At 35.4% G+C, this 234208-nt stretch overlaps 1 protein-coding gene and 1 long non-coding RNA gene across 8 annotated transcripts in view; one reads left to right on the forward strand and one right to left on the reverse strand.

Annotated features, from left to right (window-relative positions):
* The window catches only part of LOC309863219, a 20436-nt gene extending 3878 nt beyond the window's left edge, over positions 1-16558 (reverse strand). Inside the window, exons 1-2 of the long non-coding RNA XR_014310933.1 lie at positions 16455-16558; positions 14001-14079 (exon numbers count right to left, since the gene is read on the reverse strand). This is a non-coding gene — a long non-coding RNA (uncharacterized lncRNA). The remainder of the gene's footprint in view (positions 1-14000; positions 14080-16454) is intronic.
* A 53977-nt stretch (positions 16559-70535) lies between these two features.
* ANKRD17 (ankyrin repeat domain 17) lies at positions 70536-230786 on the forward strand. 7 transcript variants are annotated; one of them, XM_082727716.1, is made up of 34 exons: positions 70536-71097; positions 144547-144700; positions 152540-152696; positions 155573-155720; positions 155952-156099; positions 157922-158155; positions 160756-160850; positions 162695-162932; positions 165266-165457; positions 166041-166150; positions 167888-167975; positions 169683-169810; positions 170062-170205; positions 170623-170725; positions 172192-172944; positions 177225-177373; positions 185874-185985; positions 186158-186303; positions 190353-190495; positions 191027-191240; positions 191737-191912; positions 193243-193405; positions 195694-195789; positions 197263-197379; positions 206981-207152; positions 209083-209530; positions 209997-210152; positions 212118-212267; positions 213584-215220; positions 219235-219432; positions 228000-228248; positions 228788-228966; positions 229328-229492; positions 230183-230786. In XM_082727716.1, the coding sequence occupies exons 1-34, from the start codon at positions 70675-70677 to the stop codon at positions 230240-230242; spliced, it is 7845 nt and encodes a 2614-aa protein (XP_082583842.1). In that variant the 5' UTR covers positions 70536-70674; the 3' UTR covers positions 230243-230786. The 7 variants fall into 7 exon arrangements, with proteins under 7 accessions (XP_082583842.1, XP_082583843.1, XP_082583846.1 ...); XM_082727717.1 differs by having other exon boundaries at positions 177228-177373; XM_082727718.1 differs by lacking the exon at positions 70536-71097 and adding an exon at positions 106370-106501.
* The last annotated feature ends 3422 nt before the right edge of the window (positions 230787-234208 follow it).

The raw sequence follows: 234208 nt of genomic DNA on the forward strand, positions 1-234208 counted from the left end.
ATTCGAGATCTTTTGTGGTTACATACAAGTTTTAGGATTGTTTTTTCTATTTCCGTGAAAAGTGCCATTGAAATTTGGTTAGGAATTGCACTGAATCTGTAAATTACTTTAGGTAATATGGACATTTTTAACAATACTAATTCTTCCCTTTCATGAACATACTCTCACAGAAAATTCTTGCATGCCCACTGAGAAACTGCTTATTTGATTCTTGGGTCCTGTGGGACTTGTGAGTGTGAAGCTGCATTGGCTACCCGAGCTAAATTATTCTGCAACCCTTTCCTCTGATGGCAGCCATAGAGTTGGGGCAGTAGTTATGTAGACAGACTCCTTCCAGGAAGAAGTTGGTGAATTGGTTTAATCACTGGAGTGAGCCAAGGGAGAAGGTGGGAGAAGTGCCTACCTGCTCTTTCAGGATAGTAGGACGATCTCATCAAGCAACCAGATACAGGCTGACTAGAGGTCAAACTCTCATGCAGCAGCTAGGAAAGTATGGGTCAAACCTCTTCCAGGGAAAAACTGGGAGGCAATTAATTTGCCTCTTTCCTGACAGGTAGCAGAGAAGAAGACCAAGAACTGAGCTCTGGATTTATAGGACTATGTCAAGCCCAGATATAAGGGAGCAGTCCAAATAAAAAAGAAATGGCCAATGAAGTAGGGTGAAAATTAGAAAAGTGTGATATCCAACAAAAGCTTAAGGATAAAGAAATGATCAACCATGTCATACTCTCTCCAGAGTTTGAGGAAAATGAGGTCTCAGATTCGGCCATTGGTTTTGATAAGATGAGTGTCATTGTTGACATTGACAATGATGGTTTCAGTGGAGTCATGTGGCTATCAGCCTGACCGAAGCATAGAAGAGAGAAGTGGGAGTAGGGCTGAGGAAGTAGGAGAAGAATAGTAAGTAAAAACAATTTTTTTTTGTGTGTGGTTGTTGTTATAAAGGGGAAAGGATAAATGAGGCTGTAGCTGGAAGAGGTCTTGGGCCAACAGCCAAGGTCACTTTCAAAAATGGTGGTGACATTTATATTTTGATGGAAATAATCCAAAAGAAAAGCAAATCTGTTGATGTCAGAGAAAGGAGCTAAATAAAGAAGAAATTCTTGAATGGGCCAGTTGACATGGGATCCAACATGCAAGTTGAAGAATTGGCTTTAGACTGGAGCCAGAATAGTTCAGTCACTGAAAAGAGAAAATAAAGGTTAAGGACAGTGGCATGTGGGCTGGTAGTTCCTGAGTTGGAAAGATGATGTAGTTCTCCAGAAGGGATTCACACTTGGTTTAATGGCCTGCCATCACAGTCTTGAAATTCTTAATAACTTTGGAACAAGGAGCCCCATATTCTGGTTTTTCACAAGGCTGCACAAATTATTTATCTATCCCTACTGGGAGCTCTTGAAACTTTGTCACCAATGTTCTAGAATTTCATAAAGTATCTTGATATGGGTCTTTTTCAACCATTATGTTGGGTCACAATTGTGATCAGAATAGCAATTAATGTCCTCCAGGTCTAAGAAACTTCCTTAAATTGCTTCATTGACAACTTCCTCTTTTCCTTTTTCTCTTTCTGCAATTTTTGTAATGTGAATATTAAACTTCTTGTACAAATCTTCTGGCTTTCTTCTTACTTTTCTCCCATTTTTCATGTCTTTGTAGTTTTTGTTTTAATTTTTAGGCAACTTCCTCAACTTTGTTTTCCAATCCAAATTCGGTTGAGTTTTTTTTTCTCTTCTATCATGTTTTTAATTTATTTTTAGTTCTTACATTCATGTTTCTGTGGCTACCTGTTCTTATTTCATAGATTTTGTGATATCCTCTTTTTTTTGGGGGGGGGGGCTTTTTAAGTTTTTATTTTAATCCCAGTGTAGTGTAGTTAACATACAGTGTTATATTAGTTTCAGGTGTATAATATAGTGATTCCGCACTTCCACACATCACTTGGTGCTCATCATGACAAGTGCAACCCTTAATCCTTATCCCCTGTTTAGCCCATCCTCCACCCCAGCCCACCCCAGCCATCAGTTTATTCTCTACAATTAAGAGTCTGTTTCTTGATTTATCTCATGTGATATCCTCTCTTACCTCTGTAAGTTTAATTATAGTTTGTTTTTCTTCTTATTAGTATTTTCTACATCCTCTGAATTACATTTGTTTTTCTCATCTCCCATGTAAGAGATTCCTCTCCAATGCATAGTGATTCTTTGCTTTTTCATACGTGTTTTAAAATAAGACAGAAGATATTACTTGGAATCTTTTATAGGATTTGTGGGACTTATTGACTATGGCTTTTGCTGCAGTGTGATCATAGGTCCAGATATTTTGCTGGTCTTTACTCTTAGGTCTACTGATTTCCTCAAAGAGGAATATCTTAGTTTCCCATTTAGGTATAGAAGTTTGGCAGCCAGTGCTCTGGAGATCATTGGACAAAGCGGGGGGCAGTGGGATCTCACTAATTAGAGTACTGACTTTCATTTGTTTTCCCTACTTTCAGTACAGTGTCTCATCCTTGCTTTTTCCTGAGTCCAGAGATTTTCTGGTTCAACAATTCTACAAAGTCTTCAGTCTCCTGCTATCTGAAGGGAAAGGTGGTCATCTGAATACATAGAGAAGAGAGACCTGAAGAGGTAAGTGTCCTTTCAATTTCATTTAATCTTGCAGTTAGAGCTACCACCTTTCACACCCACCTTTGAAGTTAGCAGTTTCTCTGATTTATAATAAAGCCTAAATTCTGTGCCATGCATGTGTTAACTTGATTTTTTGAATTTTTTTAAAAAATGTATTTGATAGACAGAGATCACAAGTAGGCAGAGGGGCAGGCAGAGAGGGGGCGGGAAGCAGGCTCCCTGCTGAGCAGAGAGCCTGATGCGGGGCTCGAGTCCCAGGCATGACCTGAGCCGAAAGCAGAGGCTTTAACCCACTGAGCCACCCAGGTGCCCCTTAACTTGGTTTTCATTGACCTTCACATTGGTTCACTGGGGCTGCCATAAAAAGTATCAAAAACTAGGTGGCTTGAAACTACTGGAATGTATTGTCTCAAGAATAAAGCCAGAAGTCTAAAATCAATACATCAGTAGGGCCAGCTTCTCTACAAAGACAGTAGGGAAAGAACTGTTCTCTCCTAGCTTCTGGTAGCCTCAGGCATTTTTGGCTTGCAGATGTATCATTCCATTTCTTCACATGGCACTCTCCCTGTATGTTCTCCCAACTCTTTTCCTTTGTATGTGCCTGCCTCTGTGTCCAAATTTCCCCTTTTTATAAGGACACGAGTCATGTTGGATTAGGGTCTATACTAATGACCTCATTTGCCTTAATTTGGTTAAATCTGCAAAGACCCTATTTCCAAATAAGATCACAGTCCGAGGTGATAGAGGTTTGCACTTCAGTAGGTCTTCTTCTGCAAAGCACAATTTGACCTATAACGGCTTTTCTCCCTGTGTCTCTTAGGTTTCTGCTTTCTCTAGTTAAATGTTACACCTTTTCTGTTCACTTTCCAGATCTCAGAATTTTGTTACATATTTCTTCGGAGATGTTACTTACTTTCCAGTTCTCTTTGTCCTTGTAAGTTTATGTTTTTGTTATTTTTTTTATTATTTTGATGGGGAATATAGATAAGTGTGTGCTCAAGGTTACATATAACAAGAATATCCAGAATAATCTTCTGGAAACTTAAATCATATTACATCATTACCCAGCTCACACTATCCAAAGACTTCCTGTTACATGTATAACAAAATCCTAAACCCTTATCACAGTCCACAAAGATTAGCGCCAGCCTAACCCTCCAAAAACATCACCTACCACTCTCCCCTCAAATGCCTCACTCCAGCCAGACTGTCTCCTTGCTATTTTTCAAAATTTCCAAGCAGGTCTCTACCTCTGGCCCTTTAGATCTTCTCATTCCTCTTCCTTCAGATACTTAACAAGGTTTGCTCCCTCACAATAAAAAAGTCTCCTCCTGAGAAATAAACTCTCCAGGACAACTGTCTGACTTTGATTTACCCCCAAACAGATTCAGGGACCAGGACTGGGTATATAATGTTTATTTGGAAGGTGATCTCTGAAGCCGGAGTGAGAAAACTAGAAAGTAAGACCAGAAAGAAAGGAAAGATAATGAAGGATGTGGATGGGTAGGTTCAGAGCCTGTCTCACTGGAAAGTCCTTGAGAGACTGAATGGAAAACACTTCAGAATTGTCATCTCTGTCCCTCATTGAATGAAGATTGTTTCTGGGGACATGAATGCCTGGATGCCTCTCGTATGCACTCACAGCAAGTACTTAAGGAAGCAACACACAATGGGCTCCAAATAAACACTTATCAGATGAATAAATGGGATGTGTAGAATTTCCAAAGACACTGGATATGATAATAAAAAAGAAATATGAAAATATTTTTTAAGGTTTTTTAATAATAAAAAAACTCAAGATATAGAATAGTGTTAGAATATGCTTCTTTTTTTCTTTTTTTTAAATAGATATGTATAATATTATTTGGAGTACTAATCTTCTAAAACAAAAGGACCTCAAAATACAGTGGCTTAAATAACATATTAACTTTATCTATCTGTAAGAAAGCTTACAGATCAATCTGTAAGATATAAGCAGTCTGGGAGTGACAGGGTAGCCCTCCTTGCCATGAACTCAAGATAATTGTTCCACTCTCTCCATCCTCCAGCTATAGGAAGAGGGGGAAAAAAGCTAAAGGGAAGTAGCCCCTTTTCTTTTAAAGGGCATACCTAGAAAAAGCATAAGTCATATCTTACGTACATCCCATTGGCCAGAGTGTAGTTACATAGACAAACCCAGTCCCAAGATTGGCTGGAAATGTAGTTGTTACCTAGGCCTACCCTGCTGTACTTGGGAGTCTATTATTAAGGGAAAGAGGTATTGGTGAACTACTGGCAGGGTCCCTCCCATAGATTATTTATCTTCTGTATGAAAGGGGATCCTAGAAGGTAATTTAGGGTCTAGTGTAGTTGCTTGGTAAGCCATTTCGCATGACTTGGAATAATTGCCATACATGTATATCACTATAGCAGTATTAAAATAAACGCATCATCCAGGTTCAGAAATTATCGACTTTTTGTGCTGATGTTTCATCTGTAATTTATGTTTTTCTTCTGGGTTATTTAAAACAAATTCCAGATATAATATTAATTTTCTTTTCCTTTACATCCTTTCTATAAGTCCAAATTCTACTAAAAGTCCTCAAAAAAATAATAGGTGCCTTAGGCTAAGATGAAAATTTTGAGCATGAAAATGCAAGAGAGAAAACTTTCCTGGTAAATTGGAGAGTCACCAAAGACCCATGGTTTTCATTGTTAAGTACTTTACACTGAAAAAAATACTTTTTATTTCATTTTTACTAGTAAATGCTGTTTTGTAATAATTTTCTCACTTGGGCCTAACAAGTGTCACTTACTTACAAATCTTTCACATTTAAAGCTTTGTCATCCTCTCAGTGACCAATTTGCAATTGACTCACAGTTAAACAAGAATTTTCTGAAAATGCAATTTTCCCTTTTGAATTTTCTCATTTGAAAGTATAATGCTCATTATGTTATGATATTAAGTAAAGGAAATTCAGAATGGAAATTTTGTGTGTTCTGTGAGTATAAGTGTATTTTTTTTAAATAGATATATAGAAGAAATGTGTGTATAAACTAGAAGACAAAATAGTGATATGATAACATTTCTTGAATTGAGTCAGAATTTTTCTCCCATTGAAGTTTCCATAGATTCTATAATGTAGCTATAGTACTTCCATAGAGAAATATTATTTTTTAAAAAGAACTATAGATTCTAAGGACTTTCTTGATGTAATTCCCCAGTCTCTTTGTTTTTCACTTCATCTAATGTCTCGCTAAATTACAAATTATTTCTAATGTTTACCCAGTTATGCAATGTATACTGAGAGCTCCAGGTGGCTTTTTACAACAAAGTTAAGGCAATCTTGTTTCTATTAAACACACTCCATGAAAAATTTCAAAAGATAAATGATGCAAATATATTTTGACACGAAGACCAAACACTTTAGAATACTTAAATCTCTTATTTGCACTCGAGGGTATGTGGAAAGGCTCTGTACAACTATTCATGTGGTGAGAAAATTCTGTTGAGTATACAAAGGAGACAGAACAGGGAGTTAGGGATCCTGAGTCCTGATCTCTGATCTGCTCCAATTTGCTCTGCAGTTTGATGAGTTTTCTAACCCATTTGGGCCTCAGTCCTCATCTGTAAAGCCTAAAGCTTATCAGCCTCTCCCACATTAGAGTGCTAGCAGGCAGACAAAGTTAGAGAACATTATCATTATTTCGACATTATTGGTTGGGAATCACAATCCAAAGGCAGCTGAAAAGATAATTGGGGAAAGTGTCTGATTAGCAGCCATCCTCAACAGGCCTAACTGAATTCTACAAGCTTAATGTAAATCAAAGTTGTGAGAGAAAAAACAGCAAGTTTAGTGATGAAGACATAAGAAGGAGAAAGTTGGAAAATACCACAGAGTACTCGAAAGAAAAACATGGAATTTTTCAAAAACATTAGCTTTAATTAACCAAAAATGTGTATATTAGTTATTTATAAATTGTGTTTGCTCAGAATGTCTCCCCTTCACTAGACTGATTTCCCTGATGTGGCTTAGACTGCTATGCTCTGCTGTCTTTGTCCATCAGTGCACACACATGGGTGCTAGCCTGTCCGCAAGGCTCTTTGGCCTGTTTCAAGTGCTCAGATCACTTTTGTGGAAGAAAATTGAACTAATTATACATGTCTTTGTAGTGTAGCATGTAGGCTTGTACAAAGAAAGCTACCCAGTTCCAACAAAAGCTTAGGGTCCAGGAGAATTGCTGCCACTTCTTAAGGACTATTATTTGAATGTCTAATACATTTTAAGTGGTACATAAATTAAAAGGCAAGAAATTTACAAGTAACATAACTCACATAAAAGAAAAAGAAATACCACTGCACTAAAAAAAACCTTTCTCTTGGGTTTCTAGGAATCAAAAAACTCTCAAGGCAAGCAAAACCCATACACTTAAAATATAAAAATATCTTATTTCCCTAATCATTAGGCACTTTAGAAAGAACCTAAAAGTAAAGATATCACATCTCTAAAAAGAGTGTTTTGCACTGCTATTGTACACCATTGAGCAATTCGAATTATGTTGTCAGCCAGCGAATATTTCAACCACTCTGGCTTTCTTGGTGTTTATCCAAATATTTGCTTTTTCACATAAAGTTCACTCCATGGCCGTGATAGCTTTTAAACATTAAGTTCCTCTACCTTTGGACTTCAGGGCATGAGTAGATGATAGTCATTTGTACAGTATTTTATATGAGAGGAAAAATATTCCATAGTGGTTGAAAATGTAAAATTACAATAAAAAAACTAGCATTTACTGAGCACTCACCATGGCCCAAGCACTGACGTTTTACAGATATTATTTCATTCAAGCCCTCACAGCAAATAAGGACATACGGCTGGGAGAACGGAGGTGACTTACCCAAGGCCATAGCCCTAGTTAGTCAGCGGGTCAGGATTCAGACCCAGATCTGACTTAAGCACCTGGTTCATAGCGTTCACCGTGCTGTTAGTGCAGGAGCACTTAATTAAATTTCGCCCAAATCTAGTGTTACAAGAATGCCAGGTATGCAGGGAAAGACTTGGATGGCATAACCTTTCCAGGCCTTCTCTATGTCACTATTATTTCCCCTGTGTCTAGAACTAGAACAAAGGAAGAAACGGGAAGACAGGAGGGAGGTGGGGACAGAGGATGGGAAGAGAATAAAGGGGGTTGTGGTGGGGGGCCGGGTGGATTCTGTATTTTCCTCCCCTGGAAAAGAAAAGTGAAATTCCAAAAATACATCATTTGGATCATATTCGTTGGCTCTTATGGGATTTCTCTCCGATCCAAACCCATTCTTCTGTTCCCCGTTTTGTAAAGCTGGGACCATGACTCTGAAATTTCATTTCCCCTTTGCAAGCAAATTCCTGTCTGTCAGAAGGGGCTGCAGAAGGAGTTTAAAAGGCAGGAAGAGGACATAAAAGAATACATAGAACACATAGAAGAAAGGGACAACATGGATGAAGGAGAAACTGATGGAATAGAAAACAAAATGAAACAGAAATTCAATAAACACACAAAACATGGTTCTTTGAAAATATAAATAAGATTTTCCAACCTCTGACACAACCAGTCAAGAAAAAAGAGAGGAAAATACACACGCAGAGCAAACAGAAATGAAATGATGATAATAATCATAGGGGCTTCTGCCTCCAGGCACGATGCACAGGTGAGTTAACTCTTATAAATCATCAAAATTCCAACACCAGCGGAAAATGGACTAGAAATAAAGGGAAAATGTGAGATCATCCAAACATGGGATAGGAAACTTCAAACATATACAAAGTAGAAGAATAGTATAATGAATCTGGGACCCACACGTCTAAGGAGAGGGCACCACCGTGGCTGCTCCCGCTTCTGCAGCAGCGCAGTAAGGCTGGTCCTGGAAATAAGCAAAGATGGTCTCCCATCCAAGTACAAAGCAGGCCCGACTCTGCTTAGCTTCTGAGATCAGATAAGATCTGGCACTTTCAGGGTGGTATGGGCATAGACATAAAATAAGACAAAACCAGAGAAAGAGACAAACCGTAAGAGACTCTTAATCATAGGAAACAAACGGAGGGTTGCTGGAGGGGAGAGGGTGGAAGGATGGGGGAACTGGGTGATGGGCGTTACGGAGGGCACGTGATGGAATGAGCACTGGACATCATATAAGACTGATGAATCACAGACCTGTACCTCTGAAACCAATAATACATTGTATGTTAATTAATTGAATTTAATTTTTTTAAAAACAGGGGAAAAAGAAAAAATGGAAACTGGAATCAACTGTTGTTGTCTGTGAAAATGGCTATAGTGAAACTGACCTGAACAGTCAGCCTAACAGGAAGGAGCAAACAAAAATTGGAAAGTATCAAAAATATGTTATTCACAGTAATAGCGAAAGCATGTGACATTTGTGTACAATAATGTACAACGTTCCTGAAGGCAGTGTGGCAATATGTCTCAAGAACCATAAGAATGTTCATACCATTTGACATAGTAATCCAGACTTTGTATTTTATCCAAAGACAGATTCAGAAATGTTCCCCAAAATTTATTCACAGTGAGTGGTTTATGAGAGTATTAAAATTTAGCTGCATGCACAAACATGTCCAGTGAAGATAGAATACTCCCTTTTACCCTAGTTCCCTGATTACTTGCATAAGTAGGTCCCACCTACGTAGAATGTCTTTAGCCCAGCTCCTAATTAAGCAATTCTAAAAACACTAAAAATTTCCCCAGTAAAATTAGTCAAATAAAATAAGATCACAGTGGTATTGCAAGTGAAAGATGACAAAAATAGTGCCAGAGATTTGTATTGTATAAATTGCTGATCTCCATTTCAAGCAACTAGTAAAGCATAATTAAGAACTAAGAGGCTAAAATTGGAAAAGAAGCAAGAAAAAAAAAACCCTCATAGCCAAATAACTGAGTATAGCTCTTTGAAGGGTTAAACAAGAGTTAAATTAATATGAAGGAAAAAAGAGAACCTAAATAATTAAACTTGACCAAGGAGTTTGCCCAAATAACCTCCTCCAGGAAGCCTTCCCAGATAACCTGTAATGGGATAGTCACCATGTCTGTGAGCTCATACTCCTCCTGTGCTTTCCTCTAGTTCATTATTGCTTACAGTGCTCTATAAGATAAAGGTTTGTTTATTCTCTTATGCCCCACCTGATGGTGACCTTTGAGATTGAACACTGTGTTTATTTCTGGGCCCCCAAAACCTGCTCAAAGAAGGACAGATGAATGTTGATGGAATGAATTATGGATGGAAGAAGTAGAGAGGAGAGGCTTTTCTTTCATGAAAGCAGGGACAGACTTCTAGACAAGACAACAAAGTGCAAGGATAAATTCATATTTCTTTGAGTTTCAAAAATATGAATCACAGCCTTTCCCCGTTTCTGAACAAGGTCTGTGCTGAGTTCCTTCCACCTGCTCCTCCAGGTCTGTGCGACGCCTTTCTCCACCCTGATCTCTGGCAGAGGCCGCTGGCCTGTGTGAACGGCATCGAGTCTGGGATCCTCCAGCTGCCAGGGCTTTCTGTCAATAGGAAACCCTGGGGGCAGACTGGGATAGGTAGGAGAATGAGGTTATAAATTTCCCAGGCTCCCTCCCCACTGGTCACCATAGACTAGCTGCATCTCCCCATTGGAAGTTCAGCTCTAAAAATAAATAAATAAATAAAATAAGAAAGTTCAGCTCTGGTAAGACAGCACCCCCCTCCCATAGCTCACCTTTTTGGGTCCCAGTGTGTGCTCCCTTCTTTAACTTCTTGAGGCCTTAGAGGAGTATTGTCCCCACTACCATGTTGCTAACCAAGGAAGAGTATGTTTTCTAAACTCTGCCCACACCCTTACAGCAGTCCTCCTCTCCAACTGCCTACTTTGAGGTGCCTTCTGATTCTTCCTGGCAAGAATCCTGACTATTCAAGGGTCTTGGCTCATAATATTGCACAATATCTTGAAAAGGGGACAGATTTTATGGTTGACATTAGGGTCCTCTAATGGGTTTGGGGAGGTTTTTTTATTCAAAAGATATAATAATGACTATGAATAGTCTATTCTGAGGCAGCATTAATTAGCAGAAAAGTGTTAAGAGAATCACTGTGACCAAAGGTTAATGCATTTGGGTGTTATTAACATGAGCTATTAGAAACTATAACTCTAATTAGAAAATACTGGGAAAAAATCTGTAAGTTATAATCCAGGGGAAAAAAATCATTATTATAAGTATACCATCATAATAATGATGCAATTTAATTTTGAAATTTTAAAGAACAATAAAATATTAAAGATCACTAAGCAATAAGCTTCTCTATTATGCTATCCATTTTTAAATCTTATAATCTCAGTGTTTAGAACAACACCTTGTACGTAGGAACTGAGAAAGCATGTATTGAATGAACAGGAAGAACACTGAAAACAAAGTAGAAAATGCCATATTACACTTGCATATTGAATTCTGCTCATTATCTAACAATAAAAACATAACAGACCTAAAAATAAACCCAGAAAGTAGTACACGCTTATGAATAAATAAATAAAAATTATTGGTATGTGAATAAAATTAAATTATTGGACCTGTAGCAGCACAACAGGTACCATTTATTAGGTATCTATACTCTGTTAGGTACGTTAGGTATGTTAACTTCATCCTCACATTCCTGTTCACTTGAGGTGGTCAATGAAGTCTTCTAGGAGGAAGTGATACCTTTGTTGAGGTAGGAGCAGGAATCATCCATGAAGGTGAAAAAGCAAAAACATGTTTAGGTAGAATAATAACAAAATCCCAGAGACAGGAGAGCAGAAACTTAAGACATTTCAGTAATGAAGAAAGAGTAAAGATTGGAAACAATGTGGAATTTTATCCCAAATACTATGAGGAACCATTCCTTCTACCTCGAAGTGTCATTATCTAATATTTGTTTTAAGTATGCATATAGAGCAGCAGTGAAAAGATGATTGTTAAAAGGATGAAAATGCGTAATAAAGGTAACTAATAAGTATATTATAAAGCACTGTCCAGACACTAGGTCTCCTATTACTTAACCTGTCACCATACTAAGTGACCCTCTGCCCTACTTTATTAGTCTACTTTCTCAAGCCCATTTATGGCTTTATGTTGGTTGACTGTTCAATCAGGCAGACTTCCAAACGCACTCAGGCCAACCGCGTCTTTGGAAGTTGTGTGTCCTTTGTCTAATGCACTGCTTTACAGAACTCGATGGGACAAGAGTGCCACCTCGTGTTGCATCATTGACCGTTCACAATCCCCCAACATGCTTTCTTTTCACTTGAGCTACTTGTGGATGAGGCTATTGAAGTGTCTTGTAACTTGTAAAAGAAAATTGTTAACAAATGTCCTCACAAGTACAACAGAGCCCAGGACCTTTTCAATACAGTGATGACGCTAATGCTTGAATTTAGTAGATTAGTTGCTACATGCCAGCAAATGCTTAGCCTTTGTGCTTTAAACTCCTGCTATTGTTTTCTACAAATATATGGGTCTTTAAAAACTTGTGTTTAAAAATACAATGGGAATTATAATGTAGGAACTGAGGTAGGTTGAGTAAAATCCTGCCCTGCTCTCTTTCGTAAAGGCCCATATTCAATAATAAGTTCTGAAAAGGGATTCCAAGAGATTGTTTGAAAGTACATTCCTTGATGTCTGCAAAAGAGGCTGCAAGCCCTTGCAGGCAGACCAACTATTTAAACTATTTTAAAAGAATTATTGGAGAAAGAGTTTCCTTAAATTCCTGGAGAAGGAATGCATGGATTCAATTTGCCTCCTCCTCCCCACACTTCTCCACAGGCCATTTTACTTTATTTTTCTCCTATTCTAGCTTCATTTTTTTTCTCATATTTATTAAAAATGAGTTCCCCAAACCTGGGAGTTTATTGCCATTTCTTAATCAAAAGATAAGCCAATATATTGCTGCTGTACATGCATGATGAACATGTAATGCAAATTAACATCTGTCCAAGAAAATAAAAACTATCTTTACTGAGTACTTTCCATATATTAATTCATTTAATCTTCACAGAAGTCCATGAATGTATTACTGTTCTCACTTTCATGTGAAAAATTGAAGAGAGGTTTATGCAAGTTCACACATCTAGGATATACTACAGTCAGTTCAAATCCAGGTTCCTCTGACTCTATATACCTATGCTCATAACCATTATGATTTATTGACTCTAACCATAAATGCCCAAATCATAAACATAATCAACCCTTTAAGTACAAAAGATAATCAAATTATGTGTAAATGTCAACACTTCCAAAAATTTGGAAGCTAGATGATCATTCAAAACTTACTGCAAAACTACAGTAATCAGGATAATGTGGTACTGGCATAAAGATAGACATATAAATTAACATAACATATTAACATAATAGAATTGAGAATTCAGAAATAAACCCACATATGGTTAACACATTTTAGACAAGAGTCCTGTGACCACTCAGTGGGGTCTGCTAAAAAGCCACATGCAAAATATTAAGATAGAACCCTTACCTCACACTGTACACAAAAATTGACTCAAAATGTTCAAAGACCTTGATGGAAGAGTAAAAATTGTTAAACTTTTAGGAGAAAACTTAGGCATAAATCTTCGTGATCATGTATTAGGCAATGATTGCTTAGATACGACACCAAAATTGCCACAAAGGACCACATATTGCAGATTACCTTTATAAGAGTTGCCAGGAATTGATAAATTGATAGAAACAGAGAGCACATTAATAGCTGTCTAGGTCTGGGGAAGATGAAGAGATCGAGGGGTGACAGCTAAAGGGATACAGATTTTTTTTCAAGATAATGAAAATGTTCTAACATTGACTGCAATAATGGATCCATAACTCTGAATATACTAAAGGCCATTGAAAAGCGTAGTTGAAATGGCATATTCATATAGCATGTGAATTGATCTCAATAAAACCATAAAAACCAAGTCAGTTGTATGTGATCATCATTAAGGAATATCTTGCCTTGAACACAGAAGCAGAAAATCACTGGTTCTGAGAGAATGTCATAAGTTAAACATGAATGTAAAATATTGCAAGTCTCTCAGTTTCATGTAGCTGCCATACAGAAGCGTATTAAAGACATTATTGGGGGGCGCCTAGTTGGCTCAGTCGGTTGGGCAGCTGCCTTCAGCTCAGGTCATGATCTCAGAGTGCCGGGATCAAGCCCCGCATGGGGCTCTCTGCTTGGTGGGGAGCCTGCTTCCCCTCCCCCTCTAACTGCCTCTCTGTCTGCCTGTGCTCCCTCTCTCTCTTGTCAAATAAATAATTTTTTTTTAAAAAAAGACATTATTGGTTCCCAAAATAGAGTTAATGAGCACACAAAGGAAAGGTACATAAGGTAGTGAAACTGCTGGAAAACATTACCTTGATGGTATTGAAGATACAAGTTCATGCAGATAAGTCATTGCCGTAGACATAAGACTTTGCTTTCAGGTTCCCTTTGCTATGGGAGTAAAGAGGAAAATGAGTCAACATTTTTGTGCCACAAATGAAGCATTGGTAAGCTTGGAGAGTTTTTGGCTTCTTTAATCAACTTTAAAATTACAACAAATAGAGAATCAAGAAATCACATTACTTCAGGAGAACTCCTGCTCTTGAATTAATATTTGGAAATGATGAATTGCTAAGGAACACTGTAATTTAGGGTAGATGAGTAATGCCTTAATGATGAAGAATTGTTTTTAAAAAATATTCATTTTTACTTGGAAGAACCATTCAAGGATTCAAGGTAGAAATTACAAGGACTATTCTGAGTAGATATATAGAATATTTATATATAATAACATATACAGTAATATAGTATCTATATTAGAATTCAATGTAAACTCCTTAGTTATGTAATTTTTAAATTACATAATTTTTAAATTTTTAAATTAAAAGAATATATATATGTGTATACACACACACACACACACACACACACACATATATATATATATATATCTTTTAATGAAGGTAGGAGATCCTGAAGGGAAGAGAAGGACTGGGGGAAATGAGATTGAAGGGTGATGGCTGAGGATGCATATATGTACTAAGACATAAATATATGCATATATTTATTACCTTTTTTCATTTATATTAAATTTTAATTGGAAGTTATTTTAAGTATGAACTGACATTCAATTATTGATGAGTTTATAAACTATCTCTTGATAGTTAATGCTATAAGAACAAAAATCTCAGTCTCTCAGGGGCTTACAACAAAGACATTTTACATGTCATTTGGGGGTTGACTGTGTGCTCCTCATTCTCTCTCCTTCAATATCCAGGGAGAGATGCAGTCTTTATGTGGAGCTTTGTCATTGTTGTGGAAGAGGGAAAAGGGAGACAGCAGAACCTAGGATGGCTCTTAGAGCTTCTGATCAGCAAAGGCATGCATAACTTCTATTTTTGTCCCATTGACCAACTCATGTTGCCTAGTGATGCTTGGTATCACCGAGCATGTAATCTTTCCACAGGAAGGGTACTACTGGTCACATGGTTGAGCTTGACATCACAGGATGGTGAGTTTTCAACTTTTCATAGGAAGAAGCAGCCAGTATGTAAAAACAATAATCTACCATCATCAAGAATCACAGAATCTGCAGGAAACCCTAGCGATCATCAGTTTCATCTCATTCAATCTCATCTGTGCTTGAGAAGTCAGAGGCCCAGAAAGGGAAAAGTGATTTCCTAAGTTCTGCAACTAACTCAGGGCCAAATCTCTGATTATCTCTCCCTCTAGAAAGATTCACCTTTTGTTTACATGAACAACCTATAAACAAAAAAGGAATGGTTGGCTAAACTGACTATGAACCTAAACAATAAAAAAAAGATGCCAAGAATAACTACTTTCAACAAGCAAAGTCAAAGTTATGCTACTACTGATGAGTATCATTTATCTCCAACAGGGTACCTAAATAGAAGAAGAGATATTATTTCTTTTTATTTTTAGAAACACTATAAATCGGGTCTTGATTTGTTGTTTTAATGATAGATCTTAAAACATTGTGGAGTTAATGTTAATAATGCAGATTCAACTTAGAAGTGCATCATGTCATACCATGTTGTGAATAGCACAAAAAAAATGGAGAAATATTTTTTCAGCATTTTTAAATTACTATCTGATTCAGTAAAGAAGTCACACTATTGAAAACAAGTGAATTCTGACATTGGTCTTTAGGTTTTTTTTCTGTCTTACTTGTTAAGGTATATGAACGTATCAACTGACATCATGTTGTAACCACACCTGTTCATTAATGGCAACCAGAGAGCAGCTATGGTTGTAAGAGTTTGATAAAAGTAAATGAAAGAATTCTGAGAATCAGAATATGGCTATATGAAATACACAGTAAAGAATAGTATTTTATTATTATTTATAAATTGTGTGCTATACATCCTTCATGTCAATAACTTTACAATAAACATATATATATATATATCCTTTTTTCAGAGAGCTTGTTGTTAAACATTTACCAGCAAACACTAGGAATATAGAAAGTTTCTGATATTTATCAAGTACTTTTTCTGTTCATACATTTAAGTAATTGTAAAGTGGTAAAGATCTGTTTCTAATTGTTGTGTCAAATACAAAAATGTAGTTTTCTTAAGGAGAAAATCCAGCAGAAGAAACAAGGGGCATAAATATAACTATAATGCAAATCAGTATGAGCAGCAAAAGAGAGCAACAAAAGTTGTATGAAGCAATGTTCTAATGCACTTTTATCAGAAACTTCAAATCTAGCCTGGCAAAGACTGGGTGTAAGAAGAGGCCCACTGATGATTAAACAAAAAAGGAGCAAGAGGCATGGTAGGGAGATGATATTCAAATAGGCACACCTGTGGTAAGACAGATGGTAGAACCCACTAATCCAGAAGGGAGTAGGTAGTTGGCATCCTCCAACGTTCTGGAACTGGGCTCTAGCTTGAACAGTTTCTTCGAAAGAGCAGGCTTGAGGGGTGAGGGGAGATAAAAAAAAAGAGAGAGAGAATGATCAATTTGTCAGGCCTCCCATTTCAAGTTACACTGAAAAAGAAGCCTGGAGCTTCTTTTCAGAGCTTTCAGTTTTATTTGCTTCATGAGATTTCAAGGGTCTCACAGACTCTCCCCTTAACAGAGTCTCACCTACGGATACTTTTAAAACCCACAAATAAAGAATAGGATTTAAATGCAAACCATTTTGAATTTCAACCATGAAATTCAAATTAGTCTCAGAATGAATATACCCAGACAGCAAATAAGCATCAATGACTGGTGGTCAGATTTTTCCTGGCTTTGATGGGATGAATAGAGAAAGAGAAGAAAGCGGGAAGAATCTGAAGAAGGGAAAAGATGGCAAAAAGAAAAATCTAGGAAGAAAAAACTCTGAGACTTCACATTTTGACCTCAAAAAAAAATTGAGCACTGGCTGTTGTACCTTAGTGATGAATCACTAAATTCTACACCAGAAACCAATATTGCACTGTATGTTAACTAGCCAGAGTTTAAATAAAAATATGAGTGAACTAAAAAAAATTGTGGACTAGGTTATTTTATCACATAATCACAATGATATTATGCTATAGGTTTCATAAAGATTTTTTGGTTTTTATCATTTTTAAGCTGAGAAGGCCCCATGGGCATTTAACTGAGGTATTAAGATGAGTAGATTGGTTTTATTTCCTTGATTTCCACATCAGAACAAGGTATCTATCATTCTATTTTATAATGTGATACACAGCAATAAGAGGCCATAATATGTAGAGTTTAGTGCCTTTAAAAGATTAGCTTACATAAACAACAGAATTTGTTAACTTCTTAAAATGTATAATAAAAATGGCTTTGAAAGTTTAAAAGACAAAGAAGTCAGGTACTAAATATTAAAACACATAGGTTGTACCCAGAGTGCATCTAAATGGAAGGTTAAAACATTAACTGCATTCATGGCCAGTGGGGGAAAGCGAGGAAGGGGAATTAAATTTGTTGAATAAGTATTTAAATTAGAAAGAAAGAGAGAGAAAACACAACAAACTAGCTCCAGGAAGGAAATAATAAAGCTATACTCCAAAACTGAAGAAATGGCAAAGAAACAAAAAGAATATCTAAGAGAATATTTTCTTTTCTAAAGAAAATATAAAAGCTAGTTGTGAAAAAGCTAATAAAATAATCAATTTTCAGCAATCAAGGAGAAAAAGATAAAAGAAAATCACAAAAACTGTATTAGGAATAAGTGAAGAGGAAATCCTTGAAATCATAAAGAAAGAACATGCCAATGCTTGTTATATACTTTATATTTCAATAGATAGTGTTCATGATTCTAAAGTTAAAATACTCCAAGTACATACAGTAGAAAATTCTTCCCCCACCATACCTTCCAACTACCTTGTATCTTTCCCAAAAGCATATTAACATTTGTCATTTATTCCTGAACACTTCCAAGGACATTTCACTCATTTCCAAATTAATATAACTATGACTCCTCTTTTCTCATACATAAAATAAATTAAACTGGTGGGTTTACACTTTTTTTTAAGATTTTGTTTATTTGATAGGAAGAGAGGGAGAGCACTGAGGGACAGTGAGAGGGAGAAGCCGACTCCTCGCTGAGCAGAGAGCCCAACATGGGACTCGATCCCAGGACCCTGAGATTATAACCTGAGGTGAAGGCAGATGTTTAACCGACTGAACCACCTAGGTACCCTAAACTGGTGGGTTTAAAAGATTCTTCAGGACAAAATTTACAAGTGAATTTCATAAAACCTTACAGAAACAGATCATTCCTATCCTCTCCAACTAGTTTTAGATCACAGAAACTAAGGGAGAGTTACACACGACACCAAGGCAAATTGGTTCATTTAGTACCTATTCTACCTCCTTAGAGCAGGCAGAAACCATAGAACACATTGCATTTCCAGAATCTCTCTTGCTTAAATTCCAGATATGATTCAGTCTCTGCTCTGCAACTTAACTTAAATAAAACTTCAATCTGGGAGTGAATCAAATGGGGAGGGAGGCAGGGTATAGGGCATCCCCTGTGCTGCAAGTGGACTGTGCAAGCTTGGGGCTGGTTCCTGAGCCAGTAGCTAGCAGTGCCCGAACTGTGGATGACTTCATGATTAGCAGAAGTAATGTGATTTTGGAGTTGGCAAGAGAGAAGTCTCTAGAGCCCAGCTGGCAGGTAATTTCAAGTCAGTAGCTTCCTGATCATGGCAAGGATGGCAGCTTCTTAGTTTTTCTTTCCTTTCTCTTTTTCTTTTTCTTCTTCTTCTTCTTCTTTTTTTTTTTTTTTTTAGATTCTTAAATAATGTTTTTATTTTTTCAAATGCTAAAAAAATCTAATTAAGGAGTATACCTTTCTTATATTTATTCATTATAATCTCTCAAACTCTTTTTTTTTAATTTTATTTATTATTTGACAGAGATCACAAGTAGGCAAAGAGGCAGGCAGAGAGAGAGGAAGGGAAGCAGGCTCCCTGCTGAGCAGAGAGCCCAATGCAGGGCTCGATCCCAGTGCCTGGGATCATGACCTGAGCCTAAGGCAGAGGCTTTAACACACTGAGCCACCCAGGCACCCCATAATCTCTCAAACTCTTGATTGCATCTTTAGCATGATCTATCATAATGACCCAGTTCTGCAATAGAGATTTGGGTGTAATTCCTGGAAATTCAGATAAAAGTCTCTTTCCACCACAGTGATGTATCTCTAAGTAAGCCATTTAACATCCTACAGGATAAATCCCTTTTTGTACAATAGAGAATCTGTTGCTTTAAACTGAACTCTAACTACTATATTATCCAATTTACCTAAAAGCTAGAGAACGATATGAGAATGGAATACTGTATGAGAATGCCATTTATAAATACAGGTGCAAAATCCTAAATAAAAAATTAACAAATCACATTCAGCAGTGAATAGATAGACATAGAGGTGGCCAAGTGGAGTTTATTCCAAGAACTCCAAAATGACTCAACCTCAGAAAACCAACTGATGTGATTCACCACATTAATAGATAAAAGGAATAACTTATGATTATTTCAATTAATGAAAGAATGCATTAGAAAAAGTCAATACACTTTCATGATTTTTTAAAGTAGCAAACCAAAAATAGAAGAAAATGTACTTAACTAAAAGTCATTGTGGGGGGTGCCTGGGTGGCTCAGTCATTAAGCATCTGCCTTTCTGCCTTGGTCTCAGGTCATGATCCCAGGGTCCTGGGATCAAGCCCCACATCAGGCTCTCTTCTTGGGGAAGCCTGCTTCTCCCTTTCCCTCTGCTTGCATTCCCTCTCTCACTGTGACTCTCTCTGTCAAATAAATAAATAAAATCTTAAAAAAAAAAAAAAGAAAGAAAATATATTTTTTTAAAAGTCACTTTTTTTAAAAAAAACCTTCCATAAACATCATACTTAGTGACAAAAAACTAGAAATATTATTTTTAGAGTTATAATACATACCTGTCAACTAAAGCCCCAGCTCTTTAACAATGTGCTGGTACTCTCAGACAATGAAATTTAAAAGGAAAAAATTTTTAAATATAAAAATTATAAAGAAAAGATTTTATCCATCTTCTTCTTTGCCCTCATTGTGTAGCAATAAGCTATTACCCCTCATAGCGTCAATCACCTCTGCCAGTACTCAAACCTCCTTTTATTCTTGTTTTCCCAGTGGCATGAATTGCCCAAATGGCCAGTGGCTATGTGCACTTTCAGTTCAATTCAACTTTACTTATGTTACCTGATGAAACCACTTATTTTAGATATTAAGATCTCTAAGCTAGTAAAAACTAGTATACTGAAGACAAGATGCAAAAAAAAAAAAAAAGCGTAAGTAGAGCATTGAGTATAATTTTGTGAACCACCACTTTAAAACATTGCATTGGGGGAATACACATAAAAACCACAATGAGATACCACCTCACACCAGTCAGAATGGCTAAAATTAACAAGTCAGGAAACAACAGATGCTGGCGAGGATTCAGAGAAAGGGGAATCCTTCTACATTGTTGGTGGGAATGCAAGCTGGTGCAACCACTCTGGAAAACAGTATGGAAGGTCCTCAAAATGTTGGAAATACAGCTACCTTAGGACCCAGCAATTGCACTACAGAGTATTTACACAAAGATAAAAAGGTAGTGATCCAAAGGGGCATGTGCTCCCCAATGTTTATAGCAGCAATGTCCACAATACCCAAACTATGGAAAGAGCCTAAATACCCATCGTCTGATGAATGGATAAAGAGCGTGTGTGTGTGTGTGTGTGTGTGCCCGCGTGCGCACACACATGCACACACACACACAGGAATATTATGTACCAATCAAAAATAAAATCTTACCATTTGCAATGACATGGATGGAACTAGAGGGTATTATGCAAAGCAAAATAAGTCAATCAGAGGAAGACAATTACTATGTGATCTCACTGATATGTGGAATTTGAGAAATAAGACAGAGGATCATAGGGCAAGAGAGGAAAAAAATGAAACAATACAAAACCAGAAAGGAAGACAAATTTTAGGAGAGTCTCAATCTCAGGAAACAAATTGAGGGTTTGTGGAGTGGAGGGGATTGTAGGGACAAGGTAACTGGATGATGGACTCTGGGGAGGTTATATGCTATAATGAGCACTGGCTGTTGTATAAGACTGATGAATCACAGACCTATACCTCTGAGACGAATAATACATTATATGTTAATTAATTGAATTTTTTTTAATGCCATGTGACACTGGGGGAACAAAAAAACAAACATTGCTTCTCCATCATACATTCCGGTTGTGAGAAAAACAGCACCACATACTGGTTGCTGGTTCCAACCACAGAATGCTTCATACAAGACAACATCCTGACCTCTCAAGGGACGGCATTCCTACCTAGCACTGTAAGTACATTTTGACGACCTATGAGGCATGTGTAAGGGATAAACTATTAACTATCAAATCAATTCCTCAGAGGCAATGCTGTGTGGGATACAATGACTGTAAATAAAAGTCAAAAACTCGATGCAAGAGGAGCATGGCAAGCAGAGAAATCTGATCTACATTCTTTCTAGTGACCTGTCCTCCACCTACGGTAGTCTTGTTTTGGTATTGTAAGAGGAAGAGTCAAGGTGTGGCCCTCATGATCCCACTTCCTGTATTCATGCCTTTTTGTAATTCCCATCCCTTGAGTGTGGGCAGGACTTGAGAACTGGTTCTAACCCACATACTATAACAAAGGCAATGGGATGTCATTCCTGTGATTACATTATACAACAGAAGATGATGGATCTCATTTTGATGATTACATCATGTTACAAAAGACTACATCTTAGCACCTAAAAGTGCTTATAGGTAGGACTGACTACATAATTTGTGAGGCTCACTCCATAAGCAAAATGGGGGGCTCCTATTCAAAAACTGTTAGAATTTCAAAACAGCTACAGAAGAACATTAAACCAAGTGTGGGGCCTTTTAAGCACAGGACCTGTGTTATAACATAGAATATATGTCCATAAAGCCAGCTCTGCTTGTGTTTTGATGAAATAAGTGTCCCTGTTCATGAAGACTGTATGTCAAGGAAATGGGAACAGCTACCAGACAATAGTCAGCAAAAAGCTGGAGCCCTCAGGCATATAGCCAACAAAGTGAATGAGCTTAGAATTGGATTCTTCCCAGGGTGCCTGGGTGGCTCAGGTCTCAAGATCCTGGGGTTGAGCCCTATATCAGGCTCCCTGCTCAACAGGGTGTCTGCTTCTCCCTCTTCCTCCACTCCCCTTGCTCATCTCTGCCTTCAGCTCGGGTTGTGATCCCAGGGTCCTGGGATCAAACCCCACTGGATCCTGAGATTGAGCCCTACATTGGGCTTATCTCCATTGCCCACCTCCCCATTCATGCTCTCACTCTCTTCCAAATAAATAAAATATTTTAAAAAATAGAGAGAAAGTAAGAGTGAGAATTGGATCCTTCCCCAGTCAAGCCTCCAAACGAAACTACAGTCTGTTTAACACCGTGCCTGCAACCTTGTGAGACCCTGAGCAAAGGACTCAGCCACACCATGTGCAAATTGTGAAATAATAAATGTGTGTTTTTATGAGCTGTGATAATTTCTATGCAGCAATGGAAAACTAGTGATTTATCACATAAAAGGCTGAGGAAAAGTTGCTGCTGTTGGTAAATTAGGTATTGAGTAATGGTGACAATATCACCCTTTAGGAGTAAACAATGATGTTGTTGTGTCCATATGTATATAGCTTCTATTCCTGCAGGATGGCCATTTTATTCATGAGCCCATTGAAAAAGCAATGATGTGGCCATGGAATAAGACTGACTCACAGTTAAAGGGATTGTCATTTTGTCCATCTGATTATTAAGATACTCTTCTATAGTAAGAGTTTTTTGATGAGCCTTCATTCAGGACACAACTCTTATGTTTTAGGTCCATTAAAAGAGGTCTATCCATGTATTTTACTTCTCGAACCCCCTTATCTCTAAGATTATAATCTTCTTCCTCCCAGTTCCATTAGCCAATGACCATGAATAAGTATAGATTTGTGACTGATACCACACCTTTCATAAAAATTGGAAAATGATCTGAAATACTAAAATTTCCACCCATCAGGAAGAATTCCTTTTTATGGTCCTTACTGGCCAAACCTTAATGAGATTGTAAGGCAGTAGCAATCCCTAAATAAAGCAATCCCTAAATAAAGTTGAGGGAGAAATGACAGTATTGAAGAAGTAGCATAGTCAGATTATGAGTCATCTGCAACCTATTTGTGCCTCTAGATATCCTGAGTCTTGGTTCCATATATTTCTTCTATTAGATGATGGAATACTGCTGGGCATGACCAACTTCCTGGTTGTTTTGTTTTGATGACATATTGTTCATTATGGGAAGCTCTAATCAAATAGTCACTTGGTCCCATGGTTAAGAATTTATTGTCTCCCATTATTATAACTGTGTCAGATACAATACTAAGCACTATGGACAGACACTGGGATGGGAGGAGGAGATATTTACAAATATTAATTTTTGAAAAGACTTTTTTGGGACTGTCTCATTGGAGTTGGAAGATAAACACAGAAGTTTATCATCAGGACATATGTAACATATCAAAGGCTCAAATGGATCATGTATATGGTGCTATGATAGTGCAGTGAGAAGAATATATCTGCCTGCACAACAGGGAAGAGCATCGCAGAGGAAAAAGAAACATATGTAAGTGACACCTCAAAATGTCTACAGGAGTATAGGTACAGTACAGGTAAAGAAAGAGAGGTACATTCAAAGAAGGACAAATTCTATTTGTAAAATCACTAAAGCTTGTTATATAGCACAGTGTTTTTCCAAAAAGTGCTTTTAAAGCATTTTCCATGCTTGATGTTAAACAAATAATACTAGGGGGCAGGACTGTGGCCCAAGGGAAAACATCTAGGAAGAAATTTTAAGCTCATAAGAACTTATATTTAACCTCAAACTAAAGTGAAACATAAAGTAAATAGAAAAAGCAACATAATACTCCAATTTTTGTGTACTTAAATCTCTGCTATAGTTATATTACATCATTGAAAAACTTTCCTACAAATAAAGCAATTATAATTTGTTCAACAAAAGATAGTTTATACATAGAAAACCAATCAATAATAAAATTGACACCAGCAAAGTGAAAAGCCTAGAAGAAATAGATAAATTCCTAAAACCATACAACCCACCAAAACTGAATCATGAAAAAATAGAAAATCTGGACAGGTCAATTACTAGTAAGAAGATTAAATGAGTAATCAAAACTTCCCAACAAAGAAAAATCCAGGAGCAGATGGCTTCACTGATGAATTCTATCAAATATTTAAAGAAGGGCTCATATCAACAAACAGTCAAGGGGAGGAAACACTTTCAAACTTATTTTATGAGGCCAGCATTACCCTGGTACTAAAACTAGTCAAGGAAACTACAAGAAAAGAAAATTACAAATCAATATCCCTGATAAACTTTCAAAGGATCATATCCCGTGATCAAGTGGGATTTTTTTTCCTGGAATTCAAGGATGGTTCAACTACACAAACCAAGAAATGTGATACACCACATTCACAAAATGAAGGATAAAAGCTATATGGTTAGCTCTTTATTTTTTTAAAGATTTTATTTATTTATTTGAGAGTACCCATGCGTGAGAAAGAGCACAAGCAGGGGAGAAGGGTAGAGGGAGAGGGAGAAGCAGACTCCTCACTGAAGAGGGAGTGTGATGGGGGACTCAATCCCACCATCCTGGAATTATGATCTGAGCCAAAGACAGAACTTAACTGACTGAGCCACCCAGGGGCCCCTGATTATCTCTAGATACAGAAAAACCATTTGAGAAAATTCAACATCCATTTTTTGATTTAAAAAAAAAAAAACTCGCAAGTAAGTAGGTTTTAAAGGGAATGCACCTTAACATAATAAAGGCCATAAACAACAAGCCACAGTTAACATCGTATTCAATAGTGAAAAACTGAAAGCTTTTTCCCTTAAGATCAGGAACAAGATACATATACCCATTTTTACCACTCCTGTTCAACATAGGACTAGAAGTCCTTGTCAGAGCAGTTAGGCACAAAAAAGAAACAAAAGACATCCATTTTGGAAACAAAGAAGTAAAACTGTCTCTATTTGCAGATGACATTATATTATATATTAAAAACTCTTTAGGACTTTACCAAAAACTATTAGAACTAATAAACAAATTCAATAGAGTTGCAGGATATATAATCAAAATATAAAAATCAGTTTATGCTTTATACACGAACAATGAACTATCAGAAAGAGAAATTTAAAAAAACCAATTCCATTTAAATTGTGTCAAAAAGAACAAAGTACCTAGGAATAAATTTATACAAGGAAGTGGAAGACCTGTACAGTGAAAACTATAAGAATTGACAAAAGAAATTGAAGAAGACACAAATAAATAGTACTATTTTACATACTCATGATTAGAAGAATTACTATTTTTAAAATGTCTATACTAGCACAGCAATCCTTATCAAACTTCCAATGGCATTTTTCACATAAATGTGAAAAACAATCCCAAGATGTGTATGGAAACAAAAGACTCTGAATATCCAGAACAATCTTGAGAAAGAACAAAGCTGGAGGCATCACACTTCCTGATTTTAAACTATATTACAAAACTGTAGCAATCAAAACATATGGTACTGGTACAAAACACATATAGTTAATGGAACAGAATGGAGAGCCCAGAAATAAACCCACACATATATGGTCAATTAATTTACAACAAAAGAGCTAAGGATACACAATGGGGAAAGTATATTCTCTTCAATAATAGTATTGGGGAAACCAAAGAGACATATGCAAAAGAATGAAACTGTATCTCATCTTAGACTATATATAAAACTTAAATCAAAACAGATTAAAGATTTGAAATAAGACCTGAAACCATTAAACTCCTAGTGGAAAATATCAAAAGTAAACTCCTTGACATTGGTCTTAGCAATGCTTTTTTTCAATACCAAAAGTGAAGACAATAGCAAAAATAAGTAAGTAGGACTATATCAAGCTAAAAAAGCTTCTGCAGAACAAATTCAACCACAACAACATGAAAAGACAACCTACAGAAAGGGAAAAAAAGTTTGTAAATCATATATCTGATAAGGGGTTAATACCCAAAATATATAAAGAACTTATAACAGCTCAATAAGAAAAAGCAAAAATTTCTAATTTAAAAATGGGCAGAGGAGCTGAGACAACATACAGATGTCCAACAGGTACATGAAAAGACGCTCAGTATCACTAAACATCAAGGAAATTCAAAACAAAAGCACAATGAAATACCACCTCACACCTGTTAGAATGGTCATCATCAAAAAGCCAAGAGATAACAAGTGTTAGCAAGGATAGGGGAAAAAGAGTACACTTAATCTCTGTTGGTGTGCATGTAAATTGGTGTAGCCACCATGGAAAACAGTATGAAGTTTCCTCAAGAAAATAAAAATGGAACTACCATATGATCCAGCAATTCCACTTCTGGTTATATATCCAAAAGAAATAAAAACAGGATATCAAAGATATCTGCATTCTCGTGTTCATTGCGGCATTATTCACAATAGTCAAAATTGGGAAACTTAAGTGTCCATCAATGAATGAATAAAGAAAATGTGGGATGGTCTGTATGTATTATATATATGTGGTATGTATATATTTATACATATATAATATATATATGCAATATATACACATTTGTATATATGAATACAATATATACATGTAAGAGTGTATATATATTCATAAATTTATGTATATATATGAATATATATGCATATATGCCCTCAGCCATGAGAAAGAAAGAAATCTTGCCATTTGTGATAACACAGATAGACCTTAAGGGTATCATGTTAAGTGAGAAAAGCCACACATAGCAGGACAAATACTGCATGATATCACTTATTAAAAAAAAATCCCCCAAAAAAGTCAAACTCATGGAAGCAGAGTAGAAAGTGATTGCCTGTACCTGGGGGGTCGGGGAAATGGGAAGAAGTTGGACACATGTTCACCAGTAAGATAAAGTTTGAGGATCTAATGTAAAACATGGTGACCATAGTTGACAACACTGTATTGTAGAACTGAACATTGCTAAGACAGTAAAACGTAAGAGTTCTAAATACAATTAATTAATTAATTAATTAATTAATGGGATGTTGGATGTAATAATGCACTAGTAGGGAGAATCTTTTCACAACTATACATTTATCGAATCATCACGACGTACATTTTAAATATCTTACAATTTTATTTTTAAATTATATTTCAATAAAGCTGAAATTTTTAAAAATGAAAATTAAATAATAATAAAGTTTATTTTTCCACCTTAAACTTTCAAAAGTTTTATTAAAGCTTTTGAAAATGTTGCCATCTAGTGGTATCAAACTTTTTTTTTAAGTTAATAATTAGTAAATCATTCAACCATGTTTCCTAGGAAAACTTTTGTTAACATTTTTCAAAGAAATGTTACACTTGTACCTCTACTTTAAGAGAAGGCACTCTGGATTTAGGCTACTGGGTTTTAGAATTTGGCTTCCAAATGATCACAGACAAGTTGCTTAATCTCTCTATAAATGCACATAATATTGGTACATGCCTCCCCAGATTGTTAAGTAGAACTAATGGGAAAATCCATATAACGTTGTTTAGCACAGTCTTTAGCTCATAGCATAAACTCAATAAGCAGTAATTATCCTCTCACTTGATGTGGAGAGAGTTGCAATCTTTGGGCTGTCCACGGAATTGAAGTTTGAGTGATATAGCACTTAAAACAATGGGACGTTGTATTGTCAGTTCTGATTACAGTGTTGTACTTTTTTCTTGGAGTAGCAGAAACATTGTGTTGGCACATGGTTGCTATCTAGATGGCAGGTGTTAAAGACCGATATTATCTAATTTTGAAAGATTTCTGAATCAAACTATAATTGTGATTTACTGTTAAAATGTTTATAAAGTATAATTTGCCCCTGATTTGGTCTGTTAGTTCATCTACAGATGAACTTTCTGTGAGAGTATGAATGGACGTAAAGGAAGGACAGTTTCACTAGTTGGCTAAGAAACTTCAGGCTCATATAAGATGCAATCAGCTCTAAAACTATCTGTCAAGAATGCAAGGCAGATGGAACTGGTCCTCTCCATTTATGACATCCTTTGAGCTTTAGTAGTGCTATGATTTATTTTATTCTTCAAGACAGTCCTTGAATCTTATTTTAACTTGATTTCGCCTGTCCAGTGAAGCATAAGTAGTGTGATTTTTAAAAATACATTTAACAAAAATGTCCCCTGAGATCTCCAAGAATATGATGACAAAATGTTAGTCAGATGACACTAGTATCGAGAATTTATAGCTAGGCTTCCAGCAATATTCGTAATATTAGTTAGTGGACTGGAGTCAGTTTGGAGGGAAAAGCATGCCACAGGACTCTGTTTTGAACACTCTTTCTGTAATATTTTTATGAAAACCTTGGATGAATAAAGCTTGCTTTGTTTAAGTGGCAGAAAGTTCTGGAGGGACTGATGTCAACAGCCTGTAAGATGGCCCCGGCGATCCCTGCCTCCTGGCGTTCAAACCTTCATGCAATCCCTTCCCCTTGTGTGTAAACTGGTCCTAGTGACTCACTGCTAATAAATATAATAGAGCAAATGTGACGGAAGTCACTTCTGAAATTAGATTACAAAGAGATTAGGGCTTCCATTTTGCATGTTCTTTCTTGTTCTCTCTTGCTAACTTGCTATGATGGAATCTACCTGCCTTATGGAGAGGCCTGTGTGGAAAGGAACTGAGAGAGACCTACAGCCAACAGCTAGTGAGGAGCTGAGACACTCAGTCCAACAGCCCGTGAGGAGCTGAATTCCGCCAACAACCACATGAGTGAATTCAAAACCAGATCCTCTCTCAGCTGAGGCTTCAAATGAGACAGCGAACCCAGACAACACTTGCAGCCTGGCGAGGAACTTTGATGCAGAGGCACCCAAGTAAGCCAAGCCCTGGATTCCTAATCCACAGAAACTGGGAGATAATAATGTTTGGTATTTTTTAGCCACTAAGCTGGGAGCGGATTTGTTAAACAGCAGTAGATAACCAACACAACTCATCAGGAGTCAGCAAGCTACAGTCTGGGGCTAAATCTGGTCAGAGGTCTGCCTTATACAGCCTTTGAGCTAAGAATGCTCTTTATATTCAAGAGATGCCTTTCTTGCTTGCTTTCTTTCTTCCCTTCTTCCTTCCCTTCTTCCCTTCTTTCTTTTTTGGAACATGTAGCTAAGACCTCTGGCCCACAAAGCCTTAAAATATTCATGATCTAGATTTTATAGATCTAGATAAAGCTCACCAACCCCTGAAGTAAATAATATGACTGATAAAAGAATCAAGATTCCAAATGATGACCTTAATGGACTAAACTAAAGAAGTGAAGTAAATGAGATAAAATTTGGCAGTAGTTCATTAAAAGTTCTGCCCTTAAGGTCAAAAATTCAATCTCAGAAACATAGGAGAGTGATCCTGTGAAAACAATTAGAGGATTTTAGCAGAGCCCAGGCTCACAAAGAGCTAAAATATAATGTAGAGGCTTAAAAAGGTTAATATAATTCAAGATTGCATGAACATAAATATACATCCAGTTCATACAGAAATATAGCCTCAAGACTATTCTATCTTCGTAAGATCACATGTAGAGTACTTCAACATAGATAATTTAAGAGCTATTTAGAGACGATGGAAAAGGCTTTTGTATTTATTTGGTTAGAGAGGCTTTTAAACATATTTCTTTAAATAGTTGCAAGATACAATTTTTCAAACCAACATGATAGTTAATCACTAGTATCCAAAATTCTGCATTTTATGTGTATTAATCTCTCCATATTTTTTACGCGATTCTTCTTTTGATATCTGTTGGTATTATATAACATGTTTATTTATTTATTTGACAGACAGAGATCACAAGTAGGCAGAGAGGCAGGCAGAAAGAGGAGGAAGCAGGCTCCCTGCTGAACAGAGAGCCTGGTCTCGATCCCAGGACCCTGGGATCAAATAACATGTTTATTCTTGTCTTCCTGTTTTCTTTCCAAGTATGTCCACAGTTATAGAGGGGAAGGGACAGACATCTAAGAACATATCTGTGTTTGACTACGGAGGTGGGAGATGATTTGCATATTTAAGAGTATTGTATTTTATGGCAAGGGTGTGGAGAAAAATGAACCCTCATTCATTGTTGATGGGAATCTAAATCGGTGAAATCACTGTGGAAAATAGTATAAAGGTTCCTCAAAAATTTAAAAATAGAGGGCGCCTGGGTGGCTCAGTGGGTTAAAGCCTCTGCCTTCAGCTCAGGTCATGATCCCAGAGTCCTGGGATTAAGCCTCACATTCTCTGCTCAGCAGGAAGCCTGCTTCCTCCTCTCTCTCTGCCTGCCTCTCTGCCTACTTGTGATCTCTGTCTGTCAAATGAATAAATAAAAATCTTTTTTAAAAAACATTTAAAAAATTAAAAATAGAAATACCCTATGATCCAGTAATTCTACTATTGGGTGTTTACCCAAGGAGAATAAGAACACTAATTCAAAAAGATGTATGCAGCCTTATGTTTATTACAGCATTATTTAGAATAGCCAAATACAGAAGCAACCTAAGTGTCTTTCAGTAGACCAGTGGATAAGAAAATATGGTCTACGCACACACATACACACACAGAAATATTACACATAAAAAGGATGAGATGGTGCCATTTGAGACAACATGGATGGACTTAGAGGTTATTATACTAATTGAAATAAGTCAGATTGAGAAAAACAAATACCATACGGTTCCACTCATAGGTGAAATCTAAAAAACAAACAAACAAACAAACAAAGAAATAACTAAACAAAAAGCAGAATCAGACCATAAATACAGAGAAAAGCTAATGGTTGCCAGAGGAGAGAGGAATGGAGGGTTGGGCAAAATGGGTGAATAGGAGAATGAAATACAGGCTTCCAGTTATTAAATGAAAAAGTCACAAGAATAAAAGGCACAGTGCAAGGAATGGGTAACAAGGAGGTATTGGGACAGATGGTAGCTTCACTTGTGGCGAGCATAGCATAATGTATAAACTTGACAGACCACTAGGTTGTATGCCTGAAACTAATGTAACACGTGTGTCAACTGTATTCATATTGGGAAAAAAAAAAGAGTATTGTATTTTAGAACCTCCTAAAATGGCGTCTGTCTCTGAGTGCCTATGTTTATATATGCTGTACACATCTGGGCTTACAAAATATCCCAGAGTTTTGAGGTAAAAGTCATTGCAGAATAAAATTAACCCAGAAACAAACAAACAAACAAAAAAGATAATTTAAAGCTAGCTCTAAATTCACATTTCTGTATGTCGTGAATGTGAAACATAGAGGCTAACTAAATGCATTTGGGCTTACATGAATACAACATGTTTTAAGACTGACTGGGGATATACCATACCCAAGAGACTCAATTGGCTCCATTCTTTCCTTATTTACAATGAAATCTCCTCTCCCCTTGCTTTTCTAGAAAGCTTCTGCAGTCTATTTTAACTTCATAGCCCATGACTCCTTGTTGTTTACTCTTACCCGTGAGAAATTGTTCTGAGAGTAGTAAGCAGTGCCTGACGTGCATCCAGTCAGCTTCCACACCAACCAGAGGGAGGGCAGTCAAGGAGGAGCACTGAGAAAAATAGCCTTTGATGCTGAACCACGGAAAGCAGAACTGTGGAGGCACTAACAAAGTTCCTTTGGGAAGATTATTTCTCCCTCAGAATGAGTGAAAAGTGACTGCTATTTTCATACTCTAGAGGGAGGTGCAGATTCGCACGAAGCTGACTCAGTGGTAAAAAAAGACAAAAGAGAGATTAAAGGAAAAGAATAAGCACACCAAGGAAAGGAAAGAATTGGAGTGCTTTCTGCTTATATTGAATCCTTATTTAAATAAAATTACTTAAATTCTTAAGGTTGACATTTTAATTTTGAGCCCCTAATTGGGTAATGCTTACCTTTGACTTTATGTTGTTCTACTAGCCCAATAAGGGTGGCCCTCAACAATAAACTTTATTTAATATTACGTCAGAGATCATGATACTCAAGAACTAAAAAACCTCTAACTGGTAAGGGTGTAGATGGAAATCACCATATGATAAGCTTCTTAATTATAAGTGTCTGTGTAAATGAGTTATTTCTTATAACTCACTATGAGTTATATGTTATATAATATGTATATGTATATTACATAATATGTATATGTAATATGTATATAATATGTAATATGTATATAATATGTATATGTATATTATGTCTATTATACATATGTATATGTATATGGTATATGTATATGTATATACATATGTATATGTATATAATATGTATATATACACATTATATAATAATATATTATTATATATAACACATATAATATATTACATATATTATATATAATTACATATAATTATACATATAATATATTATATACATAATTATATGTATATATTATATATACATATACATATTATATAATATATATATATACATATTACATAATATGTATATATACATATTATATAATTATTAAAACAACTTAAAAGGATATACATATATACATATAATATGTATATATATACATATGTAATGTATATATGTATATCCTTTTAAGTTGTTTTAATAATTGAGGGGGAAAAAAGAGAAAACCAGGAATGACATGAACCAGTAAATTAACCTGCTTGCTCAAAATGAAAATTATAAGCATATATGACCAGTCTTTCTATTTGTATATTTATCACAAAGTAATTCACCAGAGATTGTTCAATGTCTTTAATATATTTAAAAGATGACTCTTAATGCTCAGTATGCTTCCACCTGTCTGAAAATGTCCACAAATACTCTTTTTTTGTTTTAAAGATTTTATTTATTTATTTGAGAGTGAGCATGAGTTCGGGAAGGTGGGAGATGGACAAGCAAACTCTGTGCTGAGTGCAGAGCTCAATGGGGGACTCGGTCAAGAAACCCTGAGATCATGACCTGACCCTCTCTCTTCGTAGATGACATGATACTTTATATGGAAAACCCAAAAGACTCCACCCCAAAACTACTAGAAGTCATACAACAATTCAGTAACGTGGCAGGATACAAAGTCAATGTACAGAAATCAGTGGCTTTCTTATACACTAACAATGAAAATACAGAAAGGGAAATTAGAGAATCGATTCCATTTACTATAGCACCAAGAACCATAAGATACCTGGGAATAAACCTAACCAAAGAGGTAAAGGATCTGTACTCGAGGAACTATAGAACACTCATGAAAGAAATTGAAAAAGACACAAAAATATGGAAGACCATCCCATGCTCTTGGATCGGAAGAATAAACATTGTTAAAATGTCTATACTGCCTAGAGCAATCTATACTTTTAATACCATTCCGATCAAAATTCCACCAGTATTCTTCAAAGAGCTGGAGCAAATAATCCTAAAATTTGTATGGTATCAGAAGAGAACCCGAATTGCTAAGGAAATGTTGAAAAACAAAAATAACACTGGCAGCATCACGTTACCAGATTTCAAGCTTTACTACAAAGCTGTGATCACCAAGATGGCATGGCACTGGCATAAAAACAGGCACATAGACCAGTGGAACAGAGTAGAGAGCCCAGATACGGACCCTCAACTCTACGGTCAAATAATCTTCAACAAAGCAGGAAAAAATATACAGTGGAAAAAAGACAGTATCTTCAGTAAATGGTGTTGGGAAAATTGGACAGCTATATGTAGAAGAATGAAACTCGACCATTCTCTTACACCGTACACAGAGATAAACTCGAAATGGATAAAAGACCTCAACATGAGACAGGAATCCCTCAGAATCCTAGAGGAGAATATAGGCAGTAACCTCTTCGATATGAGCCACAGCAACTTCTTTCAAGATATGTCTCCAAAGGCAAAGGAAACAAAAGCAAAAATGAACTTTTGGGACTTCATCAAGATCAAAAGCTGCACAGCAAAGGAAACAGTCAACAAAACAAAGAGGCAACCCACGGAATGGAAGAAGATATTTACAACTGACCTGAAATCAAGAATTGGAGGCTTGAGCTACCCAGATGCCCTGAGAAAATGTTCTTTTTGGTATGAGGTATATAGTCATGTGACTATTGCAACTTCACTTTGAATTTGAGGTTTCTCTGTTAACATATTTGGCCTTAGCAGATTCATAGGTAAATTAGAAATGAAAATGCTGCTAAATTAGCATTGCTTGATATATATTTTATCACTTTATTGTTAAATATTATGATTTATATTATTAAATATAATATTGTTATAAATTTTATATCCATACAATTCAGAACTTCTACTTATTTTTCTCCCAATTTTTATGATGTAAACAAAATAACAGTAAAAGAAATGAAATATTGGCATGCCCTTCCAATATAGTTACTGTTTCTTTTTCCTTATTCTCTTATTATTATGCCCATATGCATGCATATTTTAAATTGTTGCTTTCATAATAGACAAAATGTTATGCTTTACCTTTTTCACCTAAAATTATGTCAAAACTGTTTTTCTACTTGCTGTATGGTTCTTATCATCTGAATGTATAGATACACAAAGAAATTGTAAAATGAGTTAAGTTTTCACGTGCGGGAGGCCAAGTGACTAGCCATGTCCACAACATGCCACTCACCTTGGTTAGTTTTTCACTGTTCCCTACTTTACAGACTGCGACACCCAATTTGTTCTCTGCCCCAGAATTAATTGAATATAGGGATATCACTTCATTCTATCAGTCCTCTGAGACTGACATATGATGAGACTAAAATAGCAATTTATTAATTTACAATGGGAAGTAAAGAAGTAAAAGTACTAAGCCTACATCCCTGTGTTTGCTTTGACCTATCACATTCTATACCTCTAGGCAAGCTACATGGGAGGTTGCTTGATTAGAATGGACTACAGGGAGAAAAAGAAAAAAGCGATTAAAGAAGAAGGTTCGCCGCTAAAAAAAAAAAAAAAAAAAAAAAAAAAAAAGAATGGACTACAAACAGAGTCCTTAATGGAATTAAATGCCTGTCCCTATAATGGGTTCAAGAACTTCTAAGGATAATAAAGTCCTCATCAGTGTTATATGGGCAGACCTGTTTTGTCTCTAAGACTTTTTTCTTTCTGTTGCTTCCATTGTAGAGCAACCCTATCTTCAACTGACATTAGTTAGAAGTCTCAGTAAGTTCATTCTGGTTACAGTTATATTCTTTAGGACTGGCAGCCGTTTTCTTCTTCTGACTTGATCTATTATGCTTTAACTTTACTATTTCTTTCTTGCAAAAATATTATTTTTCTAAAATCTTAGTTATTGAAAAACCTCTCACTTATTGTATCCATGTGACCCAAATATACCTTACGAATGGCAGCACAGTATTCCATGGAGTTTCTCCATCATTAGCCATTCATAGTTTTCCCTTCCCTAGCCTATGACATTATAATGCATGTCATTTTCTTCTTCCTTGGAATTTTTCAAAATAATAAATTCCTACGAGTATTAGAAAAGCAAAAAGAGAAGACATTATGTAACTTTATATATTATTACCTAATTAGTACACTAAATGGTTTGAGCAATTTAACTGATACCAGTAAAATATAGCAATTTCAAAATAATCTCACCATTAGTCATTTAAATTTCCCTGAAGTTTTAGTATGTCAGTAGGAATAAAACTAGAATATGTTGCTATTTCAGATTACATTTTTTTGATGTGGGCTCTATGCTCATCATGGAGCCCAACATGGGACTTGAATTCATGACCTTGTGATCAGGTCCTGCACTGAGATCAAGAGTTAGGCACTTAATCAACTGAGCCACCCAGACTCCCAAGTTGCATTTTTAATTATTACTGAAACTGGTACCTTTGTATGCTTCATTATTAATATTTTTCTTATTAAATAAACAAAATTACATTTTTGTTCATTTTTTTGAGAACTTGATATTTATAGCGTATCACTTTCCATGAACTCTTTATAGATATAGATACTATTTCTGTCAACATAGAGGCTAAAATTTCCCAATTTGTTGTTTTAATTTAAAATATCCAGATATATACTCTTCTCTGTTTTATAAAACTTTTCAAATTCTGTTCTGGTCATTTAATACATTTGAACTTTTACTTTTTTTGATAAAATATTCCTCATGCACTTCTCCACTACTTAAAAATAACTGGTTTGACATATATTAAAATAAATGATTACTTATACCTACTTTTCCCCTCCAGTGTTGCTAGGGGAATTTATCAACCATTCTTAATTAACGAATAAACCCCTGCAGCCCACATTGCACCATCTACTACATAGAGTTGCCCCTGAAAAATGTTATTATTGATGTGAATTTTGATTGAAGTTAAAATTCAAAACTCCTGTCTGTTCTCTTTGTTCATTATGTTTTAATATGTATGACCTGTCTCTCATAATTCAAGGAGCACAGGCCTCCATTTCAGTCGTTCCAGAGAATGCCTATCTTTTTGAAGTGCTCTCCATGAAACCCTCGGTAGTGATTTATTTAGATTGGGTCTTTCTGGGCTTCTTTTTCTAAATACAGATCAAATCATAAGATATTTATTATATCACATTATGTTATATATTACATAATATTTTTAGTCACTTAAATTCGTCTGCAGTTTGGTTTGTATCTCAGTAATCTCAGGGAATCTTAAAATTAATAATTATACATATTAAAACATGTTAAGGATAATATTCCTCCAAGTACAGTAAATTCTGCTAATCACCCAATCAACTCTACAGATAGATAAATGGAAGGAAGGAGGGAAGAAGAGAGGGAGCAAGAATGAAAATAGAATTTACAATTACAGTCATATAACTTTTTGTAGAATATAAATGAAACATAAACTTTATTTCTGATATTATTTGTAAATGACTGCTGTTTGTACTTCTACTATACTATATTAGATTCCAACCATACTTAGGTATTCTGCAAGTGTAAGGTATGATTTCGTATATCTTCCAACCCTTGTATTCCCAAATTCTAAAAACAGGAATGTATAGATTTAGATATGTACTGCCCAGGGCAACAAAAAGAGCCTTTCAACTATGCAAAGACAAGTCTTTTCCTGTTAGTCTGGTCTTGTCTGTTTCACTAAAAGTCTTATGTGTATCTCTAGATTGCCACAACGTTCATCAGTAATGTAGTACATGAATGAGGGAACAGAGAATAAAAAAAAATTCAGAAGACCCTGGGATAATGGCTCTGAAATAATTAAGTCACTTAATATATCGCTATAGTAAGGAGATACTGTTACAATTTCTTACTCTTAGCATAATATGTGTAAAAAAGGGAGGTGCAGTGGGGACAGGGTGGAGAAAACAATGGAATGCTATGATGCTTAAACTACTCCTGTGTAAGCCCCATGACCATGTTTAAAGATTCCAGTATTCACCTAATGTAGTCAGATTACTTTAGAGGACAATGATTTTTAAGTCTTTACCACCCTCAGCAAACATACTTGAAGGTGGAATTTCACACTTAGAGATTACAGCAAAGTTTTCCAGCTAAGACACTTGGGCCAATACATGGCTTTGTTTGCAACAACAACAACAAAAAAGTCTTATTTGCTTTGTGAACATGGAACCAAAAAAATTATTGAAAGTTATAGATAGTCACAGTTGATTTTATTCACAGTTGCTTATGATTCTTATTTTGAATTTAACATGAGCCCTAAAGCATTGATTAAAAAAAATTTTTTAATAAGAGAAAACTGTCAAAAATATAGACCTATAAAGAGCTTTGGTAATAACATGTAACTTAAATTCTCAAAAAGATATGACTTGCTCCTAAACATTCTTTAAGAAGTGAGTTTTTAAAAATCTATTTGTTTTTAAAATATAAAATATTAATAATCATGCCATAAACCATCTGCAAAAGATCCTTTCCTAAATGTATATGACCTTCAGTTAAAGGAAATAAAAATGTCAGCCCTTAGATTTCATGCACCATTACATAATTTTTCCATTAATGTTTCATCATGCCTTTTTCTAAATGTTCCAACTTCAAGTTGAAGGTTGAGGTAGAAGGCACAGAAGAAAAGTTACACAAACTGTTGCCAATCTAATCTTGTTAAAAAAGTGTTTTCAACAATGAATCTCTATTTCCAACCACCTCCAGCCTAAACTACTTCTCAGGGCCCCAGAGTTTCCAAAATCTGGATCTAACTTTTCCACTTTATTCCCAATAATCCCCATTGTCCTTCTTTTCTTCTGGTTGGGCCTATTAAATTCGTTCATCCAAAAAATATTTGTTGAGTGCCTACCATGTGGCAGGCATGAAACCACAATGTAGTGGTGGCATAGGCTCCAGAATCAGACAGACCAAGTCAAAATACAAGCTAAAATGCCACCTATAGTGAGATTCTTTAACTTCCATTTGCCTGTTTTCTTATCTGTAAAAAGAGGGTAAAATAGTATCATAAATTTACTGCAAATATTATAGGAAATGATATATGTCAAGTGCATACACCAGTTTCTGACACCTACTAAGCCCTCAAGAAACATTAGATGTTATGAGGGAGTGCATAATATTTAGGAAAACCAGAGAATTGAAACAAAATTGGTAAGTGCTATTCCGGGGGAAGTACAGGGTATTATGGCAAACAAAGCAACTACATTGTCAGGAAAGGTTTACAGAGGAAGTGGCATTGAAGGTAAATCCTAAAATATAAGTTGGAGTGACCTTGGTGATAGCAGAGAATGGTCTAGGCAAGAAGAGCTATATGTGAAAAGGCCCAGAAGTACATTAACATGGTGTTTTGGAGAAACTGAATGAAATTCAGTAGACTTGAGGAACGAGATGAGGACAGAGTAGGGGAGGAGGCAGGATCCGTATCCCAACTTTAATATCCAGATCCACATTCTTTAAGATAATTTCAACTTTATACCAGTAGTAATGAGAAGCAATTTGGGGACTTTAAGAAGGAAGGCAGGGCACCTGGGTAGCTCAGTTGGTTAAGCATCTGTTTCAACTCAGGTCATGATCCCAGGGTGCTGGGATCCAGCCTCCCCACCAACCCCCTAGGTTCCCTGATCAGCAGAGGGTCTACTTTTCCCTGTCCCTCTGCCCCTCCCCCTCATTTGTGCTCTCTCTCTCTTTCTCAAATATATAAATAAAATCTTAAAAGAAGAAGGAGAAGGAGAAGAAAAGAAAGAAGAGGAGGAAGAAGAAAGAGGCGATGGGAAGAAGAAGAAAGGCAATATGACCATATTTGGGTTTGGAAATAAGTGTCTACAGATTGGAGAATAGACTGGAGAAGAGGATCATGTCCTGTGTAGTACAATCATGACATGATACATTATCTTTCAAAGACCAAACAAACAAACAAACACCAGATAAATACCATGGTCCTTGCAAAGCCTTTCTTTATTGCTTGAGCTCTCCTTGATCACCATTGATCACTCTCTTTCTTCTAAACTCCAATAGCCCTTTTCTGGTTTTTGTTTCTTGGTTGTTGTTGTTGTTTTTTGTTTTTTGTTTTTAATTTTAGCAATAGAGCTTTAATCCATGACCTCACCACAAGGTTAGTTTCTGAGGGGAGACAGACTGAAAGAAGCAATAGTCATCTATCTGTCTTTCCAAGCACAACTCCAAGAAAGACTCACAATGATAGAGGTGTTGCCTGTTGGATTCCTATAAATGGTCTCAGGTTGAGTTTAGTGAATAGGGAGTATTCATGGGACAAAGGAGTACCATAGGATTGACATTTGTGGGAGAGAGGAAAAGGAAGAAAGAGTGAGGAAAGGAAGAAGTCAAGCAACAGCCCCCACCAGCCTCACTGGAACCTTTGGAGTTAGATCTCAGATGTCAAGACCTTTATACTCCCATATCAATCAACTATTGGTTATAGGACTTCCCTGTGGCTCTCTGTAACTGAGGCAATCTTTGATGGCTATTTATAGATAGTCTCTTCAGCAACTGAGGCCTCATTCCTTCACTGAAAGGGGATCCAGGTGGTATATCGGTGTCACTACATTAGGAAAAGATACCCTGGACTGCTTGTTCAAAAACCCTGACCAAACCCATCAAAATCTTCACCAGACTTTACATATAGCCATTTCATCGTACTTCCTAGTAGTCATGATCTCCTTCTTAGGAGAAAGAATAATTTCCAGTGTAAATAGACAAGTGAAAAGGAGAACTATGGAAGAGGGGAAAAAGAAGAAGCTGAGGTTGTACTGAGCACCAAATTTATCTAGAATGTTTTGGGAGAATATGTCCAGGAACATACGTTAGGCAGGCACTTGCTGTTAGATGGCTGTTGCCATCAGCTAACCAGAGATACACAATGCTGTGAACTTCTGGAGGACTTAGACATTGAACCTGATCTAGCATTCCCAAAGGCCATGCATAGGACAAGTATTTTACATGATGCTCTCATTCTTGAGGAGATGATAGACATAGATAGATAGAAAGATGGATAGATACAGAGATAAACACAAGTCTAGCCTATTAAACGGTGGTTTTGAAACAGGAAGCAGATAATAATTGTGATTAAATAGTTGACTGCATGATCCACTTTGCATCTGTGGCTCAAACCCCAAAACAAAAAAGGAATGTAGTTCATTCTTAGAAAATCTATATGTCCCTTAGAATTCCATAGATGAAATATGTATGACAACCTCTCAACCCTCTTTGCTTCTTTGATGGCACCTGGTACTCTTTAAGAAAAGAGTGAGAAACCCCAATTCTGCCAGAAACTGTGGCAACTGCAAATCTGTGCTGATATGAGAATGTCCATCCCCAAGACCTTAGAACAACCCAGAGGGAGTGTGAAATCTAATCCATGTTCAAGAGAACATTTTGAGGAAAATGGTCTCGGACCCACTTGAAGCAATTTAAGTATTTGGTAATTCTTATTAGCCATGGGAAATTTTTGATTTTCCATGATCTAGATATATTTTTAAAAGTAGCCTTTTATGATTGCCTGGATTTTGTGGCCCTAGAACTGCTATACCATCACTGAGGAAACTCCAACAAATGTATCTTTGAGAGTTTTGGGTTTGAATGTCTGTGCCGGATTTTGTCATGTGAATTTAGCCAATGCTGAAAACTACATTTCTCAAAGTTCTTTTCCTTCTGTGGTACAAAGTTAGAATTGACCAAAAGAGGAACACATGAGATTTGGGAGGCAAACTTGAAACAGGAGTGATTACCCTTGGAAGGTCACTGCAGTCAGACATGGTGACAAAAAAGACACAGAGTAGTGGCAGTTCCCAGCTTTTCCTCCCCTGCACTTGGCTCATCTTCCCAGCTGCTGGTTCTGCTGGCCAACTGTGACTTGAGGCCCTTCATCAAGTGCTTAACTGTGGATGCATTGAGGCAGTCGCTACATGAAGGCAATAACTTCCCAGAAGCAGCAATTTCCATGGACCTTACCCTCATTGTTGTGCTTTGGCCTCCTGAAGGGCTCAGCTTCTTGCTTTTCCCTGCAAAGACTTGTCCACCAGGCAAGTGTTTAGAAAGTACTGATTGGTGATGATTTTTGTGAGTGTCTAACTCCTCTCTTCCAGACTTTCATTTCCACAGGCTCCTTTCACATTTAACAAATCCCTTATTCTTATACGCTTTATAATGGCTTTATTATCCTGACAGAATCTTGAATGATGTCCCGTCTAGCCAAGCAAGTTAGAGAAACCAGAAATGACATTAGGGTCTACAAAAGGTAACTATCTTTCAGGAGTGGAAGAGCTTCTCACCTCAATCTCGACCATACCCTGCGTTCTACCTCCTCCTCTCATAAAGAGAACATTCCGTCATGTCTGTGGAAGAATCCCTGCCATATGGGTACTTCAGATTAAGGTGTACTCTGTGCACATATTTCTAGAGAAAGCTGTCAATGGTAATAATTAATTACATAATATATGAGACTGGATGTGTTTCTTATAAACACTGCCTCTAAGGTCTGGATACACTTACTAGAGAGGTCTTAAAACTCCTCCATGATGTTCTTAATAAGGAACAGCACTAATGACAAGAGAGTTATGTATATGTCAGGCTCAGGTGTCATATTCTTATATATGCCAGGTTCAAATAAGACAAGAGAAATCTATAAATTTATCGATGTACAAGGTTTTTCATGCCTGAGAGTCTTTGCCCAAAGACTGACATGGCCCTACAACCACAGCTAGAAATGAAAAACTTCATCAGTGAGTGAGAAGAGGCAGATACTTGGACCAAGCAGCATCTGAAAAAGCTGTAGAATTACTGGAAGCTGTCCTGAAAAATCAAAGTGTTGCTTGCACTAACATAAAGCCCAGACAATGTGACCTGGCTAGATACTGAGGTCCATTCAAGCCCCTCAACATGACTCATGAGGATATGCGGTAATCCTTTTTCTGACAAAACTTTCTGATGCCTAACACTGTTTATAAGATTTGCATCTAGAAGCAAAGCAGGCTCAGGATGCCCTGGGAAAACTTAAACCCTGATCCCTCAGAGCTCATTAAAAAGAGTTTGTCTAATGGTCACGGTCACCAAACTGTGGAAAGAACCAAGATGCCCTTCAACGGAGGAATGGATAAGGAAGATGTGGTCCATATACACTATGGAGTACTATGCCTCCATCAGAAAGGATGAATACCCAACTTTTGTAGCAACATGGATGGGACTGGAAGAGATTATGCTGAGTGAAATAAGTCAAGCAGAGAGTCAATTATCATATGGTTTCACTTATTTGTAGAGCATAACAAATAGCATGGAGGATAAGCGGAGATGGAGAGGAGAAGGGAGTTGGAGGAAATTGGAAGGGGAGGTAAACCATGAGAGACTATGGACTCTGAAAAACAATCTGAGGGTTTTGAAGGGGCGGGGGGTGGGAGGTCGGGGTACCAGGTGGTGGGTATTAGAGAGGGCATGGATTACATGGAGCACTGGGTGTGGTGCAAAAAACAATGAATACTGTTACGCTGAAAAGAAATTAAAAAAAAAAAAAAGAAAAGAAAAAAAAAAGAGTTTGTCTAGGGGTGCCTGGGTAGTGCAGGTCCTGGAGGCATGAGATCGAGCCCTGCCTGCGTTTCACACTAAGCGTGGAGTCTGCTTAAGACACTCTCTCCCGGGGCGCCTGGGTGGCTCAGTGGGTTAAGCCTCTGCCGCTCCCAGTGGGTGCTGGGATCGAGCCCTGCATCGGGCTCTCTGCTCAGCGGGGAGCCTGCTTCCCTCTCTCTCTCTGCCTGCGTCTCTCCCTACTTGTGATCTCTGTCTGTCAAATAAATAAATAAAATCTTTAAAAAAAAAAAAAAAAGACACTCTTTCCCTCTGCCTCTCCTCTCCCTAAACTAAATAAATAAATCTTTTTTAAAAATTTGTCCTAACCCTTCCCTTTCACATTGATTTAGTACAATTCTTAGTGCTTCCACCAAGATGGGGCACAATGTACTCTTTACATTGGACCATATTCTGCTACAGTTCCTGCCACCTTGCTGATTAAAAAGGTATTTCGTCTCTATAAACTACCTGACAATTTACACTGAGACCATGTACAGTAACTAGTCTTGTGTTTCTAGAGTGCATCCCTCAAATTCTTCAACATCTTAGTTCATGCTTCTCCTACTCAGTATCCACAGACAGAAGTTAAAGGCAGCGACCAATTAGACACAGAAAGAAAACTTCCATTGGTTACACATCAAACAAATAATGGGATTGCGTCATCCATCTTACAGCAGAGAAAGTGGCCTTTAACAATTTTTATGTACCCCTTCTTCAATAAATATGGATTTCACGTCCACTTCTTTCCTCTATGCCTAGCATCACCATAACCTTTGGCTCAAGTCAATTCCTGGAAGAAATCCAAAACAACCCAAAGGAGTTATGGACATATCCTGATACAAGGTTTCTGTGGTTTTCATATCCACTCTCATTCAAGCCCTATAGCATGTGAGTCTTCAGTTTCTACAGCCAGCATTTTCCAGACCTTCCAACAGATGGATTGCCAATTTCTATGTCCATCACCACCTAAGTCAAACCCTCTGGCTACTTCCCACTGTCTGTCCCCCTCAAAGGAATTCCACATACCTTTCTCCCATGCTTCCATTACATGATAAATTGTATGGTCATTCATCCTCTACACCATCATCACCATAGCACTTTCCATTTCCTTCTTCAGATAAGGCCCTGCCTTTTAACTGAAATCTGGATCTCCCTTGAAGATATCAGCCACGCTAGGCCCCTCTCAAGTGCATGCTTTTGGCAGGTAAATAAGAGAGTTTTGTCTAAATACTTCTATTCTAGTGAAATAGGAGAAAAGATCATCTCCTAAAAGTGATTTCAAAATATATCTTGAATCTAACAACTTTCAGCTACCTCTACAACTAACATAGTAGACTAAACCAGCATTATGTCTTGCCTGAATCTACTAATAAGCATTCTGACTAGTCTTCCTACATCTTTTGGTCTCTTCCACGTAAGCAACTGGGATGATCTTGTCAAAATACAGATCATAGCACTTTCTTGTTTAATACACTGCAGTGGCATCCTAACTTTGGGTAAAGACAGAAATGATTGGCCTTTACCTATTTCTTAAACTCATTTGGCAACATGCTGCTCATAGCTTTCTTACACAATGGCCACAATAGCCTTCTTTCAACTACTTGAAGCTACAACAATTCCTTTTATTAGAAGGAATTAGGATAGGGATACTTTATCTTTTATTTATCTAGTTATCTCCTATTTCCCTTTACAATCTCAGATCAACCATAATTTCTCAGGAAAGTACTATTATATCGCTATACTCTCTTTCTTCCTTATAACACTTATTTAGAGTTTTCAATTAATGGTTTTAATTAATAAATAAATATTGGATATTTATAAATATAATATTAATAAATATTTAACAATATGAAATATAACATCAATATAATATTGAAATATTAATAAATATTGAAAATCCCTTCAAGCAGCTTCCTTTAATTGAGGTCCCCCACATATTCAGCTTGTGACCCACACCCAATAACAATTAAGCTCTAGTAATGGGAACACTTCTTTGGTAACTAATAGGAATATCTCATTAATTACTATTATATTTATATTTGGTTATATGGATCATTATATTAACATACTATGTTTATCATTATATTAGATAAATTTTGGATTAATGTATAATGTCTTTCCCACACTCAGCTTGTAAGCTAAGTAAGCTTGTAAGCTGAGTAACAGTAGGGACCATGTTTGGTTTTGTTCACCATTGTATTCCAATCCAGAGCTTAATACATATATGGTAAGCAGTCAATAAGTATCCATTAAAGAAACAAAAGCTTAGGTTGACAGTTTTGAACACTAAGAAAGACAATAAAGAGGACAGACTCTGTGACTCTTCATTATAGATGTGTACCACCCATCACTACTTTCTAGGCTATGTAAGAACAAGATTTCTGACTGTAAAGTAGGAGCTTTCTACTTGCAGTTTGCCATTCTTGCATCCAAAATTCATTTTCACTAGCCCCTATACACATGACACTAGAACTCCACTCTAAACCCAATGCTTTACAACTTATCCCAACTGCCAGAGACAAGGAGCCAAAATAAGCAGTAGGAAATGATCTGGACTTTGCCATTATTATAGCTAGCCCTGGTACTTCATCTGGTGGAGACAGTACTTAGTAGAGAAAAACACATCTGAACAACCACGGATGTTAACCTCCCGTGTGAGGTCCAGCGGTTTTGATTGAGGCACTGCTCCATGACCAAAAATGATGGTTATGTTTCCTACAGAAACAGGGATTGAGTCCCTATAGAATAATGAAGTCGTCTGAAGTGGGAATGATCATTAGAACACAATTTTTTTGTGGAGCATAACAAAAAGCATGGAGGACATGGGGAGTTAGAGAGAAGGGGGTTGGGGTAAATTGGAAGGGGAGGTGAATCATGAGAGACTATGGACTCTGAAAAACAATCTGAGGGGTTTGAAGTGGCAGGGGGTGGGAGGTGGGAGATTTGAAGTGGCGGGGGGTACCAGGTGGTGGGTATTATAGAGGGCACGGATTGCATGGAGCACTGGGTGTGGTGAAAAAATAATTATACTGTTATGCTGAAAATAAATAAATGGAAAAAAAACAAAACAAACAAACAAAAAACCCCCACAATTTTTAGAGCAAGCCAAGAATCAGAAAGAGGATACCAAATACCAAAGTCTAGTTCAAAGGACAGGAGAACTGGGAATGGAGCCACAGTCAGAGGTTAGATGGACTATGGAATGAATGCGTGCAGATTAGGAACCGGGGAGTTGTGTACAAAATAATCATAGTGAGCAGATCAGAATAGACGAATGCCTGGGGCCACGGTCATAAATGACTGATGTAAAGCACAGAGGTGGACTAGAACATCTTATCAAAGAGAATTGATATCTAACAGGGAAAACTCTAGGAAAGTCTTCCCTTCCTTGAGAAAGAAAGCTTGGGTGTTTACGCAGGGGTCAGAAGGAAAATCCCTTCAACAAGCTTCCTTTCATTGAGGCCCCTCACATATTCAGCTTGTGACCCACACCCAATAACAGCTAAGCTTTTGTAATGGGTACACCTCTCTGGTAACTAATAGAAAGCTTCAGGTAATACAGCCCTCCTTTCATCAGGAGTGCAAAATACTCTAGCTTCCTTGCCATCTTGCTTTTTTCTCCCACTGTATTCTTGTGTTGACATAATTCACAACCTCTTATTTGTCTTCTAACTTTTGGCCCAACATTTATTCTTTGAATTTGATAACAGATTGTTTTATCAACTTTTTTTCTTGGACCGTCCTTTATACTTATTTTACTTCCTTTTTCTTCAAGCTATTCCCAATAATTAACTAATCTACTTGATACTTACTGCTTCTAGAGTCCCTTTTCTAGCTTAAATTTGAGAGGTTGATGTCTCTACCCAACCTGCACTAAACCTTCTCACTCTTGCAGTATCAAGGGCAGGACTTACAGAATCTACAACTTAGTATGCATATAGTTATTATCTTATAATTATTTGGCCAACTCCTTGTTGTTTCCTATATTCAAGTCTTATTTTACCAAATAAATACTAATTTTCTTAAAGAATAAGATTGATTTGATATGACCTCTCTGGTGCTGATAATACTAATCAATATATTGAATTTGAAATGACAATTTGTTAGTGAGGTACAATGGGTATGGCAATGTTTAGCCTCATTCAAAGAAGCCTTCCTGAGAAGATAAATGCTGCCAGATCCCATTCAACACTTCTACAATTAAATTTAATTAAATACTGGGGTGACTGGGTGGCTCAAATGATTAAGCATCTGCCTTCAGCTCAGATCACGATCTTCAGGTCCTGGGATTGAGCCCCACATCCGGGGATCGAGCCCCACATTGGGCTCCCAGCTCAACAGGAAGTCTGCTTCTCCCTCTCTCTCTGCCAGTCTCCCTGTTTGTGCTCTCTCTGTGTCTCTCTCTCTTTCCCTCTCTTTCTCAAATGAATAAATAAAATCTTTTTAAAAATGATTTTAAAATACTATAATATTAATAAATAAGATATTTTTCAAAATGATGTGTTTGTTTTTAAAGAATATACATTGTATCAAATCATGGACATTTATAGTTGGAAAGACCTCAGAAATTATTTAACATAACACCCTGATAAATTAGAGAGTATCTCCTTAATGTTGATCTCTAGGCCTATGGGGGGGATCATTAAAACATAACTTAGTGACAGAAGCAAAAGTATGCTTTGCTGGAAAAAAATGGCATTCAAAACAAACTAAGTTATAAGTATTAGTTACTAAGTGAAGGGGGCACAAAAGTATGGGGTAAAGGTGGAAGCATCCATTGAGTTTGAGCAACTAGAACAAAAAGAGTAAGGGGAGAGGAAGGGCACAAGATAACCTAGAGGCAGCCAGGTTTTAAAGACCCTGTTGAAAATTATGGACTTTATCCTAAGAACAGTGAGTAGCCATTAACTGCTTTTCAAGTAGAATAATATGAAAAAAAATTTTCCCTTTATTTAAAAAAAAAAAACAAAAAAACTCTGAACTTTGCTTCTGGCCAAGATAAGTAACCAGGATCAGAGTTACCCTTCTGCCTGAAATAAATAGAAAAATAGATAACATTTATAAAACAATGGCTTTCAAGATATTGGTTTTCAGTCAATGAAAGACATTTATCCCCTGTCAAATGAGAACAAATAAGGTAAATTATACCATAGTCCCAGCTTACTGCCTCAAGAAAAGTTTTTAGGCTGCAATGCAGGGAGGAATAACCTAGCATTGAGAAGGACCTGGGAGTCAGGAAGTCAAGTAGGCTAGAAGTGGCAGGAATAGTACTGGGAAGGAGAGAACTACACGGAGAAAGAATTCTAGAGATATTTAGAGAGTGCCACGTCAATATTCATATAAGTATTCATTAGCACGTGTGTGTGAGAATGCTTCCTGAGGCTGGGGGAAGAACCACCCAAAATGATTAGAGGAAACAGTATTCATAGTTCACCTAGGGACTAGGATGGTGCCTGTTCCCAACAGCCAGAGTGGAAATCTTTATATTTTAGAAGACATCACATAGAATACTAAGATGAATCTTGCCTCAGTTGTGGGTATTATTTCGTCATGGACTAAATGTTGTTCTGGTACCATCTAACACAGATTAGCAGCAAAATTTCTTAGAATTAGTAACAATAAGCAAATCTTAAAAGCAGACAAAGAGAAAAGACTATTGTATAAAGGAGACTAAAGATAAAGATGAGAGTACATTTCTTATCAGAAGCAATTCAAGCTAGAAGACAGTAGAATCAGCATCCTAAAAGCATTGAAAGAAAAATAAAAATCAACCTAGAATTCTTTACCTGTGAAAATATTTTTCAAAAACAAAGATAAAATAAGGACTTTTTCAGACATTAAAAAAACAAAAAAGACTTGATCACCAGCCAACCTGCACTGTAAGAAATAGTAAAGGAAGTCCTTCAAGCAAAAGGAAACAATACCAAATGGAAACCTAAATCCACATAAAGGAATAAAGAGCTCCAGAAATGGTAACTACATGTATAAATATAAAGACTTTTTCCTGGGGAGGGATGTTAGCAAGATGATGGAGTAGAAGATACCAGCCTTCTCTCTACATAAAATAACAGTTATATAGCAATCCAAAAATGAAAACAGCCCTCAGAGAGCTCAGAGTCAAATTAAAAACCTATAGCAATTTAGGAGAGTAAAAAAAATGGGGAGTAATTTTACAGAAAGGATCACGAGTGAGATGGGCACAGCTGAGACTTCTAAAAGTAGTTCGGAAGTAAGAAGGATGGAGGCTATCAGTATCAACCCTACTGTGGCAGATGCCACTGTGGTCCCCCGGGACACTTTGTTGTTGATTATCTCAGTAGTCCTTGCAACAACTATGAATACTTTGCAAGTTACAGAGCAGATAACCCCTTAATGTTCATCAATACAGATCCAATGTCCTGGTCCACCTAGGATACCCATATCATTTTCATTGAGGTGACCAATGGCTATAGTAGCCAGGGACCTCCTAGAAAGAAATATGTTGTTGTACCACCCTCCTACAAAAAAAACTGCTGTTGTCCTTCCCCAGAACTGGGGTTGCCATCCCCCCCACCAATCTTACAATTTCCCTGCACCCTGCATTGGAGTACCTAGATATATAAAGCAAATATTAACAGGTATGAAAGGAAAAATAGACAGCAATACAAAATAGTAGTGGACTCAAGCTTCTATTTTCAACAACAGGTAGGTCATATTGACAGAAAAGCGACAATGGAACATCAGACTTGAGCTACACTACAGAACAAGTAGGCCTAACAGACACAGAACATTGCATCCAATAGCATCAGAATGAGCATTTTTTTCAAATGCACAAGGAACATTGTCCTAGGCCCCAAAACAAGTCTTAACAAATTTAAGAAGAGTGAAATCTTATCAAGCCTCTTTTTTGACCAGAACATTATGAAACAAGAAATCAATAACTGGAGAAAACTGTAAAATCAATATTAAACAATGCACTCCCAAATTAACAATGGTTCAAAAAAAGAAATCAAAAGAGAAATTTTAAAATATCTTAAAAGAAGTGAAAATGGAAACACAGCACAGCAAAAGTTATGATACGTAACTCAAACACTTGTAAGAGAGAAATTCCTGTGGTAAAATGTCCACATTAAGAAAAAAAAGATAATAACATAACTTAAGGGACTAAAACAATCAGAACTAAGCCCAAAGTTAGCCAAAGAAGGAAATAACAAAGATTAGGAGAGAAATAAAATTTTAAAAATACAGATGAGAAAAACAATAGAAAAGATCAATAAAAAGTAAAAGATGTTTTTTGAAAAGATAAACAAAATAGACAAACCTCTAGCTAGAGTAAGCTAAAGAGAGAAAACGCAAATAAAACCATATATGAAAGAGTAGACATTACAACTGATAACTCAGAAATACTAAAAATAATAAGAAACTTATTAATAATTACATACCATTAATAATTAGTAATTACACACCAACAAATCAGGTAACCTAGGCGAAAAGGATATACCCTTAGAAAGAAACAACCTGTGAAGACTGATTCATGAAGAAACAGAAACTCTTAACAGACCAATTATTATTAAGGAGATTGAATGAATAAACAAAAACTACCCAGCAAAGAAAAGACAGGGACCATATGGTTTCACTGGTGAATTCTATCAAACTTGAGGAGAAAACACTCCGAACTCACAAGGTCAACTTTACAAGGTCAACATCACTCTGAATCCAGAGCCAGATAAGAACAGTACAGGAAAAGAAAACTAAAGGCCAATATCCCTTATGGATATAGATATAAAACATCTCGACTAAGTAAATAAATAAATAAATACAATATTATTTGAAGGTAGAATGTGATAAATTAAAGATGTGTAATATAAACCTTAAATGAACAACTAAAACTGTACATCTCTTTACTGCAAATAATAAAGAGTCCTAGCTAATAAGCCCATGAAAGCAATAAAATGGAGTAAAAGTTGAACAACTGTTCTAACACAGAAAAATAAGAAAATGGGAAGAGAGAACAGATGGGACAAATGGGAAAAAAATAGTAAGATACTATAAAACCAAAGATATCAACAATCACATTATACATAAATGGTCTAAATACTCTTACTTAAAAATTTGAGATTGTAAGATTTGATAAAACACAAGACCCAACTATGTCAACATATAGGTTAAAAGGAAAAGGATGGAAACACACACACACACACACACACACACACACACACACACCATGTTAACACTAATCAAAAGAAAGCTGGGGTTGTCATATAAATGTCAAACAAAATAGATTTCAGAACAAATAATATTACCAGAGCTAAAAGTGGGCACAAAATGGGCAAATTCTTTAAAATACACAAACTGGGCTCATATAGCTTCACTGGCAAATTCTACCAAACATTTTTTTTCTAAAATTTTTTAAAGATTTTATTTATTTATTTGACAGACAGAGATCACAAGTGGGCAGAGAGGGAGGCAGAGAGAGAGGGGGAAGCAAGCTCCCTGCTGAGCAGAGAGCCAGGTGCAGGGCTTGATCTCAAGATCTTGAAACCATGACCTGAGCTGAAGACAGAGGTTTAACTCACTGAGCTACACAGCCGCCCCTCTACCAAACATTTAATTAAGAAATAATACCAATTCTACACAAACTCTTCCAGAAAATTGATGAGGAGGAAATACTTCCCAAAATACTCTGTGAGGACCACATTATTTATATCAAAACCAGAAAATGACATTATAGAAAAAGAAAACCTCAAATTTATCTCATTAATAATCTTAACAAAATGTTATCAAGTCAAAAACAATAATATGCAAAATGGATAACACATCATGGCCAAGTGGAGTTTATCCCAGGAAAGTAAAGCCATTTTAATATTCAAAGCCAATTAATGTGATCTTTGTAATAACAGACTGAGAGGAAAAAAAGCATTTGAGAAATACAAAATCCAGGCTTAATAAAAAGTCTCATGAAACTAGGAACAGAAAGGAATTTCCTGAACCTGATAAACAATATACATGAAAACCCTATGCTGAAAAATTGAATGCTTTCTTCTGAAAATCAGGTACAAGAAAAGAATGTTTATCTTACCACTTCTTTTTTTTTTAAGATTGTATTTATTTATTTGACAGTTTGACAGAAAGACACAGCTAGAGAGGGAACACAAGCAGGTTGACTTTATGATGGTATGAAAACAATACACATTCAGAGGAAACCATACCTCAAATTTTGAATTCAATTTTCCCCCCAGGTTAGTGATATAAAGTAGAGTACTCTATCATGATGCCGGGCAGTGAGAGTGTGCCACTGCTCTCATAAGCCATGTAATCAAGAGGATAAGCCGCCAGTACACTTATAATCTTTCTGTACCAATATAACCATTCTGCTTTTAACTTTTAGTATGGTATTCAATAAATTACATGAGATATTCAAGACTTTATCATAAAAGAGGCTTTGTGTTAGATAATTTTGCCGAACTGTAGCTCATAGGAAGGACTCAGGAACCTGAGATCATGATCTGAGCCCAAGACAGAGGCTTAACCCACTGAGCCAACCAGGTGCCCCTATTATTGAAATTAGTTTTTAAACAGGCTATTTTATAGGGTTACCAATATAATAAAACTAATTTTTTAGTTAATACATGTTTTAAATTATTATGTAACTTTAATTTTTGATATTCTATTTCATGTCTGGCCAATAAATTATAGTGTCTCCAGCCATTAGGTGTCATAGTGACTGATGTCATTCCACTACCACCCCTTTGTTCTCAGACCTATGTGTTCTGTTATTAGGAGAAACAGTAGTTGAATCTTGTAAGACAACATTTCCCAACTTGTCCCATGATCATAAATGAGTTCTTCAATAGATCATTCCACCGTTCTATAAAGTCATTGCTTTATAGTCCAGTAATCCCACACGTTTATAAACCATTTAAAACCAGTGATCACATGGTTGTTATTCTTTTGCCTTAGTTCATTTACAGTAAAACTAGTTCTTTGATCAGATGCAATGTTGTGTGAGGTTTCCTTGTGGGGCATAAGGCATTTTGTCATTTTATAAATAGGGTTGTTGGGACACCTGGGTGATTCAGTGGGTTAAGCCTCTGCCTTCGGCTCAGGTCATGATCTCAGGGTCCTGTGATGGAGCCCCACATCAGACTCTCTGCTCAGCAGGGAACCTGCTTCCCCCTCCCCCTGCCTCTCTGCCTACTTGTCATCTCTCTCTCTGTCAAGTAAATTAAAATATATATAAATGTATATATACATATGTATATATACATATATATAAATGTGTATATATATATATATATATATATATATATATATATATATAAATAGCATTGCTAGAGGAAGTATGGCAAGCAAGAAAGACAAATACAGCTGCACAATAATGACCCATTCTGTGAGGACAAATTAATGCTACTTCCATGATGGAAGAAATCAAAATCAAACTCCTTCCAGAGGCATGCTGGTCCCCCTAATATATGATGTTTCCAGCATACAGCACTGGCTTTCTACTGCTGGGAGATTAGGCTCCCAACTACAGCAACAGACAGATCGGCATTGCAGTAGAGAAATCCTGTTGTTCTGAGATCATAAATAACTTGTATCTATCTCTGCCATCATGATGCTTTGTTCAGGGAAACATTAAACAAGCACCGCCTATTGGGGAAAGCGCTAACTAACTGGTAGCCACAGAAGAGGTTATATTGGCTACCTACTTAATGATAAACCTCCCCTGGGGGCCTCTTTTGTTGTTCTTATGGGTATTTACATGAGATCAAAGTATCCTTACACTTTTTTACTTCAGGAGTTCCATCTGAATGTTGCTTCTCCAAGTTTATTTATCCTTCAGTCTTTCAGTCTTGTTTTCCCCATGTCCCTGTCTGTCTAGCCAAACTATTAACCGTTGCCCATATATAGGCGTAGGACACTGCTTGGACAAAGTAAGAAAATTGGAAAAGGAGATACACTGACCAAAGTTCTTCCCCTTAAAGAATTTTCCCTTCCGTGTGTATTCCAGTCACCTCTGAATGACTGTAATGTTATAGCATTCTGCTTCCGGCAGGGGCTGGCTCATTTTCCAGAACTATCTGCAAACCAGGCTTGAATTTTTACTTCCTAAGTGAACTGGTAATAGAGAATCCCCCACGTAGTCACAAGTATGGATTGATGGGATAGTGGCAATATAGAAACAGTAGGCAGCTAGTAGTGTGAACCACCTATGTGGTTGTGATTTTTACCAGTAGCTTCAGGACTAGCTTTGTTCTAATCTCCTATATGGCACTTCCAGTTGATTTTGTAGTGATTCTGGATGTATTCAGCTTTATGACTTATTAGGTTACATAAAACCCAGTTTGTGATGGTCATCCAGGACCCCAAGGCCTTAAATTCTCATGGTAAGGCATTAAATCTCTACCAAGGTTCACAAAGCAAGCCAGGGACTGTTTCTCAAATTGAGAGTAATCATATGGCAGTGATCCAAAGCCTTAAGGGCCTACATGTTGATTCTCCTAATGGGGCAGGCCACAGGTTCCAAAGAGCATCTTGATCTGTTTTTCATGCTTAATTAAAGCTATAATTTAGCTGAGGTTAGTTCTGCTTTATGCTACAGGTGTGCTGGTGTGCATTTCCTCCACTGTCTCTTTCCTCCTGGATCAGTGAACTAGCTGGGACGTGTTCTCATGGCAGTGACAGAGGGGCAAGAAGTCGAGTAAAGTGTGCAACTGCTTGCGTAGGCTCAGAATTGGCACAATGTTACTTCCATCTATACCACATTGGCCAAGCAAGTCATATTGCTGAGGGGGCAGAAAAATACACTCTGGCTATGGTAAAGACATAGCAATAATGTGGATGGAGATAGAGGTGAAGAAATAGGGTGAAGCATTAGTGACTGTCCATGGGTTCCTTATAGAAAGTAGGGAGAAAGATTTATACCATGTACCTATGATAAACTATCTTCCTCATGTGAACCCTTTTTGGGGTTCTTAGATCTAGGGATTAGGGAAAAAGCTGCCATTTTCCTTTTTAAGTTATATTGGGGCCACCATCTTGCACAATTCACAGGTGCACTATTCTCACTGTAGGGATTCTTATGCTCCAGGAAACTCCATCTGTATAGACTACAATACAAATGTTGTTAAGAGATATGTGCAATATGGCTAACTGTGGTTATGCTTGTGAGCTGCCTATCTATTTAAATCCTAAGGAGCTTCATGGTCAGTTTGCCATTACCAAAGATCCTTTCATTCTCAGTATCATTGTAGTATTATACTTATGGAAATCATACCTACCTTGCCTCTATTGCTTAATGCTATAACTTGACTTGTGTTACTGGGATAAAATAATTTTTATTAAAATCAGAGAAACTTGGGACCCCTGGGTGGCTCAGTTGGTTAAGTGTCTGACTCTTGATCTCAGTTGAGGTCTTGATCTCAGAGTCGTGAGTTCAAGCCCTACATTGGGCTACACACACACACACACACACACACACACGAGAGTTTCTTCTTCATCCTCAGCAGCATTATAAAAAAATTTTGGCCCTAGATGAAAGATAATAGAATGCTAGAGCTTTTTAAGACTGCTCACCCTTTCATCAATGCCTTCTCAATCCCATGTTGAAGGATGTATTCTTTGGGCCTTTCTGGGAGACAGCGGAGAGTAAGAGAAAGAGTGAACATGATAAATCCTTTCAAGTTTTCCTATTTCCTTAAGTCCTTCTATTTTTTCCTCTACATTTTTGCTAAAGAACTTGCAATCTCAAATCCACTTAACGTTCCATTAGTGAAAACACATTTCAGTCACTCAAGCAAACAAATGATTATAACTACTCTAAAGGAATTATAACTGCATTAAATTAATAACTCCTTATACAATAAACTTGACTCTGTAAAAGTGCATTTGTTGTGAAGAGCACTGGGTGACTTATGGAATTGTTGAATCACTGTATTGTAACCTAAAACTAATATAATACTGTATGTTAAAAAATGATCTATCCAGTAAGAGGTAATACCCAAAATACATAAATATATAAAGAACCTGGACAAGCAAAACCAACCCCCATGTAATCTGATTAAAAATGGGCAGAGGACCTGAATAGACATTTTTCCAAAGAAGACACATAGATGGCCAACAGACACATAAAAAGACACTCAACATCACTAATCATCAGGGAAATCCAAATCAAAACCACAATAAGATATCACCTTATACCTGTCAGAATGGCAAGAGTTTAAAACAAAAACCCCACACAAAACAAGAAATAACAAGCATTGGTGAGGATGTGGAGAAAGAAGCAGCCATTGTGGAAAACAGTATGGACATCCCTCAAGAATTGGAATTAAGAATACCATAGGATCTAAAAATAAAAAAATAAAAATAAAAATAAAAATCTAAAAACAAACAAACAAACAAAAAACCCCACTTACTATAATACTGATTTTTATCCATGGATGAACATAGATGTATTTTTTCCATTGGTTCAAGGATTCTTTCAGGTCCTTCATGATTGTTTTGTTAATTTTCAGTGCCTTTGTTTGATTTATTCTCAGGTATTAAAATGTTTTTGCTGCTGTTAAAAAAGAAAAAAAAGAATACCATAGGATCTAGTAATTCTGATACTGTGTATTCATTTTCCCCAAAATGAAAACACTAATTCAAAACGATATACACACCTGTTTATTGCAGCATTATTTACAATAGTCAATATATGGAACCAACTCATGTTGCCACCCATAGATAAAGAAGTGGTACACACACACACACACACCCACACATGCTCACACACACACATGCACATGTGTGAATATTACTCAGTTATGAAAAAGAATGAGATCTTGCCATTTACCACAACATGGATGGACCTACAAGCTATAATGCTAAGTGAAATAAGTCAGTCAAAGAAAGTCAAATATCATATGATTACACTCATATGTGGAATTAAAAAAGAAAACAAAGAGAAAAAAACCCACAAACAGACTCTTAAATACCAAGAATAAACTTATGGTTGCCAGAAGGGAAATGGGTGGGGGGATGAGTGAAATAGGTAGGGTGGATTAGGAGGTACAAACTTCCAGCTATAAAATAAGTCACAAAGATGAAAACAAGTCAATCAGTTTGTAAAAATGTTGCTTGGTAACAGAGGGTGACTATACTTATTGTGGTGAGCATTGAGTAAGGTACAGAATTATTAATTATTATGTTGCACACTGAAAACTAATATATTGTATGTTAATTATACTTCAATAACTTTTTTCAATTTTAAAGAGAGGAAGGAGAAATAATGGGTAATTATAAATTGAAGATTAAATATTTTGAAATAAAGATTATAATATAGAAAGTAAGAATATTTTAAAATTAAAATGTTTTTTACTCAAAAAAGTAAAATGATCATTGTTATAGTTGGAGTAATATTAACCACCTCTGCTACTGTTTTCTACTGGTTGTCCTTTTTCTTTGTTCCTATTTTGTCTTTCACACTTTTTCTGTCTTTTGTGGTATTAATTATGCATTTCATTTGATTTCATTTTCTCTTATGTCCTAGCATATCAATTTTTCTTTTTTTAGTGATTTTCCTAAAATTTCCAACATACATTTACAACTAACCCAAGCCCGCTTTCAAATATCACTATACCACTTCATGGGTGGTGTGAGTACCTTTTAACAAAATATTCCTAACTCCTCCCTCCCAACCCTTGTATCATTTCTGCCATTCATTTCACTTATACACACAAATCCATATGCACACCCACACATTAGCATACATAATCAAATTCTTCGTTGGTATTATTATTTTGAACCAAGTGTTATCTGTTAGATCAATCAGGAATTAGAAAATTGTTATTTCTCCTTCAAGTCATTCCCCAATGAATTTCTTTACACAGATATGTGTTTCTGGCCTATATTATTTTCATTCTCTGAAAAATTTTCTTACTTCTTACAAGGAAGGTCTACTGGAACACATTCTGCTAATTTTTGTCTAAGGAAGTATTTATCCACATTTGCAGGATAACTTTTCAGGGTACAGAATTCTAGGTTGGTGGAGGGTGTTTTTTTTTTTTTTTCCAATGTTTTTAAATATTTCACCCCATTTTTTTTGCTTGCATGGTCTCTAAGGAGGTGAACATAATTCTTATCTTTGCTCCTCTGTAGGTAAGATATTTCTTTCTCTTGCCTCTTTCAAAACTTTATTTTTTATTTTCCTCAGTTTGAATATGGTATGACTAGGTATAGTTTTTTGTTCGTTTTTTTTTCTTGGTTTTTATTGGTTTGTTTGTTTTGCATTTATTCTGCTTAATGTTTTCTGAGCTTCCTGGATCTGTAGTTTGGTGTCTACATTAATTTGGGGAACTTTCTCAGTCATCACTGCTTCAAATATTACTTCCATTGCTTTCTCTCTTTTCCCCCCCTCTGCTATCTCTGTTACCTGCATTTTCTGCCCTTTGTAATTGTCCCACAGTTCTTGGATATACTGTTCTGTTTTTTATTTTTATTTTTTCAGTCTTTTCTCTCACAGTTTTTCAGCTTTGGAAGTTTACATGTAATACCCTTGGGCTCAGCAATTCTTTCTTCAGCTGAGTCCAGTCTACCTGTGAATCCAACAAAGGCATCCCTCATTTCTGCTGGTGTTTCTTTTTTATTCCTTCATAGAACTTTCATCTCTCTGCTTACATTATACATATGTTGTTGTATGTTGTCTACTTTGCCATTAAAGCTTTTAGCTTATAATCATATATTTTTGTTAAAATTCTTGGCCTAATAATTCCAACATTCATGCCATATCTGATTTGGTTTTGATGACTGTTCAGTGTCTTCTAACTATTTTTGGCTTTTAGTATGATTGCAGATTTTCATTGGAAGAGGACATGATACACTGCTAAAAGGAACGTAACAAATAGGTCTTAAGTAATGCAGGATAGGATGTAGCAGAATAGTTAGTGTTCTATAGTCCTATCATTAGGTCTCAGTCTCCAGTGAGTTTGTGCCACTGTGAACTTCAATAGTGCTTCTTAGCCTCTCCACTTCTCAGTCTATCTCACGTGGGGCACGATGGCCAGAGTGACTTGGCATTATGTTAGGCTCTGATATGACCCCAGCAGGTTAGGTTTTATTAAAATACTTTCTTCTGAGGACAGGCGTTGTTGGGAAGAACATAATGCGCTGGTGTATTTCAAATGGTTATTTTTGAAAGTAATCAGTACTTTTTTTTACTTTTTTACTTTTTTTAAAAAATTTTCCTCCAATAGTCACTATGATGACCTAGTAGGGCTCCTAGAGGTAAAACTCATCAAAGCATGTGATCTCCTATGACTGGATCCCCCTAGAATTTTACACTCTCAGCTTTGTCCACATTAATCCTCCAGAAACTTGTCAATTACAGTTCAGGTTTTCCTACCCCAACACTGGTTGTCATGAAGATTTCTGCTCCAGTAAGTTGTGATTCTCTGTCCATTTGTCTGTGTCTCTAATTTTGGGGGCAGTGATTCTCTAACATATCTCACTTCTCTGACGTATCTAAGAAGAGTTGTTCATTTTTAGTTTGTCCAGCTGTTTATTTGTTTGTTGTTAGTATGGAGTGGCCACTTCTAAGTTCCTTACATGCCAGACTAGAACCTCTGCCTATTTTTAAAACTTATTGTTACATGTGAAAATACAAAAGACTGGTTCTAATTTACTGTATTGTCTGTGTTAAGTTATGTGATATAAAATATTTGCATATTTGAGGATTTACGATCACTAGAAGAATCCTTTATATGTCACAAGTTTATTATACTATTTCTTGCATTTAATGCACTCATAAACTATGTACTTTTTAATGAGCTACACCTGGTGCTCCAAATAGTGTATATCACATAGTAGTTTAAAAATGTCTGTGGAATAATCAGTAAAGGAGTGAATACGTTCCTTGAGATTCTGTCTAGTATTAGCAGACCAAACTTTTTTAAACAAGCTCAATTTGTCCTGAGAAAGATACATGGCAGTAATTGTTCTAATTTAATCTTTCTGCTAGTTATTAATATACTTGCTTGCTCTAAGTCTGAACTCTGAAAATGTTTCTTTTGATGTTCAATTTGAAAGTAAAAACTTGGGAACTCACAAATCTCTAAGTACAAGTTGTTCTATGAAATAACCACTTTAAGTTCTCCAAACTAATAACAAAAATGGTCAAACAAACAACCAAACATAAAATGGAGAACAAAAATTAAATATGTGGGGGCACCTGGGTGGCTCAGTGGGTTAAGCCTCTGCCTTCAGCTCAGGTCATGATCCCAAGAACCCCAGACTGTGACTTGAGCCAAAATCAAAAGTTGGATGCTTAAGTGAGCCACTCAGATGCTCCCCAAAATATTTTTTTAAAAACAACCAGATGAGCTGGGATCATGCTCTTCTTTTTGTAATAAAGATGAAAATAACAACAACAAAAAATCCCACCAGAAAATAACAACAACAAATAAAAACATGTAGATGACAAAAATGAAGGAGTAACATTGGATAACAGGAATTTGTATAAACTGTGGGGAATTGAAGAAAGTGTGTGTTATGAACAGACATTCAAAATTCAAATAACTTTGAAATGTTGTGATGACAGAATATAGCATGTCCATATAATGGTTTTGGCTATAGATTAATATTTTGCAGTGCTTTTATTAAAATGATATATCCATTATCTATTCAATACAAATGATATTACAGAGAATACTTAATGGCATCAAGCTATGCTCATAAGTTTAAAAAAGGCATGCTTTTTAAGTGTTCTACAATGAACATGGATTGTTTTGTATTCAGAAATGAATTTTTACAAGGTAAAGAAGTAACTCAGGTGGCAGTGTGGAGGATAAAATGGAGTAGACTAGGGCCGGAGGCAGGAAGATTAAAAGACTACTGAAATAGGGAGGCACCTGGGTGGCTCAGTGGGTTAGGGCCTCTGCCTTCAGCTCAGGTCATCATCCTGGGATCAAGCACCGCATTGGACTCTCTGCTCAGCAGAAGCCTGCTTCCTCCTCTCTCTGCCTGTCTCTGCTTGCTTGTGATCTCTGTCTGTCAAATAAATAAATAAATAAATAAATAAATAAATCTTAAAAAAAAAAAGACTACTGAAATAGTATGTATGAAAGCTGGTAGAAACCAAATTAAGGTAGTAGTTGTGCAGACAAAGAAAGTTATTAGATAGGCGGACATAGAAATGAATAGGATTTGGTAATCTTAGATCTGTTTAGGTTGGAGATAAAGGTTAAGGAAACAGTAGCTTAAATGCAGTAATTCAGTTGATAACCCTGAATCTAAATGGGTTGGAGATAAGGGTTATGAATTCATTAGCCTTAAACAAGGTAATTGAAATGAGTTTCCTTAGGGAGAGAATATAATATAGAAATAGGGCAATGGCCTGAATCATGGGGAAAATCTTACCTTCTAAAAGCCAGATAGAGGAAGAAAGTCCTCTAAGTAGGATTAATTGAGGATTGATTAGAGAGATAAAGCAACTAGGAAGTTATCATGGATATTAAAGGAAGTGGGTTTCAAGTAGGGATTGATCAATCAGTGATACTAGCAGAGAAAGCTAGTATCTTGAGTGTTTCTGATGTTTGCTTCCTTGTAAAAAGACCTCAACTAGTTTGAAGTCTTTCTCTGCACTTGAAGAGATTGAGTTACTTATATGATTAGTGAATTTGTGAAGAATGTTTGATTTAGCTTTGTCCTCTAACCTACAAGGACAAGGTTGTCCAGAGAAACCAAATGGTCATTTGAGCCTCCATGCTATCCTTGTCAAGTGTCACTAGGAATTAAAGGTATAAATTGGCGTAATTCTGGGGATAAGCTGGCAGGCCTATTTGGCTTACGTACTAAACAACATCAATCAACTTATTCTTATCAGTAAAAAAAAGTGATATTTTGGCCCCCATTTCCATCCTTGCTATATTTCTCAAATTGTTCAGAACCTAGGAAAAAAGAGGGGAATTATTTCATTGAGACCTCTTGGAAAATGGAACAATTGATGTCAAATTCCACAAGAGTCAGGTAAAGTAGGGGCTGAAATGAGATTAATGACTTTGACAAATAGGAATTAATCGTAAATCATTACCTTCCTTAATAAAGTCAGTTTCTCCAAGGAGGGCAAGTGAGGGAATATCTCCATGATGGTGTTGGTGGGGCACCCATAACTATTGCTTAAATCCTACTCTGTAAGATTCTCTAAGAATGGAACTATACCACCCTGGGGACCACATTAGTCAGGGCTATTTTGATCGCAAATGAATTAAACAACCTTAAAGTAGCTTAAAGAAGGGTGGCAAAGGTGGGTGAGAGAAAAGGCAGAACTTAGGACCACTTATTGAACAATGGATCTAATCCTGGATTTCAAATATCATGTAGACTCCACTCTCTATTGTTCGAATCTGTTTTCTTTTGCTGTATGGTATGATAGGCTCACTTCATGTTATGTCAGCAGCTCTAGCCTCAGAAAAATTTTCATAGATAACTGGAAAGATTGGCCTGGCTCATTTGCCGATCTATGACAAGGTAAAAAAAAAAAAGAGTCATATAATTGACAGCTTTATCAGGTAGAGAAAAGGCATTTCCTGAAGAGATAGGACATATAAAATTAAGTGTTGGAATCTTCTCCACAACTTTCCATCCCTTGGCTACACTTGTGCTTCTTTCAGTACATATAATTTCAAAAATGTCCTAGCTTAAGACAATATAATTATCCCATGGACAACTGAAATACTTACCTGGGAAACATGCCAAAGTCTCATCGAATTATCACATCTTGCTTGAAAATCAAGAGTTATGACGTGCATTTCTTTTGGTCTGGATGTAGTTCTTTGTGGTACAACATGATAAAGATAATATTATTAGATAGTAGTATAAACTTAACAAGGTGAGTTAAGGGGACTCATGCGGAGCTTGATCTCACAACCCTGAGATCATGACATGGCTGAAATTGAGAGTCCGATGCTTGGCCATCTGAGCCACCCAGGTGTCCCAAGGGCACTTTTAATTAGCTAGTGAATGAGGTCCTTGGTTGGCTAATATAATGATCTTGAGTTTGCTCTCTGAAAGGGACTCCCTTATCCCTTACACAAAAGAGGGTATTGGAATTAAGCAATCAAAGGTCTTTGTTTGCAACAGCTGGTGTTTCTGTCAATATAATTCTCTTGCAATCTTAGTTGGCTGGTGGTCACTTTGCTTTTTGGTAACTGTAGTTTAGAAACCAAAAATGGAGATGGTATATGAACCTGTTTTCTGTTCTTAAGCAATGGGTTGCAAGGTTAGAATGCAACATCTATCCTTAGCCAACTAAATTTAACTACATATTTCTTTATCTATAAACTAGACTTAAGTATTTCTATTTTGGCCTTTGCATCCAAAATTTTAAATTGAAGAATGAGTTTAGTGATAGTACAGCTAGGTTTTCTCTCTCCCCTTGGCCCCAAGTCACATCTCAGGGAATGGCTTGTCACATTAGGACTAATTTGTCAACTTCTGTGAGACAGAATAAATACAGCAGGAGATGCATGAGGTGATAAAGGATTAAACTTTTTCCATGGTTCCAATTATAACTTTTACTAGGTGTCCAACTCCCTACCTATATTTAGTGCACTAACTTTTAGCTCAGGATAAAGAACACAGGCTTTCCAAACCTGCAAGATACAAGTTTAATTCTCAGGCACATGGATTACTGAGCACACACAGAAAGAGTGTATTAGAAATATATTCTCTTTCTTCTGCATTCAGATAGCTAGCTTGGACTGAAGTGCATCTTTCTTATAGGACCTTACTAAAGGACACACACCAAAATCCTGATGTTTTCCTATCAATTCTCTTAAAACTTCCATTTGATATGGACATTGCCTAAAACCTAAAATTCAACAGATTGTTGCTTGGTACATGTTAAGTATTCCCAAATCTCCTAGCTAGGGCTAGGGAGGCTTGCTATTATGCATCCCACCTGGACTCACTGGTTTTACATTCGAGACTGTGTCATTTGTTGACACCAGTACAATTTAATGCATTAATCAGAAAGAAAAACACAATAGCAGCAATGTCCACAATAGCCAAACTGTGGAAAGAACCTAGATGTCCATCAACAGATGAATGGATCAAGAAGATGTGGTATATATACACAATGGAATACTATGCAGCCATCAAAAGAAATGAAATCTTGCCATTTGCGACAACATGGATGGAACTAGAGCGTATCATGCTTAGGGAAATAAGTCAAGCAGAGAAAGACAACTATCATATGATCTCCCTGATATGAGGAAGTGGTGATGCAACATGGGGGCTTAAGTGGGTAGGAGAAGAATCAATGAAACAAGAGGGGAGGGGGTTTGGGAGGGAGACAAACCATAAGTGACTCTTAATCTCACAAAACAAACTGAGGGTTGCTGGGGGGAGGGGGTTTGGGAGAAGGGGGTGGGATTATGGACATTGGGGAGGGTATGTTCTTTGGTGAGTGCTGTGAAGTGTGTAAACCTGGTGATTCACAGACCTGTACCCCTGGGGATAAAAATATATGTTTATAAAAAATAAAAAATTATAAAAAAAAAAAAGGACAACTTCCAAAGAGACCATGGGTTGAGTGACCTCTGAAATAAATATCCATCGAAATGAAAACTAGGTCATTATTAAAATATGTTTAACTTCATTGAAGACTATTCTGGTTAACCCCCTTAGAACTACTGACCTGAGAGAGAGAGAAAAATTAAAATGGCGTGCCAAACTTGGTCCAGACTGACAAAAAAAAAGAAAGAAAGAAAGAAAGAAAAACACAAACTTTTACATTTTGAGATTCTTACTCTCTTCCAATTTAACAGTCTGTTTTGAATTTCACCTTTTTATTCAAATTCAGGAATTCAAAGGATAAGGTATTATTAGATAGTTTTCATTTCTCCTCTTAACATTTTATCTGGTTGCTAGAGGTAAATTCTTTACCATTATGGCATTGCCAGAGGGAAACAAGATTTGCTTGGTGTCTAAATTTGTTGCTGAATGGCCCATTTTTGATACAACTTGTAATCTAATCTCTCAGAGTGTTGTTGTTTCTCCTCTGCCCTTATCTCAAAATGTATGGATAGTCAGTGTCTTCTCAGTAAGATCTTCTATCGAATCCATGGATTCATACCACAGCTTCTGCCATGAGTTTCCATCACCCTATCCTGCAAGCAGTAGGCTTATTGTGAACCAAGTTTACCTACCTCTTAAGAAATTCCATATTTCCTTTTCAGCCCACTGTCATCAAGAAAGCTGCAGGAGTGGAGTGGTTATCAATGGCGCCTGGTCCACTCTGCTTAAACAGAACATGCTGTTTTTCTTCTTGATTGTGGTTGCCTATATTGGGCAAACTTCCTGCTGGGAAGCAGGGCACAAGCCATAAGCTGTTTTTGAATTCTGGTCTCCCTGAAAGTATCTACCCCTTACCCCTTGGTGTTTTAACCCTAAGGTGAAAGCCAGGAAATACATGTCTCAGACATGAACTCTTTTCTCCTCTTGCAATACCACTGAGATTGCCTCAAATTCATTCTTAGTCAAGCTCACTTCACATGGTGATCAAAGGCCACAGGGAGTTAAATTTTTTCTTCATTCTAGAACGAGGTGCATTTTCTTAACAGTGCTAGCCAAAATGGTGAGACTGTTTCTGATTGGCTTTGTTCTGTCACCCTGCCCATTCCTGAACCAATCATTATGACTAAGTAATAACTTTGGCTGGCCTGATTCATGGGCTTACCACTGTGGTATGGGCATTGGGACTAGGTTATGGATAGTTGCACCTGAGAAAGAAGGCTAGGACTATATTCGTTAGGATAACTTCCAAATCTGTGGCTTAACAGAATAGAATGCACATAAACTCTAATACAACTGAATCCTTCCACCTGTGGCTTGGCCATCTTTAACACATGGCTTCTAATAAAACTGTGTTCTTCTGCCTCAAATTGGTGGGGAAAGTTGGTGGGGAGATCTTGGACTTTTCATGTGCTGTTTTTCTGTACAAGGGCTGCAACAAAAGCCCATCACTTCTACTTACATCCCACCTGTTAGAACCTAACTGGTACCCCTAACTGGCAAACCTTTGCAAGGGAGGTGGGGAAATACAATCTGTGTGTCCAGAAAAAGAATCTAGTGTCTCCGATACCCCAGTATTCTGATCACTAAATATCTATTTTACCTTCTCTTCCCAGACAGAGAATACATACAACCCCAATGGAGACAATGTAAAATTCTGTTCAGTTACTAAGTCTGGCTTAAAGTCTAGGTTTTTAGGTAATGTGCAGTCCTCTTCCTTAGGTACAGGTGTAACCTATGAACTAAAAAGACAAGTTACCTCTTATATTACCCCAAGCTTCGGCAAACCCAATGTACTGTGGCAAATCATAGGGTAATTGCATTATGCTCTCATTAGGAAGAGAGGAAGATGTGACACACTAGGCTATGTGGATACATAACACTGATGGAATACTGTACAGGTATTTTGTGATCCACCTCCCCTGAGAACAGAGGAAGTCTTGATGAGACCTCAATCTAGACTTTGGAAGTAACTCTGTTGTCTTTTGTCTTCTGTATAGCACCTGATACCCTCTGATATGTTGTCTGTTATTCTCCATGGCCACATCCTATGTGGGTACTGGGATACTGTAAAGTGTTTATGCCCTATTTCCTTTTATTTTTTTTTAAAGATTTTATTCATTTATTTGAGAGAGAGTGAACACGAGAGGGGAAAGGTCAGAGGGAGAAGCAGACCCCTGCTGAGTAGGGAGTCCCACTTCGGGACTGGATCCTGGGACTCCAGGTCTGTGACCTAAGATCGTGAAGGGAGTCTGTCAACCAACTGAGCCACCCATGCGCCTGCTCTATTTCCTTCTTATGTAAGGTTGGGGTTGAACAGTTGCCTCACTATTTTAATACTTGAATAACATCTGAATCAGGTCAATGATCTGATTAGTAATAAAATTCCTTCAAAAATTTAGTCTTGTAATTTGCTTCCATTTGGTTCCAGTAACTACACCTGAAGTTTGTTCATTTTTTTTTCTTTTTAAAGTTTATTTACTTATTTAAGTAACGTATACACTCAACTTGGGGCTTGAACTAATAACCTTGGGATCAAGAGTGACATTCTCTTGAGTGAGCCTGCCAGGCACCCTGACCCAACGTTCTTTCTTATGTAATTCTTGAACTTGATTTACTTCTTTGGTTCCTTGAGCCCATGTCCGTTTCTTTAGTACTTCATCTCAGCCACCTTCAGGCCATCTAAAATAATGGTCTTGGATGGGAACACCAAACCTGGATATAATCTTTGTTGCTGTACTATACTCAAATCTTCTTCCATTTCTTTTTTTTTTTTTTTTCAAGATTTTATTTATTTATTTGACAGAGAGAGATCACAAGCAGTCAGAGAGGCAGGCAGAGAGAGAGAGAGGTGGGGAAGCAGGGCTTCGATCCCAGGACCTTGAGATGCAGGGCTCGATCCCAGGACCTTGAGATCATGACCTGAGCCGAAGGCAGAGGCTTAACCCACCAAGCCACCCAGGTACCCCACAAGGCTTCTTCCCTTTCATTTTTTAACCACTCAAGTTCTATAAAGTCAGCATGTCTGGTCCTTCCAAGTATTCATATGCATTTGCATTTCTGCCATTCTTTCCTTGAGCTTATCTTTTTAGTAAAACCTTTCTAAAAGCAAAATGTAAAATTCAAAATATGCTATTACTTGTATTCTCTTGAACCATTTCCCTGGAGCTAGTCTCAATAGATAGGTGATATGCTTTTCAGTTATGCTGCCCTACAAAACCTGGGTCTCCTTCTTCTGGCCTCCTATATCAGTTTCTCCAACATCTGCTACATCATCACTAAGCCAATGCAACATATTTTAGATTACTGTCCTAGCAGTATTCCCCTTCTGGTACCAATTTCCGGATTAGTTATGGTCATTCTGGCTCCTATAACATATAAATTCTCAAATCTCAATTTTCTCTCTTATAATAAGTCCAAAAAAAGAGTTTTTCTAATTTGAAGGTGGAGATCTTCCAAGTTGTGATTTAGCTATTCATGTGCCACTTTTCTGGCACTGGCATCTCCAACATATAGTTTTCAAGGTTATGATACTCACTTGCTACAAGCTGATGGAGAAAGAGTAAGGGAGGATGTAAGGAACTTTACTAAACCTGAAAATGAATGCATCACTTCCATTCACATTTCATTTGCTAAAAGTCAACCACATGGCCCCAACTAAATGCAAAGGAAATTGGGAATTTTAGTCTAGCTGTATGTCCAGGAAGAAGAAATCTTTCATGAATGGCTAGTCAAGTCTTTGCCAAGGCTCTTAAAAAAAAAAAAAAAAAAAAAAAAAAAAAAGGCTAGCCAAAACTAGCCAAAAATAACAGAAAGTCACTGCAGGCACTCTGTCTAATAACAGGGTAGCTTGACCAAATTTTACTAGTCCCAACAAGATATTTTACTACTATGTAAAAGAGCAAGAATTTATTTTTTAGTAATGGGATTAAAGAGGGGTTTTGTTAGTGTGATAGTACAGAAGTTAGAGTGCAAAGGGTTAACAAGTAAAATTCAGTTAACAATCTTCTTTAAAGAATTGTGAAGGAAAGGAAATGGAGTGGAACCAGAAATACGGAGGATTAAAGATAGAAAAGGTAATAAAAGGAAGAGAAAGCAGCTACTGGAACTAGAGCGCAGATGGATAATTCATGTCTGTAAGAGCAGGGAATGCTCATTCCTCTGATACTGGAGAAAAGGAAAGTTCTGGAAGTATCTAAGTGTTCAGCATTTGGAAAGTTGAACTTTATGCCTAACACCATCAATCTTCTTTTGATGTTTGAAGTAAAGTCATATAATGAAATGTGGCTAGGACTTAAGACTGTAAAAAGTATTTTGGTGGGAAGAGAAAAGAAGGTGCTGATGGCTATACAGCTGTGCTCCTAGAGCCTAAACCTGTAGCGGTATGATACACAGTGTAATGTTCTGCACAGCAACTCAGCAACCACGGTAGGAGAGGAACAGGCAGATAGTTAGCCCAGTGTGTATAGCTACTACAGCACTTATTTTACTATACGGCCCCTGGAAGCGGAGACTTTGATTTCAAAACCTTTGCACACAGTAGGAACATGATGAATTTTTGTTTGAATGAATTGATTCAGTCATTGCCAATTCTGCCATAGTACTCTGTCGAGTACTGGCAACTGCCCACATTTCATATGGTATGCCAATGCTAAAAAGAAAAAAAAAAATGCTAAAAAAAAAAAATTCAGGCACACTCAATTAAACTTAGCAGTCTTAAAATGGCAACTATGTCAGCTGAGACATACTTTTTATCCTGTGCCAGTACATCTGCCTTTGATGTTTTCTTCATTTTCCTTATGCCACTGTACTCTTATTGGACCAGAAAGGGATAATTCTGAATTCAGTAAGACACGCTATTATTTCAGAAAGTCCTGGAAGTCCTTCATACATCCACAAATCAAAACCCCCTTCACCACATTCCTTCCAGAGATGCACAGACAAGGAGGATTATTTATAATGCTCCCTCCACAGATAAAAGCGGAGTCGGGGTCATTCCGCGAACCGTCTGCAAAAGTCTGGCACCGATCCTGCTTCCTTCTCCTGTCTTCTCCCCTTTGGAAACTTCCAAGTCGTGGTAATCTCAGACTTCACCTCATCGAACTCCGTAGCACACAACCGTAAAGTCAGGGCCGGGAAGTCTGTAACTCAACACTGAAAACGCAGGCAAGGAGGGCTCTCTCACGCGCACGGCGCCATCTCTCACAGCCCCGCAGCCCTCAGCAGCCTTCGGAGGTGGGAAACATGGCCCGGAGCGAAACTACGTACGACAGTCCAGGAAGAGGCCCCACCTCCCGGATCTGGCGCTCCGGGCCTCCCGCTCACAAAAGCGTCGGGACGGCGCTTCCGCGCCGGCTTCCCAGCCTACCCGGGGCGTTCCTCCGCAGCCTGCCCGGGGGCCGCCCGCCCCGCAGCGCGGCCCGCCCGCCGGGACCCGGAACCCGGCCCTCGAAAGCTCACTTTCGTCTTTCGGCCACCCGCGCGCCACCGTTCGGGCGACGGCTGATGGCGTCACCCGCACTTCCGCCTGCGGCTGCGTTCTAGTCACCAGCGAGGAAGGAAGAAGGGAGGTCTGAAGGGCTGTGTGTGGGGGAAATAGCGAGGAAAGAGAAGAAATCCGGGCGCTCGCCGGCGCTACGACAGTAACCGCGGGTCTCTTCTGTCCCCGCCGCCCCCCTCTCGGAAGTCGCCCTAGGCACACTTCCCTCGCCTTTCCGCGGTCTCCCTTCCTCTGGGTCTCCCGACACCCGGGTCTCTCTTTACGCCTCACCCCCCCCCTTTGCTCCCTCACACTCCCTCCCTTTCCCTCCCTCCCACCGTCAGCCTCCCCGCCCTTAGTATCGCGAGACGAGGTGAGAGCTGGCGGAGCGGCGGCGGCGGCGGCGGCAGTAGAGGTGACCGAGGCGGTGGCGGCGGAGGCGGCACCGAGCGCTGTGTCGGCCCCGGTGCGGCCGAAGTCGCGGTAGAGCGTAGCCCCCACGCCCCTCCCCCGTCCGCGCCCTCCCTCTTTCCCTGGGGATGGAGAAGGCGACGGTTCCGGTGGCGGCGGCGGCGGCGGCGGCGGCTGCTGAGGGAGAAGGGAGCCCCCCGGCGGTGGCGGCCGTGGCGGGCCCCCCCGTGGCGGCGGCGGCGGCGGCGGCGGCGGCGGAGGTCGGCAGCGGCGTTGGCGGCGGCAGCGGGGCTCGCTCGGCCTCTTCTCCTCGTGGGATGGTGCGCGTCTGCGACCTCCTCCTGAAGAAGAAGCCGCCGCAGCAGCAGCACCACAAGGCCAAGCGTAACCGGACTTGCCGACCCCCCAGCAGCAGCGAAAGCAGCAGCGACAGCGACAACAGCGGCGGCGGTGGAGGCGGCGGCGGTGGCGGAGGCGGCGGCGGCGGCACCAGCAGCAACAACAGCGAGGAAGAAGAGGACGACGACGACGAGGAAGAGGAGGTTTCTGAGGCAAGGGCCTGGTTTCCAAGGCAGGAGGGAGGAAGGGACCGTCAAGGGTCGGGGCCGAGGGTGGGAGGGGGCTTGCGGTGGGACCGACTCCCGGGGCTTGATCTGTGTCCGCGGCCAGGCTTCCCTCTGCCCTCTTTCTTTCCCCGGCCTCAATCGGGAGGCGGGGGGGAGGGGGGGAGTGGGGGAGGGTAGCTGACACGTGGGGGGTGGGAGGACCACACAGCCCCCCCCCCGAGTGGGTGAGCAGCAGGTTATCTTGGGACGGTTCACACGGTTAAGGATGGAGGGAATTGGTTAGATGCCCTCTGCACGCCCGGCGGAGTCGGCCTGGGGTCAGTAGGGCCATGTTATTCCTGGGGCGGGGGCGGGACCAAAGCGGGAGGGCGAGGAGAACCGGCAGCGGAGTCTCCTGGGGCCTGGCTGGGAGGTTGGTACGTTTCTCCCGCTCGGGGGGTGCAGCGGAGCGCTTCTGAGGGGAGCTAAGGTTGTAATGGACTCAGGGCTAAGTATGTGTGTATGGGAGAGACACGTGAGAAGCTGTACTTTTCCATACTGTTCTGCTGCAGGGTTTGGGGGTTTTGTTTTTTGTTTGGTTTTTTTTTCTTCCCATAAGCATCGTGGCTGCTGAAGTAGCCTTTAGCTCTTTGCTCTCTCAGGGATGGTGGATGAACTCAACTTAGATCCATATACGTTTTTATATAACTCACTGGCTGAAAAATATCTTGGACTCTGACATGTGCATGCATACGTATCTTCAGATGCTTCCTTAGTGAGGAAAAATTAAGGCAGGCTGTGTCGTTTTCCAGATAATAGGGGACAACTAAAGAGTGCTTTGAAGCCAGCCTTGGTTGTGGGGAGTTGGAATAGGAAGGCCTCCTGGTTTGTCCTAGTGATCTGGTTTCATAACTGTTTATAATTTTTCCTGGGTCCACAGACAGGCGGCGTTGCAGGACCTTATTCAAAGGCCACATATAACCCAAAAAGCTCAGTAAAGCATACCATACTGACAAAAAAACTAAGTTAGTCTTATTATCAGCTCTTTTGTAACTCTCTTGTCCACTCCCTGAAATGGAAGCTAGAAAATCTTGATTTGGAGAAAGAAGTTGTAACTTAAGGCAGCAGAAGGAAAACAGCTTTAAAGGCTGATTTTAGATCTTGTAAGAGAATGACTGAATTATCTAGAAGTACCACTTGCCATTTATTCTCTTCCACGGAGTTTATCTTGGTGCGGGGTTTATTTTTTTGAAAACTGTGTTACTGGAAGACCAGATTCTCTTTTACCTCAGATTGGATGAAGTTATATAGGTAGAGACACAATAGTTCAAGTACGTATGCCAAAAAGATAGACACTCCTTGCTATTCCGTTATCCAGTTGAATTCTAAGAACAGGTTTGTGTTGATAGATTCTGTACTGATTTTAGTTGGACCTTTCAGTGTAGGGTGTTGCTTGAGCTACGTTTGAAACAATGAAGAGGAGGATGTGATGGGATTCTTAGTTCTAATAAAATCTATTATGGTAGTGAGAATCTTTCATTTGTATGATTCTTTGCAGAGATGAGAAGCATTTTTGAAGTAATCTAGTTCAGACCTTTTCCTTTAAAAATGAGGAAAAAAAGGCTTAGACGAAACTGATTGTGGTAGATAGTAGCAAAAGTAGAAATCAAAGTTTTCTAGTGGCTCAGACCAGTACACTTTTTATGACAGCTTATTTCCCCTCCTGACATCTTTCAAAAAATTAGGTAGTGAATTGCAGGGTAACACAATCATGAAGCTGTGGGCAAAGTGCCGATTTTGTTAGGATTTTTAATTCTCCCACAAAATATCAGGCTCTGATTTGGAACTTGGTATCAACTTGAGTGCAGTACTTCCTGGAATATTACGCTGTAAACTTCACAAACCTAGGTAGTTTTGTTCACTGGATTTGGCCCAATAAATAAAACTTTTAATAAGTTTATAGGTGTGTTAATTTTGTGAATCAGGTTTATTTTCCTCAGAAAATGGGAATATGTGTTGACTTTCACCAACTAGGGACGTTTCTTTGTTTTTAATATGCTTTATTTTGTTTTGTGCACAGTGCTGTGAACAGTGGGTTTGTCCTTTGTTATGAAGATGAGTCAGGAGAAATAAGTGTAAGAAAGTGCAGCCATTAAAAATAAATCTATATAGGTGCATGTTGAGGGATGAGCAGGCAGAAAGGAGTACAGTATGTTTCTGCACCTGCCTCCATCCTTGACCAAAATAAAGAATAAACATACCTCACAGTCACTGTATACTGTAAGCTAAATGGATGAGTTGTGCAGTGTTTTTCATTTCATTATCATTTTATTGACATGTCAGCAGAAGGTTAACTTTCTGGAACTAGGAAATCCTGTGGCTAATACTCATTGTATTTAAGACCATTTTCTAATTCAGTCTCTTATTGGCTACACAATGAAAAATACGGAAAACATGATCCTTGAGATTATCCTGCTAATAAAAATCATCAGAAGATTAAGGAATATGAAGTGTTACAGTTTTTGTATGTAGTTGTGGTTTCAGGTATTTAACCAGATAATTTAGCAAAAATACATACTTTTGCTACAAAGAAATGTTAGCTGGATATTCTCTATATCTGCTGAAAGAGGGAAAGTTGGAAGGAAAGGAGATTTAATTTAAACAAGAGCCTTACCTGAATGTTGAAGAACAAGCATCTGATTCTTATTAAATGTTGGAGTAGCGTATTGAGAATTGTATTTTCTATTGAATGGCAGAATAGAATAATCACATTTTACATAATTTGTGTAACTTCATCTATAACTGGAAAAAATGGTATAAGAGCAAGAGTTCTCCTTTTCCCTCTCCTACTCTCCTCCCTCCTATTTGACTCAAAAATCTTAGATCAAAAATTGAAAAATGCCTAATTGCTTTGGCTTTCAGTGGGTGACTAATAACGGAAAATGCACAGAAATTTATTTCCTGACATAAAATTGTAATGCACTTCTTTTCAAATTAGTGACTAAATTAAATTGCTTACTTAAATATTCCAAGAAAAAGATGTTAAAATTGCATGAGTTGATACTCCATTTCAGAAGAACTGTTGCTTTCTATTGAAGGCATTTTGAAATGTAATTGAATGGTTTCAGTGTTCGCTAATGCAGAATTCAAAGGGGAAAAAAACTTTCTTTAAAGGTAGGATTTGTGTTTAAAAGTAACTTTTATTAAAGATAAAATGTAAATATAGCAGGAGTTTTTCAGAATTCTGGCTATATTTGGTAAGTAACTTGAGGCCTTAAAGTTAAGAGACAAACCTAGTGGTGAAATTTTAGACAAGGGGAGCCAGTGAATAAATTAGTACTGACTTACTCACTTTGGAAAGGATTTGCAAGGCTGGGGAGAATCTGTTTGTAGATCTGGAAGAGGTAGGGTTGAGAATGAGGGAGAGAAAAAAATTATTTCAGTAGATTTTGTTCCCTCAAATTTGCTTCCAAATCTTTTTTTTTTTTTTGCGGGGGGGGGGGGTTGTTTGTTAATGGAAAAATGCCATTCACTTTCCTTTGTTTTAATGGTAGAATCCCAGATGAGTTCAGAGAAACTTACTTGTTCCCCAGTTTCATCTCTTAATTGATATAGCAATATTTGTAAACTAGATGTTAAGATCTTTGAAAAGGTAGTTCTGTCATAATTTTCTTGTCTCTTAGTCTGGTTAAGCACAATACTTGATTAAAAAAACATTTTCAGTGAATATTAGTACTTAAGGAGATTCCATAATTCATTTGGGAAACCAAGAGAAGGAACAGAGTTTCTCCCTTCTTGAATCCAGGGCTGCCAAATAGCAGATTTCGGTATCTTGCAGTTACTAATTACTTCTCTTAGTGACAGTCCTCTCCCACCTCCATAGGTGTTAGGAGGAAAGCCAGTTAAGCCAATGTACATTGATTGTTGAATGCCTGAGAAGTACCTTAAGCCTCTTAGGTATATTTACCTTTTAAAAGCGTAAAAAAGCTCTTACAGTCTAGCGTAATGGTCAAGAGCATGGACTAGAGCTTAGAGTCAGATAGGATCCATCCATTACTAGCATTGTGATATTGGACACAATACTTAACCTTTCTGCACCTTAGTTTGCTTTTATGTAAATGGTGATAAGGTGGATTCTGCTGTATATCATTGGTATGAGAATTAAGTAATACAGATACCATGTATTCTTACTTTATTTTCATCATATCCCTATGAAGTAGGTGTCCTCCTCATATTTGTTTCATTATTCAATACGTGTTTAGAGTTCCTATTGTATGTTGGGCATTTTGTTGTACTGGGTAGTGCCCGTTTTGGCAGCACATAAACCAAAAAATTGTTGTACTGGGTAAATAATGGTGAGCAAAACTATTTTAAGACACATTGATTTTTAAAATGCACCAGTGATTAAATATAGGTTTTGGGAGGTATGATACTGAGAATAAATGGTTAAACGTAGATCCTGAATAAAGTGGGTGAGTTTCAGAAATATACAGATGTTGGGAGGGGTTATTCATGTTAATTTTAGAGTCAAAGATATTGGCTTAGAAGGAAGGGTTTTAGGTAACTTAATCAGGGTCACATAGCCAATAAGTTGCAGAACAGGACGTAACCTGTCTGTTTGATTCAAAGCTGCCTTGTTCGTTCGTTCATTCATTCATTCACATGTTCTGTTATGTGCATGATGTGGAGTACAACATCTTAGATGTTGGCATTTCGGATGGTGTGAAAACAAATTGAGATGGTATAGGGAACATCCTTTAAGGCAGTAGGGCAACCACTGAAGACAAATTGACTACCCCAAATTTTTCTTTCCTTTTCTTGTTCTTATTTTCTTGTGTCCTTCTCTTTTTCTTACTCAACTCAATGAAAAAGAAGAAATACAGGAAAGTACAGATCAAGTATGCCCATATTCCCACCATCTAGAATTGACAAATGTTAACTTTTATAGTTAACAAAATGAAACTCCATAGTGAAAACTACTCTCTCTAGAAGCAGTCTGTTGCTTCTTCCTCCCTCTCAAGATTTTTACTTTGCAAGGTTATTTCCTTTACTAAGCTAAAAAATTTTTTTTGCTCTTAAATAGGAGTTGTTAATTTGGGATCTAGATAGGCTGTGAATACCTGAAATTAAACCCTAAAATTTTATTGAAGTTTCTTGTGAGGTGTTCTCTTCTTTCTCCCTACCCCCAATAGTGTGTGTGCAGAACTTTTATTAGATTCTCAGAGAGATCTGTGACTCCCTCTCTCCCTCCCACCTTGTTATTTTGAAACACTCTCACTCAAATAGTAGTGGGGAATCAGACAGGCATTTATGTGCGTTGTTTAGAATTGGGAAACTACTTGTAACCAAGGTAATGTAGTAACACGGAAGGCTTATTTCTGTTGTGAAGTCCAAGACTTATTTGTTCTTTCTGGTAAATTAGTCCTATGCTTACTCTTACCTTAAATCCTCACATTTTGCCTTTTTAATTGCTTAATTAATGAAGCAGCTTTCATCTGTTCTACTATGGACTACCAGATCTGAAGATGGGAAAGCTTGCCTTACACATCTTTATATATCCTGCTGTACTATACCATATGTCTTATATAAGTCCTCGTGTCTTAACCTCTGCTAGGCTTTCACGAAGTCAGATATCTGAAGTAAAAATAAATAAGTAATAAATGAATACATATTTCTTCTTTAACCACTTACTCTGGAAATATTTGGGAACATCAGAGGAATGCATTTTGATTCCCTGAAGGTTGCAAGTGTGTTTACTAGACTGTTTCTGCTAGAGTCAAGTTACACCATCTGGTTGACTAAAAGTTCAGTTTTTAGGTCTTGGAGGCAGCATATTTGCATTTATGGCAGCAGTTTCTTCTGCATTCTTATAAAGATGATTTAGTGAGTTAGGAAATACCCTTGTAATGTATTTCCATATAATTTTTACATACTTGACCATAGATGAAAAAAATTTCACTTCATAGTTGTGAGGTAGTGCCTGTTGATACCACTTGTGTTTTTGTTAGGACCAATAGAGGGCACCAGCATCCATGATAATCTATGCTCAATCTGACTAACTTCCTTCAACTTCCACATTTTGGAAAAAAAAAAAAAAAAATTAGGAAATTGAAGGTGGAGAGTGAATATAAATATCCTTCTGGTCCCTGGAACCTTACCTGTCTGGTAGTTATGCCTATCCACTTGGCACGCACAATCAAAATACTCTTCCTAATGTATGGTGTTTAACTTCTTAATGTATATATATTTTGTCTTTATTTTGTTTTTTAAGATTTTATTTATTTATTTGACAGAGAGGCAGTGAGAGAGGGAATACAAGTGGGGGGAGTGGGAGAGGGAGAAGCAGGCTTCCTCCCAAGCAGGGAGCCTGATTTGGGGTTTGATCCCAGGACCCTGGGATCATGACCTGAGCTGAAGGCAGACACTTAGTGATTGAGTCACGCAGATGCCCTATATTCTTATCTTTAAAAACATCTTTTCCAGTCATGAGGGGAAGTGGAATTGTGGAAGGACAATAGGTATCATTTTATCATTACTTATAACTTGGGTTTTAATTATTGAAGAGACATGTTGGATTTTATTTTTTCCAAAAATGCTTTGAAACTTGACATCAGTATTCACCTGATTATTGAAAGCACAATGTAGATTGCTTTCTGTTATCTTATAAAGCTCAAATATTACCTCGATCTTTTAAAAGAGTCAACTTGGGTTTACTTCTGGGTGAGACTAGATGTAAAAGAGGGTCTGTTATGAAAAAATGTAGTTTATAGTACTTTAGGAATTCCGTTTGGATCCAGTGTTCTTTAGTATGTTTATGAACACTTTTGATAATATGATGAAGTCCCTCTCAACGTGTACAGATAGGTCAGAGTGAATTGTGTTAAATGAAATAAGGTTGCTGAGAATAGGCTAAATTAAATAGGTTTTTATGAGTTATGGATAAAATCATGGGCTTTTTGGGGCAATTGATCTGAAACAAAACATACTTTTTCAGTATGGTGTTGAACTAGATGAAATAAGGCATTGGAGAATCCTAACTCTTAAATAATTCTATGATACATCTGCACAAAATCGATTATGTATATTTCTGCCTGCTGTACCATGAAAATGATGACTAAAACTAAGCAAGTTCTAGAGTGGGATAGTTTAAAAATGATTGGAGGGTTAAGGATGGAATCCGTGATCAAGGAAGACTGCAGATTATACTTTATTTTTATTGCTTGTTACTTAATGTTCAGATTAATCAGTTACTCAAACTTGAATTGTGGAGAAAAATGAGAGATGTGTTAGATGGTGTTGTTTCAATTTTGAAAATAACTCCTCATTTCTTATTTCTTGAGATTATTTTAAAGTACACACTAGACATGACTAATTTATGAAAGTAGTCAGTATGTGTGCATCTCCAGCAAGGCATATTCTCCTCCTGAGCTATCATTGAGTTTCATTTAACTTTTTTTTTTCATTCCTCCCATATTCCCCCTGCCAAAAAAGGAACAGAAAAAAAAAAAAAAAAAGTGAAGAAAACCTGTCCTAAAATTAATTGGTGATCTGGGGTTTTCTTCTTGAATTGTCTTTTAATTAAAGAACCTTTGAGAAATAGACCTGTAGAAAAATTAGTTTCATCAGTTTTCAATTTGGAATAAATAAACATTAACATAAAGCTCTATTTTCCTTTTCCTCTTTCCTGTCACCCTAAATCTGAGACCTGAAAGAAAATGAATTCTTGTTTGTATCATACCAGGTCTATTTCCAGTTCAGTCTTTGACCTTATTATTGTCTCTTATCTTCTCTATGCGATTTCCCTCTTATTTTTTATTTGAATTTAATAACAGAAATAGCCCTGTTCAAAGGCTCCAGTACAGTTCTTAACTAGTTCAAGGTGTAGTATAGGAGTTAATTTTTTTACTTGACAAACATTTATTGACTCTATCCTATGTGTGGCTGTTTTCAGTATATAGTAATCTCAACCATTTCCCTCTCAGTGAATGTTGAAAAGTTAGCTCTAATAGAGTAATAGCTGTCTATGTTGAGTTGAATGATTTTATTCACCTTGTAGGTTAGTAAAAGTTAAATTTGTATACATGAAAAATTAGAATGATGGAATTGTTTTTCATGAGTTTTAGAAAAATCACTGTTTATACTTTCCTAAATAAATTTAAAAAGCATTATTGAGACCTAGCAAAATTAGGGATAATGAGGAATTCGAAGAAACTGAAACATTATTCCTAGTTTCATAAAATTTAAATCATGTAGAGATAAAATTAATAATAATTTAAAACTGTGAAAATGGTTTTAGTCCTGTTTAGTTTATCTATTTGGGAATCTGTGTTTTCAATATAACTGGGTTCCTTTAGAATTGGTCTTATTATATGGATTGTCTTATTTTTGTTTTTTAGTATAAATTGAATAGACTTTACATCTTTTATGAGTGCCTCTTGTAATGCTCACTAATTTGTGGTATCGTGTTCTGATTTTTTTAAGATAAGTCTGTATGTGCTATTTTTCTAGAATATCCTTAACCATTAAATGACACAAAAGACTCATCCTTTCTAATTTTATCCTGAAGATTTTATAGTGAGAATAGGGGCTGTAAAGGTATACTTGTGGCTAATGCAGATACAAATATGTTAAAATATGAGAAACGGTGTTATAAGACAGTATAGAGTACAATGTTAAATATCTTCCAAATTAGATTTTAAATACAGTGTTTTTGTAGTTAAACATTATTAATTAAATTTATATACATTTGTAGGAAATTTGACAAAATGAAAAAGATCTAAAGAAGAATACAAAAATTGCCTATAATTTTATCCTTCACAATTAATCATTATTTTAAATTTTTTCTTTTTTTCCCCTTGGTGGATGTTAATCAAATTATCTGTCACAGAGAACAAAGCTGTCGCTTACACATTTTGTCTGCTAAAAGTTTCATTGATGAACATACTTAAAATACATCAGTTGAAGAGAGATGTCTTCAGATAATGGTTACGTACTTATTTATCTATAAAAACTAAGGAATGCGTTCATACTTTTTAAAAAAGTTTTCTAATAGCTAGAGTTTTTTGTCTTATTCTTTCTCAAAGCAGATGTTGTTAACAGCTTGGTGTATATCAATCAAACATTCTAGTTTTTTGGTGGGAGGGAATGAATGAGTGTGGGGTGGGGAAGGGGGTCTGTGTGTCTGACAGAGTGCATTAAGATTTCCCTCATTGTTCTTACTTACTTATGGATGTGCCCTAGTATGAATGTTCATAATTTATTTGCTCTTTTATATTGGTAGACTTTTTTTTTAAAGATTTATTTATTTTAGAGAGAAGGATAGAGAGCATGCGCATGTGCAGGGGAGGGGCAGAGGGAGAGGGAGAAGGGGAATGTCAAGCAGACTTGGAGCCGGATGTTGGGCTTGATCTCACAACCCTGACTGACACGATCATGACCTGAGGAAAAACGAAGAATCAGGTGCTTAACCAGTTGAGCCACCCGGACACCCCTGTATTCGTAGACATTTTGATTGTTTTTAGTACATTGCTATTATCTGTATAATGCTGAAGTGAATGCCCTTTTACAGTTATTTTTGAGTCTAAAAATATTTCTTTGGGATGGATTCCTGGAAAGAATTGCTGGGCCAGACGTTATGCACATGTTAAATTTAATAAATACTCCCCAAGTTTTACTTGCATCAACAGGGTATTTTAAGAATATTATTGGAAATGAGCAATCTTAGTTTTTAAAATGAGTTAAAAAACAGTGTTTTGTTTTTGTTTTTATTTTCCCGAGTACTGTTGACATTGGGTAAATTTTAATTTTTATTTTTCATTTTGATTTCTTTTGAAAATTTCCTGTTACAGCCTTTACTATTCTATTAGAATTGTCTTCTTTTTAGTGATTGTTGGTGCTGTTTATATTTATGCATAGTAATCCTTCACAGTATTATTTGTTCTTCATTTACAGTATTTTCACAATATAGAAATATTTTTATTTTTGTATAGTAAAATGACTTACTCTTTTACGATTTCCGGAGACCCTTCACCCCAATATTTTAAGAAAATATTCTTAGAAGTTTTCTTTTGATACTGCTGTGGTTTGTTTTTGAAAGATACACAGATATCTTTTTGGGTATAATATTTAATTGTTGTGTCCATTTCTTATTCTTTTTAGTAGCATTTGACTTTGTTGACTAATTTTTGCCTCTTAAAAATTGCTGTTCTTTTGCTTATGTAATACCACCCTCTTCTGTTTCTACATTACTAGCTGCTTTTATTGGTCTTTTTTCTTCCTCCTAGTCCCCTCACTCACTGTACATTTTTTGGTTATTTGGTACCTCATTGCTTAGTCCCGAATCCTATTTGGGCTTGTATGTAGTCTCACTTCTTAGGTGATCTTATCTAGTTTTGTGTATTTATGTATATGCTAGTGACTATCAAGTGCATATTTCCAATTTAAACCTTTCTTCTTGAGTACTGGTATGAACCTTTTGGTCACCCAACATTGGTACAAACCTTTCTCCTAATACATACTTTTCTTCCTTTCTCAAGAGAATCTCTCCAAAGTTCCATCCAGTAACTAGACATAGCTCAACATGACAGATATCTACATATTTCTTTTTTTCTTAATTCAGCAAGTAATCTATAAAACAATGAGTCCTTTTGTCCAACCCATTGCACAGTGGAGAAGGAAAGAATAGAAGTAGATAGCAGATCTTTCTGATCAGAAGATTCTGCTTTGGCAACTATATAAATTCCTTGGTTAAACTTTTGATTTTGCTCTATTAGTGGAATGCCTTTTGATTGTTGTGTCCCGTTGGCTTTGTTCTTAGGTGATTCTTTCTTGTTATTTTCCTTTGCCACATTTGAAGTAGTAGGCATTCAAGAATACGACATCCTAGGAATTGTACAACATTTATAGCTTCCTGCCAGTTGGTATAGATTAAGGACCTGTACGTTTTTCAAGGTTCTGTCCTAGGTTTTTATAGACCAGTAATGTAGTTTGGTAGTACTCTTCAAAACCTTTACTAATAGATTTCTGTTCTGTTCTAAGTCAGTACCATATGACATTATCTTTAGCACACCCTTTTTAGTCATAATTTGTGAAATCTACTCATTCTTCTTCTAGTCTCTGTGCTAGGCCTGTTCCTCTTTCCCTGTGTTACTGGGCTACCTTGAGGGCGTCTGAAATAATAGGCTTGAATGGTGTATCAGCCAGGGTTTAACCAGAGAATTAGAACAAACAGATTTCTATGAGGGGGTGGGGAAAGAGGTAGGTATTAAAAGATTTGTTGCAGGGAATTGGATTACAATTCTGGGAGCTAAGTAAATCTGAAATTTGTAAGGTAGGCATTTGGGAACGGATCTCAAGCAATCTAGAATCCATGGGCATATGTTGACACTGTTCTCCCTAGGCATTTAGGATAGGAAGATCCAGGAAGGGAGAACAGTAGACTCAGCTGCTACTTGGAGTCTCATTTGCCAGGAAAGTCCCAATCTCTTTTAAGACCTCCCCTACTAGGTCAGGGTCACTAAGGATGATTACCATAGTTTAAAAGTCACCTGATTAGGGACTTCAATTACATCTACAGATCCCTCCACAGCAGCACATAGATTAGTGTTTGAATACTTAAGAGGAAGTACTTAAAAAATGGCCGCTTGCCTTCCCCTCCTTTTAGTTTAGCCTAACTAAGTTGACATATCAAAACCCATCACAAAGGGGCCCTCTTCTCATGTGCTTTGCTACTCTGTGGAAAAGAACCTCTGCGGTCACAAAGTTCTCTTGATATATTTGGAGCACAAAAGTCCTGCCTTTCCTAACCTGAGAGGCCTCGATTTATTGGGCTGAGGCTAGGGTATGGTTTGCTACTGAGCTTCTCTCAGTGGCATTCTATTTATGTCTGTCTCTGTTCTATGTTTTAACTCTCGGTTGAGCTGACGTTTTTGCCAGTTCTTTAAACAGCCAATACCCGTGATTATTCTGAGTTTTTCTAACTGCTTTTCTTAGAGCTATATGCACCTGTTAGTCATGGAATGTGCCCTCCCCATTATTGCAGACAGGAGTTTTACTAAGTGGTTTGGTACTGCAAAACAGAGGTGTGGTTAGTTTTTCTGCCTGACATGTTTTCTTGCTGTATGTCCTCTGAGCCTTACCAGAGTTTTTAGTAGTTTGTTTTGGCAGCACTTTGCTTCTAATAACTATTGATTAAAATATAAGATGAGTTGTTAGAACAAAGAGACTCCAAAACACATGTGGTTGAAGCAAGATAGATTATGTGATACTGTGGAGGTTGTCCTTCCGGTCATGCATAGGTATAAGTTCTCCCGTTTTGTTACACCATCCCTTAACCTGTGCTGTTGAGTGTGGTAGCTGTGTACCACATGTGGCTACTCAGTGCTTGAAATATGTCTAGTACAACAGAGTCTAGATTTTTTAGGTTTATTTAGTTTTAATTAATTTTAATAGTCAGATGTGGCCAGTGGCTACCATATTGGAGAGTCCCAGATAATAGAACATACACATCATCACAGAAAGTTTTATTGGACAGCTCTGCCTTAGGGTGTTGACTTCATCTACCAAGTCTAATTTGGCTCACTAGCATCACATCTATGTTCCAGTCTGCTGTGGGCTGAATTGTGTCCCCAGAATTCATGTTGAAACCTTAATCTGCATTGGAGGGAATGCAAACTCAGTACGCATACCGTGGAAAACAGTATGGGGTTTCCTCAAAAAATTAAAAATAGAGCTACCCTATGGTCTAGTAACGGTACTACTGAGTATTTACCCTCAAAATACAAAAATACTCATCCATAGGGATACATGTACCCCTTTGTTTATTGCAGCATTATTTACAGTTGCCAAACTATGGAAGTAGCCCAAGTGTCCTTCAGTAGATGAATGGATATAGAAGATATCCCCCCAACACACACAAAGGAATTTTATTCAGCCATAAAAAAGAATGAAATCTTGACATCTGCAACAACATGAATAGAGCTAGAGCGTATAATGCTAAGCAAAATAAGTCATTCAGAGAAAGACAAATATCATGTGATCTCATTTATACACGGAATTTAAGAAACGAAACAAGTAAAGGTGAAAAAGAAAGAGTGACAAAGAAACAGACTCTTAACTATAGAGAACAAACTAATGGTTATCAGAAGGGAAGTGGCTGGGGAGATGGGTGAAATAGGAAATGGGGATTAAAGAGTACACATACTTATCATGATAAAAAAATAAAATGATAAAGAAACCCTAACACCTGGGCACCTGGGTGGCTCAGTGGTTTAAAGCCTCTGCCTTCAGCTCAGGTCATGATCTCAGGGTCCTGGGATCGAGGCCCACATCGGGCTCCCTGCTTCCCCCTCTCTCTCTATCTGCCTCTCTGTCTACTTGGGATTTCTGTCTGTCAAATAAATAAATAAAATCTTAAAAAAAAAAAAAAAGAAAGAAACCCTAACACCCAGTATCTAGGAATGTGACTACATTTAGAGGTAATGCCTTTAAAAAGGGAATAAAGCCAAATCAGGTCATATGGGTAGACCCTAATCCAGTCTGATAGGTGTCCTTATAAGCAGAGGAAATTTGGACATAGAAAGAGACACCAGAAATATGTACACACAATAAAGATCATTTGAGGACACAGCAAAAAGGTGGCTTATCTACAAAACAATGATGGAGACCTCCAAAGAAATGAAACATGCTAACACCTTGATCTTGGATTTTGTTTTTTAAGCCACCCAGTCCGTGGTATTTTGTAAGACAGCCCTAGAAAACTAATGCACAGCACAAGAGAGATAAGAAGCAGGAAGGCAGCCACAGGTACTTCCTTTTATTGAATTGGCCAAGGATTTGCAAATATCACTTCCTGACCAGAACTTAGTTCTATGTCCATACCTAGGACCCAGTTCTTGCTGTATGGCCATCATACCCCCATGTAACTTGTGGAGAAGTGTTTTATTAAAAGAAGGGTAGTGTGGATATAGGAGGATAATCATCGTCTTACACCAATATAATTTGAGGATTACATTCTTTTTATGGCTAACACTACAAGGAAAAAAATTACTCCTGGATCCTGAAATAATCTTGTTGGCCTAGCTTGGGTCGTGTGTCCATTCCTGAACCAGCCATCGATAAGGAAAAAGATGCTTTGTTTAGGTATAAATCATGTCTTTCTGGCCTTCAAGACTAGGAGAGGTCATTTTCACCTGAGTTTCATGGAATGGTTTCCGAGAAACTGTTTCTCTTGCCAATAAGGTGAGATGGCAGAGGGGGAAGGGAAAGGATACAGGACATAAGATTGCCAAAGTCTGCTTTGAAATTTCCCACTTCTCTCCATCTTTGCTGCCATCACATTAGCCCAGGCTCTTTACTTGGACTTCATAGTAGTTCAGTTTGATCTCCTAGCTTGCTTGCTTGTCTCCTTACACTTCATTTCATTCTTCATGCAGCAACTAGGCCAATCTTTCTGAAACGTAAATCATTATTTGACTTCTCATTGCTCTTAGAATAATAAATACCCAAACTCCGACGTTGGCCTGTAAGACTGTATGGCTGCTCCTTCTTGTTCTAGCCTCATTTTATATCCCTTTTTAGTTCATTCACTGTCTTCTAGTCCTCCTCTCCTGTTCTTAGAGCACGGAGACTTCCTCACTTAGGGTCTTTTACTTTCTAGGATATTCTTCCCCTAGTTCTTTGTCTCTTCTCTTTTAGGTTTCAGCTTAGGTATCCTTTCCTGTTCAGGGCTGTCAAAAGACACTTTTCCTCCCTACCCCTCTCTTCTTCTCCACCTTCCCTTTCAGTTTTCTGCCTATGACCTACTGGGGTAAGAAATAGGAGGCCCTCTTGGCCTTTAACTAAGCTTTATTAGTATTAAATATTTTAGTGGACTCCTCTGTTTCTTACCACTTAAAAAGGGATTTGTGGGTGGTGGGAGTAGGGGAGTTTGAGTATTTAACATTCCCAGATTAATAATACCTGTTCTTTTATTCCTATGTCCACATCAGTTTTAGTTATTAGGTTGGACCTTTTGATACTGTTCTTTTTATACATGGAGTGTCATCAAATCTCTGATTTTTTTTTAATTTTATTCATTTATTTTACAGAGAGAGAACACAAATAGACAGGCAGGCAGAGAGAGGGAAGCAGGCTCCCTGCTGAGCAGAGAGCTGATGCGGGGCTTGATCCCAGGACCCCAGAATCAGGACTTCAGCCAAAGGCAGAGGCTTTAACCCACTGAGCCACCCAGGTGCCCCAACTCTCTGTGATTTCATATGGCTCAACCTAGTAGGTTAGAATACTTTGATGTCTTAGAAGGCATTTCTCCTTCATTGATCTGTCAAGAGTTTTAAATATTGTTTATTTAACTTGTCAGGTGGCTTTTGCAAACTGCCATAAAATATGCCTATTGAGATTTAATTGGAATTAGGTTGAAATATGGATTAATTTGAGAAGAAATAGATGTATAATACATCCAGAAACATGGCATGACTATTTTCTTCAGGCTCTTCTGCCTTTAATAAAATTTTACAATTTCTGTATAGATTTTGCACATTTTGGGGTGTTTATTTCAGATTATTTTATAGTTCTTATTACTATGATGTGTGGTATTTTTTCTTCCATTATGCTTTGTAATTAGTTATTGTTGGAGTATAGAAACCTCTTGATTCTGAGATTTTTTTGATCTTGTGTATATGGCCGTTAAACTGAATCCTTTATTAAGTCAGTTTATTGAGTTTTCTGACTGAATTATTATATTGACATCAATAAATGATTCTTTTGTCTTTTCCTTTTCAGTGCTTTTACCTCTGGTTTGTTTTTCTTCAAAACTGTGCATCAGTTTTGAACCCTCCCAAAATGTTGAATAAAAGTGGTAACAGATGCAGTCATTATCTAGGGAGTGCTAATGGGAGGACTGCTGTGTCACTGCTAAGTATAACGCAGGTATCCTCTATTAGTATATCTCTTTCTCTTAGCTCACTAAATTTTATCAGAAATGTAGACTAACTTTTATCAAATGCATTTTTGGCATCTATTGAAATGAGTATTTATTCCCCTCTCCAATATATTCATATAATGAATTAGAATAATAAATTTTTTTATATTAAACTGTTTAGAAAACTTAGTATGATGTAGTATTCTTTTAACATATTCTTGGATTTCCTATATTGCCTTATAAAGATTTGTGCTTGACAGATGAGATATTATGCATTCTTTTTCTTTTTAATTTTTGATGTTGTGTTTTTAGCCATATTTGCCACTTGAATGTTAGAAAGGAATTTGATCAGGCACTTTGATCTCTTTATAGAGATTTTTAGAGAGATTTTTATAAAGATCTCTTTATAGAGATTTTTTTGTGTTTTTTTAAAGTGTCCTAAGTAATTTAATGCATACCTCCTCTTTTGTAATTGAGAAAAATGTAATTATGGTAAAAAAAAACAACAAAAAAATTACCATTTTAACCATGTAAGGGTGCAGTTCAGTAGTGCTGAGTTTATTTACATTGTTCTAGAACTTTTTCATCTTGCAAAACTGAAACTTCCCAGAAACTTAAACTACTCCCCATTTACAAACTTTCCTCACCTCCTGGCAACTACCATTCTACTCTGTTTCTATGAATTCGACTACTTTAGATGATTAATATAAATAGAATCATATAGTATCATTTTTGTGATTGGCTTATTTCACTTAGCATAATGTCCCTAAGATTCATCCATGTTGTAGCATATGGAACATTTCCTTCCTTTTTAATAAAGACTGAATTATCCTTTGTGTATATATCTACCACACTTTGTTTATTCATCCATTGATGTACATTTGGGATGTTTCCACCTTTGGCTATTGTACCTCTTGTGTTTTTTTTTTTTTTTACACTTAATTCATATCTTTTAAATTTAAATTGACTTATGGATGGAGACAGGAACTTAATCTTATATTTCTCCGTGGTTAATCAGTTGATTTGGCTATTTCAGTCTATCCTTTCCCACTCTTTGAAGTACTACCTTTATTTTGTGTATTTGGATAAGAGAACAGTAGACTGGATGATATTTTCTCATTAAATGCATCTTCAGATATGCTGCATTTGTATAACCTTAAGCCCCACGTACTAAAATTAGTTGTTTGTACTAAACAGTTTCCTGTGCTTTCTGACACATAGCTAACATCTGCAGGGTTTTATGGTTAACACAGCAACTTTCCATATTTTTCGTTGAATGTAGTCAGTGGTCTTTTGAAACAATCTCTTTTTCTCTAACTCTAAAGCTCTGAGCAGGCGTGGCTTTTTTCCTCTCTTCCCTCCCTCCCTTACACATTTCTAGTAGAGAAGTAAAGGTGCTTTTATGAAGAAGACAAGAGCAGTGACGGCATATAAATAGTTTTCTTATTAATTTGTGATGTCATTAGTCTTAATGTCTTTGGACTCGAACATCTCCATACATATTTAGGGCAAGAAATTCTGTGTATGTGTTTTAGTTCTTTTGTATTATCATTCCAGTGTTCTTTAGTTTTGTTTCAATGTTTTTGAAGTATATTTCAAATAAACTAGGAGTAATTTAAAACTTAACGTAGTTGCTTTTCAAGAAATGCCAGCGTGGAAGAGCTGCTATGAGACTCAAGCTAGATAAGTTTTAATTTCATTGGTGGGATGACACATCTTTTTTTTTTTTTTTCTTTTTAAGATTTTACTTACTTATTTGACAGAGAGAGACAGAGAAAGAGGGAACATGAGCAGGGAGAGTGGGAAGGGGAGAAGCTGGCTTCCAGTGGAGCAGGGAGCCCGATGTGGGGCTCGACCCCAGGACTCTGGGATCATGACCTGAGCCCAAGGCAAACAGTTAACGACTGAGCCACCCAGGCGGCCATTTCACATCTTTGGAATCAAACCTGTGAGAGAGTATGCAGCCATGATACTAAACTGTGGTATTTTGTTTTGTTTTCTTTCTGATTTGTGTGTGTGTGTGTGTGTGTGTGTGTGTGTAAAATCTTAAGGGAAATTGGCATTATATTTTTTCTATTTTTATTAAGTCGTATAGTAAATGTAAACTGTAAAAATTAATATAGTGGAGGAAGATAAGGTATAATGTTGAAAATCTCACTTCTTTTACATCCTAAAGTATAAATCTTAAGTGTATGTAATTTCTTGCTTTTTCTGTCCATTTTCACACATTTACCTACATGTATATTTATGTAAACAGATTCTTGTTTTGTATGAATGTGGGCATGATAAAAATACTTTGAGATTTTTTAATTAATAGTTTATCATATTCTTTACATACAAATACACATATAGTTTCTTGTTTCCTTTAATGGTTGAGGAGTATTTTCTTGTCAGGAATCATGACTTTCCCTGGTTTTATACAGTGTTTATAGCCAGTGTTTTGGTTGTACCCAGTGTTCTGCCATTACAAATAATGATGCACTGGACTTTTTTTGATATACATATGTTTTGTATATGTTTCTGCATTTTGGATATGTTCCACTGGTGAATGTGTTACACCATAGGTGGATGGATCTGTTTCTATAATTCCCATTTTATTACTTGTGTCAACACTATATTTTTTAAACTATAATAGTTTTGTAGTGATTTAGTATGTTTTGGGATATGCTAGGTCAAATGTTCGCTTTCAAGTCCTATTAATATCTATTTTCTCTAGGTATTGCTCTTAGCTTACTGCTTTATCCAAAAAGAGCCAGATCACCTCTTCCCTGAAGTTCATAACATTTAGCACATTGAGTGATTATAATCTCAACAACTAATATTTTATTTTATTTAAGATTTTATTTATTTGAGAGAGTGAGGGAGAGAGAAGGAGGAGGGGGAGGGGCAGAGGGAGAGGGCGAGGTAGAGTCCCCACTGAACAGGGAGCCCATCATGGGGACGTGGGGAAGACATGGGGATGTGGGGAATGACATGGGGATGTGGGGTTGTGGGGCTTGATACCAGGACTCCGGGATCTAAGACCTGAGCTGAAGGCAGATGACTGACTGACTGAGCCACCAAGGTGCTTTCAATAACTAATATTTTTAAAGAGTGCTTACTATATACTAGGCATGGTTTGAATTCCTTTGTCTCATTTAATCCTCACAACAACTCTAAGAGGTAGATAATATTATCCACATTTTATAGTTGAAAAAAATCAAGACAAAGAATACCTTGCTCAAGGTCATAGTAAATGATGGAAATGGAATATAAACAGGGCAGTCTCACGTCAAGATGTGCTTTCTTAGCTCTTATAAACCATTGCCTTTCTTACTAGTCTAATGGCCTTCCTAGTAATCAAGAAATATGTTCTGTATAAATTATTAGAGATCACTAGCTAATTTTATCTTGTGTGTAGGTTCTCTTTACAGACTTGTGTGAATGACATTTTATTCTAATTACACATAAGTAGTAATTGTCCCAGTATATTTAAGAGTTTGTTAGAACACCAGATTGTAAAACTGTTCTCACGTCTCTCCCTCATACCCAAAACACTTTGTCAGAGTGTAGCTAGTTCATGTTGTTCTGTTCTTTTTTTTTTTCAATTTTTATTTTTAAATTTTTGAAATAAACATATAATATGTTTTTATCTCCAGGGGTACAGGTCTGTGACTTGCCAGGTTTCACATTTCACAGTACTCATCATAGCACATACCCTCCCCAATGTCCATATCCCTACCACCCTATCCCTTCCCCACTACCCCCAGCAACCCTCAATCTGTTTTTTTGAGATTGAGTCTTTTATGGTTTGTCTCCCTCCCCATCCCATCTTCTTTCATTTTTTTCTTTTCCGACCTACCTAAACCCCCCATGTTGCATCTCCATTTCCTCATATCAGGGAGATCATACGATGGTCTTTCTCTGACTGACTTACTTCGCTAAGCATGATACCCTCCACTTCCATCCACGTCGTCGCAAAAGGCAAGATTTCATTTTTTTGATGGCTGCATAGTATTCCATTATATATATATATACACCACATCTTCTATATCCATTCATCTGTCGATGGACATCTAGGTTCTTTCCATAGTTTGGCTATTGTGGATATTGCTGCCATAAACATTCGGGTGCATGTGCCTCTTCGGAGCACCACGTTTGTATCTTTAGGATATATACCCAGCAGTGCATTCGCTGGGTCATAGGGTAGCTATATTTTCAGTTTTTTGAGGAACTTCCACACTGTTTTCCAGAGTGGCTGCACCAGCTTGCATTCCCACCAACAGTGTAGGAGGGTTCCCCTTTCTCTGCATCCTTGCCAGCATCTGTCATTTCCTTTAGCCATTCTGACTGGTGTGAGGTGGTATCTCATTGTGGTTTTGATTTTTATTTTCCTGATGCCGAGTGATGTGGAGCATTTTTTCATGTGTCTGTTGGCCATCTGGATGTCTTCTTTGCAGAAGTGTCTGTTCATGTCCTCTGCCCATTTCTTGATTGGATTATTTGTTCTTTGGCTGTTGAGTTTGCTAAACTCTTTATAGATTTTGGATATTAGCCTTTTATCTGATATGTCGTTTGCAAATATCTTCTCCCAATCTGTCAGTTGTCTTTTGGTTTTGTTAACTGTTTCCTTTGCTGTGCAAAAGCTTTTGATCTTGATGAAATCCCAATAGTTCATTTTTGCCCTTGCTTCCCTTGCCTTTGGCGATGTTCCTACGAAGAAGTTGCTGCCGCTGATGTCAAAGAGGTTGCTGCCTGTCTTCTCCTCAAGGATTTTGATGGATTCCTTTCTCACATTCAGGTCCCTCATCCATTTTGAGTCTATTTTTGTGTGTGGTGTAAGGAAGTGGTCCAATTTCATTTGTCTGCATGTGGCTGTCCAATTTTCCCAGTACCATTTGTTGAAGAGGCTGTTTCCATTGGAATGTTGTTCTGTTCTCTTATGTTTTGTTGTTTCCCTAACCCATTTTGGGGAAAATCACATGAATGATTTTGAGATGGATTTTCATAGATTGTGAATGAATAGTATAGCATTCTTAACCTTTTTTGGAACATCAAATCAAAATACATACTGTTAGACGATGTCTTTTATTGTAAGTTCTCAAAATATTAAGTAGTTGAACGCCATATTAGAACCTGCTGCATCTCTTCTTAATTTATGTTGTCAAGTAAGTATGATACTGTAAGCTGAACCTCTCAGAGCCTCACATAAAAAGGGACATAGTAATAACCTTCTTTGGTGGTGATCAGGTGAGATAATGTATGTGAAAACATTTGTAAACTGTTAGGAGTCTCTGTAAATAATAGTTGTTAACAAGTGAAGGATTAGGAAGAATGAAGAGCTCTTTGAAAGTGGAGTTATTGGTTTGGTTATTTTTTATTTTTATTTTTTTAATTTATTTTTTTTAATTTTTTAGAAAGAATTTATTTATTTGATAGAGATCACATGTAGGCAGAGAGGCAGGCGCAGAGAGAGAGAGAGAGAGAGAGAGAGAAGCAGACTCCCCACTGAGCAGAGAGTCCAACGCGGGGCTCAATCTCAGAACCCTGGAATCATGACCCAAGCCGAAGGCAGCGGCTTAACCCACTGAGCCACCCAGGCACCCCTGGTTTGGTTATTTTTTAAAAACACAATTTAAAATATCTAGTTTAGAAAAATCTCACTCTTTTCATTTTCCTTCCTCATTCCATTCCATTCCATTTTATTTATTTATTTATTTATTTATTTTGCAGATTGCTAGTAAAACTCTTCAGCTGTAATTATACATGTGGGTTAATTTAGTTTGGATGGAGTCAATTCCCTCATACGGAATGAGAGTCTGTAACAAAGATTCAGCAAATGATAGTTGCATGGGTTAGATGCCCTTTTTGGATAATAGTCTGGACTCATTAGATCTTTAGTATATATGCTGCTGAAGCAAGCACAGATGTTTAGTATTTAAATAGAATTTGTTCTTAAATTCCCCCAGAATTAAAAAACTTACAGTGCTTTATCATACTGTTGTTAATAAAAAGGGATTGATAAGGGTAATGCAAAATTCAGCATCCTTTCCTTACTCTTTTATCTCCTTTTCTGGGAATGGTGAAGCAAACCGTAATCTGTGACTTCTCTGCTATAATTTTGGCACATGATTCTGTGATTCTAGATAAAATGGCAAAGTATCAAAGCAAAGATTTGACCATGCTGTTTTCTGTATCTTGGAACCTTTGAAACATATCTCTAACTTGCTTCGTGGATTGGTTTTTCATTTGTACTTAATTTCTTATTTTTGCCACCATATAACTGTTACCTTACGGTCCAAGGGCCTTTCCCTCATTTGACCCAATTTTTTGCTCCAGCCCGAACTTCAGTTCCTGAGTTCTCTTGGCCAGATCCAAATACTAGAACTAGTTTTAAGTTGTGAATGTGCCTTAGTCTGTGGGAGGTCTTTTCATATGTGGAAGTTCTTACTTACTTTGCCTTATCCACAGATCCTCTTGTCTTTTATGCCAAAATATTAAAAAAGAAAAAAACAAAAACAAGGGTTTGGCATTTTAGCTTTTTGTCCTCCATGCATGAGCAACATCATTGTGTATCACATGGAACCCTGAAGAGCAGCTATACTTGGCTGGAGAACCATTTATTGGTTTTGGCAGCCTTCAATGTTAAGATTCATATATCTTAATCAAATAGTAGCGTCCACTTGATTTCATTTTCAGAAACAGAAGTTTCTTTTGAATATCTTAATCAAAGGGCAGTTAGGAATAAGGTCAGATTCTACTTTCACTAAACCATAGGCATGGTAGTACTTGATAATTTCTGTGCCTGACATAAAATTACATTCCATTATGAAATAACCCATTGCCTTTCTAGTTCTTTTCTTACAAATATTTCTCCTAGAAAAAAAGCATTTATGGAAAGAGTTTGAAATCAAGTCGGGAAAGTTGCTTTTGAATCCTGCTTTAATACCATGTGACTTTGGGAAAGTTACTGCTCAGCCTCATTATTGTCATTGATACTGGGGCTAATGATTTTCTTCCTAACATTTTTTTTTTTTTTTAAAGAATGGAAATTATATTATCTAAAACACTGTTTTACATGTTAGAGGTATTCATTAGATGTTTTTCTGGATATAGTTATTACATAAAATTACTAAATGAAGTTGTCATTGTTTTTTTTCAGTCAGGAGCAGTTTTCTTTACCTTTTTTAGGTTGTGAATTTTAGTTATTAGAGTCTGATGAACACTGTGGACCTAATTTTCCCCCAAATGTACTTAAACATAGATACAGCACTTTGCATATTGTTTTAGGAGGCATTCTAAATGCATAAGTCTGTGAACCATGAATTATGGACCTTAGGTGAAGAGTACTGAATTTTACCTTTTATCCATTGAGGAGTTCAGTGACCATCTGTACTTTTTATTATCTCTAAAATTAAAAATAAGCAACACTTTCCCCATGTTTGCCCCAGTAATCATACCAGTAGGTACAGAATTTTTCTTTCAGGGGTTGCCATTATATAACCATTCAGAGAGTTTTGGTTTTCTTTTACAGTAATAGATTAGAAAATTTTAAATTAATATCACCTTTCCTCCTTCGCTCTTTTTCTTTTTGAAACCACTGGAATCTTGACTTGGAGAAAAAACTCTTTGAGAGATAATTGGTTTTTATGTGTGCTTTTTTACTCCTAGAGGTATGAAGGCTGTGTTACGGAATGATAACATATATTTAATATAGTTTACAGCTTACTTCCTCATTATATGTTTAACAGCAAACCATAAAGCATTATTTTTATTTCTTCAAGCTTATTTTATAGTTATTGTCCTAACTTTTCTTTTAAATATGATGGATTGAGTGCATTCCTTTAACCAGTGTCCCACTGATGTGTATAAGGATTCAATTAAATGGCAGTGCTGAAAAGCAGGAACAGATGTTATTATATTAGCCAAACTACCTTAAAGAGGAGCAAAAGGACCTCATTAGCTCTGTGACGTTAATGTATGTTTGCATGTGTGTGGGGAAGGAAGGGAGAAGATTAAACTAGCTGTGGATAAATCCAGATTTGAATGATGTCATCAGTACTATGTCTTTCAAATATGTAGTTTCTTTTTCCTTCTGTTTTAGCTTTGTTTTCAGCCGAGCAGTAATGGCTGCCAAAGAAAAGGGGGTTAGGATATTTTAGCCAGACCTAAGTTATGTGGCCATCCCTGTGGTGATTGGGAAGAAATCACCTTCTAAATCACATGGTCTAGTTTCCCCACAAACAAGAGGGACTGTGTTACTAGAAAAATGGGGAGGGGAGGAAGCATGTTGAGCAGTAAAATTACAGTTCACAGTCCACTACAGGTATCATCAGAGGACCAGAAATTTTGAAGAAGATAGAAAGTTCACGGGATCGGATTGACAGCAAAATCTAAGAAGAAATGGAACCCAAGATACCAGAGGTAAGCTCAGGTTTTCCTAGGGGAACCTCGGAAAGGCTCCAAGCTTGGAGTCAACAAATACAAAGAACAGTAGTGGGTAATTGGGTAATAAACAAGAATTTTTAAAAGAATTATTTTCCAGAATGCCTTAGTTGGAGCTCCTTTCTGCCCTTTCTCCAGCCTAAACAGCTCTGGTGGCAGTGATGCCTGCCCTCAGACCTGAAATCTAAGGACTGTGCCCTTAGGAAAGTAGACCAACAATTCAGTGGGACATGCTGAGATGTTGGAATCTGAGAAGCAGAGCCACTAAAGCATGCTACTCCAAAGGAAAACAGTTTGACAGTTCTCAGTGAGCTTGACTTCCTATGTGGGTACCTTGCTTGGATGCCTTATTTATATGCCAGCCTGCTTAAATAGTACTACTCTGCCTTTTAAGTGAGAAACCACTTGGGTAAACAAACTTGAACAATCTCAGAGAAAGCCCACTTTGGGTTCCAATACTCTCTAAAGTAATCTTCCATTTGCCAATATAAATAGGGATAATCAGTTGAAAGAGGGTTAAGATGAATAAAAGAACAACTGACGTCAGATATAATTCAGAAGAAAACTTCAAAGAAAAACTGTAATTCGTTTTTATTTAAGATTTAAGAACATGTTGTAATTATTAATCATAGTTTCATTGGAAAGGGGGCAGAGAACCAGAAAAGATTTTGAAAATTATAAAAAAAAATTTTAATGGATGGGTTAAATAACCATGAATCAAGACTGATTTGTTGGTTTGGAGCTAAAGAGGAGGAAATCTCTGCATGTGTGAAGCAAAAAAAGATCTGGAAAAATTGAGAGAAAATTAAAGAGATCTGGAAAATATATTATATCACAAAGTTTTCACATCCAAAAATATGAGTTCTAGAAGCAGAGAACAGAACAGTGGGAAGGAGAAAAATAATCAAAGAAATAATTGAAGAAAATGTCATGAGCTGGAAGAAAGATTATGAATTTCAGATTGAAAGAGCCTATGTTATACCAAGCAGGATGAATGGAAAAAGATCTGCATCTAGATACATCTGGTAAAATTTCAGAACTCTAAGGATAAAAGGAAAATCCCCAATTACTGCCACAGAGAGGGAATAAAGGATGAAAAATGAAATGACTGAGTTCCTAGCAGCCTTGATGAATGCTTGAAGACAGTCGAACAGTATCTTCACATTTGGGGGAAAAGAAATTTGGACCTAAATTTTCTATGCTCGACCACACTACTTAGGAGGACAAGTACATTTTTTATACTTGGAAAAACTGTGCACCTTATATGAAAATATTTTGAGGTATTACAGTGCAGTGAAAAATATAGCCCAACATAGAAGATATGGTGGTAGAGCAGTGTAGGTGGGAGGTTAGAGTGGCAATCTTGGGCCTTCAAAAAGAACTGAAGAAACCTAGAAAAATTCAAACGTCATCTGACTGGAATACTTGGACAGTTCTTTCAGTGACGTCTAAGTGATACAAAATTATATTTCCCTTGGAGATTAGTATTTACCTAGCCACATTATAAATGTATATAATTGAGTTTTAGTTTTTAGAATCCACTTAGAAGATATATAAAATAGGTTTAATTAAGGTTATGGAGTGGAATATATTATAAAACTTTATAATACAAAAAAGAATAGCCTATAAAATTAGTAGGAGATTGAGGGCAATAGAGGAAGGTTCAGTGCTCGTTTCGTCAGTGGACAGTCAATAGATAACACATAAAAATGCTGAATTAGGAAACAAGTAAAATAGTATTAATGTTAAGCTGGTAACCATACTAGAACAGTAACAGTGTGTTGCCAGTTTGATGCAGGCAGGTGCAAAAAAGATCTATTGTTCATTTTGTACCTCTGTGGCCTTTGAATTTTGAAAAAATCTTATTTGTATGCATCACATTTATAACATTAAAAATATTACAGAAGTTGCATTTACCTAGTTAGATAATAATGCCTTTATTTATAAAGTGACATTTGAGGGGTACATGGTTTTTTAGAAATAGGAAGACACATAAGGATTAATTTCAGGAAATGAGAAAGTTGCATAGAATACTAATATGGCTATTTTTTATGTAGCATGCATAATTATTTCTTGACTGGCATCTATTCCTGAGTTTTTATGTCAATTCCTGAATCCTTTCCATGATTCCTTTTTTTAAAAAATATTTGTTGTTAAAAATTTGGATATATGGGAAAATTTGGAGCCTTTCTTCCTGCCAGTGACTCTTAATAAGATGAAATTTTCTTTGATGTACTGAAGACCAGGATTAGAAGCCTGGTTTGTCTGTAAGGAGGAAATCAGGTTGATCAAGAAAAGCAACAGCTACTAAAGGCAGGATGTCTTTGGAAGAACTAGAAGGAAGATGGCAATAGAAATGGCCTTTTTTATCCTTCTAGGGATGACACTGGTATTATGTCCCTAACCAGACATTTGTTGAATGAAAATTAATTTTGTTTGTTTTAGAATTAATTTTATTTTGATGCCATTTCAGTATAAGGTACATTAACCTCCTGTTTATGCTGTATATAGGTAAAATATTTTTTGAAGTTCAGTTTTAGGAGTCTTGCATTGGAAACAGATTTCTGCTTGTATGTTTTGCAAATTTTATTTTAAAGAACATGAAATTTTATGGTATTATATACCTTATTGAATGTTTAAAGTGCAGAAGATTCTAAGATCTACTTAAATTATACATAGTTTTTAATGTAAGTTGGAGTGCTAAAAAAATCAAGTTATGTAAAGGTATACCTTTAAAATAATTACGAGAAATACTTTAAAAACTAATTGTTTTACTGGAAATTGTGGAATTGTGTAAGGGGGCAATGGTTTTTTTAAGCATACAAAACATTAAGTATAAAGTTATGTTTGGCAGTAAAGTTAGCTTTTCAGTAATCTGTAAACTGTAATCTGTAGTTATTCAGTGTCTACCCTTTAAGCAATATTGACTGCCTTCATTGAGAGACATTGGCATGTGCTTTAAGATTAAAGTATGGGAGTTGATAGGCTTTCTAAAAATACTTGATTCTGATAAGAAATTGGTGATAAAGGAATCAAAAGATACGAATGTGGGTTAAATTTGATTTCATAAAGCATGCTAGTTAGATATCCATTACATACGTAAAAGTTAGTAAATACTACCTTCTGTTTTCTTATATTGTGTTGTTTTTTGCTGGAGATTTGGTAGTAAAACTGGATTTCTGAACTTTGTGGGGGAGGTTGAAAGTAATGATAACGGGTAGCTGTGAGATCCCTTCATAAGAACCAAAGAGATACTTCAGTTACATAGAATGAAATCAGTGTGTGTGTGTTTGTGTATGAGGGTTGTGTTGGAATCCTGTCGTATATCCACTTTGGGAATTTTGGAAAGTCAGTTATGCTCTGAGATTTTCTTTATATGAAGATCCTTAAAAATTCTTTATGGCCAGGATTAGGTTAGCGGAATAGAGAATGATACTCTGTTTTGTGATTTTTGGCCTCGCCTTAGGTGGATAAAGAGAATTTAATGTAATACATTTCTAAGGAGATGGAGTTATAAACCTGAAAGAGTAGTCAGTCTTTTGATATTTGCAGTAATTGCTTGCTGACAAACCATTTAAGATTTCCTATGACTACATGAGGTTAGAAATAGGGTGGTAACAGGCATCCTGAGGGCCCAGACTGATTGGAGCTTGTTGCCAGTGACCCCAAACCATCAGGAACCAAAGGAGGAGAGCCAGAGACTGTCCTCCACGATTACTTGGAGAAGTAGAATTCTAAGATTACTTGGATAGTTTTTACACCCTAATTTTTTTTTCCCATGCCTTTGATATTATCTTAAGCATGTTATCTGGAGCTGATTCTTCAGACTCCTAGTGTAGGACAGTTGTCCTTCAGAAGGGTTGTAGGAGTTGGTGACTCTAAAAAGTTGGTTTTGGACTCAAGTCTTTTCTTATAATCTGTATTTTTATCCTCAGCTCCTCTTATTTCTCTACCACTCTGCCTGTGTGGTATGTATGTGTGTGTGGTAGGGTTGTGTTTGTAGGATATTTCTTTTTGTTGGAGATACTTGTTGCTTCAGAGCAAAAGACAGCTAATGTGCTGCTGACCAAAATGAGAGTGCTGTACTGTTAGTACAGCTATTTGAAACAAAAATAACATAGAAATAACTAATTTTCTTTAATATATCTACTTTTTAAAAATTTTTATTTGAAAATGTACAGTACAGACAAATTTGGGGAAAGTGAATGTGACCTAAAAACAATAACTATTTTATTAATTTTGTATACATAGAGCCTATTGTGAAATACTGGAAAAAGAATGAATTCATGGTGTGACCCATCCTGGGTAGAGACAACAAATGCAACTGTCCAATGGGCACGCTGTTATTGGAGTTGTGAGAAGAGGGACAAGCTGCTTTGTTTCTTACTTTGCTTACTGTGTTACTTATATTTGGACAAGACTGTGCTTGTATTCCATTCTGTACATAGGACACATCTGGATGAAATATTTTGTTCAAATATATTGATATTTTCTGTCTACTCAAAGTAGAGTTTTGGGTTTTACTTTTTAAATCGATGAAGAGGAAAAAATCATTGAAGATTGTAATTTTAAACTTTGTGGAGAAACAGGTTCAAGTTTTCCTAGATTGTAGACTCTTGAAGGTAGACTATCAGTCTACATCCATTATGCAGTATAAAGCCTGTCACTTAATAAGCACAAAGATATTTATATAAATGCATGATGAAAATTCTAATGATGATCTTTCCCAAAAAAGTTTGCTAGGGCTTTTATAATATCAGCCTTGAGAAAAATTTTATTTATGCAGTAAAATTGTTATAAAATAGTTCATACCTTTAGCCTTAATTTAGAATATACTACTGGATGGTCTTTGCATTATTTTATGAGGTGAATTTTAAATATCCGTATTTAATTCTTCATTACGTAAACCTTTTAGGTATTCCTGCACATATCCAGAAGCATGTCCAACTCTTAACATTTAGTATGGAGCTTTTAGTGAGGGACTAATCATTCTTATTTAAAAGTATTATTATCAGATTTGGCCCTGGAATGTATGTCAAGAAACTGAGATAGAAACTTTTTTTAGTGCTCTTTATGTTAATAAAAATTGCTTATGTGTAGCTCTGTCTTCTTATTGTATATTTGATTTTTATAATGATGGAAGGATTAGTGCTTTAAAAATGAGTAGTTTGAAATAAATGTGGAAGGAAAACAAAATATCCAACAATATTTAATTAATTTACTTTAGTAAGAAACATACCCAAAGAATTCTGTATCTTTAGAAGGCTGAATTCGGGCAGAAACATCACCATTTACTCCTAAGCTAAAGAACCAATTAAACCTGATTGGAATTTGTATTTTAGCAGAAGTAGATGTAGAGAATTTTAAAAAAAATTTTAGTTTGTTATTTTATTTATTTATTTTTAAGTAGTCTCCACACCCAGTGTGGAGCCCAGTGTGGGGCTTGGACTCATAGCTCTGATATCAAGACCTGAGCTGAGATCAAGGTGGACACTTAATCGACCTAGACAGCCAGGTACCCCTTTTTAAATTTTTTAAAAAGGTATTTTTCTCCCCACTTTTTTCTCTTCTCCAAATACATGTATATAGATAGAATCTGCATTGTTGCCTTTTTCTTTTTTTTTTTCCTTTCTTTCTTTGATTAGTAGCAAATGAAGTTTCTAATCTGTCAGGGAATGAATTTATGTAATTTATTTTGATAAGGGGCAGAAATTAAATGAGAGGAGGTATAGCTTTAATTTGACATTCCTTGAAAGCGGAAATGATGAGGAACTAAGGATAAATCTCGACGTGTATTTTAAAAACTGATGCTGATTTCTGATCTGGGTTTTTTAGATAGATTTGTATCAGTAATACTTAGTATTTCTATGGAAGCAGTCAGTCTCTTCTGTCAAAATATAAACTCAACTTCTTTAGAGTATGGTAGCATAAAAATTTAAATAAATATATGTATCAAGAAATGCACCCTATAGTTATATTTAGGCACTTGTAGTACATGTGCCCTTGCTTTGGGCATTGCTGGTCGCAGCATTATGAAATATTAGAGACAACACAAATGCCCATCAACAGGGAACTGATTAAATACAGTATAATTCTTCAGTGAAAATTTTAGCAGCTATCAAAATCAAAGTAATAGACCTGCACTGCTAACCTGAAACAATTATCATGGAGTATTAGATTTTAAAAATGGGGATGCAAAAAAGTATGCATAAGATGCTTCCACTTGTATAAAAAATAATCTGTACATCATGTGTGTAGGTAATTTCTAGAAGAATACACTAAATGTGCCTTTTAAGACGTGCTAAGAAGTAGGTTTAGTGTTCTCTTTATTTTCTTTTATAGGTGAGTGTTTTCCATGAACATATATTGCTTTAAACATCATAGTTTTGGGGTGCCTGGGTGGCTCAGTGGGTTAAGCCTCTGCCTTGGACTCAGGTCATATCTCAGGGTCCTGGAATCTAGCCCCACATCAGGCTCTCTTCTCAGCAGGGAGCCTGCTTCCCCCACTCTCTGCCTGCCTCTCTGCCTACTTGTGATCTCTCTCTCTGTCAAATAAATATATAAAATCTTAAAAAATTAAAAACCATAGTTAATAAAAAAGAGAGTAAACAATGATGGTAATGAAAAGAATATCACTGTGCTACATTAGATATCTAGAATCCTCAGTTGTTATTATGGCATGATTGGTTCAGGTAAAATCAGGGAGATAGTATTGTGGTTTTGGTTTTTTTTTTTTTTAAAGATTTTATTTATCAGAGAGAGGGCAAGTGAGCACAAACAATCTGGGGAAGCAGCAGACAGAGGGAGAAGCAGGCGCTCCCACCTGAGCAGTGAGCCCAGGGCACTGGGATCCTGACCTGATCCCGAGGGCAATCAACTGAGCCATTCAGGTGTCCCAAGAGAGTGTTGTTTTAATAATGTTGCTTTCAGAAATTTGACCAGATTTTATTAGTCTTTTAAGTTCTGTTTAATTCTTTAATATCTATTATTTTTAATATTATATTATTATATATTATATAAATATTAATATTTAGTATAATATTAAATGAGATGTTCTGAACATCTCATTTATGCTTGGTTCAGGTCATTTCACACTTGGGTTTCATGTTTCTGCTAAAATGTAACTTACAGGTAGAAAAAAGAAAAAGATATTACAAAGTAAGATTACATTTCACACATTTTGAGAGGTGAAGTTGTACATTTTTCTAGTAGTTTGCTTTTATGTAGGTTGGTGAAATTGTTCCTTTTGTTCTGCCACCAGTGATCTGCCCTTGTTTTGCTTGGGAATGTGGATTTTGAAAAGAAACAAAAAATTTGATGCAAATAAACTCCCTTTACAAGGAATTTTTTATTAAAATAGTTTTATATGGGGGAACACACATCAAACAAAGTGTACTTTAAGTCATACAAAATAGTGTTGCTTGCTTGTTTTGGACAGCACATTTCTGTGTGTGTGTGGGGGGGGTGCCTTATTCAAAGAAGCCAGTGGTGATCCTAAATAAAATTGCAATGCTAGGAGATTTCCTTTATCCAGTCTTGGTATTTATTGAGCTTCTTTTGTCCTTTCCCCTCTTTTTTATGAGAGGTTTTTCTCTTCACTTTGGACCTTTGAAAATCTTATTTATAGTATTTTCTTTTATGATTTGTTATTTGCATATGTTGGTTTCCATTTGTTTGCATAACTGTTCTATGTTAATTACTATTTGCACTTTAATGGTTTTGCTGTTGGCAAAAATGAAAGACTTTGTGCCATTGAAATCAGTTTAAGCAATTGGAAAAACAGTTTGGTTGCTTTTTTTTTGTTTGTTTTTGCCTAGGTGGTGAGGTTGAACTAGAAGAAAGATGGCTCATGTTGATAGTATTAGGATTTTAAGGCTGATACATTTGAATGTCTTCCACATTCTTTGCACAGAGTATTTTATGCTTTGGCATATAGGTCATCATAATAACAAAAAGGACCAGAAAATAAAATAAAAATAAATAATTGTTTTGCTTGTATAATAAAAATTTATAGAAATTCTGAAATATATATTCTGCTTATTGTATTGAGTATTTCTAGTATCATACTTCAGTGACCTAGTCATGGAACAAATGTTTTTGTCATCCAAAATTATTCCTAGTGGTAGCAGTAATTATTAGGGTTTATTACGGAATATCCAACAATTCCTATATTCATGGCATTTCTTGTTAATCAAATGTTTAAGGGCCTCCTCTATGTATACCAAAGACCATGCGGGCCCTGGGTTTATATTGGTGACAAAATGTTAACCTGTTTTCATCAAGCTTCTGATCTGTAGGAGCGAAAGAGATGATAAATGGGTATAAACATCCATAATCCCGGAGGAAAGCTGTAATCACATATTTTTTCATAAAAACTTAACAGTAGTTATCTGAAAAGATAAGAAACAGAAGGGAAGGAGAAAGTAAATGTTTTAATTGAGGCATAAGAGGCCTGATTCCTTAGCAAATAAAGTTGGAAAGCCTGTTCTATGTTTGTAGGAAATACAAGTGACCTAACGTAAGAGTTCTTTGAACTGAAACCTAACTTTGCTTGTTTATATTTGAGGAAGGTTTGAGAAAGTAAAACCTTGTTATTGACTTCTCTTAATCTAAGGGTGAAGCAATTTTTGATGCATAGAAATAATTGGCCTGGAAGAAAGGAAATAGTAAAAGCCATTTTGCTAGTTTCTTTTAAGCTCTGTCTGAACAATGGAAATTGTTTTGTTTCAGAAGCCTCCACAAATGCCAGGCATACACATACTTACATTGTAAGCACTACGTATGGCTGGAGGGAAAAAATATATATATATTTTTAGAAACAATATATATTTTTTGAAGATTTTATTTATTTCTTTGACAGAGACAGATCAGAAGTAGGCAGAGAGGAAGGCAGAGAGAGGAGGAAGCAGGTTCCCTGCTGAGCAGAGAGCCCGATGCGGGACTCGATCCCAGGACCCTGAGATCATGACCTGAGCTGAAAGCAGAGGCTTTAACCCACTGAGCTACCTAGGCGCCCCGGAGGGAAAATATTTTTAATAACAGTTGTTTTCCATCAGTTCCACACAGCCTTTGGAGTCAGACTGCTCTGGGTTTGAATTTCAACTCCTCTATAAAACTGTGCACACACTCTGAGATACGATTTCTTTATTTGTAAAAAGAGGATAATATTGCCTGGAGGAGGTTTCTTAGATGGAACACAGAGTCTGGAACCCACTGCCTGGGTTTAAATCTTAGCTCCTCAACTTAATTAGTTTAGTTGGGAATAAGTTGGGTGAATTTCTTAACCCCTTTGTGCCTTAGTTTCTACATATGTAGAATGGAGATAATAGTTCCTACCTTTCTTCTGGGATTATTGTGAGAATTAAATGAGTTAATACATACAAAGCACTTAAAATGGCATGTAGCATAGCGTAAGCATGATTTAATTCTTAGTGTTATTTTAAATTATTTTCACTTAGTAGGGTTATTATAAAGGTTAAATAACATGTTTATTAACAAAAAGGCCTCATTTTTCCTGACACATCAAACATACCCCCTAAATATCAGATATTAAGTAGTAGATAATTTTTCTCACTTAATATTCATATAGTAAGAAATTTATGACTTGAGAAAGATGCTGTTAAGAAATTTTATGCCTTACTGACTGTACCTAGAATTGTTTCTAATATAGGGAAGATACTGCATGTTGAATGAATGTTACACTGTTTACAGGTAAATAATCTGAGGCTCAAGAGAACTACAAAATCCTTTACCACTGAAACATGACATCATTTTGAGGAGACATTACTGGCACTGTCATTCACTTTCTCAGCTTAGATTTGGCCATATATGTTAATAATAACTCCCTTTCTAATATTTTTTCCTGCATTTTTCTTGCCCTTTAAAAATTCACTTTCTTCTATTAGGAAAATTAGACTAAAAGTATTCACCTTAGAATTATAATTAGATTGGTTAATCAGTACATTGAGGAATCACTTCAGTTTTAGTTTGTGTGACACTCCTATATGTGCACAGTTAATTTTATTTCTACCACAAAGCATAAAACATTGTTCTTTTTCCCATTGCATTTTTTCATATTCCAGATTTCATAAGGAAGAAATTTGACACAGTAACAAATTTTACTAAATTGAGGATCAGTTACAGTAATAAATATAATATAAATTGGCTCAGCTGTCAGTCACCAACTTTATTTGCTGTTTAATGATCCAGATACAGTGTTTCTGAATTTAATTTATCTGAAATATTTTAGTCTCTTATAGTATTTATGTTAAGGGGGCAAAAGGCCATTCTTTTGGTTAGTAAATGAAGTTAGAGATATTCTACGAAAATGAATATACCCATGACATGTTATGGCTTGCTTCAGTACTTGTAAGTCACTTGGATGTTGATTTCATTCTCTTAGATATTTCCAAACAGATTAGTTTAGTTTCTAGAATACCAGTTTGCTATTAAAAAAAAAAAAAATCTACGTTAAGAATTATTTTTGATACCCTTAAGTCAGCACCTGTAATGTGTATGTTATATAATACATTTGCCTGATGTAGCAAATTCTTAATTTGGTATTACCTTGCCTCCTTCTTTGCATGTTTAATGCAGCCATTAATCTCACTACAAGGCTTTACTAAGGATAAATTGCTACGTAACCCACTTCAACCTCTTTTGTTCAACCAGGAAGCCAGACGTGTTTAAATAGCTTTAAAAAAATGTATGATTATTCCTTTTTTGGAAATTTTAGGATTTTAAATTTTGGTATGGTAAAATAGGGGACTTTATTTATTTTTTCTGTTGAAATTACTTGACAGAAGTTTGCTTTGGAATAGAGCTTCTGTATCTTTAAAAAATACACAGTGAGTCACCCCCTGCTCTTTTGGTAGATGCCTGGCTAGTGAACAGCTAAGCTGCTTTAGGCATGTAATAGAACATTCCATTTCCTGTTCCCTTGCTGACACAGAGGAGTGTTCCTGCTGGCAATGATCTAATCATAGTGCAGTAAGAAACATGGCAGTTTGATAAAACATGGTGGAGACAGCGGCTGAAATGGAAGCATATGTTCTAGAAGACATTCTTGAGGTAGGGCTAGGTTTGTAAATGAAATGAAAGTTGAAATCTGAACAAAGAAATCTTATCTGCCGGAATTATTTTGCAGATGAATAGATTAGAGGAGAGAGCAAAGAGAGACAGAGCATAAAAGCAAGATATGGTCAGACCTTATTCCTTGTGAGAATGTGCCAGTCGGGTTCACATGATTACTAAACAAGTCTAGAATTATTTTGTTTGAACTTCATGTTTTGTAAATTGTAAATATATGTTTGATAGAAAAAGAAAAAAGGGCCTCGGACTTCATAAAAAAACGATGGCTGGTGGTGACCTTTAGATTAACTCATTAGAAGGTGGGGTCTACAAAGCAGCTTTCGGTAGGTTTAGTGTCATATGTCTTAGAATTCATTTACATATCTAAGCCCGAAGCTCTGCTGGCTGTTAACTATTAGAAACAGCTGATTATTTTTGTTTCTAGAGTAAAATTAAGCATATATATCAGTCTGATTGCTTAATTTAGCTGGTACATTCTGGTTCTGGATTTTTCGTGTGACTTTGACATTATGAAATAAATTGTTAAGTTAAAAAATAAAAGACCCTAAAATTTAAGCCAATAATGCTTGAGAGTTCACAATAAATATCTACATTTGACTCATGAGGATTTTAAATTAATTTCCTTTTTTTCCTTGGTTGTATCAATTTTATAAGAACCTATTTGAGTATAAATCAGTTCCAGGAATACATGTCAAAGTAAAACTGTAATGGGCTTTGGCCTTGGTTGTAGTATAACTATAAAACATTAGTATTTATAGGTGTAGATATATTTAATGCCCATTTTAAAATCTATGGATGTGTAGATTTTTTCCTCCCTCGTTAAAAAAATACTGTTTAATTAAGATAAAGAGGCTCATGATGGTGAGTGGTATTCCTAATACTTACACCGTTAAGACAGTTTATTAAATATTTCACTGTCTTCAGGAAGAGACTGTATTAGAGTGGAAAGGGCTTGGGAAAATAGGCTGCAAAGGGAAGCTAGGCGGGGTTAGCAGGAGAAAAAAGCCTATGCGCATTATAAAGTGCTGCATGATCAATGAGCATTTTCTGGAGTCCCTCAGTGTGTGCTTGGAGCTGACATTGCAGCAAGTCTCCTGGTTGTTCTGCAGAATGAAAACTGATTCCATTGTATTATTTCGCTCCTTGCAGACACCTGCCAACATACTCTTTCCCCCTTTCCTAAGAGCTTATTGTCTGAGTTGAATTCTCTGGTTAATTTCCATTCTTTTCTCTTTCTCTCTCTTTTTAAACTTTGATACTATTGAGTTTTCTTTATTTTTTTTTTTAAATACTATTGAGTTTTCTTAGAAATGGTATGAATTACACTAGAAATAGTGGTATGTACTTTCAAGAAGTAACTTCAGTAATTAGGAGTGGTCACATGACTTAGTGATTCAGTTTAAACACGTCTGATTAGATTATAAAGTACTAGTGGTACATTTTAACGTGCTTTTTAATTTTGTGTGGATTTTAAAGAACAGTTACAGATTACAATAAATCTACTTGATGTTTTCGTTAGCTATTTAAAATTTCAGTATATAACAGATATTACAAGTCTTATTTATTATCTGAGAAAAACCCACTTGAGTGTAATTTTGTGTGTTTTGTATAGGTTTTTGTAATATTGTCTCAGAAACTGGCTTTTCATTATTTCCATTAAAATTGTTTAATGTTATGTTTTTATATTATATAATTTGTTCATATTACTAGTTATTAAAATAACCTCTAACTTTAATTGTTTTTTCTAATTTTCTATCTCAGTTTGTTTCCCATATACCTGTTGCATTAAACCATACTGAGTTTTCTCTTTATTTGTATTATTTAATTCAACTATTTGTCAATAATTGGCATACTAAATGAGAAAAATTACCAAGCAGTAATAAAATATGCTTCTTTTCCAAAATTATAAGTAGTCATAATGACCTAAGAGAATAACTTGTTAGCTCTGGAGCTAAATGTAACATTTTTTAAAGTACTGCAGGTGAAGAGCATTCTACACTGCAAGCTTTCCAGAAAATTATTTTTTCTTCTTTTGAAAAGAGTTAACTCCTTGTATACATGTCCAATAATGAATAATGAAGTGTGTCATATATCTCAGAGTGACAATTTTATTATTATACCTAATACTGAGCTATTTAGTATTAAGTTTGTCACCATAATGTTCATTTTTGTGGCTTTATTGGACATATGGAATTTTATGTAGATATCTGCTTATTTATGTTAAACATTGGATCCATTCTATTTTTTTCTGCCTTCAAGTATAACGTGGTCCTTTTAATCATTCATTTTTTGAAGATGCTCTTATTAAATCTTAGTAAAAAGAAAAAAAAATCAGTATCAGTGAATATAGTGCAAATAGATTCTCATAATGCTATAGTTTACCTTTTAAATTGTTATTATTTATTCTATATACCCATATGTATTTAACTTGAATTTTTAAGTCTACTTCAAAATCTTAAGTAAAATACATTAAGTTTCTAAAACTTATAATCAAATTGGAAAAGGTTGTTTTCAACTTAATATCATCGCTTCTCAGCTGCCCAAGATAATGGATTAAATTGAGTAACTTCTTCATTTACATTATCCAAATAATCCAGTCAGTAATTTTCTTTTCCAAACCAAAGTGTTTGTGTTGTTTTTGCTCACCTTAACTAACACTTGAGAAGGTAGCCAACTACAGATAATAGAAAGGGCTTAGGAGTCTATATAAATCTCTTTCTCTCTTTTTTTTTTGGTTTGTTTGTATTATGTTTGCTGAGACAGGATTATAATTTTAGAATTTTGATGCTTTCTGTACAGGTCATATATAATAAGGGATTTTCGTATGTAGATCAATGAGAAAATTGTCCTCCCAGACTTTTTTTGTATGTTCCATATTTGTGTGACCAAATACTGTGTATATAAGCTGGAGAGGTTTGTGTATTAGCTCTTTATATGATAACATGAATCATATGAGAGGTCATTTCAGGAACTTGATTATATATATTCTAGTTTTATTGTTTATAATTAAACCAATTTCAATAGTTTTCTTTAAGAATTATTTTACAAATGAGAAAATTTCACAAATATTTTTATCTTAATTTTAATCAAATTCAGAATACTTTTTTCAGGGTATTAGCCTTTGATACATTTTTGTTTTAAAAAGGTAGCAGTTTTATGAAAATAGGAATATTAAATATAGTAACTAATGCCCAGTCTTGTTCCTTCTTCAGACCAAAGCCACAGTTTCTAGCTTCATCTGTACTTGATTTTATAAGTTGTGTTTAAGCTGAAAGCCCCAACTCTGTTTGTTTCTTAAAGAAAAATCCAGGGTATTAAGCATTTGGCTGAACCCTTTAGCATAGAACTAAATTAAGGGTCATATTTAAACGTAGGAAGTAGATTTGTTATGAAACCATTTCTTGCTCTGTATTTATCATGACATCAGAGGGGTTTTGCTTTTGTTTTTGTTTTTAAATAAGATTGAAAGAGTCACAGGGAAGTTGTTTCCTTTTGATTTATCAATGTGATAGGCTAATGGTAAATTACAGTGCATTTTAGTTCAAACAGGGGTAATCCACTTTCTATTTACCATGAAAATTATTTTTAGTATAATATCTCCATGAAGTAGACTCTTTGAACAGGTACTTGCTATATATCTTTTTATTCTGTAGAATATATTGTATCAGCAAGTCTTCAATGGATTTCTAAAGTTCTCTATTTAGTATAATCATGGTAACATTTTCACAAGGAAGTGTTGGAGTAACTCTTAGAACACAAGTTTAAGTTGATCTAGAGACATAAGAGTTCAGTTAAATATGTAAATTTTTGAACTGATATAAGTAGCATTTTCCATTCATTAAGAGGTTTTGAAAGATTAGACATGTTGAATAGATTGAATCTTATAACTTCACTCTAGTATTTATTGAGTACCTTAGTCCAGCTAATTTTGCTTCACAAAGTTCTGCCATTGGTTTTTAAATATTCTTGAATTCAAGATGCATTCAACTGTGTATTTGAATGCTAGTATTTTACTTCATTTGTTCATTTGAATAATTTGAAACCCATGTTTTCAGCATTCTTAGTTTTTCAGTAAGCATATGTTTTCTTTTATCTAAGCTCATATTTTTCTTTGTTTAAGCACCTGTAGGTTATCTAATTTACCCTTATTTATGTAATTGTTAGGCATATTTATGAACGTTGGGCTATCCAGAAAGTCTCCTGGATTCTGTTCTCTGTTTTTTGTCCTTAAAGATTTTTCTATTTCCATTTAAATGAGTATGTTGTGTACGTATGGATGTTTGAATACATATAACACACTCATATATATGCTCGCATATACTTTACATACACACATTCATGTCACTGCTATATTATACATTATGAATTCTTTTATTTGAAAATTGTGTTTATCTTGGAGGGAGGGGCAGAAGTTGCAACATTGCTTTCATACACCAAATTTGGGGGAAGCATGGGGGAACGAGATGCATTATATTAGTTTATAATCCCTGTAAAGAAGACTAATGTTTTAGCAGAGTATGAAAGCTCCAGACAGTTTGCAAAAATATAACTAGAAATGGGTGAATTAATCTGTTACTCTCATGTGAGAGTGCGGGCAGGATTGTACCGATGCTACTAGTCCCATGTTAATCCATCATAATGCAGTGGTTAATGCATTGCTGTGGTGTGTGAATTAGGAAAGGTCTGCATCATGTATTATTTGCATATAAATGCAAAAACATTGGCACTTTCCTGGTTCTGTGTTGTTCGGGGTCCTTGTTCTGGCACTTGACTAAAGAACTCATTCTAATAGGAAATGAATTGGTCACTACAGAGTTGGTGAGGGTCAAAGTTCTGCTTAACCGCTGATGATACTTGGTTTATATAGCTTCCAGATTTTCAAAGACAAAGACCTTTCAAGAGGTGTTCATAAATGTTAAATGTCCATCAGATAACTTGGTTTAATGAATGGTTAGATCAATATTGGTCACTAATAATTTGATTTTGGATAGAATCAGCTGGTTATATAAGGGTATATGTTGTACATTGGATACTCACATAGTTTTACGGTGGCATTAGTAACTGAGCACATTAGTTACCATTTATTGAAATTTTTAGTTGTTATACAGAGGGACTGTGCTGAGTACTCCATAAGTATTGTTTTATTTAATCCTCTAAATGACTCTCTGAAGGGGTAGGTATCCATTTCCTAGAATGTTTATAAGGAATAAATGAGATTATTGGTATAAAGATTTAGTGCAGCACTTAGCACATAGTTAATACTTGATTGTGTTTTTTAAAGTGATGATGACCCTCATATACTATTTTATTTTAGTATCATCCCCCATTTGGCAAACGAAGAAAACTTTAGCTTCAGAGATGATTAGAGTAGCAGTTCTCAAATTTTTTGAACTCAGGACTCTTTGACACTTTTGTAAATAATTGGGGACTCATTAGAATCTGTGTTTATGAGTTATATTTATCAATAATTAATATTAGAAATTAAAATCTAAAACCATTAACATTCATCAAAAATTAATATAAACCCATTACATGTTAACATATTTTTATAAAAAATAACTTCTGAGGGAAAAAAAATTATTTTGAAGGACGTCTAAGAAGAAAATCTGATCTTACATGAGGATATAAAAGGAAGAATGTTTTAATAACCCTTTCAGATAATTATATGGATATTTTTTGGTATCACTCCTAAAACTACACAAATGCTAGTTTCCTAAAGATTAGTTGCAATGTGGAATTTTTAAAAAATACTATCAGGGAATTTTCTGAACTTTGTTAGATTAAAATCCACTGATTTGGTGTACATTTTGAATGGATTTGGTACTCATGCATGAGTTTGTAACGTTATACATTGATCACTTGGAAAATGATTTCTAACATACTGACTTCCAAATATTGCTACCTTTCATTCTGCAGTATTAAAAAAAAAAAAAAAGTATTTGCTAATACCACCACTTACGTTACAAAAGTCAAAAACACATTCATAGTGTCGGGTAAATTTTCCAAAATTCTAATTTTTGCTTGAAGGCTTGAATTTATTACTGATGACAAAGAAAGTGAGTTCTTTTCCTTGAAATGACTGGCTCACTTCATTCTTTTTGAGAAAATGTCTGCCAAATAAATATGAATAACTGTAGTCTGTCTCAAGTAAAAATGATATTCCGTGAAAAAAACTATTGGTTTAGCTCCCATTTACACAAGTGTTTGTCTTGAGATAACCACCATACCTACATAGCTATACTGCTATAGTATACCTATACCTATACATTTCTGCTACATACCTATAGCAGAAATGTTTTCCATTTTGTCACAAAGAATATTAAAATGTCATATATTCAAGGTTGGAAATTTAAAAATTAATACTTTTTACTGCTTTGTAATGGAAACTGGCTTTCTCTCCTGTCCCCCCCCCCCCCATTTTAAATTATGAGTACATACCAGAAAAGAATATGGTTGGTACTGTGACCTTGATTCGTATTCAGGAACCAGCAGTTTTACTCACCATTATTTCTATATCAGTGTAAATATCAGCACAGTAAGGCAGGCAAATAACATCTTATTATTATAAGAATAGTTTTGACCTCGTAGGTGCTCTGGAAAAGTCAGGGATCCCCAGGGATATTGTGGACCACACTTGAGTAACACCTGTTTTACAGTATATTGCCCAGGTTCATAATTGATAAGGACATAAAACTGATTTAAGTCTGATTCAAATGTTTTCTTTTACCATTTTATCAAATTTCTTAACATCACATAGTCCCACCTTCTTTCATCTCTCTTAACACTCCCTCTAGGATTTCTCTACCCTTCAACTATAATAAAGCATGTTTAAGAAGTGGGAAGAACTTTATGTGGAAATTTAATTAATTTCTTAAAATTTTAAGTCCTAGGTTAGTCATTCAGAATTTGTGAAAAAGGAGTTTGAGGACTCCTAAGTGAAATTGAGTGAAAGGAGAGGCTAGAAATAAGTAGAAAATGGTTTTACTTGTACAGTAACATTAAATGTAACACTTTGGATTTTGATACAGTTATTAAAAACTGAAATGGTTTTGTAAATTCTCTCATCTTGTTATGATTCTTCTGAATAATTAGGAAAGCAGTTCATAAATTTATTTGATACTCATATTTTAGCAAATGAAACAAATATATGAAATAGTTGTAAAATTTGAATTTTTTTTTAAGATTTATTTATTCAAGAGACTGAGAGAATGCAATAGCAGGGGGAGAGATGGAGGGGAAGCCGACTTCCCTATGAGCGGGGAGCCCAGTGTGGGGTTCTGTCTCCCAACCAGAAAGAACATGACCTGAGCCTAAACACAAGATCCGATGCTCAACTAACTGAGCTACCCAGGCACCCCTTGAATATTTCTCATTTTAAAGGCTATTGGTTGCTTTGCTCTGTCCTTTGACAGGTACCAGCTGGTTTTCAGCCAGTCCAGAGAAGTTTTTTTCTGTGGGACTAGTTCTGTTTTATATTGTCTATGAAATTGAAAAATAAGATTCAGATAATGTACATCTTGGTCATCCAAAAGCTAAGCCGTTTGTTTCAAATTCCTTTGCACACTAGCAAAATTATATTATTCAAAATCTAATTTATACCTTTCTTTGTATTTATATAAACATGTGTATTTTGTGTGCCCTACGTTTTGCCACAGTTTAATTTAAATTGGCATTGAAATCATGTGTTCCAATAGGAAATGAGGAATGTCAGTAACATCTCTACATCTCCTGTCTTTTCCACTTCTTGGATGCCAGTAATTCTTCTTCCTACTTCCAGATTCTAAAGGATTGTTGAGATGAGGAACAGTGTACAGCCAGTGGTAAATGGCTTGTTGGTTTTCTCTGCTGTCTTAATTTTTGTTTAGTTTCTGACCTTTTATGATTTAGCCTCTTTGAATCTGGATGCCTGCTGTCCACTTTGACTTTTTTTTTCCTCCTACAGATTGTCTAGATTCTGATCCTCTACTTGATGTTTGGATATTGTGGTCAAACTGAGTCTTTGATTCACACAGATATTCTCATTTGTTGACTTTTCATTCCTCTAAGCTAGTGTTTATCCTTAGTTCTAACCTTGAATTTGTCCTGTTGCCACTTCCCCAGTCCTTGTCACATGTTCTGCATTTTTAATTTATGCCCTATCATCATAACAAAGACCAGCCAGTATGTATTTGTGTAACTGTGTAAGCAAGTTTGAGAAGTAGAGTTTCTAAATTCTTACATTTCATAAGGAAATATTGGTTAGGTTTTTCCTAACCTAAGCATACTGGTGTTTAAGTGTTCACACATATTGAAAAGTTTTCCTTCTTAATATTATGTCACATTTCTGTAATATTTTGTTATCTTCTTAAAATATTTTTTCAGTTTCTCTTTCCTGTTGTTAGTTTTCTCTGTGAAATTAAGTAAGTGGAAACAACAGTGGATAGAAAGTTGGTCTCCCATAAAACTGTATCCATTTAAAGAACCAAAATATTAAGATCAAGCCCCACATATGTCTTTAAAAATATCTTGGCAGGTGAATCATCACATTATAAAAATGAGTTATAAATATAAATCTTCTCTAAAGTGAGTGAGTGCTGAATTATGTTGACATTTATTTTAAAATAATATTTAGTGGGTTTTTTCATTGTCTTGAGTTTATAGTGTTACCACCATATGATTTTTCTGTGAGTAGTTTTATTCTTCTTGGTGTCTTTAGTGACTTGTATATTGAGCACTTAAATGCTTGTTTCTTATTTTAATTTGAGGTGTTCTTGTCTAGGGAAGGAACCACCTACCTTTTAACATTTAGAAGTTCTTCGAACTCTTAACCTTGCTTAGGTGTATACTGTACATGGAATAAGGAAGAAGAAAAAGTCATTCATACTACTCAAATCAAATCAACCCAGATGATCAAAGGTTATAGTTTTAGGGTAAATTATCTTTGTTATTTGAAGTAAATATTTTTTTAATTCTTGATTTTCTTACTCTCTAAAGTTAAATTGTACCATATAGATTCTCTGCAATCCCTTCTAAACAAGTCTATAACTAGCCCTCTTAAAGTGTTGGCTTTAATAACTTCCAAACAAAAAGTTTGAGGTGATGGTCCGATATATTTCAAAACCTTTATAACCTGTTTTACTGCTTTCTTTCACATTAAAGAATGAAATTTAAACTCATTTTTACACTTGATCTATTATATAACTTCTTTCTACCCACCCATCTTTATCTTTACCATATTTTTTTTTCTGAACTGCTTCCCTTTACATTGTATTCTAATATTCTGTTACTGCTCACATTGTCTACTGGCTACCCTCTTACTATCTATTCATTCTTCAACATTCTACTCTTTTCTTAGGGTTTCCTCTCCGTAGTCTCCCTTTCAAGTTCATTATGTCCCACCATTTAATGTTCTTAAAAAGTTACAGGAGACTGGGGCAGCTGGGTGCCTCAGTGGGTTAAAGCCTCTGCCTTCGGCTCAGGTCATGATCCCAGGGTTCCCACATCAGGCTCTCTGCTCAGCAGGGAGCCTGCTTCCTTCTCTTTCTCCCCCTGCTTCTCTGCCTAGTTGTGATCTCTGTCTTTCAAATAAATAAATAAAATCTTAAAAAAAAAGTTACATGAGACTGTACATGTAAAATATTATATGGTCTGTATTATGTCCTTGGTTAAATGGACATTCTCTAATATGGCTACCTTGGCTCTCATTAAATTTTTAAAAAATTATTTATGCCTTTATGTAAAAGATATTTCATCCTCAAAAGAATTTGAAGTAGCTTTTAAGAGTAAATACTCCAAAAGTACAAATGGCAAAATTAGTAAATTTAAGATCAAAGATAAAAGTAGTGTATAGAAATGTATAAACAGTATGCGGTTGCTAACTTAGATCAAATTAGCTGGCAACCAGAGCTAAATTGGAAATTTAATGAGTTTTGAGTTTTGAATTATCCATAAATTCCACAGGCATACTAGAGGATCTGGAAAAGTGATACATTTTGTGCACTTTAGGTCTCAGAAATAATTTCTGTTTGGGCCTTGTAATGGAGCTACTTTGTGTTATAGTAAATAATGTCTTCAGCATTACAAAAACAGACAAACTTCATATTGTTTCTATAGAATGTAAGCCTAGGAGTTACGATAAAATGCAATTGAATTAAAAAAAAAAATGTACCCTTGAGTATTCAGTTTTCTGATGGTCTGGTTTGTTCCAAGATAAAATTTAGAGCAGAGGTTGCAGATAGGTGGTTTCTTGGCCAAATCAGACTTTGAAATGTGTTTTGGATAGCTGATACAATGTTGGCCCATAAAATGACCGTTTATTTACAATTTCTTTCAGCACTGTAGTATTTTGTTTTTATTACTAATTTGCTAAGAATTTTTATCATTGTATCATCAGGTACTTCTATTAGTATCTTGAGATGATCTTATTATTTTCCTTCTTTACTCTGTTATGAATTATTTAAATTAACTTACAGATTTTAAGCCAGCTTAGTATTCTTGGGATAAACTGCATTGTGACCTTCATATATGACCCTTTTTCGGATATGGCTGAGTCTGATTTACTTTTGTGTTGTTAAGGATTATCGTTCTTCACAAAGTACAGTGTTCTTTACTTTCCTTTTTCAAATAAAACCTTTGACCATTTTTTTGTATCAGAAAGATGTTAGCCTCATAAAGTGACTGGGAGTGTTATCTTCCTGTTCTGTTTTCTAAAAGCTTGTGTATAAGTGAATTTTTGATTGAATTGTCCAGTGAAGTAATCTGCAATTAGTGTTTTGTTTGTGGGAACATTGTTAAAAAAATTCAGTTTCTTTGATTCATATAGATAGAACTATTTAGCTTTTTTCTCTGTCAGTTTTGGTAATTTGTAAATCTTTTAAGGAACCTATTTCAGTCTAAGTTGTTGAATTAATTAAGAGTTGTTTGTAATAGTTTTGTACTCTTTAAAATGATGGTAGCAGCTATAATAATGTCCCTTCTTTCAATTCTGCTTCTGGTAATTTACATTTTCTTTTTTCTAGCAGAGTTTAATATGAAATTTGTCTCTTTTATTTTTGGTAAACTAAGTTTTTAATTTCATGTCATCAGTTTTTCTATTCATTTTCTATTTCATTAATTTCTGCTCTTAGATTGCCTTAGATTGCCTTTGTACTTTCTTTGTATTTAATTTGTTCTTCTTACTCTAGGCACTTTAAGTGGAAGCCTAGGTTAGTCTTTTTAATATTCATTCTTTTCTACTCTGAGTATTAAAAGCTATGTCTTTTATGCACTGCCTTAGTTATATACATGCTACAAATTTCAAAGTGTTGTATTTTCATTATCATTTAGTTCTAAATGTATAATTTCCCTTGTGATTTCCTCTTTGACTTAATCTGCCTTTCTTACCTGGGGTTTCATGGGCAAATTAAGCTCTAATTCTTAAGACATCTCTCTTTCCTGTTCATGTAGAATAATACTGATTATATGTCATTCTTGGGAGAATTGAGAAAATAGTCACTCAAATCATTTTTGGTCATTTGTGATTCAGATGAGGAACTCTTCTTGAGAAAGGTTCTGTGAGTTATTAAAAATGGCACATTTCATTTGTAATATTTTGGGATGCTACAGGTGGTCAGAGAATATACTGTACTTTCAGTTTTTAAAAATGTATTGAAACTTGTTTCATTGTCCAAAATATGCTCCATTTGATGAATGTTCCATGTACACTTAAAAAGAGTGTATTTTCTGCAGTTGTTGGGTGAGTATTCCATAAATGTCTGTTAGATTATGTTAATAATGTTCAAGTCTCTCATATCCCTACTGATATTCTCTGTATTTGTTCTATCAATTACTGAGAAATTAGTTTTGAAATCTTCATCTATAATTGTGGAGTAGCTCATTTTTTGTTTTTGATCCATTAGTTTTTGCTTCATGTATTTTGGAGTTGTGTTATGAGGTATATAAACATTTAGATTTATTATATCTTCTTGCTCAATTGATCCTTTTATGTAATTAAATGTCCCTCTTTATCTTTGTTAGTATTCCCGGTTTTGGCTGGACTCTGTTTTGTTTGATATTAATAATACCTTTACCAGCTTTGAAACAACTAATGTTTTCATAGTCTTTCTGCATGCTTTTAACCTCTTGGTCGTTGTCTTTATATTTGAAGTATGTTTCTTGTAGACAGTATATAGTTAGCTTTTGTCTTTTTATCCAGACTGTCAATCTCTGCCTTTTAATTGGTGTATTTAGTTCATTTTTACTTAATGGTATTTATCAATATTTTATGCTTGAAATTACCATCTTGCTAATTGTTTTGCTTGTCCTAGTTGTGTTGCTCCTTTTTTCCTTTGTTCATATCTTTTTTGATTATTAGTATTAAATTTTATCACCTGTATTGCCTAGTTACCTCTTTATTATTTTTTGAATGATTGTTTTGGCTTTGTAATATACATATTTTAACTATAGCTACCTTCACATAATAATTTACTACTTCTACTCCTTTTATGTCTCTTTTGGGATTATTGCCATATATTTTATTTCTATATACATTGTGAATCTCAGGAATAGATTATTATTACTTAAAAGTAATTTTTTTAATAAGGAAAAGGAAGATACCTATTTTTATATCATTTCTGATGTTCTTCATTGCTTTTCATGAATCCAGTTTCATCAAGTATCTACTTGAATAATTTCTATTCACATGGATGATTTCCCTTAAAATTTTTTTTTTTTTAATAACGCAGGTCTGCTGGCAAGAGCTTCTCTCAGATTTTGTCTGCAAATGTCTCTTTCCCCTTATGTTTGAAGTATATTTTCATTGCATATAGTATGCCTGATTGAAAGATTCTTTTTTTTCTTCGTTCAGCACTTTAAAAGTGTCTTTCTTTTGTCTTCTGGCTTCCATTCTTTCTTTTATTTTAATTTAATTTTTTAAAACTTTTTAAAGATTTTATTTATTTGAGAGCATGAATGAAAGAGAGCACTAGCTTGGGGGGGGTGGAGGTGGGGAGAGGCAGACTCCCCACTGAATATAGAGGCCCATGAGAGACTGGATCACAGGACCCTAAGATCATGATCTGAGACACCCAGGTGCCCCTGGCTTCCATTTCTGGTGAGAAGTCAGCAGTTGTCTTTCTTCCTTTTTTTTTCTTTTTTCTTTTTTCTTTTTTTTTTTTTAAAGACTTATAGGAGAGAGAGTAAGGGAGAGCATGAGCAGGGGGAGGGCAGAGGGAGAAGCAGATTTTACCTGTTGAACAGGGAGCCTGGCATAGGTCTCCATCCCAGGACCCTGGGACGGAAGGCAGATGCTTAACCGACTGAGCCACCTAGGTGCTGCTTCTTTCTTCCTTTTTACATAATGTTTTTTACCCTGTCTGGCTGTTCTGTATTTTTTTCTTTATTATTGATTTTCAATAATTTTATTGTGACATGGCTTGGTGCAGTTTTCTTTACATTTATCCTGCTTGAAGCTTGTTTGCTTATTAGATTTGTGAGTTAATATTTTTGTGTCTAAATTTTGAGAATTTCTCGGCATTATGACTTCAGATATCTTTTTTACCCTTCTTTTTTTTTGGGATTCCAGTTACACACTATATGGTATTCTCCTAAATGTAATGTTGCCTCTGTACTTTTTTTCAGCCTTTTTTTCTCTTCATGCTTGAGTTTGAATAATTTCTGTTGCTCTATATCAGGTTTACTGTTCCTTTTTTCTGCATTGTCATCCATTGAAATTTAATAACAAACACTGTTTTTCAGCTATAGAAATTCTATTTGATCATTTATTTTTATAGATTTCATTTCTCTCTTCATGTTCACATTTTTCTTTGAATTGTTGAGCACACATAAAAGAGTTTAGAAGTCCTTGTCTGCTAATTCCATGCCTGTCATTTAAAGGTCTTTTTCTGTTTACCTGTTTATTTCCTAGTTATGGGACACAATTGTTTGCTTCTTTGTGGTGTGAGTAATTTTTATTTGATGGTTGACATTTTGACACTACATTGTTGAATGCCTGAATATTACTGCCCTTTAAAGAATATGGAATTTATTTTGGATTAGCAGTTAGGTTACTTGTGAATCAACTTTATTCTTTTTATTCCCCTCTTCTTTTTTAACTTTTTAATAAATTTTAATATATCTATTTTTATTAAAAATTTTTTTCTTTTAATTCTAGTACAGTGTATACTTTAAACCCCATAACCTATTTCATCCATTGTCACACCCACTTTCCCTCGGGTGGTAACCATCAGTTTGTTCTCTATAGTTTTAAGAGTCTGTTTCTTGGTTTGTCTCTTTCTTTTTTCTTTGCTTGTTTGTTTCTTAAATTCCACATATGAGTGAAATCATGTGGTATTTGTCTTTCTTTCAATTTAATTCTTTTTGAGGTATCGAAGCATTGTTACGGCATCTTTCAAGTAGCCTATACTATAAAGTTAGAGTATTTCTACTGTTATGTGTGGCCTTTCTGGATTCTCTGCCAAATATCCCAGGTTTTCAGTAGAAATCCCTGTCTGGCTGGTTGGATATGGATATATCACAATCCTGTGGGAATGCCTGCAGTTCCCTTGAGGTTGTTTTCTCAATTCTTCTCTCCAGTTTTCTCACACATACTAGATTTCTTAGCTTTTCCAGTCTCTGATCTTTGTCTCCTGAGCTAAGTAGCACTTCATCAGTTCTATGCTTTGTTTTCCTCAAGTAGTGCTGGGTATTGGCAAAAAGATGGGAAAGTAGTAGAGTTCACTTCTTGGTTTTTTGCTTTTTGTTTTTCTGATCATTCCTTTGTTATGCCTATTGTTCATTATTTGAAAAGATATGGGAAGCCTTACTAGGTGCCAGTTACCTTGTTAGGACTGCAAACTGTATAGTCACTGTATTTAAATTGCTGGGTTGTGGAGGGAATTATATTAAATAGACTGAGTAAGCTGTGGTAAATTTGCAGTAAAATATCTTTCATGACTAACAGAGTGCCACATCCTATAGTCTTTGTAGCCCTCATCGATTTAGTTGTAAAGTCATTTACTCAAATGTAAGCAATATGTACTCAGTGGATGCAGTGTCACTGCAGTTCCATCACAGATGCTCCTGCCACAGTTGACTGCCAGAGTACCATGTTTGTATAGCAGCATCTAAGATGCTTATGTTTCATATTTCATAGTACATTTTAAGAAGGCCTATCCCTATTTAGTTAAAATTCTGAAAGTTGCTCTCAACTATGTTGAGAAAAGTGACATTTTGAGGTAATTTAAAATAAACTGTTTCAGGTTATAACTAATGGCAAACATTGTATTGTCACTTCTTTGGTAATGGGATGGAAATCTTTATTAATTACAATAAAATCTCATAGGAAACTTAGAATTTGTAGAATGGTTCAAAGAAAGTTGAATGATGTTATATTCTGGTATATTTCCTTTCAGCCCATTCTTTGTGTCAGATATGGGTATACACACATTTTTAACAAATTAGGATCATATTTAAAAGAAAATACTGTATGTCTTGATTTTTCCTCTCACACATTATTTATATTTTCCTCTCTTTTAAATATATACTGAAAGTATCAATCTAAAAAATATTTCAAATTTATTTTTGTGTTTTTCTTTTTCTATTATACATAATACTACAGTGAGGATTCTGTTTTCTTTTGGATTTCAGAAAACTGATAGATTTCTAGATTAAGGGATATTGATTTTTGAAACTTCTGTTAATTACTTTAGTACATACTCATTGTAAAAATTTTGAAGCATAAAAGAAATATAAATATTTTAATATTTGTATTTTAGTCTGTGCTTACATCTGAATTATTTTTGCTAGGCTTGAAAATTTTACGTTCTTTAACGTATATATATGTCTTGAGCTTTTTCCTATTTTATTAAATTTTTTGAAAAATAATCCTTTTGGTGATTACCTAATATTCTAGTTTGAGAATATAACTTGCTCTGTGTTTATGTTGATGGACATCTAGGTTATCTCCAGTTTTTTGATTGGAAAAAAGTTTTTAAGATACCCTTTGCCCATTTTGCTAATGGAAGTGTGACTTAATTTTTTTAGGTAATCTTTATGTATTGATGTGAATCTTCATTGAATGTGAGAAAAAATTTTTTTTCCTGAATGTGTTAATGTATATTTTTTGTTAAAGGTATTTTTTGAAAAACTTTGATATATTTTATATACTTTCCCTTGTGATTAATTTCTCTTAGAAAAATCTTTTTCCTCCTGGGGATTAGATAATATTCACCTATATATTTTTTTATCAACTCTTTTCTAGAATTTATTTTGAACTGTAATACATGATCTGATAAGAATCTTAACTTTTTTCCCCTCAGGCTATTTAAGCAGATGATTAGTGAGATCATATCTTTTTTTTTTTATTCATTTGACAGAGAGGGAGAAATCACAAGTAGGCAGAGAGGCAGGCAGAGGGAGAGGGGAAAGCAGGCTCCCTGCTGAGCAGAGAGCCTGATGCTGGGCTCAATCCCAGGACCCTGAGATCATGATCTGAGCCTAAGGCAGAGGCTTAACCGACTGAGCCACCCGGGCGCCCCGAGGTCATACCTTTTGTATTCCAGGATATCTATTCTTTACAGAATGATACATATTTTTTTCTTTAACTAATACTGACAAAATTTTGTGACTAATCCTTGAGTAAAAACAGAGCTTGACACGCAACAAACCTGTAGTTCAACCTGAACGTTAGTCCCCAAAAGGTATAGTTGTGCTCCTAATACAGTTATCCCTTGATGGAAAGGAGAGAATGATCATGGTGGTTGAGATGGGGACATCTGAAATGTAGAGACTGACGCCTGATGGTAAGAGTACAGGAATCTTGTTTCTTTACCCCTGCTTAGCATAGTGCTGAGTGCAGGTGTTTTGAAGTGCTTGTTTAATTAATACCTGAGAGAAAACATGAGAAAGAAAGGTTCTTATGGCTTCTTTGTGACTTATAAAATGTTTGGCTATTTTTTAATATAAATAAAGCTAATCCCAGGCAGAATACTCAATGCCTTTCAATTAAGAAAAGTTATTTTTATCTTCATATAATAAAACTTTTCTTGATGTCGCTATTAATTATCTTTTAAGCAGGAGTTTAAACTTGCTCTAGCATTAGTGTCACCTCAGGTGCTTAAGAAGTATTTATGCCCAAGCCAAACCCCAGAATGATGAAGTTACAATATCTGAGGATATGACGCAGACGTTAGTACTTTTGTATGTTTGTTTTTTGGTTTATTCTAGTGTACAGCTGAAGTTGAGAACCACTGCTTTAAGACTAAGGATAAAGAGAATTTAAGGCAGTGTGTTCCTAAACTCTCCAAGTGTTTTAGTCAATTTGGGCTGCTCAAACAAAGGAACAAAGACTGGGAGCCTTATTAAACAACAGAAATTTTAATCTCATAATTCTGGAGGCTGGACTTCTGAGATCTCAGGGTTGGCAGCATGGTGTTGGGATCTGGTGAAGACCTTCCAGGTTGCAGACAGCTGACTTCTTGTACCCTCATGTGGTAGAGAGCAGAGAGGAAGTAAGCAGTCTTATATGACTGTTAAAAGGGCACAGATCTCATTCACGAGGGCTCTACCCTCATGACATCTAATTTTAATTATTTCCCAAGGACTCTCCCTCCTAATGCCATTATTGGGGGATAGGATTTCAAGGTATGAAGTTTTAAGGGAATACAGATAGTTTAGCCCATAACACCAAAGAAGTAAAATTGCTTCTTTGTTAAATGCTTGATGAAAATAGACGTTTGATTTGGCTTGTGCTTTCTAAAAATTCTCAGATAGGAAGATTCCATAGTCTGTCATGGTAGACTTTTTCAGTATTTTGTTTTATAATCCACATTGTTTTATTACATAATCGATGCATAGAGACAAAAGCTCTTCAGTGTTTCTTTTTTTTTTTTTTTTGATTTCAGATTTATGATGGATTGAAAATATATGTAAATTTCAGTTAGCATGAGAATATTTTTGGTGTTTAGTGTTTTTGTAGCTTCAAAATATATATACACTAAACCAATATAAACCAATATAAATTTTCATTGCAATAGTACTCCTCTAAATGTAAGAGATACACTTCATAGATACAGTCTGTTGTCAGAAAATGTTTTAAGGAGATGAAAAATATAGGAGGCATAGAAATATATTTCCAGGTCTCCAAATAAAGGGCTTGTTAAAGTTAAATATCTTCAGTCATTCAGGAAATATTTGTTGACTGCCTCTTAGGTGTTATGCACTATTGTTCTTGGCTTAGACTACAGCAGTTAAAAAGATGAAGTTCCTATGTTCATAGAAGTTCCATTGTTATTAGAAGGACTAACAGTGTACAATTTGACTAGAAAATAATACAGTTTATAGTCATTACAATTTATAGTCATTAATACTATTAAAAAATGAAGCCGTAATTGGGTAGACTGTGACAGAGAGGAGGAGATACTGTGGATAGGGTCAGAAAATACCACAAATTTAGGTAGAAACCTGAATGTTGAGAAGAAGCTGGCCATTTGAAAATCTTTTTGAGTTCCAGACAGAGGAAATTGTAATTGTGAATTCCTGGGCTATGGTCTAGTTAATGTTTTGAAGGATGTTAGAAGAGGCAGAGTTAGGGTATTTTGTGTAAGAAACCAGGAAATTGAGACATTTGTTTTCTTCAGTTAACCAGAAGACTTCTTGTCAGGAGGTGCCTGGTAAGGCTCTCCAGACTTTTTCTTTGTCCTTCTGGGTGGGTTGGTTGGTTGGTTTCTTTCTTTCTTTCAAGACTTTATTTATTTATTTATTTTTAGAGGGGGTGGGGAGTTGGGGAAGGGGAGAGGAAGAGGGAGAGAATCTCTAGCAGACTCGCACTGAGCTCAGTGCAGGGCTTGGTATCACGACCCCAACATCATGACCTGAGCCAAAATCAAGAATTGGATACTTAACTGACTAAACCACTGGGTACCCCTGTCTTTCAGGGTTTCTTTTAGTGTTTTCTTCTTTTGTTTTCCTGTCTCCTTTTACACCTCACCCACCCCCCACCTTCTACCCCCATACAACCAGACTACATCATTTATTTAGCAGCCTATGGAGAAGGGCCTGAGGCAAGCATGGCGATGACTTTTGTAATAATCTTGAGGCATAATTTGAGGCAAACGGAGCCAAGACTAGAATGAGGTTGGGAAGAGACTGGGAATGTTTAGAATGTGTAAGAATAGTGTAATGTACACTATCTCTTGAATTTGCTCTTGGGGAATAGGAATTACATGTTAAGTTTTTTGATAATGAACTATTCAAATTCTTGTGTGTATTTTCTTATGTGTTAAAAATTTTAGGTCACCTTCCTTAACCAGGATGTTTAATCTTCATAGCTCCTAAAATTTACAGCATATTTTTATCATGATTCATCTAATTTATTATGGAGAACATGTGTTAGTATTATTTTGGAAGTGTTTGATCTTGTTGGGAGATGTATGGTGGGGGCCAGATGTCCAACAAAAGGAATTATATAATTTTGGTTTAATCTTCTTAGTGAAGTTACAGTATACTAAAGTAAATTACCTCTTTTTATTCTATTAGACTTTAATACTAAAGAATTATTCTTGAGGTTGTAATATTGAATTATGTGACAGCATTCCAGTTCTCTTTTTCTTTTACAGAAATATGGATTTGGGGTGAAATTATGCGTATGTATGTATGTATTTTAAAGCTACTTTGTCAGTATACCATGTAGACAACTTAGCCACATTTCATAGGAATTCTTGAGTTTTTGAATGTTAAGTGGAGCTATCCATAAATAATCTAAGTCTTTAAGCCATCAGTAGATGGCCATTCAGTTAATTTGCTTGATTTACATTAGCAGTGTACCAAATGTGATTTTTCATTTGCTGTGAGAAACTAAAGTAAATGATCTGTTTGGGTAATTTAAGGGTTTTAGTATATAGACATATATTTTTACTGCTAATTAAATGATAATTCATATTATTTTGTTATCATGACGAGGTAATCGATTAAAATTGGTGATATTTTAGTAAAACTGTTCCCCGTTGAATGTTTCTATCAAACATATGCCTATATACAATTAGTAGGTATATAGAATACCCATATGTTCAGTTCATTTGGGATACTACTAGTTTATACTTTTTTCCCTAATGTTTCAAAAATGTTTTGATTTAGCTTATATATATGGATACTCTTAAGTTAGGGAAATGATGGCAATATAACTCTGAATTTACATTGGTTCGTACAGGTTTTTTCCAATATTTTGGGGTTTTGTATCACTAGGTAACAGGTGCTGAATGGCAAGTATGCAGTCACAGTTGAATACATCAAGTCAAACAGTAAATAATGTGTTTAATGAGATGCTCATTGACTTGAATTTCTTTGCCTTAGCTTAGTTTGGCTGATAGTTCTCTCTTGAAAATACTTGTTACAGGGTTCTCCTCTTTTTAAAGTTATGACATTTTTACTGTAGTAATTTCTTAAAAAAAAAAAAGATTTTATTTATTTATTTGACAGAGACAGCGAGAGCGGGAACACAAGCAGGGGGAGTGGGAGAGAGAGAAGCAGGCTTCCTTCCGGGCAGGGAGCCCAGCGCAGGGCTGGATCTCAGGACCCTGGGATCATGCCCTGAGCTGCAGGCAATCGTTTAACCAACTGATCCACCCAGGCACCCCTACTGTAGTAATTTCTTATTCGTGGAAAGTTAATATGTCTTTTTAGTAAGCTAGTATTTTTATTCTAATAGTTATTTTTCTTAATGTTTTGATGACTGTTGCATAAGTTTTGAAATGTCCCCAGTTCTATTTTTGCCTGAGCCATGTTATTTTAATGTGCCACTTGCAGGATGTGAGGTTTGTCAGGAAGCATTTGTTGCATTATAACACAACTGTCTCTGTTGCTATAAACATGACATAAGGTAAACTGTATTCACTTTATGACTATAGGAATATAAGCCTTGAGTGGTGTTTGCATAGTATCTGCTTTTTGACCTTCTGCTATAAGAAATCTTGCTGTAGATGGGATGCATTAGCAGCACAAAAATCTAACAAGTGTTTCAGAGCTGCTTAATTTAGACTTAATTGGTGGGGAGTTGGGGGCTCAAAGGGTGCTACTCATAATACATCTTGAGTTCTACATAAGCAGCAAACAGAACATTTGAGTCAAGAGAATGTTTTTAGGTTTCCTTCTGAAAATTGAATATTAATTTCTTTCAAACATTTTAAGTACAGGAAATAAAATGTGCTTTTTATGTTAGTTTTTACCAGCATTTATATATGACCTATGATGTATAAAGTGCTGTGGTGAAAACAGAGATGACATAGACCTAGACGCAGACATAAACCCTACCAAGCAGGAGTTACTGATCTTACCATTGAGACTCATGTGTCTACATTAATTAGCTAAACAGTTCCTCATGAAGATTCTTTTAGTAATGTGAATGATATCCTTTAATCTTTGTCATTTAAGATATTTAAATTTCATATTTGCTTAAATTAGCTGTAAAATAATCCTATCCCTAGGATGAAAACAAGTCTTTCGTGGAAACACTGACTCAAACCACGTGCCTTCTGCTTCTTGTCTGTGTGCAGACAACAGAATCAGTGAATTAAAAAGATTTCAGTGGGGAAACCAAGACAGGGCAAGTTATGATGAATTTCCTTGAGCATGTATTTTCATAATTGTGATTTTATTTATGCTTGTAAAATTATACCAAATTCAGAGTTACTTAATGATAGCTTGCAAGGAACAGTATGATTTCCAGAGGCGATTTGAATAATGTGTTTTATCTGGCTATGCCAAAAACTCCCCACAAACTTAGTTATGGAAGACTCTTAATATATTTCAGTCCTTAGAAATGGTTTTTGAGGTCAGGTGCTAGATAAGCATGGAATCTACTAAAATAGCTATTTAAATATAAACATTAGGATATAGAGGAACTACTTAAATATCTACTATTTTATAAAGTAATTTTGAGAAATACTGCTTCTTGTCCATTCTAACATTTTATAAAATACTTTTATTCTGATTCTTCATATATACCTTTGATATTAATGTCTTTAACACTAAATCAGTGTTTTGGGTCATTAACACAGTTTTCCAAAGCACATCTTCCCTTTAATTTAAGATGGGTAATATAACATACTCTCACTGCTATATATGATGATCATATCTCAAGCCACAGAAACCTGTATCTTTAAGACACTTGGGGTTTTCAGTTTTCTTCTGTGTAGTTGTCTGTTTTTGACCTCCATAGTGAAATCATTTACTGATAGTTTTTTTTTAAAGTGGCCTTTAGGGACTCTTGGGTGACATAGTTGTTTAAATGTCCAACTCTTGGCTCAGGTCATGATCTCAGCGTTGTGAGATCAAGCCCCACGTCAGGGTCCTCGATGGAGGTGGAGTCTGTTTAAGATTCTCTCTCTCTTTCTTTCCCCTTCTCTCCTTGCCCCACCCCCAAAAAGTGGCCTTTAAAAGATTTCTTTATAATGACATCTGATGTTTAGATTGAAAACCAGGAATACATTTTTAATCTTGTTACTTCTCTTTGCTTGAAAAAGGTTGGCATGTGAGTTTTATATATTCTCCTTAGACTCAGATAAAATTAGCAGGTAGAGAAAAGTATTTGTTATAATAGATAGCAGTTATCTGTTTTGGTAATTATGAAATTTGTCAAGTATTGTACTTATATACTCAACTACGAGTGAGGAGGTCTACTACTACTCTAATGTTATTCGTGCTTACTACTATTTGGTGTGTCAAGAATGTTCTTTTTGTTGGATTTTACCCAACCTTGATGTTACTCATTTAGCAAATATTTTGAGTACCTATCCTGTTCTTGGAGTTTGGGTTACATAAGTGACTAAAACAATAATCTTTGCCATCTTGAGACTTCGTAAAGACTTTGGAGCCGATTTAAGTGAAATGGGAGCCATGTACAGTTTTAAACAAAAAAATGATAAGATCTTATTTATATTTTAAAGAGTGTTGGAATACTTAGAAATCTGACTCTCTCTATATAAATTATATATATATACACACACACACACACACATATATATAATTTCTCTCGATATATAATTTACCTATATGAAATTTAGGATAGGGCTCAATTGTTTATTTGGGTAATGACAGTCTATTAAAAATTTCCTGCTTTGCTGCCCTCTGTAGAGTATTATCTTTGATCAGTGGAAGCAATGAGAAGATCAAGACAGTAAAGGCAAGGCTCTGTACTTTCCTCTGAGAACAAACCCCTGGAAGAAGAAGAGCTCTATTTTCCTGGAGATGGGGAAAAGAAAAAGAAGGATAATATTTTAAGATGGGCTTAATATATCGATAGCACATTGGGAAAGAAATATCAGCAGTTTAGATAATTCAGAACTGAAGCTGAGCAGAGAAGTTTGTTTTGTAGAGAAAAATATTTCAAAATGATCAGTAGAACAAGTCGTAGCTAAAACTTGTGTTTATAGATGATGTTACCCTGGTGTATAGGTTAAATAAAAAGCTGAAGGTGGAATGGAGGGAACATGACCATTATTTGAATGAGTTGGCCAAGAAAGAGAATCTTCAGAAGGGCCTGATCAGAAAATACTTAGAAAAACACAAAAACCAAAGAAAGAAAGAAAAAAGTAAATACTTGAGATGATGGGCACATTTAATTGTGAGCCAGACAGGAAAAAATGATCCATAGGAGAACATATGGACTGAATGAAAGAGGAAAGGTTTAGGTCCCTAGAATGCAGTTAAGAACACATTTAATAGAGAATAATAAAAAAATTATAGAATTCGGCTAGATGTTAGTCCTGAGTTTAGCAAGGTCTCATATTTCTGTATATTAAGAATGAACATTTCAAAATGAAAATTTAAAACATCAATTAAAATAAAAACGTGCAACACTTAAGGATATAAGTATATAATTTGTAAGCTGTAAACTATAAAACGTTCATGAGAAAATTGAAGATAATGTAAATAAATGAAAACATAGTATATTCATCATTTTGAAGATTCAGTACTTTTTAGATATAAATCCCATCCCTCTTATCCCAGAATGGCCTGTAGAATTCAGAATAGTCTCAATCAAAATCCTATCAGGGCCTTTTGGATTTTGTTTTTGTTTTTGGTAGAAGTTGACAGCTGTGTCTGATAACTATATAGAAAAGAAAAGACTCTAGAGTGAGTAGTCAGAACAACTTTGAAAAGAACAAAGTTGAAGGATTTCGAGATTTAAGACAACTACAAAGTTGTCTTAACCAAGACAGTGTATTGATGAAAGGATAGACACATCAATTAATAGAACAGAATAGAATCTGGAGAAGATCTCTGTGTTAGGAATTGATCTTTGACAAAGGTGCCAACACACCTTTTCTCAATAAAGAAAAATGTTTTTTTTCAATGAGTGGTGCTGAAACATATGGATGTCTTCTTATGGAAGGATCTTCAACTCATGTCTTTATACTTTCTACTTTATAGAGAAATTGACTTGAATTGGATCATAAGCCTAGGTATAAAAGTTGAAACAATAAAATTTCTGAAAGAGAACATAATGTTCTCTAATTATTCACTAATGAAAATCTGTGACCTTGGGTTAGGCAAAACTATTTTAGATAGGGCACAAAAAATCAAACATAAAAGAAAAAATTATAATTTGGATTACATCAAATTTAAAAAGGTTTATTCTTCAGAATATACTGAAGAGACAAGCCATCAGCTTGCAGAAAATATTTGTAGACTGTATATCTGATAAAGGATTTATGTTCAGAATATGTGAAGAATTTTCATAGCTCAATAATGAGGGAATAACAACTGAACAGAAAATGGGGAAAATGTTCTTAGCAGATCCTTTATTGAAGAAATACACTGATGTCGAATAAGCAGAGGGAAAGATGCTCCATACCCTCAGCCATTAAGGAATTGCAGGATAAAATCACAATGTGATTCTATCCTATTAGAATAGAGAGGAGGAATAAAAGAAATGAAAAAACTGCTGATACTGAATACTAGAGAGAAGGCGAAGGAACCAGAACATACACTGCAGTAGGAAAGCAAGATGCTACTGTAATTTGGAAAAGTCTGTCAGTTTCTTATAGATTTAAATATACAGTTGTCACACGTCATATCCTTCTCATGTATTCACCCAAGGGAAATTAGAACATGCTCACATAAAGTTTTGTATTCAAATATTCATTAACTGATGATTAGCTCAACAAATTGCAGTACATCCATATGATGAAGTACTATCTAGTAATAAAAAGGAATGAACTACCGAAGCATGCTATAGCATCAGTGAATCTTAAAGGCATTATGCATTTGTGAAAGTTGCAGTTGGAAGTCTGGATGATTCCATTTCATTTTGAGAAAAAAAAATCTGAAAGTAACAGAAAACGTCATGGTTGCTAGTAGTAGAGGGTAGTGGTAGGGAATTGCCTGCAAAGGGACAAGAGAAATTTCTCAGTGATAAGAAATAATTATCTTGATTGTGGTGGTAATGACAAAACTATGAATTTTCAAAATTCATAGATTTGTACAACTAAAAAGGTGATTTTTATTCAAAATTATACTTCAATAAGCCTGACTTTCCAAAAAAACTTAATTTTATAGAGAAGAAAAAAGATTGAAGGAAGAAAATATAATATTTTTTTTATCTTGCTTCTCTTGAAAAACAGGCAGTTACTTGAACTGAAATTTACTATGACTTTATTTTGCCAGGACTTTTTTCATTCATTTAAAAATAGTTAGGTTGCATATGCATACTAAAAACTGAATTACATATACCAACAAATTAAATCTATGTATCTAAAAATAATACAGATTGTTGTGATAGCTCTTTTGGAATTTTTGTTAGAAATATGGGGGGGGGGGCGCCGGGGTGGCTCAGTCATTAAGCATCTACCTCAGCATCAGCTCAGGGCATGATCCCGGGGTCCTGGGATTAAGCCCCACATCGGGCTCTCCCACTCCCCTGCTTGTATTCCCTCTCTTACTGTGTTTCTGTCAAATAAATAAATAAAATCTAAAAAAAGAAAAAGAAAAAAAGAAACATGGAAATGGTTAGATTATTCCTGATATTTTCTTTAAAGGTCTGAAGGGTCTCCCTCCCACCCCTTAATTATTTGCTAAAATCACACAGTAAGAAACTGTGTGGTCTTTTTTCTCTCAAGGTAAGCTATATAGTAGGGTACAGACAAGTAAAAACGTAAAATTCATTTTGCTCTTCAGTTACCACTGTTAACAACTTGGGTTTCGACATCTGGAAATTTTTTTATTTGTATCCTTGTGCAATGCATGCATTTTGGTTTTAAAATAATCTTAAAAGGATACATACCATGTTTGCTTTTCTGGGCTTGTGTTTTTCTCTCATATAATTTGGGTATCTTTCTGGATCAATATCGTTTATTCATTCACTCAGTAAATATTTTTAAGTACTTAATATTTAAGGCTAGCAAGGGAAAAATATGGTCCTTACCCAAGCAACTGATATTCAAATAAGAAGATAATAAACAAATTTAGGGAAAATGTTACTATTGATAAGTTTCATGAAGGTAATTAGTGAGGGCATTAGATAGTTGTGGTATAGAATGTTTTATCTAGATCTGCTTTATTCTGCAGATAGGTATTTACTGTTTCATAGTGTAATTTATTTAACCATTCTTTTGATGGGCATATGTATTACTTATAGTTTTTTCTGTTATAGTCAATACTGTGAAATCCTTGTACATATTTTTTTGCTTATATGTACGAAGTGTTTCTATAAACTAAATTCTTAAAAGGAAAATTGCATTTTTAAATACTGATTATGCATCCTGTCAAATTATCCTCCAAAGCACTAGACATTATCTGTCAATAGATGAAAAATGCCACATTTTAATTTGTATTTACCCGAATCCCAATGAAATTTAGCATATTTACTGGTCATTTGTTATTTCTTCCATAAATTGCCTACTTATACAATTTTATCCATTGTAGGGTTTATCTTTTTCTTACTGAGATTTTAGGATTTCTTTATTATTCTGTCTTTTTCTTGCTGAGATTTTAGGATTTCTTTATTATTCTGTTTATAATATATACATCATATTTTATAATATTTCTTCTTAATCTGTCACTATTCTTACTTTAGAGAATCTTTAGATTTTTCATTTTTATATTGTCAAAATCTTTCACTCTTTTCTTTCCTAGCTTCTAGGTTTTGTGTCTTTCCAGAAAAGCCTTCTTATATTAGTTTAGTCTCATATTTTTTTCCTGTGAGGCCTTTAGTTTTATGTATGTTTCTAATAGATTTTAATTCATCTGGAATTTTATATATATATATGTGTATATATATGTATATATATGTGTGTGTATATATATGTATGTATGTATGTATCTATATATATTCCCTCCCCCCGTGGTAAGGACCTGTTTTTTCCAGTTTCCTAACCATTCTCCCAAAATAATTTATTGAACAATGTCTTTTTTCCCCCCACTGACTTAAAATACTACCTCTTTATCATTTTAAAAGTCCAAAATATGTGTTTTCTGGATCTAATACTCTATTGTTTTAATTATTTTCATTTTACATTTAACATCTGATAGGGTACCCCTCCCCATTGTCTTTTTCAAAAAAATTTTGGCAATTTCTGTGTATTTTCTCTTCCAGATGAACTTTAGAATCAACATGTCAAGTTCCATTAAAAATCCCTTTGGGATTTTGATTGGAAGTGCATTGAATTTACAGATTAATTTGGGGAGAATTGACATCTTTACACTATTGACTCTTCCCATCCAGGAACATGGTATGCCTCTCCATTTCTTCAGGTGTTCTTTTATGTCCTTTAGTAAAGTTTTTATGGTTTTTTCATGTAGGTCTTAGACTTTTCTTGTTAGGTTTATTCCTAGGTATTTGTAGTTTTCATTGTTACTGTGAATTACATCTTTCCTCCAGTTTACATGTTGTTTTCAAGTGGTTATTGCTAATATATAGGAAATCTATTGATTTTTGTTTGTCGATCTTATCATTTACTTGGTTTGCATTGGATTCTCTTGAAATTTCCAGAAGGATGATTATGCATTCTGCAAATGATAGCATTTGTTGTTTCCTTTTTTCAGTATTCTATTTCTAGGGGATTTTTTGTTTGTTTTTTTTCCTGGTCACATTGCATTGGTTAGGCTTCCAGATCTGTTCACTACTAGCTCTGATTTGAGCTTCTTTTCCTGATGGCATCCTAATTTTTAAACTTTTACATTTTACACGTGGTTTAGATTTCTGGTGGTGCATGTTATCTGGATGGAACAGAAATTTCCTTCTTGACTTAAGTATTTTCATGGTAATGAATATTGTGTTTATTATGTGTTCTTTTTGAGATGATACATATTCTTTTTACTTCTAAATTTTAATGTTGTGAATTGCCTAATACATCTACCTACTACTGGTTATGATTTTTTCATTTTTAACATTTATTCAGCAAGTATTTATTTGGATATTGCATTGTACCAGGAACTTTGCCACACACTGGTGATAGTGTAAATCTGAATGGTTCCTGTCTTTAATTGGAGAAGAGAGATAATAAACAGATACCCAAAAACAAGATAATTTTAGGCTGTGATAGTACTGCTAAAATTATAGCAGAAATAAAGTTAGTGGTATGGTAGAGAGATGAGTAGAGTATTTTCTTGGGTAGTACTGTCTGAGAAGGTAAAATACAAATTAAGACCTGAAGAATGAAAGCTTTGGGAAAAGCATTCTAGGCAAGGGAAAGTCACTATTTCTGTGTGTACAAATAATTATATTTCTTAGTACTTCCTTTATCTCCTTTCTTGTATGTATTGTATAATATTTTTTATACAACTTCTGAATTTAATTTTCTAATGATGTTATTTCATTTGTTTTTTATTTTGTTTAGTTATTTTGCTATTCTTGTTCAGGTTTGCTACTAGGGTTATTTATGCTTATGAGCTAGGGAATTTTCCCATCTGTTTTCTGGGCTTTGTAAATAATATAATAATGCTCTGTTCCTTCTAAGGGATAGTTTAGTGACTATCCCTGAGATTTCCTCTATTGGTATATTCTGTTATATTTCTGCTTTTTCTTGAAAATCATCTGTTTTGTTTAGACTTCCCTATTTCTTGACTTTATAGGTTTGCTTAGTTTTCTGATTTTAATAACTCCTTATGGTTTTTGTTTTTCCTCTCATTTTCTGTAATCAGGCTTACCAAAGGCTTGTCTCTTCATGCTAGACCTATCCATGAAGCACTTACTAGTCTTACTAATTACTTCTGAATCTCTTTTCAATTTCTCCATTTCTATTACTACCATAAATTATATTGATACATTTCGACTTGGATTTTATTTTTGAAGATTTTTAGTTTATGTATCTTAAATCTAAATTTTTCTTTATGGACAGCTATGACTAAATCCCATAAGAAATGATATGCTTACTGATTTTAATTTTTATTTTCCCTGTATTTTGAAAGTTTATTAGTAGGCTTTTTTCTTTTCTTTTTAAATTTCTAAGTAGAGTATTATTGTTAAATTTTAGTTTCACTTAGCTTTATGGACTAAGAATGTAACCTCTATATATTTTTTAATCATTTGAGATTTTTCCTTGGTCAGGCTTTTATTTGCTATAAAAGACTGTATTCTGTGTTCATGATATACTAATTTCCATTTCACTATGATATGTAAGTATAGTTCATTATGGAATCTATTTCTCAATCATCCATGTCCTTGCATAATCTACTTGCTCTCATTTTCTGACTTAGGTATGTAAAAAGTTTCCTGCTAAGTTGTGTGAATTTTCTAGCTGCTTTTATTTCAAGTATATTTACTTTATATATATTTCAATGTTATATTTTGACTATTACATGCTCTGGCTGTTACACGCTTTGGTGTATTAAATCTATTACCATTATAAAATATCCTTTTTCTGTGTAATGCTTTTTGCCTTGAGTTATTTGATAATAATTGTACCCTTGACTGGGTTTGCTTTTTCATGTTTTGGTTTTTCTTTCTCATGCTTTTAGCCTTATGACTAAAAATTTTAGTTCTCTTATGATAGCATATAGTTGAGGGGTTTTTCTTCTTTTTTTCAAATCTTAATCTGTGTGCAATTTTTTCAAATAAGAAAAGTTTTCCCACTTGCTTTTATATTAACTTGGTTTTTGGTCTTTGGTCTTTTTCCTCACATTGAAGGTTATTGTGGAAAAGGTCTTTTCCTGCTGTTGCTGTCTACCCGCCCAGCCTCGCTCCCTCCACATCCACCTGCCACTCCTTGCCTTTAGCTGAATTTGAGTTTTATTTTGTTTACTACCCACTTTGAAAACTATGTGTTTCATTTCTCTTTTTTAGCAGGCATTGAATTGAATTAAACCGTATCTTCAACTAGTTGTTCTCTTTGCTGAACATAGGTTTTTGGCATTATATCATTCAGTCTTGGCTTAACTGATATTTTAGTAATATGTTTATGTTATAATACGTTTTTACTCTTCTAACTTTAAGGAATTATTTATTAACAACTACCCGACCTGATAAGTTAGCTTGTATTATATTGGTTTCTTTTCCAAATGCTTAGTGTTATGATTCCCAAGGTTGTCCTTTTCTTGGATTCGAACTCTAAATTCAGAAATATTTGTGGTTTTAAAATTTTCAGTTTGCTTAGATATCTAAAAATTATTTTATTCTACAGTTTAGAATTTTACTTTTAAAATAATTATACTTTAGAACTCTTAGTTGCCGTGTTGATTTATAGCATCTTGGGTTATATTTAGGACTCTGATATCAATCTGATTTTTAATTCTGTTAATAACCATTCGCCTTATAAACTTACTACACTTAAAATATCCTTGGAGTGCTCAAATTCCACCAGGTTATGACTGTGTGTGTCTATATCTGAGAATGAGTGTATTTCTGTGTATGCATTTTAAAGCAATAAGGGTCATTTCATTCTGAGCCAGTTTTTATGATAATTGATGAATAATGATAAATACCAGAGACAGGTTAAATTAATAATTAAATTGCATTATACTATTGATATTTAGAGTTGGGGTAAATTTTTAAAAATCTGTGGCTTTAATTCTATGACAGAAAAACCACTTACAAACTTTAGATTTGAGAATTCTATACAATTTTACTTACTTTAAATATTCATAATTGGTTCACTTTATAAAATTTACAATTAATGTTAAGAATTTCATATTGATTTATAATTTCATAGTGAGGTGTAGCAGGTAAGTACTTTGAAGCTTAAGAAAAAGAGTTATGTTTTAGCTCTGTGAGAATAGTGCTGTGTTAACTATTATATCACTAGTTCTTAACACATTTCTAGATCTTAACTAAAATTTTATTAGATGGGTAGATGGGTATGAATGAAATGATGTAGAATAAATCAGTGTTTTCTTAATGGATAGATTTTTTTGAAAGCTAAATTTACTTATAGTCAGGTTCACTTTAGTTTATTCACTTGAATCTCAGGATATTGGCACCATAATGAGTCATATTATTAATTGATACTCTTTTTACAATAAGGACTTTAAGTGGTTTATTTTATGCTGTTTTATTTTAGCGTATACATAGATCAGTGTCCAGTGACCATATTGAAGATTTTATATTAATGGTACGGAAAAACTACATCAAATATATTTCTTTAAGAATTGTTGTATTTTACCTGAAGTTTACCCTATTTAAGACTTCAAAAAATACAGATCAAAGAAATTTTTATTAGGTTTTAGGGTCGGGTACAGAAGAGAAGAAACAATTGTTTCTTTGAATTAGGTTTTACATAGCCTGTTCTGCATATCACTGAAAAAGCGACAACACTTGAGTTATCAGGTAATTCAGTCCATGATGATGACCTCAAGTCAGGTTGTTCTAATGAGTCTTTATTTTTGGTAGGTGAAATGGTATCAATTATGATCTGTGTTCTTAAAATCCACTGTCATTGAAATGACAAAATTGGTCATAAAAATTAAACACTAACATTTACTATAAGTAAAAATCGTACACAATGACCATAAATGTTGTTTAGGAGGAATTTTTCTGCATTGACTTAAGAGCTCTTCAGATTTTAAGTATGGTGAGTTTTGGATTGAAGATACTGTGTTTTCCTGGAGCAAGTGTGAGACTTTTTTGTTATTTAAAATATGTTTTAATATAATCAAGATCTAGATTATCTTTCTTGGAATATAGATTATTAACTTGAAATTTAGACTACGTGCTCTAAATTGAATGAAAATGGACAGGGTAGTTTCCTGAACAAGAGCAGTAATTGGTGGCTAGAGATGGGATGGGAGGATGTGGAGTGTTAAAGGTCAAGAAGTCCAAATTCTGGAGTTGCTGGCATTTCATATTTTAACGTATGTTTATCCTCAAAAACTGACCTTTTCCTATCCCCGCCTCCCATAATCTTTCATTTGGTATATTGAAGTAAGTTATAAATAGGTTTCCTTGTTTCTGTTGTCACATCTATACAAAACCATCTTTCACATGATCTCTAATTATCTTTTTAAAAAATTGCTTATTTGGGATGCTTGGGTGGCACTGTTGGTTAAGTGTCCCACTCTTGGTTTTAGTACAGGTTGTGATCTTAGGATCTTGAGATCAGGTCTGTGTTGGTCTCTACGCTCAGCATGGAATCTGCTTGAGACTCTCCTTCCCTCTGCCCCTCCCCCCAACCTCTGTTCTCTGTTCCTCTCTCTCAAATAAAAAAATAAATATTTTTAGAAAATTGATTATCTTAATACTTTAATCCTTCAATAAGCTACCATATAAATTCTGAACTGGGTACAATATTGAAAGGCCCGATCTTTCTGAAGCACTATTCTTTTTACCATTCTCATTCAGAATTGTTTTTTCCTTTCTCTCTGTACAGTCCCTATATTAGTGTCTACTTAGTACTGTTTTTAATCTTCGGTATAGTTAGTTCTTTGCACATAGAGTTGCATTTTTCCGTATTGTATATTTGTCGAAGGCATTGATTATAATAAAATCATTTATATATTTTCTTTCTCCTTTGGCTGCCCTACTGCATTTTGCATATTATATGTAATTGGGGGTGTATTTGTTAAATTGAATGGAACTTGTATATATGATGTCTAGTTAATAAAAATTTCTTTATCCTTTGAAATAAATGCCAGTTTATTTTTTATTTTTAGTTTTTTAAAGATTTTATTTGGCAGAAAGAGACAGAGTACAAGCAAGGGGAGCAGCAGGCAGAAGGAGAGGCAGGCTCCCCTCTAAGCAAGGTGCCTGTTGGTGGACTCCATCCCAGGAGCCGAGGATCATGACCTTAGCTGAAGGCAGACATAACCAACTGAGCCACTCAGGCGCCCTGAATGCCAGTTTATTACAAGATGAACTGCTCTTCTCTAATATAACATTGATAATTTATCTATTTTGACGGAAGTTAGTTTGAAATGTAACTCTGGTGTTCACAATTCGTCCACATGGCCCTATATTTCCAAATTTTTATATGACTTTTTGTTTTACTATAGAAGGACTGGGAGTACCATTAATGACATAAACAAATTCCTTCAGTATTGACCTTTGTTAAAAGACCTTGATTTTCATTGTTGAGTGGTTGTGTTAAGTTTATTTTGGAAAGAAAGTAAAAAAGATATTTAATTACTTTGTTAATTTAAATAAATAGTATTACTGTTAAGTAATAATATTTTAAAACAAAAGCAACCTCCATAGTAAAATAACACTGTTAATCTTTCAAAACCAAAACAATTTAACTTGCACATAAGAATAGAGGCAAGTATGATAAAGCCACTATAAATCTTTTTCACAGATTCAGCATTATCAAGAATTTGCCACACAACTTTGTTTTCCGGAAATATTATATAGCAGTTTTCTGACTCTATTTTTATATATGGCAGTGTGCATCTCTAAAGATAAGAGCATTTATGGGGCACCTGGGTGGCTCAGTGGATTAAAGCCTCTGCCTTCAGCTCAAGTCATGATCCCAGGGTCCTAGGATCGAGCCCCACATAGAGCTTCCTCCTCTCTCTCTGCCTGCCTCTCTGCCTACTTGTGATCTCTGTCTGTCAAATAAATTTAAATAAATAAATAAATAAATAAATAAGAGCATTTTCTTACCTAACCGGAATAATTCTTTTAGACTGTCTAATACCCAGTGCATATTCAGATTACTTCACTTATCTTGAAAATTTCTTATAAGGTCTATATTATTTTGCTAATCATGTCTCTGGTGTCTCTTTAATTTAGAGCTTTTCTTTCCTTTTGTTTTCTCTCTTAAAAAACAAACAAACATTTCCCATATTTTAGTTGTGTTTTTTCCTATTTAACTTTGTGGTTCTCAAATTATCAACCTCCAGGGTCTTTTTGTTTGTTTCTGTTTTTCCTCTCAGGGTACATTTGGCAATGTTTGGAGGTTTTTTGGTGTCACAGCATGTGGTAGAGTTGCTACTAGCATCTAGTAGATAGAGGCCAGGGATGCTGCTAAACATTCTGAAATACATAGGGCAGCCCTCGACAATGAAGAAATTATCCAGCCCAAAATGTCAATAGTGCCAAGATTGAGAAACTGATTTAACTTGTTCCTAATACTTGCCTTACTGATTTTTACAAACTGGAAATTATTTCTAAGGGCTCTAATAGATTATTGTTTATTTTCAGAGGGGTAAGAATATGTCATAGGTGGTATTGTGTATTTTATGTTATATAAATCTGAGTTATATAATGTTTAGTTCTCTTCTTTTAGTAATTAGACAGTAGGTATAGCTTTGTCCCTAAATATAGAATTTGAAGTTAGCTTTTCTAGAGCAGAGTAAAAAAAAACCTTCAGCATGGAATTTTCTAGTGGAAAGAATATTGAACTAGTTAATTGGGTAACTGGTCTCTTGGTACTAGATATTTAGAAACTTGCTATTTAAATAACAATCCTGTGCTTCTGTTTTTCCATCTGTAACAATTCGGTGGTTCTTTATATTAGACAAGAATTTGAAATGCAAGCATCACTTCATAAAATATCCATCTAGTGAAAACAGTACATCCGAAATAGCTTAAATATAACTTGTCATGCTTTAAGTTATTGATAAATTTGATAGATTATTTCCCTTAGGGAATAAATTTAATAAGGACACACCTTTCCTCCTGTCTCTCCTCTCTTCATGGAAATTATTTTTACATTTCATTTAAAGAAAATGTTTCAAAATATTCATGTGAATTTCTTATTCAGAATGAATCTTTTTTTCAGTAGAAATGTAATAAAAATGAGTACGGTTTCAATGGGAAAACATTTTAGTATTTAATCTGAATTATCTTCGCTCGGTACATGGTAGAGCAGGATATGCTCATAAATCATAACTTAGTTGACCTATGAATACACAAGGATTACTTATTTTTGTATTTTTATGACTGAGTGTCCTTATGTCAGTCTCTCTTCAGTTGTTCCGTAATGTAGTGCAAGAATCTTTCCAGTTAGGGAAAGAGGAATTAGTGTTAGAGGAGGAAGTTCTCTTCTACTTCTACTCTTCTAAATTCCAACAGCCTTTTCCCCCTACCCTTTACCTTCTACACTTTTTACCCTGTAAAAGTGTTCATTTATGCACACACTTTGGCTCTCTCATTAAAGAAGTAAGTTCCTAGATGGTGGAGTTGATTTCACACATCTCTGTTATCTCCTCTGCAGGTTAACTGTAGTATCTCTTGTACAAAGACTGTTGGCCAGTGATGGGCATTTTGCCCTACCTGCTACTTGATGTTGCCCTATTACTTAATGTACAAATATTCAATAATCTGTAATTCAACTCCCATTGGGTTGGAAAATTGTAGATATTTTCACAGAAAATTTCACTGGGAAGCAACTTTTTCTTTAAAATGACTCATCTTCTGGACATTTCATTAAAGATAAGAAGACATAGTTTTTATTATACTATAATTTTGAATCACATCTTGCTATGGCCAACTCATGTCCCAAAAGTTTACTTAATTTGTTACAAAGATTTATTTATTTCTTCTAGAGTGAAAGAGAACATGCAAGCAGGAGAGGGATAGAGAGAGAGGGAGAAAAAAGCAGACTCCCTGCTGAGCTCAGTGAACCCTAGGGGTGGGGGGGTACAGCTCAATCTCTGGAACCTGAGATTATGACCTGAGCAGACTCTGTCAGAGGCTCAATTTCCTGAGCCACCCAGGAACATCACCCCCCGGTTTTCGAGATATACTCCCAAAGTCTACTTAACATTTACGCTACTACCTTGAAAGAGAACTTAAAACTAAAAAGAGTATATTCTTATTTTTTTTTTCCTAACTCCCTGTCATTTTAACAGGGATTTGTTATTGATGGGTTATACTGCAAAATTTTGTGAAAATTTTCAAATATTTACAGAGATTATTTTCAGAGTATCCAGTGTCTATTTGTATTTGAAATATTAGAAATCTGAAATCATGTTAAACTGTGTTAGTCTAATGGAAATTTGGAGAGAAACATACTGTTTCCTCCCAGATTTAACTTCCAGTACTAAGTATGTGTTGGTTATTCCTGGTTACTAGATAGGTGACTTTCAAAGATGAAATGACTCAGAGTTTCTCATGTTATAGTAGTTAAAATTTTATTCCTTAAGGTTTTTTCAGATTTCTTACATTTAGATACTAGGTGGGAGCATAATTGTGTTCTAGGTTAATAATTACTTTTATATCTATTTTAGTTATAAGTGTTAGAAGTACCTTAGATTTATGAAGTAAATTTCATGTAAAATGGTGACAGTTTATATAATAATTATCAACTTTTTATCAGCAAACTAGAAAGAACATATCTTAGTACTTATTGTAAGTAGCACTATAATAAGGGATATCACAACAAAACTTTTCTCCATGTCTTCAGTGTTTGCTATGTTCTAATTTTTTAAATATTTTTTTAATTGAATCTCATGTTGACTATAGTAGTGTTTCTTAGTGAATGGTCCACAGGACCCTCAGGGTCCCAGAGACCATTTCAGGATATCTAAGAGGTCAAAACTCCCTCATCACAGTACTGACATGTTATTTGCCTCCTTTACTGTGTTGACATGTACACTGATAGTATAAAATTAATGGTAGGTAAAACTGCTGGCCCCTCAGTCAAGGCCATGGCATCAAATTGTACTAGTGTCATTGTATTCTTCAATTCTCCGTACTCACAGTTAAAAGAAGAAAATGAAGAGCCAGTTTTACCTTAAGGATAATCTTGATAAAGCAATAAATATTAATTTTATGAAATCCACACTTTTGAATATGTGTCCTTTTAATATTACTGTGTGTGACATAAAGCACTTCTGTGGGGTGTGTGTGTGTGTGTGTGTGTGTGTGTGTGTGTATGTCTTTTTTTTTTTTTTATTTGAGATGCAAGGTTAAGTAGCCATTCCTTTTTTTTTTTTTTTTTCCCCGATGAAATGCCATTGTTAACTAGAAAATATAATTGACAGGCCCAATACACTTAGCAGACTTGGGTATTTGGCAAATGTTCTTATCAGAAATGATGGAAATGAGTGAGTTTGTCATTTTAAGAGTGATTGACAGTATTTGTCGCTGATGATAAAATTAAGCTTTCAAGCACAGATTAGAATTTTAAATTGTGTTCACAGTACTTAAAAACTTTTCTGGTGAAAATATCACCGGTGATGATACTAACAAATATGATTCTTTGATATTGTAGTTTGATTTCTCAGTATGGTGACTGTTAATAAATTTAGCCCTTATCTGAAGGTCTGGGTGGGCAGTATTTTATAAGTGTATAAAGGGATCCTGAGAGCAAAACATTCAAGAGCAGCTGATTTAGGTCCTCTACTAAAGCCAGAGGTTTCACGTTTAATCATTAACCTCATAGCTCCCCCATCTTGCCCTTATCCTACCAAATTAACATAAAAAGAATACATAATTTCAGTAAAAGGGAAAAAAAATGAGACTCTGCTGTATATGAGTAGCACATTCTTAAATTCTTCTACAAATATAATTTTCTCCTTTAAACAGTGCGGGCTTTATGTATTAGATTGAATTTCTTTAGAATTGCATTGTATTTATCATGATATTTACATTAAAATATTTTTTCTTTCTTCTTCCTTTTTCTTCTGTTTATTTCTCTTATCACTTTCCCTTTCTCCTTTCATTCCTCCCTTCCTTCCTTTTTTTGGTATTTGTTTTCTAGGTGGAATCTTTCATTTTGGATCAGGATGATTTGGAAAATCCAATGCTGGAAACGGCTTCCAAGTTGCTCTTGTCAGGTACTGCTGATGGTGCAGACCTCAGGACAGTAGATCCAGAAACACAAGCTAGACTGGAAGCTTTACTAGAAGCTGCAGGTAAGTCTGCAGGCCTTACATATGTAATTAGACTATATAATTTTCAAAGGTACATATAAATCTAATAAAAACTACTATGATTAGGGGTGCCTGGCTGTCGCAGTTGTTAGAGCATGTGACTTTTGATCTCAGGGTCATAAGTTCCAGTCCCATATTGGGTGTAGAGTTTATTAAAGTAACAAAAAGCTACTATTATTATAAATACAAGGTCTAGGACATTTAGGGTAATACTGTTCATGAAGGTTAATGGATTGCTTTTTAGAGAATTTCTACATGGAGTATTTCATTAAAGCATATTTTTGTTACCCAAGTAAAATCCACATACTGCTGTCAGCCTTGAAGAGTCATTTCATATAGTCGCTTTTATTTAGTCACACATTCCATACTTGCGAATTTGCCCACTTGATAACATGTATTCATACCCTAAAATTGGTATTCACAATACTCTTAGTCTTTCATAGAAATGCACATAATAAGGGTGCCTGGGTGGCTCAGTCATTAAGTGTCTGCCTTTGGCTCAGGTCCTGATCTCAAGAGTCCTGGGATCAAGCCCCACATTGGGATTCCTGCTCCACTGGTAGCCTGCTTCTCCCTCTCTCACTCCCCCTGCTTGTGTTCCCTCTCTTGCTTTGTCTCTCTCTGTCAAATAAATAAATAAATAAATTATTTTTTAAAAAATGCACATAATGAAAAATTTTAGTTTTCCTACACACATGTTCCTTGATGAGATGAAATAAGGTGAAGCTCTTTTTGTTTCAGCTCTCAAACTGTAAACAAGTGTCCTTTTCACAATCTACTTAGACCCATGTTTTTGACATTGTGTGCCTTTTGTTGGCAGTTTCATTGTTTATAATGGTCTCCAAGTATAATGCGAAAGTACTATCTAGTGTTCCTGAATGTGAGAAGGTAGTGATGTGCCTAATGGAGAAAGCACATTGTGTTAGATAAGCTTCTTCAGCATGGGTTATAGTGCTGTTAACCATGAGTTCAGTGTTAATAAATCAACTGTATATTAAATAAGGTCATCTTTAAACAAAAACATACATAAGACAGTGTTTGGTTAATGCAATTGCTTTGTGACCCGAGGCTCATAGGAAACTTGTTCTGTGTTTTCCCTAGAAGCAATGGTTCAGTATTCATTAATTAAGTTTTCCCAGTGATCGTGAATCATAAGAATTGACTGTATATAATTTCCCTCTTTTTTGTCATAGTCTTGAAACCTTGAAACCTTGTAAAGTGGATCATTGTATTATTGTAAAATGGATCATTATTATATTGTCCCCATAAGAACAGTGTTTTGATTAGAGATTACATACATATATATCATTACGCCTAAAGTATAAGAGAATAGTAACTCTTAATCTCTGATCTTTTTAAATATCCATATATTTTCTTAACTTTTGGAAATAAATACATTGTGAACATTAATTGTTCATTTTTTAGAAACCCGATTTCCTATATAGTGTACATACAATGCATGTAAACTGCTGCCTTATTATAGCACAAGACCAAACTAATACTATTTGGTAATCTTTTCAATAAATATCTTGTAAAACAGCTTTTAAAAATTCAAAGGACTCATGGTTAAATTTGATTTCTATCCTAAGTTTAATTCTAGAATGGATTATTGAAGGGATCTTGACCAAGTACAAATGAAAACATAGTAGGGCATGTGCAAGGTCCAGTCCTCGAGTATAAGAAACTATATGTTTAGGAGAGTAGATATGGGGCGCCTGGGTGGCTCAGTCGGTTGGTTGGCTGTTGGCTCTGGTCATGATCCTAGGGGTCCTGGGATTGTGCCCCACATTGGGTTCCCTGTTCCGTGGAGAGCCTGCTTTTTCCCTCTTCCCCCCTTTGTGTCTCCAAGAGGCAGAACCAGGTTGAAAAGTGCTACAGAAAAGTGGACTACAGCTGAGAGGGATTACTTTTGGAGGTAGAGTTTCTTTTCATAGGATGCTAATAGCTGCCTCATTTTCTCATTTCTTTATTCCCTTTTTTTTTTTCTGTTTTCTCTACAGTAGCCAACAAGTTAGCCTCTTTCCTCCCTCCCTCCCTTCCTCATCTTCTTTCTTCTCACTTCTCTCCCTTTCTCCCTTATTTCCTTTCTTTAAGAATGAAAAGTGTTAACACATAAGCCCAGGGGGAATACCCATCATCCAGCTTTAACAGCCATCAGTGTATGGACAGCCTTGTTTCCTCTTTACTTAGTACCACCCTGCTTATGTCCCACGCCCCAAGTTAATTTAAAGCAAACTAAACATTATATAATTTCATATATAAATACTTCCGTATTGGGACACCTGGGTAGCTCAGTTGGCTGAACATCTAACTCAATTTCGACTCCGGTCATGATCTCAGGGTCCTGGGATTAAGCCCGGTGTGGAGCTCTACACTCGTTGCGGTCTGCTTGTCCCTCTCCCTCTGTGCTCCTCCCCACTCTTGTGTGATCTGTCCCTAAAATAAATAAAAGCTTCAATAAATAAATGAACACCTCAGTATATACTCCAAATTAAGAACTATTTTTAGATTTATTTATTTATTTTTAGATTAAGAGAGAGTAAGACCAAGTACATGGTGGGCAGAGGGAGAGAGAAACTTGAGTCCCATAGGGAGCTTGATCTCCCCACCTTGAGATCACGAACTGAGTAGAAACCAAGAGTTGGTTGCTTCACTAGCTGCTCCACCCAGACACCCCAAGAACTTAAAAAAATAAACATAATACCATTGCATATCTAAAGAAAAATAGTAGTAATTCCTCAATATTGTCAAGTATCCTGTCAGTGTTTATATTTCTCCAGTTATTTCATAAGTCTTTTTTTAAAGATCGCTTGCTTCCTTATTTATTTATTTTTAGAGAAGGAGAGAGAAAGTGGGGGCAGAGGGTGAAGGAGAGAGAGAATCCTAATCATGCTCTACGCCCAGTGTAGAGCCTGACATAGGGTTTGATTTCACAACCCTGAGCTTATGACCTGTGGTGAAATTGAGAGTTGGTGGCATGCTATAATGCTCTTTTTCTACTTGGTTTATTTAAATTAGGATCCAAACAAGTTTTGCTTTTTTTTTTATTAGGCTTTTAATATTTTTAAGGGTTTTTAAATGTATTTTAGAGCGGGTGTGTGTGTGAGTGGGGGCTGGGCCAGAGAGAATATTCTAGAAGACTTCCCGCTGAGCGGGATCCTGCCTTGGAGCTCCATCTTACCACCCATGAGATCATGTCCTGAGCCAAAAACCAAGAGTCTGATGCTTAACCGACTGAGCCACCCAGGCACCCCTAAGTTTTTAATTTTTATTTCAGTAGTTAAAATACTGTGTAATATTAGTTTCCATGTACAATAAGGTGATTCAGCAATTCTGTACATACTCCGTGCTCATCATGGTAAGTGTTCTCTTTAATCCCCTTCACCTGTTTCATATTTACATATTTTTGCATGTAAAATTTTATATTTTTCATGTTATTTAGTTTAATTGTCTTTTAATCATAACAGTTTCCTTCCCCCTTCCCCCCATTTTCTGAAGAAATTGATTCATTTGTTCCCCTTTATCAGTTTTGCTAGTTGCACCACTGTATGTTGCATTTCCTGTAAATCAGAATTCAGATCCAGATACCAGATTCAGACTTGTTTTGTGTTTGGCAAGAATAGTCATTCATGGTGTCTATATTTCCTTTGTATCACAGAACTACTCTGGTGGTTTCTCTTTTTATGGTGTAGAGATTGATCATGGTTTAAGTACCCTGAGAAAAGGTACTTGGGAAGTAAAAGTTTTTGAGACTGCCTGAAAATACCTCTGATGCTATCCTCATACTTGATACTTTGAAGGTATAGAATTCTAGTTTAAAAATCTCTTTGAGACTTTTGAAATTATTGCTCCATTATCTCCTAATTTCTGGTGTTGCAATTCAGAAAGTTAACACCACACTTATTTATAGTATTCTCTTACCTCTGCAACTTTTCTTTTCTCATCCTTCTCCATAACATTAGAATTTGGAGCATTTTAAAATTTCGCTCACATTTTGAATATTTTTGGCTATCCTTTACATTTCAGATTTTCTTCAAATGTCTGGTGAAACCGTTCTTTTTTTGTAGTTACTAGCAATGTCATAAAAAGCTAAAATAGAAGGTACATGTGCCTTTTTTTGGTTGGGTTTCACCATGAAGTATTTATTATATGTTATATGTTATAAGTTATGTACATTACATAATAACTTTCCTACTGCAGTTTAACAGTTTAGTATAAACATAGTGACATGACACAATACACTTAGTTTTTGTAAATAAGACATCTAGACACATAGTATGGCTAGATTCTCTTGCCTGGGGTCTCATGGGCTGCAATCAAAGTAACCCCTGAGTTGATTTCTCATCTGTGGGTTATAGGAGAAAATATGCTTTCAGGTTTATTGTTGGTAGCAGAATTCAGTTCCTTGTAGTTACAGGACTGAGATCCTGATTTCCTGTGCTGTGTCAGCGGGGACTACTCTTACCTTCTCGAGGTTGCCCGCATTCCGTGGTGTGTGGCTCCCTCCATCTTCATGCCAGCACAGTAGAATCCTTCAAATGCTTTGAATCTCTTTTCTCCAGTTAGCCACAGAAATCTTTTGTTTTTTTCTAGGCTCATGTGGTAAGGTCAGGCACATCCAGATAATATTCCTGACTTCACGTCAACTGTACCATATAGCATAACCTGATTATGGGGATAAAAGCTATCAAATTCCCAGTCCCATGGATTACATAGAGTGAGTACAGCAGAGCTGGGTAAAATTGGTAACATTTTAGAATTCCTATTACACAGTGATTGGATAGAGACCCTTCCCTTTCTTTGAGAATTCTCCAGATCCAGATGTCAGTATCTTTAATTTTTTTTTTTTCCCTGGGGCTTTGCAATTTCTCGAGAGACACATTTACCAGTTTTTATCTGGTGAATGATAAACCTGGCTACCTGTATTTTGGGAGCTTCGAGTGGGAGTGGTTGAGGATCTTACTGTTTTTCATGCATATATTCACTTAATCCTTATTTCCCTTTAGTATATCCTCTCTTTCTCCTCTCTGTCTAATAACTACTAATCCTAGTCCTTTCTGGTTTGGTTTCTATAGAGAATAATCATCTGTCTGTGCAGTTTGGGAATGGAGTCTTCAAGTGTCTGACTACTTCTCTCAGGCTTCAGCTAGTCTCTCTGTTTTCTGATCCAAGCCTCACCCCTGTTTCTGGTACCTACCATTTCTGAGCCCTCTTGGGCTGGTCACCTTGTTTCTCTTTGTTATCCCTGTTTCTGTTTGTTCTGTTAAGTCAGTTACATCTTCTCTAAACTTTGTCTTCATAAAGAAGAATTAAGTTGAGTAAGTTCTAAGAGGAAAAAAAGGGAAAGGTAATCTTAAAATCTGAAATCTAGGTAATTTTTTAATGCACTCTCTTCTATCATTTATATAGCCTCTAATGTTTCACTAGGACATTTTTGGTCACAAAGTACATGGTTCTGTTCAATTGATTAAATGTTAGACTTGGGAAAGAATAATCTGATCATCACGTATCTTTTCTGTTTTTGGTCTTCATTAAAACCTAATAACTGGATAAGACTAGTTAAAAAGGATCATCATAATCCAGAGTAACTAGAATAAATTAATTTTATATCACTGTTTATTCATTTTTAGGATTACCATATGTGTCTTAGGTTACTAATTATCTTTACTAAAATAGTTATCATTACTTATGGAGATATGAGAAGCTTATAAAAATTTAATATGGAATATTTTGTTTTTGATGTTCTTTCTTTTTAAGGCAGTGATTACTTTTTACTAATCCAGATACATTTTCTTACCTAGTTCTGTTGCTGTCATTGACAAATAGTTGTTGAATGCTGATCTGGATTGGCTAAACAATTGGAGCTCATTCTTTCATGTGAAAATGCACCTGAGACCTTGGTTTGCATAGTGTTAGGATACTTAACTAACCACAGATATCTTATTGAATAAATACTGCTATAGCAGATTCAGACTGTGGTTGGTTTTTAATATTAGTGACACAAATTAAAATCATTTTCATCAGACTGAGACTGTCTTTATTCTTTGCACATCCTTATTGTAACAGATACCAACTGACTGCTCTGAACATTTGTTGTATATAAAATCATTAAGGCTTTCTACCAGATGTATTTTTGGTTCCATAAGATACAGTATTTGATATCTTGGATTTTCCCAGAAAAAGAACCAAACAGCTATAAACTTATAAAGTTTAAACACAAACTTATATTATGTTATTAAACCCTTCCACTGTAAAAAGGAATTTGTACAGATACATTTATTTTTACCATTTGGGTGTTTTTTTCTTTGTTTTTCTTTTTTTTTTTTTTGGATTGATGTCTTAGTTAAGTAGTTTGTTTTAAAACCTGCGATAATAACCTCTTAATCTATAATGTGCATCTGAATTGCTTGGGGATCTTTTTTAAAAAATCAGGTTTTGGATCAGAAAATCTTAGGGCCCGAGATTCTGCAGTTCTTTTTATTTTTTAAGATTTTGTTTATCTATCTATTTATTTCTTTATTTATTTGAGAGAGAATGCATGTGTGCACAGGAGCAGAAGGAGGAGCAAGGTGTGTAGGAGCGAAGAATCTCAGGCAGACTCTGCTTCAAGAGTGGATCCCACATGGCACGCTGACGTGGGGCCTCAACATGGGTTTGAGGACTTGACCTAATGACCCTGAGATCATGACCCTGCGATCATGACCTGAGCCAAAACCAAGAGTCGGATGCTTAACCAACTGAGCACCCCCAAGATTCTGCAGTTCTAACAAGCTCCTAAATGATAGCGGTGTTTTTTGTCCATGTACCACCTACTAAGTAACAGGGATGTATAATATGCATTATTTTATCTTCAAGTTGCTGCAGAGGTTTTAATCCTGGCTATGCATTAGACTCTTCTTAGTGCTTTAAAAATATTTAGATGCCTAGGCCCCACCTCCTACTTACTGAGTTACATCCTTAGATGTAAAAGAGCTTAGCATCTATATTTTTGAAAAGCTCCACTGATGGGCAGCACCACTGAGTTAGAATAATTAAAGTTAGAGATAAGTTTGCTTTGTAGTGATATCCAGAAAAGCAATAAGATACATTTCATGCAGATAGTTATTAACCGGTTCTACTTACGAATTTTTATTCTTTAGCTGTTCTGGATGTTTTTTAGATATTATTGAGAACATGTAATAAATTGTAGACGTAATTTGAAATGAATAGGTACTCATTATTATCTTTTATATGGCCTGTAATGTCTTATTTGACCATATTTGATCACAAGTGGAGTAGGCCACCTAAACAGTCTTAAACAAAAGTGGGCATCTACCAAAAATAATGGGGATAATTCTGGCTTCTGGCGCTACTGGTCTCAATGAGTCAAAAATAACTTTTATCAGAACTACTTTCTGTTTCTCTACTCTGCCCTCCTTTATATTGACTTATTTTGGCTAGTCTGTTTGTCTGTATGATCATGAAACTGGCCATAAGCTCATGACTCACATCTTAGCAATTCAGTTACCTTTGAACATAGAGGTTCTTCCAAACCTATGACAAAACTCTGGCTGGGGACTCCTAGTTGTCCCAGCGTAGGCCAGAGACACATTTCTGGTACCAGAGAGTTATGGGGTCAGGCACTTCTAGACCACATGGGAGGAACAAGTTTATTACAGAATTGGAGAACAGCGATTTTCCAGAAGATTCCAAATGAACAGTATATACATGAAGTGTGACATTTAAAGATTGTTCATTAAGATAAATAGAATTAAGTAACTTGACTTTTGCTTTGTTTCTCCTTTTGGGTGTATCCATATTGGTGTGAAAATCATATAATAGGAATAGGAAAATTATCTACGGCTGATGGTAAAGCCTTTGCAGACCCTGAAGTGCTTCGGAGGTTGACATCATCTGTTAGTTGTGCGTTGGATGAAGCTGCTGCTGCACTTACCCGTATGAGAGCTGAAAGCACAGCGAATGCAGGGCAGTCGGACAAGTAAGTACATTTTCTCTGTGATCAGTATAAAAACGTTTTCTTAATAGCTAATGTTCGCTGAGCCTTTATTTTGTGCTTGGCATGGAGGTAACTCCTTTATACGTAATATCTTGATTTTACTCACAAAAAGCCTTAAGGCAGTGAATTTTGTTTTACTTAACTTTTATTCTGAAAACCGGAAGAGAAGTGAATAATTTAATTGAGATCAAATAGCTGGCAAGTGGCAGACCTGGGACATCAGTGACTGCAAGTTAAGACCTTTTGACTCCTTAGATTTTGTTTTATTTTAATGTTTTGGTGACAAAGAAGTAGATGCTTTCTTATTAGGTACGCCATTTTCTAGTTCATGTGTATAGTTACCATTTTAAAGAGCAAGGTTTATTTTTTGTTGCTTGTTCTATGAACGTTCAAAAATGTCATAGATTTAGTTCCCATAATTTGAATGTGAGTCCCACATACTTAATGTTTGTATGCCCTACAATTCCTTTTACATAGTACTTTATAGTTAGTAAGGACTCAGTTTATATTTTGTGACTTTGCTTTTTTAAGTTTTTCTGATAATCTTAGACCATTTCATATTAAAAAAAAAAACAGTTATGGATAGTACCTGAAAAATGGGTATAGGTTCCAAGAAAGCAAATTGAAAATAATTATTAATATTAATTATTAATATAAATTAATATAAATTACCTTTTTTGCTTCCTCAGAGACTTGTTTTCCTCTAACTGAAATGAAGCCATGTTATTTATTTTAGCAGTTGCCTTTAAACAGTTGAGAAAATGGGAATATTTTATATATGGGTTTAGAGAATTTAAAAAATAGAATTTAAGGATTATCTTTTATATAATAGTGTTTTTGTGTGACATCTTTAAAGAGCATGAAAGAGCGGTTGTATAGTGTTAACAAGAATATGAATTTACTGTTTCTCTTGGCTCTGAGTTCATCTTCATTTGTCTAGATTTTTGTGTTTTAATTAATTTACTATTCTTCTCAAGGATTGACCCTCCTTCAGTTAACTTCAACTTCTGTTTCTTGATTAATGATCAGTTTTACTACCCTGTAGTATTAGTGATACTCTTAAATGTGGTGCCTCCTGAGACTGGCAAGAAAGAAAGTTAAAAACGCCTTCAGGAGTATATTAAAGCTAGTTCAAACAGGAAATAGAATAGAAAAAGAAGAAGTTACAGATTCTTTGGCATTGAATATACTAGAAGAATAGTAGAGCATGTTTGTGACAGTCATTTATTCAGCAAAACTTGAGAGAGATAGTGGAGTGCAGTGATTTTTTTTTTTCTTTTAAGATTTTACTTATTTATTTGACAGACAGAGATCACAAGTAGGCATAGAGGCAGGCAGAGAGAGAGAGAGAGAAGCAGGCTTCCTGCAGAGCAGAGAGCCCGATGCGGGGCTCGATCCCAGGACCCTGAGATCATGACCCGAGCCGAAGGCAGCAGCCCAAACCACTGAGCCACCCAGGCGCGCCCCCCCCCCTTTTTCTTCTTCTTCTTCTTCTTCTCTATGTTAGATTTTATATTAGTTAAGTGTGGTGCCACATGCGGATCTAATGTACACTGTGCTCTTGAGTTCAGAATTCCAACTGTTGTTACAGTAGTTCTGGTAAGCTTGTTTTAAAGCTAGCACACACATAAGGAAATAGAATGCAAATCTAAATGGGATAGTAGTAGAGGAGTGTATGTATGTGCCTCAGGAAGAGAAAAAGAGTAAGAGCCCACTTGAAAGAGAGAAAAGGTATGTTCTTATAATGGCGTATCTTGTGGGAAAGATTTGTCTTAAATTTGTTTAAAGGTAATGGAGAACACTGGGTCTGGGGACTGTCAGTGTCCTAAAAAATGGGAAATTATAAGACAAGCATACTAAGTGCTATTCAAGACTGACTTTGGTAAGGAGATAATACAATTAAACAGTATGAGTAATATATAGCATGACACACAATGATAATAACTATGGGGAAAAATTGAGTGGGGAGGTGTTAGGGCACTGTTTAGGGTTGGAGAGCAGTGCGTTTTTAAGAGAGTAGTGGGGAAAATCCACAATTAAAAGGTGGCTGTTTAGCAAACACCTGAAGTTGGTAAGAGGGTGAGCTGTGTCTGACAGAGAAGCTTTCTTGGCAGAGGGACAGCAAATATGTACATCTTGGAGTTGCTTAAGTTAGCATTTTTTATGAAAGGCAGCTATAGAATACACGATGTGCATTTATAATAGCTCTTTTATATATATTTAGCTATTTTATATATTTTTATATATTCAATCAATGTGGCAAGAGTAAGAGTGAGAATAGTAGATGATGAAACCAGAGAGTTAAAAAGTAGGACTGTGGTACCCTATCACTGGAAAGATCTCATAGGTACTTGGCTTTTAGTGTGACTGAGATTAGAGGCCAGATGGAGGATTCTGGGCAGAGGAGTGACATGATGATCTGCTTTCCTTTAAATAAGATCTCATTGACTGCCTTGTTGAGTCTGAAGGAAAACAAAGGTAACAGCAGGAAGGCTATGCAGGAGACTGTCATAATCTGGGCTAAACGTGATGTTCTTGAATCAGGGTGGTAGTAATAATAGAGATACGGAAAAGATGCCTTTAGTACCAGAATGCCTTTAGTACCCATGGATGGGTACTATGGATGCCTTTAGTACCAGAAGTGACAGGACCTTCAAGAGGATGATGTAAGAATTGACTTATATTTGAATGAGAATATTAATAGCACTGGATTTACTGTTTTTCTTAGGATGGATTTTATCCAGTTGAGACTCTTTAGAAGTGTTCAGAGTTGGGATTTTTAACCTCAAAAGCCAGTATGCTGTGTAATTTTTCATATTTTTATATTATCCTGATACTATAATGTTCTTCCCCAATAGCCGCAGTTTGGCAGAAGCCTGTTCAGAAGGAGATGTAAATGCTGTGCGAAAGTTACTCATTGAAGGGCGAAGTGTAAATGAGCACACTGAGGAAGGGGAGAGCCTCCTTTGTTTAGCTTGTTCTGCTGGATACTATGAGCTTGCACAGGTTCGTATGATAATAATCACACGGGTTGTTTTTGTTTTTTAATCTGGCCTACTTATTAGGAATATAATAAAACTCAACCATTAGGTTCATTTCAACAATAGTTTTGTTAGATACACTTTGTGGTTGTTGGCTCTTTTACTGTAAATGACTAGGTGGGTGTTAGTGGAAGTATGTCCCATATGTTATGAATATATCATTTTCTAATATCATTTAACCTTTTTCTTTCATAAGGTTTTGTTGGCAATGCATGCAAATGTGGAAGATAGGGGAATCAAAGGTGACATTACACCTTTAATGGCCGCTGCTAATGGAGGACATGTCAAAATTGTGAAGTTGCTGCTAGCTCATAAAGCCGATGTCAATGCACAGTCTTCAACAGGTTATGCATATTTCTTTTTCAGTTTCATTAAATAAGAAGACCCTTTGGTAATAATTATTGCACATGACAGTCTTCGCTTATAAAGCTCTGGCAATTCTCTGACTACAAAGTGCTGCATATTTGCATAAGGTTTAATGTATAGAATATATTTTGAATAAAATTTTTCCTCTTTGTTGTGTGAGGATGATCACTTGGTCTTTTAAAGTTCTTTTAGATTAAATTAAATGCTTGCTCAGTTAGAAGGACTACCCTCTTAGAAATGGGCTACAGTGCTCCAACCCAGATTTGCTATTTCTCAGGGGAGAATGGAAGGGAAGATAGGTAGAACAAGAGGGCTGTGGAATGAAAGGCAGGTCTGTCATTGTCTACTGATACTAAATTGTGGCCTATAGAACAACAAAGTATTATGAAAACATTGTGTCCCACAAGGGGGACATGACGTTAGTTTAAACTTTTATTTTTTTTAACTTTTATATATTTTTTCAAACTTGGGCATAGGTGGGTTTATATGAAAGTTATAAAATATTATGAAAATATATTTTGTGCATCTTCATCATGTAAGACTTTAAAATTTGTTAAATATTTTATTTTTAAAGATTTTATTTATTTATTTGAGAGAGAGTGAGAAGGAGCAGTGGGAGGGGCAGTGGGAGAAGGGCAGAGGGAAAGGGAGAAATAGACTCCGTGCTGAGCAGAGCCCAATGTGAGGCTGGATCCTAGGACACCCCAGGATCACCTGAGCTGAAGGCAGATGCTTAACCAACTGAGCCACCCAGATGCCCCAAATTTGTTAAATATTTTTAATAATTTCTAGGAGCTTACAGTTTCTGGTTTGAAGGAGTTTTAGAAACCCTTATTTTACCCAGAATATTAATTTTTTCCCTCTTGTAATGTGAAAGATTTTTATCATCCAGAGGAACATTTTTCAAATTACTTTAGCTTTGATAGTTAGCTGGTGTTTGAAGTTGCAGTGAAAACAATTATGTATGATTAAAGGGGCAGTATGAGATATATCTACGTATGATGAATAATCACAAAAAATAAAGCATGTGAAACTTTTCTCTAAAGTTAGAATGAACATAACTTTTTTCCTCCTATGAAAAGTTTAAATTTTAGAATTGCTCAGTTCTTTTATAACTGTACAGTTATGGCAAGTGAATTTCTTTTCAACATATATTTGACACTGATAATAAATGGAAAAGAGCTGGGAGTTGATTTCAGTGAGATAAAAGGCAATGGGAAAGGAATTATATGTATTATCTAAATGTATTAAGATTATAGTCTCCCCATCTGCCTGTGGCTCAGGTCATGATCCCAGCATCCTGGGATCTAGAGTCTGACATCTCAATGGGCTCCCAGCTCAGTGTGGAACCTGCTTCTCCCTCTCCCTCTGCCTGCTACTCTCCCTGCTTGTGCTTCTCTCTCTTTGACAAATAAATAAAATCTTAAGAAAAAAAAATTACCATCTCCCATTTTAGTTTTCTTCTTGATGATAAATTAGGCTCTTTTTATTTTAGTATTTTATGTTAATATCTTTTTGCTTTTCCTTGAATGGGAAGAAATCAGAGAGGGAGACAAACCGTGAGGGACTCTAGACTCCATGAGCCAAACTGAGGTTTACAGAAGGGAGGGGTGGAGGTATGGGGTAACCAGGTGGTGGGTATCAAGGAGGGTGTGTGTGGAATAATGAGCACTGGGTGTTATACACAACTAGTGAATTGTTGAACACAACATCAAGAATTAATGATGTATTATATGCTGGCTAATTGAACATGATAATTAAAAATATAAAATATTTTTTTGTTTTTCTCTATTAAAATAGGCAATACAGCACTTACATATGCTTGTGCTGGAGGCTATGTAGATGTTGTAAAGGTGCTCTTGGAATCCGGTGCTAGTATTGAGGACCATAATGAAAATGGTCATACTCCGCTTATGGAAGCTGGAAGTGCTGGACATGTGGAAGTAGCCAGATTGCTGCTAGAAAATGGGGCTGGCATTAATACGCATTCCAATGAATTTAAAGAGAGTGCACTTACATTAGCTTGTTACAAAGGTACGGCATAAAACATTTTTTTAAAATGAAGTTTTAAATACATGATATGACTGTTACTTTACGTAATACAGTTTTTAAATTAAAAAGTTAATTAAGAGGTGGTAATAGAATATTATATGTAATTAACTTAAAAGTTTAAAGTGTTTCAGAGTTTAATATGTAAAGTTTGAAATATAGACTTAATATTATAAATATATTGTCAGTGAAAAATGATTGTTAAATGGTTCAGTTGTTTTATCAGAAATGGTTAATTTTAATTATGCACTGTAATTTTTCATGGGTTTTGTGTCAGAATATTTTGTGTGGTTCACACGAAAGAATCCTCTTGATTCCAGAAGTATTTAACCTGTAAGGTTAAAAGTAAATATAGTAAAAGTAGCTTCTATTAACAAGAAGGTGCTTAAGCTATTTCACATGACACTAAGAAGGAGAAAAACTGAAGAGATAGGTGGAGATTTGAGAAATGAAATGTGGTGTGAGGAGAGTTTGGATTCTTAAAGAACAATGTTGGAATATCATCAACACATTTAATAAAGTTAGAAGGAAGAGCTGGTTGAAATTGATAAAAACACCTACCTGTACATACCTAACTGTACAAAAGGGGTATATTATATTTTAAATGATGTTAGTCAACCTGAAAATATTGGTAATACCGAAAAATGCCATCCTTTGCGAGGGCAAGACAATTGTCTGGAAAGTTGCTTATTCTTCAGCTAGTAAATGCTCTAGATTCTAGGTTCTAAAAAGATAACCTCAGAGCTACCACATGCTTCTCAGACTACCTTTTTGACAGATAAATGGCTATAAACCAAGGAACTTTTTTAAAAGGTAAATTTTATGTTTGCATAGCCATTCAGTTCAGTGTTTTCATACCATCTGCTGCTGTCATGTTTATATAATAAAATAAGTGGTAAATTTTTGACCTTGAGGCATCAAGTAAAAACTCTTACAAGTTAAGGTACAGAATTTAAGCCGGCACTCACTCTCAATGGCTGAATCACTTCCCCCACCAAGTTTGTGAGGGAATACCTTCTTAAATTATACAACTAAGGCTTTGATCGCCACACCCTAGTTGTGGCTCTGGTGGTGTTTTGTTCCGTTCTATCTCATAGTGACCAAGGTTGGAATATGAGGTCCCCTGATAATTTCCTTTAAAAACATGGTTAGAATAACATAAATGACTACAATTTAAGTTAAATGTGAAAATATGCTCTATCTAAACTGCTTTCGGTTGTCTGGTGTTAACAGAGTCTCAGATTAAGGATGGTTAGGAAACACAGCTGAGGTCCCTTACTTCCCCAGTACTGTTTGGTAATTAGCAGAGGCTTATCTTCATTGGGAGGAGCGGAATTAAAGCCTTGGGACAGCCTCTCCAGGCAAGCTAATTGATTGGGTGGCTCTCTCCCCTTTTCACAAGTACTTTTGAACCTGGAACTGGCTGTATTTTACTATTGGGTCCCAGCTGGCCAGAAGAGCTTTGAGATGGGGCTACATATAACTACTCTTCCCTCTCTCCTTTGCTTGTAGCCCCACCCTGCTTTCCAAGGGGCGTCTGAGGTTGGGGCTTGCAGGCTTTAATTAGAAGCTGGATATAGAACTGAGCTGGTGGAGAACATCTCTGCTACTTACAAGGATCCATGGACCCTCTCCCTTTCCTCTATTTCGGGTGAGGTCTTCTAGGATATAGATTGACAAGGAGGAGATGGGGAAGGGCTAGAACTCAGGCTGAGACTGAACTTGATGTGGCTCTTTGGGAAGGGAAAAAGACTGAGAGGAAAGGGAGGTAGGTAGTTAGCAAAAACAAGATTCAGCAGATGTTACAGTTACTTATTGAAGTTTTCGTTGTTTATGAGTTTACCGTCCACTGCTTCCCCTTAGTCCTAATTGATTGAGAATTGATTGCAATTCCTTCCAAATAAAGTTGGAAAAAATTAGTCATTTTTCTACTGTTTCTTACATAGTGTCTGAAATCCTAAAAAACATCTTGTCTTTTTAACTACTAATAAGGTGTCTTTATTTGAACTGAAGCTTATGGTTTATTTGAAACTGCATAAATATAAATATATGAGTATTGTATATATGTATGTGCATGTATGTTTATTTCTAAATAGGTGAATAAGTATAAACTAAATGAGGTGGTTTCAGATATATATATATGTATAATCCCAATTTATAAACAGATTATTCTTAAAAACTTTATGAGTTAGTAATTGAAACTTAAAATGCATTTCCTCTTAGAAATAACTTCAGTCATTATTATCCCAGGCTACTAATTCATGAAAGTTAATTTGTTCTGTAGCATAAATAAATGTAACATGCCCTAGCTCTTAAAAGGTGGTAGAGGGCATATTCTGGATTTTGGATTTTAATGGCATCTTTACTCACTTGCAGCAAGGATTGTAGTATAAGGAGTAGAATTACAAGTATCACTTTATAATTTATGTGTTACAGTTGAGGGTGGTTTGCAGCTGACTTTAGTATTATGCTTATAAATGTATTACTATAAGTTAAATATAAATTCTCAAAGTATTATAAATTTTTTCTTACATTTTTTGGAATAATAAAATATTTTAAAGTAATCTTACACATTTTTGGTTTAGGACATCTAGAGATGGTGCGATTTCTTTTGGAAGCAGGCGCAGATCAAGAGCATAAAACAGATGAAATGCACACTGCTCTAATGGAGGCTTGCATGGTAAGACTGGTGAAATACATACATGAAATATATCTATATATAGTTCATAGAGACAACGCTAGTGTCTTTTCCTTGAGTTCAAAGATTTGTTTATCATAGATTTATTATTATAGAGCAGAGCCTCAGCTATCTGAATTATCAATAGCATTCAGAGCCAGTTGTATAGTGTTAACTTCTTTCTATTAAAGGTCCTTTCTGGAGCTTTACAGCACTACTTTTATTTTCTCATTCTCACATAACTATGCTGGTATTACACAGTTGGCACAAAGAGCAACTTTTTAATTTTTAGTTTTTAATTTAAATTTTTAATTGCATTAAAAGTTAATTAGGGATAATGCTAAGCAGAGCATGTTCATCAAACTGATCATTTAAATTTGAATGAAAAATGAAAATTTGGAAATTAGACTATTATTTGTGTAACATAATTCCCCCTCTGTGTATGGTCTTTTCTGAGCCCTTAATTTCCTTTTTAAGAACTGTTTTTAGGGTTTATACTTAGGAACAGGTAATAATAGTATTCTTACTTAAACTTCTGTATCTTAGTCTGTGATTTGTGGCACAGAAATGAATCAGAATGACATTATAGGCTGATTTTGAGAAAAATATGCCAAAGATAGAAAAAGGCCCCAAATGAATTTAAGTTTCTTCTCTCAATGAAAGGATGTTCAATTTTAATTACTAATTTTTAAAAATACCAGATAGTTAGTTAAGAATTGAATTAGCCATGCCAGTTTTTGCCTTAATAAATGATCCTTTGCAGAAACAGGAGTTTTGAGGGTCTTAAGTTCTCATCTGTTAAAATTAGGGTAATATCCTTCTCTTAGGTTGTTGTGAGCCTTAAATAATGTCATGTATTTAAGACACATCAATAACATTCCCATGCTAAGGAACTTAAAACATCCTTGTGACAACCACTAGAGAACTGTGTTATAAGTAGATGAAAGATACTGGTAGTGGCCAGACATTTTGAAGCTTGCCAAGAGATTGGGATTTTAAGGTGGATTTTAAAGGAAATACAGGAGTTAATGATGGAGGGAGAAAATTCTGAGCCCAAGGAACACAAAGTAACCATTGTAATAGGGCATTAAAGTTGTGCAGTGTGGCAAGTACAGAGGTAAAAATGGGTGTGACATGTTCAGAAGAAGATGAAATGTCTGTAAGGTAATACAGACTAGGAAAAATCACATTAAAGGCGAAAAAAGAGAGCCTTGGGGTTGCCTATGGTTAGGAAAGTTGTGGGAAAGGGAGACTAGCAAAGGAGACAGAAGATAGTAAGAGAATATTCTTTTTTCCTTTAATTTTCACTGGCGTTTGAATGTTGAACAACAAAAGGGAAGTACTGTGTACAAATTTTGTTTCCTTTCCCCTAACACATTATCTAAATTCTCTGCCGTCTCCAAAAAGTATTGGATTTTTCTTTTTCTATCTAATCAAAAGTTTGCTTCTCCTTAAGGTTTCTACACAAATACTGTTTTCCCTTTCTAAGCTTTATCCATGTAGCATTTAAGTATATATTGTGCAGTGCTGGTGTTGTTTCATAATAGTCTTTTGTTACATGTACTTAATGTCTTTTTTCTCCCAAAGGTTAATAAGCCTCTTGATTGAAGGGAGGTATTATTGTTCTACAAGTTTCATAGCCTCAATCTCTGTTTCATGGTCTATGCCACAGACATATAGATAGATGGTCTCATTTAATACTTGCTTTCTCAACAGTTAAATGTAGATTAATTCTTATTTGAATGGAGATTGGTAAACCTTCGTTGTATAGTAATTGAGAAGTGTTCACATTTTTAATATTTCTTTTAATGGTGCTGATTTAATTTTTTTAATTGCATTGTAATTAGGATGGCCATGTTGAAGTAGCTAGGTTACTTCTTGACAGTGGTGCCCAAGTGAACATGCCTGCTGATTCATTTGAGTCACCATTGACTTTGGCTGCATGTGGTGGTCATGTGGAACTTGCGGCTTTACTCATTGAAAGAGGAGCTAGCCTGGAAGAGGTCAATGATGAAGGTTATACACCACTGATGGAAGCAGCTCGTGAAGGACATGAAGAAATGGTGGCATTACTTCTAGGCCAAGGTAACCATACCAGTGAAAACACTAAAGCACAAATATTTAAAATAAAAGGTTGCAATATTATAAAATTGGGTTTATGTGTTTCATCTTTCTAGTAGATTTGTAATGAGATGTTGTCACAAAAATGAATGAAAAGGTATTTGCTTTGAAAATAGCTTCTGAGCTGTGCAAAACAAAACCAGATAGACTTCTTTAATATTAAGCTTTCAGATATCGCACGCTTTGTGAGTAGAGACAGAATTGGGGATGAGTTAGGGTGGTAGATTATGTAGGGGCATATAAGAGATTTAGCATTTCTCAGAGTAATATATTGAGAGAATTCCTCTTGGGGATAAAAACTTATTAATAAATAGTTAAGGTATCTAGTGTTTCATGAAACAAAATGGGGTAGTCCTCCCATAAGGATGGATGTGATGAGACGTGATGAGAATGCAAGAATGCATTTGTAAGAAGCTGTCAAGGAGTCAACACACAGTGGACTTTATGCTTGGGAAAAGTGACACATTTATTTTGCATTATTAAGGAACCTTTAGTTTAACAGACAAAAGGCTGATAGCCAAGAGGTATAAAGAACTTCTCAAACTCAACACCCCCCAAAACAATAATCAACTCAGAAGATGGGCAGAAGACATGAACAGACATTTCTCCAATGAAGACATACAAATGGCTAACAGACGCATGAAAAAAATGTCATCACCATTAGCCATGAGGGGAATGCAAATCAAAACCACATTGAGATACCACCTTACACTAGTTAGAATGGGAAAATTTGACAAGGCAAGAAACAACAAGTGTTGGAGAAAGGGGAACCTCTTATACTATTGGTGGGAATGCAAGTTGCTACAGCAACTTTGGAGAACAGTGTGGTGTGGAGGTTCCTCAAAAAATTAAAAATGGAGCTACTCTCTGATCCAGCAAATGCACTACTGAGTATTTACCCAAAGATACAGATGTAGTGAAAAGAAGCAGCATATGTACCCCAATGTTCATAGCAGTAATGTCCACAGTAGCCAAACTGTGGAAAGAGCTGAGATGCCCTTCAACAGATGAATAGATAAAGAGGATGTGGTCCGTACACGCAAAGGAATATTACTCAGTGATCAGAAGGTTTAATATCCAGCTTCTGCCTCCACATGGATGGGACTAGAGGAGATTATGCTAAGTAAAATAAGTCAAGCAGAGAAAGTAAATTTTCGTATGGTTTTATTTATTTGTGGAACATAAGGAATAGCATAGAGGACATTAAAAGGAAGGGAAAAATATAGGGGGTGGGGGAATCGGAGTGGGAGATGAACCATGAAAGACTATGGACTCTGGGAAACAAATAGGGTTTTAGAAGGGAGGAGGGTAGGGGGAGGGGTGAGCCTGGTGATGGGTATTAAGGAAGGCATGGATTGCATGGGGCACTGGGTGTTACACGCAAACAATGAGTCATGGAACACTACATCAAAAACTGCTGTACTGTATGGTGACTAACATAATATATTAAAATTTTTTTTTTAAAGTAAGGTACCTTCAGAAGTAATCTCCTACCTCTCTGTATATGTAGCCAAGTTTTATAATCTCTTTTAGTAGTAAAGTTTTTGTTTGGACAAATTTAAGAAGAGTGGCACATTTTTTAAAAACTGTATTGGCTAGAACTTTAAGTGCAGAGATTTTGTAGTATACTTTTTACATTTGAATCACAGCTCCAGTGCTTGCTGATTTTGTAACTTTAGGCAAATTCCTAACCTGTGCACTCTATGACAAATAACGTTCAAAAATCTTTATATATAATATATATAAATGTTCACAACAACCCTACAGATAACAAACTTAAATATAAGAAGTATTCTATGGTGAATGGTGGTAGTACTGATAATAATAATGTTGTTGTGGCCTTGGGCAAGTTAATGAACCTCAATTTCCTTAGCTGTGAAATGGAGCCAATAAGAACATGTAAAATGCTTTCAAATATTGCCTGGCAAACAGTAATAGTGTATTAAATGTTAGCTAACATCATCATCATCATCAACATCATTAATTTTGAATCTTTATAACAAGGGAGTGTCATTTATTTTTCTAAATAAGTTCTTTTATCACCCGGTTTGTACCTTCTGGCTGAATAAATCTTCCTGAAGCTCTGTGCATCAGATATGGACTCGTGGGTATATTTTTAATAATTTTCTTTATTTGTAATTACCTCTTTGAGTAGGGGAGAAGCATTTTATTATTTAGGAAAATAAATCGTAAAATAATGCACATGTTCATTTTTGAAGTATAGTTATTAGGAAACATGTTTTGCTTATTGAAATAAGTTAATGACTTTCTTAAAATAATTAGAATTTTTGTTCTAGGAGCCAATATCAATGCACAGACAGAAGAAACTCAAGAAACTGCCTTGACTCTGGCTTGCTGTGGAGGCTTTCTGGAAGTGGCAGACTTTCTAATAAAGGCAGGAGCTGATATTGAACTAGGTTGTTCTACCCCTTTAATGGAAGCTGCTCAAGAAGGTCATTTGGAATTAGTTAAATACTTATTAGCTGCAGGTAGGCATGTTTGCATTTGGGAGGAGTTTGTACATGATTTATTTAAATAAAAATGTTACAATGCAAATAATTTTTTTCTTACACACTGAATATGTATTTAAAATATGTTAAAAATGGGGTCAACTGTTGTGTGTATTCTGCATAAATAACTTACCTTATGAAGTTTGAAGTATCTATAGCTTTAATTTCAAGCAGTAATTATTTATGTTTTTTTCTTGCTTTTAAAATGCTGATAATATTCTCTGTTTCTAGAAGTGGATAGGGCTATTTGAGGAGATGTGACTTATGTAGAAGAAATTTCTATGTCCCGGGGTGCCTGGGTGGCTCAGTGGGTTAAAGCCTCTGCCTTCAGCTCAGGTTGTGATCCCAGGGTCCTGGGATTGAGTCTTGGGATCGAGCCCCACATCGGGCTCTCTGCTCAGCGGGGACCCTGCTTCCTCCTCTCTCTCTGCCTGCCTCTCTGCCTACTTGAGATCTCTGTCAAATTAAATAAATAAAATCTTTAAAAAGAAAAATTCTATGTCCAGCATGTATGTCTTATGGTTCTTTTATTAAGTCTCTGTATTGTTTAATACCACCACAGGAGCTAATGTTCATGCTACAACAGCAACAGGGGATACAGCACTAACGTATGCCTGTGAAAATGGTCACACTGATGTAGCAGATGTCCTACTTCAGGCAGGAGCAGATCTGGTAAGCTAGGTCACTTTTTAAATTCTAATACTTAAAACCAAGACAAGAAATTAATTTAAAACTCTAGGAGATTACAGGCAAAAGTGTTTCTTCTAATTTTTTGTTGGCCTTTTTACCATTTTTTTTCTCTTTGGGCATATTTTCTTTCCACATTGTTTGGGTTCTGTTATTATTCTTCTTGATAGCAGGGTTAGCCAATCTATTTCCCCTTGTTCTCCATAATAAAAGGGAAATTTTATCTTTAATGTTTTAGTACAAATTAATTTTTTCTTAGGTACTTAGGTATTTTTGGAAGGTAAGTATTTAATAAGTAGTCTTTTCACTCATATAATTTATAATTCTGTTGAAAGGATGTAATACTGAAGTCATTGTATGATAGATATTTATAAAGAGATAAAGTACAGACAGTAGAGAAGCTCAGGAGAGGTCACGAAGTCATCTGAGAATACTGTATTTTGGGTTGGGTAAGGTTTAAAAAAGGTAGATAGGGCACTGTTTTGAGGAAAGAGATATGAGCACAGCCTGAGAGGTAGGGAAGCAAAAGCAAACATGTATGGGGATAATACTCTCCCAGTTTAGCATGTGAGGGAGTAGAAGTGAGACATGGAAAGGTAGTTAAAACTTAAGTAACCATATTTTCATGGGGCTGAGATTAACAAACAGATTTGTATTCCTGTAAAAGATCCTAGTTTATGACAAAACTTCATACATGCAAGCAAGAAAAGACTCCATTGATCAGTTTTGTAAACTTTGTTTCATTTCTCTTTCCTCATTTATGGAAGGAAAGCGTGAAACTGGAAATGGGATTACTGTTGTGTCTTGCATGTGTTGGTACAGTTCTCGAAGCAGTTATGACACATGTTATACTCTTGTTAGTTGTGTGCATATTTCTTCTAAATTAGATTTTGAATTTATTCAACTTAAGAACTATATTTCCAGTGCTTACCACAGTAGTTGTGAAACATACAGCAATGTAACCTTGTTTATTAGTTCATTGCAATTCAAATAACTTAGTGTGTGGCTTAAGAGAAAAATCAAGTTATTAATCAGATGTGAATGTGTGTATATATATATGTATATATATATACATATATATAAATGCTTTATAAACTGTTTTTTTTCTGACCTTTATATTCTAAGATCTGAAAATTTCTCTAATAGTGTTCTCAATTTCTCAGCAATCACAAGAATGCCGTAGATTCTCCATCCTTTTGAGACCCTGAAATCTCTAGTAACACCTTATAATTGGTGGTTTTCTGGATATTAGATCATTAACTCTGATGTTTTCATATAAGGTAACATGGAGTTAATGGAAAGTCAATAAAGAAGGAAATGACGTACTGCAGAAATTCCTATAGGTAGGCTACAGACTAACAAAAGGAAGATCACTTGGAGTGGATAAGGAAAATGCTGATTATGCTGACTGGAGAGGGCTGGGTTAGAGCGCCATTCACTGTTCAAGTTACACAGCCCTTTGGGAGAGAAGGAAAAATTACCCAGATAGATTTAGATGAGGGCGTCAGAATCACATGAATATAACTTCAGTTCTTAAATTATATCTGTAGAACATGTTTCTAATTTGGGATTTTTAAAATTTAAAGATGTATTCCTTAATTTGTTTCAAAGCATGATATTTAATATATTAAGATTCAGAAATTAGTCCAACTCTTTTCCTTTTGATATTCATGTAAAAGAACAACTATTCACTAGCAATTAAATTATGTTTTTTTTTAATAGGAACATGAATCTGAAGGTGGAAGGACTCCTTTAATGAAAGCTGCAAGAGCTGGTCATGTTTGTACTGTTCAGTTCTTAATTAGTAAAGGTAGGTTTGTGTAAAGCAGTAGTTTTTCCCCCAAAGATGTCTATTCCCTGCCCTGGGTTGTTTAGAGATTGAGAGGTAAAGGACGTTTTGAGGGTATCACTAGTGGAGGAGTGCTACTGAGATTTTGTGAGTTGATAAATATCCTGCAATGCATAGAACATTTCCAAAGTAGGAGGAATTGTGATACTGAATACGAGCCTTGTATAAAGAAAAATTTCTCTATGTAAATCTTTGAGGGTTTAGATAACCTAAAATCTGTTCTGTTTATTTAATAATATATCTTGAAACCTGTATTTTTATGTTTATGCCACTGAGATACTTAAGGGCAGGTCACTGTTCTACTTTACATTTCCTTGGGCCTAAGTTTCCTTCTTTGTAAAATATAGAAATGGTCATAAATACAGCACAAAAATATTCAAAATTGAAATGTGAAAAAAATGCCAAAATGCTTGGAGGATTTCATCTATGGTCAGTAATTCCACTTTGAATATCAAAAACCATTTTAAATGACAAAAGTAGCATCTTATTACTTCCTTTAAGTTATTTGTTAGGTGTTCACTACATAAGCTCAACTTGAAACAGTTTTTTTTTTTTAATGATTTTTTTTAAAGATTTTATTTATTTATTTGACAGACAGAGATCACAAGTAGGCAGAGAGAGAGGAGGAAGCAGGCTTCCTGCCGAGCAGAGAGCCCGATGTGGGGCTCAATCCCAGGACCCTGGGATCATGACCTGAGCCGAAGGCAGAGGCTTTAACCCACTGAACCACCCAGGCGCCCCAATTTGCAACAGTTTTTATGCAGATTTCCTCATTCTTAAGTACAGAAGATGAAAGATTTTGTTTGTTTCAACATTCATAAAAGAAAGGCTGTGCAAGCCATGTGTAATTAAAAAGACAATATATACTATTTCCTTCTTAGCATAAATACTGAAGAAATCTCAAGTTTGTAATTGTTTATAGGAAAAGAAAATAAATTAGAAATAACCTTGGTCAAATTATTTTAGGCAATTTGAACACTTGTATGTTTATACCATAGTATTCTCAAGAACGGAATTATTTACCTAATCACCATTCTCTCTCTTTGATAAATCTCTCTCTGGTTCCATTTTCTTCCTGCTGTTTTATTTCCATTTCCCACATTGCCAAGCACAGTGCTTTAAGTCAGAGGTGAATTCGTATTGAGGGCATGGTGTACCCGTTTTCATTCTCAGATACTTCCCAGTGAAAGAAATCAATAGTAGTATTACTTTCTATTTGGTAGTAATATTACTTTCTATTCCTTGTTAATTGTCTATGTAGTTAACTCATAGGAGGCAATGTGATTTATTTTTATTGCTTTTTAATCATTTTTTCTTTAATGGAAGAATTTAACATGGAGATAAACTTTTAGGTTTTTCTTTTTTGAACAGTGATTATATTAGAAGTAATGTATACATTTAGCCTTCTGCCAGTGCTTACTGAAATGTTTATTGATGAAATTATGTCATGTTTGTCTGGGATTTGTTTTAGAGTAATTCATGTTGGGAGAGGAGAATTGATAAGGGTTTATGTGAAATGGGATTGTGTCTTTATGATCACTGAAGCTGGATAAGGAGCATGTGGGTTTTCATTATGTTATTCTCTCTACTCTTTATGATTTTGAAATTTACCGTAACTTAAGAAATAGCAGTCTACTGACATGATTTTCTATGTCTTGTCTGTTTCAGGAGCTAACGTGAATAGAACCACAGCTAATAATGACCACACTGTACTGTCCCTGGCCTGTGCAGGGGGTCATCTGGCAGTGGTGGAACTACTTTTGGCTCATGGGGCAGATCCTACTCATCGTTTAAAAGTATGTAATTCAAATGTTTCCGGTAGCATTGTGAATTAATTCTTTCTCTTGAACATTAGAAGATATCATCTACCAGTTCTATTTATAATGGCATTTTAAGCATATTCATATTTTTCTGTTTTATTAGAGGAAAATGTTCTTTACCTAAGATTTGAATATGTCTGGGGCCTATTGGCTTTATCTTCCTAAATGGTTCTGGAAGTTAACTTATTTTTATAATATATTTTTTCTCCTTCCATATCCACTCTTAGGATGGCTCAACTATGTTGATAGAAGCAGCGAAAGGTGGCCATACAAGTGTTGTTTGCTATCTTTTGGACTATCCTAATAACTTGCTTTCAGCCCCTCCACCAGATGTCACTCAGTTAACCCCTCCATCCCACGATTTAAATAGGGTAAGATTCAAAACTAAAGTATTTTATATCTTCTTATCCCTCTTTGGCTCATGGTTTCAATTTAAACTAGATTTGACTATTTTTTGTTACATGTAGTTCTCTTACAGCTATTTAATTTGAAATGGTTAAAGTTGTAATCTGGTATAACATTCAGATTGTAGATTGATGTGATTTTGATTTGCTTATTTACTATGGCCAGAATAGCCATTCAAATTCAAAGTCCATTAAAAAAATGTTATGGGAAAAAAAAATGTTATGGAAAATAATTTGGTGCCAACATATTTTAAGTAAATATGTCAATGTCTGAGATTAATGCCATATTACAAATATTTTGAAGAAGTCTTTATAACTTACTCTTAATTTAAATTATGGAGTGCGTGGGAAAAGCAGAAACATAATCAGTTTCCTTTGTCTTAGGCTCCTCGTGTCCCAGTTCAAGCACTGCCCATGGTTGTCCCACCTCAGGAGCCCGACAAACCACCTGCGAATGTTGCCACTACTCTTCCCATCAGGAATAAAGGTCAGTTACACTTCTGAAGACTGTCTTTTACATGTCACCTGGGTAAAAATGATAAGATTACAAAAAAACTATCCATTTTTCCACAAAAATTGAATTTTACTAAGTTGACATAAAGATTTTTTTTTTTTTTTTTTTTTTTACTGATGAATAAGGCATGTTCCTGGGAGAGAAGATAGTTAATAGCATAATTTATGCTAGAGTTATCAGTATTATTAGGAGAAATTCAGATGCTCATCTTTGATGCAGTTCTGATTATCCACGATTCCTCTAATAACTGGTCATTTCTATTCATGTTAAAATATTAGGGCTGGGTATAGTTGGATGACATTTTTGTAAATTACTTAAATTTCTGTAGTGATATAAGACTTAACAATTTAGATCAAAATTAAAATATATTTTAGAATAACTGGTTTGATATAGATTTTATATCTGGGCTACCTTTTCTTAACCAATAATTAAAAGTTACTTCAGATAAGCTTGTTTGTTTCTCTAGAATTCTGAGGTCCATATTTGACTTGTGGATGTTACACCATGCATGTTCTTAAGTTATGTCCCAAAACATTACAGCTACCAGTTTGAATCAGTTTTTCTTTTTAAAAAGTTTCACCTGAAGAACCATGCAGTTATAATTTTTTGGTTTTTGGCTACCTATATTATTTTACCAACAAGAATACTAAGTATTTCCACCAGCTCTTTACAGTCACTACTACCAATCTAGAGCCTTGGCATCTTTTTCAATTAGTGTAGCAAACAGCTGATTGCTACACCCATAGCCAGATCTGTTTATTCACCTGGCTGTCAGAAGATACAGTGGATGGCATAGTCCAGCATCTTTTCTTCCAGGGAAACTGAATCCCAGTTCTCTACTGGCCAGGTAGCTGTGTGAATATGTGAATTTATATCTTGCCTTTATCAGTCTTGAAGATGGTAGGCCCCCAACAAAGACAAATTTTAGCTGGATTTAATTTCCTGGTACTTCTCAGTGGTTTGGGTACTCTTTGTGTGTATGTGTGTGTGTTTAAAAGACATAGACTATCAAATGTGGAAAAACCTTAACTTAGAGGTCTAAGTTTTCCCTACATCTTAATAATCTAGCATTATTTTTCTGTTCTTATGATAAGTTTTACATCTTTATGACCAGATGAAGTGTCTACACATAGCCTTAGATTTTACTTTAATTGCACCACTTCGATATCACAGACCTGCATCCCTCTATTGTCTAATTTTAGCCATGTAATATTTTTAAAATTATCTTCCCAAAGATTACGCTATGCACATAAAATACATACATTCTATATTTATGATAAAGAAGGTGGATTTGTTTTTAAACTCCTTAACAGTACATTTTCACCTTCTATGGATATGATAACTTGGTGCATAACTGTTGGCACTAAACCTCCCAACAGTAACTCTGTAATGAGGATGCCATTCACGTGCACTTCTGAGGGGGTTTCTTTTTCACACAGCTGCTTCTAAACAAAAGTCCAGCAGCCATTTGCCAGCAAACAGCCAGGATGTACAGGGTTACATCACCAATCAGTCTCCAGAGAGCATTGTAGAAGAGGCTCAGGGAAAGTTAACAGAACTGGAACAGAGGATAAAAGAAGCCATAGAAAAGAATGCACAGCTGCAGTCCTTGGAACTGGCTCACGCTGACCAACTTACCAAGGAGAAGATCGAGGAGCTGAACAAAACAAGGGAGGAACAAATCCAGAAGAAGCAAAAGATTTTGGAGGAACTACAGAAAGTAGAGCGAGAGTTACAACTGAAAACTCAGCAGCAACTAAAAAAGCAGTATCTAGAGGTTAAAGCTCAAAGAATTCAACTTCAGCAGCAGCAGCAACAGTCTTGCCAACATCTGGGACTACTAACTCCTGTTGGGGTTGGAGAACAGCTTTCCGAGGGAGACTATGCACGGTTACAGCAAGTGGATCCTGTTTTGCTTAAAGATGAACCCCAGCAGACTGCTGCTCAGATGGGTTTTGCACCAATCCAGCCTCTGGCCATGCCTCAAGCTTTGCCTCTGGCGGCAGGTCCCTTGCCTCCAGGGTCCATCGCAAATCTTACAGAACTGCAAGGAGTGATAGTTGGACAGCCAGTACTGGGCCAAGCACAGTTGGCAGGGCTGGGGCAAGGAATTCTGACAGAAACACAACAAGGGTTAATGGTAGCCAGCCCTGCTCAGACCCTCAATGACACGCTGGATGACATCATGGCAGGTGGGTTTATATTGTTATGAGCAGGTATCAAATATGATTTGCTTAAGGCGAGTAAGAGTGTGCCAGAATTTTTTGCCATTACCCAACTTGAGAACTATTTTTGGACTCTTGACCCATGTATATCCTTAGAAATACTAGTTCCATCTCAGAAGTTCTCAGACGGATACAGGTCGAATTAAAGATTATTAGCTCATGCAATACGAATGACTGAAACTTTTTGGCTTAGCTGGGTAGGCTGGGAATCTAGGTTTTTTTCAGTAGTGGGATTGATGTTTGAGTTTTTGTTTTCATTTTTATTTTTTCTCTTTAAGTTCAGAACATTAAGATTGAATTTTGGCTTTTGTGCTTCTGTATTCACCAATAAACTGGAAAATTGATAGAAGTTGAAGTGCAAAACTAGTAGCACACATCAGGAGGCTTATTTGTGAACAGAAATACTTTATATCCTAATGGATCAGACTTCAAACCTGATGGATATTTAAAAAAAAAAATTTAAACACCTTTACAACAATAATAAAGTACCATACCAAATAGGGTTTGTTTATACTGTATGTCAGTGGTTTTATCCCCTGTGAATGTTAATGTGTAGTCTCTTTCTAATTGTATTACAGGAAGATGTTATCCCCGGACAGTATCATAGATGATTTATCTTTAAATGTGTAGCTAAAGAAAATCTATTCCATTATAATTAGATTCATTGGCAAGAGGAAATATTTAGAAGGTTGTTTTAATGATTCTGATTTTTGGTACTTTTCAAGATTTCTGTAACAAAGTAGTAAAATGAGATTTTGTAGGGTTATAAACCATAAAAATGCTATATTGAGAAGGGTAATTTTCTTCATTTAGGAAAAAGATAAAGAAAATTTGAAAAGGGAGAAAAAGGGAAAAACAAAGGAAGTAAATCATTGACAATTGGTAGTTTTCATCTGGTGTCTTCCCCTTTTTTTATTCTTTGGTACACTTAAAAGATGACTGAGTTTTTCTACTTTTTGAAACTGTTGGGGCAGTGTTAGATATTATGATGAAATTACATATAATTTGTCTTTCATCCTTTAAAAGAATAAAAAAATTAAATTGTATAGTGTTGAGATATTTAGCTAACATTCAGAAACTAAGACACCAGCTAATGAGACAGGTTTTATACTTAACAAATTGCTCCTAAGTTTCCCAGTTCTCTTTTATTATCATCCCAGCAGTATTATATGGAACAAAGATCTCTGCTAATTTTAGAGGGTATAGTAACTGCCTTGAAAAAAATGGTATTAATCATTAGTAAAAACTGTAAAGATTCTTATATTGATAAACATAAAACTTTTCTGTAGATTTAAGAATTACTGTTAATAACCATTAGGTGGTTAAAATAATTGGGAATACAATTAAAGAGACATTAGTATCTTATGAAAATTGGAGCACAGTAGCCAAAAGTCCCAAGTTTGCTATTACTGACTGTTAGTTTAGGTCATAATAGTGTTCTTTCTCTTGTCAGTTGAACTACCAAAGAATGTATAGAGTTAAGCCTTATTTATCCAATTAAGTGAAGACTGGACATTCCTACCAATGAAAACTTAAAAATTTTTTGATATGCTATTAGAATTTATACAATGTTCTTGGGCAGATTTATCAACGTTGATTTGCCAGTTGTACAATTTTTATACTGATCTGAATTACTGGAGATTTGTAAAGTAGTTTTTCTGTTAATTGTTTTACCAAAGGAAAACAAATTCTGCCTATATGTTTCAGGTGTTTTCATATCAAGAATTTCAAAAGCACGTAACTTTTCAGGAAATATGACAAATATTTCTCATTATAAAAATACTTTATCCCTTTCTTATGCCCATTAATATGGAGAGAGGAGAGATGACCAGAAGGAAGAACAGGATTAAAAGCATCCAGCCACTTACCTGCAGTCCATCCCTATCATCATGCCTTTGCACATGCATAAACATACACATATACTCTTGCACTCACTTCCACAACTTTTCGTTAAACAACTTTTGTGTTAGTACTTGTTCTTTAGGTTGACTAATGACCATTTCCGTTTCTTTCTTTGGGTTTCTTGAAATTTTATAACCTCTTTAGGCTCAGTCTTTCTTCCCCACTGCAGCATAACCTGTTCTTTATTCTTTAACTCCCATTTCTTAGACTGCTCTTGTAAGGTTCAGTCCCTTTCTCTAGTACTTGGCTGGCCCAAATCTTCTGTCTTTCCTGTTCTCTGTACTTACATAGCAAAATCAGTTCCCGGTTTAACCAGTCTTAACTCCTTGCCTTTGCTGTGCTCTCAAGTTCCTCCCTTCCTTACCTGGTGTAAAACTTCCCTGGAGTGTCTGGTTCTCATTTAAAATCTAACCCTAAAATGAAATACCAAGTGTAAAGATCTGTACCAGAGTTCCTTCAGATCCCTGCATACTTACAAGTTGTTACTTTTCTCTCTAGGGGATGGATGAGTGACAGGCAGTTATTTCATTAATTTCATAAGTACCCCAAAGGAAATGAAATGAGGGAACTGGTTTTTCTTAAATCTCCTTTTAGATGAGATCATAAGAACAAGCAATTTGACCAAAAGTAAGAAAACTCATTTTCATATGTTCTTTAAAAGAACTTATTCCAATTAAAATGTAAATAACAATATAGTCATTTAACAATAAAGCTTAGACATTTTGTTTAGTATCATGAAATAAATATCAGTTCTTTGGACAGATTGGTGTTCATTCTGTTTAAGCTAATTTTAGTATTTAGCATTTTCACTTGTGAAAATCCAATCAGAGGAGATTATGGAATCTATTTTAAGAGCCATAGATTTTTTATGGTTTTGAAATTTATATCTAGAATATGTACATTTAAATTATCTTGTTTTTTTTTTTCTTAATACACAAAACCATTGATCAATTTAGTGTATTAGTACATGCCCTTTCCTATTAATCTGGATCCCTAAGATTTCAAACTGTTTTGTTTTGTTTTGTTTTGTTTCCTTCTTTGTTTTTCTTTTAGCTTTTAAGTGGACTTAAAAATGTATAATTATAGAATGTGTGTTGCTATAATGTATATAGTGTATGTTTGTGCCTGAACTAAGGATTTCATGTAAAACAGATTTCTTAATTGACAATTGTGTTTATAATTGTTAAATAAGGTCAATTTCAGTTTTATTCTTGGCAGGATCATAACCTCTTTTGCCTGGTTTCAGATCCAGTTGTGAATCATGATTGTTTTCTGTCTGATGTAGTTGATAAGTATATCGATAACACACATCCACACTACTGTTGACCATTCAAAGATTAATGCCCAAACTATACTAGTGCTATAGTATTTTTAATGGCGGGGCGGGGGGTGGGTAGAAAAGGATTAATGTTCACTTATCCAACTCCAGAAGTGAATCCATGAGAGAATAAAATACCCTCAATTGCCACAACCTTTAGAGTTCTCCCACTTCAAGTATTGACCTAATTAGCCCCTTTTTAATTTGCATATTTTGGTTAAAATAATATAAAGGGAAAATTACACTTAGAACTAACAATATACTTAGAACTAACAATAATCTATATTTGAAGGTTTATTGCATGCATACATTTATTTCTACCTTAATCTTTTAATTTTGTCCTCAAGTCAGTGTAATTGCTGGATTGATTGGGCATTTTAACCCCCACAGAATAATTCTACGTGTGAGAAACTATATTTCTGTGTGAGGATCAAATTTTCATATTTTACTATTCTGTCATAGTAAAGGGCTACCATTCAGAATATTATCATCCCCTTGCCTGCAGTTAGTAAAAGAGTAGAGAGTGTTTTAAATGATTTGAGAGTGAGGTTCACCCCAAACAGTGAAATTACTTTCATTAGAATATGAGGTGTCAAAATGGCAGATTAAAACTCATACTTTTCTCCCTCTGAACTTGGCTATTTTACCTTTTATTCCTTTTCGGATTAAGAAGATACAATGGACAACTATCCATTTGCATTTATATTCAGTTTTAGTTCATAAGATACCCTTTTTGTTTTCAGGGTTATTTTGAATTGGGGTTTTATGATTACATACTGTAAGAGGGGAATTTTATTTTCAGATGGATTATTATTTAGAAAATGGGTTATTCTTAATATGCTTTCTATTTTTAGACTGTTGTCCAAAATCAGAAATAAAATAACCAGAAAAATGAGTTATTAGTGCTATGGCATTCTACCTATAGACATTTTGTTTTAAAAAATCTTTGAATATTTTCTAATAATTATTTCTTACTGTTCCCTAACAATGTTTCATCCTTATTAAGTGCAGTTATTTTGTTCAACAGCAGTCAGTGGAAGAGCATCTGCAATGTCAAACACTCCTACCCACAGTATCGCTGCTTCCATTTCCCAACCTCAGACTCCAACTCCAAGTCCTATCATCTCTCCTTCAGCCATGCTTCCTATCTACCCTGCCATAGATATTGATGCACAGGTAAGCTCCAAATTCTGGAGGGATGGTTTTTAACTAATCATACCATCAGTGAAAACATTAATCGGTGATTTAAATCATCTTAGACTGCTTTGTCTCCAGGCAGAAATCTGAGTCACATTCATGAATAAATTAGAATCCACATTTTAAAAAATAAAATACCAGATGCAGATTATTTTTGATAATTATGTGATGGTTTGGTTTCCGCAGCTGTCAAATAACTTTTTTTTAACTTTAGAAGAGGATGTTAAAAGAAATAACTTCTTTAAGATTAGTTTGTATTTTATTCTAATCTTGAATTAGAAGATATGCTTCTAATTCATAATGGATTACACATAAAAGATTCTTTCATTGATGTATCGTATATACTCAGTTACATTTATATTGTCTTGGAAAGTTCTGATCTTGCTGACTGAAACACGTAGTGAATCTGTGTGTCTGTGTCTGTAGCACTAAATCAAAACTAAACACCCAGTTTTTAGAAAATTAGTTTACCATGTAATCTCAGGGCAGAGTGAAGTTGGAGATAGGAGGCTAGCTGGTGTTTTGTCTTGAAGAAATGCTAAGAGGCTTAGTTTAGGAGACTGCTGGACAAGATAAAGGTTATGTGTCCTTATTCAGGACTGAGAAACGTTTGCAGTTAAGTTTTGTATTTTGATTAATATGTGGGATGGGGAGGGGGTGACGTAGGTGAAGATGGCAGTATACATGATAAAATTTTTTATTTTTTTAATGATCAGTTGTTTATAAACCTGAATTTCAGGAAGGGTGTGTGTGTGTGTGTGTGTGTGTGTGTCCTATTAAGACTGTGTACTCTTAACCTATGAAAATAAAGCTTCCTTTTCATTAAAATGCTTCTTGGCATTTTAAAGAAATTTCACTTCTATTGTTGCTTTCCAAATGTTCATTGTGTTATATGTGCTAACTTTTTTTTGAGCACTTAAAAATGGTCAAGGGCAATTTTAAGGAATTGTGTTGTTTTCAGACCACATATATGAAGAAGCAACTTTTAAATACCCATTTCCGGGCGCCTGGGTGGCTCAGTGGGTTAAGCTGCTGCCTTCGGCTCAGGTCATCATCTCAGGGTCCTGGGATCGAGTCCCGCATCGGGCTCTCTGCTCAGCAGGGAGCCTGCTTCCTCCTCTCTCTCTCTCTGCCTGCCTCTCTGCCTACTTGTGATCTCTCTCTGTCAAATAAATAAATAAAATCTTTTTAAAAAAAAATACCCATTTCCCTGATGAAGAAACCAAGGCTAAGAAAGACATTTAACGTTTTGCTTAAGAGCACTTCTTTTAGCTAAGAAGTGAGGGTTGAGAGTCAGACTTTAGTAGGTCTGATTTCAAAGGCAACCTCCTTAACTACCACACTCTATAACCTTTTAAAAATTACAAAGTATTCATTTGATGATCTACAATGATTTATATTTAATAATGATACAGCATTATAGGGGCACCTGCTTAGTTAGTTGAGCATACCCGACTCTTGATCTCAGGGTTGTGGGATTGAGCCCTATGTGGGGCTCTGTACTGGGTTCTCTTTCCCTCTCCCTCCGCACCTGCCCACTGGTCACACTTTCTCGCTCTCTCTCCCCGCCCCCAAGTAAGTAAATAAATAAATAAAAATACAGCATAATGGAACTGGGTTGAAGTTGGTATTGAATCTGCATTATTTCCCTCCACTCTTTTTTCCTCTGAGGTTATTATGTTGTATGGCTATTATGTTTTAAGGAGAGTTATATTTTTTAGTTTTTGTGGAATCAAGAATTGAACCATAAGCAAAACTAAAAACTTCACCAAAATATAAAAGGATTTAAGAAAAATTATTTTATATAAGAAAAAGTTCCTCCAAGTATGATCGTGATTTTATTTAATTTGAAATTCTTATAGTTAGGGTGAAATTTTACTGGACTATACTACTCAACCATCCATTGCTCTATTATAAATTAATTTCTAAGAAACACATAAATAATGAAATTTTGTTTTTAATTTCCAAAAACTCTAAATTGGGGTGCCTGGGTGGCTCAGATGGTTATGCATCTGCCTTCGGCTCAGGTCATGATCTGCAGGTCTTGGGATTGAGCCCTGCATCAGGCCCCTGACTCAGCGGGGAATCTGCTTCTTCCTCTCCCTCTTTCTCCTCCTGCTTTTGCTCTCTTTGTGTTGCTTTCTCAAATGAATAATTAAAATCTAAAAAAAAAAACCCACAAAAAACAGACAAAAAAAGTATCTTTTGATATTAGTTGACATGCTTATGTAAAAAAGATTTGACTGTGTTCTTAAATATCTGTTCCTTTTTATCTGATCTCCATATCAAGGTTTTTCAGTTTGGTCAGCCTATCATGAGTTATTCTTTTTGTTTAGGAAGTTTAGGAGTTTTCTTTTTGTTTAGAAGTTTAGGAAGTTTCTGCTTTGGAAAACATAATACCAAGTAAACATTCAAAAATAATTGTTCACTATTTCTTCTTTTATTTTTGATGTTAGTTTTTAAAATTTACTAGTTTTTATGGTACCAAGCGGGCATGTTAAGCAGTTGTAAAGATGCTTTTGTACTCAGTTCATCCAAAGTTTTTTCTAGATTCTGAAATAAAAATTCCATGAGATTTTACGTAGTAGATATTGTGGATTATGTGTGATAGCACTGTGCTGTAACAGGCAAATGATATGATAAATTCATACCAAGACTCTAACTCTGTTTAAAAAGATTAAACTTTTTCTAATATTTGAATCTTTTATTTGGTTATTTAACAAATCTTAGCACTTTCATAGATACTAATTTCTTTAACTTTATAACAACCTCATGAGGTGTAGGTAGTATTGTTACTCCCATTTTATAGGTGAAGAAGGTGAGACTTACAGATGTTAACTATTTGCCCAGTAGGTAATTTATGGTGGAGCCAGCTTTCATCCACCCTAGCATTCTGGCTGTAGATTCTATACTCTTAAGCACTGCACTATGCTACCTGTTTTTCAGTTTTTATCTTAGATGTGAATGTTGATTTTAATTATATTAACCTGGCAAATTAGATTATAGAAAATAGGTCTACCACCTGGATGGCAAAGGGTTGTGTGTCTTTCATACTTACAGCTTTTCAACATGTTTTCTTGGCCATACCTCATATTTATATCAAATCTTAATTTAAAGAACAAAAGAAATGTTAAATTTTTTACACCTTCAGTACATGTCTCTTTAATGCTAATGATTCTTAAAATGGTCATACTTTAAACTTCTTTAATTGATCATTATATGCAGAAACTAGTATTTTTAACAGGGATTAGCGAAATCATGTTTAATTTCTGGAACTTGAGAATGCTGAATGTATTCTTTATAAGGTTCCTCAAATCTTACGTAAGATAACTAGAAATTACCTTTGGTGTGCATGTATGTGCCACAGGCTTTCTACCTTTCGTGTAATAGTTTTATTGAATCATGTTTGTTTTGATGTATTTTTTTTTTTATCCGATTTGTTTTGGGTTTTTTTGTTTGTTTTTAAGTAAGCTCTGCATCCAGTGTGGGGCTTGATTAGGAGTTGTATGTTCTGGGCGCCTGGGTGGTTCAGTGGTTAAGCCGCTGCCTTCGGCTCAGGTCATGATCTCAGGGTCCTGGGATCGAGTCCCGCATCGGGCTCTCTGCTCAGCGGGGAGCCTGCTTCCTCCTCTCTCTCTCTGCCTGCCTCTCTGCCTACTTGTGATCTCTCTCTGTCAAATAAATAAATAAAATCTTTAGAAAAAAAAAAGGGAGTTGTATGTTCTACTAACTAAGTAAGCAAGGTGGCCCTTGTCTGGATATTTTTAATATATTTATATTATAAGATATTTTAGTACCATATATGTAGGGAACATCAGTAAATGATAATTTGAAGGAACTTTTTGAGACTTTTATTACATCTTTTAATAGCATAGCTCTAATTTTTATTTTGCTTGAATGGTTATTCTGCATGTAGAAATTAGTAATCATTTACAGACTTTTAAGAACGATTGGTTTTGTATGAAACAGTAAATCTGGCTGAAGGTTAGAGTTGAATACTACTGAGTTAAATATTTTCTGTGTTTTGTGTGAGATTTTGATTGACTCTAAGAGCCACAAATATGAGAAAGTACCAGTTGTTTTGTTCATGGGTGTAAAACTTGTTGTGTTCCTTTCCCCTCCCATTTTCTTACTACATGTTTTTCATGTATTTCTGAACTGCTTGTCATTTTTATTCGCAAACTTCAAAAGGCTTTCCTTAAACTTGGAGTAGCCGGTTCTAGTATATTTTATAAAAGAGAAAAATAAATACTACTTTATGCAGTTTTGCTTTTTTTCCAGTTTTTAATAACATCTATCCATGATTATTTTTTAAAGAAGGTAGGCACTAAAGTTGACTTAGATATCAGGACTGAAATTATAAAGTATGTAAAATTATATTTTGCCTTTAATGGTATAAATATCATTTGTATATTTTTCTCCTGTAGGTTTTGCATACAGAGAATAGTTCAATCACATTATTTTAATTAGAAAAATTGAAGAAATAAGAAGAATGAGTTAATGGTGATATGTAATATGCTGCCATTAAGCATTCTACTTAAAATGTGTGCATTTTAATTGTTTATGTGAGGTTTTAAGCAAGGTATTTACTATTTTACTGACTATTTTCATTATTCTCATTCTCCCTAAATGCTCTCCTTTTTACTTTTTTATTTTTTACCTTTTTTGTATCTTACACATGGCCTCTGACATGTTTAGAGAATGAGATGTCTAGAATTATGAAGGTTATGGAGGTCTACAAAAGGTTAGCACTTGAAGTTCTAATGATTTTCAAAGTGAATTAATTACTTAGATGTAATTAATAGGTCATCTTCCCCTGCCTTTTTTTTTTTTTAACAGACAGTTCAGTTACATTTTTTCATGCATTCCAGCTTATTAAAAGTTGCTTTTTCCATTAATATTGAATTTGTCTCATGATTCCTTCTTATTCTTCAGTCTTACGAACTTGAAGAGTCATGTCAATTTACAGAGTACTTCTACATTGAATATAATTTTAGCATTTTTTTTATAAGACAGAATCATCATAACATCTGTCACATACAAAATAATGTATTTTATGGTATTGTGGGCCAAATGAAAATTTCTTTAGAACGTAAACCTGAATGAGTTCCTTATAAACCTCTGGGCATCGGTCTCCCTTTCAGGTTTCTCTTAGTTACAGATATATGACAATGTATGTGACTTGTTGACCAGTATAACATAACATGACTTTAATGATACATTGCCTTTCAGGAAGCCATCACCTGTATTGTTATCAGTAATATTCAAAACATGTATTTTTTTATTCTATATCATGTTAGTCATTGTTACTTTAACCCAAACTTCTGCTTCAGTTAATTTGTTTCTTAAAGTAATACAAATCAGGATAGTGTGTCTTACCACTTGGGAATTATATAGGTGTTCGTTAGGAAGGTGGAAACCTCACTTCAGGATCTTTTGATTTTTTCATTTTTGTTTTTAGAAGATTTCATATTAGTTCATGAAGTTACCCACTCTTATGTTCCCCAAGGAATTTGACAAGCCCTCTTTTCTTAGTTTTAAATATTTTTTCATTCAACTCTCTTAATACCTTGTTTCTATTTCTCTCATAGTTTGAACCTAAATTTGCCCTATGCTGTAAGCACTAAGCTCCTAGTGAACAGGGTCTGTATTTAGTTATATTTGTCAACCCTGAAGTACCTAGCAGAGTATTTTGAATGTAAAAGGTGCTTAATAAACATCGGTTGAATTAATGTTTTATAATGGAGGAGGGCAAACAGTATTTTACTAACCATTAAAATATTCCATGCTTATCTTTTTCAAATTTTGTCTCTTCATTCTCTATTTAAGATTGGCTCTGCTTTCCTAAATTACTCTTTAACCCCCAGAAGACATTGAGAAACCTAATAAAGTTCATTATAAAGTGGACTCTTCATCATAAAGTTGACTTTCTAATTGTCACTAACGTAGGAAGTATATAAGGTAGATAGACTTAAACATTATATTGACCTAGTTGGTTTAGCACTGCTTTATGATGTAATAGGGAAAGCAGGATTTTGTTATCCAAGATCTCCTTGTTTTTTTTTAAGCCAGTCCCTATCAGTTACTAGCTTATATGACTATTGGAGGATTATTTCTTTAAGCCTTTGTTTCTTTTTTTTTTTTTTTCTGAAATCAACATAATAATTCCTTCCTTATAAACCTGAAATGAAGATCAAATACAATTACACAGTCAGAGCTGTCACTCATTTAAGTATTCGTGTCCTTCTTCATTGTTGTAGTTGGTGCATCTCTCCCTTGTGGCCATCCCTGATCTCTGCAGTCAGTAGCTCTGCTCTTTGCCAGCCTCTTCTGCAGAGCAGCTTTTGCGGTCTCCCTCTTCATCACTGACTAGTAGGCTTTTTCTTATTTCTTGACTCTATCGATTTTGCCTTTTGTCTCTTGTTACTCATTTTTTATAATGGAGTTTGGTTTTGAGACTTGACCTTCTGGGAGAAAATGCCTTTCCTTTTTGTATTTATTACATAAATATAATAAATATTACAAAAAATATAAACACAGTAAATATATGTCTTATATGTAGCCTTTTGTTTTATTAGTAATAGCCTTTGAATCTGTGACCCTGCATAGCTGCTGTCATTCATTGAACTTAACTATCATTTATTGTTTCCTAGGCAAAGCATCACTTACAGGTAGAGAATGCAAACATGAATAAAACATGTTTATTACCTCCCAGGAATTTCTAGTTCTCTGAGAGTGATAGGCATATACTGATAGTAGCATAAGGAAGATTGGTGATAAGTATTGTACTAGAGATGCATATGTAAAAATGAGGGAAAAGTAGCTTAGAACAGTACTGTGAAACAGAAAAAATAATGCAAAACACATAAAGTTTTCTAGTAACCACATTTAAAAAAGCAAAATAAAATAGGTAAAATGCATCATAAGAATATATTTTATTTAGCTTCATATGTCCATAATAATATTGTTTTAAACATGTAATCAGTAATACCAAAAAACTACTGAGATATTTTACATTTTTATTTCATATTAAAGGTCTTCAAAATTCAGTCTATGTGTTATACTTACAGCTTAGAGTGATCACATCATCCTTGTTTTCCTGGGACTTCCCTGATTTTAGCACCAGAAGCTTCTTATGCCAGAGACCCCCTCAGTCCTATGCAAATGATGGTTTGTTAGCCTGTATTTATCTCAACTTGGGTTTCATTTAGATTTGATTAGATGTACAATTAAAAAAGTAGATTTATTTACTCAGAGTGCTCTGAAAAATTCTCTACTAACCAAATGAGTATCACTTTTTAACTTTAAATTCATTAAAACAAAATTTAAAATTCAGTTTTTCAGTCACATTGGCTATATTTGTAGAATAACAGCTACATACTGCTAGTAGTTACCTTTCTTCCATAGTACAAGTTTAGAGTACTAAAAGTATGAGGACTTAGTTTATGAAACAAGCATTTTAAACTATAATAGAGTATCATTAGCAGAAGTCAGAAGTAAATCATCATGTTTCAATTGTGATAGTCTTTGTCTTTAAAAATACTCTGTATACTATGTATTTTTCTTTGTTGTTCCTTTAAGTATTTGGGGGCTTTGTTTTCAACTGCAATTAAATTACTTGGAAGCCCTTTTTCTATACCAGGGCTTGATTTTCAGCTTTCTTAGGTGGGCCTAGAACAGCTAATTTGGCTCCACTGCTGAGGATTTTACTTGATATTCTGTGTGTTTTGAGGGCTTTCTACTCTGGCTGGTGGGAACCAAACTATTGCTGGCCCTGTGTAAGCTCTGGGTGTTGTTATGCCTGCTGGTGGTCTTTCCTTGGCCTCTCAGTTTTCCTCTGCACATATGCTAATCAGAACTCAGCTGAAAGACTCAGCCAAAGACCCTCTGCAGATATCTGGAGTACTCTGTCCTGCTTTCCTATCCAGTAGTCTGCCGCATGAATTCTAGCCATCTGACCGCTCCAGACTCTGTCTTCTCAACTCAGGGAGATTGCCAGGCTGTATTTGGGTACCCTCTCTGCACAGCAGCCTGGAAACTCTCCAGGCATTAAGTTGAGTTTAATCATTTCTACCCTCGGTAATCACTGCCGCACAATGCCTATCTAAATACCATCATTTCAGGTAGTTCATCCTTTCCTTTTTGGTTGTTTGAGTTAGGAAGACAGATCTTTTCTGTGCTACTCCATTAATGCTAGAAGCAAAAGTGAATCTAACACTCTTTCTTTTAATCTTGTATTTGTAAATAGCATATGGTTGAAAATCATACTTTTATCCCTTCATGTTTAAGAATTGCCCATAAAGTTCAAATATTATTTTGTAGCCTTTACAAAATCACAAGTTAGCCACTAATGAAAAAAATAACTTAATACCCAAATGTTTGATACAGTAGAATGGGACATATGTGTTTATATTTAGTTTAAGTATATATTATATAATTGATATAATTTTAAAATTAATCAAAAAATAATTTTTTATAGACTGAAAGTAATCATGATACAGCGCTAACACTGGCCTGTGCTGGTGGTCATGAGGAACTGGTACAAACACTGCTAGAGAGAGGAGCTAGTATTGAGCACCGAGACAAGAAAGGTAGGGCTTACTTTTGTTGATGTTTTTTCTGGAATATTTGTGTTCTGTGAAGAAATACTACTTCTAGCCCTGTTGTGATAGATATAATGAAAAACAGTGCGTTTTTTTGTTTTGTTTTGTTTTGTTTTTGTTTTTTTGCTTAACATGTAGTGAGAAGATCATTTTTTTCCAGGTTTTACTCCACTTATCTTGGCTGCCACAGCTGGTCATGTTGGTGTTGTGGAAATATTGCTGGACAATGGTGCAGACATTGAAGCCCAGTCAGAAAGAACCAAGGACACACCGTTATCTTTGGCTTGTTCTGGGGGGAGACAGGAGGTAACATTTTCCCCAGTATAATATCTGTCCCATCTGTTTAGCAAATACATATTTTAACTTGTATAATTTGATGGGAATAATAGATTGACATCTAGATTTATCACAGTAACTGTCCTTTTGCTAATAGGTCATAATTTCAAACTTTGTGTTAACGTAAGCCATTGTATCTGAAAAGCCACATCTATTACTATGTTTATCTAAAAGTAGTACCTGCCATGGGAATTCCTGTGTGTTGCATTCAGGCTAAGGGAGTGATTAAGCCATTTCAAATCAAATCAGTAAACTCCTGATAAGCAGGGACTATATTCACTTGTCTTTTCCTATCCCAGAGTACCTGGCATGAAAGGTACAGCTCAGCCTCTATTGCTCTCGGTGTATAAAATTAGTAGGGAATCAAGAGGATTCAATTTTTAGTTGTTCTTTTCATTTTTCCCACTCCTCAACTCTGAAAGAAAGATTCTCAGATGAGATTATATGACCTTTTTATTTTTTAAGTAGGGTAGAACCACTGGTGTGATCAGGTGTAGGCCCAAGATTTATAGCCTATAGCCATGTATGTCTTCTGCTGGCATTTAATGATCAGCTGGGCAACCTGATTTTTTTAAATCCATTTTTTAAATCTAGTTGTAAGGATTTTGATTAGCCAGTTGTGCTGTCTCTGTGGACTGGCAACTTCTCAATTTAGGATATTGTTGAATCTTAGATTTAAGAAGTATCCTAGATCATACAGGTTATTTTCTTACTCAGCTTAAAAATGTTTTACTTTTTTTTATTCCACCATCCTGTTACAAAGTTTTCCTGTTTATCAAGCCTGAGTTATGCCTTCCCTAAGTTTCCCCACTATTCTTAATTTCGTTCTTTGAATTAATAAAGAGATTTTATATCCTCTTGTATCTATAGATATTTGAGTCTCTATCTTCCAATTACCTGTTCTCCATTTGAAGCGTGTCCTGTTCTTTTGATTATTAGCTTGAAGATACCTTTTCTAAATCTCTCACCTGGCTGTTCTACCCATTATGTCTGTATCCCTCCTGAAATATTATGTCTAAAATTATTCTGGCCAGTGAAGTGGTAGATTATTACCTCCCTGTTTGTGCACCTTAAACTGCCTGCCCCCCATATCAGGCTATATTGAACTTGAATCCGCTAAACCCACTAGAGTTTTTAGTAAACTAGAAGATAAAAGTTCTTTAAAAGATAGAATAATTCTTGCACAGAAAGAATGGAAAATCCAATAAAATGGTACATGAATAGAAAGATAGAAGTTAGTGATCCTTTATCTTGTGGATTAAAAAGAATTGGAGCCTAGTCATAATACAGTTGTTTTTTGTTTTACTTTTTCTTTCTTTCCCATAAAATTTTTACTTTGGCCAATTTGTAGTTTTTAAATATATGATTTTTGCTCCTTTATATTTGGAGTAGATAATTATATGTGTGGACAGTTAGATGCACTTGTTTCTACAGATGTTCTGCATAGGAGACAACAAAGAACCTGTCTCTGCTATGCTCTTCCTTCTGGTTGATAATGTGAATACATTTGTATCATTTTCCCCCCTGTATTTCACAGTAGAGGTGATTGGTATATTAAAAGAATTTTAACCCAAATGATAGGAAGTAAGACAGTAAAAAAGCTGCTTGATTTGGTAATCTCTGCCACATCAGAAAGTGTGGAGATCTCCATTAATTTCAAATTGAATTTATGGCAGAACTTTTTAAAATTAATAATAATATTAAATTGAAAAACTTAGTTGGAAATGTAAAGGCTTAAGGTTTTAAAATATAAAACCAAAATATTTTGGTTTTAGAATATAATAAAAGTAAAATTTTGATTTAACTGAAATTTTCAATCATTATATAGCTTGAAATAATTCTTGCTTTATATGGTAAGAAATTTTTCAGTGTTAAAAAGAAATCAGTTTGTTTCTTTCCTTTCAAAGCAATTTTAAAGCCTCTAGCATTCTATAATCTTTATATATTCTTACTACAATGTAACAAATGAGGTTGTAACAGATACAGAAGTCTTTTAGGGTAATAATTTTGCCTATAACATTCTGTTGCTTTGATTTGGTGTCATTGGAACAGTTAAGTATTTTGAAGTTATTAAACAGTGCAAACTCATTTTACTATAAAATCACAAACTAATTTATATTGAGCGTTTATTACTTTCTGGGAATAGACCATTCCCTTTGAGAGATAGCTAAGGTCAGTTATCTTTGCATAATGAAATTAATAACTTTAGAAATTTGATTAGGGTTTTTTACTTTCTTGTTTAAGGGACTCTCTGTAAAATAAACAGCATAATGCCATTTTTTGGTCTTGTTTTTCATAACCTTGTCACATAAGCCACCTACTGTTACTGGCTCTGAAAGCAAAAAAGTGATGGGTAGAAGTCATAATCTAAAATTGGTCATACATAGCTTTATTCAAATGAGTAAAGTTTCAGCTTATATGTTAAGACAAAGCACTGTTCATTATTTGTTATTTCCCAGTTAGTATTTTAGGATATTTTACTAGTATTAAGAGCAAGGTAAGAGCTATGATCTTGGGTAATCCAACTTTTCTCTGCCTCATTTGCAAAATGAAGGTGAAAATACTAGTGTACCTGGGTCAAAGAGTTGTTTTGTGCATTAAATGGCATAATGGACGAAAGATGCCAATAAGTACTTCAATAAATGCTAACTAGTTTTTAGCTATCAGAAATGTAGAGTAAGATCCCAGTGGGTTACCACCACATAGCCCAACTACAATGGCTGAAATGCTAAAGACTGGCAGTGCTTAATCTTGCCAAGGATGTGGAGGAGTCAGGACTCGCTTATTATTTGTGGGGGTGTAAATGGTACAGTGACTTTCAGAAAAGGTCTGGTAATTTCTTATAAAACTAAACATATACCCAGAAATTCTACTAGTAGATAGAGCCCATGAGCAGTGAAAATATATTACTGAAAGAATAGCAACTTTATTCAAAATTGCCAAAAATTAGAGACTGCTTTATCTATTCACCAGTAGGAGAAGAGATAAACTCTAGTATATTGTATGATTTGTATGCTATGCAATAACACAGAAATGGCTCTCAAACACTGTGATTTCATCTATTTGAAGATGTAAGGTAGATATAAAAATAGGCTATAGGTGGGATTGACTGAGAAAGAGGCATGAGTAAATAACAGGGATTTAAATAACATCAGCTTTATGCATTTGTCAGTATTGAGTAAATGTACACTGAAGTTTTGAGCATTTGCTCTAAGTTAGAAATTTTTCCCCAAAATTTGAAAACAAGTAATATTCTAATAATGATATATATGTTGATGTATTTAAGGAAATTGCAGCTGTCTACAATTTACTTTGAAATGAAATGTATCAAAAAATGAACAAATAGATATGATAAAGTAAGTGTAGTAGAATATTAATGGTAGAATCTAGGTAGTGAGTATGTGTAAATTTATTGAACTTTTCTGTATGTTTAAAAATTTTCATAATAAAATGTTAGGGAAAAAATAAGCATTAACTTTATTCCAAGTTTTTAAACATTTAGTTATTGGTTAAAAATTTAAAAAAAAAAATACTTTAAAGAAGGGCACCTGGCTGGCTCAGTCAGTAGAGCATGAGACTCTTGATCTCAGGGTTGTAAGTTTGAGGCCCACGTTGGGTGTAGAGATTTCTAAAAATTAAAGAATAAAATCTTAAAAATATATCATAAAGACACTTACATATATAAATGAAAAAAATCTTATTTTACTGCTATGTGATAGAGTAACAGAAATAGTAATTTTTAAAATAGCATTGCACAACACACTGAGATCCAGACCATGCATGAACACACCGTGTCATTTTAACAATTTCAAAATGGATTTTAATTGAGAAGCTAGCTTACTGTTGCTTCTAAGAATTCTTGCTATCATTTGAGTCTGATTTTGTGCAAAGGATTAAAAAAGGACTTTGCTGTTTTTTTCTTCTACTCTGTATCAGAAAAATAAAGAAATCAGAAATGGGCACCTTGCAAATTGTTTCACCATAAAAAGAAAACACAGCTTTTCCTCTTTTCTTTTCAGGTGGTGGAGCTATTGTTAGCTCGAGGGGCAAACAAAGAGCACAGGAATGTTTCTGATTACACACCTCTAAGCCTGGCTGCTTCTGGTGGCTATGTGAACATTATCAAAATATTACTAAATGCAGGAGCTGAGATTAATTCTAGGCAAGTTTTATTCTCTCTCTATAAGCCCCTTAAGAGTGTTATGATAAGCTATTTGTAGAACACTTATATTTTTAATGCAATATTTAGGAAATGCCTTCATTACAAATTTAGAATCCAAACTGTTGGGAGATTTTTAATTTTATTTAAATACTTAAAAACTTTGATATAAACTTGAAAAAACATCACTTACTGTATTTCTAATGGTACTAAAAGTAAGCACAGTTTTCTTAGGAGTTTTTATTAAGAAAGTATATGCTTTAGGATGGAAAATCTATCATAATAATAACTTAATATTTAATAATTACTTTTCAGTCCAAGTCATTATGTTGAATGAGATACGGAAAGTATTCTAGTTCTAAGGTGGTAAAAAATTTCTAATGGAGTCCTGGTCATATCTCACAGACATACAAGGGCTGAGAAAAATTACTTTAAATAATCCTGCAAAACAAAGAATCTTAAATAAATCCTGAAATAGAATTCTATAGAAATTTATATTCTTTACCTTTGTTCTCCCCATACCTCCACCCCCAGAACTGGTAGCAAATTGGGCATTTCTCCTCTGATGTTAGCAGCTATGAATGGGCACACAGCTGCTGTTAAGCTCCTGTTAGACATGGGCTCTGACATAAATGCTCAAATAGAAACCAATCGGAACACTGCCCTTACTTTAGCCTGCTTCCAAGGAAGAACTGAAGTGGTTAGTCTTCTGCTTGATAGAAAAGCAAATGTGGAACACAGAGCTAAGGTAAGAAAAAGTCTTGAGATTTATACATGGATTTATTGCTTCAGTATTTAAGGTGTACAGTAGCATTATGCTAATTATAATTTTAGTGTTTTCTGGTAACTTGTCTTATATGTATTTAATCAGAAATCATTCTGTGTACTCAAGCACTCTTGAAAATACCTCAGTAATAAATTTTTATAGGTAATAATGACACTAGGGTTATTAGCTTAGAAAACACATAGTATTATGAAAGAGAAAAGAGGAAGCATTTATTAGCACCAGTTATGCCAAATGCTTGCATCTTACACAGTTTTTTTTTTTCCATAAGAAATTGGCATTATGTAGGATATCGTTCAGTAGATCACACTGTAACTCAGGCTGGTGGTGTCAGTGCTGAAATTTAGTTGTGAATTTTTGCAACAATTATATCATGTTGCTCCCCAGATTGTTCTTTAAACATTTTAGCTCTTTTCAGTCTCTTACCTGGTGGTGGTGTTGTTGTTTTCACTAAACCTAGACTGGCCTCACACCGCTAATGGAAGCTGCCTCTGGTGGATATGCAGAGGTGGGCCGAGTTCTTTTGGATAAAGGTGCTGATGTTAATGCCCCTCCAGTGCCCTCTTCGAGAGATACAGCTTTAACCATAGCAGCAGATAAAGGGCATTATAAATTCTGTGAGCTTCTCATTGGCAGGTATGATGTTACCATACTCTTCATATATGACTGTGTGTACCAGTGATTACTATTCTGTCTGGTTATATTGTATTATTAAAAAAGTAAATGTGGGGGTGCCTGGGTGGCTCAGTGGGTTAAGCTGCTGCCTTCAGCTCAGGTCATGATCTCAGGATCCTGGGATCTAGTCCCGCATCGGGCTCTCTGCTCGGCAGGGAGCCTGCTTCCCTCTCTCTCTCTCTCTCTGCCTGCCTCTCCATCTACTTGTGATTTCTCTCTGTCAAATAAATAAATAAAATCTAAAAAAAAAAAAAAAAAGTAAATGTGATTACTTCCTCCATGAACTACAAGTGCATGTTTTATTTTATTTTAAAACCGACTTCTTTTATTTTCCGCCTATCCAGAGGTACATTTCATTGTCTAATTTATTTCAGTATAACCTAAAAATACTTCTTTTCTTCCTGTCTTGGGTGTGTATATACTCTTAAAGCACTATAATAAGCTGTTTGAACATCCAGCTGTTGTCACCTGTGTTCACATCTCCCATACAGTTTGAGTTTTCAAAAAAGAGTATCACTTGAAATCTTAAAAGTCTAGCAGCAATCTAAAGTTTATTGTTGATTTTCTCGAAAGTTTTTCGTTTGTCTTGTTTGGTTAAATAACAGTGAGGGCTTTTAAATAACAGTTGTAGAACTATTCATGATATCAGACAATCCAGAAGAATTTCTGCTTTCAGTCACTCAGAAGTTGCCTGTCAGTCTTCCAGAGATTCTTGACTGCTTAATTGGATTTCCTGCTTTAACAGTCTTAAAGACATTTGCATGGTGTCCTAAGCAATAGTATTTAGTAGTGGCTCTGTCACCTGTTAATTCACCTTGAGTCTTACTTACCATGTTGCCCACCATGTGCTAAACCTGAATGTTATTTTTAGATTCATTCTTTTCCAAAGTTTAATACAAATACATGCATACAAGTAACCTGAAATAGATACAAGTGCCTCGTAGAATACTGTTTGTGTCTCTGGCATACTGTTTATTTAATGTATTGATTATGCTATTAACAGGAAGTACTTTTATTTTTTACTAAATAAAATTCACATTTTTTCAGGATTGAAACTTGAAATTTTAAGATTAAAAAAGCAATTATTTGTCTGTTTTATTTTTTAAACTTGATGACTTAAATTTGATGATTAGAAATTCTTCATAATTTTGAGAGAAACATGTATTTTTGTCCCTCAATAATATAAATAATTTTTCACTTTCATAGAATATTTTTCCTGAGTTTATAGTTGATTTTTATTATCTGTTATTCCATTTCATTTTAAACAATGACATCTGTGTCATTGATTTAGGGGAGCTCACATTGATGTACGTAACAAGAAGGGGAACACTCCATTGTGGCTAGCAGCAAATGGTGGACATCTTGATGTGGTTCAGTTATTGGTGCAAGCAGGTGCAGACGTGGATGCAGCAGACAACCGCAAGATAACTCCTCTTATGGCGGCATTTAGGAAGGTAGAAGTCTTTCATCCTCATTCACTTGAATGTTTTTCACTTAGGCTAGAAGGTATATAGTTTAGTGATCACTGAAGACTCTTATTTTAGGATTTAACAGTAGTGTCCAACGCGGTAAAATGCTATGCAAATAAACACTGATGTGTTTCTGTATTGATGGCAACACTTGAAAGGTAGATATAGGTATCCCAGAAAAACCTTTAATGTTGATATTGATAAATAAAGCTAAGTAAACTTGTAAAAAGTTGTTCTAAGTAGTATTTTCAAAATCTAGTTGCAAACTTAATCTTTCACAAAATGTAAATCCAGTTAAGAGTAACTAATTACTTATGGATGGATGTTTTCTTATAATAGTACGGCAGGGAAAAATCAACTTAAATTGATTTTATTTATAATCACTTGCTTTAATTACTAGGGAATTAAATAATGAAATAAATAATGAAAACCCAGCTAGCAGTATTTTGAAATGACTGAATAAGGAATGAACTGCATTCAGATATAGAAATAAATTTTGTGAAAGAAACTTTTTTTCTCTTCCTGTAATGCATAGCACAGAGCTGTGTATAATTTCATTTAATGTTTTCATTGGTCTCTTAAATACAGTTTAAATTTGTTACTGGGAAAACTGGGTTACTATTTTAGAGTTGATAATTTTGAGTTTTATCATTTTGAGACAGGTAGGTAAAATCCCTTGATAGACTGTAAATGATTTGTTGTATTGAAAACTTCTAACATAAAATTGCAAAAAATTGTCTTTCTCCTTTTTGTCTTTTAATTCTCTCTGGCTCCTGTACTTTATACCACCTCTTCCCTAGATATTCTAGACTACCTAGACACTGATTCTGTATGGTTTTTTCTCCACCAGTCAAACTTACGCTTTATCATTGACTATCTACTTCTTCTCCAAGCAAGCTAACATATATCGTTATCAAGTTAATCTTCCTAACTTCTCCAATATGTTAGTATCCTCTTCTAGAGCCTTTTCCTTTTTTGGCATCCTTTGAAATCCAGTCTTAGTTTGTTATTCAGAGCCACCATAAATCTAGTGCTCTTCAAGTTCATCTCCCATTATGAGTCCCTGATATGGAGAGTCTTCTCCATGCTTGCTCTTTTCATTGTTGCTGTCTCTCACATCACCTTTGTTCTCATTTCAGAAATCTTGTGTCTTTCCTCATTTTCAGAGTTATTCATTCTTTGGGTATAGTTTAAATCTCCCTTTCTACAGAAACTCTTCCAATCCTATTTGAGCTCACAGTAAGATACTTAATCTACTAAAAGTTGTAGAAGTTCTGCCGTCTGTTATTTTTGTCATTCATTTGACTAAAATTACCTTGTAATTATTACTCCTTAACATGCATATATCTTATCTTTCCAGATAGACGTAGTTCCTTAAGAACAGTGTTTGTATTCATTCCATTTTTTTTTTGTACCTTAACATGTGCAGCTGTAATGGCTGTACAGAGAGTAGCAGTTGTACTTTTTAAATGTAGAATTTAATTGGGGAGGTAAGATCCACACACAAAGTCAGGTAACTGTGTGAGTGTCTTATATAATTTAAATACTATAGAAGTGTTGGTGAGATATCAAGGAATTATGCGAATGGCATTGAACTATTCATTAAAAGATAGGAATATTTGAAAAAGATAGAAAGGAAGAGATTGAGAAATATACTAAACATGGTCTGTTTAACTGGACTAGCTAATTTGTGGGTGTTGTGTTCAGAGAGTAATAGTGTAGACTGGATAAAGTTAGTCTCTTGAGCGCTGGTCTAATGATTTTGAGCTTAGTGAACTGTGTTACAGTGAATCTTATAATCATAGCTCCTGCTTTAAGAAAGTGTATTTTATTCCTTTTACACTTCTGGTACAGTGCTGTACATTCAGTTTTTATCTGAAAGAACAAAATTGTTATTTCTATTCTTTTAATGCTTAGAATTAGGATGTTCACTTATGAGGTAGCTAGAAACAAATGAGGTTTTGTTTTTGTCTTTTTTCTTTCAAAAAAAAACTTTATTCTTCATACTAATTTTTTTTTTTTTTAATTCATTGTTGTTTAGAATTTTAGGTCAGGTTATTCTGTACTTGGGAGGGTGGGATGAAGATGAACAGTATAGATTTAACTTAACGGAACCAGAGTCTGTCTCTTTTTTATTTACAATGCAAATAATATCTAATTAAGACTTTATTTTGTGGCACTGATGCCAAAGTAATCTTAGAATAGACAGACTGTAGATATACTGAATCCTCTTAGAATCTGTTTCCAATCTGACATTGGTATCTATTTTTTAGGGTCATGTGAAGGTGGTGCGCTACTTAGTCAAAGAAGTCAATCAGTTTCCATCAGATTCTGAATGTATGAGATACATAGCAACCATCACTGATAAGGTAATACACTGATTAAACTCATCCCACTCTGTGAGCTAGGGATCCCATTTGGTTATACATACACACACATATACATACCTATGTGTGTGTCTCCCACTAAGAAAAAAGCCTTAGTCTAAGCAATAATGTGTGGCTTATAGCACTTTTCATTTATCTAGTATTTGAGAATGAACTTCTCTATTTCAAAGATACTTCAGATTATTTACTTACCTGAAGAAGCACTAAAACTTTCTCTAATAGAATTTTATTTTTTAATAGTACTTGAACTAATTAAATTTTTATGTAAACACTAAACAGACTAAAGCAAATATTGTTATTATTCATCATCATTATAATTTATGTATATGTTTATCCAAATTGATAGTCTCTTCTGAGAGGAACAAGCCCAGTAGTTTTGTTTTTTGTTTTTTTTAATACCTGAACAAAACTGAGCATAGTCATGGGCAAGAAAATTTTAATGTCTTCAGTATTGGAGTAATTGTCAGCTTAAGAATGAATTAGCAAGAATTTTTGCAGGAAAGGTAGAGAAGGTTAAATAAATCCTATTAGACGTCTAATTGGGATATTCTCCTGCTGATGTTTTGACTTGGGGTTTATACTTAGGTTTGAATAAAATCCTAAGACACGTGTCTGAAAATGGAAAGAGGTCAATGAATCCCAAAATGTCTTTTTACTACATAATAGTGAGCACTATATTTTCATGGATTTTATTTACATAGCTAATTCACTGTCTTGCCTGCCTCTGCATTCCTCTGTGATAATTAACATTCCTGTTTTGTTTTTTTTGTTTTGGAGGGGTGGGGAGATTATTTAATGTGTTACTCTCAATAGGGAAATAGCCCTTTCCTGTTAAGTAGTGTGTTCTAAGAATGAAATCACTGAGAAAAGTACGTAAGTACCCATGTCTGTAATTTCTTTAAGCGTGCTTGCACATGAAGTTGTAACAACCAAGCTTAAAGCTTTGAGAACAGTGTCTGCCAATAAAGTTCTTTAACATTTTTTTAAACCTATTTTCTTTGTTGACATTGACCTTTTCCTTTAGCCCATTAGCCAGCTGGCATAAATTACTGCAACTCTGTTTGCTGTATGATTTGTCCATTGAAATGTTGGGAGTAAATAATTTTAGTTTCCAAAGTACCAGACAAATGGATATTATTTTGAAGGACAGTAAAGGCTCCTGCTTGTGTATTTTAAAAAACACATAACAGGGTTCCTGGCTGCCTCAGTCAGTAGAACATGAGACTTTTGATCCCAGGGTCTTGAGTTTGAGCCCCATGTTGGGTGTAGAGATTATAAAGAAATAAACTTAAAAAATGTGCACCATTTATATTATTTTATTTGTACCCTTTTTTGCCCTACCACTAATTTTTATTGCTTATGTTCATTCAAGTACCTTAACTATTGTGTTTTCAGGAATATCTCTAAATGTGAATTGTTTTTTGAGGCTGCAAACATCTTAATTTTTTATTTTAGGAGATGCTGAAGAAGTGTCATCTTTGTATGGAATCAATAGTACAAGCCAAAGATAGACAGGCTGCTGAAGCAAACAAAAATGCCAGCATTTTATTAGAGGAGTTAGACTTGGAAAAGGTAATGGTAACCTTTATATATGAAAAGTTCTTACTTTTCCTCTTTTGCCTTCCACCTAATTGGTAATCTGTTGTGTTTTGGTTTCATTTCATTTTGTTCTTGCTTTAACCAATGCACATGTTTTTTTCTCCAAGTTTGGCTTAGTTAGAGGGAATTATGACTACTTTAAAAATCATTAAGGTAACTTTCTTTGTAATCAAATTAACAAAATTTTATTACAGGAGTTGCATTGATCTGCAAGTCAGAAAACCTAACCTCAATAATCAAGTTTAGTCTTACATCAACAAATGATCTCTTAATACCCATCCAAATTGATCTTTCATTGATCCCAGACTTTGTAATTTATTGCCAACTGATTTATCAGATGTACCAAATGTATTACCATCACATAACCAATCAGGGAACTGCAGCCACTTTGTGGAATGTTTAATGAGTACATTTTTTAAATGGATGATTTGTTTTATACTTTTCTCTTTCAGGCAGAGCATCATTCCCATCTATTTCCACAGGGAGTAAAATACTACAGAAAACATTTGGTTTTGCAGTCTTGTAGCTCTCTTTCTCCCCCTTCTTATCAATGAGTCTGTATTCTAGAATGTAACACAAATAGTAATCACAGCAGGAAAAGGAGTTGGAATACATATTCTACCATGTTTGATCTTTTATAAAAAGGTTAAAAATGCTGTAAAAAGTTTTTAACTGCTATCAAACTTAAAAGTACTATTTATAAAGGCTATATAGTGATAATTTTAACCTTTTTTAACTTGAGTAATTTCCCTTTTTTACTGTATTTGCTGACTTAAGTTAAACTATGAATTTCAACTTACATAAACAAAAAATGAATTATTTTCAAGATTTTATTCTAATTCAAGTGTGAAGCTACACTTATTTTTTAGAAAATATATTTAATATTGGAGGTTCTTCATCTAAAATAATCTGGTTTAGGGGCACCTGGGTGGCTCAGTGGGTTAAAGCCTCTGCCTTCAGCTCAGGTCATGATCCCGGGTCCTGGGATGGAGTCCTACATAGGGCTCTCTGCTCAGCAGGGAGCCTGATTCCCTTCCTCTCTCTCTGCCTGCCTCTCTGACTACTTGTGATCTCTGTCTGTGAAATAAATAAATAAAATCTTAAAAATCTGGTTTAAATTCTAATCAAACAAATTAGCTTTTTTCATCATTTTGAAATTTTTAAAAAATATAAGCACATTGAGAGATTGATATTTATAACCATTATAACTATTGCTTTACCTATTTTTATATTCTTATCTAATTATTTAAAGCCTGCTAAATACAAGCAATATAGTAGTGCCAAGTGGTATGATAAAATATGTATTATTTTCGTTTTCTCACTAAAAAACATTACTACCTTCCTCTTTCAGATGGAGAAACTTACATCTGTGGGAAGTTAAGTAACTTGCTTAAACTAGAATAGGGTTTGAACCCAGTTTTTTACTGTTGTTGTTTTTTTTTTTTTTTTTTCATTCCGAATTCCCAGGTTCCCACTCTTTTTTTTTTTTAAAGATTTTATTTATTTGTTTAACAGAGAGAGAGAGAGAGAAATCACAAGTAGGAAAGGGGGCGGGGGGAGCAGGCTTCCCGTTGAGCAGAGAGCCCAATGTGAGGCTCGATACCAGGACTCTGAGATCATGACCTGAGCTGAAGGCAGAGGCTTAAACCACTGAGCCACCCAGGTGCCCCCGGGTTCCACTCTTAACTAAAGATAAACTACCTCTTATTCTTTCTTCCTAAAGTACTATAATACCCTGTTTTATCATTACTCTCCTATTTTTACATCTTAGAACTCTCCTGACTCTAAGTTGTTTCATGATACTATTTCTTTTTTGCATTTTTATAAATCTGCATCCTTTCTATAGCTGAGACATAGATATCTGTTTTTAAATAAAACTTTTAATTTTTTCATGCCTTGATATTTGTACATTACATTAAATGCACCTAAGAATTTATTGCATACCTATAGATTATACAGTCAGGAAGCAATTTATAGGAGACATCTTTATGAAGATATCTGTTCTCAGTCAACTTCATTTTTTTTTTCTTTATTACAATGTATTCAGTTTAAACTGTGAAATATGCAAAGATAACTAAAGAAAAAACTATGTCACCATTGTAATATTTAACTAAAATTAAAAACCCATTATGGTAACTAAAGTCTGCACCTCTACAATTACCTATAAAGCCTTTTAAGAATGTATGTGATCTGCCCACTTGTGATACTTCTTACACCTCCCTGATCATATGTATGTATTTTTTTTATTACTTTGGTCACTTTGTTCCATCCATACTGACTATCCTCTTTTTGTTCTTACTCTGCCTTCTGCCTTAATTGTCCCTTCATTTGCCTTTACTTTAGTCTCCCTTCCACAGACACTCTTACTACTCTTCTTCCCTTCTCTGTTTTCGCTGTGTAACATTCTAAATACTGTATTTTATTTAGTTATCTTGTTAGACTCTACCACTGCAGTGCATGTACCACAGAATGGTGCCTGGCATGTCATAGGCGGTCAGTAGGTATTTCTTGGGCAAATGCATATTCACACATACGGATATGGTATACTTTTTTTTTTTTTAAAGAATCCTATGAACACATTAATACTTGCTTTTCCCTCGCTCAGTAATTGATTGATATTGGCAGTTGATAGTGCTTTAACTGTAGAATATACTCCATAGAAAGTTTGTTTACAGTTTTTTTGTCACTACAAATGTTACAGTAAAAATCCTTACATGTATTCCCTTATATTTGGGTGATTTTGTTTTTATAGAATAAGTTTCTTCACTTGGGTCAATATATTTTAAATTTTAATACTTCTAGAATATTCTCCTACTATTATCAGCGACTCAAATGTCATTTCCTTGAATTCTTTGCAATATTTCTTAACCTTGATGTTCCTGCTTTCAAGAACCTCAGGTTTAAAGCAAATTAAAAGAAACTTCTTTCAAATGTCATTGCATATTTTTCCACACTATTAAAACTCAAAGTGATAATTCTTAACCCATAAACTAATTAGATATAAATTGATTGTTTTTCATGCACAGATACTTTATAAACAGTTTAAATTAGGGCAGTTTAGAGATAAAATTCTGTATTACAGAGGAGGTTCTTCTCTCCTGAACTCTAGAGCAGTATTCCTATTTGAAAAATTATCAGACTGAGATCTCATAGGGTCTGGTTCATTGTTTTTTACTTATGACTTATATCTGGGAGAATACACTTTTTTTTTTTTCTCCCCTTTTTTTCTCCCCAGTGTATTCTGGCTCCACCATATCTGTAGAAACAGAGATGGTCTTGTCTGGTCTAAGTTGAATGTTCTGTATAGGTAATTTATTGCTTATATAAAAGTGATTATTTGGTCAGCCTTTCTAATTTGAAAATTTGGGTCAGTAGGTTTGTAAAAACTGCTGTTGAAAATACTACCCATTATATTTATCAGATTCCCTTATCCTTGTTCAGCAAACATTTATTTACTGAGCATTTATTATGTGGAAGAGCCCTTGCTTTGGAGCATTTTATCTGGTCAGTTAATTGCTTGTTCTCTTAGGGCATTAACAACTAACTGTTAGTATCCTTAGTGAATATTAATTGGTCTGCATTTTTGATATATTTGTTTCACCCCTCGACTTTATTACCTACTATTTCTTCCCCTACTTTTTTCCTTGTAAACTTGAATTACCTTTTAGGGCATGTATAGAGTGTATTTTAAAAATATTTCTATTAGACATTTTCAGTTGGCTTTTTTTGCCATCACCTGAAGCTTCTAATATGCCTATTCCACAATCTTAATTTTATACATTTCATTCTCTGACCATCTTTTCAGCTATACTGCCTCTTGAATTCTCCCTCCAACAATTCGGACGTTGCCTATCAGTATATTGTAGGATCATTTATCCTACCCCCTACACTGTTCCTTACTCTTTTCTTCTTATTCTTACCCATACGTACCCTAGTGACTAAATGTACAGAAAAAAATTCAACCCTGATGATGAATTTTACTCTAAATGGGTGACAATAAACTCTTTAATGCTGTCTATTTATACTGTATTTCCCTAATTTATTTCACTCTCCCACTTGTTTAGACCACTGTTACTTTCTGTTATCCTCTGACTTCCAATATATCCTCTCCTTCACCCTCAGTTAACTACCTTGTATTCTACCTCTGTGAGAGAACTGAAGCTCTGGAAGTAAGACTTTGTAATTGTCAGACTTTCCCCACCCCCTGGTCTCCCTACCCAGGAATTTCTATCCATATTCTTCCTCCCATTTACTAAGTAAACTTTTTGTAACTAGTCCATCTAGTGAACTAGGTCTGGTCTCCCTTACTCAAAAACATTGTGGCAATTTTTTCTTTGTCCTGTATCGTTTTTTTCTCTTCTCTTGGATCATTCTTATCAGTTTAAGAGATTAGTTTCCAAACTTAAAAATCCCCTTGATTCCTCCAACTCCCTTTCCCCAGTTTTCAGCTATAAGCCCATTCCTTTGCTCCTCTTTGCAGCTAAACAATAACAGCAAAGTCGTCTTATTTTGGCTATTCCCAATTCTTTATCCTTATTTATTTATTTGTTTTTTTAAGATTGATTTATTTGAGAGAGAGAGAGCATAAGGGGGAAGGGCAAAGTGAGGCAGAGAGAATCCCAGGCAGATTCTATGCGGAGTGTGGAGCCCAGCACAGGGCTCAATAACAGGACTGAGTTCAAGACCCCAGATGAAACCAAGAGCTGGACACGCAACCAACTGTGCCACCAGGCACCTAGAATTCTTCACCCTTTTCGAATCTACTTCTGTCAGGCTCTTAACTCTCTCAACCTCAACAAAACTGCTTTTATGGTCGCCTGTGACTTTCATGTAGCCATTTCATTCTTATCTCACTAAGCCACTAACACCTAATGTACTCTTTTCACTTGACCTTTATTGCTCTACACATTCTTAGCTTGGTTTTTCTCCTATCTCCCTGAAAGGTCCTTCGGTATCTCCTTGGCTACTTCTTCCTTTTCTTTCCCTTAGTTGGCAAGCCCCTTAGCTCTTTATATGAACATCTTGGTCATCTCATCCTGCTTCTTAAATTTAAATATATACCAGCTGGTCCCAAATACATATCTTTAGCACAGACCTCTTCCCTAAACTTCAGTCTCATATCCAACTAGCTACTCAACCTGTCCATTTGGATACCAATTAGAGATGTCATACTTGTGTCATACTTGTGTCCAGAAGTCAACTCCTGAGCTTTGCCTACCCCAGAACCACAACTCTGACTTGTAACTGCTTACATAGCTTATGCACTTGCTGTCCTGTTGCCTGAAATCCTTCAAATCTATTAGATGTTCACGTAAGCCTTACCTTCGTGAGGCTTACACTGACCACCCTATTTAAAATCAGAACCCCTTGGGGTTCCTGGGTGGCTGTCAGGTAAACATCCAACTCTTGATTGCAGCTCAGATCATGATCTCGTCATTAGATCAAGCCCTGTGTGTGATGAGCCTGGTTAAGATTCTGTCTCCCTCTTCCTCTGCCCCTGCCCCTCCACCTCCTCACTTACTCTCTCTCTCTCAAAAAAAAAAAAAAAAATCACTTTAAAATCAAAACCCCTTATCTCTCTCCATATATGCACTTGTCTTGTCTTCCCCTTCTCTAGTATCTTACATTGTATTTAACACATTTTTGAAGACTTTGTAATGTACTTATTATGTTTGTCATCTGTGTGCCCCGCCCCCAACTAAATGTTAAGTTTTATAAGCTTCATGAGGGTAGGGATCTTTTGTCTAGTTTACTGATTAGTTCAAAGATTAGAACCATGTTTAGTACATAGCAAATTAACAATAAATTTTTGCTGGATCCTACCCTTCCCTTCCCCTGATCCTCCCTAACCTCTTTTTCTGTTACTGGTATCACTACTCATGAGTCAGTAATGAAGTCTTGCTGTAACTTTCAGCTGCTCACTTCTCCTTATCTAGCAAATTAATTCATGCGGTAAGTTAACCCAGTGCCTGGTATAGACGCTCCACGTACTAAACCATATTACTGTCATCATCATCATCCCCTTCATTTGAACTTTGGCAGTTGAGCCTCTGTTCCATCCTCTCCTCTCAGTTACCATTTGTCACCTGAAGGATTGCAGTGGGCTTCTTACAAACAAGTATTTTCCTCTTTCACCTTTTGCCTTCATTTTAATCCTTCTCCACTGTAGCTTTTCCACAGTTCCCATAGTTTTCTTATACACAGGTGGGATTACCTTACCCCTCCTCAGAAACTGTCAGTCTCTCTCCATTGTCTGCGCGGGAAAATCCAAACATTCAGGTCCTCCCAGTTTACTACTTCTCTAGGCTCATCACTCGCTATTGTTTGTTTTCTGCTGCTCACATATCTCATTTACTTTCATTTATGTAAATACGCGATGGCATTTTTTTAGTCTGGACTGCCTCTCCCCAGATTCTTAAGTTCTCATTTTAAAAAGTTTGATTCTCAAAATCACATTGCTTTCTGAAACCTCAACTAGAAATCACCGCTTGAGTTAGGGCCTTTTCCTTTTCACCCTGAGGTTATTCTACAACTTTAACTTTTTTCTTCAGAGCTCTCCCCTTCCCCGTATAGTCTCAATATAGCAGTTCCCCTGGAAGTGAAATGAGGTCATTTGTGAGAAAATAGAGGATGTGGACTGAATTTCTAAACCTGTTTTCTATACCTCCAGACTTCATGGTTTATTCTGCTTTCATCTGTTCTTTTTGGGATCTTGTATCAGTTGTTACCACCTCTCCCATATTCTTTTATCTTCAGTGTCTGCAGCTGCACTAACTCCTATCCTCTGCCTACATAATCAAGGTAACTATTATAATGAAACTTTACCTCAAATTTAGGTGGTTTTTTTTTTGCCTTTTCCAGATATAAGTGAATAATCTATGCTTTTTAAGTAGAGTCACTACTTTGAATTTTTAATTCTCAGCCCAGGATCAATTGCCTACTCCCCTCCTGCTCTAGCGAACTGACTACAGCAGGGATCACCAGTGGCATCTTAGCTGCCGGATTTTGCTACCTCTTTTCAATTCTTAATCATATTTGTGATACTTAACTAGTGTTGATCACTTTCCTTCATAAAACTCTTCTTCCTCTTATCTGATTTTGCCTTCCTAAAGTCTCATTTGCTCTTCTTTTTAAATATTGGATATCCCCCTCCTATATATATATAATACACACACAAAAATACACATTCATGTAATTAATAACTTTTTCCCTTTGATGATCTCATCTAATTGTTGGTTTCATATACCTGCAAACTTATGATGATACCTCTTAATAAATGTGTATCTATATTTCTAATTCTGCTTAAGTTTTTAGATACCTTCATATAGATACCTTCTTTTACAGCTGTGGTCTGAAATAATGTCCTTTGGAAAGAAATAGTTTTCCTGGGACCTCTGAATTTGTGCTCCACTATTTAGTGAGTTGAAAGGGTTAGTACATCTATGGGATTACCCAGATACTAGCCATAGAACTTTAAGATTTAGGGAGAAAATACCTTGCCTTTAGGGCGGAACTCCTATACCATGAGTCCGATAACCCAGATTTACTATTGTCAAAGACAGTCCTCCACTCTTAACTCTCTAAGGCCTGAGGCACCTGCATACCTAAGACCCAACTGCACCTATAAACTAGAACCTACCTTAGCCCATCACCCCCACCCACATCTAGACCAAATGGGTCTGCTTTCTGATTTAAATTTTGCTATTCTTAAAATAGTTATTTTTCCTCTTGATACCAGTCAAAATGACCTCCTAGCACCAGACAAAAAATCCAGCAAATCCAAAAATCCATCCTGGCTTAACCATAAGTCTTAAACTTCATTAGTTATTTTGATCGCCAGTATACCTTTTTCAAGGCTTTTCTGTCCATACAGACAGGATATAGATAAAATGTCTTATTTGGCCACAATTGCTTTGAAAACATTTTTCTTGGCATACCTTTCACCCCCCTTCTACTCCTTCTTTCCCCCTCCACTTAACCTACTCATTCTGTCAAAGTCAGGTTCAGACAGGACACCCTCACTCGAGTTGAGAAGGGAGAAAGCACAATTCCTGAGGGCAGGCAGCTAGCTCCATTTAAGCAAGGCTTCAATGAGCAGAGTCACATATGCTTACTTCCTTCTCTCAAATGGCTTCAGTCAGATATTATTCCCTTTCCTGTGTAGTAGAGGAGTGAAGTCATCAGTGTTTTCTTCTCAGTTCTTCTATAAGGTGAAAAACTGCTCTTTTACTAGTCTTCAGACTGGCGTTTATGTACTTCTGGAAGACTAGCAAAACTTTCCAGGGCTACCATGCAGTTTTTTGATCTTTAACATCCCATTTGTATTCTTCCTGAAATCCCTCTGCCTGAGAAAGTATCAGTGTTCTGCAGATTCTCTTTGGTTTTTCCTCTTTACTGGGACAAAAGATTTTTCTTTATGCAAGAGAATGTAATTACGGTGCACTGCCCGAGGGTGTAAAAACTTTCAAGGTGGACAAAACCTTTCAGGCTATCTAACATGGATAATTTGAAAAGGCAGAAATGTCTAGCAAAAGCAAAAGACTTAAAAAACTTAAAAAATGAAATGGGGCGCCTAGGTGGCTCAGTGGGTTAAGCCGCTGCCTTCGGCTCAGGTCATGATCCCAGGGTCCTGGGATCGAGTCTTGCATCGGGCTCTCTGCTCAGCAGGGAGCCTGCTTCCTCCTCTCTCTCTGCCTGCCTCTCTGCCTACTTGTGATCTCTCTGTGTCAAATAAATAAATAAAAATTTAAAAAAAAAATAAAATGAAGTCTGATTTGCCTTTGGAGCCCATATTTGAGCTCTGGTTTTATTAGTTAGGATATTGTGATATTTTCCATAAACTGTCATTGTTTTGATACTTATATTTAAAATACACAAAGACACACACATAATACACAGAATATGGGACAATGGGCAGGGAGTACATAGGGCATAGTTTGAAAATGTCTTTTAGAGAACATGGAAATGAAACCATTTGAAGATGATTTTCTCCCTTTATGAATCAAAAAGGAGAATTTAATAGTTAACATCGCTTATTAAGAGATGTTATAATTTTAAACTTGTTCTTAATTTTTTGACGATGAGAGTAACCATTTTCACAAATAACAATGAACAGTTACATTAAATAAAATTGAAAGCCATCATCTTTCTGCTATCCTCCTTCCAGTTCCACTGTAGTCAGTAGCTTTGATTTGTATTGTCTTCACCATTTTTCTGTTTCTACAAATAGAGCTATATAAAAGGATTACTTTCCCAATAAATGGGATCACTGGTCCACAGTTTGTATTCTTTTCTTCTAGTAATTTGGAGCAGATTACCATATATACATTTCTTCAGTGATTAAGAAATTATGTATCATTCACCCATTTTAAAATTAAATTGTTTTTATCATTAATTTGATCTTGACATTTAAAAATATTTTCTCTTTACTGTGGTTTGACTATGATCTTGATCAAACAATAAATTGAACTAGATGACTTCAAATTTTATGATACTCTAGTTCCATTATGATAAAATGACGTTATGTGAAAACTTTTTTTTACAAGGCAGTTCTGTTTTATTGATCCTTTCACAGTTAAGAGAAGAAAGCCGGAGGCTGGCTTTGGCTGCCAAAAGAGAAAAGAGAAAGGAGAAGAGACGAAAGAAAAAGGAAGAACAAAGAAGAAAACTAGAAGAAATTGAAGCCAAAAATAAAGAGAACTTTGAACTCCAAGCTGCTCAAGAAAAAGAAAAACATAAAGTTGAAGGTATTTTCTCTAGGTTACCATCTAATTTGATTCATGTAATACATTGTAATCAAAATTATATTTCCTTAACTATCAATAACTTAAGGTAAAAGTAGATTTCTAAATCATTAAGCCCTTGAAGTACTTACATACTATTTTCACTTATTGATTTCTCTCTAGCTTTTTATTTTGAAGAATTTCAAAGCTACAGGACAAGATGGAAGAATGAGAAAATGAATACCTCAATACCCTCCACCTAGATTTTAAAACAAACATTTTACCATATTTGCTTTATTTTTTTCTCTCTAAATATATATGCATATTATTTTCTAAGCTGTCAGAAAGTAAATTGCACACATCCTGACATTGTACCTATAAAACTTTAATACATATCTTAGGAATGACATGTGCTTACATAATCACAATACCTTTTATAATACCTAAAAAATTAAGAGTAATTCCATAGTATCATTTGTTGTCCTAACCATATTTAGATTTTTTTTTTTCTTAAAATGAGGGAATTATTTGAACTAGGTTCTAACTGAAGGATTATTTGATACGAAGATATTGTGAGGAGAAACCATTTCCATTAAACCACCAAATGTATATGCAGTGTGTGTGAGTGTAATTTCCCTCTCCTCCAGCCTTTTATTTTGAAAAATGTCCAAACTATAGAAAAGTTTAGGGAATAGTGCAATGACCACCTGTCACCTAGATTCTTAAAACATTGACACATTAGTTTATCTTTTTTCCTCTCTTTTTGAACAGATTACATGTAAGTTGGACACCCTATGCAAAATTACCACTAAATACTTAAATATGTATTTCTCAGAAAAAGAACATTATTTTATGTGACCATAGTAACATTATTATTACACACATAAAATTTAATAACATAATGATATGTGATATACAGTACATATTCATATTTCCCAGATTGTTCCAAAAATATATTTTTTTAATTTTTTATTTTTTATAAACATATATTTTTATCCCCAGGGGTACAGGTCTGTGAATCACCAGGTTTACACACTTCACAGCACTCACCAAAGCACATACCCTCCCCAATGTCCATAATCCCACCCCCTTCTCCCAAACCCCCTCCCCCAGCAACCCTCAGTTTGTTTTGTGAGATTAAGAGTCACTTACGGTTTGTCTCCCTCCCAATCCCATCTTGTTTCATTTATTCTTCTCCTACCCACTTAAGCCCCCATGTTGCATCACCACTTCCTCATATCAGGGAGATCATATGATAGCTGTCTTTCTCTGCTTGACTTCTTTCGCTAAGCATGATATGCTCTAGTTCCATCCACGTTGTCGCAAATGGCAAGATTTCATTTCTTTTGATGGCTGCATAGTATTCCATTGTGTATATATACCACATCTTCTTGATCCATTCATCTGTTGATGGACATCTAGGTTCTTTCCATAGTTTGGCTATTGTGGACATTGCTGCTATAAACATTCGGGTGCACTTGCCCCTTTGGATCACTATGTTTATATCTTTAGGGTAAATACCCAATAGTGCAATTGCTGGGTCATAGGGCAGTTCTATTTTCAACATTTTGAGGAACCTCCATGCTGTTTTCCAGAGTGGCTGCACCAGCTTGCATTCCCACCAACAGGGTAGGAGGGTTCCCCTTTCTCCGTATCCTCGCCAGCATCTGTCATTTCCTGACTTGTTTATTTTAGCCATTCTGACTGGTGTGAGGTCAAAAATATTTTTTATAATGGCTTACTATGCATTTTTTTAGGACTTGAGCACAGAGAGGATAATGGGTGTCATACCCATCTTATTACTGATGAATGTTGGAATGATTGATCACTTTTCCTCTAATAGTCACAGAGTAACTCCTGTCTTTATTGTTCTTCAAGTGTTTAAAGCTAAATGTACTCTAAAAATGTTTAGACCTTGCTAATTTGGTATTGCTGGTATTGGCTTCTTTTACAGATGAGCCTGAAGTCTTGACAGAGCCTCCAAGTGCCACAACCACTACTACCATAGGTATATCTGCAACATGGACAACCTTGGCAGGTTCCCATGGTAAAAGAAATAACACCATAACTACAACCAGTTCAAAGAGGAAAAACAGGAAAAATAAAATTACTCCAGAAAATGTTCAGATTATATTTGATGATCCACTACCAATCTCATATAGTCAGCCAGAGAAGGTAAACGGAGAGTCCAAGAGCAGCAGTACCAGTGAGAGTGGGGACAGTGATAACATGAGGATTTCCAGCTGCAGTGATGAAAGCAGTAACAGCAACAGCAGCCGAAAGAGTGACAATCATTCACCTGCTGTGGTGACCACCACCATGACCAGCAAGAAGCAGCCATCAGTTCTGGTTACATTTCCGAAGGAAGAGAGAAAATCTGTTTCTGGCAAGGCTTCAATAAAGTTAGTTCTAATCTTCATATTTATTATTTATAGTATCATCATGAAATTCTTTGTTGCTGGTTTTTTTAGTAAAAAATAGCAAATTAACAATTGGCAAAACAAGGGTTTGTCTTTGTGCTAAAGAAGTCACAATTTCATTTTAACTGAAGAATAGGCTATTTTTGAAGTTTTTGTTAATGAAAGAGAAAATTTTTTTACTGTGTAACTTCTTTATTTTGGTTGTTAAATTTTAGCCCATGACAAGTATTGATTATGGTTTCTTAGGGGTCATTATAATTCAGCTCTGCTAATTTTGACCTCTAATTGACTCTTCATGTTATGCTAAATATTGAAAAGTAAGAAATAAGTTCCTCATTTGTTTACCGTATTTATTCTAAAAATAAATAAAATTATGTAATAGATTGCCTCTATCATTTAAAATTCTATATTTGTTCTATATTTAATTATTTTCCTCCCTCTGTTAAAGATTGTCAGAGACTGTCAATGAAGTAACCAGTAATTCTCTGTCTACTTGTACAAAATCTGGTCCATCTCCCCTTTCCTCTCCAAATGGGAAGTTAACAGTAGCAAGTCCTAAGCGTGGACAAAAGAGAGAGGAAGGATGGAAGGAAGTTGTAAGAAGGTAAGTGATTGTTTGTTTGTTTTTCTCATTCTTTTTACGTGAGGTGTTGTTTACCTTACTGTTAGATTCATTCAACTATTCCAAAAGTTGCATATGAACTGGTAGCCCAAGGCTGAATCTGGCTAACAGAGAGAGCATACACCATATTTTAGATTTAAAAAAAAAAAGTAGGCACTAGTACTTCTAAAATTAGGAGATTTTACATAAAAAGTACAGAGACTTCACGAAAAAATTACAAGGATGATTGTGGTATTTGCTGGACTCCCAGGTATTGCTGTTTGGTAGAGAACTAACTTAAATTCTTTAAGGTGATAGATTGTGTCTTACTCAGTTTTGTAATCTCAGAGCCCAGCATGTGGTATCTTCTACATGCTTGTAAATATTTGAAGAATGAATAAGTATTGGTTTTAAACTGCTCTTGTCTTTAAGCAACATGATGCCTTTATTTAAAGGATTTTAGAACTGAAATATTTGGTTATGTTTTGCTTGGGATTTTTTGAATTATGTCTCAAAAAGTAAAACAGTATCTCAAACTAAAAGGTAGTAAGATACCAAAGAGGATCTATTGTAAATCTTTAATGGCCTATTTTAAAGAACTTCCCAGAAATTCCAACAAATACTTAAGCTTTTGAATATTTGAAATAAGAGCTATAATGAGCCAAACTTAATCCTCTTAATCCCAAAATGCACTGTTTGGTTTTTTGTTTTTGTTTTTGTTTTTTTCATATTATTGACCAAGGCCTCCCCCTACCACCATGTCTGTCTTCATTGGTCTCTGTGTCTCTATCTTCTATTCATTCTCATGTACACACACACACACACACACGCATTCATGTATATACATTCTGTTGAACTAACTAAAATCAATCGCAACATTAGAGTACTATCTATCTAAAAGTAAGGCAATTCAGTTTTTCTGCATGTATTTTACACTGTGGTATACTAAGAACTTCTTAATTAATTTGAAAGTAATGATCTCTGACTGATTATTTTGCCCTTTAGAGAAAAAAGGAATTACCAAGTAACTTAGTTCTGTATATAAAAGGGCAGGGGTCGTAGCTAGCCTTTTAAAAAATGTAACATTTTAATATTTAATCTACCATTCTAAATAAATAATGTACTTGTTCAATAAAGCATAGTTGGCTCATTCTCTTTATTGAGAATTCCACTGTATTTCTTTTAGAAGCATCCTTTTTTTAGGCTGGTCAGAAATGTATATGTACCTTTTCTAAAGTGTGAATGTTTAGAACTGTAAAGCAGTTTTGCAAATAAGACAGGTTTTGTCTTTTTGAAATTTGAGCAGGCTCTTCTCTTTCCTCACACCATTAAACATCCTTTAGCAAGCTTCCAGTGTTGGTGGATAATCATTTTAATGCCTCTAAAAGAATGAAAGGAAACAATGCATTTTTAATATCATTCTTTCAGTTACATATTAGACAATAAAAAGAATGTGAGTCAAATACCCACAAGAAGCCTTTCTGTTTCCTCAGGCTCAAATTAGGTGCCCAACCAGTGTGTCTTTACGACACCCTATTAGAGCACCTGTGGCATGCTGTTGTGGCTTTCCCCCTTGCTGTCTGCATAGTCAATATATATGGGCAGGAACCTATGTTTATCTTATTTGCCATTAGTATTTGCATTAACACAGTGCATGTCTACACATTATGTGCTTTATAGTTCTTAATGAAAGATGAAGGTAAAAAAAAAACCGGTTTTGGTAATGAGATGAAAAGCTGTGGTTAAACACTTGCTTGTGTGCTCTCTTTCTCATTCTGTCTCTGTCTCTCTCTGCTGTCACTGTTAGTTGCCTTTTATCACCTAAAGCAAGAATAGATAGAGGCTGACTCAGCAATAATTTATTCTGTATTTACAGAAATGTATTTTAGTAAGCCTCTTTCCTCATATTTTAATTATAACTGCTGATACTAATGATAAACTTAATTTATCTTTGCAACTTTTAAACAGGTCAAAGAAAGTATCTGTTCCGTCAACTGTGATATCCAGAGTGATTGGAAGAGGAGGCTGTAATATTAATGCTATCCGGGAGTTCACTGGTGCACACATAGATATTGATAAGCAGAAAGACAAGACAGGAGACCGGATAATAACTATAAGGCAAAACTTTGTCTCTTATATTTTCTCCTTCTGTGTTTTATCACACTGTACCTTAATGAAGTACAAGTATTTTGAATATCTGGTGGATCTTTGTATTTAATAGCGTACTTTTTAAAATGGGAATTCGATTAGTATGAGAGAAGATAACCTTTACAGTTCTTTTCCTCTAATTCATGTGCTCTTGTGAAATATTTTAAAGTGCTTTCAAAGAATTTTTCGTGTGTGTGTGTGTGTGTGTGTGTGTGTGTGAGAGAGAGAGAGAGAGAAAGGTTTAGATAATCTTTTCCTTACATAAACTTTTCATATGGCATTCTTAAAATTTTATTGAGACTTTTTAAGAGGGAATAGGTTTCTCACCCATTTTAAGCAATAAGTTTCCCTTTCTTCCCTTACTGGCTTTTGAAATTTATTATTCTAAGATTGTATCCTTAGAATATGAACTCAGTCATAGATAGAGATCTGTAGTAGATATTTGTCTTGTATTGAATATGTCTATTCCTGAATACTCTTAAAATAAACATACGATATTCTAAGAAATCATAAGTTTGGTTGTGAGAGGCAGGTGCCCCATTGCAGATTCTACTAGTTCTATAATCTACTTCAGAGGAAGCAGGTAGCCCTTTCTGTTTTGTGCTTAACCTCCTCTCCTATCTTGTTTTCCCCTCTCCTGGGATAGGTGGGCAGTCACAACCTGCCTTATCTAGAGAAAAGGAAAGTAGATATCCTTTAGGAGTAATTTCCCCCTTAGGGTTTCCATAAGGCTCTCCTTGCAGTCAGATTATCTTCCTGAAGATCCTGAAGTTTGACCTTATGGCCATTGTTAGCATTATCAAGATTCCACTCGCATTTTGAGACACCTTCCCAGAAGAATTATAAAAATTGTTCTACTAATCGAGATTAGTCATAGATGAGGTCATCTTAGGTACCAGGATTTAAAATAAAATACTATTTTCTTACTCAGTTTTTTTTATTGTTGTTGTTGTTTACTTATATTGCTTTTAACTTTGATCAGCTCTTTGACTTTACAGTATCATCATGGATTACATAGGCTTTTGAGTATAGTTGTTTCTCTAACTAATATATTTTATGGTAGGAAAATGACCTTTTTTTGAAAAGTCACTATCCCTTTGGAAAATACAGTGGCACGTCAGGGCAGTTGATTGCTTTTCAAAATATCTTAAGAGTAGTTAGAAAATTGCTGCTTAACTTTTATTATTCTCTGTATGTATGTTTACACATACTTGAATGAATTTAGGCTTCACCTATTTAAATGTAGGGGAAATTGGGCCTAATTTCTTTTTTTGGTCAATTTACAGGGGTGGCACTGAATCAACAAGACAAGCGACTCAGTTGATCAATGCTCTGATCAAGGATCCAGACAAAGAAATTGATGAACTTATTCCAAAGAATCGTTTGAAAAGCTCCTCAGCAAATTCCAAAATAGGGTCATCAGCACCTACCACCACTGCTGCTAACAGTTCCTTAATGGGAATTAAAATGACGACTGTAGCTCTGTCATCAACATCTCAAACTGCCACAGCACTCACTGTGCCTGCAATTTCTTCTGCATCTACTCATAAAACCATTAAGAACCCGGTAAATAATGTGAGGCCTGGTTTTCCAGTTTCTCTTCCATTAGCATATCCTCCTCCACAGTTTGCACATGCTTTGCTTGCTGCTCAGACTTTCCAGCAGATCCGTCCACCAAGGTTGCCCATGACCCACTTTGGAGGTACTTTTCCACCAGCTCAATCCACTTGGGGTCCTTTTCCTGTCAGGCCTTTGAGCCCTGCCAGAGCTACTAACTCGCCTAAGCCTCACATGGTGCCTCGCCATAGCAATCAGAATAGCAGTGGTTCTCAGGTGAATTCAGCAGGTTCTTTAACTTCAAGTCCAACAACTACAACCAGTTCATCAGCTTCAACGGTGCCTGGTACATCTACAAATGGCAGTCCAAGTTCACCTTCTGTCCGAAGGCAGCTTTTTGTCACCGTTGTGAAGACATCCAATGCCACCACCACAACAGTCACAACGACAGCAAGCAACAACAGCACTGCACCCACAAATGCCACATATCCTATGCCTACTGCCAAAGAACACTACCCAGTATCATCCCCATCTTCCCCATCACCACCAGCCCAGTCAGGAGGGGTTTCTAGAAACAGCCCTTTGGATTGTGGAACAGCATCTCCCAACAAAGGGGCATCTTCCTCTGAACAGGAAGCAGGTAGTCCACCAGTAGTAGAAACTACAAACAGTAGACTTTCAAACAGCAGCAGTTCTTCTGGGAGTTCATCAGTTCATTCTGCTCAGCAACAGCCTCCGGGATCTGTTTCTCAGGAGCCAAGACCACCTCTTCAGCAGTCTCAGGTTCCTCCCCCGGAAGTTAGAATGACTGTTCCTCCTTTAGCAACAACAAGTTCTGCTCCAGTGGCGGTGCCTTCTACTGCCCCAGTGACTTACCCTATGCCTCAGACACAAATGGGATGCTCCCAGCCTGCTCCTAAAATGGAAACCCCTGCTATTAGACCACCCTCCCATGGCACAACTGCCCCTCACAAGAATCCAGCTCCAGTGCAGAATTCATCTGTTGCAGTCCTCAGTGTCAATCACATTAAAAGACCTCACAGTGTTCCCTCTTCTGTCCAGCTACCTTCAACCTTAAGTACACAAAGTGCTTGTCAAAATTCAGTACATCCAGCAAATAAGCCTATTGCTCCCAATTTCAGTGCCCCCTTACCATTTGGGCCCTTTAGCACATTGTTCGAAAACAGCCCTACTTCTGCTCATGCCTTCTGGGGAGGATCTGTTGTTTCATCTCAGTCAACACCAGAATCTATGCTATCAGGAAAATCCTCATATTTGCCAAATTCAGATCCTTTACATCAGTCTGATACTTCCAAAGCTCCAGGTTTTAGACCACCATTACAGAGACCCGCTCCAAGTCCCTCAGGTAAGTTCATACTTTCTCACATTCTGCAGCTTCTGATTTATACAAGTGATAGGAAAACTCTTGGTCATTTTCTAATAATTTTATTCTATGGCTGGGCCAGATAGAGGTTGTTGAATCCACTTACCTCCAATGCTGTTTGAGTAGGAGATGTGTTGAGTATGGCATTTAAAAAAAAAAAAAATCTTTTTAGAAGCCACAGTGGCTTTTATCTTGAATTTCCCATAAATAAATTTATCAAGTATATTTTTCTGTCTCAGATAAAACAGTCTCTTATGTTTGCATTTAATAAGAGAATGCCATGAGAAGTTTTATTTAAAAAATAATAAATCTTTTCATTTTTAATTTTTTTTTAAGATTTTATTTATTTATTTGACAGAGACCACAAGTAGGCAGAGGCAGGCAGAGAGAAGCGGGGGCGGGGTGGGGAGCAGACTCCCCGCTGAGCAGAGAGCCCGATAAGGGGCTCGATCCCAGGACCTTGGGATCATGACCTGAGCCGAAGGCTGAGGCTTTAACCCACTGAGCCACCCAGGTGCCCCGTAAAATAATAAAGCTTTTTAAAATTTGATTTCATTTCTGTCTTTTTTGTTTTTAAAATAATGAGAAAAATACAGAGCTACATAGTTTTTATAGTTTTGATAAGGTAGCTGCTAATCACATATGTGCTATTTAAATTAAAATTAAATAAAATGAGAAATTTCCTCTCAGTCAAGCTGGCCATATTTTTTAAAATTTGTTTTCCAATTTTATTACAATAAAACTGACATCACTGTATAGGTTTAAGGTATACAAGATAATGATTTGACTTACATATATTGTGAAATGATTACCATAATAAGTTTAATTACCATCCATCATCATATAGATGCAATAAGAAAAAAGGAAAAAAAAATACTTTTCCTTGTGATGAGAACTCTTAGGATTTTACTCTTGCTTTAACAACTTCCATACATATCATGCAACGGTGTTAACTGTAGTCATCATGTTGTACATTACATCCCTAGTACTTATGAACCCTATAACTGGAAGTTTGTATCTTTTGATCACTTTCCTCCAATTTCTCTTCCTCCTATTCCCCACCTCTGGTAACCACAAATCTGATCTCTTTGTCTATGAATTTGTCTGTTTTTAGATTCCACATAGGTGAGATCATACAGTACTTGTCCTTCTCTATCTGACTTATTTCACTTGCCATATTGCCCTCAAGTTCCATCCGTGTTGTGGCAGATGGCAAGATTTCATTGCGTTTTAGGCTGAATGATATTCCTGTGTGTGGGTGTGCACACACATGTGCATGTGCGTCACAGCATCTTTATTCGTCTGGTGAGGAATGTCTTAGCTATTGTAATAATGCTCCTGTGAACTTAGGAATGCAGGTATCTTTTTGAGTTAGTGCTTTTGTTTTCATTGGATATATTCACAGAAGTGGAATTGCTGGATCATATATACCAGTTCTGTTTTTTTGGGTTTTTTTTGAGGAATCTCCATACTGTTTTCTATAGTGGCTCTAAGCTGGCCATATTTGAAGTGCTTAATAAGCACATATAGCTAGTGGCTGCCATAATGGACAGTACAGATATCAAATAAATTTATTATCATAGAAAGTTCTATTAGACAATGCTGATATTACTAGAGGATTTAAAGATCTCCCGGTTTTGAATGGTTGCTTTTTTTTAAAATTTTCTACTTTGAATGTTTTTTAGATTTATGGAAAAGTTCTATAATTAGCCCAACTTTCCCCAATGTAAATATTTTATATAATCCTTTATTTATTAAAACCAGGAGATTAATATTGATGCAGTATAATTAACTAGACTGCAGACTTTATTCAGATTTCACAAGTTTTTTCAGTAATGTTCTTTTTCTGTTGCAGTATCCAGTCCAGGATACCAAGTTGCATCTAGAGCTATGTGTTTTTTAATATGAACATTGCAAATAAATAAAGATATGCCAGTCCAGAGATAGACAAACTCCACCGGTGGGCAAAATATGGCCTGCTGTCTGTTTTTACATTTGTAACTTTTTAAAAACTGAGATTCAATAATAGTGTAAGATTTTTTTAATGACTTAAAAAAAAATTTTTAAATAATAATAGGTGACACAAAAAAATAGGAAATTAAAACTTCAGTGTTCATAAATGAAGTTTTATTGGAGCACAGCCTTGCCCAGTCATTTACATATTGTGTTATAGCTACTTTCATGTTCTAATGGCCTGAAAATACTGCTGTTCAGCCTTTTGCAGAAAGGTTGCCAGTCTGTGTTATTGTAGAGATGACATTCTGGGACCAAAAATTTCTAAATTTAATGTGGACTGGATGTTATTTTGTCTATTTCTGTGCCATGTGAATACAGTGTAATGAACATGGTCAGTATGGGGACTGATGGAAATATTTATGTGTACTTTAAAGATAACATAATTTCTCTTGAGTACTGAAATGTTAAAATAAATATAATTTAATTTTAAACGAGCATTATATACTAATACACTGGAAATGTTTTTATATTTCATTTTTATGATTGTTGAAATTTACTGAAAATACTTTTCAGAAAATATGAAATCTAGGTACTGTGTTGAGATCTAGACTAAAATTAAGATTTAGAGGAAAAAATTCTTATTTTGTGGAAAAGTATAGGAAAAAAGCTAGCTCTATAAGGGAGGTGAGGTTTTTGGGGGGGTGTACAGTTCATTAGACCAAAATTAACATTGAAGTGTAATTTTAGAGTCCATTTGGAGGGGAATATAACTTGATTCAGGTCAATAAAACAGGCATATTTGCCTTTACAACTGAACCACTATATTTACACTCAAGAAAATTAACATTAATTCAGCAGTACCACTCCGTGTTCAGTACCATCATACCACATACACCCATTATGCCTGTGCGTTTCTTTTTTTTCCCTTTTGATCCAGGATTCAATCAGGGTTTACACATTGCTTTTGCCTGTTAGGTCTCCAAGGTCTCCCCCAGCCTAAAATATCTTACTACCTTCCTTTGTTTTTCTTGACATTGAATCCTTTGCAGAGTCCAGTTGTTCTGAAGAATGTCCCACATATTAGATTAGATTCATCTGTTTTCTAAGTCCATGATTACATTCAGGTCAAACATTTTTGGCATAATCATTGGATGGGTGATGTTTTGAACCTCAAACTGCATTGCATCAGGACGCATTCAATGAAGATTGTTTCTCTATTACCTATTACAAAGAATGGCCACTTAAAGTGCTCATCAACAGATCTGTCCGTAGTAGAAGGATAGCCATGTTTTTTTCCCTCTGTAGTTTTTTTTAAGACTTGATTTTTTTTTTTTTTTTAAATAGCACATTTAGGTTCACAGAAGAGTATAAAGGAAATTGAGAGAAAAGTGCAGAGATGTCCCAGATACCTCCTGTCCCCAACAGTCATAGCCTCTTCCATTATCAACATTCCCCACCAGGAGTGGGACATCTGTTAGAATTGATGAACCTACATTAATTTGTCATGACCATCCAGAGTCTGTGTTTTACATTAGTATTTACTCTTGGTGTTGGTACATTCAGATGTCCAGTGGGTTTGAACAAATGTCCAGTGACATGGATCTACCAGTATAGTAACATACGGAGTATTTTCAGTACCTTAAAAATTGTCTCTGCTTTGCCTAATCATTCTCTCCCTCCCCCTGAGTATTTTGAAAGATAAAATTTTATATAATTCCTTGGCCATTAAGCCAATTTAAATTCCAATGTTGATATGAAATCTACATGTATTCTATAATAACTAATTAAAATATCAGATATTAAAGTTAAATACAAAAATAATTTTCCTTGGTAATTGTTTTTTTTTTATATAGTTATCTTTAGAGAGAGGGAAATAAATGATGAGTCAATAGACTGGGAGAATAAGCAAGGAGAAATATTTTTAGCCATCTAAAATATTTGGGGTATTAGGGACCTCTTGGAATTGTTTTTTTTATTATTTTTATTTTTTTTATTTTTTTCTCCTACAAGTAACAATTATAAATTCTCTTCTAATTCTAGGTATTGTCAATATGGACTCGCCGTATGGTTCTGTAACACCTTCTTCTACGCATTTGGGAAACTTTGCCTCAAACCTTTCAGGAGGTCAGATGTATGGACCTGGGGCACCCCTTGGAGGAGCACCCACAGCTGCTAACTTTAACAGACAACATTTTTCCCCACTTAGTTTGTTGACTCCATGTTCATCAGCATCGAATGGTGAGTACTTTATGTTGTAATTGCATAAGAAGAATTTGTGTATATGTTTCCTGAAAAGCAAAAGGTTTTAAGTAGGCAAAGTAAAAAATGATTTAAGAGCTATGAGCAAGTCTTGAATATATCAAGACTAATGAAATGGGAACATAGGAGCAAACATTTTTGTATATAGCAAATGATTAAAGTCTGAAATAGGGATGCTTGGATGACTCAGTCGTTAAAGGGTCTGCCTTCAGCTCAGGTCATGATCCCAGGGTCCTGGGATCGAGCCCTGTACTGGGCTCCCTGCTCAGGGGGAAGCCTGCTGCTTCTCCCTCTCCCAGTTCCCCTGCTTGTGTTCCCTCTCTCTGTCAAATAAATAATTAAAAATAAATAAAAAGTCTGAAATACATCATTATTTTTTAGTGATTTTACCTACTTGATTTTTTTCTTAACTCCTCTTAAAATTAATTTTTATCCCTAAATGTATAACGGATCTGGGTTAGTGTCTTCTGAGTATGTTGAGCTGAAATTAAACCATCATAGGAATACAGATTTCTTAAGATATATACATATAGATGATTCATATTCACTTACTTACATATAAAAATAAGGATAGTTTTTTATTTTTATGTTCATGAAAAAAGAGGAATTGGGAGAAAAGGAGTTAAAATTGCAACATGACTACTCATTGAAAAGTGTTAACCTGAAATTTTTTGGCAGTTAATCTTTAAAATAGAATGGATTCTTAGAAGCAGAGAATGTTTTTAAGTGTAATAAAAACATACTTATTGATATTAATGTTTATTACTTTAGATGGTAATATTTATTACTTTAGGAAATAAACTCAGAAATTTTTGGATGAAATTCACAAAGTATGATAAGTTGTTTTGCCCTGTAAATTCAGTGTGTGGGCTTTTCATTTTTTTGTTTGTTTGTTTTTTAATTTTTTTGGTTTGGCTTTATGTTCACTTGATTTTGTTTTTGTTGAAATGCATTAACAATGCAACGATATAGATTAGGTTTTCTAATCCATTGCTGATAGAGAATGTCATTGAAGTCATTAAAATTTTCAGTGATGCATTCCAACAACTTTTTATTTCAAAAATTTTCAGAAATTTTCAAACTTACAGAGAAGTTGCAAGAATACTTTAAGAAGCATTCATATTCCTTTTGATTGGTAATTTCTTAAAATTTCCAATTTTTTAAACATTTTGCTGTTTTCTCTCTTTGCTTTTTTTTATTGTTGAACCATTTGAAAGTAGGATTCAGATATAATACCTAATACCTAAGACCTAAAAGCTTCAGTGTGCATCTTAAAAGTATGGACATTTTCTTACACAACCACAGTATCATTGTCACATAGTTAATGTATTAATTTAGTAATATCATGTGATATTCAGTCCCTATTCAAATATCCCCAGTTGTCCTAAAACAGTTTTTATAGATTTTTTCTTCCCTTTTGAACCATGAATCACTCAAGGTAAATGTATCACATTAGACTATGTCTCTCAAGTCTAACTTTAAAAAAATAATTTTAAACTTGTAAGAATAGTACAAAGAATGCTTATATATTTTTCTCAGCTTCACCAATTGTTAACATGTTGCCACATTCCTCTCTCTCCCTGCAGTATATTTCTGGGTGTGTGGGTGTGTAGAAGTTTTTTCTGTACCATTTTAGAGTTAGTTGCGGATATCAACCGATTCTGCCTTGAATACCCTAAATGATAATATTTCTTAAAAACAAGAACATTCTGTCCACAGCTATGTATGGTACAGGTGGCAAATTGTGCATTGGACAATACTATCCATAATATTCCATATTCACTTTTCACCAGTTGTCCCAATAATATTTTTTATTTCCTCTCATCCAAGATTCAAATCAGGATCACAAATTGCATTCAATTCCATGTCTTTTTAGTATCAAATGATCTGGACTGTTCCTTCAGCCTTCTTTGTCTTTCAGAGAAGGACTTTGGAAGATTACAGATCAATGGTTTGGTAAAATTCCCCTTAATTTTGTTTTTCTGATATTTCTTCATGATTAAATTTAATTTATGTGTTTTTGACAGGAATATTACTATATGGTCAATGTTGTATCTTTCTTTCAGTACATGATATTGCACAATATGTTAGTTTGTACCATTATTGGTGCTGTTAAATTTGATCATTTGGTTAAGGTCATGTATGCCAGGTTTCTGTACTGTCAAATTATCATTTTTCCCTTTGTAATTAATAAGTAATCTGTGGAGAGTTTCTCTGACACTATGTTCTTAACTCCTCATCAGACTTTGAGACAGTGTAATAAGGGAACAGGCAAAGCAGTAGTACGTGTTTGAGTAAAAATAATAGTTTTGCTTTTGTAATCAGGTTAATGCTTATAAATTCCAAAAAAAAAATTAACTTTGATGAAGGAAAAACACTAAAATTGAGCATAAATGGAAACAAACTTACCTGTGTTTCAAGTTATTGACACAAACCTACTAAAAGAAAATCCAAAACTCTTAAACCATAGTATTTTAGGGGGCACCTGGGTGACTCAGTGGGTTAAGCCTCTGCCTTTGGCTTGGGTCATGATCTCAAGGTCCTGAGATCGAGCCCCACATTGGGCTCTCTGCTCGGCGGGGAGCCTGCTTCCTCTTCTCTCTCTCTCTGCCTGCCTCTCTGCCTACTTGTGATCTCTGTCTGTCAAATAAATAAATAAAATCTAAAAAAAACAAAAAAACAAAACCATAGTACTTTATATGCCCTCAGTTTAAAGACAAAAAGATTTCAAACAAATCTCGCAATTCTACATAGGACATTGGATTTGTATAATGTTATGGATAAGCAATTCTAAAATTATGGGGTTTATTGTAGGATTGAGCAAGTGAGTGTATTAATGATACAATTCACAGTCCTCACTGTGAGAAGAGGTGGTGTGAAATGAAGTAAGGCAAAGAAGAACCCTGTGGAATTGGATTAGATTTAGATGATCAGTGTGAACTCACGATTTTTCAGTTACCCGTATACTGGAGTAAATCATATGAAGTTGCTCTTTTCCCACCAGCTCTATCTACTGAAAGGGCCTAGAAGCAATTAATGTTCATCAGCAGTGAGCACATCCAGTGCCAGATTTATCTGTTAAATATGTCTGTCTACTGAAAGAAACTAGGCTTTCTCGATGAAATAGCTGACTCAAGAGCTGGGGCATACAGGGAGCCAGTGAAGTCTTAGGTGTCAGAGAGTACTTAAGTGCTCAAAATTATGGGGACATGTCAGGACACATGAAGCAGCTTGAGAGAGACTCCCACTGGCCAAATTCAGGAAAATTTGATCAACAAAGTGAATAATGGCTGCTCACTGGATAAAGTCTAAGAATCCATAAGTCCATAATGATTAAGTTTTTTTTTAAATTTTTTCATTAAAAATTGTTTTTAAGAATTAAGATTTCAGAATGGAAGGGAACTCTCTTACAGTGTAAGGACAGCTCATACATATAGAAGGAATTATAATTAGAGTCTTTTGTTTTACAATCATTTAAGTGATTGATTTACGCAAGACTCCCGCTTTTACCTCTAATACTGAATTTTTAACTAGTCTGCATTTTCCTCAATATAAATTTTAATACTGTTACTTTTTTAGTGACCATTTAGTTTGTTTTGTCAGACTTTCAGCTTTTTTTTTTTAGGTAATCTGTTCACATGAATGTAGCTTTGTGTTTTCATTTATTCCAGTCTATCAAAATTTTGTTTTCGGTGTTTATGTACATAGTTTCCTTAAGAGTTGCCATTCTGGATGCTGTTGTAGAACTAACTGTGGAGGCATGTGATTTACTTTTCATAATATATTTGTCTGGTTTTATGTACTTGAACAGGTTCTGTCATATTTCTCCATATAGTCTGTTCCTCTTCTCATTCCCTCTCCTTTAGGATATAAAGATGTTACTAGGACCCTGACAAATTAAGTTGGGATGTGGGGGACAGATTTATCTGTTAAAATTTTTTAAAGAAAAATTTTAAATTTTTTTAAAAAATATTTTTCAGAAAGGAAAAGAAAAATCCTTTCTTTAGGTCCAAGAACAATAGATTGGTGATGCCCAAGAACCTTCTCGATGTAAAAGGCTGGGCAGAGATCTCCCGAACCCTTACTCCATTCAGACTGTTAAGATCTCTCCTACCAACACTGCCGACTCGTGCATTGGTTACTGATCACTGGCTGTCGTCTGTGAGTTTCAGTTCTGGGCACATTTAGTCAATGGGCCATTTTGACATTCAGTCCTTAGAAAACTGTTATCAGATCAAAAAGCAGTAAAAACAAAATTTTGAAAGGAAGGAAGTAATTTTACGTTGTGAGCCAGGACACGTCATGTGAGTGTAGAGCTGAAATAATACGTTTACAAAATAGCACTCCCCCTTACAACGTATGTTCCATGCTGGTATTTTCTATTCTATTTTCTGTAACCTTTAAAAAATTTTTTGTAAGCTAGTCATGACCAACCACATTCATCTTGATGGCCTGAACAGAAAGATGAAGAAAGTACAGTAATTTTCCTACAGGAGTATTTTTTAAATTTGTAAGTCACATTGCTCTTTCATTTTGAATTCAGGACCTGTTGTCATTTCAAAACTGAAATTGATTTACCATGAAGCCAGTGAAGCTTCAGCTTCAGGGTGCCTTTTTTACAAGGGACCCTGCCAGGGTCCTATACCTAATTTTGTGTTTGCAGTTTGGTGTTCTTTTTTAAAAGAAGGTTCCCAAAATTGTATTAAGAGTGCACACAACTTCTAAAACCTGTTTTTTCTTCAGTATATAGTTGGCATATTTTAAAACAACATGATGACTCTGAATTGAATTTTGTGTTTTTTTCTAATTCTATAATTAGAGATGAGAAAAGAGATTATAATAATTCTGTGCTTTTTATAACAAAGAACATAGACCCACCAAAGGAATCTCAAAGAAAATGGTACTGACTTTTAAAGGACTGTCTGCAGACCCATGCAGGATTTGATCCAGGGCCAGCTTCAGAGCCATTCGGCTATTCCTTCTCTCTCTCTTTAGAGGATTTATGACAGACTCATGGTCTGTGTCTTGTGAGTCTCTTCTGTTTACTTCCTCTTTGCCTAGCCTCCTTCATAATCTCATCTTCTATATGGTCCTCAAAGATTCAATTCATAATTAGTTAAACCAGTTTTTCTTTGTTTCATCAATTGTACCGTTCTGAATGAGGAATATGATTTGCTTACCGCCTGTGTTCAGGTCAGGCCATGTCAGACATAGACTGCTGCTAGCCTGAAATGAATTACTCTTCAGTCAGACACCTGTCGTTAATCCAGTAAGCTTGCAGGGAAGAAGCAGAAAACTGTCTCCTGATAAAAGTATGGCTGTGAAGTGGGCAAATCTCTTAAATGGGGGCTTGTCTTTAGGCAGGCCTAGTTACTCCATTCATTTAAACAGAATATAGAGGGTATTTTGCTTTGCTTTTGCTTTTTGGAAGATTCAGGAGAGGGAAGAGAAACTAGATCTGACACTGACCAATAGGGTAGGTTCCCAGGATGAGTCTAGGAGAGGTAGAATTCATTTGTCTGTCCTATCTGTCCATCCTTCCTGCCAGCTTGCCACCTTTGACTTTGTCTTGGCAAAGTTGTTCTGGGTTGATCCTTCTCAGGTTTGTAAATGTGTCCTTTCAATACACAATTTAAAAAACAAAACATTAGGGCACCTGGGTTGCTCATTCAGTAAGCATCTGCCTTTAGCTCACTCAGATCATGATCCCACAGTGCTGGGATCGAGTTCCGCATTGGGCTCCCCACTCAGCAGGAAGCCTGCTTCTCCCTTTCCTACTCTACCTGCTCGGGCTACCTCTCTCACTGCCTCTTTTCTCTGTCAGATCAATGTAAATAAAATCTTTAAAAAAAAAAAAAACTTTATCTCTTGTGTTCCTTATACGTTCTGGAATATTCTTTCATTTCTACTGCTTTCCTGAATTTTTTCATTGTTTCCAGTTTTACTAATTCTGAATTACGCTGTTCTTTCCTATGTTTTCCTTTCATTTCTTTCAGCTCACATTGGAATTTTAGAGTATAGCTTTGTTTCTGATACACCTGATATTAGAATACAGCTTTCTTCTTGGCTTGCTTTTACTATCTGTAAAATGTTCTGGGTCCATATCTCTTAGTTTATATAATAACTTTGTATGGAATTTGATTGCATTTCTATTCTGTTTTACAATTTTAAATTAAATGAACTTTCCTGAATTTTTAGAAAGGATACATGGATCAGTTACCTTCTTTAGCTTAAAGGCTCTAGAATTTGGTGATTTAGGCAAGTATGCAAAAATATGGCCTTAATACTTTATTAAATCTGGCTTTGTTATCCTTACCCTCTCACACCCCCACTCTTTACTGGATCTTTTGTCTGCTTTGCTTCTATTGTCCCTTTCCTGCTCAACTTGGAATATGTTCCCAGAAGTTTCTTAGTAGTGTGAGGCTTTATCGTGGAATGAGTCTTCAGCAGATATTTTTGAGAGTTCATAGGGTCACTATTGCTCCAGCTTCTTCAGATCTTTTTGTTAATTCCTTGCAATGACCATGCATAGGCAGAACTCTCCCAGTTTGACCCGCTCTTATCAGACTGGCCTGCTCTCTCCTTTTCTTTGAGTACCTTTGACTGTTTTGTTCTCCTGTTCTGTTCTTGGGTCTGGAGAACTGCTTCTTTCCACACAGATGTTGATACCACAGAGGTCTTGTAGCCATCAGTGATTTGTCCCCATTTACTCGTATCTTTTGATTTGTTTGGATATATCTTTTTAAGATTTTGTTTATTTATTTGACAGAGAGACTGTGAGAGAGGGAATACAAGCAGGGGGAGTGGGAACAAGCAGGGGTGGTGGGAGAGGGAGAAGCAGGCTTTCCACTGAGCATGGAGCCTGATGCGGAGCTTGGGTCTTCATCCCAGGACCCTGGGATCATCACCTGAGCTGAGGGCAGATGCTTAACAACTGAGCCCCCCAGGTGCCTCTATTTTGTTAGTTTTGTTATAGATGTTATCCAGAGGTGTTTGGCTTTGCTAACTTGGTAGCTTGTTTTTATGGAAAGATTTTGGAAGAATCACAAGTTGTGCTGCTATACCTCCATCTTAGAATTCCTTCTTATACCAGTGCAGTTTTAAGGTGAATTTAGAAATAGATATAATTATTCAAAGACACATACATGGCTTTTCTATTTTCTTACGATTCATTAAAAGTAATACTGTTAAGAATGCTAGTGGATCCATAACCACAGATGATATATTTTAATTTTTCATTAGAGACTAACAGTTTTCTTGGTTTACTTGTGCAGATAAGCTCATAAGCTTCATGTTTTTGTTCCCCAATAATCTCTATGTCCTATTAATAATAATTTATAAAGTATTTTCACATCCTTTTTTTTTAAGTTAATAATATTACTACAATTCATTGAGACTAATACTTCTACTGAATTTTTCTTTTTCAAATTCCCTGAAAAGTACCTTGGGAAGTAGAGGCACTGTGCTTTTGTGTATATATACCCGGGTACAGATAGATAGATAGGTTGATTGATTTTGCAAATTTATTAGCTACCTGAATCCCTTTGGAGTAATACACACACACACACACACACACACACACACACACACCTTATATGAAATAATGATTAAAAATGGAAAACTATTCTTGACTATCCCTAGGGCATCTAGGACATACAGTCAGGCAGTTATGAGTACATTGTAAATAAGCAGGTAACTCTTTTGACTTTTAAGCTTCAGGCTCCACCATTTACACCCTTTTTTAAATTTAAATGTGCTTGATATTTAAATCTTTCACAAGAAATACAATTTGGGTTGTTCTTGTTTTTTCTTCTCTCTAGTGCATGAAGAAATTGAATCACTTCAGAATACTCCCAAATATTAAGAACCTGCCTTGTTTTGATACATAAAGCTTACATTGTCATTTTGAAAAGCTTGTTCGTGGAATACCCATGTGATATATGATACAATAAAACAAATTGGGCAGTGAGGCATAGCCCTATATTGGTATTTTATCAGCATATTAAGTTTCTGTGAAGTTCTGATTTAAGGAAACTTTTTTCTCAAGTTAGATTTTCCACATTTGTTGCCTACCTGAATCCCTTTGTTTTTGTCATAGCATACCAAGGGCTGTGTGTTCTCGAGGAATACAGTTTGGAAATTGCCAATACAGGCATGATTTTCCTCCACGTCTGTTTTGTTGTTATTTAGCCTTTTAAATTTAAAAATAGTCTTCTTATTGTTGTGGTTGTTTATTTTACTCAGTATCAAGCATTTTTTAAAATATTAATTAACTTAATGGGTTATATTACATCATCTGTATTCAGACATCTTCACATTTTATCATGTAACCAAATGGAAAAACTGTGAATCAAATTAAAAAATGACTGGAAAGTCGTGGAACTTAACCAAATTTTAATATGCATAATTTTTAAGCATTATTATCATATTTCATTTTTCCTCAGAGAACACATATATAAGGTATCTTCAGAATGTAAGATTTGGTTTTACAAAATGATGCCCTCTATAGATGACGTGTATACTATTTCAAAATATCTTTTCTCTAGATTCTCCTGCACAGTCAGTATCCTCTGGAGTTCGTGCACCTTCGCCTGCCCCATCATCAGTACCTTTAGGGTCAGAAAAGCCCAGCAATGTCTCTCAGGACAGAAAAGTTCCAGTCCCTATTGGGACTGAACGTTCTGCACGTATCAGGCAAACTGGAACTTCAGCTCCATCTGTTATTGGGAGTAATTTATCCACATCAGTAGGGCATAGTGGCATCTGGTCCTTTGAAGGGATTGGTGGCAATCAAGGTAAGACATGCTATTCTGCCTGCCAGAAATTAAGTTTTAAATTTATGGATTTAACTAAAATACTACAGTATTATAAATAATACTTAACGTTAACAGTCATTCTTAAAAGATCTGTATTCATATCTCTTGGTTTTCACTAATCAGCTTTAAGAGTTCAGGCCATTTTTTGTTATCATGTTATCTCATTGACTTTATCTAATGCAAGCATACTCCTGTCTTCATTTCATCATGTTAAGAAAATGCTAATATTTCCTTTTGGACTCTAGCTCTTATCTTAACTTGGTTTTTTTCTTTTGTAACACAAAGTATTTAGACAGTTGTTACTATGAGGTTATTGTTGTTTGTTGTTATTAGGCTGTTGTATCACTACCTACACATGGAAATACTGCAGTAAATATTTAAAAGTAAGTCATTATTCTGAAAGAATGCACAATTCAATGTGGAAAATTCTAGATAGAAATAGAGTAAATGTTTTATCTTGCTGTCTTTGGTTTTAGAGATCACCAGCTATCGTTTTTTAACTTTTTGTTTTCCCTCAGACAAAGTAGACTGGTGTAACCCTGGTATGGGAAATCCTATGATTCATAGGCCAATGTCCGATCCAGGGGTGTTCTCACAGCATCAAGCAATGGAGCGAGAGAGTACAGGAATTGTAACTCCTTCTGGTACATTCCATCAGCATGTTCCTGCAGGATACATGGACTTTCCTAAAGTTGGGGTAATGGTGACTTACATAAGCACTGTTATATTTCTAAATGTTTTTCTTATTATTAGCTTTGTTTTACTTCCAAGTGGATAAGTATTTGTGAAATGATGCGCAGGCGTCCGCCTGTAATTATGGGTCAAAATCTGGCTAGAGAAATGTTTTTGACCAAATATTTTGGCTGTAGTAGGCTTATGTATAGTCTAATGGTAGAAGAAATCATATAATGGAAAATAATTTTTAGATTACTTCAGTAACATACTTTTTCAAAATAAAATGAAGTCTCATTTTTAAGGCTATGGATTTTATTTGGGAAAATAAGCAGTGACTTGAAGATATGACTATGTGCATAATTTATGTTTTCTCTTTTTTTAAGGGTATGCCTTTCTCTGTGTATGGGAATGCAATGATTCCTCCAGTAGCACCTATTCCTGATGGTGCTGGAGGACCCATATTTAATGGCCCTCATGCTGCAGACCCCTCTTGGAACTCCCTGATAAAGATGGTTTCAAGCTCCACAGAAAATAATGGCCCTCAAACGGTAAGGCCGATCATTCAGGGAACATTTCTTGAGTGTTTATGAGATGCCAAGACAAATAGGATACAGGTAAATCATGCTAGTGAGGGAGTAGGGTGAATATGGGTAGTTGAGGGAAATTTAATACAGCAAGAGGATATGGAAAATGGTACCAACTGTAGTGATTGAAGCGAAAATTATAAAAGGCATGACATATTTCATTGGGTAGCAGATGGTAAGTAAAGGATTTTAAATTACAAAGTGTTGTAACTTTATACCTCAGAATTAACTAGTAGTATGAAAAGGACCATCTAGAGGTTATTTATCATTATATGTCTTATAAGTGTCAGAACAGAGCATAATTATAACTCTAAAAATTCACAGAAATGATTAGTGATTAGTATATTTTAGCTTATGTTGGTGTATGCTTAATGTTTCACCCATTTTCCTTCGTCAGGCATCAGTCTGTATGCATTCAGGTAATGGTTTTTAAAAAATGACAATAAATCAGATCTTGCTTGAGAAATAGGAGAGGCAGGAAAACAAACAAAAGGGGCTTTTCATTGTTTTCAAGTGTGTTGCAAATTAAATGAGATTTAGCTGTTTTAGCTCATAGATAATAAGAGCACTTACTTAGTTTTTAAGAGTTCTGCTTTTAATCAGATACATGTTAAATATGTCATATCTAATAAAACACATGCTCTACATTCCTAGGTGTGGACCGGACCCTGGGCCCCTCACATGAACAGTGTGCACATGAACCAGCTTGGCTGATGAGGATCAGCGTGTTAGCCTGCAGATTCCTTTTCATTCAGAGGAAATCACAAGTGGCCGAAAAAAATTTATGCTCCCAAATCATTCTACTGATGTGCTTGACTGAAGTGTGTAGGCTTTTTGCAGAAGAAGTTACTAACTGACCTATTTTCTGTGAACATTTGTGACTGCCCATTCCCCACCAACATCCGTTTTACCTTAGTTAGCATTTTTTCTTATCGTTTTTCTTTATTTCTTTCCCTCTTCCCCTTTGGACATAACTTTCTGTTGAAGCTGTTCTTTGGCTGGTTGGTTTTAGTACTGTAAACTGCTTCTGAGCAAACACGGAAATTTAGCAAAATTATGTAAACTTGATCCTGAAGTTTTAGAATGGCAAATAAATGTACAATTGTTTACATAACAGAAAAGGCTAAGCAGAAAGTAAATTTCAATATGTCAGTATAGAGGCTCTACTTTATGTAGACTTAAATTAATGTGAGATATGTACCTTCATATTCAGAAATCTGGATGTTTCCTTCATACATTAAACTATTAATAAGCATAACTTTTCTGCTTGTGTAATTTAAGTATAAAGTAAAACAATGGGCATTATCAGTGGATGTTTCCTGTTTAAAATACCCATCTTGCTCTCTTTTGAGTTTATTTGCAGCAGAGCACATACAGAAGAAATTTATTACCTTCCCATGTCATGTTATTACCTTGCCACACTTTTAAAACAAATACACTCTTCTCTCTTCACTCTTCTCTTCTTACCTTTACCACTAATACCAGTAAAATTCTCTTGCTGATCGTGAAATAATTTTTTATAAAGATTTTTATTGTAATGGCTGCTACAGAGAAGCAGAGCCCCTTCGTCATCACCTGTGGTTCTTCTAACCATAAGATGTTTAGTCTTTCTGAGAATTTACAAAGCCACACTGGTTCCCAGTCAGCATATACAAGCTCTTACTATACTGTTTATTATTAAATAATTCAATGTACTATTTTATATTGGATAATATCAGTTCTTAACATTGACCTTGCAGTCATCAAGAATCAACATAAAAATTACAATTTTCAGTAATTTAGTGGAAAGTATCTTTTTTTCCTCCCCCAATTTTAAAGGCTTCTTATTCTCTACACATATATATTGTCCGTGAAAGGGATCAACATCTAACTTGGGACAAGTAATAAAGGAAGTTTTGCATTTGTCATTAGGACAATTTATGGTCTATATGAATATACAGAATACAAAATAATGTCTTCATTTAACCTATTTATGTAAGATGCAGGGCCACACTAAACTACTCAGTGGGATTTATCTATTCCATTCACTTGAAACAATAAACAATAACATATCCAAGAGGAATATGTGTCCTACCCTGTCTCATATGCAAAAATAAATTATATGGTTGAAATGTAAAAGAAAGTAAGCTTAAATATGAAGTAATGAATGCATCAGTCCTTTTTTAAAGATTTTATTTATTTATCAGAGAGAGAGAGGAAGAGAACGCGAGCACAGGCAGACAGAATGGCAGGCAGTGGCAGAGGGAGAAGCAGGCTCACCGCTGAGCAAGGAGCCCGATGTGGGACTCGATCCCAGGACACCGGGATCATAACCGAAGGCGAAGGCAGCTGCTTAACCAACTGAGCCACTCAGGCGTCCTTTTTTTTTTTTTAAACAAATTCTACAGTGGTCAAATTTGAATTCAGATAAGTCACCCAGAGTTGACAATATTAATATGGTTCCTTGGCTGTTAAATAAGTGGAATTTCTTTACTCTGGTAGCCTGAATAAAGAGTAAAAAGATTTTTCAGACATACCTAGACGTTTGTAAACAAACATATTTATATCTTTTAAGAGGTGGTCTTAAAATACATAAATTTGTTTTGCTACGACCAAATTTAAGGAAAAAGCTAAATGATAGCCTACAAACGTAGCTATGAAATAAATTTATAGCACTTTACTAAGAAAAGTGTGTAATGCTATTTAACAGTATTTTATATATGACTTGCCACTATCATATAATTTCTTGCTTAGTTTTTTTCCTGTGTTAATTATAATTAAAATAATCCTGTTAGATAGTAGACACACCACCCACTATTTATTACAATACGTGAATTGTGTTGATTCACAAAATTGAATTTGTTAAAATGGGGGTGTCTTAGTAAGAAAGAGCCTATATTTTCTTGACTTTAAACCTATGGGACAGGGCGATATCGACTGCATGCTCCGTATTTAGTTTTGGAGCTCAGTCTTGTTGAGTACAATACCATGATTTTTGAAGTCTGTGTTAGAAACATTTTTCAAATATATATTTTTTTATATTTCAGATGTAATGCAGTACATTTTTTTTTAATTTTATTTATTTATTTGACAGACAGAGATCACAAGTAGGCAGAGAGGGTGCAGAGCGGCGGGGGCGGGGAAGCAGGCTCGATCTGGGGACCCTGGGATCATGACCCGAGCCGAAGGCAGAGGCTTAACCCACTGAGCCACCCAGGTGCCCCTAATGCAGTGCATTTTTACTTGAAAAGTAGTTTCAAAAAAAACACCATAGTCTTTTGAGACCACACAGGTCTTTTTTACCCCCTTTTTGAAAGTATATGGTATGTGTAATTGTAGACTACCTAATGTATTTCAGTCTTTTATTATTGTTTTCTTAGAGTGAGAGAGTGTGCCCTGAGCCAGGGCTAGTGAGTGGGAGGGGGGTTGGCAAAGGAATAGGAAGATAATTTTAAGCAGATGCCACATCCAGCATGGAGTCTGACATGGGGCTTGATCTCACAACCCTGAGATCATGACCTAAGCCTGACAATTACCCGACTGAGCCATCCACGTACCCCTTTTTTTCATTCTTTTAAGAAGTGACTTAAGTGTCAAAAATAATATTGGGGTTAGCTCCCACCTTAAATGGCAAAAATAATATCCCAATTGTGTAATCTTTTTAATACCAACCATTTTATTTTAGAGATGATTTCGTTTGCCAGAACGAACAGAATCCCCATTTCATGAGGGATTTCATACTCGCAAAAATGGACTGTAGTATTCATGTGAAAGATATTCTCCCTTCTGCTTGCTATTACTGTAAAAATAAGTTGCTAGTAATTGAAAATTAACTTTTTGTTAAATTACTATACTTACTGTCATTTTTCTTCTCAGGAACACAGTGGAGGGGGTTATAGTTTACTGACAGATCCTGTCTTGTTCTTCACGAAAATATTATTCTATCTTTCTTTTGACGCAAATGACCTAAGTACACATTTCATGAAAATTATTTTGCACACTATGTTATTCACTTTTTTAAAAAAAACAATACAAAGTGATACACTAAAGAGGGAAACTCAAAATCCCAAAACCTCTTCAGAGCTTCTGTTTTATTTCCTCTATTTTTTATTTTGAGCTTTTCAGAATCACTCATTCCTGCATATCTGGCATTACAGAACTTTTGCAATAGTATAATGCAAACTTTTGGAAAGCAGAGTATACTCTGCTTTCTACTATTTTGAAGTATGAAAAATTTGCTAGGAATTCTCTACTTTCAGATAGCCAGGAAACCTCTATACATTCCACTGATAAATGCTCACTTCAAGTCACAACACTCAGTTAACTAGTGCCGATTCCAGATGACGAATTTAGAATGTGAGCTTCATTAATGTTTTAATATGACTTACTATGTTACATACCTTGATTACAAAAATTCTATCACTTGTATTTTGGGTAAGTGAGTGAAAATTCTGCAACTATGACTTGACATAAATAAGAATTTCTTTGTACTATGATAGTTGGAGTCATGACTAAGGTGTATTAAAGAGGTTTCATATTAGACTTTTTTTTTTTCTTTTTTAAGATTTTATTTATTTGGCAGACAGAGACCACAAGTAGGCAGAGAGGCAGGCAGAGAGAGAGAGAGGAAGAAGCAGGCTCCCTGCTGAGCAGAGAGCCTGCTGTGGGAGCTCTATCCCAGGACCCTGGGATCATGACCTG

This window comes from Mustela nivalis (genome assembly GCF_964662115.1).
Source record: "Mustela nivalis genome assembly, chromosome: 4".
NCBI lineage: Eukaryota > Metazoa > Chordata > Mammalia > Carnivora > Mustelidae > Mustela > Mustela nivalis.

What these genes read in the sequence shown, in the direction of transcription:
- ANKRD17 (XM_082727716.1), top strand. Translation starts at nt 70,675, where the DNA reads ATGGAGAAGGCGACGGTTCCGGTGGCGGCGGCGGCGGCGGCGGCGGCT. An exon ending in GATACTATGAGCTTGCACAG is followed by an intron (nt 155,721 to 155,951) that starts GTTCGTATGATA and finishes TTCTTTCATAAG; the next exon opens with GTTTTGTTGGCAATGCATGC. An exon ending in TAGCAACCATCACTGATAAG is followed by an intron (nt 195,790 to 197,262) that starts GTAATACACTGA and finishes TTTTTATTTTAG; the next exon opens with GAGATGCTGAAGAAGTGTCA.